Here is a 225,596-nt window from a genome sequence, read left to right on the forward strand (position 1 = left end):
TGGGATTTTCCCCAGCTGTAACCTCAGGATTCAGAAAGCCAAGGTGAGAGGATCACTGTGAGTTACAGACCAGCCTGGAATATAGAATATAGAGCAAGACTGCTGAAGTGGAAACTTAAGGGTTCTTTGGAAAGTCAGTTGTTTTGTGTCACGGCACTCTGGTGGAGTCAGCTTGACAAAGCGAAAGCTGGGAAGCTGGTTCATGAAGCAAAGAGTTTCAAGGAAACCCCCTTCCCGGGGTCTGGCATTTTCTCCCTAATCTATATAAACCATAAAATTAATTTTTCCATTCCCGCATTAGTCTAGTGTATGGATCCACGTGCTCTTTATTTAGTATTACCTTATTGTAAATGCCTTTTAAGATTGTATCCTGAATTAGCTAAAGCCTTTCCCAGTGTTCCAAAATTCCAGTTAGCAGCAAGGAGTTTAACCTATTCAGTAACTAATTAAGCACTACAATAAAATCATAGCCATTAACTCAGTTGTCTATAGTAAGAGACTAAAATTCTCACTAAGATAAAAATTTCATTACAAACTACATTCCATACCAAGAGTAAGTTAATACACTATCCTAGTAATGAGGATCCTTCAGACAAGATAATTAAACAAGGCCTAGAGAATTTCGGGGTCAGTGACACTACATTATTCTTGAGGCGTGTCAAGAGTTAACAACCCTGGTGCTATTAACACTAAGTGTAAAACTCTTGCCTGGCAGAAGGTGCTAATCTCTAGTGTAAACATTTATCTGGTCCCTACAAATTCCCTTTGACATCACTCCCCTTGCATCTGTGCTAATCTCTAGTGTTAAACATTCATCTGGTTCCTTTTGAAGTCACTCCTTTTGCACCTGGAAAAATTCAATGTGCCTTATTCTGTTATGATTTGCAATTTACTCTGTATTATAAAAAGTCTGAGGCTTGACTGGAACATTACATTCAGATCCAACACCTTTCTTGTGTGTGTGTCTGTCTGTCACCCCATCCGACTCTTTGCCCATCTGCTTAAGAGATCCCGTTCCACGAAGACAAGGGGCCCAGAGGGTCTGCGGCAGTTTTAGATGGTGTTTTGCTGGGGCAAACATGTGAAAGAGTGTTTTCCTGAAGTGGCCAATGTTAGCAGCAGCAGCAGCTCAATCCACTCGCAAACACTTCATGGATACACCAGCAGTCCTGTTGGGTAGAGTCAGGATAGTAAACACGAATCAGCAGTGGTGGTACCAACTAGCAGAGACAGCCAGGCCTCAGCCTTCACACAAGTCAGCAGGAGGGGCCAGGGCCAACAAGCATTGCCCAGTTAGCTCTACACGCAAGCCAAGCTCAGCCTCCGACGATAGCCGGTGAGTTCTATTTGTACCCTCCAAACATCATGTGTCTTCCATGGATCTTGTCACAGTGTGTGAGTTTGTCTCAGTCAGTCTGTCAATCAGCCCAAGTCCAGGAAAGCACCAAATACGCTGTGTCGTACCACCAGAAGTTTTTTGGTGAGTTTCTCTCTATGGAGTCCCGACATATGGAGCTTAACTTCAAGATGTAAGGCGGACCAATTGTGTGTCGTTAGCAAAGAATCCTTCATCGCGTGTCCTTTCACGTGCTTGCTTTAGCAGAATGCCCTCTCTACTGTGTCTGCTTCAGTGAAATGTTCCTTCATGAGTCTGCCTTAGCCTCTCCCTTGTGTCCACTTTAGCTAAAAGTTCCTTCACGTTTGCCCCAGCAAAACACCATCCAACCGACTTTCCAAAGAACCCTTGTTTCCAATTCACTGTCTTAAAACTAAAAAAAAAAAGAAAAAGAAAGAAAGAAAAACTGATGTGAATGACTCTGAAAGAACAGAGCTTCTGCTGCTGGTTTTCTCTGTCCCTTATGGGGACACTGTTCACCCAGCACATTAGGAAAATGAGTTCTGATGAAAACCCAGCAGTCAGGAAGTGGAGGGAGGGGACAGTGAGCTTGAAATCAGCATAGTCTAAAAATCAAACAAACCAAGAAAAAGAGTGAGGCACTCCAGCCTCCATCCTCTGGAGGCAGAGAGGCCACAGCCACCTTCTCAGCATCTCCTCCCTGGAGTACTGCCCAGTCCTGTTTCCTGTTTCTGCAGAGCACCTCAGAGTTCTAAGTGTACATTTATCACAGTGATGTTTGGTTAATGCCTGTCTCCTGTTAACCATCTCTAACAGGACTCTTGCTTAGCAATGGCTCATATCCCCTAAGACTCGCATTTAGTGAATTACCTGTGTTGGCTTTTTTGTTTGTTTGTGTTTTGTTTTGTTTTCGAGACAGGGTTTCTCTGTATAATCCTAGCTGTCCTGGAACTCACTTTGTAGAATAGGCTGGCCTCAAACTCAGAATCTGCCTGCCTCTGCCTCCCGAGTGCTGGGATTAAAGGCATGTGCCATCACACCCAGCTGTGGGTTACCTTTTTGGGGCTGAAGTAAGAACGCAGAGGGAGCACTGCCAAAAAAAAAAAATTCTTTTCTTCGTTTGTATTGTTTGAGACCTGGGACAATTTTATTAAGAGTGTAAGAGAAGCCAGGCAGTGGTGGCACACACCTTTGATTCCAGCACTTGTGAGGTAGAGGCAAGCGGATTTCTGAGTTTGAGGCCAGCCTGGTCTACAGAGTGAGTTCCCGGATAGCCAGGGCTACACAGAGAAACCCTGTCTCCAAAAACCAAAAACCAAACCAAAACAAACCAAAACAAAAGAGTGTAAGAGAAAACAGGGCAAGCAAACTGCAAACTGTGCAGCCGAGAGGAAGGGTGATGGGGGAGGAGAGAAGTCCTGACAGTGAGAACGCCCTGCACACCAGGGAAGGCAGGCCAGGCCTGTGGGAAAGAAAGCAGAAAATGAAGTGTCTGAGAGTAGCTCAGATGCAGGGCCAGGCTTAGCTGAGCTGTCCGGTAAAGCTCGGTGGGTCACTGGAGTAGGGTTTTCTTTGGAATAAATCTCTTCATTTAAAGGAACAGAGTAATCATCAATACTATACCCTACCATCTCAGGGGTAGAGAGATGACTCAGAGGTTAAGGGTGCTTGCTGCTCTGCAGAGAACCTAGGCTTTTTCCCAGTACCCACACGGTAGTCTACAACCACCTGTTGTAGTCTGTTGTAGTCTACTCCACCTCTCTCTCTCTCTCTCTCTCTCTCTCTCTCTCACACACACACACACACACACACACACACACACACACACACGGTGCACATACAAACAGGCAAACACTCCTACACATAAACAAGTCTAAAAACAAAAAAACCTTCCGTTCTCTCCACTGGGGGCTGTGGCCTTACAGCTCACACCTATTTTATAGGACTGTAACCCAGAGCTGCAATGAAGTGCTGTCTACAATCACAGTCCTCACCCAGCTTCAAGAAACCCAGGCTGCAGGCCGGGCGGGTGTGGTGGTGCACACCTTCAATCCCAGCACTCGGGAGGCAGAGGCAGGCAGATTTCTGAGTTCGAGGCCAGCTTGGTCTACAAAGTGAGTTCCAGGATAGCCATGAAAGGAAATAAAACTTGAGACATGTGATTCATGTAATTTATGTCAAATAGCCCAAAGAGTTGTTTGTGAGCTTTGAAACCTGGGGCTGAGAACATAGCAGAACAGGCCAGGACATGCCCGGGCAGGCCCGTTGTTACATGTCCTGACTGGCCTAGTGCCTCTCTATCTCTCGCCCTTCAGACAGTCTGTTGATGTTTAAATGGACCAATCATGTGAAACCGTGCCAATTCCTCCCCAGCCCCACCCCTTTTCTATAAAAGTCCCTAGCTTCCAAGCCTCGGGGTCGAAACCACTGTCTCCTGTGTGAGATACATTTCGAACCGGAGCTCCGCAATTATGGCTCCACCATGTGGTCGACACCTCTGTCTCCTGCGGGCCGGAGCTCCGTCATTAAACTACCTCATGCTTTTTCATCAAGATGGTTGTCTGTTCGTGATTCTTGGGTGCGCGCCAAACGGGAATTGAGTGGGGCTTTCCCCACTAGGTTCTTTCAGCCAGAGCTATTCAGAGAAACCCTGTCTCAAAAAAACAAAAAAACAAAACAAACAAACAAAAAGAAACCCAGGCTGTAGCACTGTGCCTATTTAATCAGAATCAGTCTTTATTCTGCACGTGTGTGGCGCATTAACAAGGTCCACATACAAGATAGCATTACATATTGCAGGTTAGCGTCACAGCAGTATGCAATTTCACACAGTTCATGTTAGCTTTTTCCATTTTTTTTTCTTTTTAGTTTGACACTTGTATTTTTTTTTTCTTGAGTTTTATTTTTACAAGAGAAGACACAAGGTAAAGAAAGACGACCACTTTGGAGAGGGATCGTGGTGAGGGCAATGTCACTATGACCAGTGTTAAAATTTTGTCTTCCTATCCCCCTCCTAAGTAGGGCCCCCTGGTCCCACACAGCCTTCTGTCTGCTCTCCAGCACAGCATTGTCCATAAACATGTACACTGTGGCCGTGCTGAGAACCAAAAGAAGGAAGAACTCAAGAGGGAACTTCTGATATTGTGAATAGCTCTCAGAGTTCCCAAAGAGTCAAGAAATCTCCATAGACAGATTGGCTGCTGGGAAATCAGGAGTGACCTTTCCCTAACCTATTCCTAACCACAAGAGCCTTGTGCAAAAGCTAGGAAGCGACTCTCTTGTCTTTCATTGGACAGGGAGAGGCATTCTGCCTCTACCCACATCAGCGAGCTCTGTGAAGAACAGATGTGACAGCCAGAGTCAGCTAAGAAGCTCTAGGGTACCGCGTCCAGGGCATGATGGATCAGGCCTGAGGTAGGAGGGAGGAATCCTGTACTGCCCACCCCGACAGACACCGAGGCAGCCCCGAGCCTGTAGAAGTACTGGCTCCTCCACCAGCACCCTCTGCTCTGCAGACCCAGAGGATGCAAGGGATTGAGCTGCAGCGGGATGGGGAAGGGAGGAGCGCTGTTTCCCAGACTTCTCAGGGGGAGCAACAGAGGCACACACAGCGGGACAGAGGCCAGGCTCCACCTGTCACTTCGCATCTTCTCCGAGGAGCTGCTCAGTGACTTCTGATCTTTACACATTAAGGCGACGAAGAGGAACCATTTCCTTTTTTTTTTTTTTTTTTTTTTTTCCCTAATGGGGCTTAGAATGCTCCTGCCGGGTTTTCATTAAACTATGTCAAAATGCCTTTTTAGAAAACAAAAAGTATTTTCTTCTACGTATGATACAATATTTACATTCCATGGGTTAAAGGACAGGGACTAGTGGTGTGATCCCAGCTGATGGCGAGACACTGAGTCAGATGATGGGATGGAAGAGCTATCAGTAGCAAGAGCACAGTGGGGCTGCCTGCCTGTACAGCACTGCTCTGCCTTGCCAAGAGTCGGCAGAAAACAAAAACAAACAAAAACAGAAGCAAAAGCAAAACCAACCAAACAAAAAGCAAATGAAAGGTTGCAGGGGGGCAGAGTGGATTCAGATCTACAAGCACGAGGGGAACCACCAAAGGCATTGTCACCAACCCTCTCCATGGAAAGTCAGCTGGTCCACCCCTTCTCAGAAGCAAGCTAGAAAGTGACGGTCTTTAGGGACGTGGGCACTTCAGTTACAGCTAATCTTTCAGGCCCTGGATCAAGCTGTTTCTCATCTGACTGAGATCCTCTTCAGGCTGTCAAAGTCGGCACTGCCCATCCACTCTCACCCCTCGTTCCCAAAGCCTCCATGTGGAGACCTGGATCTGAACTGCAGCACAGTGTGCAAGCTCTGCACTGTGTTGTGCAGTGGCAGAGAGATGGTGAAACTTTGGTTTCCACCCTTCACCGTGTGGGGAGACTCCCAGTTCTCCAGCCGTGCGCTTCTGCTGAGGAGAGTGGGGCTCTCAAGGCATTCACATGATCTTACTACTCAGCCCCACGTGGCTTTCTTCTTTTTTTTTTTTTTTTTTTTTTTTTTTTTTTTTTTTGGTTTTTTGAGACAGGGTTTCTCTGTGTAGCCCTGGCTGTCCTGGAACTCACTTTGTAGACCAGGCTGGCCTCGAACTCAGAAATCCGCCTGCCTCTGCCTCCCGAGTGCTGGGATTAAAGGCGTGTGCCACCACCGCCCGGCCCACGTGGCTTTCTTAAGAGCCATTACTGTAAAACTCAGGGAGAAAGAGTCCTTTCTGGGGCCCATTTCCTTAAGAGACAGAAAGCAACCTGTGTTGGCAGCTACATAATGTGGAGACACCAGAGCTTCAGAAGCAGCTCTGGAAAAGTAAAAGCCAGTGTAACCTTTCAAACCTAGCACTGCTGACCACCGATGAAGAGCCTACCACAGAGGGCCACGTGGGCATCTTATTTCCTCCTCTGTCCCCTGACCTGCAAGTCGCATTCAGGATATGCTGTGCTCACAGGTCCCTCCCCAGGTGATATCTCCATAGCAACTAGAGAAATCAGCTAGTGAGTCCTAAGTCCAGCCCCACCTCTCCTGTGCTCACGGGGATATCTCTAGTCACTGGCTGCCTGTTAGCCTTTTACAGCACACACCCCATTCTCAATTACTCTTTTTCCTGGAAACCCAACTCTTTTCTTTGCTTACTACAGACCTCAGGATTTGGAACTCAGCCAAAGAGCAGAGATGTGAGAGGTGACAGAAAAAAGGACTGGATGACGGGAACGCGGGGCTTTACAAGGGCAGACTTTTCTCCTGCAGTGATGGGGGACTGGAATAACCCAGAGAAGCCTGATAAAGAGAGGCCAATTTCAGGGGATCAGCAAATACAATTCGGCACAAAACACAATTTTCATGGATTAAAATCTGCAACTTGATATTGGTTAGGCTAATTTCTTGTTTGTATTAGACATGCAAGTATAAGGTTACATTGTTATATATAGACTTGGGGTCTTTCCTTCTCTTCCCCCCTCATTTTTAAAAACAAAAGATCGTCTAGTGCCTTGCAAAGAAGAAAGCAATCCTCACGCTAAGAACCAATCTGCAGCTGTGTGGAGTGTGAGGTTCTTCGTGTGGTTTGTTCTGTAAGAAATCTTCTTCTACGACTAAAATGAGGTTTTGAGTCAGCTTCTCTGTCACCTCTCCCCGCCATGTGCCTCCCCACCTGGCCCCAGGGTTAGTACTCGCTCAGACTGTGCCACTTGGCTATGGGCTTGCGGGGACTCTCGCAGACCTCTCTCCAGTGTTCCGCACCACTGGTTGTGACACTGTGTGCCCCCAAGATCAGCCTCCCTACCACCTCATTCTTAGTAGTGCGATCGAAGTCAATGACAAGGAACTCGATGCTGATATCAGGCAGAAGGTCGGTGGGGATGTCATAGATGAACGACTCATTGAAGACGGGGTTCAAAGTGCACTTCTTTACATGGGTTTTCTTCTTGGCAATGCGTTTTCTGCCGTAGTAGACGTTCACCTTGACATAAGGATCTGGAGCCCCCAAAGAGAAGAAGAAGAGAGACAGGCCTATGACACGGTCCTCTGCTGTGTGCTGGTTCTGTGTTTAGAATTCTAACAGTGGTTCTCAACTTGTGGTTCATGACCCCTTTGTGGGTTGAAGGACCATTTCACAGGGGTCATAGCAGTTATCCTGCATATCAGATATTTACACTATGATTCGTAACAGGAGCAAAATTATAGTTATGAAGTAACAATGAAAATAATTTTATGGATAGGGTTCACCACAACATGAGGAACTGTGTTAAAGTGTTGCAGTTTTAAGAAGGTGGAGAACACAGGTTTAGATGGAAGAGACACTGTTTTCCTCATCTTTGCTGACTGACCATCACATCTTCAGTGATTGCACCATGAATGTACACAGACTACACATGAGTCTGGCTGCCTAGCCTGGGGTGGGGCAGGGGGAACAAGCAGGTGATGAGTGTAGAATAAGGTGTAGGCCTGCAGAAATCAGGAAGCACTGTCAAGGACATGGGGACGAACATATTACTGCAGTCTCTTTTATAACTCTCACCTGAAGTAACCACTCCAGCATGCATGAGGTTAGAATACCCTTGGTTTATCAAGCACCACTGTAGCTGGGAACCTATTGGCTCATTATGGGGAGTAAACACAAACAAAAGAGTAGGTGGACCATGAAAAAGGGCAGGGATCTAGACATGGAATATGTCAGGGCCATGGTGAGGGGCTGCGGTGGGGTCGGTTCAGTCAGAGAAACAGGTTGAAGTAAATAGCTGCTACCTGAGAGACCGGTGATATCCATCTTCGGCAAGTGTCTGGCTTTGAGGACCACCACTGTCATTCTCTGTGCGACGGGCTGGTATGACAGAGATACCTGGAGTTCCCCTCTGCTAATGCACTTCTGTAAGGGAGAGGCCTCAGGTCAGAATCCTGGCAGGAGAGCTGGAGACTAGAGAGCTATGTGCAGAGGGGAGGGAAGAGAGCCTGCATGTGGGTGTGCTCAGGGACAAGTAAGAGCTATGGATTCAGGTTAGGTACAGCAGCACCATCAACAGAGCCAGAGCTCTGAAACCTACACTGGCTGATTTAAAGCTGATTCCCATGTCCACCCTTGTGTGTGTGTGTGTGTGTCTGGGGATGGAATTTAGGGTCTCCTGAATATTAGGCTAGTACTCCACCACTAGTTGGGCAGTCAAATCTCAGGACTCCAGAGGTCGACATATGAGTTTGAGGCTAGCCTGGCCAGCCAGGGCTGCATAATGAAAGCCTGTTTACCATAGGATGCACATGCTCACATTTCTTCTCTCTGTCTCACAGGGCCTCACACTCTGTATACATAGGATGGCCTGGATCTACTGATCCTCCTTGCCTCCAGACCCCAGTGTTTTGTTAACAGTTATGCACTGTCAGCTTGGTCAGGCTATTCCTTCTCAGTGTGTTGTCACAAGTTAGTAAACATTCCTGAACTTTTTCTGCTCCTTCCTCGGAAAAACAGAAACCCTCCCTCACAGAATCATTAGGAATGCTGGGTAAACCAAATTTTGTAAACGGCAGCTGTGTTCAGCATGTAGCGGCTTCTAATTTGGTTCTTAAGATTAAAGGTGGGTAGGGGTCAGTGCTGGAGACTCAGTAACTCCAGCTCCAAGGTATCCAGCTCCCACCACTGGGCTTCAATTGTCTTTGCACACACATGGTATATACTTACACAGACACATACATTTAAAAACAAACTGGGGACCAGACAGATGCTCTCTTGGTAAAGTGTTTGCTTTGACAGCGTGAGGACCTGAGTTTGGGTTCCTTGGCATCTGTGTGAAACTTTAAAGGAGAATTGAGATCACCATCCTGGCAGCACGTGCCAGGATTCCCAGTGCTGGGAAGTGGAGACAGGCCATCCCTAGAGCTCACTGGTCAGCCCCCAGATTCAGTGAGAGACCTCATTTCAAAACACAGAGAAGAGCCAGGTGTGGTGGCACACCTTTAATCCCAGCACTTGGTAGGCAATGGCAGGGAGATCTCAGTGGGCAGCCTGGCCTACAGAGTGAGTTCCAGGACAGCCAGGGGTGTGCAGAGAGAGCCTGTCTCAATAAACAAACAACAAAATCCACAAAGGGGTGGTAGTGGTGGTGGTATTAGGATGGCTCATTGAGTACAGCTGCCTGCTATCAATTGTTTTTTTTTTCGGTTTTTTGAGACAGGGTTTCTCTGTATAGCCCTGGCTGTCCTGGAACTCACTCTGTAGACCAGGCTGGCCTCGAACTCAGAAATCTGCCTGCCTCTGCCTCCCAAGTGCTGGGATTAAAGGTGTGTGCCACCACTGCCCAGGCTGCCTACTATCAAATTTAAACCCTGGAAAGTACCAAGTGAGAAAACAGATCCCTTCAGGCTACCTTCTGACTTCATCTGTGCATCGTGGCAAGCACTGCCTGCCCCAAATTAAGAAATAAATGTTAAGGAAAAAAAAAAAAAGGTGGGCTGGAGAGATGGCTCAGTGGTTAAGAGAACATTGGCTGCTCTTCCAGAAGTCCTGAGTTCAATTCCCAGCAACCACAAGGTGGCTCATGACCATCTATGAAGGGATCTACTGGCATGACTCCTACACTTTAAAAATATATATAAATAAACAAACTTAAAAAAAAGTTGGGGCTGGTGAGATGGCTCAGTGGGTAAGAGTACCTGACTGCTCTTCCGAAGGTCAGGAGTTCAAATCCTAGCAACCACATGGTGGCTCACAACCATCCGTAACAAGATCTGACTCCCTCTTCTGGAGTGTCTGAAGACAGCTACAGTGTACTTACATATAATCAATAAATAAATCTTAAAAAAAAAAAAAAAAGTTGTAGCAAGACCAAAGAAGATATTCAAGTCAGCTTGTGGCCTCCACACACAGACTTGAACTGGGCGTTGTGATACACAGATGTAATGCCAGTCCTTGAGAAGTCAGGAGCATCGGGGGTTCAAGGTCAGCCTCAGTTATATAGTCAGTTCAACCCCTGAACTACATAGACATTGTCTCAAAATGTTTTTCCTTGAGCTGTGTGTGGTGACTCAGACCTTTAATCTCAGGACTCAGAAGGCAGAGGCCAGTGGATCTTTGTGAATTTGAGGTCAGCCTGGTCTACACAGCAGAAAAGACTACATAGTGCATCTTTGTCTCAAAAAATGATGTCTTTGAAAATCACGGCTGAGACTGTAGTACAGTGGTAGCGCTTGTGCTTAGCATGTGAGAGTCCCTAGATTCAATCCTCAGGCACAGAACAACGAATGGCCTAGGGCATGATGCACACCTAATTTTCAGCACTTGGGAGGTGGACTAGCCCAGGGTATGTAATGAGTTATAAGTATCCTGAGATACACGATGAGACCATTTCAGAACCAAAAAGGGCTGGGGAGATGACTCAGGAAAGTGCTTGCTGCCCAGGCATGAGGGCTGACCTGCCTATAATCGCAGCACATGGGACACAGAGACTGGGATACCTGGAGCTGGCTGGCTAGCCAGTGTCTGACAAGGTCTGGATGGTGAGCTCAAGGTTCGGTGAGAGACCCTCCCTTGGTAGATCAGGTGGAAACCAATCGAGGAAGACACTGGACCTCAATCCTGGGCCTCCACATGCATGTGCACCCCCATACATGTGAGCACACACACACATCAAATGTGTTTTGGAAATTGTATGGTGGGAAACAGGAGATGGGGTTGCCTCTTCATTCTCCCTCACTACATGACCTGGGCAAGTGCTTGGAATGAATCTCTGGAGCCTGCTGGAACTTCACAAGGTGAGCTGCTGGTCAGTTCTCCCTGCCTGTGCACTGCAGTGCCCCTTTCCTCAGCCGACCCCCTTCTGCTCCTCACTGCCCTCTTTCTTGGTTCCCCAGCTTTAAAATTTAGTCCTACTTTGCATTTGAACCTTACAAGTCTTGCTGTGCTGTCCTGGATGGCCTCACTCCATTCCTGCCTCAGCTTCTCATCGTCAGGGTTACCGCAATGCCACACCTCGCCCAGGCCTAGGAACACTTGCTTGTTTTCAGACTGTGTAGCCCTGGCTGGCCTAGAACTCACCACAGCTGGTCCTGGACTCATCAGATCCTCCTTCTGCCTCCCCGGTGCTGTAGAGGAGTGGACCACACCAGTTCCTGGTTAGCTAATGAACAGCGTTTGGGTTCATAGCACACATCAGGTGTCGGGGTCCAGGGATTGGGAGACTAAGCGCTGCCATTCAGGGCCCAGCGATCATCGTACACTGAGGAGACAGAGCCCAGCACTCGAAAATGAGGCCTGGAAGACCAGCCTGGCCTACCAGAGCAAGACCCTATTTTATCTTTTAAATTATTTTATTACTATTTTATGTGATGGGTGCTTTGCCTGCATGTATGTTTGTAGACCACATTCACTTAGTGTTTGCAGAGGTCAGACAAGAAGAGGGAACTGGACCCCCTCTCGAACACAAGTCACAGGCAGTTGTGAGCTGTTATGTGGGTTCTGAGAATTGAACCCAGGTCCTCTGCAAGAGCTAGACGCTCAGAACCACTAGCTATCCCTCCAGCCTTGAAAACATTCCCCCTTTTTAAAAGATGATTTTTTTTCCAGCACTCAAGAGGCAGAGGGAGGTAGATCTTTGTGAGATCCAGGACAGCCAGGGCTATGTAGAGACCTTGACTGGAAAAAAGAAGTTTTTTACCCCTTCAGCTTGCTGCCCCTTCTCTCTTCTCCATCTTTCTGGCCCTCCTTTTCTAAATAGAAAGGCTGCCCTGGGGATCAAACTCAGGGCCTTATCCATTCTTGGCCAGCTACTGCCCCAGCCGCAGCCTTTGGCTTTTGGAATGCAAGTACAGGAGGAACTAGTAGACTTAAAAAAAAAAAAAAAAAAAAAAAAAGAAAAAAAAAGATTTATTTATTATAGCTTACATGGATGCCTGAAGGCCAGAAGAGGATACTAGATCTCATTACAGATGGTTGTGAGCCACCATGTAGTTACTGGGAATTGAACTCAGAATCTCTGGAAGAGCAAGCAGCCAGTGCTCTTAACCTGTGAGCCATCTATCCAGCCTTCAGATTGACATTTTATGACTTTTTCTCTGCTCAACTGAAGCTTCACATTTTGTTCTTTTTTTAGATTTATTAATTTACACACACACACACACACACACACACACACACACACACACACATATATATATATGAGTACACTGTAGCTGTCTTCAGACACACCAGAAGAGGGCATTACAGATGGTTGTGAGCCACCATGTAGTTGCTGGGAATTGAACTCAGGTCCCCAGGAAGAGCAGTCAGTGTTCTTGACCTCTGAGCCATCTCTCCAGCCCCATGTTTTGTTCTTATTTTGCTGTCATGATCGGCTCTTTGTGCCTATATATCCATGCCCGATTATAGCAGCTGTTTTCCTTGCCCACCTGTGTGCTTCTGGGTTGCTTCCTTTTGGAAGTATTCAGAAAATCTAAAGAGAGACCCTAATTTCACTTTCACAATTAGCTATAATCACATGGAAATCAATGCCTCTGAGAAATGCCCTCCAAAATACCAAGAAGGAGTTGTTCACTAGAATAGCTACCAGCTGGATGTGTCTTCATTAGCTTCAACTCATTAAAATTAAACGAGGAGAGGTTGAGGAGACAGTTCAGTAGTTAAGAGCACTTGTTGCTCTTGGAGGGGACAGAGTTCGATTCCCAACAACCACACGGTGGCTCACAGTCATCCACAGTCCCCATATCCAGGGACTCTAATCCCATCTTCCACATGTGACTTCACAGGCACCAGGCACACACGTGGTCCATACACAGGCAAAACACTGAAACATACATATGTTTTGTTTAATTGCAAACATTAGACAGGCAACTGGCATGCCGGCTGGAGAGTCAGAGCAATGGTTTAGCAGAGGACTTGGGTTTGTTCTCTGTACCCACGGGACAGCTCACAAATGTCTACACTCTAGTTCCAGGAGACCAATGTCGTCTTCTGACCTCTGAGGACACTGCAGGATGTGGTGCCTACACGTGGACAAACATTCACACACAAGGCAAAAAAATAGCTCCTAAATGAAAGTAGAATTCTTAGTCACATTAGCCATGGTTCGTGGTTCCCTAGCTGGTGACTGGTGCAAAGAAGACACGGGATGCTTTACTCCTGTACGGCAGATCCAGAAGGGATTTTTTTTTTTTTTTTTTTGCTACAAGTGATAGCACATTCCTGTAATTTCAGCTCTTAGGAAGCTGAAGCAGGAAGATTAGAGTTTGAGGTCAGCTTGAGCTATACAGCAAGAGCGTGTTTAAAAACCAACCAACCACACACACAAACCAGCTGTAGTGGGTGTGGTGGAGACTCCCTGTGATCTCTGCACTTGGGACAAAGTAGGAGAATCTGTTGCACACTGTTAGCCTCAGGTGGGCTGGAGAGACGGTGCAGCGGTTAAGCATGTCCACTTCTTGTTCAGAGACACTGAGTTTGCTTCCCAGGACCTATGTCATGTGGCTCATCGGTATCTGAGAGTCCGATTCTAGGGGATCTGATGCCCTCTTCTGGCCTCCTAGGATACTCACACACCAGTATACACACATAAATAAAAACATTACCCTCAGAGGCACAATCCTAACACTTGGAAGCAGAGGCAGTAGGATGTCTGTGAGTTCTAGGACAGCTAGGGCTATGTAGAGAGACTACCTACAAACAAACAAACAAACAAAGCAAAATAAAACTGTTCTTGGGGATGGAGAGATGGCTCAGCAGTCAAGAACACTTGCTGCTTTTGCAGAGGCCCTAGGCCCCATTCTTAGCATCACAACTGCCTGTAACTCCAGTTCCAGGGGATCCCATGCCTTCTTCTTATTTCTATGGGCTCCTGCATGCACATAGTTCACATATATACAGCCAAGCACACACACTCATACACATAAAATAAATGAGAGAGAGAGAGAGAGAGGAAGGAGAGAGAAAGAGAGAGAGGTTATTGCTTTTGTAGAGGAGCGGAGTTTGATTTCCTGCACCCATATCAGATGGTTCATAACCATACATGCTCACATAACCCCACACAAGCACACACACATAATTAAAAAAGAAAACATTTCCTTCTCAAAGACAAGCATTTTGGTCTTGTCCTTGGGGCTAATGGTGATCAATTTAATTGAAGAAGGGTTGTTTTTGCTGGAGTTGTCATCTTTCATAAATGTCCCTGCCTTCTAGTGGAACTGACAGATTTTTGGGGCTTGAATTGTGGAAAAAGAATAGGGTGGAATAAAAACAAAGTCGCATACCAAGGAGGAGCCTGCCGCTCACTTGGTGGAGAGTTTGCTGAGCGTTCCCAAAGCCCTGCATTTGATCCCGAGCACCATAGAAAACTAAACACGGCTGAGAAGAAAAGACAGGATCCAAAATTCAAGGTCAAAATCCATTTCTCCAGGGTCTCGGGAAAGCACCAGTTCTCATTGCCACATCAAGTCAATTTCTTTGCAACAGAAGACTACCCCAGAAAATTACAACTGATCAAATGCCTAGTTGTGGAGCCCCATCTCAACTGATGAATGTTCAGCATAGACTGTAAGAGCCAGGGGACCAGGAAGTCTGTTGTGAGACTCTGTGTCCTAGAAACGTCAGAGAAGCTACACACACATGAAGCCTCACCAACACGACTGCCTAGACAGGAGCTGAACAGAACTTTCACCTGGAATCCCACTGTTTAACAGGCCTTGGGGTCAGGAGTTCAAGGTCATCCAAAGTTACTCAAGAGTCTGCCGTAAAACTCCAAAAACCAGGCTGGAGAGACAGCTCATCAGAGAAGAATGCATGTTTTCCTGGGTTTGGAGGTGTTGGCTCACAACCTCTATAACTCTAGTTGTAGGGAATCCAACACTCTCTCTGGCCTCCCAGGGAACCAGGCACATGTGTGGTATACATAAACACATGTAGACAAAACACTCATAGACATTAAAAAAACAATCTAAAGAGGATATGTCCTTATCAAAAAAAAAAAAAAAAACCCACCAAATACCAAACCTACTTAACAAATATGATTACAGCTTAGAGCTGTGCACAGTGGTACATGCCTGTAAACCCAGCTGCTCCAAAGCCTAAAGATGGGGGATGGCAACCTTGAACCTCGATCCAGTAGCTTGGGGGAGACCCTCTCTCAAACCAAAACCTTTAACAGCAGCCCTGAAAGCTGTTTCAGAAGCCTAAGTTTCCTAGTTATTGTTTAAGGCTGTCTCCAGATTATCTGTTCTTGCAGAGTCCCTGTGCCCCATCCTAGTTCTCCGGGAAAATGGACAACTTCCGGTTTTCTCTCCTACATCATTCCTCAGACAGTAACCAGCCTCCTGGCCTCCTCCTCCTCCTCCTCTGGCTCTTTTCCTTGAGCAGCATGGCCACCCCACTCAGCTGCCTCTGTGCTATGAAGCCTGCGGCCATAACCTGCTGCCATCCATCATTCTGCAGGGAGGGCCAGATCTCTTTGCTCCCTGGACCCCCTCCCTTTTGCTTTCTATTGAATTCTCTGTTCGGGCTGCACTGTCAAAGGCTCTTTTGAGCCTCTGATGGCTGGGAGCTAGGCTGTTTTCCCAGTCCCTGGGCCCAGTCAGGCAAAGACCTCGTTGTGAAGCAAGCAAGCAGAGAGCCATGGAGAAGAGATTTTAGCCATGTCTGACAGGGCCTCTGCTGTGGTACAGTGGGCTAGAACCAGGATCCTGAAGGATCCACTGGGATCAATGGAAACCCGTGGAGGGCAGGTCCACTTCCTTGTAACTTGCTAAGCGCCTCCTTCAGAGTCATTTTTCTAACTAGAACCGGCTTATGTGCCCTCAATAAACCTTTTGTGGGACCAGAAGTCTGTAGGATCACTATGGCTCTAAATCACAGCCATGAGACAATGTGAGGGGAAACAGCTCTCTGTCCCTGGAATAGTAATATGCTTTCTTTCTCCTTCAGTCCCCATACTAGACTGGATGATCCAGACGTCACATGCAAATCTGAGATTTTAAGGATCCTCTCATTCCCATGACACTGCCCCAGGTAAGCAACTCGACCCAAGGAACACTGAGGCCATCTCATGATTCTGTCGTCCCCTCTGCCAGTCGGCTTCTCCCAGCTCTCTGCCTGTACCTCCTGTTCCAGGCTTAGGATGAGAATGAGAGTTCACTTATGATTATTAAATACAATATAAGGAAACAAAGCAGTTGCTTAAAAATTTATTTTCAAGGGCTGGAGTGAGCTCAGCAGTTAGAGCACTGGCTGCTCTTCTAGACAACCTGGGCTTGATTTCTAGCATCCGCATGGCCACTCACAACTGTCTGTATCTTCAGTTCCAGAGGATCCAATGCCCTTCTTTGGCCCCTATAGGTATTTGGTCCACAAGCATAATGCAGGCAAAATACCCATACACATAAAACAAAAATAAATTAAAAAACAATCAATTCCGGGCAGTGGTGGCACACACCTTTAATCCCAGTACTTGGGAGGCAGAGGCAGGCAGATTTCTGAGTTTGAGGCCAGCCTGGTCTACAAAGTGAGTTCCAGGACAGCCAGGGCTACACAGAGAAACCCTGTCTCAAAAAACAAACAAACAAAAACCCAAAAACCAAAACAACAACAACAACAACAACAAAAAATCAATTCCATAGTCCAGGCATTGAGGCACATACCTTTAATCCCAGCACTTTGCAGATAGAGGCCTGGTCTACATAGCTGGAGATATCTAGATCTACACAGTGAGATCCTGTCTCAATAAAATTTTCCCCTAGGGGCTGGTGTGCCTCACACCTTTGTACATGTTGGACAAGCACTGTACCTACTAAGCCATATTCTCAGCCTTCCTACACAGGAACCTTAGAAGGAGGGTTTGGTTGCAGTTACAAGCTATAAGAGGATGTCCTGGGCTGGGGATGTAGCTCAGTGTGTGTTAGACCCAGAGTTAGATCCCCAGCTCATCCCCCAGGCCCCTCTTTAGAAAAAACGATGCCTTTTAAAGATGAGCTGGAGAGTGAAATGTCTGGAGTAGTTCTGGCTGAAGCCCACACTTTGTCCTGAGGAGGATTTGGAGGCGGCATTTGGGCTCTTTGGCTGGGGATCCTGGGGATGAATAAAGGACAGACTCCCGGGTGCTGCTCAGAGATAAGGGCTCAGGAAGTGTGGGAGTCTGGCAAGCTCTGCTGTCCTGTTGGGGCCTCTCCTACTTCGATGTATTGCTCAGGATCCTAGCCCTGGCTTCATCCTCATGAAAGGAGTTAATAAAGTGGGAAGAAACTTGGCTCTCCCCAAGAACTCCTGGCAGTTTAGCAAATGCCATTGTCTGTGCTCTCTGCCCAGTGCCCTGGATTTGAGGCTGCTTTGTCTCCAGCCTGAATCAGTTCCTTTTTGGCCAGTCTTTTCCCAGCTGCAGCTCTCGGCACAGAGCCACCCCTCCCCCACAGTACTGGACTGTGAGCACACGAGTGGCCTGGAAGAGTGGTGGGTGCTGTTGGAAACAGCCCTCCTTCCAGGACAGACAAGGCTGAGCACTCGAGCCCTGTAAATGGAAGCCAGGAAACTGGAAAGCGAGGAGCAGAGACTGAGGAAAAGTAGGCAGGAGAAGGCAGAGGAGGGGACTTTCCCTTCTGTCGTCTCCACTGTCCCTTCCTGTTATGTCCTTTTTACCTTTTGAGCTAGGATGTCAAGTATTTTAGGCTGTTCTTGAACTTGTAGGGAAGGCTGACTTTGAATCTCTGAATCTCTTGCTTCTACCTCCTAAGTACTGGGGTTGTAGGTACCACCCTCCACTTTCATTTCATGTGGGACCAGGGATCTGTCCTAAGGTTCTGTACCTCATAGGCAAGCACTCTACCAACTCAGCCACATCCACAGCCCTTGTGTGAGTGTGTGTGCGTGTGTGTTTCTGAGACAGTTTCCTGCAGCCTCGGTTGACATTCAGCTTCCGAGAGCTGAGGATGACCTTGAACTCCTAAGCCTCCTCATCTCACCGACCAAGAGCTGGGATTTCAAGCCTCTGCCATGATGCCCAGTTCTCAAAGTCAGAATTGGCTAGTACAGGATTCCAGTACTCAGTCAGCAAAAGCAGGAGGATTATTGTAAACTCAAAGGCAGCCTAGGCAGAGTTGAGTCTCTAGCTGCATATGTAGCAGAAGATGGCCTAGTCGGCAATCAATGGGAGGAGAGGCCCTTGGTCTTGCGAAGATCATATGCCCCAGTACAGGGGAATGCCAGGGCCAGGAAGCGGGAGTGGGTGGGTTGGGGAGCAGGGCGGGGGTGGGGGGAGGGTATAAGGGGCTTTGGGGATAGCATTTGAAATATAAATGAAGAAAATATCTTAAAAAAAAAAAAAGGCAGCCTAGGCTATATAGTAAGTTCTAGGCCAGCCCAGTCTATGTATTAAGCTCCAGGCCATTGAGAATTACATAGTAAGACCCCATGTGTCACGAAATAAAACAATAAAAGTAAGTGCTGGAAATGTAGCTCAATTGATAGCGTGCATGCTTGCACGTACATGTGAGTCCTGGGTCTAACTCTCGCACTGCAGGCACTGTGTGCTAGTGCACACCTAAACCCCATGGGATTTAGCGCATGGGATGCAGGGAGGACAACAAGGAGTTCAAGGTCATCTTCAGTTCCACCAGATTCTTTTTGTGTGTGTGTGGTTTTTTTGAGACAGGGTTTCTCTGTGTAGCCCTGGCTGTCCTGGAACTCACTCTGTAGACCAGGCTGGCCTCGGACTCAGAACCTCTGCCTCCCGAGTGCTGAGATTAAAGGCGTGCCCCACCACGCCAGGCTGTTCCACCAGATTCTTGATCAACATTAAAAAATAAGTCTCAGGGCTGGAGAGATGGCTCAGTGGTTAAGAACACTGACTATTCTTCCAAAGGTCCTGAGTTCAATTCCCAGCAACCATTTGGCCTCTGGGTTGCAAACAAACACTGCCAACAACTGTCTTTTTCCTCCAATAAGGTGAGAACTTCTTAAGGATAATAATACGCCAGGCACGTTACCTGGTTCCTTATTGTGACCTAATGGGGGAGGCAGTGTTGTCAGCTGAGGGGAACAGACTGAGAGGAGTTAGGTGCCCACTGTCTTGCAGCTGGGACGCAGACGCTGAGGTGTCAGGCAGTCGATTCCAGCAACAGTGTGTACCAGCAGCCCTGTTCTGTCCCCCAACGTCCATGGATGAACTGCCAGGAGGGGTGGTTGTATATGCTCTGGAGGGGTGGTTGTATATGCTCTGAACTCAGGACGTTAATTCCAGAGTAATATTCCTGAACGGGGAGAGGGAGAAAGGGCAGTGTGGAGGCCCTGAGCTTCCTCCCAATGCAAAGCAGGGAGAGGAGTAGACGAAAGGTCTGTGTTAAAGGTTAGGGCTTGGAAAATGAAGCGCTGCGCTAAACTGAAGTCATAGCATGCTTATAAAAAGATATACACAGGGGCTGGAGAGATGGTTCGGTGGTTAAGAGCGCATGTTGTTCTCAGAGACTCAGTTCAGTTCCGAGCACCCACATCAGACAGTTAAACTCCAGCTCCAAGGAATCCAACTCCCTCTGGTGTCCTCAGGCAGGCGTGCACACTCACACACCCACAGACAAGAACACCCCCAAAGAAATAATATTAAGAATATTTTTCAAAGAAATGCTCAGGGACCATTGCGATGGCTCAGTGGGAAAGTGTGCTTGCTCTCAAGCCTGATCTGAATGGAGAGAAAAAAACCAACTCCTGCCAGTTGTTCTCTCATCTCCACAGACTTGCTGTGACACACATGTGACCCCCCCGGAACTTACAAATAAATAACATACAAATGTAAAAAAAGACATACAAAACAAGACAAAACAAAAACAAAAACAAAAAAAAAAAAGGAAAGCGGGAAGACACAGCCACGGCACACCTATAATCTCAGCACTTGGGAAACAGAGGCCGGGAGAGCCAGAGCTGAAGGTCATCTTTGGGCACAAATCCAGCTTAGGTTCCAGGCCAGTCTGGTCTACACGAGACCCTGTCTCAAAACTCGTGGAGCAGTGGTGACACACACATTTAATCCCAGCACTGGAGACAGAGGCAGGTGGAGTTCTGACTGAGCCTGCTCTATGGAGTGAGTTCTAGGCTACACATAGAAACCCTATCTCAAATAAACAAACAAAAAACAAAAACAAAAAATAGAAAATTTGGGCGCGGTGGTGCATGCCTTTAATCCCAGCACTTGGGAGGCAGAAGCAGGCAGATCTCTGTGAAGTTGACACCAGCCTATTAATGAGTTCCAGGATAGCCAGGGCTATATATAGAGAGAGACCCCCATGTCAAAAAAAAATCATAATAACATTCATACCCACCTAGGAAAGGAAGCTGAGGAAAAAGTGAATTAATTTTTATACTTTTTCAGCAGTGAGATGTATGCTCCCTCAAGGAAGAACACAGGTTCTAGAATATCAGGTTGACACCTTTATCCTTTAATTGTAATGGGTCCAGGGCTGGTGGACCAGTCTGTTCCACACAAGCTGGATGTAGCACTAGGATACCAAGCACTCAGTGTAAGCTTAGAAGCAACTTGCCCTTTCATCTCCCGGAATTTGCTTCATAGAGGAACACACCTGCCTGGCCTTCTGTTATCCTTTGAGCACAGCTTAGCTAAGAACTCAGTAACTTCTCTGTCACATGTCTTTGTTACCGGCTTTCTCCGGACCCTCCTCTCACTCCGCTGAGATCTGGCATGCCCCCTTCGACCATCCCTCCCCTGCATACCCCTCCTCCTCACCTGAATGTTCCTCTTGATGATGTCCCTGGTCAGCTGAACCTTGCCTGTGCTGGGGTCCACTCCAGCCAATGGCACCATGACCTCTCCGATGACGTCATCCCGAGAGAATCGATCAAAGCTGAGCACCAGGAAATGCAGCACCAGGTCCTGCAGCTGGCTGTACGGGATGCCGTAGAAGGTGAAGGTCTCATCGAACACCGGGTCCAGCGTCTTGCGAAGCACTCGGGTCTTCACTCGATGCCGCTTGTCCGGGAGAATGGTCATTTTGATGTAGGGATCGGAGCCCTGGGTCTGGTCATCCATCACTGGCAGCCCGTGAGCCTCTTGGATTGTCACCACCAGAGCTTTCTTGGGAAAGTTGTAGTCCACGGAGAAGGTAAGAGAGCCTAACATCACGTCTTCCTCTGGCGAGGATGGGGAGGTGGCTTTGCTCTCACCAGGGGTCAGGCTTGTCATGGGGCTCCTCAGTTCTTCCCCATAGTCTCTTTTGATGGGTAACTGGTCCATACAAGATGCAGGGCTAGGCCCTCTGGGATCCTTGTCGTGGCTCAGCAGGCCAGACTCCGCGTTTATTAACAGGTTCCCTCGTCCACTTTCCCTCCGAGGGCCATCTTTGTCTCTCCGAACTTTGATGATTTTCTTCTTGTTGCTGAGGGTCTCTGGGTAGATGCTAATGCCTTTCAGCATATGAATGAACTTGTATGGCGGGGTCTTGTGCTTCTTCTCTGCCTGCTGGTGGCAGCACGTCCACACAAAGACAGTCACTGAAACACACACCACCAGCACGGAGGCCCCGATGAGGCCAGCCGCTACCGGTGACACATCTGAAGACAGAGACCAGAGTTATGTCAAAACAGTATTTCCATTCTTGTTAAGAGTGTGCCTCTCCTGGGGCCAAACTAGTCCTCACTCCAGCCCCACAGTGGGAGCCCATCTGGGCTTTAGAGCTTTTCTGCTCACTGCCCAGGAGGTGACCCAAACCCTTGCCTTCCTGCTAAAGCCACAGAGCACATTTGCAAAGCTACTGTTGTTTGAGACAGGGTTTCATTATGTAACCCTGGCTGTCCTCCAAATTGCCATATAGACCATGCTGGCTTAGATCACACAGGGATTACCTGCCTCGGCCTCCCAAGTACTAGGATGAAAGGCTGGCTCACTTAGTTTCTTTATGTGCCTATGTAGTGTCTCATCTGATTTTGTTGTTGTTGTTCTTTTGGGTTTTTTGTTTGTTTGTTTTTCGAGACAGGGTTTCTCTGTGTAGCCCTGGCTGTCCTGGAACTACTCTGTAGACGAGGCTAGCCTTGAACTAAGAAATCCGCCTGCCTCTGCCTCCCAAGTGCTGGGATTAAAGGCATGTGCCATCACTGCCCAGCTTCATCTGATATTTTTTTTTTTTTTTAAAGATTTATTTCTTTATTTTACGTATATGAGTACACCATTGCTCTCTTCAGACACACCTGAAGAGGGCATCAGACCCCATTGCAGATGGCTGTGAGCCACCATGTGGTTGCTGGGAATTGAACTCAGGACCTCTGAAAGAGCAGTCAGTGCTCTTAACCGCTGAGCCATCTCCCCAGCCCCTCATCTGATATTTTAAAAAATGTATTATCATTGCATGTCTGTCTGTCTGTGCAGCCCGACAGAGCCTGGTGCCCATGGAGGGCAGAAGAAGGCATCTGATAATTTGGAACTGCCTGATTATTATTATATCATCTTCTTCTTCTTCTCCTTCTCCTCCTCCTCCTCCTCCTCCTCCTCCTCCTCCTCCTCCTCCTCCTCCTCCTCTTCTGTTTTTCGAGACAGGGTTTCTCTGTGTAGCCCTGGCTGTCCTGGAACTCACTCTGTAGACCAGGCTGGCCTCGAACTCAGAAATCTGCCTGCCTCTGCCTCCCGAGTGCTGGGATTAAAGGCGTGCGCCACCACTGCCTGGCCTGATTCTTCTTTTTTAAAACCTTTATAGCACTTGCAGATTTGATTGCTCAGTTTGATGTGTACTTCTCAGAAAGCAGAGTGTTTGAAGGTCACCTTTTGCGTGGGAATCTGTTCACCTCAACCACTGCACACGGCAGGAGCTGCGAGGCTGGTTTCAGGAAGGCATTCCAGTATACCCAGCACAGACTTGGAACAGCTAGACTCTTGCTTACTGATTGGCAGCTGTGTGGGGAGAGGGTATGGTGTTGAATGTAGTTGATCCTGGAAGGAATGGTCAGAGTGGGTACGAAGATGGCAGAGTACTGAGCCACGATGAGGGCCTCATGCCTGCAAACATGAGGGAGGCTGAGCCGGGAGGCTGTTGCAAGGCCAGAGCTAGCCTGACTAATGTCTCATCTAGCAAGCTTCCTTCCTTCCTTCCTTCCTTCCTTCCTTCCTTCCTTCCTTCCTTCCGACAGGGTCTCACTGAATAGCCTTGGCTGTCCTGGAACTCCATTTGTAGACAAGACTGTCCTTGAACTCACAGACATCTGGATGCCTCTGACTCCTGAGTGCTGAGATTAAAGGAATTTGACATATGCCCACCTCAAGGCAGAGGCAGGTGGGTCTCTGTGAGTTCCAGGCCAGCCTGGTCTACAGAGTGGGTTCTAGGACAGTCAGGGCTACACAGAGAAATCCCATCTCAGGAAAAAAAAAAAGAGGCTGCGGGCTGGTGAGATGGCTCAGTGGATAAGAGCACTGACTGCTCTTCCGAAGGTCCTGAGTTCCCATCGACCACATGGTGGCTCACAAGCATCTGTAATGAGATCTGTCGCCCTCTTCTGGTGTGTCTGAAATCAGCTACGGTGTACTTATGTATAATAATAAATACATCTTTGGGCCTGAGTGAGCAGAGTTGACCGGAGCAAGAGGATCCAACTGCAGTGAGCGGGGCCAACCAGAGCGAGCAGAGGTCCTAAAAATTCAATCCCCAACAACTGCATGAAGGCTCACAACCATCTGTACAGCTACAGTGTACTCTTAAAAAAAAAAAAAAAAAAAAAAAAAAAAGAGAGGCTGCATGTGCAAGCAGACAGTGCTTCTCTAGCATGCGTGAACCTTGGGTTTGAGTTCAGTGCCACATAAAACCAAGCATGGTGGTTATGCCTGCAGTCCCAGCACTAGGGAAGTAGCAGCAGGAAGGTGAAAGGCTCAAGGTATCAAGTTCAAGGCCAACCTGGGCTACCTGAGATTCTGTCTCTACAGAAGGAATTACACTATAGGGCAAAGCTGGCCTCAAACTCACTAATCTTTGGCCCTAGCTTCCTCTGTGTAGATCTAACCATAGCACTCGGCTCCATAATTTTCCTGTTTATTATCTTCCCTGGAATGTAGCCCTTATGAGGATGGGTCATCTCGCTCGTTGGTGTAAGGCAATGTTTAAAACACATAGCAGGCATGTCAAGGTATTGTCTGCTGGATAAACAAATAACTAAAGACACAGAGCAGTGATCTGTCTCCCCTGCTTCCCTCTTCCCTGTCACTAGGATTGTCTTTCCCCTAAAAGTTGGACCTGCCTGACTTAAGTTCATTGAAACTAAATGGGTTTTACTACCTAAGGCCTATAGTGTCCCTCTTACACCTTAGGGGAAAGCTGGAAGTCTGAAGAACTAAGGAAATAAATACAATTCTAGCATGTTCCAGATTCTTCCTAAATACCCTCATCTGCAGGGCCGACGGTCTCAATTCCTCAAGGCCATGGGCCCAGGCTCACCTCAGGAGGGAGCCATCTCCTGTCCCAGTAAACAAAACTCATCGCCGTCCTTGGTTTCTATCTGCTTATTACCCTGATCTGTTTGTTCATCTGCTTTTCTTCATTAGATACATTTAGTAAGAACAGAGCTGTCTTCTGTCTGTCTCAGCTTCTCAGCTGCCAAGAAGCTGCCAACAGCTTTGGTCCAGTTTGTACTGTCATGCTTACCTGCTCCAAACATGGGCCACAGGCATGGGCCAGTGGGCAAATGAACACAAGCCAAAAACCTTTCATCAAAACCAGACTTGGTCCACTGTTGACTTCAATAACCTACATTTTAGAAACAAGGGTATACAGGCACTATGACTGCAGGCATCTAAGATAAATATAAAACCCGTTGGAGACTGGAAAGTCTGCCCACCTATAGGCAAGAACCTTAGCTAGGCAAGAATAACACATCAGGTGAGCACAGGCTTGGGCCCACATTAGGCTCTCCCTGGCTTACATTGTAAACACTGAGTCTACCTCTTGTAGGCGGCAGTGTAATTGAATCTGCACTGGGCATTCTGCACAGCACTGACAATAATGAAACGTTTCTGTCCTGAGTTAGATATTTTAATGCGGACTTATTAGGACCCTGGAAGGCATTAGGATAGAGACTTTTTATTACCAACGAACCCATTGAGTAAATGAATAGGACCAATGCTGTCCCTGGTTTATAATCAGGATGTTTATAATTTAGAAATCTTGCTAGGACTACAGATTGGCTAATGCCATTGAGAGGATTTATCTTCTGACCCTATTGCCACCAGAATCCAAACTTTGAATTATCTATATGGGTATACTATTCGTAGCTGTATGGATACTTGGGAAAAAAACCCCAAACAAACCACAAAACCAGGGTGAAGGTGCTTCCTGCCAAATCTGTTGAAGCTATATGGGAATTCTTCTGACTTCCACATGTACTTTTTTTTCTTGTTTTTAATTCTTTTTGAGACAGGGTTTCTCTGTATAGCCCTGGCTGTCCTGGAACTCACTTTGTAGACCAGGCTGGCCTCAAACTCAGAAATCTGCCTGCCTCTGCCTCCCGAGTGCTGGGATTAAAGACGTGCGCCACCACGCCCGGCTCTCATGTACTTCTTAAAACATAATTAAGTCTATGCACACATGAATAAAGAAATAAGATTAAAAAAATTTAAAGTGCACCGTTAACAATAGAAAAGCAGGCTAGGTGTGGTGGCATAGGCCGTTGATCCTAGCACTTGGGAGGCAAAGGCAGGCATATTTTTGTGAGTTCAAGACCAGCCTGTCTACAAACAGTTCTGGGACAGCCAGGAATGTTACACAGAGAAACCCTGTATTGGGGGAAAAACGAAAAGAAAAGAGAAGAAAAGAGAAGAGAAGAGAAGAAAAGAAAAGAAAAGAAAAGCAGAGTGCAAGTGCTAGAAACCGTATCAAGCTAAGGCCCACGGTTCAATCCCCAACACCCACATGATGGCTAACAACCTCTGTTAACTGCAATTCCGGGATATGTGATGGTCTTTCCTGGTTTCTATGGGCATGTAACTGTTGGTGCACAGGCATACTTGCAGGCAAAACACCCATAAAAAAAAAACTAGGTCTCACCCTGAAACTCTGACTGGCCTTAAACTTGGAAAGATCTGCCTGCCGCTGCCTCCCCAGGGTGTCATAACTCTGAAATCCTTTCTATCTCAATATTTCACCACTCGGTGAAAGCTGAGAACCAGTCGGAAATGAACAGTCTTCATTTTGAAGGAATATAGGTAAGGAGAAAGGCCATTATTAACACTTGAAAACATGATGTGCAGGCCCATGTCTTATCCATACTCCTGTTTATATCACTCGGTAAGATAACTGTTTTTAGGGAGAAGTTAGGAGGCAAGAATCCCATCCTGCTTGTTCGCAAACCTGAGTTTCTGACATTTAACAAAAGCTAAATAAGTCTGTGTGTAAACAACTGTGTGGCCAATCAGAATGGCTCCAATATGAAGACATGGCTCTCCACTGCCCAGTCAGGAGCTTTCTTGCAGATTGTTTGCTATTGAGGGAACCTACTGCTACGTACAATGTATCGACTGTTACAGAGACAACAAGGATAGGTAGAGAGAAGACAGGCAGTGTCAAGGTTCTGGAGGACTAAGGAGGCTTCCTTACTTGCTCACTGCCATTCCACCTCTGCCCTACCTTCGCATCCATTTCAGTATTGTTCCCTCTGTCCCCAAAAGCCAAGGCAGTGAACTAGAAACAGCAGATGGTGAAATTCAAGGCCTCTTCCTTGCTCTAATGAAAAGTTTGGTTTGGTAGCAGGTAAGAGCACTGACTGCTCTTCTGAAGGTCCTGAGTTCAAATCCCAGCAACCACATGGTGGCTTACAACCACCTGTAATGAGATCTGATACCCTCTTCTGGGGTATCTGGAGACTGCTACAGTGTACTCATTTATAATAATAAATAAATCTTTGGGCTGGAGTGAGCAGGGACTGAGCAAGTGGGGTTGACTGGAGCGAGCAGAGGTCCTAAATTCAATTCCCAACAATCAGATGAAGGCTCACAACTATCTGTACAGCTACAGTGTACTCATATACATAAAATAAAAAAAAAATTTAAGATGTGTTTTTGCTGTGTAGCCCTGGCTCTCTCAGAACTTATTCTGCAGACCAGGCTGGCCTCAAACTTACAGAGATCCTCCTGTCACTGCCTGTCTAGTACTGGGATTCAGGGACTGCGCCAGCATTGCCCAGCTCACTACTCAGTGAATGCTTTAAATAGCTGTGGGGCTTGCAATGTAGTTCCACTGATAGAATGCTCGCCTTCACTGCTCGAGACCAGAGTTTGCAATTGCAGTGCTCAGACGTGGAGGTTGGAGGATCAGGAATTCAAGGCCATCCTCAGCTACAGAGCAAGTTCTAGGCTAGCCTGAGCTACATGAGAACCTATCTCAAAACAAACAGACAAATTAGGGCTAGGGAGATGGCTCAGTGAATAGAAGTATTTCTCTCACAAGCACAGGAATGTGAGTTTGAATCCTGGGAACCCGTGTAAAAGCTGGGCGCACAGCCCATGCATCTGTATGTCTATACGTCCTATGGGAAGACAGGAATCTCCAGAAATTCAAGGCCCAGCTAGCCTTCCATATGCAGAAGAAAAATAACAAATGAGTGTCAGGTGTGGTGGTAAACTCCCTTAATCTTAGCATTCAAAAGGCAGAGGAAGGAGGATCTCTGTGAGTTTGAGACTAATACCATCTATAGAGCAAGGTTAGGGACAACCATAATCATATAGAGATACTGTCTCAAGTAAGACAAGACAAAAGCAAACAAAAAGCCATGAAGAAAGAAAGAAAATAAGCAGCCAGGTATAGTGCTGCACACCTTTAATCTCAGCATTTAGGAGGCAGAGGCAGATGGAGCCTGTGAGATTGAGGCCAGTCAGGTCTACAGATTCAGTTTCAGGCCACCTGGAGCTACATAGTGAGAACTTGTCTCAAAAACCAAACCAAACTAAACCAAACCAAAACTAAACCAACCCAAACCAAACCAAACCAACCCAAACCAAACCAAACCAAACCAAATCAAATCAAACCAAACCAACCCAAACCAACCCAAACCAACCCAAACCAAACCAAACCAACCCAAACCAAACCAAACCAAACCAACCCAACCCAACCCAAACCAAATCAAATCAAATCAAACCTAAGTATAACAAAAAGACCCTTTCTGAAAGAAGGTAAACGATATGGACCGACATCCTAGGTTGTCTTCTGTTGTGTGTCTGTGCACACAGAGTGAATGTATGATTCAACCAATAAAGAAGAAAATAATTTATTCTCCTGATTGGTTACTTTTTGTTTTTAAGGTCATATCTAATTGAATGTTGACCTGTATATCCTCTGTCATGGGCTGGACTTTAAAGGACTTTGTAACAAATGAAAAGGGCAGAGTGGCTATTCTCTCTGTGACAATCTATAAGGGTCTAGGGATCTGGAGACAAAGGAGATATTCCCAATTTCTTTGGCTTCTGCTCAGACCAGAATTTTTAAAAAAAATTAGACCATTTAATTTCTTTTTTTTTTTTTTTTTTTTTTTTTTTTTTGGGTTTTCGAGACAGGGTTTCTCTGTGTGTAGCCCTGGCTGTCCTGGCACTCACTTTGTAGACCAAGCTGGCCTCGAACTCAGAAATCCACCTGCCTCTGCCTCCCGAGTGCTGGGATTAAAGGCGTGCGCCACCACGCCCGGCTTATTTAATTTCTTAAAAAAAAAAAAAAGGGCTGGAGAGATAGCTTAGTGGTTAAGAGCATTGACTGCTCTTCCAGAGGTCCTGAGTTCAATTCTCAGCAACCACATGGTGGCTCACAACCATCCATAATGAGATCTGATGCCTTCTTCTGGTCTGTCTGAAGATGGTGACAGTATACTCATATACATAAAATAATTTCTTTAAAAATATATTAAATTTTGTTTTATTTAATATTTATGTGACTATTCTAAATATGCGAGTGTTTAGGCTGTGAAACTCAGAAATGGACACTGATTTCTCTGGGCTGTAGGTATGATCTTTGTGGACCTTCATGTGGGCTCTGGCAATTAATCTTGGGACTTTTGTAAGAGCAACAAGTGCTCCTAACTGTTGAGCAAACACTTTAGTTCCCTGAGTATTTTTTATTTGATTGTTCGATTTTTTTTTTTTAAACAAGAATGTCATGTAGCCCAGGCTGGCCTCAAAATGGCTATACAACGAAAAACTGGCCTTGAATATTTTTGTTTTAAATATTTCAAAAACCCTATTACTATGTGTGCATGTGCGTGTGTGTGACATGCCATGAGTGTATGGGTAAAGGTAGATGACAGCTCTGTGGAGTCCTTTTTCTCCTTCCACCTTCATGTGGGCTCTAAGGCTAGAACTTAGTTCGTTAGGTTTGAGCCCAAGTGTTCTACATACTGATCCATTTTCCTGCCTTGGCCTTTGAATTCTGAATGTTCTAAACTCCACCTTCCCAGTGCCATAGGACTGTAGTGTGATCCACCATGCTACGATCACTTTTTTACTTTGCATTATTTTTTCAAGGTTTCAGTCTCTAGCCCATGCTGACTGGTCTCACTCAGGCTTACTTTGAATTCATGACACTTCTACCTCTGCCTTGAGCCACCATTCCTGGCTTCTTGTTTTTAGGGACCAATCTCATGACCTTGTCCAGTCAGGTTTTGAACTCAGGAAGTAGCCCTAAACTGGCCTTGAACTCAGGAAGTAAAGAAACCACAAGTCTAGGTTTTGTTTCATCTACTCTCAAAAGGCTCTAGACTTGCAATTAGAGAAAGGACGCTGCTGGAAGAAGAGAGTTTGAGAAGCAAAAGATTGTGAAGAAAATCCTGGGTTTTTCATGTGATCACAAAATGGATTTCGGTCTGGGAAACTCAAGACTTAAAGGATAGAGACAGAGAGCAAAGCTGAAGAAATACATAAGATCCAGCCTTGGGGTCAAATGGGAACAAGGGCTGAGGGGTGTGAAGATCCATTGTCTGGATGCTTTCGCTGAGATCTGATGGCTTGTTATGTGGAGAACATTGGGTTCCGTTCAGTTACATATGCCTCTTACTTGGGAGTGAGAAAGCCATTTTTATTTTATTTTTTTAAAGATGGCTTGTGTCTCTACCCTAAATTTTGGAACCTAATGTTCACACCTGGATTGTCTGAGGGATATACTCTCTTAAGGAATATGAAGGTTCTAGGTTCGCTCTGCAACAACTCTTACTTGATTCCTCCAATCGAAGGACAATTTTATTTTACTTATTTATGTGGTGTGGAGCACAGCATGAGAAGTTTGCGCTCCTGGATCGTTATGGAGGAGTTCCCCAAGAGGAAACGACTTGGCCAAGCCTCTCTTGCTTTCTTTCCCACCTATTTACCACAGCACTTTCTGCCCCAGGGAGTGTAAAAGTGCTCTGAGAACCCAGAGGGCTAGGTCGCAGACCAGCCACTCCGAGATGACGTAATGCTTTCTGTGGTACACAAAGCAGCCTCCCCCGGGCTGGGCCTCTCCAGCCCCTCCCCCAGGCCAGGATTGCCTCCCTGGCCAGCACCAGCGCGGGTGAGTACCCCTATTTGAAAAGCCAGACCGGGAAAACAGGGAACAAAGGCCCCGGAAGGGGCGCCTAGGCACTGCCAGGAGGTTCAGAAATAGACATCACGTCATCTCTCCGCCCGGCGGCGCCAAGCGCCATTTGGTAACACCGCGAAGGACTACACCATTACGGTGCAGAATGAAGCATGCAGGGCTAGCATTTTACCCCAGCCCTAGCAACCCTCTGACCGGCTTAAGGAGTGGCTTCATTTGTGCTCCCCACCCCCGCACCCTGCTTTCCCTGGAGGCCTCCGCCTCCCTTGGCTTCCAGCCATACAGCCCATAGTCTCCACGCTGCCATCTTGATGTCCCATCCCCCTTGCCACTTTCCTCTTCTGCAGCCCTCAGAAGTAGGAGGGGGAGGAAGGGGCACCGCCCTGCGTGCCCCTAGGGGGAGGGCTCGGCCTACCTCACCTCTCTTCCTCCAGAAAGAGGGGTGGGGGGGGGTTGTTCACATCCTCCGCAAGCTTGCCATTTCTCACCTCCAGACGTGCTGACAGTGCACCATCAAGGGTTTACCATCAAGGTTTTAGCATCCTGGACCTACCTATCCTCGGTGGCACTCTGCCCTTGCCAGAGCCTGCATCCCACAGCTGAAATTCAGAGGTTCTCCACAGCCTTCTACTCATGACCTCAGGCCCTATTCTGGCTGGGCTGGCAATGAGAGGGTCCCATTTGGACTTCACTCCCCGCCCATTCCTCAGCTATCTGGCATTGCAACGGCACTGATCGCCCCCAAATTAGTTTGTCAGGCTCTACTTACCAAAGCTGGGGCGTATATTTGTGATCTCAGCCATGTTGTAATCAGAGGCTGTTGATAGAAACACTTTTGCAGAGGTCAGACAACTTTGGGAATCTCGGTCAGTACCGAGGCCGCGGCTGTAGACCTCCAGATCAGGGGAGGGGAAGGTGCATGGCCGATTGCCCCTGCAGTACGATCCCTGGTTGCTAGCTGCGCTTTCCTCTTAGATGCTCCAGGGATGCTCTGAGCTAAGGATGCAGGTGCAGTCAGACTGGTCCTGATGAGAGATAGGCTCCGCCTCTTCCCGAACGGCCCTCGGCAGAAGACTCCGCCTCTGCCCGAAAGATTCCGGAAGCTCTTCGAGAGAAGACCCCGCCCACTGCCGAGTTTTTCCGAGGATGAGTCTCCGCCCATTCACAGGCTGTGGGCGTTTGTGGCTAAATTTCAAAGCCCATTAAGAAGTGTAGGTGTTTAGCTAGCTCAGTCGCACATCCTTGTGACTATAGCACTCAAGTGGGTGAGGAAGGAGAGTCAAGGACAGTCTTGGATAGGTCTCCAAATACAGAAGGGCAGGAAGATAGTCGCTTTAGCGTCTTCTGAAGCTGTAATTCTAGTTGCCTGAGTTTATATAGCTAGAAGCTGAACCTTCTGGGTCCGAGGAGTTGAGAAAAGCAAAATTCTATACTGTTTCAGTATTGATGGCTATTATTTTAGCGCACTCCTGAAACAGTAAAGGCATTTATGGAAACTGACTAAAGATTGAAACCTGGGTAGAAGCAGAAGGATCAAGAGTTTCAGGCCAGTCTGACGTGTATAACAAGAACCTATCTCAGAAAAGCAGAGACAATAATAAAGACTTAAAGTCGGCTGGGCAGTAGTGGTGCATGCTTTTAAACCCAGTACTCTGGAGTATAAAACACCAGAAAATATGCAAAATAATAATAATAATAATAATGATAATAATAATGAGTCGCTTCACCCTGCTGCACATGCTCGGGTGGCTCTGACTTTAGATTGAGGACATGGGAACATGTGGCCGAGGTGGGGGCTCTTTCTCGGAACCTGGCTTTTCTCCGCAGTTGGAGATTCCTTTGTCTCTGCTAATGGCCTGTCACCTTTCTTTTCCTTTGTAGGGTTTGGGTTTTGATTCCAAGATCAGGCCAGCTGTGACCAAAAGAGTGCTTTTGGTTTCTTAATGCGCCCCCCCCCCCATAAGAGAAGAGAAGTTGTGATTTTTTAAAAAGACAGTCTCTCTCAACCAGGCTGCTCTGCAACTCATTTGTGTAGCCTATACTGGACTGGAAATCTCCTATTGATAGGATTACAATCTCCTATTGAGCCACCACTGCCTGTCAAGAGTAATTTTAATTACATTTATTGACAGGGTCTTGGGTAATACAGACTGACCTTGAACTTACTGTGTAGTCCAGGCTGGTCTTGAACTCCTTTCAACACCTGCCAAATGCTAGTGTTACAGTCATAGACCACCCTGCCTAAAAAGTGTATTTTTTAAGTTAGAGAAACTACTAGAAAAGATGAATGAATTGATTTTTAAAGTTTCCTGATTATTTTTCCTAAGCATAATTTGTATCATCACTGAAACTCAAAACTTTTTATTTTTGAAATTATTATACTCAATTGGGAAACTGCTTTTATACTACTTGCAAGGAAAAGACCACTGCATTTTTAGTTAACCTGGTATTTGGAGGCTAAAGAGAGATAACTGGAAATTAAAGGTTATACTACAAAAGACATGATGATTTTAAACAGGAAGGTATTCGTGGTACAGTGTACCATAGCCAACTTAAAACAAATGTCAACTCTGTATTTGTACATACATATATAAATACACACAATATGGATTCAAGTTTCCAAATTTAGGTTTTTTTTTTTTGAGACAGGGTTTCTCTGTATAGCCCTGTTCTGGAACTCATTTTGTAGACCAGGCTGGCCTCGAAACCAGAAAAAAAATGAATTTTTGAACATTATGGCTCAGGCTCTTTACTGAGCACTGGGTCAATACATTAGAAGCTAGAATTGGAATAACTTATACCTGACTCCTTTTGATATTTGGGTATTTTTGTGAGTTCATCTGTCCTGTAGAGTTAGAATCTACAAACTGGAAAAAAGTGATAAAAATATTCATTGGTACACAGGATTTATTGTGGTGACCAAATTACCTAGTTTAAGAACATTTTGCTGGTTGGAGTGATGGCTCAGCAGTTAAGAGCACCCCTGACAGCTCCTGAGTTCAGTACCCAGCAACCACAAGGTGGCTCACGACCATCTGTCATGGGATCTGATGCCCTCTTCTGGGGTGTCTGAACACAGTGACAGTGAGCTAATATACGCAAAATAAATAAATCTCTTTAAAAAAAAAGAAAAAGAGAACATTTTGCAAAATAAAGACTATTATGCAGATATGAATAACTACTATACCTCGAGTTCAAATCTGGCTTTGACCTCAGCTATATGAAGCATCTCTCTGAATTTTAGGAATTCTCCTTTTCTTCCTATGTTCCAAGTATTTTGTGGGGAGGGTGATTAGTTGTCAACTTACACTATGGAAACTATGGATTCCCCACCCTCAGGTTTTGAGTTTGGTCGGTAACTAGAGAAGAGTAGGAAGACTCCCCCAACCCTTGCCTTCCTCCCTCCTTCCCTTTCTTTCATTCTTTTTCTTTGTTTTCGAGACAGGGTTTCTGTGTGTGGCCATGGCCGTCCTATAGCTCGTCCTGTAGACTAGCCTGGCTTCGAAATCAGGGCTACGTCTGCCTCCTCCTCATCCATCTATTTGTCATGTGTTGGGTTACTTTTTCCATGAACTGACTTACCAGGGCTGTGGCTTCACCAGGCCCTAAAACATGATGGCGCCGATCATCTGGCGCATGCTCCTTGACGCGGAGGTCCCGCGCATCGGGGGCGCGCACGTCAGCCGGTGCCGTTGCGTTACTTCCGCTGGTGCAGGAGCTGAGTTTCCGCGGGATCAGAGCGGGCCTCTGAGGGTATTTGGTAGTGTGTGGTGGGGCGGGAAGCAGCACGTTAGACGTGGGGCTCCCGGGCGGAGGGTGCCCAGGATGAGGGGCGTCTGCTCCGAGGCTGGGTGCCCGGTGCGGGAGGGTAATCGGGTAGCAGGGGTGTGCGTGCTGGTGCGGACCTGGGCTAACGTTGAGCGCTGAGGTGTCGAGAGCGGAGCTAGGAGTCCTGTGAAATGCTTGTTCAGGGGGGATCTGGGGACTGCTTGCTCGGTGCGTTCACTCACTCTTGGTAAGCCTTTCCTGGCCTTCAAGGAGCAGACTCTTGCGGGGCGGTGGTGGTTGCACGCCTTTAATCCCGGCACTCGGGATGCAGAGGCAGGCGGATTTCTAGAGTGAGTTCCAGGGCTCCACAGAGAAACCCTGTCTCGACAAAACAAAAACACAAACAAACAAACAACAACAAAAAAGGAGCAGACTCTTGGAGGTATGGTAGTTTGAAGCGCTTGGAGCGATCCTCTCACAGTTCTGACTGAATGGCCCCTGGCTGCCCCTCTCTCCCCGCTTCCCCTCTGCTTCCTTCTCTGTGAACCTTAGGAAGTCATCTGTGAAATAAGGAATCACCTAGGTTATCCCCACTCCCCTCCGTACTCTTTTACTCTCCTCCCCGACAGGATCAGCGAATCTTCTCTTGGTTATTGAGCTTTACGATGATAAGGACCTGGGCTCTTAGGGCGAGGGGCCTCCCTTAATGCCCTAGAGAATGTGCGTTTCGGAGGCTTAAGATTAGCTTTATAGATCAAACTCTGAGTAAGTTTTCTCTGGTAGTGTTGAGTGATCTTTCAGGCGTGAAGGTTGCCAATGAGGCTTATTCTGGTCTTGGACCTATGTCTGAAAGTAAGGATTTCCAGCATAGAAGGATGCAACGTGTGTGTGTGTGTGTGTGTGTGTGTGTGTGTGTGGGCGTGTGTGGGCTGGGGATGAAGTCAGAGGTAGGATGCTTGCCTTACATGCATAAAACTCTGGGTTCCTACTTATTAAAGAGATGTGCTGAAACACCTGTCAGTGGAAGCAGCAAGATCACAACACACGATCACCCTGAGATACACAGCAGGCTGGAATTCACCCTCCAGTACCTATGGAAATGCTGCCTGTTTGGTCCAAACGCAGCCTAACTTTGTTTAGGCCCACTTTCATTCATTCATCTCTTCAGGGAAGAGTCACAGAGTGTCTACAATGCCACATAATGCTGGATAGTGGAGAAACCAGTTATGGATTCTGTTTTCTCACTGACTTGATAGCTCTGGAAGACAAGGATACTAGAAGAGTGATATTCAATGCTATAAGATTGACTTTTGAAAATTTTTCCTTGTGTGTCTGTGTGTGGGTATGTGAATGTAAGTGCAGGTGGCCAGTTCCAGGCCAGTCTGGCTTTGAACTCACAGAGATCCACCTGCCTCTTCCTAGGCTGGGAAGAGGCCTGCACTATCACATGAAGTCTGAGGTAACAGAAGCTTAAGAGATTAAGGTATCGCTTAGTCAAGGTAGCATACTGTTCAGTGTGGAGTTTGAGCTGAGCTACTGTAATGAATTTCTTATCTTCTGCTAAAAGTCCTAGGCATTCGGTGTGAAATACCATGCTCATGATTGAACTTGGGGTGCGTGAAATGGTAGTCGAGCAAATGTCACTACTGTTAACTACCACTGAAGTGATCAGGGCTTGGTTTTTATGCTTCTAGGATGGAACAGACGTGGAACTTGTAAAATGTTGCCCTGTAAGAAGAGAAGACTTTCAGTGACCGAGTCTTCTCAGCAGCAAGATGACCAGGAGGGTGATGACTTGGACCTAGAGGCAGCTGTGAAGCCAGACACGGACCAGCTCCCAGACAGCGCGTCAGAGTCCCTGTCCTGGGGTCAGAGTCAGGACAGTGCAGTGTGCCCTGAAGGGCTCTCCATGCAGGATGGAGACGATCAGCTCAGGGCAGAGGGGCTGTCTTTGAACTCGAAGATGCTGGCCCAGCATGTGAACTTAGCAGTCTTGGAAGCCGTTGATGTAGCTGTCTCTCAGGAAATCCCCCTTCCCTCCTTGGAGTCTTCTCATTCCCTTCCTGTACATGTGGATAAAGGGAGACTCCAGGTCTCTGCCTCAAAGAAAGGGAAGAGAGTTGTCTTTACACCTGGGCAGGTTACCAGAGAAGACCGAGGGGATCACCCTGTCCCAGAGGAGCCTCCTTCAGGAGAGCCTGCTGAAGAAGCCAAGACGGAAGGAGGTAAGGATGAAAGGTCTGGCTTGCCTTTTCCTTTCCTGTTTAGGTTGAACATCTCTGGTCTGAGGATCTAAATTCCAAAACGGTCTACACTTTTCTTTTGGAGTGCTAACAGGATGCTGCAAGTTTAAAATCCCATATCTGACCTTGTGGGGAGCTATATCCAAACTGCAAGGTGTCAGAAAAATATTTTATAGGACTGTCGTCAAACTGCACAAGCGCTGTACGAGAGGTTAATGAATTACAGGTTTAAGCTTAGATCCCATCTCTAATAAATCTCACGAATACACATGTTTTTATTGGACCCAAGCACCTGTAATGCACAGACAGGTAACCTGTGTGTCACTTAGTTGTGTTGTTTTGATGTTTTTTTGAGACGGGTTCTCTGTGTAGCTCTGGCTGTGTTAGAACTCTCTATGGACCAGCCTGGCCCTGTACTCACAGAGTTCTGCCTGCCTGCGCCTCCTGAATCCTGGGACTAAAGGCGTGGGCCACTATCACCTGGCTCGTCTTCTCTTTCTGTGTTGCCTTTCCGGAGAAATGTATCTGTAAAGGGAAATTGCTGTGGTTTGGGCTTGGAATTGTGAACCTTACAAGTGGGTTGAGAATTTCTTTTCCTCTCCAATTCTCTATATTCTCTTTGACCTATCCCCTCCCCATTAAAAAAAATGTATTTATATGGGTATTTCACTTGCATGTGTATATGTGCACTATGTGTGTACCTGGTGATTGTGGAGCCAGAGCAGAGTGTCAGAACCACTGGCTCTGACATTACAAGTGGTTGTGAGCCACCATGTATGGTGCTGGGAACCAAACCTGGGTTCTCTGCAAGAGCAATGATTGCTGTCAAGTTTTGAGTTGTCTCTCTAGCCTTTTCTTCCCCTTTTACTTTTAGACTTTATCCTGTATATCTGGGGAGGTGAACTGTGCACTTCATTAGTCTTGTATTCATGAAGTGGGTCTCATGGGATGAGGGCAGTAGTTTAAAGGAAGACTTTGAACATTGAGAAAGGGTTTCCAGAGATGGAGAACGCTTTGGACTGAGGGCACTGAAGGTTGCAGTTTGACAGAATGGAGCCTTGGACACCTGGAGTAGGAACAACTTGAATCGGTGGTGATGTAGTAGCTTGGAAGAAGTAGGGAAAGGTGACTTGTGAATGGCAGGTTAGGTCTCAGTTGTAGAAGAATTTTAATTTGCATACAAATTAAAAAATACAAAAGATGTATTTTTCTTTCCTTTCCTTTCCTTTCCTTTCCTTTCCTTTCCTTTCCTTTCCTTTCTCTCTTTCTCTCTTTCTCTCTTTCTCTCTTTCTCTCTTTCTCTTTCTCACTTTCTTCTCTCCTTTCCTCTCCTCTCTCTCTCCCTCTCTCTCTTTCTTTCCTTCTTTCTTTCTTTCTTTCTTTCTTTCTTTCTTTCTATTTTTTATTTTTTCATTTTTTTTGAGACAGCGTTTCTCTGTGTAGCCCTGGCTGTCCTGGAACTCACTCTGTACACTAGGCTGGCCTCAAACTCAGAAATCTGCCTGCCTCCTCCTCCCTAGTGCTGGTGTCAAAGGTGTGTGCCACCTCGCCGGGCATATTTTATTTTCTATGTCTGAGTGTTTTGTATGGTTGTCTGTGTACACACGTTCATGCCTGGTGCTAATAGAGATCAGAAGAGGATGTCAGATCCCCTAAAACTGGACCACTATGTGAACTGAACTGTGCTTTTAACTGCTAAGCCATGTTCTCTTTAGTTAAATAAATATTTATCTTATGTGTATGTTGTTTTGTCTGCATGTATGTCTGTACCACATGTGTGCTTGGTACCCATGGAAAACAGTAGAGCCCTGGAACTGGACTTTCAGATAGTTGTGAGCTTCCCTGTGGGTGCTGGGAATCAAATCAGGGTCCTCTGAAAAAAGCAGCTGGTGCTAAGCGTCTCTCCAGCTCCTGACTAGGATATTACAAAGAAAGGCAAGTATGGAGGTCTTCAGAGACTTCCTGGAGGAGAGTTAAGTTAGATAGCAATGTAACTTAGTGAGATGAAGAAAATTGCAAAGAAACTTTCTATAACATGAAAAGGATTTTGTGATTCAGAGGAAGGCAGAGCCAGGGAAGGTTGGAAATTAGTGTATATAACCCAGTTTAAAAAGAATAATCAGGACTGGTGAGATGGCTCAGTGGTTATGAGTACATCCTGCTTACAGAGGACTGAAGTTCAATTCCCAACACTTAACTTTGAGTTGCTTACAAGCACCTGGAAGTGCAGCTGTAGGGCGGTTCCAGTACCTCTGGATCTGATGTAGTTGAGTGGAGTGCATGCCTAGTGTTGATGAAGTTCTGGGTTCATCCTCAACATGACATAGACTGGGTTTGGTGGAGAACAACTGTAAAGTCAGCACTTAGCAGGCAGGGCGGGCATCAGGAGTTCCAGTGCATCCTTGGCTGAATGTTGGGTTTGAGGCCAGCTGAACATGAGACGCTGCCTTATCAGACTGAATTAAACTTGTAGGATAATTTGGAGTAGTTCCAGATGTTTCAGGTGCCATAAGTCCCAGTGGAGGAAGCTCTGCTGTCAACCTGGCCTTATGGACTTGGAAGGGCAATGTTTACATGGATTTAAAGGTTCTGGCATATATGTTTAAAAGATTGTAAGCTGGGCATGGTGGTATTTGCCTGTACTCCTGCCACTTGCGGGACGGGATTCAAGGTTGTTTTGGGCCACATAGTGATTTTGAGGTCAGCCTGGGTTACATGAGACCTGTTTTTGGGAAAAAAATAAAGAGAGCTGGGGCATGTTGGCACACTCCTTTAATCCTGGCACTTGGGAGGTGTGAGTTCAAAGCCAGTCTAGACTACATGGTGCATTCCAGGATAGGCAGGGCTATATAGAGAGACCCTATCTCAAAAAACAGAAAAGCCAACACAAAGAAAGAAAGAAAGCAGTACAAATGTGCTAGCACATACCTGTAGTTTCAGTAAATGGGAGGCTGAGACAGGAGAATTACTGGTTTTTTGAGACAGGGTTACTCTGCCCTGGCTGTCCTGGAACTCACTTTGTAGACCAGGCTGGCCTCGAACTCAGAAATCCACCTGCCTCTGCCTCCCGAGTGCTGGGATAAAAGGCGTGTGGCACCCCACCTGGCTAGGAGAATTACTGTTATTGACTGCTTGAAGTAGCCTTGAGCTCACTGTGTAGTCCAGGCTCGACACAACTGACCAAACTTCTCTCCTTTTACTGTATGGGTTCTGGAGATCAAACTCAGGTGATCTGGCTTGGCTGCAATCCACTTGGACCTGCTGAGCCATTTCTCTAGTCCCTGATAAATTTACTACAGTTTCACTGCAGTCCTTGTTACTGCAGTTACTACTCCTGTTAAGCAAAGTCTGGAGCTTCTGTAGGTAGCCTGGGCTCTAAAAGGGAGGCAGAATGGAAAGTGTTAAGGATTAAGCTGTTCTTTAAAATACAGGCTTTTTTTCTTTTTTGGTGGGGTAATCTCTAATTTAGGGGTATTATGTACTAGTTGAAACTAAAGATATCAATATGGGGGCTGGAGAGATGGCTCAGCAGTTAAGGGCACTGACTGCTCTTCCAAAGTTCCTGAGTTCAATTCCCAGCAACTACATGGTGACTCACAACCATCTGTAATGGGATCTGATGCCTTCTTCTGGTATGTCTGAAAACAGGTACAGTGTACTTATATATAATAATAAATAAATCTTTAAAAGCAAAACAAAAAGATATCAATATAATGATAATTCAAAAAAAGTAAATGATTTATTTATTATGTTTTGCTCTCTCCTTTGAGATAAGGTGTAATACTGTAGATACTTCTCGATGGGCATGGGGAATTTGTTTCAATTGAGAAAAGTGACAAATAGTTTGGTTTCCTTCTTAAGACACTGTCTTATGAGCCCAGGCTAGCCTTGAACTTGCTAACCTAGGCTAGCTTTGAACTTGAGCGGCTCCTGCCTTTTCCTTCCTAGTGCTGGGCTTACAGGCATGAACCCTACTCCCAGTTCATGTGGTTGCTGGTGTCCACTCCAGGATCTTATGCATGTTAGTTAAGAACTCCACCAACTAAGCTACATCTCCAATGCCACTTGGACCCCTTTTGAAATGAGAACGTTTAATTGAAGACTGTGCAAACAGATAAGAAAATTTCAGAAATACAGAAAGTACCCAGGTGTGGTGGCATGTATCTGTAATGTTGGCCTTTGGGAAGTTGAGTCAGGAGACTGCAAGCTCCTACACTTTCTCTCTAGTCACAACTGCACTTGACTGGTCTAAAAAATAAATTATCTTTGAGGGCTGGACCTATGCCCCTCCACACCTAGCAGATGTGCAGCTAGCTGGGTCTTCATGTGGTTCTGAGCACCCCAAAGCTGTTGCCTGTCTGTGGAATCTGTTCCCTCACTTGGCTGTCTTGTCTGGCCTCAGTGGAGGAGGAAGCACCTAGCCCTTTACAGACTTGATGTGCCAGGGTCAGGGCTGCTCCACACTCTGGGAGAAGGGGAGGGGAAATGGCGAGAGAGACTATGGAAGTGGGGGGACTGGGAAGTGGCACATTGATGGTAAATCAATGTAAATTCTTTTAAGAATGGGGGTCTTACTGTTTAGCTTTGCTGCCTGGAGCTCACTTTGTAGACCAAAAAACTATAGTCCTTGACAGCTGCCTTTCCCCTCTGAGTGTTGGAATAAAGGGATGGCAGACTCTGGGGTGTTTGTGTGTATGTGTGTGCGAGTGCACAAGAGAATGTGGAGACCAAGGACAGCTTGATGGGCAGGTTCTAAGTCCGCCCTGTGCCCTTGCCTGCTCCCACTCTCCATCTTTGTAGTCCAGACTGTCCTGGATCTCAGGTTACCTTCTGCCTTCCCAATGCTGGGGCTAAAGGCATGGGCCACCTAGCCTGCTTAAGTCTTTATTTCCTTTTTTTCTTTTCTTTTCTTTTCTTTTCTTTTCTTTTCTTTTCTTTTCTTTTCTTTTCTTTTTTTTTTTTTTTTTTTTTTTTTGAGACAGGGTTTCTCTGTGTAGCCCTGGCTGTCCTGGAACTCACTCCATAGACCAGGCTGACCTCGAACTCAGAAATCTGCCTGCCTCTGCCTCCCAAGTGCTGGGATCAAGGGCGTGCACCACCACTGCCTGGCTGCTTACAGTGTTTCTATGACAACGCGATTATTTCTGTTTTCTTTCTCCTGGAATTCCATATGAAGATCAGACTGGCCTCCAACTTCCAGTGTTCCCCTGAATTTGGCCTCCCAAGTGATGGGATCAGTCGTTCCATAGACTACCTGCCCTGACAACCTGATTGTTTACATTTTCTTTTGATAGTAAAAATGTAATGGTTCCCTGTATATTTATTCATTTACTCTGTAAAAATAAATTAGAGTCAGGAATGTTTGTTTTGCTTTTATTTATTTATTTATTTATTTATTTATTTATTTTTTGAGGCCTAGCCTTGCTATGCAGCCCAAGGTTTAAACTCACTATCCTGCCTCAGCCTCCACAGTGCTAGGGTTACAGATGTCTGCCAGTATGCCTCTGACATTTATTTTTTTCTTTTTTTTTAAAGATGTATTTATTTATTACATGTAAGTACACCGTAGCTGTCTTCAGACATTCCAGAAGAGGGTGTCAGATCTCATTACCGATGGTTGTGAGCCACCATGTGGTTGCTGGGATTTGAACTCAGGACCTTCGGAAGAGCAATCTTAACCGCTGAGCCATCTCTCCAGCCCCATTTTTTTCTTTTTACAAATTAAAAAAGAAGATTATGTATGTCTTTATTCTGGATTCCTATTGCTGTGAAAAGGCACCATGACCAAGTCAGTTCTTAAAGTATTTAATTGGGGGGGTTGCTTACAGTTAGTTCACAGTTAAAGGGTTAGTTCATTATGGTGGGGTGTGTGGCAGCCTGGTTTGTTAGCTGTATCTGAGAACTATATACATTCTGATCCACAGGCAGCAGGCAGAGAGCCACTGGGCCTGGCATGGGCTTTTATGAAACCTCAGAGCCCACTCCAGTGACACTCTGCCTCCAAGAATTCCACACCCACTCCCACAAGGCCTAATCCTTGGAAACTTTCTCAGCCGGTTCACCCATTAGGGACTAAGAATGCAAACAAGTGAGTCTGTGGGGTTCATTCTCATTCACAGCACTGTGTTTGCCTTTGCACCTGCTGCAGGCCTTGTGCCTGTAGAGGGCAGGAGAGATCAGCTGGAACTGGAGTTACAGGTGCTTAGGAGCTGCAATGTGGGTGCTGGGAATTGAACTTGGGAGCTTTACAATAACAGCCGGTGTTCTTAACCTCTGAATTACCTCTCCAGCCCCTCCTTTGGACATTTTATATCATTTATAGTTGGTGAAATGTAGTGTTAATGGTCAGCTCTAACTGTCCCTTTGTCCTCTTATACCCTCTACCCTGTATTCTGATTTTTGTTTTCTTGATGCTGTGAACTGAGCCCAGGGGTGTCATATGTACTAGGCTGACACTCTGCCGTTGAACTAAATCTTCACCCCGTGGTCTGATTTTCTTAGGAAAACACAGAGTTCCAAGCTTATTTGAATAGGAAGTGTCATAGCAATTAGGCATGATTCATTGTGTGAACTCGGGATGAATAATTTGGATCTGAGTTTTCATTTCATTCTTTGTTTTGGGAGCCCATCTTGACGAGAAGGGAAAGCCTGTGTGCCTAATATGCCTCATGAAGGTGTCTGTCATAAAGGTCTCAGGAAAAGATGCTACTTTTGCAGTAGCATATGAATAATCATGGGCAGAAAGAGTGTGGAGCAATGTTTGCGATTCTTCTAGGAGAACTTGAGCTGCGTTCCGATGGGGAGGTTCCTTTGCTGTCATCCAGCAGTCAATCTGCAAAACCAGGTGCCCAGCCTCGGAAGTCAGTCCAGCCAGATGGTTCTGCCTTTCCTCAAGACAAGCCACTCGGACCTCTGGTTCGCCAAGCTGAGGAAGAGATGGAGGATGGTGGACTCTTTATCCCAACCGGTAGGCTTTTTCTTTTTAATTAAAACAGAACAAAACAAAACAAAACAAAACAAAATTTTATCGGTACCAAAGCAAGAGACTATGGAAGTGTAGAGTATGTAATAGTAACTGTCATGTATATAATGTAAATATATAATGTAAATAATGACCTCAGATAGCTGGGATTTTCTGTCAGGATAGTGGCAGCATCTGGAGTTCGCTACTGAGAGTCAACCTTGTCTTCCCTTTCAGTTGCTAGTTACACCTTGGTAGTAATAAATCCTGACTTCTAGTGGCATGTGTCACTCAACCTGTTTGCCTTCATAAAATGAATGGGGTCAGATGTGTTCCTTTTTGGTGGTGGTTTTCCACTCAGCGGTATATGTATAAGAGTTCATTTGTACTGTCAACAGTCGTAGATTTAATTTTTATTGCTGTGTAATGTTTTGTTGTTTGAATCCTTTTTGTTTTGTGAATTAAACACAGAACTTTTGCATGCTTGCTTTAAAGCAGTTTCTCAGCCTTCTCCACCCCCAGGCATCTTAGCAGCATTTTCATTCTTTCTTGGTTGGTAAGTAGGAGTGTTTGCAAGTCATGGTGAGTGGGTGCTGACCTTCATAAGAAATAGTCAGAGTGGCCAGGCATGGTGCTGCGCACCCGGAACTCTAACACATGAGGGTTGGGGGAAGGAGGATCAAGAGTGACAGTGCCTCAGAAAGGGAGGAAGGAAAGAAGTGAGCGGTCGTGAAGCTGCATTGGAGCTTTAGCCTGTGTTTCTAAGTGAGCAATGACAGGGAGTGTATTTCCACAATTACTTCCTTTGCTTGTTCATTGGTGTGTTGTTTATTGTTAAGCTGAAAGAGTTTGTTTTTTTTTGTTTTTGAAGTATGGTTTCACTTGGGGAGCCAAGATGCCCGCAGATTTGGTATACTTTTTTTTTTTTTTTGGTTTTCTGAGACACGGTTTCTCTGTGTAGCCCTGGCTGTCCTGGAACTCACTTGGTAGACCAGGCTGGCCTCAAACTCAGAAATCAGCCTGCCTCTGCCTCCTGAGTGCTGGGACTAAAGGTGTGCGCCACTAAGCCCGTCTAGATATTTTTTAAAAATAACATATAATCCGTACATTTTCTTTCCTTTTGTCTTTTTGAGACAAGGTTTCACTATGTAGTCCTGGTGGCCTGGAACCCCTTATGCTAACAGGCTGGCCTCTGTCTCTGCTTCCCATGGGCTGGAGTTAAAGGCATGGCTTGCCGTTTCTGGCTGTTTTCTCCTTTTCTTCCTCCTCCTCCTCTTCTTCCTCCTCTTCCTTCTCTTCTTCCTTCTCCTCCTCCTCTTCTTCCTCTTTCTCGTCTTCTTTTTCCTCTTCCTCCTCTTCCTCCTCGTCTTCTTCCTCCTCTTTCTGATTATTCTTCTTCCTTTTTTTTTTTTGGATTAGACCACAGTAAGGAATATTTTGTCTTCCTGGTGATTTCCCCCCTTCCTGGTGATTTCCCCCCTGCTAGTGAGCGTCTTAGCCCCCTCTTAGGTACTCAGGAGAAGCATTAGCAGATGCTGAGACTCTTCTGTCCTCGTGATGGTTCTGTGTATGACTCTCGGCTTCTGTCATGCCTGTACTGAATACTGTCGGGTTGGTTATATGTTTGGCCTGCATGCCTTTTTTGTCATGTATGACATAACTCTCCATAACTAGCATCTTGTGTGTGTATATGTGGAGTTGGAGTCAGACCCAGCGTTTTGTATTTGCTAGGGAAATGCTGTCCATACTCAGCCCCAGATGTCACAACTTTAGGGTGTGAGTGGGCACAGCAAGACATCCTGAACACAGCCACTCCTGTCAAAGGAAAGGATAGTTTTAATTGGGAAAAGAAAGACGAAACACCCTTGCTGGGATACCTTTAAGGATTGCAGAGGGCAGTGCACAGCCCCAGTAGCTTATTGGATTTTATAGGAGCATATGGGAGGGTGGGAAGCACAGCTCAGCCTCTAGAAGAGCCTGGGGCTCTGTCAGACTGGAGGTGCAGGCAGCCCTGGCAGAGTGCTCAGTGCTGACTAAGGGCTTCCGAGAAACACTTCAGGTTTCTGTTTCCTAGCAACACTGAGCTCAGGTTTGTTCCACACTGTTGCCATCAGCGCTGCCATTTTGGGAGCTGCTTTGAGGACCTAACACAGAGTCCTGCCCTAAGGTCTGGGAAGTGCCTCGTTCCTCCTCTCACTATGTCACTGCACAGATAACCTTTCCATAAAATGTTGGTTTGGGGCCAGAAGAGAGCTCGGTGAGTAAAGTGACTTGTTTTAGTCCTGACGCCCAGAGTACCATCTCCAGAGCATGCTTGTGCTGGTTGTCCACTGGTCTTCACACGTGTGTGCTATGCCATGCTGGCACCCCCACACAGGCATGTACACCCACAATAAATAAAATGTGAAAAGAAGAAATTGAAACGTTATTTTTGTGAGACACTACACAAATGTGACTCCCAGTGTGAGTCATACGGGTAAACTCTCCTTCCTGTCTTGCTGCTTGCTGAGAGTGAGTGCTGTGTGGAGGAGAGAAGGGAGCCAGGCTCAGAGGAGAAGGGAGGTGCAACAAGTCAGGAGTGGAAAGGGAGCCGTCCTGACACGTGTCTGTCATCCTAGCACTTGGGAGGTTAAGTAGGAAAATCATGACCTTGACCCTCGCCCCAGAGGCACACTTCCTCCAACGAGGGCTACATAGCAACTGGTCCGGCTTTCATAACTTAGTGTGATCTTATCTCAAAGAAAAGAAAGAAAGACACAGGTCAACAAGATGGCCCAGTGTGTAAAGGTGACTGCTGCCAAGCCCAGCGACCAGAGTTCCATCCCTAGGATCCATGTGCTGGTAGAAGAGAAACATCTCCTACAAGTTGTTCTATGAGCCCCACATGCAAGGTGTCTTAATTTTTGTTAAATTGCTGTGAAGAGGCACCATGAAGCACTTAATTAAGCTCTTGTTTACAGTGTAGATTGTCAGTGACCATCCTCTCAGAGTGTGATAGTAGGCAGACAGGCATGGCACTGGAGCAGTAAGTAGCTAAGAGTTTATTATTATCTGAAAGTGGGAGGGAGGGAGAGAATGGGCCTGAGGTGAGGATTTGAAACTTTAAAGTCCATCCCTCCAGTGACACACTTCCTCCAAGGAAGCCACAGTTCCTAATCTTTCTCCAAAATAGTTGCACCAACTGGGAACCAAGCATTCAAATATATGAGGCTATGAGGGGCTTCTTCATCCAAAATACCATACACACCAAGGCTTCTGGACTACATATACATAAATAAGTGCAATAGCATAAAAACAGGATTATATAGGTTTTGCTGAAAGATTCTATAATTATTTTTATAGGTACATGTTCGGAGTTGGGGTCTGGGCATGGTGGTACAATTGTGTATGACCATAATCCCTGAATTTTGGAAGAAAAAGAAGGGCCGTCTGGTCTACATAGTAAGGCTAAGTTCATCTAGGGCTACCCAGTGAGATCCTATCTCAAAAAACCAAAGTGAGAAAGAACAACACACACACACACACCAAGCACCTGAAATTCCTCTATATGTAAACAAAGCATTCCCAGCACCTCAGCCCCAGCCAATAAACCACCCACTCTGAAAACCCCTGCTCTCTCCCAAAGGCTTATATGGCCCTTATTACCCCCAGAAAGAGCTGCAACACTGAAACTTGGAGAAGGCTATTTCTCTCAGGCTCTCAAGCCAACTGCAGATCTTGTGAAGCCGCCCAGCCCCCACCCAGACCTGATAAACTTCATTCCTTTCATTCCAGCCCAGTGTGACCTTCTGTGAGAAAACCAGGTCAGAGTTGGGAATAATCCTCTAAACCATTTCCCCCTAGATGAGGCAGATGATGATGATGATCCAGAGTATAACTTCTTGGAAGATCTTGATGAACCAGACACCGAGGATTTCCGTACTGACCGAGCAGTGAGAATCACTAGTATGTTTGTCTCTTATTGCCTTTTCCATTTGTCTTTGTTTAGTATTTAGATGATTTAGACGTTTGTGACTAATTGAAATTAAGACAATTAAGTCTCCTTGTTCATTTCTGTAGTTGTTTAAATTAGGTGTATATGCAGAAAGCTGCTATTTGCTTGTACACTGTATGGCCCTATGTTTGTCATTTTCTACTTGGTAAGGGTCGTATTATACTTTGAATGCCAAAATGACTTTGGACATGGCCTTGTCTTGCAGTCAGTGAGCCTAGAAAGAGAAGAGCTTAGAAAGCAGTAGGTACTAGGTGGGTCACGTAGAGATTCCCAGTCTGTTGAAAGAGGTTGTCCTCTGGAAGGCTTAGGGACGTACTTAAGATGAGATGTTTTAGCTAGTGAAGCAGGGTTAAGACTTTTGTAGTGAACAGCAACAGGACAGAGAAGACCCACTGCAAGCAGAAGAGATTACCACATGGAGAGTCAGGCAGGGGTCAGCTTGCTTTATCAGATAGCTCTCCATGTGTATGTCTGTTCGTCTTGTTTGCTTTTGAGACAGAATCTCATTTATGTAGCCAGCCAGAGTTTGTTACTGACTAATGCAGCAGCCCAGTATGCTTGTGAATTATGAACAACTGTTTTACATCAACCTCCTGAGAACTGGGATTATACTTCCATTTTTATTATAAAACCAGTGAACATTTTCTTTGTCTTCCTGCTAGACTTTAAACCTGATGGAAATAGACTCCTTCCTATCTTGTTCTTTCACGTGTCTCAGGCATCTTGAGCAGGACTTGAGTTGCTGCATGGTGGATGGATAGAGCCTTGGTCAGATGCTTTGTAGAAACAGCATTTGTTATCTCCTTAGAGTTCTTTCTTACTACAAAATGGACCTAAGTTCTGCTAACAAACTCCTTTCCTTCTTTACAGAAAAAGAAGTGAATGGGCTGATGGAAGAGCTGTTTGAGACTGTGAGTAGTGATTTTGGAGTCAGTAGGTTAGTGGAATTCTGTAGTTAAGCTCTGTCCTTTGCTCTTTGAAATTGTCTTTTCAGCAGAATGATCTGCCCGGGTTAGGGCCACCTAGGAGTTGATTGGCCAGAAAATTCTGAGTAGTAGACTCTTGATCACCTACATGCTTTTTCCCACGGGCTACCTTTGCAGGTTATCATTAGGATGCTGATCACAGACTTTTTTTTTTTTTTTTATAAATTTTTCTCTTGATTTTAGGTAATTTTTCACTTGAAGCAGTAATTTGTTTAGCCCAGGAAAGTTTACTCTCCAAAGAGAGATTCGGCTGGGTGGTTGTAAAGGCAATTGGCAGGTAAATCTGTCTCTTTGAAGATTTTTTGGTTGTGTGCAGAAACTGGAGAGACGGCTCAGCATTTGAGAGCATCTGCTGCTTTTCCAGAGGACCTAGGTTCAGATGTTGGGTCATAGGTGCCTTAGCGGATAGAAGCTCACCAAGATGCTAAGCCTTCATTTCTCAAGGGAGCAGAGTGGTTTAGTCTTCTTGGAAAAGATTTGACAGCCAGGTAGCTTACTCCAGTTACTTTAGTCCAACATCATACAAGGTTAATTGGGGCTGGAAAAGGTTCCAAATAACAAAGTTATCTTGCCCTTGCCCTTGCCCTTCCCATGAGAACAGACGACCCACCCAGATCTTAGTCTCTTTGACCATGGCTACCCAGAAACAGAAGTAAGAACTCCAGGTTTGTCAGGACTGCCTTAGGAGCAAGGGCAGTGCAGTCGCATGTTCTTATGCAGCACCATGTGCAGGTTCTTTAGACAGAAACTTTTCTTGAAGGTTCAAACAGTCTCAGAACAGTTTCTCAGCTTCTTCTTATTGACCTGAACATAGTAAAGGCTTTGCTAAACATTTCTCTCAAAGCCAGGCACAAAGGCTTACTACTATCCATATCACTACATCTTCCCCTTTTCTGTTTTAAGTGGTAGGGATAACAATTCTGTTGAAGATTATGGAGTTGTATAGTAAAAATGCTCTTTTGCCTATCTAGTTGTCTGACAGTTTTATCCAAATAAATCAGCATACATTGCAAAGCCAGTAAAGTCATCACAGGAATTGTAAAAATCACAAAAGCAAGAAACATATCAAAATGATCCATGGGATTAAGTGAAGCTACACCATCTGTAAGATGTTCTGTAACATCCATCCCTGCTAGTTCAGGCAGCTTCTTTGAAAATGTTTCTATAATTTCTTGCTGCAAATCATAAATCATTTGATAAGAGAGTTAGGATGACCCAACAAATGCATTTTAACTTTTTCCCAATCATATTTGCCGTCCTTGAATCTTAAAGATGTAGCACAATAAGAAGTGACGACATTCCAGTCACATTTCATTTGTTCTCGCAGTAATTTGATTGATCTCCGATGAGTATTACCGCTTCTCTCGATTTGTCTATTGCACCAACCATTTTTCTGCCTGTCTTTGTTGAGTCCAAACTTTGTGAGAATGTGTATTCCAGTCTTTAGCAAATTCAGCAGTTTGAACTTCTTTATGAAGAGCAACTCTAGATGTGGTAGCAGTATCAATTAATGTGATGGTTCCCAGGACCTCAGCAGTTACCAGTCCCACCATCCGTTGAGATCTTCCCAATATTCTTTCAGCAAGGGTCTGTAGTAGCATTATCACGGGTGAGTCTTTTTTTTTTTTTTTTTTTTAATTTATTATATGTAAGTACACTGTAGCTGTCTTCAGACACTCCAGAAGAGGGAGTCAGATCTTGTTATGGATGGTTGTGAGCCACCATGTGGTTGCTGGGATTTGAACTCCGGACCTTTGGAAGAGCAGTCAGGTGCTCCTACCCACTGAGCCATCTCACCAGCCCCACGGGTGAGTCTTGATATGGTCCTGACAACCTCACTGGTATCCACTTTGAGTAGTGACATCTAAAAACATACTAGCATTGATACAGGCATAAGAGCACAGCATGTACAGGTAATGTTAGGATTACTAGGGTGCCATTGCATGGGTCCTTACATTAACAGATAAGGGAACGGCAAACAAGCCATAAAGGTGTGACTTTGATCTAAATTAAAGGACAAATGAAATCTGTCATCATTAAAGTTTAATTTTCTGTTTCTTGCTTCAAGTACTGAAAGGCACTTGGCAATTACTGCAAATTAGCCTGGATAGAATTACCAGATTGTAATAGAGGGCCTGACATTCCATCTCCATGCCATTCAATAGAGTATCTAGAATCAGAGGCAACTCCACAGTTGTACTTGAATTGGACAATTGCCATTTCAATTCTGCATAAGAGTATAGTCCTTAAGGGGACCCATAAGGGCTCCAAGCAATGACTTCTTTTCGGATGATATTAACTAGCACGTGAGGATTCCTACCTATATGTTGCTGTCAGTGTATCCAATCAGATTCTTTATTAGTAATCTGTAATTTGCAAGATGGTAGATTTATGGAAATAGTGGTATTAATCTTTCGTCCCTCAAATCCATGCTCAAAGAATAGGAACTTTTCTATAAGAATTCTGCGAAATACTATGAATAATTCTAGATAACCAAATTTGACAAGTTAAATTTAAACAATGAATTCCATTACCCATACAAGTAAAATTCCTTTAATTTCCACAGTATAATTTATAATTTCTTTGCCCTCCTCTGCAGGTTGAGCAGGTCCATGATGGTCATAAAGACCAGGTAGCGAAGAAGATTCATTGTATACCACAGAAATACCCATGTCTCCCCAATTTACTAATATGTTAATTGGTGGAGTAGAAATATAAGCCCCAATGAGTGTGATTTGTGACTGTTACATGTACGATTGCCACAGACAGCACGCTGAGCAACAGGTTGTAGTGTTCTGAGGCTTCCCAGATAGTCAACTGTCGTTTGCCCCCCGCCAGCCAGTTTCTTCATCTGTCCCCATGGAGAGTGATCAGCTGTCTGCTTCAAAATCTTTGGTTTTTTTTCCTTCTTAAAGCCATGCTGTCCACATCATCGGCCAAGCCTTCTTCTTTTGCTCATGTCAGATTTCAATTAGTTTTGCTGGAGCCCACAGGGTTTTTCCTCTTAGAGAAATGAAGGCATATCCTCTACCCCATCAGAATGCCTTCCCGGCTTTCCATTCTCATGTTAAGACTTCCTTTTTTTGTTTTGTTTTTAATTTTATTTTATTCCCTTCCTGATCTACTTTCTCACTGTTCCCCATCCCCTGTCTCCACATTATGTTCCCCTCCACCCCCCTCAACCCCACCTGACCTCTGAACTCCCTGGGGTTTCCAGTCTCTTGACTTACTTAGGTCAAGAGTTAGGTTAGGTGCATCTTCTCTGACTGAACCCAGACCCAGCAGCCCTCTGCTATATATGTGTTGGCCTCATACCAGCTGGTATACTGCCTGGTTGATGTTACAGTGTCTAAGAGATCTTGGGTGTCCAGGTTAATTGAGACTGCTGGTCCTCCTACAAGGCTGCCGTCCTCCTCAGCATCTTTTTTTTTTTTTTTAATTTTTTTTTATTTATTTATTGTGTGTTAAGTACACGGTAGCTGTCCTCAGAAGAGGGCATCAGATTTTGTTATGGATAGTTGTGAGCCACCATGTGGTTGCTGGGATTTGAACTTGGGACCTTCGGAAGAGCAGTTGGCACTCTTAACCACTGAGCCATCTCGCCAGTCCTCCTCAACATCTTTTAGCTTTTCCCTAATTCAGCCACAGGGGTCAGCAGCTTCTGTCCATTGGTTGGGAGCAAATCTCTGCATCTGACTCTTTCAGCTGCTTGTTGGGACTTTCAGAGGATAGTCCTGATAGGCCTCTTTTTGTGAGCACTCCTTAGCCTCCGTAATAGTGTCAGGCCTTGGGGCCTCCCCTTGAGCTGGGTCCCACTTTGGGCCTGTCGCTGGACCTTCTTTTCCTCAGGCTTCACTTCCATCCCTGCAGTTCTTCAGTCAGGAACAATTATGGGTCAGAGTTTAGACTGTGGGATGGCAACCCTATTTCTCACTTGATGCCCTGTCTTTCTGCTGGAGGTGTGCTCTACAAGTTCCCTCACCCCATGGTAGGATATTTCATCTAAGGTCCCTCCCTTTGAGTCCTGGGAGTTTCTCACCTTTCAAGGTCTCTGGTACATTCTTCAGGGTCCCCCCACCTCCTACCTCCTGAGGTTGCCTGTTTCCATAAGGCATTTTTTTCTGTTATCCCCTGCCTTTCAGTTGCTGTTGTTCCTGTTTTATTAGCTTTTAAAACTTTTAAAGTTGATAAGGCATTGTTCAATCTATCTTTGGGGGTTCTTATTGTTTCACCTTTTTGTTTTAAAAGCATCTCTTTTAATGTATGATTAGATCTTTCCACAATTGCTTGTCTTATAGGGTTATGAGGAATACCTCTAGTATGATTTTATGTAGTATCATGTAAAAAAAAATGGTTTCATTTTATTAGAAACATAAGCAGGTAGGTTATCAGTTTTAATTTGTGATAAGATCCCCCATAATAGCCATTGTTTGTAATAAATGTGTAATTGCAGAATCTGCCGATACAGACCTTAAGGCAGCTAACTATTGAGACCCTGAATAAGTATCAGTATGATGCATGCTTTAAGCCTTCCAAATTCTGTTAAATGAAATACATCCATTTGCCAAATTTCTTTTCTTTGTTTGCCTTTATGATTACTAACTGCAGGTAAAGAAATTTGATTCTGTAAGTAATAATTGGGACAAGTTTTAAGTATTTCTTAGCTTGCTACCATGTCACTGAAAACCTCTTCTTCAGACCTTTACTATTAACGTGATTTGTTTCATTGAACATTTGATGCTTCTAATATATATCCTATTGAGAGTTGATTTATTTCAATTGTGTAAGTGGTCGTAGCAATCCAGTATGAGAACAACTAGGAGTTAGATACAATGGGTACATCTGCCTCTAATTGCCTGTTGCAATTGCATAAATAACAAGGTTAATTGTGAGTTATCAGGAACAAGTTCAGCAGTTTCTACATGTAAAACAACTTCTGCATATTGAGAATTTAATTATATTCAGAGCTTTAGAAAAATCTAAGAGTACCTTAAAAATTGCATCTCATCCCAGTTTTTGAGCAGAAGAACAGGGACTTGAGCTACTTTACTTCTGTCTCCTGAGTCTTCACCTGACTTCCCTAATTTATCTGCATTGTTGTAAAGGTGTAAAAGCTTTGCAGATGAGTGATTTTCTTTTTTTAATATTCATGGGAGAATTTATTCTGTCCTTTTAAAAAAATTGAAGTCTTTTTTTTTTTTTTTTTGCTGTATTTATTGTTAATTTCTCCCAAGCTCCTTGCCAGTTATCATCATTCATCATAATTCATAATTTTGTAATTTGGGCCTTTGTGTATGAGACTAGAATCTCTGTGAGATCAAATTCTGTTGACTGACAAAGTTTTATTCTGCCTTTAATAATTAATTCAGAAACTTTTTCTTTTTCTGTTTTTTTTCTTTTTTTGGTTTTTTTGAGACAGAGTTTCTCTGTGTAGCCCTGGCTGTCCTGGAGCTCACTTTGTAGACCAGATTGGCTTCGAACCCCGAAATCCACCTGCCTCTGCCTCCCGAGTGCTGGGATTAAAGGTGTGCGCCACCATGCCAGGCCAGAACCTTTTTCTAAATAGGTTTTTAATTTTTTAGACTGTTGGTAAAAAAAAAAAGTCCATTCTCAGACATTATTTTCTCTTTTCCAAATTATTCCAGAATGATTAGATAGTAAAATAACTAAAATATAGTCATGTTTAGGATCTACTCTGCCACATATAGGCATTTTATAATCTCTGTTCTACTTTGGCCACTTCCTCTTGTGCTTCAGCCGTTAATTTTCATGAATTGTTTAAATTTTAATCAACCTGTAGTGTTTGAAACAAGTTACTTAACTCTTGAGTAGTTAATATAATAGTAAGGCATAACCAGCTAATATCTCCCAATAATTTTTGAAAATTATTAATTATTATAAATCTGAGCCTTTTAAAGTTGAATTTTTTGTTGACTCATTTTAAATCTTAAATAATTTATAGAATTTCCTTTCTGTATTTTTTTTTTCAGGTGCAATCTGTAGTCCCCAGTAAGGTAAAATATTTTTGTGTTTCATTAAACATTTTTTACTAAGGGATCTGTATCAGAATCAGCCAATAAAGTATTGTCCTTATAGTGGGAAATAATGGACTGAGAAAACAGGTTACAGAATATTGTAGCAATTGTTGCACAAAATATTCACATACATTGGACTGTTTACATTCCCTGAGGAAGAACATCCCACTGATATCTCTTTACAGGTGTAGCATCATTACACCTGGTCACAATAAAAACAAATTTTTCCCTGTCTTGTTTTTGCCAGGGAATAGTATAAAACAAACAAACAAACAAACAATCCTTTAAATCAGTAACTACTGTAGACTAATTTCTCGGTAGTATAGAAAGAAATGAATTCTAGTCTGCAAAGAACCCACAGGCTGCATTACTTTATTTACCATTCTTAAATCTGTTAAGAGTCTCCGTTTTCCTGATTGCTCTTTTATTACAAATACCAAGGACTAGTAGACTCCTCAGTATGTTTAGCATCCAGTTGTTTCTGCACCAGTTGATCAAGTGCTGGTAATTTTTCTTTTGTTCAGGGCCATTGATCTATTCATATCCATCTAACCATTTTAAAGGTAGGGCTTTTAGCATATTATGAACAGTGGCCTCTAGTCTGAATTTGGAAAGCTAATTCCTTCTCTCCCCTGCTTATTGACAGCCCGAATATCATGTGATCTTCTTTGATGATTTTTTTCTAATACCTGTTCCAGCAATATAACCCATTTTAAATACAATCTTCTGAGCTGTTTCTGAAATTGAAGTACTAATTTGAGTTCCCCATTGTTGTAACAAATCCCTTCCCTATAGGGTTATGGCTATGTCAGCCACATAGGGTTTTAACCTTCCTGCTTGACCTTCTGGGCACTTAATCCAGTTGACACTGGTTCACAGGAGCTATCCTTGCAGTACCTATAAAAGAAGTGGAGGCTTCTTGCAGAGGCCAATTTTGATTCTAAGCTTCTTCAGAAATTATAGATACATCTGTCCCGAATATCCACTACACTGCTAATTTGAATATCATTTACCTTCAGTTTGGCCTTTCATCATTAATATTAGTGGGGGGTGCACCTCCTATTAGTGCCACTCCCTGGGCCAGGCCTTTTCAAATGACCACAACTTCCAAATCCTCCTGTCCTATTTATTGGAGCTCCTTTACCTTTGTGATATGGGAGTAATAATAGTAATTGAACAATCAATCACCTGTCTCCAATTGTACGGTTTGTTTTCCTAACATAAGCCTTGATTTTAGTTTCCCCTTGATAATCTTCATCTATTAATCCTGGATATACAATAAACTTTTTTTTTTTTTTTATTTTGGATTTTGAGACAGGGTTTCTCTGTGTAGCCCTGGCTGTCCTGGAACTCACTTTGTAGACCAGGCTGGCCTCAAACTCGGAAATCCACCTGCCTCTGCTTCCCGAGTGCTGGGGTCAATTTTGTGTGCCACCACGCCCGGCTCACAATAAAGTACTAATTATCCCTACTCTTGCTGCAGGAATAGGAGTATATACACACCAGTGGCTAGTTCATAACAAGGAAGCTGTGGAGACAGTGTAAGACATCTCCCACTGCCAAGTCAGGAGCAGCACTACCTGAAGTAGCATGCATTAAATCTCCCAAACTGAGTTTACATTCCCGATTGCCTTGTTGGTGAACTAGTCCATTGCTGACAGGACATTATTGGCTTGGGTTGTTTGTTCTTGGGTCCAGAGATGGTCCCCTTGTCTGGTTTCCTGATGGTAAAAAATCACCTTGGAGATCTCTTATTGATTGACATTCATTAGCCCAGTATCAGCCTTTTTCACAACTATTACAAAATTTTGGTGGTATATTTTGTTTATTTTGAAATGCGGCATTTCCTTTAGTAAGCAAATGTCTAGATTCTTTTTTTTTTTTTCCTCAAGTATCCAGCCTTCTCACAGTTAAAGCATCATTCTTTCTGAGAGTTAAAAACCTTTAGCTAATGTTTGTCCAGCTGAAGTTGCACCATATGCAGCAGGTTGATTATTAGCGGTAGTTTCTAACCCATTTCTCTAGGGAAACACCTAGAGGTTTTTATGGTCTTACTGCTTTTCGTCATTTTTTTTTTTTTGGTTTTTTGAGACAGGGTTTCTCTGTGTAGCCCTGGCTGTCCTGGAGCTCACTTTGTAGACCAGACTGGGCTTGAACTCAGAAATCCACCTGCCTCTGCCTATCAAGTGCTGGGATTAAAGGCATGTGCCGCCACCTGGCGGCTCGGTGCTCTTTATTTGCATTTTCAAAAGCCAGAGATTCAAGTAGTGCCTTTCTTATACTTGAATCTGCTATTGCTCTTTGCACTGCTGAAGTTTTTTTTGTTTTGTTTTTTGGTTTTTGTTTTTCGAGACAGAGTTTCTCTGTGTATCCCTGGCTCTCCTGGAACCAGGCTGGCCTCAAACTCAGAGGTCCACCTGCCTCTGCCTCTGCTTCTATCGTACTGGGATTAAAGGTGTGTGCCACCACTGCTGGGCTTTGTACTGCAGAGGTTAATCTTTGTAAAAGTTAGTGAAACCTCAACAGGACCTTGGGTAATTTTAGTAAAAGACTGGTCCTTTTTCTTGCTTCTTCAACTCTGCCCCAAGCACTTAAAGCCACTAACTGACCTTGTGTTGTAGTAGCATCGTCAAGTCGCATCTGCTCATGCCAGCCAGCAGATTGACCCTCACCTAATAAATGATTCTTTGTTATATTTATTTTTTAGCCTAATTATTCCTCACTTCATCATGTAAGCCATTGTAATTGAGGACCAGCTTCTAATATAGCTGCCAGTAGCCCTTCTAGTTTTGTGGTATAAGTCTATTTTGTATAGCTCAGTTGTTTTTTACCTGTCTCACATAGGTGGAATGCATTCCGTATGCTACCACTGATTCCTTTAATCGCCTCAAATCTGTTATGTATGTGGGTTTCCAGTCAATCTTTACACACCCTTGAGGATGTTGAGTATCTGCTGGCATTTGCTGCATTGTTACTGGAAACATTTGAGTTTTTTTGTAGACCTAGGCAATAATTCTACTCCTGAGAAATCACACAGATCAGCTGTTGAATTGCCCATGACCTCTGCCAAAATCCTAGAGATGCGCTTACCTCCTTGTAAGCACAACTTCTTTCATGTCCAATCTTGGTCAGAGTCCTCTCCCTCCTGGTCCACAACTTTGGGCACCAGCAGACGATGCACACAGATCTCAGTCCCTTCTGACCATGGCCAGCCATAATCAAAAGTCAGAACTCCAGATTTGCCAGGACTGTGCAAGACCAAGGGCAGTGGCGCGGCAAATTCTCGTGTAGCCCTAAATGCAGATTCTCTAGAGAGAGATAACATTCCTTCAAGGTTCAAACAGTCTCTTAACAATTTCTCAGTTTCTCTTGATTGACCTGAACATAGTAAAGGCTTTGCTGACTCATTTTACTCAAGGGCAGACTCGGAGGCTTTACACTACAGATCCCAGCACCCAGGCTGAGTGATTCTAGCTGCTCTTGTAGTTCTTAGTCTTTCTCCTTCCCTTCCTGCAATGTTCCCTGACCTTTACATGTGGGAGTGTGTTATTTCCCTTGTGGTTGGGCAGGAGTGTGCTGAAATGTGTCCTTTGCAACTGGGTAGGAGTGTGGTGTGATATGTCCTTTTTAACTGGGCGGGAGTATGCTGTAGACATGTTCTTTGTGACTGGGCTCCACAGATCTGCATTTTGATTGGTTGTAGTTTTCTGTAATGGTCTCTGTCAGTTGCAGAGAAGAGTTCCCTTGATGAAGACTGAGAAATTCTATGTTTTATGTGAGTATGTGGTACTTCTGCATGTCTGTCTGCATACCACATGCTTGGTGCCTCTGAAAGTCAGAAGGGGCCATTGGATTCTCTGGACTGGAGTTACAGATGGTTGTGAGCAACCATGTGGGGGATGGGACTTGAACCTGGGTCCTCTGGCTGAGCAGCAAGTGTTCTTAACCCCTGAGCCAACTCCAGCCTGTATGCTCTGTTTTGGGTCGCAACATTATTAAAGTCCCTGAATTCTGTAGGTTTTACTTACGTTTCTCATTGCTGGAGAGACTTATACATAGGGACCATTCCCTTGAGAAAACCCTCCTCTTTTTTTGCTCCCCCAAAGTTCCAAGATGAAATGGGATTCTCAAATATGGAAGATGATGGCCCAGAGGAAGAGGAGCGTGCAACAGAGTCTCGGCCTAGCTTCAACACCCCTCAAGCCCTACGGTATGCTGGCTGAGACTTAGAGTGAAACGATTAATGTATTTTGAAAAGGTTTGCTGTTGTTTTTTAAATTATTATTAATCTTTAATCAGCCTCTTACTTAGGATGGGGAGCCCTGGAGGTAAGTTTGTTGTCAAACAAACGAAAACACTCTCCTTGTTTTGGGGCAGAGCAGCTATAGACAAGGCTGTATCTGTTTGGGAAAGGAGAAAAAGTATAGCTGGGCCTTCGAGCAGCTCCTCCAGGTGAGTGGTGCTGGAGCGGTATGGAGAGCTTCACATGGGCAGCCACAGAAACTCCCCTCCACTGAATGTCTGCATGATGCTTGTGTTCATTGTTCGTTCGTCATTAACATCTAATTTGCCACTTAGGCATTGTTGAGCAAACATCCTGCTATGATGTCCTAAGAGCCAGAAGTATATACTAGTAAGTAACTAGTATGTACAAAGTTATACTAGAAGTGATAAGGGGTGACATTATCTTCTATGACCACTTCCTGTTGACATCTGGGTGTCATAGTTGGGGACCCAAGAAAACTTGAATGCTGGCCAAAGTCAGGAAAAGCAGGCTCTGTGGTTCCTGTCCCAGCTCTGTTGGGCAGAGATAGGAAAGGAGACAGGTAAGCGTGGACCTGGCTGGAGCAGCCTGTGAGGCTGGACCCCTGGGGTAGGGTGCTGTGGCGCTGACCCCTGGAGCTGGCTGAGTTGATTTTAAATCTGCTGGGACAGATCACTAGAGAGAGAAGTTAAAGTTAAGGAATTTAGGGGAAATTTTTAATCCAGGGTGTACATTTGAAATTTCCTGGCCTACGATCCTGGTAGTTGGCTGAGGGGAGTCCCAAGACCAGGGGAGAAAGAGACCTCCTACCCTCACGCGTAGGCAGTAGATGGGAAACTTAGGCTGTTGGGTGACAGTATTTATATGGAGTCTATTTTACCTGGGAGAGGACAATTCAAATCAGTTCCATTCAACTTACAAGAATTTTAAGTTTATCAAAAGATAAAATTTTACATATGTTAGCATTACCACTGTGTAATTTCTATTGAGATCCACATTGCAGAAAAGTCAATAGACTCACGTGTTTGAGTCATAGTAGGAGCTCGGAACCCAACAGTGATTCAATAAGTATACATCAAGTAGGTCCTGAGTCTATTAAACATAATAGATCCTTACTGGCTACCTGACAATCAAGCTCTATGGACAGCCTTTGGCCATCAGGCCCAAAAGATCCAACAGACCTTCCTGTGGAGGAGGGGCTTGGAGGACCAGTCTATGTTGTCTAGGCAAAGTGGGCCAGTCAGCTCCCCAGTATCGCACTTGGTCCTCAGTTCGTAGAGGCTGTGCCGTGGGCAAGGTGAAGGGCAGTGTTTCATAGAAGCTGTCCTCGCCACAGTTAAAGCATGTTCCAGGTGGAGTTCTTCTGTGACCCATCATCTTCTTTGGAGACCTTGAGGTCACTGCTAGGATCTGGAGGTGTCTGTCAGTCAGAGTAAAATTTTTTTGCATTAAACATTTTAAAAGCCATATTCAGCAGATCTCCAAAAAGTTTTGAGGATCATTGTTTATTAAGTAGATGAGTGGTGGTGGCTCAGGCCTTTAATTGCAGCCCTTGGGAGACAGAAACAGGTGAATTCATGAATTTGAGGCTCGCCTGGTCTACAGAGAAAATTCCAGGACTGCCTGGGCTACATGGAGAATTCTGTCTCAAAAAAACACAAAATTAAAAACAAAAAAAAACCCCAAAAAACAAAAGCCATCCGTGGTGGTGCACCACTCGAAGTTTAACCCCCAATTTTTGTTTGTTTTTTTTTTTTTTTTTTTTTTTTTTTACGAGACAGGGTTTCTCTGTGTAGCCCTGGCTGTCCTGGAATTCACTTTGTAGACCAGGCTGGCCTTGAACTCAGAAATCTGCCTGTCTCTGCCTCCTGAGTGCTGGGATTAAAGGCGCTCGCCACCACACCCAGCTAAACCCCAATTTTTTTTTTTTTTTTTTTTTTAGATTTTTATTTATTATTATATGTAAGTACACTGTAGCTGTCTTCAGACACTCCAGGAGAGGGCGTCAGATCTTGTTACAGATGGTTGTGAGCCACCATGTGGTTGCTGGGATTTGAACTCTGGACCTTTGGAAAAGCAGTCGGGTGCTCTTACCCACTGAGCCATCTCACCAGCCCATAAACCCCAATTTTTGAAGTGAAACTTTTTTAGTATGAAAATGAAATTATTAATCGTAGTGTACCATTATCATGGGGCTTTTTAGTGTGACTTAGTTTATCCTAATAGCTAAAGTTCAACAAAGGGAGCTAGAAAAATCAGCCAGATTTCTGGTGTTGTGACCCTGGAATTCATAAATCTTCTTTTTCAAATATAATTATTAAACACATGTTGTTATTTGTCTAAATTTTTTAGAAAGCCTGGTGTTGAAAAGTTAACAAAGATCTAAGTAGTTAAATTAACTGTTGTTAATCTAAGTATATATGTTTATAATCTTATTTTTATCATCATGCAAAAGTCAATACTAATCCAAAATATTTTGTAGACTTGTTGTTTTCTTCCTCTAAAAAGAATCGGCAATAAACTGAGGGCTCAGCAGGACTTAAGCCCTGTGGTCATCTTAAGATGGTGACAACATAGTACATGTACCTTCCTTTAACCTTAGTGAAGACGGCAGTCAGCCATGCAGCTTCTTACATTTTGTTGAGGTCATCAGCTATGATGGAAGAGAGTCACGTGGTTGGTTGCTAATAAATAACCTTTTTACAACAGGAGTAGAGCATGGCGTGGTAGCACACGCCTTTAATCCCAGCACTTGGGAGGAAGAGGCAGGTTGATTTCTGAGTTCGAGGTCAGCCTGGTCTACAAAGTGAGTTCCAGGACAGCCAGGGCTATACAGAGAAACCCTGTCTTGAACCCCCCCCCCCAAAACAAAAACAAAACAAAACAAAAAAAAAAAACAGGAGTTGAACCCAAGAGTTCTGTATACAGTATATTTTAGGCAAGAATTGGGTCATTCATATATATATATATATATATATATATATATATGTACACACACACCCATTTATAGATTTTTAATTAGAAGCCTTTTGTTAAAAGTTTGAAGCCAAATTTTGTTACAGATTTTATAGAGTATTTAACCAAATCCAGTGAATTTACAATTCTGAGATGAGTTTGCAGCATAGTCTTAAAAGATTTCTTGAGAGCCGGGCGAGGTGGCGCACACCTTTAATCCCAGCACTCTGGAGGCAGGGGCAGGCGGATTTCTGAGTTCCAGGCCAGCCTGGTCCACAAAGTGAGTTCCATGACAGGCAGGGCTATGCAGAGAAACCCTGTCTCGAAAAACCAAAAAAAAAAAAAAAAAAAAAAAAAAAGATTTCTTGAGAGCAAAGCAGAGAAAACATCGGGATAAAGATTTAAGAATGGAAATTTGTAGAACCGTAGCAATAAGAGGCTTTTCAGTCATTTCATTGTCCTGGCAGAAGTTGTTATAATCTGTGAGAATTTGAAACTTGAGCACGCCATTTTGTCGCTCATTCTATATTGAGGCCACTTTTTTTTCTTTAAGACAGCAAGACTTGCCGGGCGTGGTGGCGCACGCCTTTAATCCCAGCACTCGGGAGGCAGAGGCAGGTGGATTTCTGAGTTCGAGGCCAGCCTGGTCTACAAAGTGAGTTCCAGGACAGCCAGGGCTACACAGAGAAACCCTGTCTCGAAAAACCAAAAAAAAAAAAAAAAAAAAAAAAAAGACAGCAAGACTTTAAGAAAATCTGTGAGTTGAGAAATTATTTGAGTCCCTGGAAAAAAGGTGGAAAGGTCTCAAAAAGAACTCCACCCCAGGGAGGGTTAGGTAGCTAAGAGACCAGTGAGCCACAGGGACAAGAAGGGAGGGACAACTAGAGCTCCAGAGTCCATGGTTGCAGTTGTAGAGGCTTTGGGCATTGCAGCTAGGCGGAGGGAGGTAAGGAAGTGTCAGGCCCAGGAGGGCACAAGGAGAGGTGGAGCGGGAGCTTCACGGGCAAGGGCAAGAAAAGTGCTGCAGACCCTGGAGCATGTAGAGAAACGATGGACCTTAGCAAGCAGGTCCCAGGGTACCATGAGGAAGTTCCAAGGATGTAGGAGGAGCTGTAGGGGAGCGAGCAGAGGGTAAGTGTGGTGTTAAGAATTTCAGTCGGGTTTTTCCCAGGCACACTAAGAGACTGGTCAGAGAGAAATGTCTGAAGTCACAGAGAAGAATTGATAGGGGCCCTGTTAGGCTAGAATAAGTTTTCTGTCAGTGATGTAGCTTTCATCATTAAAGTCGACAAAGCAGGCATCTCCATCGTGACACTTACCCAGTAGAAAGGAAGACAGTTGTGTAGCGCAAGTAGAGGAGAAAATAGCTGGAGAGGTGCAAGTGTCTCTATAAGTAGAATTGCCCACGTGGGGGCACCCCAAAGAGCATAGGAGTGAGATGCCCATGTGGTGGGTACCCCAAAGGGGCTCAGTAGGGAGAAGACACTTTGGAGTTGGCAAGGGGAGATGGATGGTTAGATAGGTGGAGGGAAGAAGTGCCTGAATAGACAGATTCTAGAATCTGGTGGGTGGCAGATGCCAACAGAAACAAGTGATCTGTGCATACCTTAGAATAGTTCAGCAGCTTGGCTCAGAGTTGCTAAATTCCTTTGGAAGGGAACTCATTAGTGCCAGGATCTGGGAGCACCAATGTGACCACATCTTTCCACCAGCTGGACAAAGCTTCTGGAAGGGCCCAGGGTTGAGAATACAGGTCCATTTCCATCTTTCTTCCTGCTTTTATAAACTGCCAAAGGAGTTTCTCCTCGATACAGACCATTCCACATTTGCATCTGGGTGTCTTAGGAAGACCCCTTTATCTGCCTTTCTTTTGTGTCATTCTCGTCTAATGGCACCGTTAATCATTCAGACCGGCCATACCCTCCCCTAGCTCAGAAGTGTCATGTTCCACCATGGGACTCCGCAAAGCTACTAAAGCCCTGTATCAGTCACTGTCCCTCAGAGTCAACCTCTTAGCTTTCCTGGGAACACAGGAACACTGTCTTACTTTGCTCAGTAAATTTGACCTCAGAAGCAACCACTCATTCCTCATTCTCTCAGTAATGCCTAGCCTCTACTGTCTTCCATTCCCTAATATTACTAGGGACCTTAGCTGGAGTTAACCAGTTGTTCCTGATGGCTTGTGTGTGTTGGTCTTTTAGTGTCTGATATGCCTCCAGTTACCTTTGATTATGTCTTTCTTTCCAGGAGAAGTGATAAGTTCATTACAAAGTCTTTTCTGGGCCAGGAGAGATGGCTCAGTAGATGGGAGCAGTGGCTATTCTTTCAGAGGACCCAGGTTCAATTCCTAGAACCCACTTGGTAGATCCCAATTGTCTGTAACTCCAGTTCCATATGATATCCTCCTTTGGCCCCCTCAGGCACAATGTCCTTGTGTTTTGTGACACAAGACTCATTACACACACATACGTCTATTCATTCGACATAGGGAGCCCAGGCCAGACCAAAGTACACATACCATGAACAAAGTTCAATTTGTTGAACCAGTGAGGTGTTTTTTTGAAATTTATTTATTTTATGTATATGAGTACATTGTAGCTGTCTTCAGACACACCAGAAGAGGGCATTGGATCCCACTACAGACGGTTGTGAGCTACCATGTAGTTCCTGGGATTTGAACTCAGGACCACTGGAAGAGCAGTCATTGCTCTTAACTGCTGAGCCATCTGTCCAGTCACATCCAGTGAGTTTTATTGGGTTAATTAAAGAAGTAGGATGACTCAATGACAGCTGAATCACCCAAAACTCACCCCAGCGTGGGTGACAGCTCACCAAATCTGGAAACCTAGAGCACACTACAGGCAGCTAAACAGTTTGGGGTGTTCTTTCTATGTGGGCCTGTTGATCTAACCTTCTTCCAGGCTGCTCTGCTGGTTTCTGCTTTTTAGGATGCTTGGCTGATCCTTTCTGTTTGCAGCTTGATTTATCTTAGACTCACTCTTAGCCCTTATGATTGTTTTCTCTTAGGAAGGAGGGGTCTAGTGAGTTTGTTCAATTTCAGTGACTTCCTAAAGCTATTTTTGAATTATTTTCTAACTTGCATGAAGAGCTTCCCTGAATGATGGGATGCCTTGATCTTGGAGAAAACTTCTATACAACAGTGTGGTACACAGACATACATGTTGGCATAACACTCATAGACAGGAAATAAATGTAAATAAATCTAAAGAAAAAAGAAAATATCTTCAACCTATTACAAAAGTGTACTGTCTGGTTTGTGTGTCAACTTGACACAGCTGGAGTTATCACAGAGAAAGGAGCTTTAGTTGAGGAAATGCCTCCATGAGATCAAACTGTAAGGCATTTTCTCAATTAGTGATCAAGGGGGAAAGGCCCCTTGTGGGTGGGACCATCTCTGTGTTGGTAGTCTTGGTTCTATAAGAGAGCAGGCTGAGCAAGCCAGGGGAAGCAAGCCAGTAAGGAACATCCCTCCATGGCTTCTGCATTAGCTCCTGCTTTCTGACCTGCTTGAGTTCCAGTCCTGACTTCCTTGGTGATGAACAGCAATGTGGAAGTGTAAGCCGAATAAACCCTTTCCTCCCCAACTTGCTTCTTGGTCATGATGTTTGTGCAGGAATAGAAACCCCGACTAAGACAAAAAGATATCTTTTATCTATTGCTATAATACTGAAGGCTCCTGGGAATTTGATAACTTGTTGGTCGTGGCCATGTGAGCAGCTCTTTTTCTGAATATTGTCACCTTTATCTTTTGTTTTATTTTTACCCAGAACAAGATGTAGGGGAGCAGTTATGGTCAGGGTGTTCTGGTACGGTCAGGAAGCATGAGAAAGGAATTTGAATGGCTGAAGTGAGTTCCAGAACAGCCAGGGATACACAGAGAAACCCTGTCTCAGAAAAAACCCAAAAAAAAAAAGTTATTTTCATGGTGGTTGTATAGTAATGTTTGAACTAACAACTCATCTCTCTTCATCTGAGCTGTTAGATTTTAGTGTATTTCTTTCTTGTTACATTGTTGAAAGGTCTTGCTAGACTTATTTGTTATTTTTGTTTTGTTTGTTTCTGATGCTGACAATAAAACCCAGAACTAATACTTACAAAACAAGTGTTCTCCATTCTAGTGCATCCTCATTCATGGCTTTGAGTTTTTTAAAGAAATGAATGAAGAGGGCTGGCTTAGCAGGGCACTGAGAGACCAAGTGCTATACTTTTGGAATATACTTTGTTCTGTTGGTGTTAGGAAGAGTGTCAGCCAAGGACCGCCAAGACAAAGTTCTCAGCACAAAGGAGATTTATTTGCCCCAGAGAGACAGAGAGCAGGGATAAAGGTCAAAGACAGGAGATAGAGGATAGCTGAGAAGGGGAAGGGTACAGGGGAAAAGTGGGAGGAGTCTTTCTCCCAGAAGACAAAGGACTGCCTCTGAATTGAGAGGAGACAGACAGGGTCCATAGGCAAGTTGTGGTTTATAAAGGTACAAGGGAAAAGCCTGTGTTAGGATGAGGTGTTTTAATTTTAAGTGGGCATCTTAATTAGGTGACCTAAAGGGAACTTTTTGATTGCTGGACTTAAATACTTTGTCAGCCTCAAGAGGAGGAAGTAGCCAAGTAAAGGAATCAACCTTGCTGGCTAGCTCTAATGGTTGTTAGCAAGCTGGAAGGAATGGGAGAGAGGGGCAAGGCCTGCCGGAGCCATGCTTGTCACACTGGAGCTAGCTAGAGTCCCTTCAATTTGGAAGAACTCATAAAGTAGTATGTGTTAGTACAATGCAAGGATGATGAAGTCCCACTAGCCTGTGGCATTGTACTACACTGTTGTTTCTCTGCTTCTAGATTTTCATTTCATTTCTTTTCTCTGTGTGTTTTATACAGAGAAGTAATTGTGTTACAGTAAGGTGGAAAACATTTCAGAATATTCTTTGGAATAGTTGGAGATTGACCCAGGGCTTCAAGCATTCTAGATATGAGCTCAAACTATCCTCTAACACCAGACTTCTTTTATTTGAATACAGTGCTAACAGTCAAGGGAAATATTTGCTTAAGGGTCAAGAATAGTGAGCCATCATGATCAAAGTAAAACAGATGTTCATGTTTTGTTGTTACAAGGAATTTGCTGTTTTGTGGACCTAGGAGAAAATGCATGTTCTATCCTTGTTGGGAACAGGTTTGAGGAGCCGTTGGCCAACTTACTAAATGAGCGGCACCGGACAGTGAAGGAGCTGCTGGAGCAGCTGAAGATGAAGAAACCCTCAGTCAGACAGCAGCCTGAGGTGGAGAAGCTGAAACCGCAGGAGGAGGCAGCCCATCAGACTCTGGTCCTCGACCCAGCACAGAGGAGCAGGCTTCAGCAGCAGATGCAGCAGGCAAGGCTTCTCTCTTTGTCTGTATTTGCATTATTTCTTGGCTTAGCACTGAAGCCAGAAGTGAGCAGTGTGGTAAAGTCAGAGGTGGCTGTCCTACTTCCTGTTGGAACCGTGGGCCATAGGACCGTCTGTTTGCTACGACCTTGAGAGAACTTCATGTTCGTGGCCTGTGGGTCAGGTAGGAAATCAAATAAAGACCGAGATAATGTGTAGGATTGGAGATTTCAGAATTCTTAGTATTACATTCAAACTCAAATATCCGCCTGTATTAGTTTTTCTTGTTTCATTCTTAGTCTCTCTAGTTTGAGGGTCAAATTTGTCTGAGTTTGGTTTGGCCAAAGGAACATAACTCAAATATGCCAAGATCATGCTTTGCTCGTCTTACTGAGAAGCAAGATACATGTGGTACAGTTGGAAACATTATAATGTGTCTTTTTTTTTCCTTCCCAGCATGTTCAGCTGTTGACACAAATCTACCTTCTCACCACCTCCAACCCCAACCTCAGCTCCGAGGCCAGTACCACCAGAGTATTTCTTGTAAGGTTCCATACATCCATAACTCGGAAGATTTAAGTATGAAATCCGTTTAACTGTTAATGTTATGCACGGGTTGTCATCTACATCTCTTCTTCTTCTCTCCTGGATGTGTTTGTTCACTGTACCTGCCTGTCCTGTGACTTCCTCTGTTTGCATGACAGAACACTAAGTCTGGGGAAACTTGAACACCATTTAAATTGCATCCTCCTCATCTTGAGAATTTTTTTTTTCTTTTTTGGAGACAGGATCTCTTGTAGCTCAAGCTGGCCTCAGACTCATGAGTTTTCTTCATTGTCCTGCCTCGACTCGATCAGAACTAGAGTTACAGATGCCCACTACTGTGCCCAATTTATGGGCACTGTGGGTATATCCCAAGGCTGCTTCCTGTGTGTTAGGCAAGCATTCACTCACTGAGCTCCGTGGCCTTTGATACTCCTCTTTTTATTTATTTATTTCATGTATACGAGTACACTGTAGCTGTCTTCAGACACACCAGAAGAGGACATCAGATATTACAGATGGTCCTGAGCCACCATGTTGTTGCTGGGAATTGAACTCAGGATCTCCAGAAGAGCAGTGCTTGTTCTTAACCAGTGAACTATCTCTCTAGCCCCCTGAAAGATTTATACATTTTACTGGGTCCTCCCGCCTTCCCACTCTGCTTTCTTCCTCTTTTTCCCCCCCCAGTCCTTTCTCATTCTTTCTCTTATCTCAAGGAGGTAAGAAAGAAGTTCCCATTGGGAGGGGCTTTCTGAGAGGAAAACTCTGGACAAAGCCATTGTGGTTTCATGGTGTGCTTGCCAATATGCCAAACTTCCTCTGTGGTAATAGAGGCTTTGCACTTCTTGTGTTCAGAAGATGGTGAGAAAAAATAGTTTTTGACACATTATCAAAAACCTTTTGAAAATTAGATTTATTTTATGCCTATCACTATTTTGCCTACTACTGCACAACATGTGTACTTGATGCTTGTGGAGACCAAGTGACAAATCACCTCGAACTGGAGTCATGGATGTTCTGTGAGCTACCACATGGGTGCTGGGGACTGAACTTGGGTCCTCTATAAGAGCAGCAAGTGCTTTTTAACTGCTGAGCCAGCTCTCCAGACCATATGAAATTTAAAAAGAAAAACAAAAAACAGGAGGCAGCTCAGGTGGTGGCGCATGCCTTTAATACCAGCATTCAGGAGGCAGAGGCAGGCGGATCTCTGAGTTCGAGGCCAGCCTGGTCTACAGAGTGAGCTCTAGGACAGGCAGGGCTGTTACACAGAGAAACCCTGTCTTGAAAAGAAAAATAAAAACCAACACCCTCCCTTCCCCCCCCCAAAAAAAAAAAAAAAAGAAAAAGAAAAAAAAAGCCAAATCTAGAGGTGTGGTGCTGCTGTTCATTTTCTGTACTGAGTATTTGGTGAATGAGAACGGAGGAGCCTGAAGTAGTCTGTTCAGGCCTAGAGAGCAAGACTGTCTTGAAAAGCTGGGTCTGTGTGGGGGAACCTAATATCCTGCCATTCTTCCTCGCCACAATGCTGAGCTTAAATCTAGGGCTTTTAGCATACATTGTGATGGCTCAGCTGCCGAATCATCCATGTACCTGGCGAGCAGAACATGCAGTGGACGGCTGAGGAGTGTTACAGCCCGAGACTTAAACAGCAGGGCCTGGGGCTGCTTCTCCAAAGGACCTGGGTTCAATTCCCAGGATGCATTTGGCAGCAGCTCACAACAGTCATAACTCCAAGTGTCAGGGAGTCTGATGCCCTCACAGACCTACATGCAGGCAAAACACCAATGCGTGTAGAATAAAAGTCAGTAAATAACTTAAAAAAAAAAAAGGCAAATGACTGTAGATCTAGTTCTTGAGTGACTGAGGCCAAAGACAGATTTTATAATGGAATGATATCAGTAAAGATTTCTGCCTGCCCCTGATCTTGTTGCAGGAAGGTCCCTTCCCCCTTAAGAGCTTGAGGACTGTGGTGTGGTGTTAGCTGTCTGGAGTTACCTGAGAACTCCTTTGTGTCCTTTCTTCCCAGAAAGAGCTGGGCACCTTTGCTGAGAATTCCATTGCCCTTCACCAGCAGTTCAACCCCAGGTTCCAGACCTTATTCCAGCCTTGTAACTGGATGGGAGCTATGCGGCTCATTGAAGACTTCACCCAAGTCAGCATTGACTGCAGCCCTCATAAAACCGCCAAGAAGACTGGTAGGAGATGACTGTGTCAAGTCCAGGTTGAGATTGGCAGTGAAAGACTCGAGTCTTTAATGTGTTTGCTGTGATTCTTAGGGCACAGGAGATTTGTAATTTATTCTCTCTGTCTTCTATACATTCAAGGAGACCGGGCATGTAGCTCATTGGTAAAGTACTTACCTATACGGAGAGACAAATGTTCATAGTTCATTTCTAACTTGAGGCTTAACTCCCACAGCACTATTACATTCAAGTTGGGAATGTCACTGCTACTTTCTATATTTTTTAAAATTATATTTATCTAATTCCGCACTCACACACACACACACACACACACACGCACGCACGCACACACACACGAAGAGAGAGGAGAGGAAGGGAGCACACATACCATAGTACACCGGACAGCTTTGGCTGTTGTTTCTCCCTCTACCATGTGGGTCCCAGGAAGTAAGTTCAGGCCATCAGCAGGCTCAGGGGCAGGTTTGTCTATTGAGACATCTCACTGGCATCCAGAGCGAATAACCAAAGTGTAATGTTTTTTTATCTGGAAAGAACAAACGTCTTGTTGAAGATCTTTTTGTCTTGTAGAGACTTTTTTTTCTCGAGACAGGGCTTCTCTGTGTAGCCTGGGCTGTCCTGGAACTCACTCTGTAGACCAGGCTGGCCTCAAACTCAGAAATCCACCTGCCTCTGCCTCCCAAGTGCAGGGACTAAAGGTGTGCGCCACCACCACCTGGCTGTAAAGAAACTGTGAGTCTAGCAGCGTGTGTGGGTTCTCTTTTTTTTCTTTTTCTTTTTTTTTTTTTTTTTTTCCGAGACGGGGTTTCTCTGTGTAGCCTTTGCTATCCTGGAACTCACTTTGTAGACCAGGCTGGCCTCGAACTCAGAAATCCACCTGCCTCTGCCTCCCGAGTGCTGGGATTAAAGGCATGCGCCACCACGCCCGGCTGCGTGTGTGGGTTCTCTTAGTGCCTTGTGTGTCTGTGTCAGTGGAGAAAGTGTACCTTATAGGAACAGACAAGAGAATCAGCTTGGCAGACCTCCTGTTAGCAAGTGTTACGTTGGAGTGACTGGAAACTTGAGGGGTCAAGTACGAGGAAGAGCCTGTGTGAGTGCTGTGTGGACTTAGGCCTTGGTGAAACTCTTTGGTCCTTGCATCATATTTATCTCAGATGTTCTTTCTTACAGCCAGTGAATTTCCCTGTTTGCCAAAGCAAGTGGCTTGGATCCTGGCCACAAACAAGGTTTTCATGTATCCAGAGCTCCTCCCAATATGTTCCCTGAAGGCCAATAATCCTCGGGATAAGACCATCTTCACCAAGGCTGAGGACAAGTACGTATAGTGAAGCTGACATTAGTGCAGTAGCGAAAGTAGAGACAGTGGTTTGAGAAGCTTGGGGCAAATAAGAATTGTGTAACAAGGACATAGACCAAAGAAAAGCCATGTAGAGACAGGAGTTTATCAGTTTCAGTCCTGTCTTTCCCAGGGGATGCCATACATACTGTTAAAACTTTATTCTGATTTTATTTTTGAGTATGGGTGTCTTGCCTGCTTGTATGTCTGTGCAGCTTGTGCGTGACAGTGCTGGCAGAGGCCAGCAAAGGCCTAGGAGCCACCATGTGGGTGCTAACTGAAGCTGGGTCCTCTGCAAGAGCAGGCTGTGCTCCTAAGCACTGAGCCCTCCAACACACACACACACACACGCACACACACTCACACACACACACCCACACACACACACTGTTGGTCTTTTTTATTTTTATTTTTTTGTTCTTAGCCTTTAGTTTTCTGATGCTCCCACTTCTAATTTTAAAATCCTACAAAAACCAAAAAAACAAAAACAAAAAAACCCAACAGCCATAAATACAGGGTATTGCTGAGTGATGGTGGCACATGCCTTTAATCCTAGCTTTTGGGAGGCAGATACAGCAAGTCTGGTCTACAAGGAAAGTTCTAGATCAGCCAGGGCTACACAGGGAAAACTTGTCTCAAAACAAGACAATAGCAAAACAAAACAGAAGAACATCAGATTGTCATTCTATGCTTGAGTTATTCATGATTTATTTATTGTTGTCTGAGTTAGGCACTCATGGATCCAAAGCTAGATTTGTATCAGCCATATTACTGTGGATGACCTTGAACTTTGAACCCTCCGGCCTCCACATCCTAAGAACTGTGATTTTAGGGTTTTTTTTTTGTTTTGTTTGTTTGGGTTTGTTTTTTTATTTTGGTACTGGAATTTGGTTTTTGGGTTTTACCTTTGGGGGAGGGGTTTGGATACAGAGTGATATCATGTAGCCTGTGCTAGCCCCCAATTATAGCAGTACTCCCCCCTCAGCCTCTCAAGTGTTGAGATTGCAGGAGTGTGCCACCATGCCTGGGATGACTTTTTCTGAGGTGTAATGCTCTTTTGCTTGTTTGTGAATTGTATGCTGTCTCATTTGTGCTTGTTCAGTGCTGTTTCTCAGGTCTTCTATTCTCTTGAAACCAGTCTAGGGCATGAGAGAGTTCAATCCCAGGGTCTTCCATATGTTAGGCAAGCACTGTAACCAATGAGTTAGCTTGTGCCAGGGAGCCAGGCTGGTCTTGACCTTGGCATCTCCTGCCTCAGCCACCTCGGTGTTCAGAGTATGCAGTTGCTTGAATTTTTTTTTTTTCTGTCACCAAGAATGTTAGTGCTTTAAGCATATTTATTTTCAGTAGTGCTGGTGATTAATCCAGGGTCATTGAGCTTTTCATGTTTGGTTATTAAAATACGCAGTGATCTGTAACTCTCTAAGGGTGTGGGAGGAGGCTGTGAAGCATGCAGGTTGAAGAGCTCCTTGCAGAACCATATGTGACTTTGGTTCTCTCTCAGTCTGTTGGCTTTAGGACTGAAGCATTTCGAAGGGACCGATTTTCCTAAGCCTCTGATCAGCAAGTACCTTGTAACTTGTAAGACTGCTCACCAGCTGACGGTGAGAATCAAGAACCTCAACCTGAACAGAGCTCCTAACAACGTGATTAAAGTGAGTGAGTGAGTGTGTGTGAAAACTCCCTCTGCCTCCTTTCCCTCTCAGCTGTCAGTGATGGGAGGCTTTTGTTATAAAAGTGTTTTATCCCTTTTCCTGGTAGCCCAGGTGTTTGGGAAGGTGGTAGGCTTACTGTGGTGTTACTCAGCAGGGTTGGAACTGACTTCTTGGTTTTTGGAATTAGGCCTAAATTACTAACTTTCAGTCATGGACTCCTGTCTGTCTTCCTCTCCCTGCTTTTCTGCCTCCTTCCTTCAGTGTTAGACACTGATGTCTCACTGAACCCTGTCCCTAGAACCCTTCCTTATTCATTCACTATTTCACAAATAGATCGGGGTTGTTGTTGTTTTGGTTTTTTGAGACAGAGTTTCTCTGTGTAGAACTGGCTGTCCTATAAGTCACTCTATAGACCATGCTGGCCTCGAACTCAGAAATTTGCCTGCCTCTGCCTCCTGAGTGCTGGGATTAAAGGCGTGGACCACCACTGCCGGGCTCATTTTTAAAGGCTTTGTCAATTTCTATGTGCATCTGTGTGTGCCTGAGCTAAAGGCTTTGTCAATTTCTATGTGCATCTGTGTGTGCCTGAGCATTTGTGCACCATGTTTGTGCATGGCCTGTGGAGGTCAGAAGAGGGCACTGAATTCATTACCCATTGTGGGCAATTGGACTGAACCAGGTACAGTGTGAGAGCAGCAGAACTTTAAACTATTGAGCCATTTGTCAATCTTCCTGATTTATTTATTTATTTATTTATAAATCACACTTATTTACATGGGCAGGGTTATACACATGTCACAGTATGCACATGAGGTCAGAGGACAACTTGAGGAAGTCGGTTCCTCCTTGTACCAGGCTCATGCCTAGTGACTGCACCATTTATTCTAGTTATTAGCTAGCTTGTTTGTTTGTTTGAGGCATGTCTCTCAGTGTATGTTCTTCATTTATTTATTCACTGATTGATTGCGACTGAGTCTCTGTGGACCTTTGTCTGTCCTGGAGCTTACTATGTAGACCAGGCTAGTATACTGACCACATGGAGACCCTTTTTTCTCTGCCTCCCAAGTGCTGGCATAAAAGTATGTGTCACCACACCTAGCCCACTTACTTTTAAAATGAAACTAACATAATCTGTCTCTTTCTCTCTTCTTCTTCCTCCTCTATCTCCTCTTCCTCCTCCTCTTTCCCTGGGATTATAATCAGGTTCCATTGTGCTTGGTTCATAGTGTCTTTTCCAGTTAACTACTTAAAAGTAGTTTCTGGGGGGCTGGAGATATGGCTCAGCGGGTAAGAGCACTGACTGCTCATGCAAAGGTCCTGAGTTCAAATCCCAGCAACCACATGGTGGCTCACAACCATCCATAATAAGATCTGATGCCCTCTTCTGGTGTGTCATAAGACAGCTACAGTGTACTTACATATAATAAATACATAAATAAATCTTTTTTAAAAAGAGCAGTTTCTGTGTGTAAAATGAGATAAAGCTCTATATGCAAGTGAAGACATTTAATGAGATTATTTTGATCGTTTACTTCTGTTCTTTCTGACCTAAACTTCCACGTTTCCCTACAGTGGGGGTCATTGAGAAAGATAGGTTTGAGTTTTAATGGTAATCAAAATGGATGTTTGCATTTAGATACTAAATAATTGCAAAATCTTCATTAATTAGAAATACTGTTTTTGAACTGCAGAAACATTCAGGATATACTCCTGATACATTTGTGTGTATGAAACTATCAGCCATCCCATTTACCAGTCTGAAAGAATATGACTTATACTCTGTGTTTTCATGTTTAGTTTTATAAGAAGACCAAACAGCTGCCAGTTCTGGTGAGGTGCTGTGAAGAGATCCAGCCACATCAGTGGAAGCCACCTTTTGAGAAGGAAGAACACCGGCTTCCATTCTGGTTAAAGGTCAGGCCTTCCTTCAAAATCTGTGTGAGGCAAAAGTCACTGACAGCTCCTGTAGGAGTTACATGATAATTTCCCAATGTAAATTCTGGACGAGTTTATAGAATTGAAATGTTCTTGTGTTAGAAAATTGATGCAGAGAAATACCCGTCTTGGAACCATATGTTGCGGCTCCCTTTCAGTAGTGTTCAGAATCCAGAAAGCTAAGTTTTCCTTTCCCTTAACGTCTGCTGTGTTCTAGAGCAGAGTGTTCTTGTCCTGCAGGCCAGTCTACAGTCCATTCAGGATGAACTGCGGAACATATCCGAAGGCGCTACAGAGGGAGGAAGTGTGACCACAGCCACTGAGAGCAGCACCGATCAGCACTTACAGAAAGCCAGCCCTGCCCTGGGAGATGAACCTCAGTACCCACTGCTGCTACCCAAGGGTGTGGTGCTCAAACTGAAGCCGGGTTCCAAGCGTTTCTCCAGAAAGGCTTGGCCACAGAAGCGGCCATTGGTCCAGAAGCCCCTCCTTATCCAACCCAGCTCCTCTGTTCAGCCTGTGTTCAACCCTGGGAAAATGGCACCGTGGCCAACTCAGTCAGAAGTTCCTCCAAGCAACACAGTGGTCCAGATTCCTCATCTGATCCAGCCAGCCGCTGTCTTACAGACACTTCCAGGGTTCCCTTCAGTGGGGGTTCGTGGAGAAGATGGTTTTGAGTCTCCAACATCACTGCCTGCTACGCCTTGTGGGTCTGAAGCCAGGACCAGCTTCCCCTTGTCTGAGACTCAGTCAGAACCTCCTTCTTGCTCTGCACCCAAGTTAATGCTGCCCTCTCTGGCCCCTTCTGAATTTCGAAAGCCATATGTGAGGTGGAAGCCCACAAGAAGAAAAGGAGCCAAGGCGTCCCCCTGTGTGAAGCCTGCTCCCGTCATCCACCCGAAACCTGTCATCTTCACAGTTCCTGCCACTACAGTAAAGGTTGTGAGCCTTGGTGGTGGCTGTAACATGATCCAGCCTGTTAGTGCAGCTGTGGCACCAAGTCCCCAGACCATTCCTATCACCACTTTCCTTGTTAACCCCACTACTTTCCCCTGTTCATTAAACCAGCCCCTTGTGGCCTCCTCCATCTCCCCCCTAATTGTTTCCAGCAATCCTCTGACTCTTCCTGTGACATCTATTCCTGAAGATAAGGCCCAAGTGAAGTTGGATGTTGCTGAAGGGAAAAATGCTCCTCAGAACCCTGAGTCCAAATTAAAACCCCAGGAGCTAACTCCTCTCTGTACCACTGTCTTCTCCAAAGAGGAGCCCAAGTCCTGGCATTCTTCAGCAGATACGGGAAGCCAGGAAGCATTCTCTGAATCCAGTGCCTGCAGCTGGGCTGTTGTCAAAACAGAAAGCCAGGAAGGCTCTTCTGAAAAGAGTGCCTGTGGCTGGACGGTTGTGAAAACAGAAGATGGTGGGCATGCTGTGGAGCCATTGCCTCAGAATCTCCAGGACTCTCTGAGCTCTTCATCGAAGGATTTATTAAATATGGTCAAGATGGAAGCTCAAGATTGCATGGTGGAAATCTCCAGCAACCTTCCCAAGCAGGACATTGGGGAGGAAGTGAAAGAGGAACGCTCTATGGAATTAGACAGTGAGTCCCCACAGGAGAAGCCGAGTAGTACCAGTGAGATGAGCAAACAGACAGTCCTGCAGAGGGAAGACACGCAGGCCGCCAAATCCCCTTCTGTGCCCCAAGACGCTGCTGCTGAGGGACGAACAAGTAGTCATGCAAGCAGAGGACTGCCAAAAAGCACTCTGTCCTCCATGGGCCAGGGCGGGGGGCTGAGCGGTCCTCCAGGGAAGCTTGAGGACTCGGCCAATGCTGACGGCCAGTCTGTGGGAACCCCAGCAGGACCAGACACTGGAGGGGAGAAGGACGGGCCTGAGGAAGAGGAGGAGGAGGACTTTGATGACCTCACCCAAGATGAAGAAGATGAACTGTCATCAGTTTCTGAGGAGTCTGTGCTCTCTGTCCCAGAGCTCCAGGTAAGGGCCAGCGCGGCTCCAAGTAGAATGGGGACTTGGAACAATGCTTACTCTATTACATTATAGCCATAAACCCTTACTTGACTTTTGAGTATCTGTGGAACATAGTTTTGACCTCTGTGTGAATTGCTGTGTATAGGGGACATGTTCTTTGAATTGAACTCATTGAAGTGTTAATTTGAGTTACTTGAGCACACTTATTTATTTTTTTTTTTATTATAAGTAAGTACTTTGTAGCTGTCTTCAGACACCCCAGAAGAGGGCATTAGATTTCATTAAGGATGGTTGTGAGCTGTCCTGTGCTTGCTGGGATTTGAACTCATGACCTTCAGAAGAGCAGTTGGTGCTCTTAACCACTGAGCCATCTCTCCAGGCCCAATTTTTTTTTTAAAATATTTTACGCTATTCATTTATTTGTATGGTGAGTCCATGTGATGACATGTGCAGGGGTCAGAGGACCAGGACACGTGGCTATCTCCTTCCATCATGTGGGTCCCAGGAGCTGAGCTTTGTGGTCAGACTCTACAGCAGGTAACGTCGCCTCACTGACTGCCTAGAACATACATTACATGCCACAAAAACAAACAAATAAACATGCAAACAAAAATCCTTCATGGCCATGAGGCCACGGGTGAAGTCACCTGTCGCTCACCCTAGTACCAAGTGGTATAAAAGAGACTATCATGAATTTTCCAGGGACCCATCCCGAGTGCCATGGCATACATGTTCCTCGGGGCTTGTACACAGCACAGCCATCAGCAAGTGTGACTTTAAAAAGAATAGCCCATAAATCCCGGAGAGATGGTTCTTCAGTTAGGGTCATTTGTTGTTCTAGCACATGCAGGTTTGAGTCACAGCACCCATATGGCTGCTCACGACCCATAGTAACTCCCGTTGGACGGAATCAGTTGTCATTTGCAGGCATGTGGTACACATACCTACACACAGGCAAAATTTAAAAATTATACAGTAATAATTAAAAATAATTTTAAATAGTCATAAGAATTGAGGAATAGCCTGTTTGTTTGAGGCAGTGTCTCTCAGTGTATGTTCTTCATTTATTTATTCACTGATTGATTGCGACTGAGTCTCTGAGGACCTTTGACTGTCCTGGAGTTTACTGTGTAGACCAGGCTAGTATACTGACCACTTGGAGACCCTTTTTTCTCTGCCTCCCAAGTGCTGGCATAAAAGTATGTGTCACCACACCTAGCCCACTTACTTTTAAAATGAAACTAACATAATCTGTCTCTTTCTCTCTTCTTCTTCCTCCTCTATCTCCTCTTCCTCCTCCTCTTTCCCTGGGATTATAATCAGGTACCATTGTGCTTGGTTCATAGTGTCTTTTCCAGTTACTACTTAAAAGTAGTTTCTGGGGTGCTGGAGATATGGCTCAGCGGATAAGAGCACTGACTGCTCATGCAAAGGTCATGAGTTCAAATCAGCAACCACATGGTGGCTCACAACCATCCATAATGAGATCTGATGCCCTCTTCTGGTGTGTCATAAGACAGCTACAGTGTACTTACATATAATAAATACATAAATAAATCTTTTTTAAAAAGAGCAGTTTCTGTGTGTAAAATGAGGTAAAGCTCTATATGCAAGAGAAGACATTTAATGAGATTATTTTGATCATTTACTTCTGTTCTTTCTGACCTAAACTTCCACGTTTCCCTACAGTGGGGGTCATTGAGAAAGATAGGTTTGAGTTTTAATGGTAATCAAAATGGATGTTTGCATTTAGATACTAAATAATTGCAAAATCTTCATTAATTAGAAATACTGTTTTTGAACTGCAGAAACATTCAGGATATACTCCTGATACATTTGTGTGTATGAAACTATCAGCCATCCCATTTACCAGTCTGAAAGAATATGACTTATACTCTGTGTTTTCATGTTTAGTTTTATAAGAAGACCAAACAGCTGCCAGTTCTGGTGAGGTGCTGTGAAGAGATCCAGCCACATCAGTGGAAGCCACCTTTTGAGAAGGAAGAACACCGGCTTCCATTCTGGTTAAAGGTCAGGCCTTCCTTCAAAATCTGTGTGAGGCAAAAGTCACTGACAGCTCCTGTAGGAGTTACATGATAATTTCCCAATGTAAATTCTGGACGAGTTTATAGAATTGAAATGTTCTTGTGTTAGAAAATTGATGCAGAGAAATACCCGTCTTGGAACCATATGTTGCGGCTCCCTTTCAGTAGTGCTCAGAATCCAGAAAGCTAAGTTTTCCTTTCCCTTAACGTCTGCTGTGTTCTAGAGCAGAGTGTTCTTGTCCTGCAGGCCAGTCTACAGTCCATTCAGGATGAACTGCGGAACATATCCGAAGGCGCTACAGAGGGAGGAAGTGTGACCACAGCCACTGAGAGCAGCACCGATCAGCACTTACAGAAAGCCAGCTCTGCCCTGGGAGATGAACCTCAGTACCCACTGCTGCTACCCAAGGGTGTGGTGCTCAAACTGAAGCCCGATTCCAAGCCTTTCTCCAGAAAGGCTTGGCCACAGAAGTGGCCATTGGTCCAGAAGCCCCTCCTTATCCAACCCAGCCCCTCTGTTCAGCCTGTGTTCAACCCTGGGAAAATGGCAACGTGGCCAACTCAGTCAGAAGTTCCTCCAAGCAACACAGTGGTCCAGATTCCTCATCTGATCCAGCCAGCCGCTGTCTTACAGACACTTCCAGGGTTCCCTTCAGTGGGGGTTCGTGGAGAAGATGGTTTTGAGTCTCCAACATCACTGCCTGCTACGCCTTGTGGGTCTGAAGCCAGGACCAGCTTCCCCTTGTCTGAGACTCAGTCAGCACCTCCTTCTTGCTCTGCACCCAAGTTAATGCTGCCCTCTCTGGCCCCTTCTGAATTTCGAAAGCCATATGTGAGGTGGAAGCCCACAAGAAGAAAAGGAGCCAAGGCGTCCCCCTGTGTGAAGCCTGCTCCCGTCATCCACCTGAAACCCGTCATCTTCACAGTTCCTGCCACTACAGTAAAGGTTGTGAGCCTTGGTGGTGGCTGTAACATGATCCAGCCTGTTACTGCAGCTGTGGCACCAAGTCCCCAGACCATTCCTATCACCACTTTCCTTGTTAACCCCACTACTTTCCCCTGTTCATTAAACCAGCCCCTTGTGGCCTCCTCCATCTCCCCCCTAATTGTTTCCAGCAATCCTCTGACTCTTCCTGTGACATCTATTCCTGAAGATAAGGCCCAAGTGAAGTTGGATGTTGCTGAAGGGAAAAATGCTCCTCAGAACCCTGAGTCCAAATTAAAACCCCAGGAGCTAACTCCTCTCTGTACCACTGTCTTCTCCAAAGAGGAGCCCAAGTCCTGGCATTCTTCAGCAGATACGGGAAGCCAGGAAGCATTCTCTGAATCCAGTACCTGCAGCTGGGCTGTTGTCAAAACAGAAAGCCAGGAAGGCTCTTCTGAAAAGAGTGCCTGTGGCTGGACGGTTGTGAAAACAGAAGATGGTGGGCATGCTGTGGAGCCATTGCCTCAGAATCTCCAGGACTCTCTGAGCTCTCCATCGAAGGATTTATTAAATATGGTCAAGATGGAAGCTGAAGATTGCATGGTGGAAATCTCCAGCAACCTTCCCAAGCAGGACATTGGGGAGGAAGTGAAAGAGGAACGCTCTATGGAATTAGACAGTGAGTCCCCACAGGAGAAGCCGAGTAGTGCCAGTGAGATGAGCAAACAGACAGTCCTGCAGAGGGAAGACACGCAGGCCGCCAAATCCCCTTCTGTGCCCCAAGACGCTGCTGCTGAGGGACGAACAAGTAGTCATGCAAGCAGAGGACTGCCAAAAAGCACTCTGTCCTCCATGGGCCAGGGCGGGGGGCTGAGCGGTCCTCCAGGGAAGCTTGAGGACTCGGCCAATGCTGACGGCCAGTCTGTGGGAACCCCAGCAGGACCAGACACTGGAGGGGAGAAGGACGGGCCTGAGGAAGAGGAGGAGGAGGACTTTGATGACCTCACCCAAGATGAAGAAGATGAACTGTCATCAGCTTCTGAGGAGTCTGTGCTCTCTGTCCCAGAGCTCCAGGTAAGGGCCAGCGCGGCTCCAAGTAGAATGGGGACTTGGTACAATGCTTACTCTATTACATTATAGCCATAAACCCTTACTTGACTTTTGAGTATCTGTGGAACATAGTTTTGACCTCTGTGTGAATTGCTGTGTATAGGGGACATGTTCTTTGAATTGAACTCATTGAAGTGTTAATTTGAATTACTTGAGCACACTTAATTTTTTTTTAAATGTTTTATGCCATTCATTAATTTGTAGGTGAGTCCTTGCGATGACATATGCAGAGGTCAGAGGACCAGGACACGTGGCTATTTCCTTCCATCATGTGGGTCCCAGGAGCTGAGCTCTGTGGTCAGACTGGACAGCAGGTGTCTATACCTGTTGAGTCGCCTCACTGACTGCCTAGAACATACATTACATGCCACAAAAACAAATAAAGAAGCAAGCAAAAACCCTTCATGGCAACGAGGCTACGGGTGAGGTTATCTGTTGCTCACTCAAGTAGCACATCGTAATAAAGAGACTGACTATCATGAATTTTCCAGGGACCCGTCCCGAGTGCCATGGCATACATGTTCCTCGGGGCTTGTACACAGCACAGCCATCAGCAAGTGTGACTTTAAAAAGAATAGCCCATAAATCCCGGAGAGATGGTTCTTCAGTTAGGGTCACTTGTTCTTCCAGCACATGTAGGCTTAAGTCTCAGCACCCACATGGCTGCTCACGACCCATAGTAACTCCGTTGAAGGGAATTTGATGCCTTTTGCAGGCATGTGGTGCACAGATCTACACACAGGCAAAACTTTAAAATTATACAGTAATAATTAAAAATAATTTTAAATAGTCATAAGAATTGAGGAATAGCTAAACAGTAGAGCTAGTGTACTGTCGGGTATGGTGTTGCACATCAAGTCCCAGCACTTGTGAGGCAAAGGCAGGCAGATCTCTGTTCCAGGCCAGCCTGGTCTTTAGAGTGAGTTCCAGGACAGCCAAAGTAATCTTGTCTTGAAAAACCAAACCAAACCAAACCAAACCAAACCAAACCAAACCAAAGAGTGAGTTCCAGGACAGCCAAAGTAATCTTGTCTTGAAAAACCAAACCAAACCGAAGCGAACCGAACCGAACCGAACCAAAGCAAAGCAATGTAGCACGTGTACTTAAAAAAGTTGCTAAGCAAAGCTGTCCTCAGGACCTCAGGCTTCTCTGGTTCTCAGTGTTGGCCCTGCTCTGCCTCTGTGCCTTATGCTGCTGCTGCTGTACTTCAGCTTCTGGGAGCTGCAAGGAGCCCTTGGAAACATTTTCGGTGTAGTACAACCAGTTTAATCCAATCCTGACTTCCTTACAAAAGAGTGAGACCCAGACTTTGTTTAGTGTATTTGGCTTTGATAATTACTGGGGTCCCCCCCAATCTACTTTCCTACCTGCTGGCCTGGCTGCCTGCCCCGCGGTGTTCCCCAAAGACTTGCTGTTTCTCTTGGCCGTGTGCTCATGGTTCCGCTCCTCTCTCCTCTTCCTCATTTTCTTTGTCTTGGCTTTTCTGCCATGCACCAGCAGGTAACTAAAAAGCCTGCCCATGTCTAATCCCTCTGCTAATGGTTGTAGCCATTTTTATTCAACCAGTATCTTTAAATTAAGGAACAAGGTTTGCACAACAAAAGATGGCATGCAGGAGAAATCACTCATAAGTAGACCTTCTGGTACACATTTTATCATTCCATGCATAGCAGCAGACAAAACCTCAACAAAATGGTGCTTTTAGGAAACAATGGAGAAACTGACTTGGCTGGCATCTGAAAGGAGGATGAGTCAGGAGGGTGAGTCTGAGGAAGAGAACTCCCAGGAGGAGAACTCTGAGCCAGAAGAAGAGGAGGAAGAAGAGGCAGAAGGAATGGAAACCTTGCAAAAAGAGGATGAAGTGAACGATGAAGCCGTTGGAGATGCTGCCAAGAAACCCCCTTCTACCTTGGCCTCACCTCAGACTGCTCCAGAAATAGAGACCAGCATAGCCCCCGCAGGTAAGTGCAGCAGCTCTCCAAGCTGCATTGCCCAGAGACAGAGTGCAGAGTGCGCTTTGTCACCTGGAGCTTCTCTTCCTTCCCCAGACAGACGAGAACCGCCCCTCTGCAGAGCCTTAAATCCTCATCAACACCCGGTTTACACTAGGTTGCCCTGTGTTTTTTCCGTGGTTCTTGCCTCTTGTGTGCCTGAGGCTTGCCTCTTGTGTGCCTGAGGCTAAGAGCTGTTTGGCCTTCATGTTCCTCCTTCAACTTCTCTTCTGTCGTTTTTAGGTAGCTCAGGTGGTATTTCTGTTAGGCCACCTCTCCCCCTTCCCAGCCTTGGACTCCTTTCTCAGCTGCAGAACTCCTGGTCAGCTTGCGTCCCGGACACTGTTGAAGGGCGTGTGGTGCACTGCGCAGTGCTGGTGCTGTCCTGGAGGCTGGCTCTGCTGCTGACCTAGCTATTCTTCCCTAGCTGTGCCGTGATATTAGTCGGAGTGCACGGGGTGGCCTTTACGCTGGATAGCACAGTTTCAGGGATTGAGAAGGAATCTTTTTCACTACTCCAAGGGGAGAGCATCAAAGCTGCTGGAAAGGGACGGAGCAGTCATCGGGCTCGAAACAAACGGGGAAGTCGGGCTCGGGCCAGCAAGGACACCTCCAAGCTGCTGTTGCTGTATGATGAGGACATTCTCGACCGGGACCCACTCAGGGAGCAGAAGGACCTGGCGTTCGCACAGGCTTATCTCACCAGGGTAGGCAACTGCTGCCATTCCTGTCAGTCTGCGCATTTGTAGCTGCTGCTTTGGAGGAAGAAGCTTTAAACATGATTGGGGCTGGGGGTGGGGGTGGAGGTAGCTTAGCAGCAGAGTACTTGTCTAGCATTCTAGCATGGGCAAGGCTGGGTCAGCCCCAGCACAACCAAAAACTAAGTCTTTTCTCTAGGTGCACAGTAGACTTTGTGTCTGCCGCTGCGTTCTCTAACAACCGGCAGGAGACGTGTGGCTTGGTCATCGGTGCCCCTACCCTCACTCATCTCACCTCTCTTTCACGCAGAGATTAGGCTATTGCCCCCCTCAATGGCAAGTTGTGACTTCCCAGATTGGGCTGACATAGGACCTTCACTGAGCACTCAGGGTGTGCAGGCTGGGAGAGCTGGGCTCAGGAGCGAACCTCGGTCTTGCGTGTCTAGGCACACTGTGCCGCTTCCTCCTTAGTTAACTCAGCAAAGGGAGGCCCTCCGAGGGGTAGGCATGACTTTTTCCTTCTGTTATTGTTTTAGTAACATTCTAAGTTTGTGTATTCTGTACCTTGGTATGACGTGTCTTAGAATTCATATCCATATGCCTTACCTGGATGATGCAGTGCTGAAGTCAGAACCCGTGAAAATCAGTCCCTGGTTTTTAAAGGGTTAAAGGCTGTCCAGTTGCCCCTCCGAGGAAAGGAGTTGTGCCTTGCTGCTTGTTCTGTGTGTTGTTACTCCTTGGGTCAGAGGAGTGCCTGTGAAGGGAGCTCTCAGAGCCGTGTGAGCACAGCTGCCTTCTGTGCCCTTGTCGGTTAGGATTGCAGGCCCACAGAAGGATGCTGACCAGTGCAAGTATTCCTTGTAGGTACGCGAAGCTCTCCAGCACACCCCTGGCAAATACGAAGATTTCCTTCAGATCATCTATGAATTTGAGTCAAGCACCCAAATGCACAGCGCTGTGGATCTCTTCAAAAGCTTGCAAACCCTTCTCCAAGACTGGCCTCAGCTCTTGAAGGACTTTGCTGCTTTCCTGCTGCCTGAGCAAGCCCTGTCGTGTGGACTCGTAAGTCCACTTTGACGGGCAAAGACTTTACAGCTGACTCCGGGGCAGAGGCAGAGGGGCTCAAATGCAGCCAATCAAGACAGTTCCAGTTTTCCCGTTTGTTTACAGGGTTTTATCTGTAGTACAAGTGGAGATCTTGATACGTCACACTCTGCCCTCCCTTCTGAAAAGTACATTTAAAAATTTTTTTAAAATATATGGACTTTCTAGGTAGCCCCTGTTGGCCTGGAACTCATTGTTTAGGTGAGGCTGCACAGAGATCCTCCTGCCTCTGCCCCTCAAGTGCTGGGATTGAAGGTGTGTGTCTGATTATAGGGGTCCCTCTAATGGTGAGTGGTGTGTAGTGCTTATAGCTCTATTCTAGTGCTACCAATATATTGCTGCAAAACAAATCTTGGGTCTGGTTTTGTTTTTTTCTAAGCATTATTCATACTGGGATGCCCTAGAACTATGTATGTAGACCAGGCTGGCATCAAATTTCTATGAAGTTACAGATATCTGTTTCTGCTTCCTGAGTGCCAGAATGAAAGACATGTGCTACCACACCCAGCCTGTTTTTCTCTCTCTTAAAGATTTATATGAGCTGGAGAGATGGCTCAGAGGTTGAAATCACTCACTGCTCATGGAAAGGTCCTGTGCTCAAATCCCAGCAACGACGTTGTGGCTCACAACCATCCTCAATGAGATCTGGTGCCCTCTTTTGATTTGCAGTCAGAACACTGTGTATATAATAAATCTTTGACAAAAAAATTATACCTACTTTTTTTTTCTGGTTTTTTTGAGACAGGGTTTCTCTGTATAGCCCTGGCTGTCCTGGAACTCACTTGTAGACCAGACTGGCCTCGAATCAAGTTTTTTTTTTTTAAAGATTTATTCATTATTATACATAAGTACACTGTAGCTGACTTCAGACACATAAAAAAATAAATAAATCTTTTTTTTTTTTTTTTTTTGAGACAGAGTTTCTCTGTTTAGCCCTGGCTGTCCTGGAATTCATTCTGTAGACTAGGCTGGCCTTGGAACTCAGAAATCCATCTGTCTCTGCCTCCCAAGTGCTGGGATTAAAGGCGTTCTCAACCACTGTGCTCCAAGAAGCCTGAGATGTGATGGTCTTTCCTGGTTTCTATGGGCATGTAACTATTGGTGCACAGGCATACTTGCAGGCAAAACACCCATAAAAACAAAACTAGGTCTCACTCTGAAACTCTGACTGGCCTTAAACTTGGAAAGATCTGCCTGCCGCTGCCTCCCCAGGGTGTCATAACTCTGAAATCCTTTCTATCTCAATATTTCACCACTCGGTGAAAGCTGAGAACCAGTCGGAAATAAACAGTCTTCATTTTGAAGGAATATAGGTAAGGAGAAAGGCCATTATTAACACTTGAAAACATGATGTGCAGGCCCATGTCTTATCCATACTCCTGTTTATATCACTCGGTAAGATAACTGTTTTTAGGGAGAAGTTAGGAGGCAAGAATCCCATCCTGCTTGTTCGCAAACCTGAGTTTCTGACATTTAACAAAAGCTAAATAAGTCTGTGTGTAAACAACTGTGTGGCCAATCAGAATGGCTCCAATATGAAGACAAGGCTCTCCACTGCCCAGTCAGGAGCTTTCTTGCAGATTGTTTGCTATTGTTTAGTGAAGGTGAACATTGACTGACTGACTGACTGACTGACTGAGAAGAGGGCAGAAGGGAACTACCAAGGGAAACATTAGGTCTCAGTCTCCCAAGTGCTGGGATTACAGATGTGAGCCACCACACCTCGTAGATAAGTGTGTGTGTGCAATGTGTTCGACGGCACGTACACTCACTCGGGGGTGGCGAGGGGGGAGAGGAAGGCAGAGGATAAGGTTCTGGAGTCCATTCTCTCCTTCCCCCAGGCATAGCTGGTGGAAGTCTCATAGCTGGAACATAGCTCATCAATCAGGCTTGGCAGCAAGCGCGCCCCCCACCCCCCCTTAGCTACCTTGCTGGCCCAAGACAGATATTTTTTTTTAGCGTAATTTGAAAATGAAGTCTAAAAGCCAAGACTGGGAGACATCTGTTTGCACAGTTCTTTGGCTCTATGGTGTTGTGTCACTGAGGGAACCTACTGCTACGTACAATGTATCGACTGTTACAGAGACAACAAGGATAGGTAGAGAGAAGACAGGCAGTGTCATGGTTCTGGAGGACCAAGGAGGCTTCCTTACTTGCTCACTGCCATCCCACCTCTGCCCTACCTTCGCATCCATTTCAGTATTGTTCCCTCTGTCCCCAAAAGCCAAGAACTTGAACTAGAAACAGCAGATGGTGAATTCAAGGCCTCTTCCTTGCTCTAATGAAAAGTTTGGTTTGGTAGTATTAGTGGTGGTGGTGGTGGTGGAGGCTGCGGTTGGAGAGATGGCTCAGCAGCTAAGAGCACTGACTGCTCTTCTGAAGGTCCTGAGTTCAAATCCCAGCAACCACATGGTGGCTCACAACCACCTGTAATGAGATCTGATACCCTCTTCTGGGGCATCTGGAGACTGCTACAGTGTACTCATTTATAATAATAAATAAATCTTTGGGCTGGAGTGAGCAGGGACTGAGCAAGTGGGGTTGACTGGAGCGAGCAGAGGTCCTAAATTCAATTCCCAACAATCAGATGAAGGCTCACAACTATCTGTACAGCTACAGTGTACTCATATACATAAAATAAAAAAAAAATTTAAGATGTGTTTTTGCTGTGTAGCCCTGGCTCTCTCAGAACTTATTCTGCAGACCAGGCTGGCCTCAAACTTACAGAGATCCTCCTGTCACTGCCTGTCTAGTACTGGGATTCAGGGACTGCGCCAGCATTGCCCAGCTCACTACTCAGTGAATGCTTTAAATAGCTGTGGGGCTTGCAATGTAGTTCCACTGATAGAATGCTCGCCTTCACTGCTCGAGACCAGAGTTTGATCTCCATGTTTGCAATTGCAGTGCTCAGACGTGGAGGTTGGAGGATCAGGAATTCAAGGCCATCCTCAGCTACAGAGCAAGTTCTAGGCTAGCCTGAGCTACATGAGAACCTATCTCAAAACAAACAAACAAATTAGGGCTAGGGAGATGGCTCAGTGAATAGAAGTATTTCTCTCACAAGCACAGGAATGTGAGTTTGAATCCTGGGAACCCGTGTAAAAGCTGGGCGCACAGCCCATGCATCTGTATGTCTATACGTCCTATGGGAAGACAGGAATCTCCAGAAATTCAAGGCCCAGCTAGCCTTCCATATGCAGAAGAAAAATAACAAATGAGTGTCAGGTGTGGTGGTAAACTCCCTTAATCTTAGCATTCAAAAGGCAGAGGAAGGAGGATCTCTGTGAGTTTGAGACTAATACCATCTATAGAGCAAGGTTAGGGACAACCATAATCATATAGAGATACTGTCTCAAGTAAGACAAGACAAAAGCAAACAAAAAGCCATGAAGAAAGAAAGAAAATAAGCAGCCAGGTATAGTGCTGCACACCTTTAATCTCAGCATTTAGGAGGCAGAGGCAGATGGAGCCTGTGAGATTGAGGCCAGTCAGGTCTACAGATTCAGTTTCAGGCCACCTGGAGCTACATAGTGAGAACTTGTCTCAAAAACCAAACCAAACTAAACCAAACCAAACCAAACCAAACCAACCCAAACCAAACCAACCCAACCCAAACCAAACCAAACCAAACCTAAGTATAACAAAAAGACCCGTTTTGAAAGAAGGTAAACGATATGGACCGACATCCTAGGTTGTCTTCTGTTGTGTGTCTGTGCACACAGAGTGAATGTATGATTCAACCAATAAAGAAGAAAATAATTTATTCTCCTGATTGGTTACTTTTTGTTTTCAAGGTCATATCTAATTGAATGTTGACCTGTGTATCCTCTGTCATGGGCTGGACTTTAAAGGACTTTGTAACAAATGAAAAGGGCAGAGTGGCTATTCTCTCTGTGACAATCTATAAGGGTCTAGGGATCTGGAGACAAAGGAGATAGTCCCAATTTCTTTGGCTTCTGCTCAGACCAGAATTTTTTTAAAAAATTAGACTATTTAATTTCTTTAAAAAAAAACAAAAGGGCTGGAGAGATAGCTTAGTGGTTAAGAGCATTGACTGCTCTTCCAGAGGTCCTGAGTTCAATTCTCAGCAACCACATGGTGGCTCACAACCATCCATAATGAGATCTGATGCCTTCTTCTGGTCTGTCTGAAGATGGTGACAGTATACTCATATACATAAAATAATTTCTTTAAAAATATATTAAATTTTGTTTTATTTAATATTTATGTGACTATTCTAAATACGCGAGTGTTTAGGCTGTGAAACTCAGAAATGGACACTGATTTCTCTGGGCTGTAGGTATGATCTTTGTGGACCTTCATGTGGGCTCTGGCAATTAATCTTGGGACTTTTGTAAGAGCAACAAGTGCTCCTAACTGTTGAGCAAACACTTTAGTTCCCTGAGTATTTTTTATTTGATTGTTCGATTTTTTTTTTTTTAAACAAGAATGTCATGTAGCTCAGGCTGGCCTCAAAATGGCTATACAACCAAAAACTGGCCTTGAATTTTTTGTTTTAAATATTTCAAAAACCATATTACTATGTGTGCATGTGCGTGTGTGTGACATGCCATGAGTGTATGGGTAAAGGTAGATGACAGCTCTGTGGAGTCCTTTTTCTCCTTCCACCTTCATGTGGGCTCTAAGGCTAGAACTTAGTTCGTTAGGTTTGAGCCCAAGTGTTCTACATACTGATCCATTTTCCTGCCTTGGCCTTTGAATTCTGAATGTTCTAAACTCCACCTTCCCAGTGCCATAGGACTGTAGTGTGATCCACCATGCTACGATCACTTTTTTACTTTGCATTATTTTTTCAAGGTTTCAGTCTCTAGCCCATGCTGACTGGTCTCACTCAGACTTACTTTGAATTCATGACACTTCTCCCTCTGCCTTGAGCCACCATTCCTGGCTTCTTGTTTTTAGGGACCAATCTCATGACCTTGTCCAGTCAGGTTTTGAACTCAGGAAGTAGCCCTAAACTGGCCTTGAACTCAGGAAGTAAAGAAACCACAAGTCTAGGTTTTGTTTCATCTACTCTCAAAAGGCTCTAGACTTGCAATTAGAGAAAGGACGCTGCTGGAAGAAGAGAGTTTGAGAAGCAAAAGATTGTGAAGAAAATCCTGGGTTTTTCATGTGATCACAAAATGGATTTCGGTCTGGGAAACTCAAGACTTAAAGGATAGAGACAGAGAGCAAAGCTGAAGAAATACATAAGATCCAGCCTTGGGGTCAAATGGGAACAAGGGCTGAGGGGTGTGAAGATCCATTGTCTGGATGCTTTCGCTGAGATCTGATGGCTTGTTATGTGGAGAACATTGGGTTCCGTTCAGTTACATATGCCTCTTACTTGGGAGTGAGAAAGCCATTTTTATTTTATTTTTTTAAAGATGGCTTGTGTCTCTACCCTAAATTTTGGAACCTAATGTTCACACCTGGATTGTCTGAGGGATATACTCTCTTAAGGAATATGAAGGTTCTAGGTTCGCTCTGCAACAACTCTTACTTGATTCCTCCAATCGAAGGACAATTTTATTTTACTATTTATGTGGTGTGGAGCACAGCATGAGAAGTTTGCGCTCCTGGATCGTTATGGAGGAGTTCCCCAAGAGGAAAGGACTTGGCCAAGCCTCTCTTGCTTTCTTTCCCACCTATTTACCACAGCACTTTCTGCCCCAGGGAGTGTAAAAGTGCTCTGAGAACCCAGAGGGCTAGGTCGCAGACCAGCCACTCCAAGATGACGTAATGCTTTCTGTGGTACACAAAGCAGCCTCCCCCGGGCTGGGCCTCTCCAGCCCCTCCCCCAGGCCAGGATTGCCTCCCTGGCCAGCACCAGCGCGGGTGAGTACCCCTATTTGAAAAGCCAGACCGGGAAAACAGGGAACAAAGGCCCCGGAAGGGGCGCCTAGGCACTGCCAGGAGGTTCAGAAATAGACATCACGTCATCTCTCCGCCCGGCGGCGCCAAGCGCCATTTGGTAACACCGCGAAGGACTACACCATTACGGTGCAGAAAGAAGCATGCAGGGCTAGCATTTTACCCCAGCCCTAGCAACCCTCTGACCGGCTTAAGGAGTGGCTTCATTTGTGCTCCCCACCCCCGCACCCTTCTTTCCCTGGAGGCCTCCGCCTCCCTTGGCTTCCAGCCATACAGCCCATAGTCTCCACGCTGCCATCTTGATGTCCCATCCCCCTCCCCACTTTCCTCTTCTGCAGCCCTCAGAAGTAGGAGGGGGAGGAAGGGGCACCGCCCTGTGTGCCCCTAGGGGGAGGGCTCCGCCTACCTCACCTCTCTTCCTCCAGAAAGAGGGGTGGGGGGGGGTTGTTCACATCCTCTGCAAGCTTGCCATTTCTCACCTCCAGACGTGCTGACAGTGCACCATCAAGGGTTTACCATCAAGGTTTTAGCGTCCTGGACCTGCCTATCCTCGGTGGCACTCTGCCCTTGCCAGAGCCTGCATCCCACAGCTGAAATTCAGAGGTTCTCCACAGCCTTCTACTCATGACCTCAGGCCCTATTCTGGCTGGGCTGGCAATGAGAGGGTCCCATTTGGACTTCACTCCCCGCCCATTCCTCAGCTATCTGGCATTGCAACGGCACTGATCGCCCCCAAATTAGTTTGTCAGGCTCTACTTACCAAAGCTGGGGCGTATATTTGTGATCTCAGCCATGTTGTAATCAGAGGCTGTTGATAGAAACACTTTTGCAGAGGTCAGACAACTTTGGGAATCTCGGTCAGTACCGAGGCCGCGGCTGTAGACCTCCAGATCAGGGGAGGGGAAGGTGCATGACCGATTGCCCCTGCAGTACGATCCCTGGTTGCTAGCTGCGCTTTCCTCTTAGATGCTCCAGGGATGCTCTGAGCTAAGGATGCAGGTGCAGTCAGACTGGTCCTGATGAGAGATAGGCTCCGCCTCTTCTGAAAGGCCCTTGGCAGAAGACTCCGCCTCTGCCCGAAAGATTCCGGAAGCTCTTCGAGAGAAGACCCCGCCCACTGCCGAGTTTTTCCGAGGATGAGTCTCCGCCCATTCACAGGCTGTGGGCGATTGTGGCTAAATTTCAAAGCCCAGTAAGAAGTGTGGGTGTTTAGCTAGCTCAGTCGCACATCCCTGTGACTATAGCACTCAAGTGGGTGAGGAAGGAGAGTCAAGGACAGTCTTGGATAGGTCTCCAAATACAGAAGGGCAGGAAGATAGTCGCTTTAGCGTCTTCTGAAGCTGTAATTCTAGTTGCCTGAGTTTATATAGCTAGAAGCTGAACCTTCTGGGTCCGAGGAGTTGAGAAAAGCAAAATTCTATACTGTTTCAGTATTGATGGCTATTATTTTAGCGCACTCCTGAAACAGTAAAGGCATTTATGGAAACTGACTAAAGATTGAAACCTGGGTAGAAGCAGAAGGATCAAGAGTTTCAGGCCAGTCTGACGTGTATAACAAGAACCTATCTCAGAAAAGCAGAGACAATAATAAAGACTTAAAGTCGGCTGGGCAGTAGTGGTGCATGCTTTTAAACCCAGTACTCTGGAGTATAAAACACCAGAAAATATGCAAAATAATAATAATAATAATGATAATAATAATGAGTCGCTTCACCCTGCTGCACATGCTCGGGTGGCTCTGACTTTAGATTGAGGACATGGGAACATGTGGCCGAGGTGAGGGCTCTTTCTCGGAACCTGGCTTTTCTCCGCAGTTGGAGATTCCTTTGTCTCTGCTAATGGCCTGTCGCCTTTCTTTTCCTTTGTAGGGTTTGGGTTTTGATTCCAAGATCAGGCCAGCTGTGACCAAAAGAGCGCTTTTGGTTTCTTAATGTGACCCCCCCCCCTCCCCAATGACAGAGAAGAGAAGTTGTGATTTTTCAAAAAGACAGTCTCTCTCAACCAGGCTGCTCTGCAACTCATTTGTTTAGCCAGCCTATACTGGACTGGAAATCTCCTATTGATAGGATTACAATCTCCTATTGAGCCACCACAGCCTGTCAAGAGTAATTTTAATTACATTTATTGACAGGGTCTTGGGTAATACAGACTGACCTTGAACTTACTGTGTAGTCCAGGCTGGTCTTGAACTCCTTTCAACACCTGCCAAATGCTAGTGTTACAGTCATAGACCACTCTGCCTAAAAAGTGTATTTTTTAAGTTAGAGAAACTACTAGAAAAGATGAATGAATTGATTTTTAAAGTTTCCTGATTATTTTTCCTAAGCATAATTTGTATCATCACTGAAACTCAAAACTTTTTTTTTTTAAATTATTATACTCAATTGGGAAACTGCTTTTATACTACTTGCAAGGAAAAGACCACTGCATTTTTAGTTAACCTGGTATTTGGAGGCTAAAGAGAGATAACTGGAAATTAAAGGTTATACTACAAAAGACATGATGATTTTAAACAGGAAGGTATTCGTGGTACAGTGTACCATAGCCAACTTAAAACAAATGTCAACTCTGTATTTGTACATACATATATAAATACACACAATATGGATTCAAGTTTCCAAATTTAGGTTTTTTTTTCTTTTTTTTTTTTTTTTTTTTTTTTTGAGACAGGGTTTCTCTGTATAGCCCTGTCTGTTCTGGAACTCATTTTGTAGACCAGGCTGGCCTCGAAACCAGAAAAAAAATGAATTTTTGAACATTATGGCTCAGGCTCTTTACTGAGCACTGGGTCAATACATTAGAAGCTAGAATTGGAATAACTTATACCTGACTCCTTTTGATATTTGGGTATTTTTGTGAGTTCATCTGTCCTGTAGAGTTAGAATCTACAAACTGGAAAAAAGTGATAAAAATATTCATTGGTACACAGGATTTATTGTGGTGACCAAATTACCTAGTTTAAGAACATTTTGCTGGTTGGAGTGATGGCTCAGCAGTTAAGAGCACCCCTGACAGCTCCTGAGTTCAGTACCCAGCAACCACAAGGTGGCTCACGACCATCTGTCATGGGATCTGATGCCCTCTTCTGGGGTGTCTGAACACAGTGACAGTGAGCTAATATACGCAAAATAAATAAATCTCTTTAAAAAAAAAAAAAAAAAGAAAAAGAGAACATTTTGCAAAATAAAGACTATTATGCAGATATGAATAACTACTATACCTCGAGTTCAAATCTGGCTTTGACCTCAGCTATATGAAGCATCTCTCTGAATTTTAGGAATTCTCCTTTTCTTCCTATGTTCCAAGTATTTTGTGGGGAGGGTGATTAGTTGTCAACTTACGCTATGGAAACTATGGATTCCCCACCCCCAGGTTTTGAGTTTGGTCGGTAACTAGAGAAGAGTAGGAAGACTCCCCCAACCCTTGCCTTCCTCCCTCCTTCCCTTTCTTTCATTCTTTTTCTTTGTTTCCGAGACAGGGTTTCTGTGTGTGGCCATGGCCGTCCTAAAGCTCGTCCTGTAGACTAGCCTGGCCTCGAAATCAGGCCTACGTCTGCCTCCTCCTCATCCATCTATTTGTCATGTGTTGGGTTACTTTTTCCATGAACTGACGTACCAGGGCTGTGGCTTCACCAGGCCCTAAAACATGATGGCGCCGATCATCTGGCGCATGCTCCTTGACGCGGAGGTCCCGCGCATCGGGGGCGCGCACGTCAGCCGGTGCCGTTGCGTTACTTCCGCTGGTGCAGGAGCTGAGTTTCCGCGGGATCAGAGCGGGCCTCTGAGGGTATTTGGTAGTGTGTGGTGGGGCGGGAAGCAGCACGTTAGACGTGGGGCTCCCGGGCGGAGGGTGCCCAGGATGAGGGGCGTCTGCTCCGAGGCTGGGTGCCCGGTGCAAGAGGGGAATCGGGTAGCAGGGGTGTGCGTGCTGGTGCGGACCTGGGCTAACGTTGAGCGCTGAGGTGTCGAGAGCGGAGCTAGGAGTCCTGTGAAATGCTTGTTCAGGGGGGATCTGGGGACTGCTTGCTCGGTGCGTTCACTCACTCTTGGTAAGCCTTTCCTGGCCTTCAAGGAGCAGACTCTTGCGGGGCGGTGGTGGTTGCACGCCTTTAATTCCGGCACTCGGGAGGCAGAGGCAGGCGGATTTCTAGAGTGAGTTCCAGGGCTCCACAGAGAAACCCTGTCTCGACAAAACAAAAACACAAACAAACAACAACAAAAAAGGAGCAGACTCTTGGAGGTATGGTAGTTTGAAGCGCTTGGAGCGATCCTCTCACAGTTCTGACTGAATGGCCCCTGGCTGCCCCTCTCTCCCCGCTTCCCCTCTGCTTCCTTCTCTGTGAACCTTAGGAAGTCATCTGTGAAATAAGGAATCACCTAGGTTATCCCCACTCCCCTCCGTACTCTTTTACTCTCCTCCCCGACAGGATCAGCGAATCTTCTCTCGGTTATTGAGCTTTACGACGATAAGGACCTGGGCTCTTAGGGCGAGGGGCCTCCCTTAATGCCCTAGAGAATGTGCGTTTCGGAGGCTTAAGATTAGCTTTATAGATCAAACTCTGAGTAAGTTTTCTCTGGTAGTGTTGAGTGATCTTTCAGGCGTGAAGGTTGCCAATGAGGCTTATTCTGGTCTTGGACCTATGTCTGAAAGTAAGGATTTCCAGCATAGAAGGATGCAACGTGTGTGTGTGTGTGTGTGTGTGTGTGTGTGTGTGTGTGGGCTGGGGATGAAGTTAGAGGTAGGATGCTTGCCTTACATGCATAAAACTCTGGGTTCCTAACTTATTAAAGAGATGTGCTGAAACACCTGTCAGTGGAAGCAGCAAGATCACAACACACGATCACCCTGAGATACACAGCAGGCTGGAATTCACCTTCCAGTACCTATGGAAATGCTGCCTGTTTGGTCCAAACGCAGCCTAACTTTGTTTAGGCCCACTTTCATTCATTCATCTCTTCAGGGAAGAGTCACAGAGTGTCTACAATGCCACATAATGCTGGATAGTGGAGAAACCAGTTATGGATTCTGTTTTCTCACTGACTTGATAGCTCTGGAAGACAAGGATACTAGAAGAGTGATATTCAATGCTATAAGATTGACTTTTGAAAATTTTTCCTTGTGTGTCTGTGTGTGGGTATGTGAATGTAAGTGCAGGTGGCCAGTTCCAGGCCAGTCTGGCTTTGAACTCACAGAGATCCACCTGCCTCTTCCTAGGCTGGGAAGAGGCCTGCACTATCACATGAAGTCTGAGGTAACAGAAGCTTAAGAGATTAAGGTATCGCTTAGTCAAGGTAGCATACTGTTCAGTGTGGAGTTTGAGCTGAGCTACTGTAATGAATTTCTTATCTTCTGCTAAAAGTCCTAGGCATTCGGTGTGAAATACCATGCTCATGATTGAACTTGGGGTGCGTGAAATGGTAGTCGAGCAAATGTCACTACTGTTAACTACCACTGAAGTGATCAGGGCTTGGTTTTTATGCTTCTAGGATGGAACAGACGTGGAACTTGTAAAATGTTGCCCTGTAAGAAGAGAAGACTTTCAGTGACCGAGTCTTCTCAGCAGCAAGATGACCAGGAGGGTGATGACTTGGACCTAGAGGCAGCTGTGAAGCCAGACACGGACCAGCTCCCAGACAGCGCGTCAGAGTCCCTGTCCTGGGGTCAGAGTCAGGACAGTGCAGTGTGCCCTGAAGGGCTCTCCATGCAGGATGGAGACGATCAGCTCAGGGCAGAGGGGCTGTCTTTGAACTCGAAGATGCTGGCCCAGCATGTGAACTTAGCAGTCTTGGAAGCCGTTGATGTAGCTGTCTCTCAGGAAATCCCCCTTCCCTCCTTGGAGTCTTCTCATTCCCTTCCTGTACATGTGGATAAAGGGAGACTCCAGGTCTCTGCCTCAAAGAAAGGGAAGAGAGTTGTCTTTACACCTGGGCAGGTTACCAGAGAAGACCGAGGGGATCACCCTGTCCCAGAGGAGCCTCCTTCAGGAGAGCCTGCTGAAGAAGCCAAGACGGAAGGAGGTAAGGATGAAAGGTCTGGCTTGCCTTTTCCTTTCCTGTTTAGGTTGAACATCTCTGGTCTGAGGATCTAAATTCCAAAACGGTCTACACTTTTCTTTTGGAGTGCTAACAGGATGCTGCAAGTTTAAAATCCCATATCTGACCTTGTGGGGAACTATGTCCAAACTGCAAGGTGTCAGAAAAATATTTTATAGGACTGTCGTCAAACTGCACAAGCGCTGTACGAGAGGTTAATGAATTACAGGTTTAAGCTTAGATCCCATCTCTAATAAATCTCACGAATACACATGTTTTTATTGGACCCAAGCACCTGTAATGCACAGACAGGTAACCTGTGTGTCACTTAGTTGTGTTGTTTTGATGTTTTTTTGAGACGGGTTCTCTGTGTAGCTCTGGCTGTGTTAGAACTCTCTATGGACCAGCCTGGCCCTGTACTCACAGAGTTCTGCCTGCCTGCGCCTCCTGAATCCTGGGACTAAAGGCGTGGGCCACTATCACCTGGCTCGTCTTCTCTTTCTGTGTTGCCTTTCCGGTGAAATGTATCTGTAAAGGGAAATTGCTGTGGTTTGGGCTTGGAATTGTGAACCTTACAAGTGGGTTGAGAATTTCTTTTCCTCTCCAATTCTCTATATTCTCTTTGACCTATCCCCTCCCCATTAAAAAAAATGTATTTATATGGGTATTTCACTTGCATGTGTATATGTGCACTATGTGTGTACCTGGTGACTGTGGAGCCAGAGCAGAGTGTCAGAACCCCTGGCTCTGACATTACAAGTGGTTATGAGCCACCATGTATGGTGCTGGGAACCAAACCTGGGTTCTCTGCAAGAGCAATGATTGTTGTCAAGTTTTGAGTTGTCTCTCTAGCCTTTTCTTCCCCTTTTACTTTTAGACTTTATCCTGTATATCTGGGGAGGTGAACTGTGCACTTCATTAGTCTTGTATTCATGAAGTGGGTCTCATGGGATGAGGGCAGTAGTTTAAAGGAAGACTTTGAACATTGAGAAAGGGTTTCCAGAGATGGAGAACGCTTTGGACTGAGGGCACTGAAGGTTGCAGTTTGACAGAATGGAGCCTTGGACACCTGGAGTAGGAACAACTTGAATCGGTGGTGATGTAGTAGCTTGGAAGAAGTAGGGAAAGGTGACTTGTGAATGGCAGGTTAGGTTTCAGTTGTAGAAGAATTTCAACTTCCATACTTAGACATTGTAGTTTTTCCAGTAGGTAAACAGAGATAGCACTATTTCTAGCTTCTGTTTGTTTGCTCAGAGGTACATGGATCTATGGACGTGTACATACTAGACATGGGCTCTGAGTCATGTCCTCAGCCTCTTGTTGTTTTTATCCTCTTTTTTTTAAATTTTCTTTTGGGTTTTAGAGATAAGGTCTCCCACTGTAGCTCAGGTTAGTCTGGAACTCCCTTCGTAGTCCTGCCTGTTCCTCAACAAATGACTCTTGCCTCTCTACCTTCTGAGTGCAAAAATTATGGTTTAATTGCATATCGTGCTACCATGCCTGAAGATGAGTTTTAATTTTTTAATATTTTCCAAAATGTACATACATAAATTTTGGTTTCCTATATGTGAATTTGTAGCCAGAGTACGCACTATGTCAGAAGCCAAGGGCTGGGCCGTGTGAGTCGTGGGACCCCTGTAGGGACTCATGCTTTACATTTTCGTGGCTCTGGATTTGAACTTCAGTGGTGTATGTGATCACTCATAATCCTAAGTATTCAAGATAATTAAAATTTAGGGTATACTATTTTTATTTTTCTCTGTTTTTAAATTATGTTTTAATTTATTCTGTTTGTGCATATGTGTGTAGTGCGGTGTGTGTGTGTGTGTTCTGTTGTTCTAATGTGGGGATCAGAGGACAACTTTGGGGGTCAACCTCTCTTCTTCATCGTGTGGGTTCTTGGTGTCCAACTCCAGTAGTATGTCTTGGTGACAGGAGCTATCTCAGCTCTCCCCTTTAAATAACAGAGCAACTACACAGTGAGACCCCGTCTTAAAGCCAAACCATGTAAGGATGGTCTTGAACTTTTGATCCTCTCATATGCTGAGGTATATATGTAGGCTTGTACCTCTGAGCTGGCACAGTCCCTCCACCCCTCCGTCTGCACTAGAGAAGGGGATGGCACCATATCCCCCAGAACTGGGTCATAGAAGCTGTGAGGTGCCATATAGGAATGTCACCAGTTTCTGTCTCTCTGGGCTTTGCTGGAGCTGGCTCTCTCTTTTTCTGAGATACAGTTTCACTATAGAGCTCTCTCTCTTTTTTTTTTTTTTTTTTAAAGATTTATTTATTTATCATATGTAAGTACACTGTAGCTGTCTTCAGATGCTCCAGAAGACGGAGTCAGATCTCGTTACAGATGGTTGTGAGCCACCATGTGGTTGCTGGGATTTGAACTCTGGACCTCTTGAAGAGCAGTTGGGTGCTCTTACCCACTGAGCCATCTCACCAGCCCCCTAGAGCTCTCCTTCTAGAACTTCCTGTGTGGACCAAGTTGAACTCAGACTCAGATCTCTAGCCTCTGCCTCCTGAGATCTGGGATTAAAGAGCCCTGCTATTGTGCCCAACCCTGTTTTCAAGTAATTTTTGTGACTGAGTATCACTCTAGCCCAGACTGGCCTCCAGCCTTAGCCCCCAAGTGTAGAAATTCAAGTGTAAGCTACCACACTTCACTCAACATTTTGTTTTACTAGATAGGAAAACATCATATTGATTGTAGAAAGATTGAAGGAATACAGAAAAGTTACATAATCTTTGAAAGTATCAGCATTTCACTACGGTTGTTACATTGTTAAAATATCCTTATAGACTCTGAAGTCATCTTTGTCTTTTTCCTTCCTCAGTGTTGTCAAAGCAGTCCCAGCATTCCTGGGTTCCAGGGAATGTCCCACCTCAGGCCTCCTAGAGTAGCCAGAGTTGCAAGTGGTAAGGAGCTCGCCCATCTGGGTGCTGCTCAAAACTGAGATCAAAACACAGGTCTGTTAGAACAGCAGAAATTGCTGTCAATCACTTTCTTGCCAATCACTTTGTTTGTTTGCTAAGTAGTTCTGGGGTTTGAATTCAGAGCTTCCTTTGTGTATGGTGAGCAAACACTCTAACTCCACCTACCTCTCAGGTGGTGCCCAAAGAGAAAGAATTAGGAAGACTTGAGGAGAAAGGGAGAGGAGGCAGAGAAGGGCTTGTCTCCAGCCATCTGTTTATGGCAATGTTGAGGCTCTGGCCTAGGGGCTGAGTGTGCTGTCCTAGCTCTGACCTAGGGACAGCCCCAGCTCTGCATTGCTCCTCCTCTTTCAGTAGCTCCAATTTTTGGTTTTGCTTTTATTTAAATTTTAATTGCCTTTTCAAAAGATGTATTTTTCTTTCCTTTCTTTTCCTTTCCTTTCCTTTCCTTTCCTTTCCTTTCCTATCCTTTCCTTCCCTTTCTCTCTTTCTTTCTTTCTCTCTTCTCTCCTTCTCTCCTCTCCTTCTCTCTCTCTCTCTCTTTCTTTCTTTCTTTCTTTCTTTCTATTTTTTATTTTTTTATTTTTTTGAGACAGCGTTTCTCTTTGTAGCCCTGGCTGTCCTGGAACTCACTCTGTACACTAGGCTGGCCTCAAACTCAGAAATCTGCCTGCCTCTGCCTCCCGAGTGCTGGGGTCAAAGGTGTGTGCCACCACGCCCAGCATATTTTATTTTCTATGTCTGAGTGTTTTGTATGGTTGTCTGTGTACACACGTTCATGCCTGGTGCTAATAGAGATCAGAAGAGGGTGTCAGATCCCCTAAAACTGGACCACTATGTGAACTGAACTGTGCTTTTAACTGCTAAGCCATGTTCTCTTTAGTTAAATAAATATTTATTTATCTTATGTATATGGTGTTTTGTCTGCATGTATGTCTGCACCACATGTGTGCTTGGTACCCATGGAAAACAGTAGAGCCCTGGAACTGGACTTTCAGATAGTTGTGAGCTTCCCTGTGGGTGCTGGGAATCAAACCAAGGTCCTCTGGAAAAGCAGCTGGTGCTAAGCATCTCTCCAGCTCCTGACTAGGATATTACAAAGAAAGGCAAGTATGGAGGTCTTCAGAGACTTCCTGGAGGAGAGTTAAGTTAGATAGCAATGTAACTTAGTGAGATGAAGAAAATTGCAAAGAAACTTTCTATAACATGAAAAGGATTTTGTGATGTAGAGGAAGGAAGCGCCAGGGAAGGATGGAAATTAGTGTAAATAAACCAGTTTAAAAAGAATGATCAGGACTGGTGAGATGGCTCAGTGGTTATGAGTACATCCTGCTTACAGAGGACTGAAGTTCAATTCCCAACACTTAACTTTGAGTTGCTTACAAGCACCTGGAAGTGCAGCTGTAGGGCGGTTCCAGTACCTCTGGGTCTGATGTAGTTGAGTGGAGTGCATGCCTAGCGTTGATGAAGTTCTGGGTTCATCCTCAACATGACATAGACTGGGTTTGGTGGAGAACAACTGTAAAGTCAGCACTTAGCAGGCAGGGCGGGCATCAGGAGTTCCAGTGCATCCTTGGCTGAATGTTGGGTTTGAGGCCAGCTGAACATGAGACGCTGCCTTATCAGACTGAATTAAACTTGTAGGATAATTTGGAGTAGTTCCAGATGTTTCAGGTGCCATAAGTCCCAGTGGAGGAAGCTCTGCTGTCAACCTGGCCTTATGGACTTGGAAGGGCAATGTTTACATGGATTTAAAGGTTCTGGCATATATGTTTAAAAGATTGTAAGCTGGGCATGGTGGTATTTGCCTGTACTCCTGCCACTTGCGGGACGGGATTCAAGGTTGTTTTGGGCCACATAGTGATTTTGAGGTCAGCCTGGGTTACATAAGACCTGTTTTTGGGAAAAAAATAAAGAGAGCTGGGGCATGTTGGCACACTCCTTTAATCCTGGCACTTGGGAGGTGTGAGTTCAAAGCCAGTCTAGACTACATGGTGCATTCCAGGATAGGCAGGGCTATATAGAGAGACCCTATCTCAAAAAACAGAAAAGCCAACACAAAGAAAGAAAGAAAGCAGTACAAATGTGCTAGCACATACCTGTAGTTTCAGTAAATGGGAGGCTGAGACAGGAGAATTACTGGTTTTTTGAGACAGGGTTACTCTGCCCTGGCTGTCTTGGAACTCACTTTGTAGACCAAGCTGGCCTCGAACTCAGAAATCCACCTGCCTCTGCCTCCCGAGTGCTGGGATAAAAGGCGTGTGGCACCCCACCTGGCTAGGAGAATTACTGTTATTGACTGCTTGAAGTAGCCTTGAGCTCACTGTGTAGTCCAGCTCGACACAACTGACCAAACTTCTCTCCTTTTACTGTATGGGTTCTGGAGATCAAACTCAGGTGATCTGGCTTGGCTGCAATCCACTTGGACCTGCTGAGCCATTTCTCTAGTCCCTGATAAATTTACTACAGTTTCACTGCAGTCCTTGTTACTGCAGTTACTACTCCTGTTAAGCAAAGTCTGGAGCTTCTGTAGGTAGCCTGGGCTCTAAAAGGGAGGCAGAATGGAAAGTGTTAAGGATTAAGCTGTTCTTTAAAATACAGGCTTTTTTTCTTTTTTGGTGGGGTAATCTCTAATTTAGGGGTATTATGTACTAGTTGAAACTAAAGATATCAATATGGGGGCTGGAGAGATGGCTCAGCAGTTAAGGGCACTGACTGCTCTTCCAAAGTTCCTGAGTTCAATTCCCAGCAACTACATGGTGGCTCACAACCATCTGTAATGGGATCTGATGCCTTCTTCTGGTATGTCTGAAAACAGGTACAGTGTACTTATATATAATTATAAATAAATCTTTAAAAGCAAAACAAAAAGATATCAACATGATGATAATTCAAAAAAGTAAATGATTTATTTATTATGTTTTGCTCTCTCCTTTGAGATAAGGTCTAATACTGTAGATACTTCTCGATGGGCATGGGGAATTTGTTTCAATTGAGAAAAGTGACAAATAGTTTGGTTTCCTTCTTAAGACACTGTCTTATGAGCCCAGGCTAGCCTTGAACTTGCTAACCTAGGCTAGCTTTGAACTTGAGCAGCTCCTGCCTTTTCCTTCCTAGTGCTGGGCTTACAAGCATGAACCCTACTCCCAGTTCATGTGGTTGCTGGTGTCCACTCCAGGATCTTATGCATGTTAGTTAAGAACTCCACCAACTAAGCTACATCTCCAATGCCACTTGGACCCCTTTTGAAATGAGAACGTTTAATTGAAGACTGTGCAAACAGATAAGAAAATTTCAGAAATACAGAAAGTACCCAGGTGTGGTGGCATGTATCTGTAATGTTGGCCTTTGGGAAGTTGAGTCAGGAGACTGCAAGCTCCTACACTTTCTCTCTAGTCACAACTGCACTTGACTGGTCTAAAAAATAAATTATCTTTGAGGGCTGGACCTATGCCCCTCCACACCTAGCAGATGTGCAGCTAGCTGGGTCTTCATGTGGTTCTGAGCACCCCAAAGCTGTTGCCTGTCTGTGGAATCTGTTCCCTCACTTGGCTGTCTTGTCTGGCCTCAGTGGAGGAGGAAGCACCTAGCCCTTTACAGACTTGATGTGCCAGGGTCAGGGCTGCTCCACACTCTGGGAGAAGGGGAGGGGAAATGGCGAGAGAGACTATGGAAGTGGGGGGACTGGGAAGTGGCACATTGATGGTAAATCAATGTAAATTCTTTTAAGAATGGGGGTCTTACTGTTTAGCTTTGCTGCCTGGAGCTCACTTTGTAGACCAAAAAACTATAGTCCTTGACAGCTGCCTTTCCCCTCTGAGTGTTGGAATAAAGGGATGGCAGACTCTGGGGTGTTTGTGTGTATGTGTGTGCGAGTGCACAAGAGAATGTGGAGACCAAGGACAGCTTGATGGGCAGGTTCTAAGTCCGCCCTGTGCCCTTGCCTGCTCCCACTCTCCATCTTTGTAGTCCAGACTGTCCTGGATCTCAGGTTACCTTCTGCCTTCCCAATGCTGGGGCTAAAGGCATGGGCCACCTAGCCTGCTTAAGTCTTTATTTCCTTTTTTTCTTTTCTTTCTTTCTTTCTTTTTTTTTTTTTTTTTTTTGAGACAGGGTTTCTCTGTGTAGCCCTGGCTGTCCTGGAACTCACTCCATAGACCAGGCTGACCTCGAACTCAGAAATCTGCCTGCCTCTGCCTTCCAAGTGCTGGGATCAAGGGCGTGCACCACCACTGCCTGGCTGCTTACAGTGTTTCTATGACAACGCGATTATTTCTGTTTTCTTTCTCCTGGAATTCCATATGAAGATCAGACTGGCTTCCAACTTCCAGTGTTCCCCTGAATTTGGCCTCCCAAGTGATGGGATCAGTCGTTCCATAGACTACCTGCCCTGACAACCTGATTGTTTACATTTTCTTTTGATAGTAAAAATGTAATGGTTCCCTGTATATTTATTCATTTACTCTGTAAAAATAAATTAGAGTCAGGAATGTTTGTTTTGCTTTTATTTATTTATTTATTTATTTATTTATTTATTTATTTATTTTTTGAGGCCTAGCCTTGCTATGTAGCCCAAGGTTTAAACTCACTATCCTGCCTCAGCCTCCACAGTGCTAGGGTTACAGATGTCTGCCAGTATGCCTCTGACATTTATTTTTTTCTTTTTTTTAAAGATGTATTTATTTATTACATGTAAGTACACCGTAGCCGTCTTCAGACATTCCAGAAGAGGGTGTCAGATCTCATTACCGATGGTTGTGAGCCACCATGTGGTTGCTGGGATTTGAACTCAGGACCTTCGGAAGAGCAATCTTAACCGCTGAGCCATCTCTCCAGCCCCATTTTTTTCTTTTTACAAATTAAAAAAGAAGATTATGTATGTCTTTATTCTGGATTCCTATTGCTGTGAAAAGGCACCATGACCAAGTCAGTTCTTAAAGTATTTAATTGGGGGGTTGCTTACAGTTAGTTCACAGTTAAAGGGTTAGTTCATTATGGTGGGGTGTGTGGCAGCCTGGTTTGTTAGCTGTATCTGAGAACTATATACATTCTGATCCACAGGCAGCAGGCAGAGAGCCACTGGGCCTGGCATGGGCTTTTATGAAACCTCAGAGCCCACTCCAGTGACACTCTGCCTCCAAGAATTCCACACCCACTCCCACAAGGCCTAATCCTTGGAAACTTTCTCAGCCGGTTCACCCATTAGGGACTAAGAATGCAAACAAGTGAGTCTGTGGGGTTCATTCTCATTCACAGCACTGTGTTTGCCTTTGCACCTGCTACAGGCCTTGTGCCTGTAGAGGGCAGGAGAGATCAGCTGGAACTGGAGTTACAGGTGCTTAGGAGCTGCAATGTGGGTGCTGGGAATTGAACTTGGGAGCTTTACAATAACAGCCGGTGTTCTTAACCTCTGAATTACCTCTCCAGCTCCTCCTTTGGACATTTTATATCATTTATAGTTGGTGAAATGTAGTGTTAATGGTCAGCTCTAACTGTCCCTTTGTCCTCTTATACCCTCTACCCTGTATTCTGATTTTTGTTTTCTTGATGCTGTGAACTGAGCCCAGGGGTGTCATATGTACTAGGCTGACACTCTGCCGTTGAACTAAATCTTCACCCCGTGGTCTGATTTTCTTAGGAAAACACAGAGTTCCAAGCTTATTTGAATAGGAAGTGTCATAGCAATTAGGCATGATTCATTGTGTGAAGTCGGGATGAATAATTTGGATCTGAGTTTTCATTTCATTCTTTGTTTTGGGAGCCCATCTTGACGAGAAGGGAAAGCCTGTGTGCCTAATATGCCTCATGAAGGTGTCTGTCATAAAGGTCTCAGGAAAAGATGCTACTTTTGCAGTAGCATATGAATAATCATGGGCAGAAAGAGTGTGGAGCAATGTTTGCGATTCTTCTAGGAGAACTTGAGCTGCGTTCCGATGGGGAGGTTCCTTTGCTGTCATCCAGCAGTCAATCTGCAAAACCAGGTGCCCAGCCTCGGAAGTCAGTCCAGCCAGATGGTTCTGCCTTTCCTCAAGACAAGCCACTCGGACCTCTGGTTCGCCAAGCTGAGGAAGAGATGGAGGATGGTGGACTCTTTATCCCAACCGGTAGGCTTTTTCTTTTTAATTAAAACAGAACAAAACAAAACAAAACAAAACAAAATTTTATCGGTACCAAAGCAAGAGACTATGGAAGTGTAGAGTATGTAATAGTAACTGTCATGTATATAATGTAAATATATAATGTAAATAATGACCTCAGATAGCTGGGATTTTCTGTCAGGATAGTGGCAGCATCTGGAGTTCGCTACTGAGAGTCAACCTTGTCTTCCCTTTCAGTTGCTAGTTACACCTTGGTAGTAATAAATCCTGACTTCTAGTGGCATGTGTCACTCAACCTGTTTGCCTTCATAAAATGAATGGGGTCAGATGTGTTCCTTTTTGGTGGTGGTTTTCCACTCAGCGTTTAATGGCTTTAATTCCCAGCAACCACATGGTGGCTCACAACCATCCATAATGAGATCTGATGCCCTCTCCTGGTGTGTCTGAAGACAGGGACAGTGTATTCACGTACATGAAATAATTAGATAAATCTTTAAAAAAAAAGTTTCATTCAGATTGATTTTTTTTTTCCCGTTTAGAGTAGAATATTTTTCTCCATTAGTGGATTAATATTTATTAAAATATCAAGGTGGATATTTACTGCTTCATTTAAACCGAAGAACTTTAAAATATCTTTTTTGATTTATTTTATCTTTTGTGCAATGAGGATTTTATCTGCATGTATATATGTGCACTGCATGCTTGCTAGTGCCTGTGTGCTACTGTGTGGGCCCTGAACCCCATCCTCTGTGTGAACAGCAAGTTCTCTGAACTGCAGAGCATTTTTTCTCCTGCTGCACCTTGCAATATTTTTTGAGCATTGCTTTCCAGGAACAGATTTTTCCATTTCAGGTACTTATGGAAATGACATATGATGCCAAATGTTCATATGAGAGTCTGGACACACAGTTAGCCCCTGCCTCCATGCCTTAGCCCAACAATATTGCCTTTTTCACAAGTAAGTTTTCTCAAGATCTCTGTCTGATTTTTATTGAGAAATAGGATTAGTAGCAGACTACCCCGTGATGCAGGCATTTAAATGGTTTTATTTGTCCATCAGTGCTGAGCATTTAAGGGGTAAAATTTCCAAGATGAATCTTGTGTTTTCCTAGCTGTGTTCCACTTTCCAGAGTCCGGCCATCCTTCTGTCTGGGTGTTCCTAGTATCTGCAGCTGAGACTGTGACAGTCTGTTCTGAGCTACTTTATGTAAGAGGCAAAGTTATGTTCCTTGTTTATTGTTGGTTTGCATGTGAAGGTTTCACTGTTGGGAAATTGTTCACTACAGGTAGTTACTTGGCCTGTTTGTATCCTTTAGGGACTTGTTTCTAGTCTCTCTTATGTTGTGCCTAAGCTTTCACAAGTACTTCTCAGTGTTGTCTCAATGAGACAGTTTGTGTTTTGTAGACTAGAAAGTCTAGAACTCACTGTATACCTAGGCTAGAGTTTTGAACTCTCAGTAATCCTCCTGTTTCGTCCTTCTAAGTTCTATATTACAGGTGCAAGCTACCTATACACACAGTCTGGCTTTTTTTCTTAACTATTTTTTATTTTGGTATGTGTTTGTGTGTGTGTGTTGTATGTGTGTGAAAAATTAAACCTCCTGAGATGACTCAGAGAGTACACTGCTTGCTGCCAAGCCTGATGATCTAAGTTGGATCCATGCATCCCACTGGTGGCAGGAGAGTCCGGATTTCTACAGATTGTCCTCTGACACTGGGCTGTGGCACCCCTTCCATAAATACGTAAATGTAAATGACAAAAAAATAATTGAAACACCACTTTTATAATGAAATGTATTATTTCTACCACAAATGATTTCTTTCATAGGATGTACCAGTGAGTCTTCCAATCCTGATTTTCTTTGGAGCAAGAATTTTTAATACTATAAATTCAGTTTCTTAAAACATTTTTTTTTTCCTAAAAGGTTTTAATGTATAATTAAAAAACAGATTTTGGGCCGGGTGTGGTGGCACATGCCTTTAATCCCAGCACTTGGGAGTCAGAGACAGGCGGATTTCTGAGTTCGAGGCCAGCTTGGTCTACAAAGTGAGTTCCAGGACAGCCAGGGATACACAGAGAAACCCTGTCTCAAAAAAATCGAAACAAACAAACAAATAAAACCCCAAAAAACCCCCACAGATTTCATTTACACAGGGGATTTTCAATAATAAGACACATATATAATAAATAAATCAAATTAAAAACATATATCAGGGGCTGGTGAGATGGCTCAGTGGGTAAGAGCACCGGACTGCTCTCCCGAAGGTCTGGAGTTCAAATCCCCGCAACCCCGCAACCACATGGTGGCTCACAACCATCTGTAACAAGATCTGACGCCCTCTTCTGGAGTGTCTGAAGACAGCTACAGTGTACTTACATATAATAAATAAATAAATCTTTTTAAAAAAACCAAAAAAACAAAAACATATATCAGAATGCTTCATGGGTTTTTTTTTTTCTTTTTGAGACAGGGACTAATGGAGCCCAGGCTAGCCTCCAACTCTCTGTGTAGTTGAAACTGGCTTTTGGCACTCATTGTCCTTCTTTGAACATTTTATTTATTGTGTGTGTGCGCAGTGCTTGTGTGGCAGTGTCCCCGTGGAGATCAGAGGACAGCTTGTAGGTTACATCACAGCCCCTGCTCCCTCACCTCTGCCTCTCGTCAGGCAATGCAGACTAACAAGTGTCAGCTTGCTCTGGGTTGTCCATTTCCCTTTCCCCTTCTTTGTGGTGTCTGTATTCTGAGAAAGGTTGTCATGGAACTCTGACTGGACTGGTATTCGGGTTGTAGCCAAGGATATTTATGACCCTTGTGTGTCACCACTTCTCACAGTCTGTGCTTCTGGGGTAATAAGGAAGTGCTTGGTGTGTGCTAGGCAAACTACCATCTGTGACATATCCTAGCCCAGTCCTGCTCTTCTCCCGAGGATTAAAGGCATGTGCCACTGCCACCCAGCCTTATAGAGTTTCTTAAATCTGTGATTTGGTGTCTGACTGTCTTGCTTCTGCCTCTTTTTTTTTTTCGAGACAGGGTTTCTCTGTGTAGCCCTGGCTGTCCTGGAACTCACTTTGTAGACCAAGTTGGCCCTAACTCAGAAGTCTGCCTGCCTCTGCCTCCCGTGCTGGGATTAAAGGTGTGCGCGACCACGCCTGGCTGCTGCCTCTTAAACTGTGGGAATTACAGGTTTATGTCATTCACTGAACCCAGGGAAAGCACCATTGTGCCTATATATATTTTTTTTGGTTTTTCGAAACAGGGTTTCTCTGTGTAGCCCTGGCTGTCCTGTAACTCACTCTGTAGACCAGGCTGGCCTTGAACTCAGAAATCCGCCTGCCTCTGCCTCCCAAGTGCTGGGATTAAATACGTGTGCCACCACGCCCTGCTGTGCCTAATTTTTATGTGCATGCTGAGGATTGAACTCATGTTTGTATGGTAAGCACTTTACCCATTAAGTAAACCCCAGCTTTCATAAGGGGGTTCTTTTAAGATTTATTTATTTTTATTTTATGTATATGAGTGTGCCTGGTGCCTGTAGAAGCCAGAAGAGTATGTCTGGTCCTGTGGAACTGGAGTTAAAATAGTAATGGGCTACTGTGTGGGTGCTGGGAGCTGAACCTGGCTTCTGTGACAGAACAGCTAGTGTTCCGAACCCACTCTCCAGCATCCAGTGTGCTTTGTCTTAAACATAGAAGATTATGTTAATCTTTTTTTGTTGTTGTTTTTTGTTTTTTGGAGACAGGGTTTCTCTGTGTAGCCCTGGCTGTCCTGGAGCTCACTCTGTAGACCAGGCTGCCCTCGAACTCAGAAATCCACCTGCCTCTGCCTCCAGAGTGCTGGAATTAAAGGAGTGCGCCACCACGCCCGGCTCAGATTATGTTAATCTTAGTCTTTGGTAACTCCATGTTTTTCAAATAGCAGCAAACTAGAGATACCAGAGAGGGATTTGCCTTGTTGATATGTCTGTGATAATCTCTTCTAATTTGTCAGAATCCTACAGCCAAGTTTTCCCATTTGTCAGATTATATGTGCTGCTTTTCTGTAGAGCAGGGATACTTTACCTCCCTCTCTCTTGTGTAAGTTCAGAGGATATGTTTAAGTTATTGTTCCTTGTTTCCTTTTTATAGCACAAATGGTGTGATAATGAAACATTATTGTTGTTGTTTTTGTTGTTATTTTGAGACAGGGTTTCTCTGTGTAGCCCTGGCTGTCCTGGAGCTCACTCTGTAGACAAGACTGGTCTTGAACTTGCAGAGATCCATCTGTCTCTGCCTTTTGAGTGCTGGGACTGAAGGCATGCTAAATTACACTCAGCTGCTAAATTATAGTTGTGTAGTATATTTCATTGGCTTTAAAATACTTGGATAAGTTTTGTTTCCTTTAATTTGCGTCAAATTCTTAATGCATGGTTAGCCATATTTTACAAAAGAAAATATTGGAGACTCCATTACCATGGTATGTGAAATTGAGACCCAAGCCTAGGTTTTCTGACTTTATCTGATCTGTATGGATCAGATAAACAGTTTTACTGCAGGGTCTAGAATTAGAATGTTTGGCTTCAGTATATGATTGATATCTAGTGTAGTATCATTTACCTAAAATCTAGCACTTTGGAAGATCAGAAGTTGCAGAAGTTGAAGGCTAGCCTGGGCTAAATATCAAGGATCCTGTGTCAGAAACAAAACAAAACAAAAAACCATTATAGCACCTTTGTGTATGTGTTCTTTAAAAAAAATTTTTTTGGAGGGTGGGCCTGGTGTGGTGGCATGCGCCTTTAATCTCAGCTCTTGGGAGGCAGAGGCAGGTGGATTTCTGAGTTTCAGGAAAGCCTAGTGAGTTCCAGGACAGCCAGGGCTACACAGAGAAGCCCTGTCTCACAAAAACCAAAAAAAAAAAATTTTTTTTTACTCTTAGTTCATTATATATATACATGTGTGTGTGTGTGTGTGTGTGTGTGTGTGTGTGTGTGTGTGTGTGTGTGCATGTGATGTGGGTGCCCTTGGAGACCAAAGCTGTCACTTTGGTTACAGGCAGTTGTGTGCCACCTGATAGGGGTGCTGAGATTCAAACCTCAGTTTGAGCAGTACATTCTCTTAATCAGTGAGCCAGCTCTCCGGCCCTTTTATTTTTGTATTTGTTTTTGAGATAGGATCTCACCTCTGCTGGCCTATATCTCAACTTGAAGCACTTCTCTTGTTTCAGCCTTTAAGGTTATGGGAGATTATAGATATAAGCTTCCAGGAGTGGGTCTCTTGGTTTTTTGGTTTTTTTTTGTTTTTGTTTTTGTTTTTTTTTTTTTTTTAAAGACTATGTCTCATGTAACTCAGGCTGGCCTTGAACTCCTAATTCTTCTGCCTCTATTCATCAAGAACTGGCATTATTGGTATGTACCATCTTTTTTTTTTTTTTTTTTTAAAGATTTATTTATTTATTTCATGTATGTGAGTACACTGTTGCTGTCTTCAGACACACCAAAAGAAGGCATCAGAACCCATTACAGATGGTTGTGAGCCACCATGTGGTTGCTGGGAATTGAACTCAGGAAGAGCAGTCAGTGTTCTTAACCACTGAGCCATTTTCTCCAGCTCTGGTGTGTACCATCTTATTCATTGTTTTTCTCTTCTCTTCTCTTCTCTTCTCTTCTCTTCTCTTCTCTTCTCTTTCTTTCTTTCTTTCTTTCTTTCTTTCTTTCTTTCTTCTTTTATTAAAGGTTATATATGTTAGAAGTGCTAGTATAGGAAATGATATCATATCCAGATATTCAACACATACCAAATCTAATTCTAGACTCTGCAGTGAAATTGTTAATCCACACAGATCAGATAATATGTCAAATTCTAGATTTCTGTACCAATTTAATAAATTAACTATGTTACCATGGTGATGGAATCTCCAGTATTTTCTTCAGTAAAATACATCTATCTTCCCACTAGGGACCTTATGCAAATTGAATGAAATAGGTTGTATGTATGTATGTATGTATGTGTGTATGTATGTATGTATGTATGGGTTGAATATGTATTGTTTAGGGAGTGGTGCCATGGTGTACCTATGGATGTCAGAGGACAACTTGGAGAAATTGGTTCTTTCCTTTTGCCATGTGGGTTCCAGGGCTTGGCAGTTAGGCTTGGTCTCAAGCCCCTCTTATTTTTTATATTTTATAAATATTTTCCTAAGTCTCATTTAATATATTATCCTGTAGATTTCATTTCTTTGTTTGTTTGTTTGCTTGCTTGTTTTACATGCCAGTCTAGCGGCCCCCCATCTCAGTCTCCCCCTCACAGAATCCCTCCCCATCCCCCATTCCCTTCTCCTCTGAGAGGGTAGGGACACCCTCCCCCATCCCCCCCACCCTGGTTCATCAAGTCTTTGCAGGTTTAGGCGCATATTCTTTTTAAAACTATATGAGATAAACTTTTTGCCTGCATGGTTATTTGTACATACGTGCCTGCTGCGACCACAGGCAATCAGATCCCCTGGAGCTGGAGTTACAGACACTTGTGAGCCACCGTGTGGATGCTTCTAATTGAAGAGAAATCAGTGCTCTTAACCACTGAGCCATTTCTCTAGCACCCCTCTCGTCTTCCTTTCTTTCCATACAGTCTTACTGTGTAACCCTGGCTAGACTGAATCCTGCCATGTAGACCAGGTTGGCTGTGAAGTAATAGATCTGCTGCCTCTTTCTGGGATTAAAGGTGCATGGTCAGCATGCCCAGAAAAGCAGAGGTTCTTTCTTTTTTTTTTTTTTAAGATTTATTTATTTATTATATGTAAGTACACTGTAGCTGTCTTCAGACACACCAGAAGAGGGCATCAGATCTCATTATAGATGGCTGTGAGCCACCATGTGGTTGCTGGGAATTGAACTCAGGACCATCGGAAGAGCAGTCAGTGTTTTTACCGCTGAGCCATTACCCTACAGCCCCCAGGGTTTCTTTTAAAAAAGAAATTATTTTATATGTATGAGTGTGCTATCTGTTTGTATACCTGCATGCCAGAAGAGGGCATCACACTTCAGGATAGATGGCTGTGAGCCACCATGTGGTTGCTGGGAATTGAATTCAAAACCTCTGGAAGAGCAGTCAGTGCTCTTACCACTGAGCCATCTCTCCAGCCCAAGCAAGGTTCTTTATGTAGCTCATATTCTCTCTGTACTTTTGTGGCCTGGAATGTGTGATCCTCCTGCCTTCTTGTCCCAAGGTGCTAGAGATTTGCCACTAGATCTGGCAGGGATACTTCTTCTCTGTTTCAGTTTTTTAATCTGAACAATGGGAAAATTAATAGTCTCTATCAAATAGGTTGCCAGGATATGTTTTATGAGTGTCAGTTTTTTCTCTTCTTCCTTCTCTCTCTTTTTTTTAAAAATGGTTTTAGAGCTTTGTTGTAGAAAAGCAGGGGAAAGAGAAAAGGTAGAAAGAGAGAGAGAGAGAGACCAGCCATGGCCAAAAGGAGAGTAGGGGAAAGGGAGAGAGAAAAGAAAGGCTAGAGTAAGAGGGAGAGAGAAAGAGCGTTTGGTTTTTTGTTTGTTTGTTTTTGTTTTTGTTATTTTGAGACAGGGTGTTTCTGTCTAGCCTTGACTGTCTTGGAACTCTTTCTATAGACTAGGCTGGCCTCAAAATCAGAGATCTGCCTGCTTTTGTCTCTGTCTATAGAGATCAGATTAAAGGTATGTGCCAGTACTTCCTGGCTTGTGTTAGCTATCTTGTTTTGTTTTATTCGAGACAAGGTCTCACTATTTAGCTCTTACTGGCTCTTCTGGAAATCACTGTGTAGACCAAGCTGGCCTCTGCTTCCTAGTTCTGGGATCGAAGGTGCTCACTACCAGTGCCTAGCTGAGTGTTAGCTGTTATGCCTAGTTCCATAGTACCATTGCCAACTTCATGATAAACCATCACTGCTGCATCATGCTGTTTGGTTTTCTGAGTCAGACAGCAGCCAGGTTGGTTTTCTTTCACTGCTGGTTTGGACCGAAGTTCCTAGAGGAGTATTTTAGGAGATCCTGGTGATGTTCTTCTTGGTTCATTTGCAGAAGAGCAAGACAGTGAAGAAAGTGATAAAAAGAAAAAAACTAAAAAGGGTACTAAGAGGAAACGAGATGGAAAGGGTCCGGAGCAAGGGACGATGGTGTATGACCCGAAACTGGATGACATGCTGGACCGCACCTTGGAGGATGGCGCCAAGCAGCACAATCTGACGGCAGTCAATGTCCGAAACATCCTGCATGTGAGTCACCGTGGGCTGCTGCTCAGTCTGCACGGAAACTTCCAGAGAGAGCAGATACCTAAGCCCTCCACTCCTGCTTTGTGATTGGCAATTTTGTCTTCTGTGTATGACAAGGTGTTTTACATCCTGAGATAGCTGCCTCTCTGCACTCAGCATGCACTCAGTACACACCTGTGATGAGAAAATGACCTACCTATACTTCCTTCCACTGAGTAGATCAATAATGGACCAGGTCAGAAAAACAGCTATTGTAGTTGGTAGTGCTTTGTACATATGTAAGGAATGCCTTTGAGAGCTAGCAGAGTATTTGCTTAGTATGCACAAGCGTGGCCAGGGTTCTATCCTTAGCAAGATTTAAAAAAAAAAAAATGCCTTTGATACCTAATTCTCTTCCACCTCTTACCTGGTATGCATATTCCTGGTTCCAGTAGCAGGTAATGAGTGGGGCCATTTGCTGTTACATTGTTTCAAGGATTGCATTTGTCTTCTTTCTCTCTTTTTTTTATTTTTTTTGGTTTTTGGTTTTTGGTTTTTTGAGACAGGGTTTCTCTGTAGCCCTGGCTGTCCTGGAACTCTGTAGACCAGGCTGGCCTCGAACTCAGAAATCTGCCTGCCTCTGCCTCCCGAGTGCTGGGATTAAAGGCGTGCGCCACCACACCCGGCTGTCTTCTTTCTCTTTAGTTGCCTCACTTGACCCCAGGTTGAAGCTGTTTGAGAATCTAGCTACTATTTATCCTCCACAATTGTAGCTGCAGAGTTATGTACAGTTGACTATAGTCCTGATGGCAAAGCCTTTGGCCTAACGTGGGATTTCCTCTCTCCCCCCCCAGGAAGTAATCACAAATGAACATGTTGTGGCTATGATGAAGGCAGCCATCAGTGAGACAGAAGACATGCCGCTGTTTGTGAGTAGCTTCGTGTCAGGCTTTCCAAGTGTGGGAGGCCATGTAGGCATTTGTAAACAACTTGACACATCTCAGACTTGAAAAATGACATCATAATTGTATGTCCCTTCTTAGGAGCCTAAGATGACCCGCTCTAAACTGAAGGAAGTAGTGGAGAAAGGAGTGGTATGTGTTCTGGAGTTTCTCTTTATCTTGGGAAGTAGAATCTCGTTCCAGGTTATTCACAGAGAAGGAAGTCATGAACGACTGTGGCCTGGGTTTGCCTCTTGATAGAATTCTGTGTAGGCTGGGACTCTTAGCTCAGTGTGATCTTGCCTAATATACATGGAATTCTGAGTGTGAGAGCCCCGCCCAGTTTTTCCTGAGGTACCCTGGCACGGGTCAAGGGCGTCCAGGCTTCATCCTTGGGTAGTGCTCCCTTCTGCTAGCTATGAAGCTTTGGTGGTGTGGTGGTGGGTTGCTTGAGGCAGGTCACATGTTATGACCCAGGCTGACCGGGATCTTACTGAGTAGTCCAGGCTCTTCTGAGCTCTTGACATTCTTCCTCTGAGCCCTGCAAGTGCTGGGATCATACATCCTGCAGATACTTTAGTGTACTGTGCTTAGTGACAGTCAACACTTATAGCCCACTCTAGCTACTTACTAAGCAGATGGCTCTCTCTGATTATTAGTAAAAGGAAAAACAGCTTCATGTTATTACGTGCATTCTTTTTAATAGGTAATTCCAACTTGGAATATTTCACCAATTAAGAAAGCCAGTGAAATTAAGGTAAACTTAGAAGCAGTCATTGTTACTCTTTTTCCAAAATACTTCATCAGTTTTGAAACCTAACTATTTCTTCTGTATTCACTATCTTGTAGACCTGTCTTCTTTTATTTACAGGTTTGGGTTTTTCCATTCTGTTACACCTAACCTTCTACCTTGTGGAATTATACAAATACTGCCTGTGTTATTTGATATGGCTGTACATTACACTCATAGAATTATTATCTCCCTAATATCTTCACTTTATTTTCCAAATGTGTGTGATCTGTGCTTCCCCTCCCTCCCTCCTTGCCTCCCTCCCTCCTTCTCTTTTTCTCTCCCTCCTCCTCTTTCTTTTTCCCATCTGGCTGCTGCTGCTGCTGCTAGAAGCCAGAGCCTTATGCATAGTGAGCATGCATTCTGCCCCGAGCTTTCTAGTCTCCCACCCTATTCCGTTTCTTTGTCTTTGTTACTTTATATTTATGTATTCACGTGTGTGTGAGTGGAGGGAGCGCCTGCCATGGCCTGTGCAGGTTAGAGGACAGACAGTTGTGGGAATTACTTCTCTCCTTCTGCTATGCTGGTCCTGAGGGGGAACTCAGGTCGCTGGGCTGTGCCTCTAGCTGCTGAGCAGTCTTTCTGGAACCCCACCCCCACTTTCGTGTGCGTGTTTCTATTAAAGCAGCCTCCCCAGTTTGTGGATATTCACCTTGAAGAAGATGACTCCTCAGATGAAGAGTATTCGCCAGATGAGGAAGAGGAGGATGAGACAGCTGAAGAGGTCAGCGGGTGCTCATTGTTAGTAGAGAGTGAAGCTGGGCTTCATAGGAAGGGCTGACTTGGGGAATTAGTGTTGTCACCCATTCTAGGGAGATGATTGAAGCATGCTTCTCCTAGAAATTGCTTTGCTGTGAGGTGTTATTGTGTTCTTTAAACTCCCTAAATATTTAAATATAATTATGAAGTATAACATATAACACAAAGGTGAACTATAGTTTCAGTACCTGGGACGTGCAGGTGGGAGGGTCAGGGATTCAACTTTATCCTTAGCTAACAATATGTTTTAAGCCCTGTTTGAGAAACCAACAGACAAGTTGTACCCCAACCCTGAAGTCTTGATGGTAGCTACTGTTTCTTTATAGTTACATCAGCTCTATACCTATCACCTGGTGTGACTTCATGTATCCCCTGATAGAGACCTTTATGTACTGTGGCGTGAGTTTTCCTGTTCATGAGCTTTATTGTTGTTGTTGTTGTTAATTTATTTTATTTTTTATTTTATTTTTGAGAAAGGGTCTCATTATGTAGCTGTAGCTAGCCTAGAGTTCCCTAGGTATATCAAGCTAGCCTCAAAGTCATAGAGATCCTCCTGCCTCTGCCTCCTGAGTGCTGGAATTAAAGGTGTGAGCCACCACGGTTGGCCTTTTATAAAAAAGGTTTTCTTCTTCTTTATGTTTGTTTTTTTGTTAATGCCTTACCCTTTAACAGTTTATGACGAGATGAGGTGAAAGATTTGATTCCTGCCATCTTTCCATCTCTAGGCTATTAAGTCATTGAAAATTCATTTTTTTCTGTGACATATACAATTATTATATGCATGACATATTCTTTCTATGACACATATTATATATGTGTGTATGTATATATGCATGTATATACCTGTGTGTGGGGTTGTTTGTTTGTTTGTGTGCGTGTGCCACAGTTTGGTGGTAGAGATGAGAGGACATTCTGATAAGAGTAGATTCTTCCCTTCTACCATGTGGATCTTGGGAGTTGGATTCAGGTTGCCAGGCTTGGTTGCTTACACCCAGTCTTCTGCTGTGCCATCCTACCGACCCAAATCCCAAATGACTGGTATTTTGTGCTTTATTCTGTTGTGACATTTCGTGCTCTGGACGGAGGTTGGGGCACACACATGAGAGCGCCCTGGGTTTGTTTTAGAGCTTATTGGAAAGTGATGTTGAAAGCACTGCTTCGTCTCCACGGGGAGTGAAGAGATCCAGACTGCGGCTGTCTTCTGAAGTGGCCGAGACAGATGAGGAGAGTGGCATGTTGTCAGAGGTAATCAGCGTCAGACAAGGAGACTTTACACACTAGATGAGCACTGGCTGCTTTTTATAAGTAGCTGATCTATCAGTGGGATTTTGGGTTTTCATTTTTTTCAAAGTTCCTCAAGGGAATGAACAGTTAAGAGACGACTGAGACCTAGTCATGGCAGAGAAGTTTTCTGAGTTCTCATGTGTTACATACTATCTTTAAAGCCAAGTAGTGTTCTGTTTGCTTCATTGGAAATAAGATGATAGCTAGTTAGATCTGTGTGTTGAAGTTGCCATTCATCTGTCTGCATCTAGAAAAGAGGAAAATGGCCACGATAAGTGCATGTGGAAGACCCGCCTTTCCCTCTCCCTCCTCTCTTCCTAACACAGTGTCCTTTTTTAATCAGGTTGAAAAAGCCGCCACCCCTGCCCTCAGGCACATCAGTGCTGAGGTCGTGCCCATGGGGCCTCCACCTCCTCCCAAACCAAAGCAGAGCAGAGACAGTGTTTTCATGGAGAAGCTAGATGCGGTGGATGAGGAGCTGGCCTCCAGTCCTGTCTGCATGGACTCTTTCCAGGTAAGCATCGCCAGGGAGTTGTCGAGAGAATAACTTACCGTTATTTACTTTCTGCTCAGATAAGGCTGTGGGGCTGACAGGGATGACAGTTTCTTCTTAGGTGGGTGTCCCGTTACTGTTTGTCTTTGATTCTCACGCTTTGTGCTGCTGCTTTTTCAGGTAAAAATGCAGTACTTTTGTTGTTGTTGTTGTTTATTATTAATTATTATTTTGTTTTTTGAGAGATCACCTGCCTCTGTCTCCCAAGTGCTGGGATTAAAGACACCCAGCCTGGCTTTTTTTTTTTCTTACTTTCTGTTTTTAAAGACAGGGTCATAGTAGGTAGTCCTCGAAGGAAGTCTTGGGACTTGATAGGTAGACTGGTTGGCCTTAAACATAGCTCCCTAAAATGCTGGGATAAATGGTACACACCGCCATGCCCAACTGAGATTGACAGGTTTTAAGAAAGGAATAAACAGTGGGACAGTATTTAAAATTAGCAAGATAAGCTGTGCATAGTGGTAGATGCCTTTAATCCTAGCACTAAAAACAAAATTAAAAAAAAGAAAGGTAATGTGAAGACAAACCTAGAATATTTGAAAATATTTACAAGCTGCATTTTGATCAGAGACTTAAAACTACAATCAATTTAAAGAACATAAAATTCTGGAGCTAAGAGATGGCTCAGTAATTAAGAACACTGATGCCAGGATTGGTGTAGAGCACTCCTTTAGCTCTGAGTTCATGGCCAGCCTGATCTATGGAGTGAGTTCCAGGACAGCCAGGGAACCCTGTCTCAGAGCAACAAACAAAAGAAAACAAAATAACCCCCCACCCAAACAAACAGAATCACTGGCTGCTCTTCCAAAGGACTCAGCCACATTTAGCTCATAACTGCCTACAACTCCCAATTCAGGGGATCACTCACCTTCTTTTGTTCTTTGTAGATAATGTATACAAATGGTGTATTTTGCTCAGGCTAAAATACCTATATTTATAAAATAAAAGTAAATAAATTGAAGGCTAGCAGAAAGGTTCACCAAGTGAAAGTTATTTGGTATCAAAGCCTGACAATCTGATTTAATTCCCTAGAGTCTTCCTGCTCCTCAACCTATATACACATATGTGTGACAGACACACATAGGCCCCTCCACCCAACCCCCAGAGTAAATAGATTTTAAAAATCCTTGCTGGGCTTGGTGGCACGTGCCTTTAATCCCAGTACTGGAAAGGCAAAAGCATGTAGAGGCCAGCCTAGCCTGTATAGTGAATTCCAGGCTAGCCAAGACTATGTGGTAAAACCCTGGGTCAAAAAAACTAAAAACCAAACAATTCCTAAAATCCTTAACACTGTAGTAGCAATACCAATGCCCAACATCTGCTTAGGGAGGTAGGTGCTAGGTAACAAGGGGAGGCCAGCCTGGGCTCATGAGACTCTGACTCAAAACCAAGTGAAGGATGCTGATGATGGAGAGTCTGCCCATAGAGTCTGCCCTCTAGAAGAATATATAATAACGAAAAAGTAATGGCCTCTTCTTGAGGCAGGATAGAGGCAGGTGGATCTCTTTGGGTGCTCTAGATAGTGAGTTCTAGACCAAAGATGTAGTGAGATCATGTTAGAACCATTTCAGAAGTGCGGGGATGATTCCTCATGCACAAATCAATACATTTAATGTATGTTCTAAATGCACTTAAAGATAGAAAGCACATGCTCATATCAGTAGATGTGAAAAAGATCTTTGAAAAAAGCTTAACCCGTGATGAGAACAGCAATGAAGTGAGCACGTGTCAGCATTGTAGCCTGCATGTGCAGACCTTTCCCCAGCATCATGGTGAATGTAGAAGACTCAGTGTATTCCAGTAGGGTCAGGAACAACACAAGGTGTCCACTCTTTCACCCTTGTTCAATACAGTGCAAGAAGTTTTAGCTAGAGTAGTAATGGAGGATAAAGAAATTAAAGAGATACAAAAGAAAAATTTACATTTGATTCTCTGTACTTAAGAGATATTAAAGATGTCATCTAAAAATTCTTAAACCTAACAAGCATATTCTGTCTGTCTGTCTGTCTCTATTCATTGTTGATTGATTGATTGACTGATTGATTGATTGATTGATTGATTGAGATGGCATCATTCTCTGGCCAGGAACTCACAAGACCTTGCCACCATACTAACCTATCTTTTCTTTGTTCTAAGAGGCCATTGGTTCAGTTGTGAGCCACTGTGGCTGTGAACCAAGCCAGGGCCATTTCTCCCACAGAACCATCTCTCTGACCATCCCTCCCTTTCTTTTTGTACTGGAGATGGAACTTTGGTCCTCAGGCTTGTGGAGCAAGTGCCTTTCTGAGCCACCTCCCCAGACTAGCATACACAATTGACATACAGAGAGTAGATCCCTCTGTTTGTACCAGCGATTAGCATGCTGAGTAAGAGATCAGAAGGAATTCTAATCATAATGGCCTGGGTGGTGTGGGCTTGGATAAACCTCACCGAGGAAGTGCCTGTGCAGTGAGAACTTTAAGGCATGGAGAAACAAATTAAGGAAAGCACAAGATGACTCTCTTAGACTGGAAGGGTTAATGTCGGGAGAGGAACATCTTACCAGTGCAGTGTACACATTATACACAATCCAATCCAAAGTCCAATGCCAGTCTTCACAAAGATAGAAAAATGTGAAAATTTGTATGAAGGTTGGAGAGACCGCTCAGTAGTTAAGAGAGCTTTTTGCACGGCCATGAGAACCTGAAATCGGAGCCTCGCAAGCACCCTCATCCCTGTGACCAGTCTGGCTTGGTTTAGTGTGTCTATAACCCCAGCACTGCAAGAATGGGAGCAGAAAGAGCATTGAGATTTGCAGGCTGTCACCCTAAATAGAAAAAAAAAGTGTCTTAGAATTTCAGCAGGGCAATAACCTGTTCAAGACCCGCCTAGGCTAAAAATAATGCCGCCAACACCACTACCACCACCACCACCAAAAAAAAAAAAAAAAAAAAGGGAAACAAAGCAGAAATCAAAAGTTTCACACAAATGTTTATAGCAACAGAAGTCTTTTTTTTCTTTTCTTTAATGACAGGGTTTCTCTGTGTAGCCTTGGTACTCATTCTGTAGACGAGGCTGGCCTCAAACCCACAGAGATCTGCCTGGCAAGCAATAGAATTCTTAGATTTTTGGTTGTGAGCCTAGCCTTTAAGAGCTGAGCTATCCCTCCAGCCAACAGTAGTCCTATCAGAGATGTCCTTTCTGTCTAGGATCTGGTAAATGAGTAGACAAAATATGGTATCGTAAGGTGCAGCATTCCTGTGCCCTGGACAGGTGGGATGACCTTTGAACTCAATATAAAATGCAAGCACTCTGAAGCAGGCTAAGTGTACATTGTATAATTCCCGTACTTAAATCCTCCAGTAAGTAGGTGACAAAGAGACAGAAGCTAGATTAGTAGTTAGTGTGAATTAGAAGGAGCTAGAAAGGAGTGACTACTGTGAGTATGAGATTTCTTTTGAGAATATTGAAGGTGTTGCAGAATTGATTATGTTATATCATTTTGTGAGTATATTAAAGTCCACTCAATTATACCCTCTAAAAGTATGGATTTTATGTTACATAAATTATATACCTCAAAGCACTTAGAAGTGTTGTTGAAAAATGTATATTTTATAACTGATGACTGGGTTGGAGAGATGGCTCAGGAGTCAAAAGAGTACTGTCTGCTCTTGTAGAGGACCGGTTTGGTTCCCAGCACCACACTATTGCTTACAACCAAATGTAACTTCATTTCTAGGAGGTCTAACTTCCTCTTCTTTGGGTATTGAGCACATGTGGTGCACATGCAGGCAACACACACACACATGTGAAATAAAAAATAAATTTGAAAAACAATAGCATGCTTACAGGAGGAGAGATGCCATGATTAGGAAGGTGGTTTTCCCAGGGCAAGGCTTACTTACCCATTGCACTCGGGATGTGCAGACCCTGTGATTTCCCCAAACTCAGCAAACTCCAATGCATAATTTGTGGTAGTGAAAGACTGCTCTTATGATTTTCCCTTAAATATTTAATAAAAAGAAAAAAATTCAGACAACTGAAACCTACAGGAAATAAAAAGGAGATTCATAAGAAAGTGAACTCACATTGTCATGCCTTTTTTGTTTATGGAAACAAAACACTCTCACTATACAGACCTGGCTGGCCTGGAATTCACAGGGATCTGCCTCCCAAGCTCTGGGATCAAAGGTGTACACCACCATTCCTAGCCTGGAAGACAGTAAACCTACACTGTTTTGAGGAGAGATATACTAATAGGATGCATTGCAGAGGGTGTAGTGTGGAGAATTTACAAGCATTATTTTCACATCCTGAATGCCTTTTCCTTCTACATGCCCAGCCCATGGAGGATAGTCTCATTGCGTTCCGAACACGTTCTAAGATGCCACTAAAAGATGTTCCTCTGGGCCAGCTAGAGGCTGAGCTTCAGGCGCCAGACATCACTCCGGATATGTATGACCCAAACACAGCTGATGATGAGGACTGGAAGCAGTGGCTCGGGGGCCTCATAAATGATGACGTGGAGAACGAGGGTGAGTGATTTTGTTTGCAGTTATCTACTGTGTTCTACTGTGTGTGTCTCTGTGTGTGTGTGTCTGTGTGTGTAGGTTTAGTGGCTCAGATTTGTTTCAGATATTTGGGAAGTTGAAACAGGAAGATGCTGTAAGTCTTGAGGCTAGGCTGGGGAACATAATGATACTTGTCTCAAACAAAAGGTATTGTAGAGGCAGGGGCTGTATAGCTCAGGGTTAGAACATGTGCTTAGCACTGTGGAGCCAGCTGAGTTCCATCCCTAGCCTCCAAAATCAAATGAGCAAAGATATAAAAACAAAAAAGGAATCATGCAGAAAAAGAATAGGTTTTTAAAATTTTTTCTTTTGTTTACATTCCTGAATCAATATAGAGGATTTCAGTGATTTCAGTAGGTAGCTTCAGCAGGATAAGAAGTCTGCCACCGCTGGGTGTGGTGGCGCACGCCTTTAATCCCAGCACTCGGGAGGCAGAAGCAGATGGATTTCTGAGTTCGAGGCTAGCCTGGTCTACAGAGTGAGTTCCAAGATAGCCAGCCACCAAGCTGATGATCTGATTGTAATCCCTAGGATCCACATGGGGGAAGGAGAGAAGTCTGAATCACACACACACACACACACACACACACACAGACACACATGTAAAATTTCTCATACAGTAGAAAGAGGTGCTAATTTCTCTGTGAGCAGGTGATAAACATCTGGATTTCCTTGAGTGCCATAGAGCTTTCCACTTAGAAATGACATCAGAACCTACAGATTTCAAGTTCTCCTGCTTTACATTCCAGTCAGGAGTTTGCTTCTGGTGGATGCCAGAAGAAAGTACATCTTTTTGGGTATTGGGATTCAAACCTGCTTCCTCTGAAAGAGCAACAACTGGGGCTGGCGAGATGGCTCAGTGGATAAGGTCCTGAGTTCAAATCCCAGAAACCACGTGGTGGCTCACAACCATCCGTAATGAGATCTGATGCCCTCTTCTGGTGTGTTTGAAGACAGCTACAGTGTACTTATGTATAATAATAAATAAACCAAAAAAGAAAAGAAAGAGTAACAACCCCTGGGCCTGGAAATTCAGCCTGGGATCTTGCTAATTCTATTGCTGGTGTAGTAGCACATTCTATTAATCCCAAGGCTTGAGATGCAGAGGCAAGTCAAACTAACTCACTGTGAGTTAAAGACCATCCTGGTCTACATAGTGAGTTCTAGGCTAGCCCAAAGAGTATTATAGAACTTGCTATGTAGACCTGAGTGCCTTTGAATTCATAGAGACATCCTGTCTCTAAAAACAAACAAACAGACAAACAAACAAATCACAGATGAGCTTGCAGAAATTTGTTTTCTCCCACCATTCAGGCCCTAAGGATTGAGCTCAGGCTGTCTTCCTTGGCAGCAAGCACCCTTACCTGCAGAGCTATGTAGCTGTCCTCTGTTACACTTATTAGTTATATGTGTGTCTGTGTCCCAGAATCAGATCCCCTGCAGCTGGAGCTGAGGTGACTGAGCTTTCTGATGTGGGTGCTGGGAGGTGGATGCCAGTCTTCCGCAAGAGCGGCAAACACTCTAGCTGAGCCACCTCTCCAGCCCCAGTGTAGTCCTAGCTGTCACGAACTTGCTGTATGGACTAGGCTGACCTCAAACTGCCTGCCTTTGTCTTCCAGGCTCTGGGTTAAAGGTGTGCACCACCAAAGCAGGCTTTTTAAAAAAGATTTATTTATTATTATCATATGTAAGTACAGTGTAGCTGACTTCAGACACACCAGAAGAGGGCATCAGATCTCATTTCTGGTGGTTGTGAGCCACCATGTGGTTGCTGGGATTTGAACTTAGGACCTTTGGAAGAGTAGTCAATGTTCTTACCTGCTGAGCTGTCCTGCCAGCGCAGGCTTTTTGCTTTTTAATCATTTTTTCAATTTTGGAATTTATTTTGAATAAATAAATATTTATTTATTTATTCAAAAGATATTAGATATTAGAGGCTTAAAACCACCACATCTGGTTTTAAGCAGTGTTGAAAATTGAACTCTGGGTTTCATCCATGGCATATAAGCATTATCCACTGAGCTCTCTTGGACCCCTTGTTCTGTAGACTAAGCTGGCTTTGAACTCACAGAGAGCTGCCTGAGTCTGCCTCCCAAGTTCTGGGATTAATGGTGTGTATCACCATGTCTAGCTATTAATTTCTTTCCAGGTAGTCTCTGTGTATTTAATTTAAGCAATAGTTATCTCAAATAAGAATGTTTTTCTACCAGGACAGCACACATGTTCAGTTCTAGCATTCTGGAGGTTGAGACAGGTGAATTCCTGAATTTGAGGTCAGCCTTGTCTATAGAGCAACTTTTAGGACAGCCAGGACTCCATAGAGAAGCCTTGTCTAAAACAAACAAAAGAATGTTTTTCCACAGAAGAATTTTAATATATGTATTTTTATGTATGTTTGGGTTGCTTCTTTTACTTAATCATACGATTTAGATTTAGTTTTTGATTTTGTTTTTGTTTTTTTATTGCGACAGAGTTTCTCTGTATAGCCCTGGCTGTCCTGGAACTCACTCTGTAGACCAGGCTGGCCTCGAACTCAGAAATCTGCCTGCTTCTGCCTCCCAAGTGCTGGGATTAAAGGCGTGCACCACCACGCCCGACTAGATTTTTTTTTTTAAAAGAGCATATAATCCATACATTTTCTTTCCTTTTGTCTTTTTGAGACAAGGTTTCACTATGTAGTCCTGGCTGTCCTGAATTAACCATAGTAAGGGATATATTATCCCTTCTAGCGAGCATCTTGGCCCCCTCTTAGGTACTCAGGAGAAGCATTTAACAGATGCTGACACTTTTCTGTCCTGGTGATGGTTCTGTGTATGACTCTTGGCTTCTGTCATGCCTGTACTGAATACTATTGAGTTGGTTATATGTTTGGCCTGCATGCCTTTTTTGTTATGTATGACATAACTTTCCATAACTAGCATCTTGTGTGTATATGTGGAGTTGGAGTCAGACCCAGGGTTTTGTATTTGCTAGGGAAATGCTGTCCATACTCAGCCCCAGATGTCACAACTTTAGGGTGTGAGTGGGCACAGCAAGACATCCTGAACACAGCCACTCCTGTCAAAGGAAAGGATAGTTTTAATTGGGAAAAGAAAAATGAAACACCCCTGCTGGGATACCTTTAAGGATTGCAGAGGGCAGTGCCCAGCTCCAGTAGCTTATTGGATTTTATAGGAGCATATGGGAGGGTGGGAAGCACAGCTCAGCCTCTAGAAGAGCCTGGGGCTCTGTCAGACTGGAGGTGCAGGCAGCCCTGGCAGAGTGCTCAGTGCTGACTAAGGGCTTCCGAGAAACACTTCAGGTTTCTGTTTCCTAGCAACACTGAGCTCAGGTTTGTTCCACACTGTTGCCATCAGCGCTGCCATTTTGGGAGCTGCTTTGAGGACCTAACACAGAGTCCTGCCCTAAGGTCTGGGAAGTGCCTCGTTCCTCCTCTCACTATGTCACTGCACAGATAACCTTTCCATAAAATGTTGGTTTGGGGCCAGAAGAGAGCTCGGTGAGTAAAGTGACTTGTTTTAGTCCTGACGCCCAGAGTACCATCTCCAGAGCATGCTTGTGCTGGTTGTCCACTGGTCTTCACACGTGTGTGCTATGCCATGCTGGCACCCCCACACAGGCATGTACACCCACAATAAATAAAATGTGAAAAGAAGAAATTGAAACGTTATTTTTGTGAGACACTACACAAATGTGACTCCCAGTGTGAGTCATACGGGTAAACTCTCCTTCCTGTCTTGCTGCTTGCTGAGAGTGAGTGCTGTGTGGAGGAGAGAAGGGAGCCAGGCTCAGAGGAGAAGGGAGGTGCAACAAGTCAGGAGTGGAAAGGGAGCCGTCCTGACACGTGTCTGTCATCCTAGCACTTGGGAGGTTAAGTAGGAAAATCATGACCTTGACCCTCGCCCCAGAGGCACACTTCCTCCAACGAGGGCTACATAGCAACTGGTCCGGCTTTCATAACTTAGTGTGATCTTATCTCAAAGAAAAGAAAGAAAGACACAGGTCAACAAGATGGCCCAGTGTGTAAAGGTGACTGCTGCTAAGCCCAGCGACCAGAGTTCCATCCCTAGGATCCATGTGCTGGTAGAAGAGAAACATCTCCTACAAGTTGTTCTATGAGCCCCACATGCAAGGTGTCTTAATTTTTGTTAAATTGCTGTGAAGAGGCACCATGAAGCACTTAATTAAGCTCTTGTTTACAGTGTAGATTGTCAGTGACCATCCTCTCAGAGTGTGATAGTAGGCAGACAGGCATGGCACTGGAGCAGTAAGTAGCTAAGAGTTTATTATTATCTGAAAGTGGGAGGGAGGGAGAGAATGGGCCTGAGGTGAGGATTTGAAACTTTAAAGTCCATCCCTCCAGTGACACACTTCCTCCAAGGAAGCCACAGTTCCTAATCTTTCTCCAAAATAGTTGCACCAACTGGGAACCAAGCATTCAAATATATGAGGCTATGAGGGGCTTCTTCATCCAAAATACCATACACACCAAGGCTTCTGGACTACATATACATAAATAAGTGCAATAGCATAAAAACAGGATTATATAGGTTTTGCTGAAAGATTCTATAATTATTTTTATAGGTACATGTTCGGAGTTGGGGTCTGGGCATGGTGGTACAATTGTGTATGACCATAATCCCTGAATTTTGGAAGAAAAAGAAGGGCCGTCTGGTCTACATAGTAAGGCTAAGTTCATCTAGGGCTACCCAGTGAGATCCTATCTCAAAAAACCAAAGTGAGAAAGAACAACACACACACACACACACACACACACACACACCAAGCACCTGAAATTCCTCTATATGTAAACAAAGCATTCCCAGCACCTCAGCCCCAGCCAATAAACCACCCACTCTGAAAACCCCTGCTCTCTCCCAAAGGCTTATATGGCCCTTATTACCCCCAGAAAGAGCTGCAACACTGAAACTTGGAGAAGGCTATTTCTCTCAGGCTCTCAAGCCAACTGCAGATCTTGTGAAGCCGCCCAGCCCCCACCCAGACCTGATAAACTTCATTCCTTTCATTCCAGCCCAGTGTGACCTTCTGTGAGAAAACCAGGTCAGAGTTGGGAATAATCCTCTAAACCATTTCCCCCTAGATGAGGCAGATGATGATGATGATCCAGAGTATAACTTCTTGGAAGATCTTGATGAACCAGACACCGAGGATTTCCGTACTGACCGAGCAGTGAGAATCACTAGTATGTTTGTCTCTTATTGCCTTTTCCATTTGTCTTTGTTTAGTATTTAGATGATTTAGACATTTGTGACTAATTGAAATTAAGACAATTAAGTCTCCTTTGTTCATTTCTGTAGTTGTTTAAATTAGGTGTATATGCAGAAAGCTGCTATTTGCTTGTACACTGTATGGCCCTATGTTTGTCATTTTCTACTTGGTAAGGGTCGTATTATACTTTGAATGCCAAAATGACTTTGGACATGGCCTTGTCTTGCAGTCAGTGAGCCTAGAAAGAGAAGAGCTTAGAAAGCAGTAGGTACTAGGTGGGTCACGTAGAGATTCCCAGTCTGTTGAAAGAGGTTGTCCTCTGGAAGGCTTAGGGAAGTACTTAAGATGAGATGTTTTAGCTAGTGAAGCAGGGTTAAGACTTTTGTAGTGAACAGCAACAGGACAGAGAAGACCCACTGCAAGCAGAAGAGATTACCACATGGAGAGTCAGGCAGGGGTCAGCTTGCTTTATCAGATAGCTCTCCATGTGTATGTCTGTTCGTCTTGTTTGCTTTTGAGACAGAATCTCATTTATGTAGCCAGCCAGAGTTTGTTACTGACTAATGCAGCAGCCTAGTATGGTTGTGAATTATGAACAACTGTTTTACATCAACCTCCTGAGAACTGGGATTATACTTCCATTTTTATTATAAAATCAGTGAACATTTTCTTTGTCTTCCTGCTAGACTTTAAACCTGATGGAAATAGACTCCTTCCTATCTTGTTCTTTCACGTGTCTCAGGCATCTTGAGCAGGACTTGAGAAATGGCTGATGTTTCATAACTGTTTTTGAGTTGCTGCATGGTGGATGGATAGAGCCTTGGTCAGATGCTTTGTAGAAACAGCATTTGTTATCTCCTTAGAGTTCTTTCTTACTACAAAATGGACCTAAGTTCTGCTAACAAACTCCTTTCCTTCTTTACAGAAAAAGAAGTGAATGGGCTGATGGAAGAGCTGTTTGAGACTGTGAGTAGTGATTTTGGAGTCAGTAGGTTAGTGGAATTCTGTAGTTAAGCTCTGTCCTTTGCTCTTTGAAATTGTCTTTTTAGCAGAATGATCTGCCCGGGTTAGGGCCACCTAGGAGTTGATTGGCCAGAAAATTCTGAGTAGTAGACTCTTGATCACCTACATGCTTTTTCCCACGGGCTACCTTTGCAGGCTATCATTAGGATGCTGATCACAGACTTTTTTTTTTTTTTTTTTTATAAATTTTTCTCTTGATTTTAGGTAATTTTTCACTTGAAGCAGTAATTTGTTTAGCCCAGGAAAGTTTACTCTCCAAAGAGAGATTCGGCTGGGTGGTTGTAAAGGGAATTGGCAGGTAAATCTGTCTCTTTGAAGATTTTTTGGTTGTGTGCAGAAACTGGAGAGACGGCTCAGCATTTGAGAGCATCTGCTGCTTTTCCAGAGGACCTAGGTTCAGATGTTGGGTCATAGGTGCCTTAGCGGATAGAAGCTCACCAAGATGCTAAGCCTTCATTTCTCAAGGGAGCAGAGTGGTTTAGTCTTCTTGGAAAAGATTTGACAGCCAGGTAGCTTACTCCAGTTACTTTAGTCCAACATCATACAAGGTTAATTGGGGCTGGAAAAGGTTCCAAATAACAAAGTTATCTTGCCCTTGCCCTTGCCCTTCCCATGAGAACAGACGACCCACCCAGATCTTAGTCTCTTTGACCATGGCTACCCAGAAACAGAAGTAAGAACTCTAGGTTTGTCAGGACTGCCTTAGGAGCAAGGGCAGTGCAGTCGCATGTTCTTATGCAGCACCATGTGCAGGTTCTTTAGACAGAAACTTTTCTTGAAGGTTCAAACAGTCTCAGAACAGTTTCTCAGCTTCTTCTTATTGACCTGAACATAGTAAAGGCTTTGCTAAACATTTCTCTCAAAGCCAGGCACAAAGGCTTACTACTATCCATATCACTACATCTTCCCCTTTTCTGTTTTAAGTGGTAGGGATAACAATTCTGTTGAAGATTATGGAGTTGTATAGTAAAAATGCTCTTTTGCCTATCTAGTTGTCTGACAGTTTTATCCAAATAAATCAGCATACATTGCAAAGCCAGTAAAGTCATCACAGGAATTGTAAAAATCACAAAAGCAAGAAACATATCAAAATGATCCATGGGATTAAGTGAAGCTACACCATCTGTAAGATGTTCTGTAACATCCATCCCTGCTAGTTCAGGCAGCTTCTTTGAAAATGTTTCTATAATTTCTTGCTGCAAATCATAAATCATTTGATAAGAGAGTTAGGATGACCCAACAAATGCATTTTAACTTTTTCCCAATCATATTTGCCGTCCTTGAATCTTAAAGATGTAGCACAATAAGAAGCGACGACATTCCAGTCACATTTCATTTGTTCTCGCAGTAATTTGATTGATCTCCGATGAGTATTACCGCTTCTCTCGATTTGTCTATTGCACCAACCATTTTTCTGCCTGTCTTTGTTGAGTCCAAACTTTGTGAGAATGTGTATTCCAGTCTTTAGCAAATTCAGCAGTTTGAACTTCTTTATGAAGAGCAACTCTAGATGTGGTAGCAGTATCAATTAATGTGATGGTTCCCAGGACCTCAGCAGTTACCAGTCCCACCATCCGTTGAGATCTTCCCAATATTCTTTCAGCAAGGGTCTGTAGTAGCATTATCACGGGTGAGTCTTTTTTTTTTTTTTTTTTTTTAATTTATTATATGTAAGTACACTGTAGCTGTCTTCAGACACTCCAGAAGAGGGAGTCAGATCTTGTTATGGATGGTTGTGAGCCACCATGTGGTTGCTGGGATTTGAACTCCGGACCTTTGGAAGAGCAGTCAGGTGCTCCTACCCACTGAGCCATCTCACCAGCCCCACGGGTGAGTCTTGATATGGTCCTGACAACCTCACTGGTATCCACTTTGAGTAGTGACATCTAAAGACATACTAGCATTGATACAGGCATAAGAGCACAGCATGTACAGGTAATGTTAGGATTACTAGGGTGCCATTGCATGGGTCCTTACATTAACAGATAAGGGAACGGCAAACAAGCCATAAAGGTGTGACTTTGATCTAAATTAAAGGACAAATGAAATCTGTCATCATTAAAGTTTAATTTTCTGTTTCTTGCTTCAAGTACTGAAAGGCACTTGGCAATTACTGCAAATTAGCCTGGATAGAATTACCAGATTGTAATAGAGGGCCTGACATTCCATCTCCATGCCATTCAATAGAGTATCTAGAATCAGAGGCAACTCCACAGTTGTACTTGAATTGGACAATTGCCATTTCAATTCTGCATAAGAGTATAGTCCTTAAGGGGACCCATAAGGGCTCCAAGCAATGACTTCTTTTCGGATGATATTAACTAGCACGTGAGGATTCCTACCTATATGTTGCTGTCAGTGTATCCAATCAGATTCTTTATTAGTAATCTGTAATTTGCAAGATGGTAGATTTATGGAAATAGTGGTATTAATCTTTCGTCCCTCAAATCCATGCTCAAAGAATAGGAACTTTTCTATAAGAATTCTGCGAAATACTATGAATAATTCTAGATAACCAAATTTGACAAGTTAAATTTAAACAATGAATTCCATTACCCATACAAGTAAAATTCCTTTAATTTCCACAGTATAATTTATAATTTCTTTGCCCTCCTCTGCAGGTTGAGCAGGTCCATGATGGTCATAAAGACCAGGTAGCGAAGAAGATTCATTGTATACCACAGAAATACCCATGTCTCCCCAATTTACTAATATGTTAATTGGTGGAGTAGAAATATAAGCCCCAATGAGTGTGATTTGTGACTGTTACATGTACGATTGCCACAGACAGCACGCTGAGCAACAGGTTGTAGTGTTCTGAGGCTTCCCAGATAGTCAACTGTCGTTTGCCCCCCGCCAGCCAGTTTCTTCATCTGTCCCCATGGAGAGTGATCAGCTGTCTGCTTCAAAATCTTTGGTTTTTTTTCCTTCTTAAAGCCATGCTGTCCACATCATCGGCCAAGCCTTCTTCTTTTGCTCATGTCAGATTTCAATTAGTTTTGCTGGAGCCCACAGGGTTTTTCCTCTTAGAGAAATGAAGGCATATCCTCTACCCCATCAGAATGCCTTCCCGGCTTTCCATTCTCATGTTAAGACTTCCTTTTTTTGTTTTGTTTTTAATTTTATTTTATTCCCTTCCTGATCTACCTTCTCACTGTTCCCCATCCCCTGTCTCCACATTATGTTCCCCTCCACCCCCCTCAACCCCACCTGACCTCTGAACTCCCTGGGGTTTCCAGTCTCTTGACTTACTTAGGTCAAGAGTTAGGTTAGGTGCATCTTCTCTGACTGAACCCAGACCCAGCAGCCCTCTGCTATATATGTGTTGGCCTCATACCAGCTGGTATACTGCCTGGTTGATGTTACAGTGTCTAAGAGATCTTGGGTGTCCAGGTTAATTGAGACTGCTGGTCCTCCTACAAGGCTGCCGTCCTCCTCAGCATCTTTTTTTTTTTTTTAATTTTTTTTTATTTATTTATTGTGTGTTAAGTACACGGTAGCTGTCCTCAGAAGAGGGCATCAGATTTTGTTATGGATAGTTGTGAGCCACCATGTGGTTGCTGGGATTTGAACTTGGGACCTTCGGAAGAGCAGTTGGCACTCTTAACCACTGAGCCATCTCGCCAGTCCTCCTCAACATCTTTTAGCTTTTCCCTAATTCAGCCACAGGGGTCAGCAGCTTCTGTCCATTGGTTGGGTGCAAATCTCTGCATCTGACTCTTTCAGCTGCTTGTTGGGTCTTTCAGAGGATAGTCCTGATAGGCCTCTTTTTGTGAGCACTCCTTAGCCTCCGTAATAGTGTCAGGCCTTGGGGCCTCCCCTTGAGCTGGGTCCCACTTTGGGCCTGTCGCTGGACCTTCTTTTCCTCAGGCTTCACTTCCATTCCTGCAGTTCTTCAGTCAGGAACAATTATGGGTCAGAGTTTAGACTGTGGGATGGCAACCCTATTTCTCACTTGATGCCCTGTCTTTCTGCTGGAGGTGTGCTCTACAGGTTCCCTCACCCCATGGTAGGATATTTCATCTAAGGTCCCTCCCTTTGAGTTCTGTGAGTTTCTCACCTTTCAAGGTCTCTGGTACATTCTTCAGGGTCCCCCCACCTCCTACCTCCTGAGGTTGCCTGTTTCCATAAGGCATTTTTTTCTGTTATCCCCTGCCTTTCAGTTGCTGTTGTTCCTGTTTTATTAGCTTTTAAAACTTTTAAAGTTGATAAGGCATTGTTCAATCTATCTTTGGGGGTTCTTATTGTTTCATCTTTTTGTTTTAAAAGCATCTCTTTTAATGTATGATTAGATCTTTCCACAATTGCTTGTCTTATAGGGTTATGAGGAATACCTCTAGTATGATTTTATGTAGTATCATGTAAAAAAAATGGTTTCATTTTATTAGAAACATAAGCAGGTAGGTTATCAGTTTTAATTTGTGATAAGATCCCCCATAATAGCCATTGTTTGTAATAAATGTGTAATTGCAGAATCTGCCGATACAGACCTTAAGGCAGCTAACTATTGAGACCCTGAATAAGTATCAGTATGATGTGTGTTTTTAGCCTTCCAAATTCTGTTAAATGACATACATCCATTTGCCAAATTTCATTTCTTTGTTTGCCTTTATGATTACTAACTGCAGGTAAAGAATTTCGATTCTATACGTAATAATTGGGACAAGTTTTAAGTATTTCTTAGCTTGCTACCATGTCACTGAAAACCTCTTCTTCAGACCTTTACTATTAACGTGATTTGTTTCATTGAACATTTGATGCTTCTAATATATATCCTATTGAGAGTTGATTTATTTCAATTGTGTAAGTGGTCGTAGCAATCCAGTATGAGAACAACTAGGAGTTAGATACAATGGGTACATCTGCCTCTAATTGCCTGTTGCAATTGCATAAATAACAAGGTTAATTGTGAGTTATCAGGAACAAGTTCAGCAGTTTCTACATGTAAAACAACTTCTGCATATTGAGAATTTAATTATATTCAGAGCTTTAGAAAAATCTAAGAGTACCTTAAAAATTGCATCTCATCCCGGTTTTTGAGCAGAAGAACAGGGACTTGAGCTACTTTACTTCTGTCTCCTGAGTCTTCACCTGACTTCCCTAATTTATCTGCATTGTTGTAAAGGTGTAAAAGCTTTGCAGATGAGTGATTTTCTTTTTTTAATATTCATGGGAGAATTTATTCTGTCCTTTCAAAAAAATTGAAGTCTTTTGTTTTGTTGCTGTATTTATTATTAATTTTTCCCAAGCTCCTTGCCAGTTATCATCATTCATCATAATTCATAATTTTGTAATTTGGGCCTTTGTGTATGAGACTAGAATCTCTGTGAGATCAAATTCTGTTGACTGACAAAGTTTTATTCTGCCTTTAATAATTAATTCAGAAACTTTTTCTTTTTCTGTTTTTTTTCTTTTTTTGGTTTTTCGAGACAGGATTTTTCTGTGTAGCCCTGGCTGTCCTGGAGCTCACTTTGTAGACCAGGCTGGCCTCGAACTCGGAAATCCAACTGCCTCTACCTCCCGAGTGCTAGGATTAAAGGTGTGCGCCACCATACCAGGCCAGAACCTTTTTTAAAATAGGTTTTTAATTTTTTAGTCTGTTGGTAAAAAAAAAAAAAAAGTCCATTCTAAGACATTATCTTCTCTTTGCCAAATTATTCCAGAATGATTAGATAGTAAAGTAACTAAAATATAGTCATATTTAGGATCTAATCTGCCACATATAGGCATTTTATAATCTCTGTTCTACTTGGGCCACTTCCTCTTGTGCTTCAGCCATTAATTTTCATGAAATGTTTAAATTTGAATCAACCTGTAGTGTTTGAAACAAGTTACTTAACTCTTGAGTAGTTAATATAATAGTAAGGCATAACCAGCTAATATCTCCCAATAATTTTTGAAAATTATTAATTATTATAAATCTGGGCCTTTTAAAGTTGAATTTTTTGTTGACTCATTTTAAATCTTAAATAATTTATAGAATTTCCTTTCTGTATTTTTTTTCAGGTGCAATCTGTAGTCCCCAGTAAGGTAAAATATTTTTGTGTTTCATTAAACATTTTTTACTAAGGGATCTGTATCAGAATCAGCCAATAAAGTATTGTCCTTATAGTGGGAAATAAAAGACTGAGAAAACAGGTTACAGAATATTGTAGCCATTGTTGCACAAAATATTCACATACATTGGACTGTTTAACATTCCCTGAGGAAGAACATCCCACTGATATCTCTTTACAGGTTTAGCATCATTACACCTGGTCACAATAAAAACAAATTTTTCCCTGTCTTGTTTTTGCCAGGGAATAGTATAAAACAAACAAACAAACAAACAAACAATCCTTTAAATCAGTAACTACTGTAGACTAATTTCTTGGTAGTATAGAAAGAAATGAATTCTAGTCTGCAAAGAACCCACAGGCTGCATTACTTTATTTACCATTCTTAAATCTGTTAAGAGTCTCCGTTTTCCTGATTGCTCTTTTATTACAAATACCAAGGACTAGTAGACTCCTCAGTATGTTTAGCATCCAGTTGTTTCTGCACCAGTTGATCAAGTGCTGGTAATTTTTCTTTTGTTCAGGGCCATTGATCTATTCATATCCATCTAACCATTTTAAAGGTAGGGCTTTTAGCATACTATGAACAGTGGCCTCTAGTCTGAATTTGGAAAGCTAATTCCTTCTCTCCCCTGCTTATTGACAGCCCGAATATCATGTGATCTTCTTTGATGATTTTTTTCTAATACCTGTTCCAGCAATATAACCCATTTAAGTACAATCTTCTGAGCTGTTTCTGAAATTGAAGTACTAATTTGAGTTCCCCATTGTTGTAACAAATCCCTTCCCTATAGGGTTATGGCTATGTCAGCCACATAGGGTTTTAACCTTCCTGCTTGACCTTCTGGGCACTTAATCCAGTTGACACTGGTTCACAGGAGCTATCCTTGCAGTACCTATAAAAGAAGTGGAGGCTTCTTGCAGAGGCCAATTTTGATTCTAAGCTTCTTCAGAAATTATAGATACATCTGTCCCGAATATCGACTACACTGCTAATTTGAATATCATTTACCTTCAGTTTGGCCTTTCATCATTAATATTAGTGGGGGGTGCACCTCCTATTAGTGCCACTCCCTGGGCCAGGCCTTTTCAAATGACCACAACTTCCAAATCCTCCTGTCCTATTTATTGGAGCTCCTTTACCTTTGTGATATGGGAGTAATAATAGTAATTGAACAATCAATCACCTGTCTCCAATTGTACGGTTTGTTTTCCTAACATAAGCCTTGATTTTAGTTTCCCCTTGATAATCTTCATCTATTAATCCTGGATATACAATAAACTTTTTTTTTTTTTTTTTTTTTTTTTGGTTTTTCGAGACAGGGTTTCTCTGTGTAGCCCTGGCTGTCCTGGAACTCACTTTGTAGACCAGGCTGGCCTCGAACTCGGAAATCCACCTGCCTCTGCTTCCCGAGTGCTGGGGTCAATTTTGTGTGCCACCACGCCCGGCTCACAATAAAGTACTAATTATCCCTACTCTTGCTGCAGGAATAGGAGTATATACACACCAGTGGCTAGTTCATAACAAGGAAGCTGTGGAGACAGTGTAAGACATCTCCCACTGCCAAGTCAGGAGCAGCACTACCTGAAGTAGCATGCATTAAATCTCCCAAACTGAGTTTACATTCCCGATTGCCTTGTTGGTGAACTAGTCCATTGCTGACAGGACATTATTGGCTTGGGTTGTTTGTTCTTGGGTCCAGAGATGGTCCCCTTGTCTGGTTTCCTGATGGTAAAAAATCACCTTGGAGATCTCTTATTGATTGACATTCATTAGCCCAGTATCAGCCTTTTTCACAACTATTACAAAATTTTGGTGGTATATTTTGTTTATTTTGAAATGCGGCATTTCCTTTAGTAAGCAAATGTCTAGATTCTTTTTTTTTTTTCCTCAAGTATCCAGCTGTCCCACAGTTAAAGCATCATTCTTTCTGAGAGTTAAAAACCTTTAGCTAATGTTTGTCCAGCTGAAGTTGCACCATATGCAGCAGGTTGATTATTAGCGGTAGTTTCTAACCCATTTCTCTAGGGAAACACCTAGAGGTTTTTATGGTCTTACTGCTTTTCATCATTTTTTTTTTTTTTTTGGTTTTTCTAGAAAGGGTTTCTCTGTGTAGCCCTGGCTGTCCTGGAGCTCACTTTGTAGACCAGGCTGGCCTTGAACTCAGAAATCTGCCTGCCTCTGCCTATCAAGTCCTGGGATTAAAGGCATGCACCACCACCAAGTGGCTTGGCACTCTTTATTTGCATTTTCAAAAGCCAGAGATTCAAGTAGTGCCTTTCTTACACTTGAATCTGCTATTGCTCTTTGCACTGCTGAAGTTTTTTTTCGTTTTGTTTTTTGGTTTTTGTTTTTCAAGACAGAGTTTCTCTGTGTATCCCTGGCTCTCCTGGAACCAGGCTGGCCTCAAACTCAGAGGTCCACCTGCCTCTGCCTCTGCTTCTCTCGTACTGGGATTAAAGGTGTGTGCCACCACTGCTGGGCTTTGTACTGCAGAGGTTAATCTTTGTAAAAGTTAGTGAAACCTCAACAAGAACTTGGGTAATTTTAGTAAAAGATTGGTCCTTTTTCTTGCTTCTTCAACTCTGCCCCAAGCCCTTAAAGCCACTAACTGACCTTGTGCTGTAGTAGCATCGTCAAGTCGCATCTGCTCATGCCAGCCAGCAGATTGACCCTCGCCTAATAAATGATCCTTCGTTATATTTATTTTTTAGCCTGATTATTCCTCACTCCATCATGTAAGCGATTGTAATTGAGGACCAGCTTCTAATATAGCTGCCAGTAGCCCTTCCAGTTTTGTGGTATAAGTCTATTTTGTATAGCTCAGTTGTTTTTTACCTGTCTCACATAGGTGGAATGCATTCCGTATGCTACCACTGATTCCTTTAATCGCCTCAAATCTGTTATGTATGTGGGTTTCCAGTCAATCTTTACACACCCTTGAGGATGTTGAGTATCTGCTGGCATTTGCTGCATTGTTACTGGAAACATTTGAGGTTTTTTGTAGACCTAGGCAATAATTCTACTCCTGAGAAATCACACAGATCAGCTGTTGAATTGCCCATGACCTCTGCCAAAATCCTAGAGATGTGCTTACCTCCTTGTAAGCACAACTTCTTTCATGTCCAATCTTGGTCAGAGTCCTCTCCCTCCTGGTCCACAACTTTGGGCACCAGCAGACGATGCACACAGATCTCAGTCCCTTCTGACCATGGCCAGCCATAATCAAAAGTCAGAACTCCAGATTTGCCAGGACTGTGCAAGACCAAGGGCAGTGGCGCGGCAAATTCTCATGTAGCCCTAAATGCAGATTCTCTAGAGAGAGATAACATTCCTTCAAGGTTCAAACAGTCTCTTAACAATTTCTCAGTTTCTCTTGATTGACCTGAATATAGTAAAGGCTTTGCTGACTCATTTTACTCAAGGGCAGACTCGGAGGCTTTACACTACAGATCCCAGCACCCAGGCTGAGTGATTCTAGCTGCTCTTGTAGTTCTTAGTCTTTCTCCTTCCCTTCCTGCAATGTTCCCTGACCTTTACATGTGGGAGTGTGTTATTTCCCTTGTGGTTGGGCAGGAGTGTGCTGAAATGTGTCCTTTGCAACTGGGTAGGAGTGTGGTGTGATATGTCCTTTTTAACTGGGCGGGAGTATGCTGTAGACATGTTCTTTGTGACTGGGCTCCACAGTTCTGCATTTTGATTGGTTGTAGTTTTCTGTAATGGTCTCTGTCAGTTGCAGAGAAGAGTTCCCTTGATGAAGACTGAGAAATTCTATGTTTTATGTGAGTATGTGGTACTTCTGCATGTCTGTCTGCATACCACATGCTTGGTGCCTCTGAAAGTCAGAAGGGGCCATTGGATTCTCTGGACTGGAGTTACAGATGGTTGTGAGCAACCATGTGGGGGATGGGACTTGAACCTGGGTCCTCTGGCTGAGCAGCAAGTGTTCTTAACCCCTGAGCCAACTCCAGCCTTTATGCTCTGTTTTGGGTCGCAACATTATTAAAGTCCCTGAATTCTGTAGGTTTTACTTACGTTTCTCATTGCTGGAGAGACTTATATATAGGGACCATTCCCTTGAGAAAACCCTCCTCTTTTTTTGCTCCCCCAAAGTTCCAAGATGAAATGGGATTCTCAAATATGGAAGATGATGGCCCAGAGGAAGAGGAGCGTGCAACAGAGTCTCGGCCTAGCTTCAACACCCCTCAAGCCCTACGGTATGCTGGCTGAGACTTAGAGTGAAACGATTAATGTATTTTGAAAAGGTTTGCTGTTGTTTTTTAAATTATTATTAATCTTTAATCAGCCTCTTACTTAGGATGGGGAGCCCTGGAGGTAAGTTTGTTGTCAAACAAACGAAAACACTCTCCTTGTTTTGGGGCAGAGCAGCTATAGACAAGGCTGTATCTGTTTGGGAAAGGAGAAAAAGCATAGCTGGGCCTTCGAGCAGCTCCTCCAGGCGAGTGGTGCTGGAGCGGTATGGAGAGCTTCACATGGGCAGCCACAGAAACTCCCCTCCACTGAATGTCTGCATGATGCTTGTGTTCATTGTTCGTTCGTCATTAACATCTAATTTGCCACTTAGGCATTGTTGAGCAAACATCCTGCTATGATGTCCTAAGAGCCAGAAGTATATACTAGTAAGTAACTAGTATGTACAAAGTTATACTAGAAGTGATAAGGGGTGACATTATCTTCTATGACCACTTCCTGTTGACATCTGGGTGTCACAGTTGGGGACCCAAGAAAACTTGAATGCTGGCCAAAGTCAGGAAAAGCAGGCTCTGTGGTTCCTGTCCCAGCTCTGTTGGGCAGAGATAGGAAAGGAGACAGGGAAGCGTGGACCTGGCTGGAGCAGCCTGTGAGGCTGGACCCCTGGGGTAGGGTGCTGTGGCGCTGACCCCTGGAGCTGGCCGAGTTGATTTTAAATCTGCTGGGACAGATCACTAGAGAGAGAAGTTAAAGTTAAGGAATTTAGGGGAAATTTTTAATCCAGGGTGTACATTTGAAATTTCCTGGCCTACGATCCTGGTAGTTGGCTGAGGGGAGTCCCAAGACCAGGGGAGAAAGAGACCTCCTACCCTCACACGTAGGCAGTAGATGGGAAACTTAGGCTGTTGGGTGACAGTATTTATATGGAGTCTATTTTACCTGGGAGAGGACAATTCAAATCAGTTCCATTCAACTTACAAGAATTTTAAGTTTATCAAAAGATAAAATTTTACATATGTTAGCATTACCACTGTGTAATTTCTATTGAGATCCACATTGCAGAAAAGTCAATAGACTCATGTGTTTGAGTCATAGTAGGAGCTCGGAACCCAACAGTGATTCAATAAGTATACATCAAGTAGGTCCTGAGTCTATTAAACATAATAGATCCTTACTGGCTACCTGACAATCAAGCTCTGTGGACAGCCTTTGGCCATCAGGCCCAAAAGATCCAACAGACCTTCCTGTGGAGGAGGAGCTTGGAGGACCAGTCTATGTTGTCTAGGCAAAGTGGGCCAGTCAGCTCCCCAGTATCGCACTTGGTCCTCAGTTCGTAGAGGCTGTGCTGTGGGCAAGGTGAAGGGCAGTGTTTCACAGAAGCTGTCCTTGCCACAGTTAAAGCATGTTCCAGGTGGAGTTCTTCTGTGACCCATCATCTTCTTTGGAGACCTTGAGGTCACTGCTAGGATCTGGAGGTGTCTGTCAGTCAGAGTAAAATTTTTTTGCATTAAACATTTTAAAAGCCATATTCAGCAGATCTCCAAAAAGTTTTGAGGATCATTGTTTATTAAGTAGATGAGTGGTGGTGGCTCAGGCCTTTAATTGCAGCCCTTGGGAGACAGAAACAGGCGAATTCATGAATTTGAGGCTCGCCTGGTCTACAGAGAAAATTCCAGGACTGCCTGGGCTACATGGAGAATTCTGTCTCAAAAAAAACCACAAAATTAAAAACAAAAAAAAAAAACCCAAAAAACAAAAGGCATCCGTGGTGGTGCACCACTCGAAGTTTAACCCCCAATTTTTTTTTTTTTTTTTTTTTTTTTTACGAGACAGGGTTTCTCTGTGTAGCCCTGGCTGTCCTGGAATTCACTTTGTAGACCAGGCTGGCCTCGAACTCAGAAATCCGCCTGCCTCTGCCTCCTGTTTGCTGGGATTAAAGGCGTGCGCCACCACAGCCAGCTAAACCCCAATTTTTGAAGTGAAACTTTTTTACTATGAAAATGAAATTATTAATCGTAGTGTACCATTATCATGGGGCTTTTTAGTGTGACTTAGTTTATCCTAATAGCTAAAGTTCAACAAAGGGAGCTAGAAAAATCAGCCAGATTTCTGGTGTTGTGACCCTGGAATTCATAAATCTTCTTTTTCAAATATAATTATTAAACACATGTTGATATTTGTCTAAATTTTTTAGAAAGCCTGGTGTTGAAAAGTTAACAAAGATCTAAGTAGTTAAATTAACTGTTGTTAATCTAAGTATATATGTTTATAATCTTATTTTTATCATCATGCAAAAGTCAATACTAATCCAAAATGTTTTGTAGACTTGTTGTTTTCTTCCTCTAAAAAGAATCGGCAATAAACTGAGGGCTCAGCAGGACTTATTACCTGTGGTCATCTTAAGATGGTGACAACATAGTACATGTACCTTCCTTTAACCTTAGTGAAGACGGCAGTCAGCCATGCAGCTTCTTACATTTTGATGAGGTCATCAGGTATGATGGAAGAGAGTCATGTGGTTGGTTGCTAATAAATAACCTTTTTTACAACAGGAGTAGAGCATGGCGTGGTAGCACACGCTTTTAATCCCAGCACTTGGGAGGAAGAGGCAGGTTGATTTCTGAGTTCGAGGTCAGCCTGGTCTACAAAGTGAGTTCCAGGACAGCCAGGGCTATACAGAAAAACCCTGTCTTGAACCCCCCCCCCAAAACAAAAACAAAACAAAACAAAAAAAAAAACAGGAGTTGAACCCAAGAGTTATGTATACAGTATATTTTAGGCAAGAGTTGGGTCATTCATATATATATATATATATATATATATATATATATATGTACACACACACCCATTTATAGATTTTTAATTAGAAGCCTTTTGTTAAAAGTTTGAAGCCAAATTTTGTTACAGATTTTATAGAGTATTTAACCAAATCCAGTGAATTTACAATTCTGAGATGAGTTTGCAGCATAGTCTTAAAAGATTTCTTGAGAGCCGGGCGAGGTGGCGCACACCTTTAATCCCAGCACTCTGGAGGCAGAGGCAGGCGGATTTCTGAGTTCGAGGCCAGCCTGGTCCACAAAGTGAGTTCCAGGACAGGCAGGGCTATGCAGAGAAACCCTGTCTCGAAAAACCAAAAAAAAAAAAAGATTTCTTGAGAGCAAAGCAGAGAAAACATCGGGATAAAGATTTAAGAATGGAAATTTTTAGAACCATAGCAATAAGAGGCTTTTCAGTCATTTCATTGTCCTGGCAGAAGTTGTTATAATCTGTGAGAATTTGAAACTTGAGTACGCCATTTTGTTGCTCATTCTATATTGAGGCCACTTTTTTTTCTTTAAGACAGCAAGACTTGCCGGGCGTGGTGGCGCACGCCTTTAATCCCAGCACTCAGGAGGCAGAGGCAGGTGGATTTCTGAGTTCGAGGCCAGCCTAGTCTACAAAGTGAGTTCCAGGACAGCCAGGGCTACACGGAGAAACCCTGTCTCGAAAAACCAAAAAAAAAAAAAATAAAAAAAAAAGACAGCAAGACTTTAAGAAAATCTGTGAGTTGAGAAATGATTTGAGTCCCTGGAAAAAAGGTGGAAGGGTCTCAAAAATAACTCCACCCCAGGGAGGGTTAGGTAGCTAAGAGACCAGTGAGCCACAGGGACAAGGGGACAAGAAGGGAGGGACAACTAGAGCTCCAGAGTCCATGGTTGCAGTTGTAGAGGCTTTGGGCATTGCAGCTAGGCGGAGGGAGGTAAGGAAGTGTCAGGCCCAGGAGGGCACAAGGAGAGGTGGAGCGGGCCAGGAGTCTTTTCTGGGCCAGGAGAGATGGCTCAGTAGATGGGAGCAGTGGCTATTCTTTCAGAGGACCCAGGTTCAATTCCTAGAACCCACTTGGTAGATCCCAACTGTCTGTAACTCCAGCTCCATATGATATCCTCCTTTGGCCCCCTCAGGCACAATGTCCTTGTGATTTGTGTCACAAGACTCATTACACACACATACGTCTATTCATTCGACATAGGGAGCCCAGGCCGGACCAAAGTACACATACCATGAACAAAGTTCAACTTGTTGAACCAGTGAGGTGTTTTTTTGAAATTTATTTATTTTATGTATATGAGTACATTGTAGCTGTCTTCAGACACACCAGAAGAGGGCATTGGATCCCACTACAGACGGTTGTGAGCTACCATGTAGTTCCTGGGAATTGAACTCAGGACCTCTGGAAGAGCAGTCATTGCTCTTAACTGCTGAGCCATCTCTCCAGTCTGATCCAATGAATTTTATTGGGGTTAATTACAGAAGTAGAGATGACTCAATGACAGCTGAATCACCCAAAACCCACTCCAGCATGGGTGACAGCTCACCAAATCTGGAAACCTAGAGCACACTACAGGCAGCTAAACAGTTTGGGGTGTTCTTTCTATGTGGGCCTGTTGATCTAACCTTCTTCCAGGCTGCTCTGCTGGTTTCTGCTTCTTAGGATGCTTGGCTGATCCTTTCTGTTTGCAGCTTGACTTATCTTGACTCACTCTTAGCCCTTACGATTGTTTCCTCTTAGGAAGGAGGGATCTAGTGAGTTTGTTCAGTTTCAGGGACTTCCTAAAGCTATTTTTGAATTATTTTCTAACTTGCACGAAGAGCTTCCCTGAATGATGGGATGCCTTGATCTTGGAGAAAACTGCTATACAACAGTGTGGTACACAGACATACATGTTGGCATAACACTCATAGACAGGAAATAAATGTAAATAAATCTAAAGAAAAAGGAAAATATCTTCAACCTATTACAAAGTGTACTGGCTGGTTTTGTGTGTCAATTTGACACAGCTGGAGTTATCACAGAGAAAGGAGCTTCAGTTGATTAAATGCCTCCATGAGATCAAACTGTAAGGCATTTTCTCAATTAGTGATCAAGGGGGAAAGGCCCCTTGTGGGTGGGACCATCTCAGGGCTGGTAATCTTGGTTCTGTAAGAGAGCACGCTGTGCAAACCAGGGGAAGCAAGCCAGTAAGGAACATCTCTCCATCTCTCCATCAGCTCCTGCTTTCTGACCTGCTTGAGTTCCAGTCCTGACTTCCTTGGTGATGAACAGCAGTATGAAAGCATAAGCCGAATAAACCCTTTCCTCCCCATCTTGCTTCTTGGTCATGATGTTTGTGCAGGAATAGAAACCCTGACTAAGACAAAAAGTTATCTTTTAACTATTGCTATAATATTGAAGGCTCCTGGGAATTTGATAACTTGTTGGTCATGGCCATGTGAGCAGCTCTTTTTCTGAATATTGTCACCTTTATCTTTTGTTTTATTTTTACCCAGAACAAGATGTAGGGGAGCAGTTATGGTCAGGGTGTTCTGGTACGGTTAGGAAGCATGAGAAAGGAACTTGAATGGCTGAAGTGAGTTCCAGAACAGCCAGGGATACACAGAGAAACCCTGTCTGGGAAAAACCGAAAAAAGACCAAAAAAAAAAAAAAAAAGAAGAAGTTATTTTCATGGCGGTTGTATAGTAATGTTTGAACTAACAACTCATCTCTCTTCATCTGAGCTGTGTTAGATTTTAGTGTATTTCTTTCTTGTTACATTGTTGAAAGGTCTTGCTAGACTTATTTGTTATTTTTGTTTTGTTTGTTTCTGATGCTGACAATAAAACCCAGAACTAATACTTACAAAACAAGTGTTCTCCATTCTAGTGCATCCTCATTCATGGCTTTGATTTTTTAAAGAAATGAATGAAGGGCAGCTGGAATGGAGAGGGCTGGCTTAGCAGGGCACTGAGAGACCAAGTGCTATACTTTTGGAATATACTTTGTTCTGTTGGTGTTAGGAAGAGTGTCAGCCAAGGACCGCCAAGACAAAGTTCTCAGCACAAAGGAGATTTATTTGCCCCAGAGAGACAGAGAGCAGGGATAAAGGACAAAGACAGGAGATAGAGGATAGCTGAGAAGGGGAAGGGTACAGGGGAAAAGTGGGAGGAGTCTTTCTCCCAGAAGACAAAGGACTGCCTCTGAATTGAGAGGAGACAGACAGGGTCCATAGGCAAGTTGTGGTTTATAAAGGTACAAGGGAAAAGCCTGTGTTAGGATGAGGTGTTTTAATTTTAAGTGGGCATCTTAATTAGGTGACCTAAAGGGAACTTTTTGATTGCTGGACTTAAATACTTTGTCAGCCTCAAGAGGAGGAAGTAGCCAAGTAAAGGAATCAACCTTGCTGGCTAGCTCTAATGGTTGTTAGCAAGCAGGAAGGAATGGGAGAGAGGGGCAAGGCCTGCCGGAGCCATGCTTGCCACACTGGAGCTAGCTAGAGTCCCTCCAATTTGGAAGAAGTCATAAAGTAGTACGTGTTAGTATAATGCAAGGATGATGAAGTCCCACTAGCCTGTGGCATTGTACTACACTGTTGTTTCTCTGCTTCTAGATTTTCATTTCATTTCTTTTCTCTGTGTGTTTTATACAGAGAAGTAATTGTGTTACAGTAAGGTGGAAAACATTTCAGAATATTCTTTGGAATAGTTGGAGATTGACCCAGGGCTTCAAGCATTCTAGATATGAGCTCAAACTATCCTCTAACACCAGACTTCTTTTATTTGAATACAGTGCTAACAGTCAAGGGAAATATTTGCTTAAGGGTCAAGAATAGTGAGCCATCGTTATCAAAGTAAAACAGATGTTCATGTTTTGTTGTTACAAGGAATTTGCTGTTTTGTGGACCTAGGAGAAAATGCATGTTCTATCCTTGTTGGGAACAGGTTTGAGGAGCCGTTGGCCAACTTACTAAATGAGCGGCACCGGACAGTGAAGGAGCTGCTGGAGCAGCTGAAGATGAAGAAACCCTCAGTCAGACAGCAGCCTGAGGTGGAGAAGCTGAAACCGCAGGAGGAGGCAGCCCATCAGACTCTGGTCCTCGACCCAGCACAGAGGAGCAGGCTTCAGCAGCAGATGCAGCAGGCAAGGCTTCTCTCTTTGTCTGTATTTGCATTATTTCTTGGCTTAGCACTGAAGCCAGAAGTGAGCAGTGTGGTAAAGTCAGAGGTGGCTGTCCTACTTCCTGTTGGAACCATGGGCCATAGGACCGTCTGTTTGCTACGACCTTGAGAGAACTTCATGTTCGTGGCCTGTGGGTCAGGTAGGAAATCAAATAAAGACCGAGATAATGTGTAGGATTGGAGATTTCAGAATTCTTAGTATTACATTCAAACTCAAATATCTGCCTGTATTAGTTTTTCTTGTTTCATTCTTAGTCTCTCTAGTTTGAGGGTCAAGTTTGTCTGAGTTTGGTTTTGGCCAAAGGAACATAACTCAAATATGCCAAGATCATGCTTTGCTCGTCTTACTGAGAAGCAAGATACATGTGGTACAGTTGGAAACATTATAATGTGTCTTTTTTTTTTTTCCTTCCCAGCATGTTCAGCTGTTGACACAAATCTACCTTCTCACCACCTCCAACCCCAACCTCAGCTCCGAGGCCAGTACCACCAGAATATTTCTTGTAAGGTTCCATACGTCCATAACTCGGAAGATTTAAGTATGAAATCCGTTTAACTGTTAATGTTATGCACGGGTTGTCATCTACATCTCTTCTTCTTCTCTCCTGGATGTGTTTGTTCACTGTACCTGCCTGTCCTGTGACTTCCTCTGTTTGCATGACAGAACACTAAGTCTGGGGAAACTTGAACACCATTTAAATTGCATCCTCCTCATCTTGAGAATTTTTTTTTTCTTTTTTGGAGACAGGATCTCTTGTAGCTCAAGCTGGCCTCAGACTCATGAGTTTTCTTCATTGTCCTGCCTCGACTCGATCAGAACTAGAGTTACAGATGCCCACTACTGTGCCCAATTTATGGGCACTGTGGGTATATCCCAAGGCTGCTTCCTGTGTGTTAGGCAAGCATTCACTCACTGAGCTCCGTGGCCTTTGATACTCCTCTTTTTATTTATTTATTTCATGTATACGAGTACACTGTAGCTGTCTTCAGACACACCAGAAGAGGACATCAGATATTACAGATGGTCCTGAGCCACCATGTTGTTGCTGGGAATTGAACTCAGGATCTCCAGAAGAGCAGTGCTTGTTCTTAACCAGTGAACTATCTCTCTAGCCCCCTGAAAGATTTATACATTTTACTGGGTCCTCCCGCCTTCCCACTCTGCTTTCTTCCTCTTTTTCCCCCCCAGTCCTTTCTCATTCTTTCTCTTATCTCAAGGAGGTAAGAAAGAAGTTCCCATTGGGAGGGGCTTTCTGAGAGGAAAACTCTGGACAAAGCCATTGTGGTTTCATGGTGTGCTTGCCAATATGCCAAACTTCCTCTGTGGTAATAGAGGCTTTGCACTTCTTGTGTTCAGAAGATGGTGAGAAAAAATAGTTTTTGACACATTATCAAAAACCTTTTGAAAATTAGATTTATTTTATGTCTATCACTATTTTGCCTACTACTGCACAACATGTGTACTTGATGCTTGTGGAGACCAAGTGACAAATCGCCTCGAACTGGAGTCATGGATGTTCTGTGAGCCACCACATGGGTGCTGGGGACTGAACTTGGGTCCTCTATAAGAGCAGCAAGTGCTTTTTAACTGCTGAGCCAGCTCTCCAGACCATATGAAATTTAAAAAGAAAAACAAAAAACAGGAGGCAGCTCAGGTGGTGGCGCATGCCTTTAATACCAGCATTCAGGAGGCAGAGGCAGGCGGATCTCTGAGTTCGAGGCCAGCCTGGTCTACAGAGTGAGCTCTAGGACAGGCAGGGCTGTTACACAGAGAAACCCTGTCTTGAAAAGAAAAATAAAAACCAACACCCTCCCTTCCCCCCCCCCCCAAAAAAAAAAAGAAAAAGAAAAAAAAAGCCAAATCTAGAGGTGTGGTGCTGCTGTTCATTTTCTGTACTGAGTATTTGGTGAATGAGAACGGAGGAGCCTGAAGTAGTCTGTTCAGGCCTAGAGAGCAAGACTGTCTTGAAAAGCTGGGTCTGTGTGGGGGAACCTAATATCCTGCCATTCTTCCTCGCCACAATGCTGAGCTTAAATCTAGGGCTTTTAGCATACATTGTGATGGCTCAGCTGCCGAATCGTCCATGTACCTGGCGAGCAGAACATGCAGTGGACGGCTGAGGAGTGTTACAGCCCGAGACTTAAACAGCAGGGCCTGGGGCTGCTTCTCCAAAGGACCTGGGTTCAATTCCCAGGATGCATTTGGCAGCAGCTCACAACAGTCATAACTCCAAGTGTCAGGGAGTCTGATGCCCTCACAGACATACATGCAGGCAAAACACCAATGTGTGTAGAATAAAAGTCAGTAAATAATTTAAAAAAAAAAAAAAGACAAATGACTGTAGATCTAGTTCCTGAGTGACTGAGGCCAAAGACAGATTTTATAATGGAATGATATCAGTAAAGATTGCCGCCTGCCCCTGATCTTGTTGCAGGAAGGTCCCTTCCCCCTTAAGAGCTTGAGGACTGTGGTGTGGTGTTAGCTGTCTGGAGTTACCTGAGAACTCCTTTGTGTCCTTTCTTCCCAGAAAGAGCTGGGCACCTTTGCTGAGAATTCCATTGCCCTTCACCAGCAGTTCAACCCCAGGTTCCAGACCTTATTCCAGCCTTGTAACTGGATGGGAGCTATGCGGCTCATTGAAGACTTCACCCAAGTCAGCATTGACTGCAGCCCTCATAAAACCGCCAAGAAGACTGGTAGGAGATGACTGTGTCAAGTCCAGGTTGAGATTGGCAGTGAAAGACTCGAGTCTTTAATGTGTTTGCTGTGATTCTTAGGGCACAGGAGATTTGTAATTTATTCTCTCTGTCTTCTATACATTCAAGGAGACCGGGCATGTAGCTCATTGGTAAAGTACTTACCTATACGGAGAGACAAATGTTCATAGTTCATTTCTAACTTGAGGCTTAACTCCCACAGCACTATTACATTCAAGTTGGGAATGTCACTGCTACTTTCTATATTTTTTAAAATTGTATTTATATATCTAATTCCGCACGCGTGCGCACACACACACACACACACACACACACACACACACGAAGAGAGAGGAGAGGAAGGGAGCACACATACCATAGTACACCGGACAGCTTTGGGTGTTGTTTCTCCCTCTACCTTGTGGGTCCCAGGAAGTGAGTTCAGGCCATCAGCAGGCCCAGTAGCAGGTTTGTCTACTGAGACATCTCACTGGCACCCAGAGGGAATAACCAAATTGTAATTTTTTTATCTGGAAAGAACAAACGTCTTGTTGAAGATCTTTTTGTCTTGTAGAGACTTTTTTTTTTTTTTTTTCTTCGAGACAGGGCTTCTCTGTGTAGCCCTGGCTGTCCTGGAACTCACTCTGTAGACCAGGCTGGCCTCAAACTCAGAAATCCACCTGCCTCTGCCTCCCACGTGCAGGGACTAAAGGCATGCGCCACCACGCCCGGCTGCGTGTGTGGGTTCTCTTAGTGCCTTGTGTGTCTGTGTCAGTGGAGAAAGTGTACCTTATAGGAACAGACAAGAGAATCAGCTTGGCAGACCTCCTGTTAGCAAGTGTTACGTTGGAGTGACTAGAAACTTGAGGGGTCAAGTACGAGGAAGAGCCTGTGTGAGTGCTGTGTGGACTTAGGCCTTGGTGGAACTCTTTGGTCCTTGGATCATATCTATCTCAGATGTTCTTTCTTACAGCCAGTGAATTTCCCTGTTTGCCAAAGCAAGTGGCTTGGATCCTGGCCACAAACAAGGTTTTCATGTATCCAGAGCTCCTCCCAATATGTTCCCTGAAGGCCAATAATCCTCGGGATAAGACCATCTTCACCAAGGCTGAGGACAAGTACGTATAGTGAAGCTGACATTAGTGCAGTAGCGAAAGTAGAGACAGTGGTTTGAGAAGCTTGGGGCAAATAAGAATTGTGTAACAAGGACATAGACCAAAGAAAAGCCATGTAGAGACAGGAGTTTATCTGTTTCAGTCCTGTCTTTCCCAGGGGATGCCATACATACTGTTAAAACTTTATTCTGATTTTATTTTTGAGTATGGGTGTCTTGCCTGCTTGTATGTCTGTGCAGCTTGTGCGTGACAGTGCTGGCAGAGGCCAGCAAAGGCCTAGGAGCCACCATGTGGGTGCTAACTGAAGCTGGGTCCTCTGCAAGAGCAGGCTGTGCTCCTAAGCACTGAGCCCTCCAACACACACACACACACACGCACACACGCACACACAAACACACACACACACACACATATACACACACACACACGTACACACACACACACACACCTTTGGTCTTTTTTTTTTAATTTTTTTGTTCTTAGCCTTTAGTTTTCTGATGCTCCCACTTCTAATTTTAAAATCCTACAAAAGCCAAAAAAAACAAAAACAAAAAAAACCAACAGCCCTAAATACAGTGAATTGCTGAGTGATGGTGGCACATGCCCTCAATCCTAGCTTTTGGGAGGCAGATACAGCCAGTCTGGTCTACAAGGAAAGTTCTAGATCAGCCAGGGCTACACAGGGAAAACTTGTCTCAAAACAAGACAATAGCAAAACAAAACAGAAGAACTTCAGATTGTCATTTTATGCTTGAGTTATTCATGATTTATTTATTGTTGTCTGAGTTAGGCACTCATGGATCCAAAGCTAGATTTGTATCAGCCATATTGCTGTGGATGACCTTGAACTTTGAACCCTCCGGCATCCACATCCTAAGAACTGTGATTTTAGGGTTTTTTTGTTTTGTTTGTTTGGGTTTGTTTTTTTATTTTGGTACTGGAATTTGGTTTTTGGGTTTTACCTTTGAGGGAGGGGTTTGGATACAGAGTGATATCATTCATGTAGCCTGTGCTAGCCCCCAATTATAGCAGTACTCCCCCCTCAGCCTCTCAAGTGTTGAGATTGCAGGAGTGTGCCACCATGCCTGGGATGACTTTTTCTGAGGTGTAATGCTCTTTTGCTTGTTTGTGAATTGTATGCTGTCTCATTTGTGCTTGTTCAGTGCTGTTTCTCAGGTCTTCTATTCTCTTGAAACCAGTCTAGGGCATGAGAGAGTTCAATCCCAGGGTCTTCCATATGTTAGGCAAGCACTGTAACCAATGAGTTAGCTTGTGCCAGGGAGCCAGGCTGGTCTTGACCTTGGCATCTCCTGCCTCAGCCACCTCGGTGTTCAGAGTATGCAGTTGCTTGAATTTTTTTTTTCTGTCACCAAGAATGTTAGTGCTTTAAGCATATTTATTTTCAGTAGTGCTGGTGATTAATCCAGGGTCATTGAGCTTTTCATGTTTGGTTATTAAAATACGCAGTGATCTGTAACTCTCTAAGGGTGTGGGAGGAGGCTGTGAAGCATGCAGGTTGAAGAGCTCCTTGCAGAACCGTCTGTGACTTTGGTTCTCTCTCAGTCTGTTAGCTTTAGGACTGAAGCATTTCGAAGGGACTGAGTTTCCTAAGCCTCTGATCAGCAAGTACCTTGTAACTTGTAAGACTGCTCACCAGCTGACGGTGAGAATCAAGAACCTCAACCTGAACAGAGCTCCTAACAACGTGATTAAAGTGAGTGAGTGAGTGTGTGTGAAAACTCCCTCTGCCTCCTTTCCCTCTCAGCTGTCAGTGATGAGAGGCTTTTGTTATAAAAGTGTTTTATCCCTTTTCCTGGTAGCCCAGGTGTTTGGGAAGGTGGTAGGCTTACTGTGGTGTTACTCAGCAGGGTTGGAACTGACTTCTTGGTTTTTGGAATTAGGCCTAAATTACTAACTTTCAGTCATGGACTCCTGTCTGTCTTCCTCTCCCTGCTTTTCTGCCTCTTTCCTTCAGTGTTAGACACTGATGTCTCACTGAACCCTGTCCCTAGAACCCTTCCTTATTCATTCACTATTTCAAAAATAATTCGGGGTTGTTGTTGTTTTGGTTTTTTGAGACAGGGTTTCTCTGTGTAGACCTGGCCGTCCTGGAACTCACTCTGTAGACCAGTCTGGCCTCGAACTCAGAAATTTGCCTGCCTCTGCCTCCAGAGTGCTGGGATTAAAGGCGTGCGCCACCACTGCCCGGCTCCGCTTTAAAGGCTTTGTCATTTATATGTGCATCTGTGTGTGCCTGAGCATTTGTGCACTATGGTTATGCATGGCCTGTGGAGGTCAGAAGAGGGCACTGAATTCATTGCCCATTGTGGGCGTTGGAACTGAACCCAGGTCCAGTGTAAGAGCAGCAGAACTTTTTAACTATTGAGACATCTGTCAATCTTCCTGATTCATTTATTTATTTATTTATTTATTTATTTATAAATCACACTTATTTACATGGGCAGGGTTATACACATGTCACAGTATGCACATGAGGTCAGAGGACAACTTGAGGAAGTCGGTTCCTCCTTGTACCAGGCTCAAGCCTAGTGACTGCACCATTTATTCTAGTTATTAGCTAGCTTGTTTGTTTGTTTGAGGCATGTCTCTCAGTGTATGTTGTTCATTTATTTATTCACTGATTGATTGCGACTGAGTCTCTGTGGACCTTTGTCTGTCCTGGAGCTTACTATGTAGACCAGGCTAGTATACTGACCACATGGAGACCCTTTTTTCTCTGCCTCCCAAGTGCTGGCATAAAAGTATGTGTCACCACACCTAGCCCACTTACTTTTAAAATGAAACTAACATAATCTGTCTCTTTCTCTCTTCTTCTTCCTCCTCTATCTCCTCTTCCTCCTCCTCTTTCCCTGGGATTATAGTCAGGTTCCATCGTGTTTGGTTCATAGTGTCTTTTCCAGTTAACACTCTTACTTACTTAAAAGTAGTTTCTGGGGGGCAGGAGATATGGCTCAGCAGGTAAGAGCACTGACTGCTCTTCCAAAGGTCCTGAGTTCAAATCCCAGCAACCACATGGTGGCTCACAACCATCCAAATAATGAGATCTGATGCCCTCTTCTGGTGTGTCTGAAGACAGCTACAGTGTACTTACATATAATACATGAATAAATCTTTTTTAAAAAGAGCAGTTTCTGCATGTAAAATGAGATAAAGCTCTATATGCAAGTGAAGACATTTAATGAGATTATTTTGATCATTTACTTCTGTTCTTTCTGACCTAAACTTCCACGTTTCCCTACAGTGGGGGTCATTGAGAAAGATAGGTTTGAGTTTTAATGGTAATCAAAATGGATGTTTGCATTTAGATACTAAATAATTGCAAAATCTTCATTAATTAGAAATACTGTTTTTGAACTGCAGAAACATTCAGGATATACTCCTGATACATTTGTGTGTATGAAACTATCAGCCATCCCATTTACCAGTCTGAAAGAATATGACTTATACTCTGTGTTTTCATGTTTAGTTTTATAAGAAGACCAAACAGCTGCCAGTTCTGGTGAGGTGCTGTGAAGAGATCCAGCCACATCAGTGGAAGCCACCTTTTGAGAAGGAAGAACACCGGCTTCCATTCTGGTTAAAGGTCAGGCCTTCCTTCAAAATCTGTGTGAGGCAAAAGTCACTGACAGCTCCTGTAGGAGTTACATGATAATTTCCCAATGTAAATTCTGGACGAGTTTATAGAATTGAAATGTTCTTGTGTTAGAAAATTGATGCAGAGAAATACCCGTCTTGGAACCCTATGTTGCGGCTCCCTTTCAGTAGTGCTCAGAATCCAGAAAGCTAAGTTTTCCTTTCCCTTAACGTCTGCTGTGTTCTAGAGCAGAGTGTTCTTGTCCTGCAGGCCAGTCTACAGTCCATTCAGGATGAACTGCGGAACATATCCGAAGGCGCTACAGAGGGAGGAAGTGTGACCACAGCCACTGAGAGCAGCACCGATCAGCACTTACAGAAAGCCAGCCCTGCCCTGGGAGATGAACCTCAGTACCCACTGCTGCTACCCAAGGGTGTGGTGCTCAAACTGAAGCCGGGTTCCAAGCGTTTCTCCAGAAAGGCTTGGCGACAGAAGCGGCCATTGGTCCAGAAGCCCCTCCTTATCCAACCCAGCCCCTCTGTTCAGCCTGTGTTCAACCCTGGGAAAATGGCAACGTGGCCAACTCAGTCAGAAGTTCCTCCAAGCAACACAGTGGTCCAGATTCCTCATCTGATTCAGCCAGCCGCTGTCTTACAGACACTTCCAGGGTTCCCTTCAGTGGGGGTTCGTGGAGAAGATGGTTTTGAGTCTCCAACAGCACTGCCTGCTATGCCTTGTGGGTCTGAAGCCAGGACCACCTTCCCCTTGTCTGAGACTCAGTCAGCACCTCCTTCTTGCTCTGCACCCAAATTAATGCTGCCCTCTCTGGCCCCTTCTAAATTTCGAAAGCCATATGTGAGGCGGAAGCCCACAAGAAGAAAAGGAGCCAAGGTGTCCCCCTGTGTGAAGCCTGCTCCCATCATCCACCCGACACCCGTCATCTTCACAGTTCCTGCCACTACAGTAAAGGTTGTGAGCATTGGTGGTGGCTGTAACATGATCCAGCCTGTTAGTGCAGCTGTGGCACCAAGTCCCCAGACCATTCCTATCACCACTCTCCTTGTCAACCCCACTACTTTCCCCTGTTCATTAAACCAGCCCCTTGTGGCCTCCTCCATCTCCCCCCTAATTGTTTCCAGCAATCCTCTGACTCTTCCTGTGACATCTATTCCTGAAGATAAGGCCCAAGTGAAGTTGGATGTTGCTGAAGGGAAAAATGCTCCTCAGAACCCTGAGTCCAAATTAAAACCCCAGGAGCTAACTCCTCTCTGTACCACTGTCTTCTCCAAAGAGGAGCCCAAGTCCTGGCATTCTTCAGCAGATACGGGAAGCCAGGAAGCATTCTCTGAATCCAGTGCCTGCAGCTGGGCTGTTGTCAAAACAGAAAGCCAGGAAGGCTCTTCTGAAAAGAGTGCCTGTGGCTGGACGGTTGTGAAAACAGAAGATGGTGGGCATGCTGTGGAGCCATTGCCTCAGAATCTCCAGGACTCTCTGAGCTCTTCATCGAAGGATTTATTAAATATGGTCAAGATGGAAGCTCAAGATTGCATGGTGGAAATCTCCAGCAACTTTCCCAAGCAGGACATTGGGGAGGAAGTGAAAGAGGAATGCTCTATGGAATTAGACAGTGAGTCCCCACAGGAGAAGCCGAGTAGTGCCAGTGAGATGAGCAAACAGACAGTCCTGCAGAGGGAAGACATGCAGGCTGCCAAATCCCCTTCTGTGCCCCAAGACGCTGCTGCTGAGGGACGAACAAGTAGTCATGCAAGCAGAGGACTGCCAAAAAGCACTCTGTCCTCCATGGGCCAGGGCGGGGGGCTGAGCGGTCCTCCAGGGAAGCTTGAGGACTCGGCCAATGCTGACGGCCAGTCTGTGGGAACCCCAGCAGGACCAGACACTGGAGGGGAGAAGGACGGGCCTGAGGAAGAGGAGGAGGAGGACTTTGATGACCTCACCCAAGATGAAGAAGATGAACTGTCATCAGCTTCTGAGGAGTCTGTGCTCTCTGTCCCAGAGCTCCAGGTAAGGGCCAGCGCGGCTCCAAGTAGAATGGGGACTTGGTACAATGCTTACTCTATTACATTATAGCCATAAACCCTTACTTGACTTTTGAGTATCTGTGGAACATAGTTTTGACCTCTGTGTGAATTGCTGTGTATAGGGGACATGTTCTTTGAATTGAACTCATTGAAGTGTTAATTTGAGTTACTTGAGCACACTTAATTTTTTTTTAAATGTTTTACGCTATTCATTAATTTGTATGGTGAGTCTATGTGATGACATGTGCAGAGGTCAAAGGACCAGGTCACGTGGCTATCTCCTTCCATCATGTGGGTCCCAGGAGCTGAGCTCTGTGGTCAGACTCGATCGCAGGTGTCTATACCTGTTGAGTCGCCTCACTGACTGCCTAGAACATACATTACATGCCACAAAAACAAACAAATAAGCAAGCAAACAAAAACTCTTCATGGCAAGGACGCCATGGGTAAAGTTACCTGTCGCTCACCCTGGTACCACGTGGTATAATAGAGACTGACTATCATGAATTTTCCAGGGACCCGTCACATGTGCCATGGCATTCATGTTCCTCGGGGCTTGTACACAGCCATCAGCAAGTGTGACTTTAAAATAATAGCCCATAAATGCTGGAGAGATGGCTCTTCACTAAGGGTCACTTGTTCTTCCATCAGATGGCAGGTTTTAGTCACAGCACCCACATGGCTACTCTTGACCCATAGTAACTCCCGTTGGAGGGAATTTGATGCCATTTGCAGGCATGTGGTGCACAGATCTACACACATGCAAAACTTAAAAATGATACAGTAATAATTAAAAATAATTTTAAATAGTCATAAGAATTGAGGAATAGCTAAACAGTAGAGCTAGTGTACCTGTCGGGTATGGTGTTGCACACCAAGTCCCAGCACTTGCAAGGCAAAGGCAGGCAGATCTCTGCGTTCCAGGCCAGCCTGGTGTATATAGTTAGTTCCAGGACATCCAAGCAAATCTTGTCTTTAAAAACCAAAGCAAACCAAACCAAACCAACGTAGCACATGTACTTAACATGTGCAAGGCCCTGATTCAATCCCCAGCCATACAGAGATGAAGCAAAGGAATAAATAGAGGAGAAGGAGAAGAGAAGGTATAAAAAGTTGCTAAGCAAAGCTGTCCTCAGGACCTCAGGCTTCTCTGGTTCTCAGTGTTGGCCCTGCTTTGCCTCTGGCCTGGCTGCCTGCCCTGCGGTGTTCCCCAAAGACTTGCTGTTTCTCCTGGCCGTGTGCTCATGGTTCCACTCCTCTCTCCTCTTCCTCATTTTCTCTGTCTTAGCTTTTCTGCCATGCACCAGCAGGTAACTAAAAAGCCTGCCTATGTCTAATCCCTCTGCTAATGGTTGTAGCCATTTTTATTCAACCAGTATCTTTAAATTAAGGAACAAGGTTTGCACAACAAAAGATGGCATGCAGGAGAAATCACTCATAAGTAGACCTTCTGGTACACATTTTATCATTACAATGCAGAGCAGCAGACAAAACCTCAACAAAATGGTGCTTTTAGGAAACAATGGAGAAACTGACTTGGCTGGCATCTGAAAGGAGGATGAGTCAGGAGGGTGAGTCTGAGGAAGAGAACTCCCAGGAGGAGAACTCTGAGCCAGAAGAAGAGGAGGAAGAAGAGGCAGAAGGAATGGAAACCTTGCAAAAAGAGGATGAAGTGAACGATGAAGCCGTTGGAGATGCTGCCAAGAAACCCCCTTCTACCTTGGCCTCACCTCAGACTGCTCCAGAAATAGAGACCAGCATAGCCCCCGCAGGTAAGTGCAGCAGCTCTCCAAGCTGCATTGCCCAGAGACAGAGTGCAGAGTGCGCTTTGTCACCTGGAGCTTCTCTTCCTTCCCCAGACAGACGAGAACCGCCCCTCTGCAGAGCCTTAAATCCTCATCAACACCCGGTTTACACTAGGTTGCCCTTGTTTTTTCCGTGGTTCTTGCCTCTTGTGTGCCTGAGGCTAAGAGCTGTTTGGCCTTCATGTTCCTCCTTCAACTTCTCTTCTGTCGTTTTTAGGTAGCTCAGGTGGTATTTCTGTTAGGCCACCTCTCCCCCTTCCCAGCCTTGGACTCCTTTCTCAGCTGCAGAACTCCTGGTCAGCTTGCGTCCCGGACACTGTTGAAGGGCGTGTGGTGCACTGCGCAGTGCTGGTGCTGTCCTGGAGGCTGGCTCTGCTGCTGACCTAGCTATTCTTCCCTAGCTGTGCCGTGATATTAGTCGGAGTGCACGGGGTGGCCTTTACGCTGGATAGCACAGTTTCAGGGATTGAGAAGGAATCTTTTTCACTACTCCAAGGGGAGAGCATCAAAGCTGCTGGAAAGGGACGGAGCAGTCATCGGGCTCGAAACAAACGGGGAAGTCGGGCTCGGGCCAGCAAGGACACCTCCAAGCTGCTGTTGCTGTATGATGAGGACATTCTCGACCGGGACCCACTCAGGGAGCAGAAGGACCTGGCGTTCGCACAGGCTTATCTCACCAGGGTAGGCAACTGCTGCCATTCCTGTCAGTCTGCGCATTTGTAGCTGCTGCTTTGGAGGAAGAAGCTTTAAACATGATTGGGGCTGGGGGTGGGGGTGGAGGTAGCTTAGCAGCAGAGTACTTGTCTAGCATTCTAGCATGGGCAAGACTGGGTCAGCCCCAGCACAACCAAAAACTAAGTCTTTTCTCTAGGTGCACAGTAGACTTTGTGTCTGCCACTGCGTTCTCTAACAACCGGCAGGAGACGTGTGGCTTGGTCATCGGTGCCCCTACCCTCACTCATCTCACCTCTCTTTCACGCAGAGATTAGGCTATTGCCCCCCTCAATGGCAAGTTGTGACTTCCCAGATTGGGCTGACATAGGACCTTCACTGAACACTCAGGGTGTGCAGGCTGGGAGAGCTGGGCTCGGGAGCGAACCTCGGTCTTGCGTGTCTAGGCACACTGTGCCGCTTCCTCCTTAGTTAACTCAGCAAAGGGAGGCCCTCCGAGGGGTAGGCATGACTTTTTCCTTCTGTTATTGTTTTAGTAACATTCTAAGTTTGTGTATTCTGTACCTTGGTATGACGTGTCTTAGAATTCATATCCATATGCCTTACCTGGATGATGCAGTGCTGAAGTCAGAACCCGTGAAAATCAGTCCCTGGTTTTTAAAGGGTTAAAGGCTGTCCAGTTGCCCCTCCGAGGAAAGGAGTTGTGCCTTGCTGTTTGTTCTGTGTGTTGTTACTCCTTGGGTCAGAGGAGTGCCTGTGAAGGGAGCTCTCAGAGCCGTGTGAGCACAGCTGCCTTCTGTGCCCTTGTCGGTTAGGATTGCAGGCCCACAGAAGGATGCTGACCAGTGCAAGTATTCCTTGTAGGTACGTGAAGCTCTCCAGCACACCCCTGGCAAATACGAAGATTTCCTTCAGATCATCTATGAATTTGAGTCAAGCACCCAAATGCACAGCGCTGTGGATCTCTTCAAAAGCTTGCAAACCCTTCTCCAAGACTGGCCTCAGCTCTTGAAGGACTTTGCTGCTTTCCTGCTGCCTGAGCAAGCCCTGTCGTGTGGACTCGTAAGTCCACTTTGACGGGCAAAGACTTTACAGCTGACTCCGGGGCAGAGGCAGAGGGGCTCCAATGCAGCCAATCAAGACAGTTCCAGTTTTCCCGTTTGTTTACAGGGTTTTATCTGTAGTACAAGTGGAGATCTTGATACGTCACACTCTGCCCTCCCTTCTGAAAAGTACATTTAAAAATTTTTTTAAAATATATGGACTTTCTAGGTAGCCCCTGTTGGCCTAGAACTCATTGTTTAGGTGATGCTGCACGGAGATCCTCCTGCCTCTGCCCCTCAAGTGCTGGGATTAAAGGCGTGTGCTGTCATGCCCCATCTCCTTTATACTAAGCAATTGTTTAGTGTCAGACAAATCTTGATGCTAACAATAGCAATTAAAAAGATATTAATTTCTCTGCCCTCAAAAGAGCCTTCAGTCTCAAAAAAGTCTGTAACATAAGATCATAAAAATAGTCAAGTATATAGTACATTATCTTTTATGATGATAATTATTTCACAGAAAACTAGAGCAAGATAAGATAAGCAAGAGACTAGAGAATTGTAAATGGGCAAGGAGATGGTTTGTGTGTATGTGTATGTCTGTATGTAATGTCTATGTATGTCTGTGTGTGTGTATGTGTGTGTCTGTGTGTGTGCTTGTGTGTGTATGTGTCTGTGTGTATACATGCTTATAATTTCAGCACTCAGGAAGCTGAGCCAGAATGATTGCTGCTGATTCATAGCCAGCCTAGGTCTGATGCCTGTTCAGAATTCTGGATTCTGTGGTCCATAGTGAAAGCCTGTCTTCAAAAAGACCAAGAGTTGGAGACTAAGAGTTGAAATGGGAGGAAACACATGTTGTGCGTGGTGACTCCTAAGTAATTCCTGTGCTTGGGAGGAAGAGACAGGGAGTGAGAAGGGGGTGGGGGAATGAATATGAATATGCAATATCAGTTCTAGACTAGTCTTCTTGTTCTGACAGGTAGAAAAAGAGACAGGAATAAAGAGTAACCTCATCATTTTGACAGATTGGTGCTCATTTTATGGTGGCTTAACTATACATTTAATGTCCATCTTCCCTCTGGCTTTACTATTGAGGATCAAAGGAACTTATATGTAGAAGTAATTTGTACACTCTGACGTTCCATTTGGGTTTAAATATCTTATTTTATAATCCATAAAATAAAATAATGAAGAACTTTAGATATATATATCTCTTATTTGTTTTGAGATAATCCTCATGTGTACCCCATGCTGACTTTGACCTTAGAATCCTTCTGTCTCAGCCTCCTACTAGTAAGAGAGAGATACATATCTATTAAATCTTTCACATAACCGTTTCTTGGATTTTAAATAGACACCTGTCATGAGCAGTGCCTCTGACCCATTGCTCTTAGCTCTTCTCAGAGCCTTCCTGTCCGGCTTAGCTGTATAGTGACTCCTTTCTTGTCTTCCTTCCGCTCTGATAGTTTGAGGAGCAGCAGGCTTTTGAGAAAAGTCGAAAGTTCCTCCGGCAGCTGGAGATCTGTTTTGCCGAGAACCCCTCCCACCACCAGAAGATCATCAAGGTTCTTCAGGGCTGTGCAGACTGCCTTCCTCAGGACATCGCCGAGGTGCTTCCCATCCCACTTCCCGGCAGCTTGTTCCTTCCCGCTCGCTTTATTGATTCTATGTGTATGGTTGTGTTATGTACATATCTTTGTGCATCAGATGCATGCCTGGTGCCTGCAGAAGTTAGAAGAGGGCATTGTATTTCTTGGAACTAGAGTTACAGATGGTCATGAATTACCATGTACTGGGAACCTATCCCGGGCCCTCAAGTGCTCTTGTCTCCAGCACCCATGTCCTGCCTCCTAACCGTCACTTCTGTACCTGCCTAATGTGTTCCATATCATTTCCCTCTGGAGTACCATAAACTAAGGAGATGCAGAAAGCAAGGGTGTTTTTTGACTTAGCTACTATAGTATAGTATGAAGCAGAGGGACAATCCAGAGCCTGACTGCCACTCATCAGTGGTCTAGGAGAGAGGTTGAAGAAAGTGGGTGCTGAAGGGTTTGCTTATGCGGGGGACCAGTCAGGCAGGAATGGATAGTACTGTCTTTGGGAATTGCATTTGTGACTAATATTCTCCCTCCCTACCCAACTCCCACCGCTGTAGGCAAGCAAGCAGGGAAAAGCTTGAAAATTCTTATTTATCAAAGATAGGATGCATGGGCCGAGGAGATGGCTTACCTGGTAAACTTGTTAGCTGCCTGGTGTCTTAAATTAAACCCCTGAGACCTGAATGAGTTTGTGTTAATTAATTACTTTCCAAGGCACACAGTGGCCTGTGCGCACTCACTGCCAAGCCTGAATACCTGAGTTTGCTCCCTGGAATCCACATGGTAGAAGGGGAGAACTGACTCCTAGAAGTTGTTGTCATTTGAGTTCCACAGGTGTGCTGTGGTTTACACACACACACACACACACACACACACACACACACACACACACACACACACACACTTAATTTAAAAATAAAATAATTTAAAAATCAAAAAAGTTAGTTAGGCTCTGTCGAAGGCAGAATGTGGGCTTCATGGGGACGGGTTTAGCGCAGTCTAGGGGTGTTCTGCTGATGTCTTCTTAGCCTTCACAACTTTCCCCAGCTCAAGACACAGATGTGGCAGCTCCTCAGAGGCCACGACCACCTACAGGATGAGTTCTCCATCTTTTTTGATCATCTGCGCCCAGCAGCTAGCAGGATGGGTGACTTTGAAGAGATCAATTGGACTGAAGAGAAAGAGTATGAGGTATAGGTTGTCAAGGGGAAAGACTGCCTGGGGCAGGGGTTGGATCCCCAAGTCTACTCACTGCCACCAACTCTCATTTAGTTTGATGGCTTTGAAGAAGTGATACTCCCTGATGTGGAAGAGGATGAAGAGCCCGCCAAGGTGTCCACAGCCTCCAAGAGCAAGAGGCGAAAAGAGATTGGGGTCCAGCATCAAGATAAGGTATGCATGCTGTGGGGGAAATAGCTGCTTCTTTCTCGCTGTGAATTCTACTTTGTACTTATCAGTGGTGTGTATAGGATAGCTGCAAGTCTTAAGCTTGGAGATGCTTATGGGGCACACACCACAGGTGAGGCTGCCGTGGAGGATCCATGAGTAGTTGGGAGGAGCACCCATCAAGCCTCGTTAGAAGGAATCACAGCCAGGCATGATGGCATTCCTACCCCTCGAGGCTGAGGCAGGCATATTGTGCTGCTTCAAAGGTAGCTTAGGCTACATAGTGAAACCCTCCCTCAAGAAAGAAAGGGAACAAATACAAAACAATCAAGCAAAATACCCCTAGGTATTTCATGCTTTTATCCTAGCTCAGAGCTGCCATGTTTCTTACCTTTGGGGTTTTTTTTTTAACTTTTTCCCCTGGAAGAAATAATGATAATTTACAACTGGCAAATGTAGCAGTTGTATTATACGTGACAGCATCATATAGGTTATTAATTAGTTCATGAAATTGTCATATCAATACTGCAGTGGGTTTTACTTATGTAACTGAAGTGCATAGACAAGCTAATGCCAGAGTGAGACTCTTCATCTGTCAGTGTTGAGCTACTGATGTATATGACTTATTTCTAGTTGGAGAGTCTGCTCATACTTAGTACCAGAAAAGCCTTGGGCTAAGATGGATCACAGCCTGGTGACAAGAGATTGAAATCAGGTCCCTATGGTCAGACCTCCATATGTATGTTAGTGTGCATGTATGCACATATGTGTATGTAGTAGATGTAGTAATCTTAGAGAACAATGTGTTTCTGTGTAGGAAAATGTCAGTGTGAATGTAGGTGCACACAGAGACCGGAAGAGGCGGTTTATGTGCCTCTTACTTTGCGGACTCCTAAACTTAATTTCTCTGCAAGAGCAGTACGTAATTGCTTTTGCTACCGAGCCATCTCTTTAGTTCCCCCAAATTAATTTATTTCTAAAGATTTGTTGTTGTTGTAGTAAGTAGAGCTTATCTGTGTAGCCCTGGCCCTGGAATTTACTATATAGACCAGCTTAGCCTCTAGATTAGCTGTTTGTCTTCCTGATGATGTAATTAGAGGTGTTGGCGACTCTGGGGAGTGTTTGTTGTTTTACGTTCATGTATGTTGTGTGTATGGGGAATGCATGGACGCCATGGAACATTTTTGGTGGTAGAAGAAGACAGCTGGTTTTGATTTTCTCCTTCTGCCGTTTGGGTTCCAGGGACTCAACTCCGGCTCTCAAGCCTCAGGACAGGTTCCTTACCCACTGAGCCATCTCACTGGCCTAAGATGTTGTCTATCTGCTGTCTGCCTGTCTTTTTTTTTGGGGGGGGGGCTGTGGGGGGGTTTTGTTTTATTTGATACATTGTTTCTCTGTGTAGCCCTAGCTGTCCTGGAACTCAGGACAAGGCCTACTTTTGCCTTCCCAGTAAGGGAATCCAAGGCAAATCCCTCCACGCCCAATCAGAAGTCTTTAAATCTGTGGGTTTTCTTTTGTTTGCTTTTAAATTTAATTTATATGCTTACATGTTTGTCTGCATGTACATCTCTGTACCAACCATATTGTGCCTGGTGCCCATAGACGTCAGAAGAGGCCATCAGAGAGCCACCATGTGGGTACTAGGAATCAAACCTGGATGCTCTGAAAGAGCAGCCACTCTCTTAACTGCCAAGCTGTTTCTCTAGCTAACCTCTTTTAAAAAAAAAAAAAAACAAAAACCTATTTATTCATTTTACGTATATGAGTACACTGTAGCTGTCTTGAGGGCAACAGATCCCTTTTACAGATGGTTGTGAGCCACCATGTGGGTCCTGGGAATTGAACCCAGGACCTCTGGAAGAACTGGCAGCACTCTTAACCCCTGAGCCATCTCTCCAGCCCTCTAGCTAGCTAGCCTCTCTAGCCTCTTAAAGCCACATTTCTTTAGTGTCTGTCTGCAAAGCTTTTGAGTAAATAAATGGCCTTGAGAACTTGTGCATCGAGTTAATTACAGTTCTCGGGTTTTGGCTTTATTGAGTAGAGTCACTGTACAAAGCCATTTCTAAGAGTTTAGAGAATACACCAGGAGTCAGAAAGTCTGACCTGGATCTACTCTGGAGTTCCCCAGTGCATTTCTTCTTTAAAATCTGTTTGACTTAAGTTTGTCCTGGGCCTATGGCATGCCTCTTTCTTTGGATCATTGTGGACTCTTCAGGGATTCTTAAGGGACTGTAACCAGTGTCCCCTCAGTGATAAGATGGTACATTCTCAAAGAGGAGTGGGAGGCCTCTCAACTCAGCTGTTTCTCTCAGTTCTGAAAGTAGTGGGCGGCTAAGGAAGCCGGGGTTTGTTGTAGGACACCGAATGGCCTGAAGCAGCCAAGGACTGTTCCTGTTCCTGCCATGAGGGAGGTCCCGAATCTAAGCTGAAGAAGAGCAAAAGGAGAAATTGTCACTGCAGCAGCAAGGTGAGAAAGGCGCTTGATGTGGGGACTGCCCAGGCCTCGATGTCACTGCAGATGCTGGGGCTTTGTTGGCATGGGGCTGGGGGCTCACACCCTCCTACCTCTGCTCTGCCAGCTGGGAGTGAAGGTGTGTGCCAACACTCCTCATAGGTGCTGTTCTGCTACTACAGGTTGGTGTCTTTTTGAATTTATAAAGTGATCATATACATCAGATTATATGCAATACACAGATGTGCACATACATAAAATAAATGGACCCTTCTACAAAATCTAAAATGGAGCCAGATGCCTGGCCTGTAAACTCCGCATGAGAAGGAGGTAAAAGCAGGAAGATCAGAAGTTCTAGGTCATACTCAGCTACATCACAATTGTGAGGGCAGCCTGGGATGGTAACACCCTCTCTCAAAGCCAAAGGACATGGGCGGATTTTTCCTTTTGTTGTCATGGTTTGTCTTGTTGTTTGGTCTTGAGACAGTGACTTGTTACATAACCCAGCTTGACCCCAAACTCACCATCCTTCTGTCTGTATCTTTTGAGTTTTAGGACTATGGACATAAATCCCACACTCAATTTATGTGTAGCTGAGATCAAACCCAGGGCTCCTTTTATGGTAGGCAAGCACTCCACCGATTGAGCTACATCTTCAGCTTTAGATTTTTTTGCCTTTTTTTCTGAGGTGATGTTGGTTGCTTTTAAATTTTTAAGATAAAGCCTCATGTAGCCCTTGCTGTATTGACCATGTAGTGAGCCTTGGACTCCTGCCTCCACTGCTTAAGTGCTGGGATTACAGTTGGGTGTCTCTGTATATCCTTGACTGTCCTGGAATTTACTCTATAGACCAGGCTAGTGTCTAACTCACAGAGATCCATCTGCTTCTGCCTCCCAGGTCTTGGAATTAAAGGTATGCTCCCCAACTTCCTATCTGGATTTTCCTTTTTAAACAATCTATGACCTACGGCCATACCACCCTGAATGCACTCGATCTTGTCTGGTCTTGGAAGCTAAGCAGGGCGAGGCCTGGTTAGTATTTGAATGGGAGACCACCTGGGAATACTGGGTGCTGTAGGCTTTTTTTTTTTTTTTTTTTAAGGAAAAAAAAAACAGTCTTTGATTTGAATATGGTGTTCACATCTTGGGAGACAGAGACCAGGGGCTGGGAAACAAACACTGTATAGCATGGAGCGAACATAAAGCCTCAGTCTCAGAACACTGGTGGTTGGAGGGATAGTGCAGCAGTTAAGAACACTGGCTGGCCTTCCAAAGGCCGTTGCTTCTTTTCCCTGCACCTACACGGCAGCTCACAACTGTCTATAACTCCAGTTCTAGGGGATCCAGTGCTTTCCTCTGGACTCAGCACCATAGGCACATGGTGCACAGACATGAATATGCATAAAAATATGCATAAAATGAATATGCACAGCCATGATATGCATAAAATGAATAAAACTAATGCTTCTAGAAATGGAGAGTAAAACTGTAGTTAAAGTACTTCCTTATAGACTTGTTATTGTCTGGGGACATCCTCTATGAAGTCTGCTTCTGTGTGATATCATTGTGGGTAGGCCCTACAATTGTCTCCTTAGGTTTCCCTTTCTTTTCATCAAATAAACCTGTGAGCAAAACGGAGTAAAGATAACTTTGGATCTTCACAGTGAGTTGATTAGTATCACAAATGGAGTCCTCATTAGAAACAGACTCCTACTATTTAAAAGCATGCTGGCTGACTTGCTGAGCACCAGCAGAGGCCTTGCCTTGGGGAGGCCTGAGACATAGGAAGGTCAGGGCATTTTTAACCTAGAGTCGCCCTTGCAGGTCTGTGACAGCAAACCCTACAAGAGCAAGGAGCCCCCTGAGTTGGTGGGCAGTGGCCCCCTCCACGAGGCCAGTACTGTGCCTGGCAGTAAGGAAGCAGGGCAAGGCAAGGACATGTTAGAAGAGGAAATCCTGGAGGAGCAGGAGAACATGGAGGTGACCCAGAGTAAGACTGCCAGGACCACGCGAAAGGGAGAGGCACCTGCTCCAGGTAAGTGACTGACCACGCTACGGCTGCTGCTCCTGCCTTCTTTGCTTTTCCCCACACTGCAGCAAGCTATGTCAGCTGCTCTAACAGCTTTGCAGTGGTGGGCGTGCCACGCTGTCGTGGACAGACTATGTGACTCCCTTTCCCACTCCCATCTCTCACACGCATGGTCTACACAGTGAGTTCCAGACTAGCCAGAGCTACATAGTGGGACCCTGTCTCAAAAATAACAATAAAACAGATTCCTAGAGTCTTTCCCTACGCTTGTGTAATCAATATTCTACCAACCCTGGCCTCCTTTGAGTGGCTCCATTCTCTCCAGCAGCCTTTCTACTGGAACTACATTGTTGTAGCTCCCCAGGGCTGTGGTTCCCAGTGCATACTCTGATCCCATATTCCTTCTAAGCAGGGTCAACAATAGGGAGTACTTTGCTGTGTCCTGCAGAAGTGACTCCCATGGAGCTGCTGTTGGAGGGCCCAGCGCTCTGCTCAGCAGAGACTCCTCGGCTTCCTCCTCAGACTGGAGCTGTAGTCTGCTCTGTCAGGAGAAACCAGGCTGGGCCTGAAGTTGTCTCCTGCCTCAGCACATCCTCCTTACCTCCTGAAGAGGGGGAGGACCAAAGGGCTGCTGCGAACTCAGAGACTATTGCACCCCACCGAGAAGCATCAGAAACTGAGAGACTGCCGGAAACTGTGGAGCACTCTGCTCCCCTCCCAAGTCCTGTTTCTACAAGGACCAGAGACACGGGGAGAAGACACATTTGTGGGAAAGCAGGCAGTCAGAGTTGGCTCATCGAGAGCAGAGCTGAGGCAGAGGCAGCCCATGTGGCGGCCCCTATCTGTGAAAAGTCATCAGGAGCTAGGGCCTCAGAGGCTGCTCCCAAAACTGCCAGAGAGGTCCTGGCTGAAGACAGTGGGACACAAGGCATGGGCCCAGAAGGGGCGCTACCAAAAGCCTCAGAAGCCACCGTCTGTGCCAACAACAGCAAGGTCAGCTCCACTGGGGAGAAGGTGGTGCTTTGGACAAGGTAGGTATAGATGGGTTGTAGTTGCAGAATTTAATACAGATTGAAAAGCTTGGAGCTAACCATCCTGCCTGCATTACAGGGAAGCAGACCGAGTGATTCTCACCATGTGCCAGGAGCAGGGAGCACAGCCTCACACCTTCAGTGTCATTTCTCAGCAGCTGGGAAATAAGACCCCTGTTGAGGTAAGGTGGGAGGGGCAGGTGATGATGGGGACAGAGGTGAGCGGATGGGACCAGCCGGGGTCACGGTCAATCATGGCAGCAACTTTAAAGAGTGCTCTGAAAAAGGCTCGACCTGCCAGGTGCTAGGGTTTCTTTGGAGACAGCATTTTCACTGTGTCTGGAAAGCCTAGAACAATGTAGGTCAGGTGGTCTCAACTTGAACTCAGAGATCCATCTGGCTCAGCCTCCTTATTGCTGGAATTAAAGGTACACACATACTGTATATGTGTGTGTGTGTGTGTGTGTGTGTGTGTGTGTGTGTGTGTGTGTGTGTGCATGCGTGTGCGCGGTTCTCTTTCCTATACATAAGACTCAGCCCTGGTCTCCCTCCCCCTGCACCCCCCCCCCCCCCCCCCCGGCTGCCCACCTGCCTGTCCACTGTAAGAGCATGGCCCTCTTCCTGTCCTAGGTTTCCCACCGCTTCCGAGAGCTCATGCAGCTCTTTCACACGGCCTGCGAGGCCAGCTCTGAGGACGAGGACGATGCTACCAGCACCAGCAACGCAGACCAGCTCTCTGACCACGGGGACCTGCTGTCAGAAGAGGAGCTAGACGAGTGACATCTGCCAGGACCCACCCTACAGCCATCAGCACTGGAGATAGGGCGCGCCTCACTCGTGGAGACCTTGAGGACAGAGCAAGAATGGAGATGGCTCTACAGCTCATCTCTCAGGGGCGTTGGTGAAGACCCTACAAGCCCAATCTATCTGTACATAGCACTGAGGGAGCTCGGGGCTTGCCTCGGAGTCTGGTGGTCTCAGTGTTTTTAAATGTACAAATGCGTATGTCATGTAACAGGTCCCTACACACTGGGTTCCTGCACGGCAGCTTTTATTATAAATTCTCTCCCACTACCCTCCCCTGGACTTCAGTTCGAGAGACTGTCACCCTCCTGGTAACACTGGGCCAACCTGTGTAACTCGTGCAGCATCTCTTCCATGTCATCCTGCTCCACGCCAGCGTCCATGAAGCTAGCCCAGCGCCGCAGGTCAAGTCTGCTGAGCTCTTCAGCCAAGTCTCCCAGCGTACGGTGCAAGGATGAAGTTGAACGCAAGGCCCCAAACACAGGGATGCTCTGTACTGCTGCGGAGGGAAAGAAGAGGGACGCTGAGTGGGAGGTACAGCGGTGACTCGTGTGCTGTCCCTTCTGTGTGCTCCCCAGGGGCTCGTAGTCAAGGAGAGGAACACTGAACTGTGAACTTTGTTTTCTTTGCACTTTTAATCCTCCTGGAAAAAACTGTAAAAAGAAAAGAGTAAAACTGTTCCTATGTAGCTCAAGTGTTCGTTTTCTTCATGTCCTACCTGCGCCCTTGGGGGTACTGTCCATGGCCAGCCCTTTCTGACTGAAGCTTGAGAAGAAGTGTGGGTATGGAGGAGCCACTTTGCAGGGAGTCAGCAGCAGATGTGACGAACTGCAGACAGAGAGGTGATGAGCAGGGGCCAGGGCTGCAAGGGCTGGGGGAAGGGCAGGTGCATATGGACCGACCTCAAGACTCTAGGATGCTGCTGCTGTAAGTACTGGGCCAAGACTTCTTCTCCAGAGGCGCATGCGTGGAGAGCAGAGGGCAGAGGTGTCCCTGGGTTGAGCTTACTGCAAGGAAAAAACCGCATTTACCTTTGGCTGCACGAATGTAAGCTAAGATTCATACATTCTTGGACCATCAAGTGAACTGGTCCAGAGCTTTTTTTTTCTGGGTAAGGTGTCCATGGTAGCAGGAAAAGGGTGTCAGAAAGCGTGCTAGGGAAACAAAGACATGCCCAGTACTTACAGGGGCCTGGAAGACCCAGCAGTCTTTACCTGGTGTGGCTAGCTCTGTCTATGCCTCTGAGCACCACAGACTGGGCAAAGCACCGATGTCCAGCAGAATCCCCGCATGCCGACAGGGAGGTCCATGGGGTGGCTTCTCCAAGCTGCGTCAGGATGTCAGGAAGGGACTGGCCTCGAACCAGTGGGAAGGGGATGATTGCTTCTGCTGTCACCACCTAAACACCGGGAGGGAGCAGGTTACAAAGGGTTTTCTGAGCTTTGGGTTAGCCCCTCACACAGCTCCTTACCTTTTTCCCAGAGAAACTTAGCACATCAGCCAAGTGAGCCATGGTAACCATTGAGGAGCGCAGGCGATAGGGAACAGTCACCGTGTCCAGCGCTGTCGCCAGGATGGCGCTACAGTGGAAGGGCAGAGTGGCCTGTCAAGTGGGACAGGAGGGGAACACTGTGTCTTCTGGGTGTGGAAAATAGGTGGAGGCAGAACATGAAGGACAGACATCCAGGGAAGGAAACCAGACTGTCCTTAAATAGGAAAAACGTGAGCGGCTAAGGGGCCAAGTCCATGCTGGAAACCCACTTTGCTGTTATGAAGGCCTCCCCAGTACTGCATGTGCTAGGCAACACACAGCCACAGGGAGTTGGGGGCAAGAGAAACACAGAACAGACGCCACAGGCTGAGCTTGAGCCTTACATCATAATGTAGGGAAGGGAAGTTGACAGGCGGCTTGGGTCGCAGGCCCAGGTTCCCTCCAAGGGATAAGGGACAGACGAAGGAGCTGTATCCAGTCAGGTGCACCAGACCAAATGCCGTGTTTAAGAGACGATAGATGTTTTTCTGAGGCTCCTGGTAATAGAAACGGGAGTGGCTTGCATCAGGCAACTTGCACAGTGGGATCCTCTTTTCCCAACCTCTACTGCTCGCTCTTCCAGCTTCCACTCACCCCAAGACTGTAGGGGCCCGGGAGCAGGCCCCAGGTTAGGACTCCCCGCCCTGCATACTCGTCTTGTAGTAGCTCTGCAGTTTTAGCACCTACTCCAGAGAAGCCATCGTGCAGGTCACACAGGAGCTGGAAGCCCTGGAGACAAATGAAGACCAAAATATGGGGGCGGGGGCTTTAGGACGAGGAGACTTTGTACCCCAACATCATCCACCTTGCCACACAGCTACCTGCAAGTAGTCACATTCCTCCACATAGAAGTGTAGTCTGTCCTCCAGCTCTTCCAAGTACCTGGGCTCCTTCAGGACACTCTCCCCTTGGCCAAAAGCCTCCAGCCGGCCTGTCTCCCTGCCAAAATCACCACGATAAGAGACTCAGCCCTGCACTCAACTCCTCAGTCTGCTGTTCTGGAGGGCAGGTGAGATGGGCCCTAGCCTTATCCAGTGTTGGGGTGACCTAAGCTTTGCCTCACAGCCGCCGCAGCCCCCATACCCATCATGGTGGTACTTGTGGATCACACAGATGCTCCGTGGATGGAGATGGACTCTGAGGAAGTCTGACCAGACTTTGATGCTGTTCTCTGTGGGGATAAAGGATTTTGGAATCTGTAGCAGGGATGACTAGTGGGAGGATGCAGCCGATGCGATGGACCGTCCCCCAAGCTGCTCCTCTGTCCAGTGTCCAGCATCAAGTGCTATCTCACCTTTGCCATTTTGGATATTCTGAATCAGTTTGGCCCTCCAGGCACCGTCACTACTCCGCACTCCCTGGGAGGGGTGAGAAGATTTTAGTTCCAGGTTGTTTTCGTCCGCCATGGGCGTATCCTTACTTATGTGTATCTGCGTGTATCTTTAAGGTTATGTGCACCACGTGCCTGAGGTACCCAAAGCCAGAAGAGGGTGTTAGAACCCCAGGGACTGAAGTTACAGCTGTGAGCTGCCTGATGTGGACCCTGGGAACTCAATGCAGAGTTCTGGAAGAACAGGTCCGACTCTTAACCTCTGAGCCAGTTTCTGGGTTCCCGCCAGTTCAGAGACAACGGTGCTTTTTCCAAAAACACTACTCTATGGCATTTACAGTGACTAGACACCTTTTACTGTGCATCGGAGAGCCACTGTGCTTGTAGCAGGTTTAAAGGTTTGGGACAGAGCCCCACCCCTCGTCATCACCTCTGCACTCAGAAGGCCCTGGAGGTTTGGGTTCTTTGGTTGGGCGTCATCTCTGTGTGTGCTGAGCTTCCCCTGCCTGAAAGAGTAAGAGTAAGCAGAGTTCTCCAGCCGTCTATGTACACACAGTGGGCCATGCTCACAGGAGCGGTACTTACCACGCTACTGCAGCCTCTAGCTGTCGGTCTCTGTAGAGGTTACCTTCTTCTTTTAGAGTGTTCAGACTACCTGCCCAGAAATGAAAGGCAAGGTTAAACCTAGGGGGTCATGTGATCAAGACTAAACTGATCACCTGTCAGGGAATATGGTGTGGCAGTTCCTCTCTACCTAGATGAGGTGTCCCTTTGTAGCCCTGAGTAGTTTCCAACAATACAGACAAATTGGTTTTGAACTCAGAGCTTCTACCTGCCTTGGCTGGGATTAAGGGCGTGCCCAACTACATGGCACTTGGATATACATTAGATGGGACAGGGAATATGGAATCCATCCTTCTCTCAAAAGCTGTGGTCCAGCCGGGCAGTGGTGGTTTACGCCTTTAATCCCAGCACTAGGGAGGCAGAGGCAGGCGGATTTCTGAGTTCGAGGCCAGCCTGGTCTACAAAGTGAGTTCCAGGACAGCCAGGGCTATACAGAGAAACCCTGTCTCGAAAACAAACAAACAAAAAAACAAAACAAGCTGTGGTCCGTCTGTAGGTGTGAGTGCAAGCAGCTTAACATTATACTGACAATTCCAGAGCCAGATCCTGAAGTAAACTTGCCTTTTCGACATCGTCGGGGGTTGTGCCCGATCCGGTATCTGAAGTGAACTGATGCTAGGGCCCTCGCACGCCACACGGGAAAACTTGGCTGAGCCCACCATCGCCTCACCTTTCAGATCCATTAGGATGAGTCGAGGCGTATAGGTTTCCTGGCCATGCAGTGTCCGGCCTGTTCTGTACAAGACGTCGGGGCACAGCTCGCCTGGCGACTCTTCGTCCTCGGCCATGCGTCCCAGCGCAGCATCCTGTAGGGGTCACAGGGCTGAGCGGAGGGGGAAGAGGGGCAGGGCCGGTACTGTCTGCGGGGAACGCCGGGCTGCCGCTAGGTGCCTGACCTGCTGGTTCCACCAGTGCGCCCCCACGAAACCCGCGAAATGTCCCAACTGCAGCGTGAGCACCTCGCGGGCCCCGCCCGCCATACCGCCGCTGCTCTTGGGCACTCCACTGCCGCCGCGGGCCCATCAGCCGGAGGGGGCGGCTCCCGCGCGAGCACGTGCTTTCCCGTTGGCCTCCCGATTCGTTGGTCTCCGAGGCCGCAGCTCACGCCCCGCCTCTTCCTCTTCTTGGAATGTAGGAAGCTGCCGCGATCGGCTGTTGTCTCTCCGTTCCTTCTGCGCCTCAGACTGTGGCGGGTCTGGCCAAGGTCATGGAAGGTTCTCTCACCTGCTTCTGTCTCTCTTCGCGCAGATGCCCCTCTCCTGTAGCTAATAATTCACGCGAGGGGATAAAAAAAATCTGAGGGGGAATTCGACTCCTCTGGATCCTCCCACTCACTTCCTTTTCCCATCTCTAATGTCCCAGCCCTGCTAAACCAGTGGGCTGGCCCCATGGTTCGGTTTCTGTTAGGTTCTGGGGAAGATTGTAGTCCCTTTCTCGCGTGTTCATGTAGTTTGATTGTACTTAAGTGCTCTTTTCATTTATTCTTTGACTTGGTTCGTTATTTTTATCTTTTTGAGATGGATTCTCAGTATGTAACCCCTGGCTGGCCTGAAATGACTGTGTAAAGCAGGCTGGCTTCAAACTCAAAAGAAATCAAGCCTCCACTTCCGGAGTGCTGGAATCAAAGGCCGTGCCACTGATAAGGTTGGGAACAGTCTTTTGTTTGCTTGTTTGTTTGTCTTGAGACAGGGTTTCTTTGTATAGCCCTGGCTGTCCTGGAACTCACTTTGTAGACCAGGCTGGCCTCAAACTCAGACATCTGTCTGCCTCTGCCTCCCAAGTGCTGGGATTAAAGACGTGTGCCACCATACCCGGCTGTGGGAACAGTCTTTTATGTTTTTATAAACGTTTGGCTATCCAATTTGTAGAGCGTTTCCAAGCCGCATGTGATGGCTGGAACCTGTAAGCCCTCCTAGGATGCGGAGAGAGATTATTCATCCTTGGCTCCGAAGCAAGTTGAAGGCTCACCTGACTGCATGAGACCATATCTAAGTTACAAAACAAACAAAACAAATTACTATTCCAAATGGCTTGCTCTGTTTCTTTTGGACCATCTAGTATTCACTTATGAATAAAATAAATGGGTCCAGGCAAAATCCTCGATGGGTTAAGGGGAGCTTGGGAGCTGCCAAGCCTGCAGACCAGAGTTCTAACCTGAGCACCCACAGGGTAGTACGGAACCAAATCCCTAGCTGTGTACATTATTCTGAACATAAGCACATTGCTAGTAAAATACTTAGAAAAATGCATCATATAGAACAGTATTTTAAAGAATGACTGCCTTTTAATTTTGAGATTTTTTTTTAGATTTATTTCTTTTTTTAAGATTTATTTATTATTATAAGTAAGTACACTGTCGCTGTCTTCAGAGACACTAGAAGAGGGCATCAGATCTCATTACAGGTGGTTGTGAGCCACCACGTGGTTGCTGGGATTTGAATTCAGGACCTCTGGAAGAGCAATGAGTGCTCTTAACCTCTGAGCCATCTCTCCAGCCCCTCTTTTCTTTCTTTCTTTTTTTATTTTTCGAGACAGGGTTTCTCTGTGTAGCCCTGGCTGTCCTGGAACTCACTTTGTAGACCAGGCTGGCTTCGAACTCAGCAATCCGCCTGCCTCTGCCTCCCAAGTGCTGGGATTAAAGGTGTGCGCCACTACTCTGGGCCCTGTTTATTTCTTATGTGAGTACACTGTCCCTCTCTTCAGACACACCAGAAGAGGGCATACATGTGTTCCAGATGGTTGTGAGCCACCATGTGGTTGCTGGGAATTGAACTCAGGACCTCTGGATTAGCAGTCAGTGCTCTTAACCGCTAAGCCATCTCTCCAGCCCTGAGGTGATCATTTTTAAAATCTTTGTGTGTGTGTGTGTGTGGGGTGTGTACTTGGCACAGCATGTTTATAAGTCAGAAGACAAGTTGAGGGATTTGGCTCTGCACTACCATGCAGGTACTCGGGCTCCGGTCTGTCGGCTTGGCAACAAGCTCCATTTTCACTGGAGGACTTAGAAACCAGCATTCATTTATTGGGTCTGGAGAGGCTCAGTGGTTAAGCACACTTGTTGCTCTTGCAGAGGACGGAGTTTTGGTTCATAACTCCATGGCTAGAGGATTCAGTGCCGTCTTCTGACATCTGTGGTTACTCCATGCATGTAGTGCATATACATATTCATACATATAAAATACATGTAATTAAAAAACAAACAACTTAAGGGCTGGAGAGATGGAGTGGTTAAGAGAACATACCCTTTCAGAGGACTGAACAGAGATTCCCAACACCTATACCAAGCAGCTCTGAATTCTCTGTGTTCTCTGGCTATATGCGTTTTGGCAGAATTGTATATTGAAAGCCATTTTTACTAGTCTCTTTAATTATCTTAGTTCCACTCTTCTATCAGAGTCCAGCCTGGGGAACCACCTAGTTTACTTACAGAAAGACTGAGGAATTGTTTACTAAATGTGGGAGCATGGGTTAACCCAAAACATCATAGCGAAGTCTTCACCCAGTCTTGAGTCTTCCGTGACTCCTCTGGAGCTGGGACGTTTCTGGAGACAGTATACTCTACCATCACCCAGACCCAGAGGCCAAGCACAATTAGGTCAGCACCTAAGATACCTGAGAGGAGCTACTGGATGCTCAGAAGAGGCCCGAGGACGCCATACCCCTTCCTGGGGGAATATCGATTGTCCAACAATAGTCCTGGCAGGATGTTTGCTTACAAGCAGGCACAGATGATTTTATGACAGGGAACAACAACAGATTTCCCAGCTGTCTGTCTGGCAGCTCACAATGGCCTGTAACTTCAGCTTCAAAAGTGCCAATGTGTCTGGCTATCACAGGTACCTGTATTCATACACACACACACACATACACATAGGAAAATAATGGAAATGCTTTAGATCCTGGTATTCACAGTGACACAACAAGCAGTGGGAAGGGCGAGTGGTATTGATGACAGGAGAGGGCAGTGAATAAGCAAGAAATAATAGGTTTAGAGCCAGGAGGACGGCTAATGGCTGATAAGGGCTTGTGCTGAGGATAGCAGGGGACTCTGAAACCTCAAGCCGTACTTCCAACAGGACCACACTGAGTTCTTTTTATAATAGTTCCAACAGTTGGGGACCACCTATTATAATGTTTGAGACTATTGGGGGCATTCCATTTAAATCAGGACACCAGCTGACTGATGGTGTGTAGTAGCTCATCACAAGGGTCCCAGAAACTGGGATATATGGGCAGGCTCAGTGGCTCAGAATGCTTGCTACCCATTTGATCTCTGTGAACCTATATAGTTAAGAGGGTAAGGAGAGAAACAGCTCCTATAAGTTGCTCTCTGATTTCCAAATGGATACTGTGGCATCCATGTGCCCACAGACACAACAAATAACTGTATACATTTTGTAAACTATTGAATTACGAACATCAGGATTCTGAAAGGGCCTTATTAAAGCCTGTATAAATTAGATTTGGGAAAATAAATTAGGAACTTGAATTAAAAGCCTGGCATAGTTTTAATGTCCTCTTAGCACTTGGGAGGTTGAGGAAGAAGGATTAGAATTTAAGGCTAGCCTGGGCTACATGAAACCCTATCTCAAAAAATCAAAACCAGGGCCTGCTGCTTCCTGCCAGCTGCTGTGTGGTAGACAGGACAGGGGATAGTGTGTGGGTCCACTGGAGAGCCTGGTAGACTAACTCAGCTACCATTCGGGACCAGATGCAGGGCTTTGAGTTGGCCCACCCCAACATCCTCTTCATCTCTGGAGTAAATGAAGGGGTTGGTCCTACAGAACCGTGGCAGAAGGACCTTCCTGACTCTGAGCAACCACAGGATGTCTGAGAGGAGTCTCAGGAAGGGTCCTGTATAGGTGTAGCCACTGCCAGAGGGCTCAAACCAGACCAAGGAGACTCTGCCACAAACATTTACATATAAAGCTGGGTGGAAAAAAATGCTGTGTGACACACTGCAGCTTCTAATGCCACTACAACAGAGTGTGTGATGGAGAGGCAGGAAAGACAGGAGCTAATCTGCAAGTGCAAGCAAAACTGGAGAGTCGACAGCCATGATAGGTGTGAGAGAGGCTGTGGTTGACAGAGGGGCAAATGTTTACTCAATAGTGTGGGCAGAGTGATGTACTCAGCCCCCAACAAGCTGTCCAGCCCAATGATCGCTCTGGCTCCGAACAGTGACATATTCAAGGTGAACAGGCCATTTCCTGGACTGGACCTCCTTGATAGGCCTCCATGCTCCTTGCTTCTCCTGGACGCCCTGCTGGTCAGTGGCCTGTGCTATGGCAGTTAAACACATTGATGACTATGGACTGTCCTGCCAACCTGTGGGAGAACAGGTGGAGGTCCTTGGCATGTGCTGATGTGGGAGACAAAGTGGACATCTTTTGGTTTGTGCTGTTGCCAGGAAACCATGTGGAAATCTGGGATCCATGTTCCCACTGACTGTAAAGATCAAGGAAGCTGCTCTTGTGGTGTTCTTGACGACTACACACACACAGTTGGGAAAGAGGATCATAGAAGGCTTCTGTAACATCCCCAGCCCCCTTAAAAACAGTAAAAGCCTAAAAAAGGAAGCCATTGAAGGAGAGAGAGAGAGAGAGAGAGAGAGAGAGAGAGAGAGAGAGAGAGAGAGAGAGAGAGAGAGAGTGTGGAGGTGTAGTTCTCCATAGCTGATGACTTTTGGCGGTGGGCAGTGCAGATGGAGAGACTCAGCTTCCCTTGGGGCCTGGACACCAGGCCTTTGATGCTCCATTGAGTATATGAACAACACAAAATGGGCTTTTTCCCCCTTGTGGGATGGGGTGGGGGTCGAACATGGGAGGACTGGAAGGTGGGAGTGATCAGGATGCGTAATGTGAGATTCCCAAGGAATCAGTACATGAAAATACTATCTGGGTGATGGTGGTGCACACCTTTAATCACAGCACTTGGGAGGCAGAGGCAGGTGAGTTTTGAGGCCAGCCTGGTCTACGGAGTGAGCTCCAGGATAGATAGCTAGGGATAGCTAGCTACACTGAGAAAATCTGTCTCAAGGAACAAAGAAAGAAACAAACAAAATCAATGAAATATTACATTAAAACAAACTGAAACAGCCTCTCCCCTGTAGGGCATGAGTGGGAGGTGCAAGATGCCTGGTGTGATTATAAAAGATGTCAGCCAGTTTCAGGGATCAAAACGTTTTCCATCCTTCCTCAAAATGTCTGGGAAAGTCAAAGTCCTCAAATGGGCGGACAGTCCGGCTGGCTAAGCAGGCAGCTCTGGCCCTCTTCTACAGTGCGACTTGGCGTGAACCTCTGCCACGCTCTCCAGTCGAGTCAGCTTGACAGGCGGAGGCTTGGAAGCTACTCATGAGGCAAAAAGAGTTTCACGGAAACTCACTCCTGGACTCTGGCGTTCTCTCTAACCCATAAATTTTCCATTCCCGCGTTAGTCTAGTGTATGGATCCACGTGCTCTCTCTTAGTATTATCCTATTATAAGTGCCTTTTAAGATTGAATTCTGACATAGCTAAACCTAGTGTTCCAAGATCCCAGAAGCTGCTGAGTTTAAAATCCTGTGAGAAAGCAGCAAGGAAGTTTAACCTATTCAGTAACTAATTAATCATTACAATAGACGAAGCCAGTGGCTCAACTGGTCTGCAGAAAGAACCTGGGAATCTCACTGAGATAGAAATCTTTAGTACAGGCTACATTCCATACCAAGAGCAAGTTGGTATACTCTCCTGACAAATGGAGATTCTCCAGATAAGATAAAAATTAGCAAGGCCTAGGAATTTAGGGTTCTGTGACATTGCATTATTCTTGAGGCCTGCCAAGAGCAAAAACCCCCTGGTGCTATTAACACTAAAGTGTGAAATTCTTGCTGATCCTAGGCAGGACTGCTTATCTCATTTGTAAACATTTACTTGGTTCCTGCAATCCCTTTCAAAGTCATTCCTTTGTATCTGGTAATCTTCAATGTACCTTGCCTGATGTGACTTGCAACCCCTGGTATTCTCTGTACTATAAAAAAGTCTGATGCTCGACCTGACAATACATTCAGATTCAACACAACCTCTCCTGTGTGCATCTGTCTGTCAATTCATCCTAAGCTTTGTCCACCTGCGACTAGAGACCCGTTCCACGCAGACACAGGGACCCAGAGGGTCTGCGGCAGACCTCCAGGGCACAGCTGGTGTGGTTCCATGACCAAGATCTAGGGAAGAGAGCAGAGAAACAGCACAGGCGCAGCCACTTCTGTGGCAGCCAATAGTGTGGCCTAGTGGACCCTCCAAGCCCTGGAGGTGCTGGGAAGTGGGAAAGGAGCAGGGTGCGCACTGCAAGATGACATCTCGGGATCAGAAAGACCCGACAGGCATGCTGGACAGAGGGCAGCTACCAGCAAGCAGCATCGGGACAAAGGAAGTACAGGTCATAAATCACCTCATTCATTGACCAAACATAAAATAACCAAAAACAGAGCGGAGGGAATGGGTGCTGACTGCCACCGCCACATCAACTAAAAACTACGCAGCTGGCACACCAGTGAGTGGTCATCTTGACGAGATCATCTGAGGTGAGAAGAACCACACACACTAAATCTGGGCAGGGTGGGCCACACCTTGTGCTGGTAGACCATTTAAAAGTCCACAGAGCAAAGCTTCTGACTTTTGTCTGCTTGCCCTCACTCTCGCTGACATATTCTGCTGCTGCAGGACACCTTTAAGGCTATTAGAACCCACTTCCAGTGCAGACTGAACACCAACTCTGTGGGCTCACTAGCTAACAGATTCCTGGCCTTTCCATCAGGAGATAGCCATTGTTGGACTAGGTAGACCACAGCCTGGAAGACTCTAATAAATCACACACACACACATAAACATATATATAGATATATATAAAAATACACACACACACACACACACACACATATAATTTTATTTTTGAAACAGGGTTTTTCTGTGTGGCCCTGGCTGCCCTGGAACAAGTGCTGTAGAGCAAGCTAGCCTGAAATTAGAGATTGAGTGGCCTCTGCCTACCAAGTGTTAACAGCACTCCTGCCTTTATAAATAAATACATGTATACTATATTAAATAAGCCCACCATATGGTTTCTCCAGATACCTGATTAATACAACTGATAGTGAAGCCCTGTGGACTCAGATCCCTTGCAGTCAGGTAAACGCCAGGCACCACGGTCTGTCAAGTGTTAGTGCTACGAAAGTAGGTGGAAGAGCTTGCGAACTCACTGGCCAGCTAGCCAGGCTGCAGTCAACAAAATCTGCCTCAAAAAAAAAAAAAACAAAAACAAAAAACAAACAAACAAAAAAAAACCACGGCCACGGTAAAGTGGAAATTTAAGGATTCTCTGGAAAGCTGGTTGGATGGTGTTTCGTTGTGGCAAACAAGTGAAGGAACATTTTGCTGAAGTGGACATAGGTGAAAGACTAAGGCAGACTCGTGAAGGAACGCTTCACTGAAGCAGACCCAGGAGAGAGGATGTTCTGCTAAAGCAAGCACCTGAAAGGACATGTGATGAAGGATTTGTTGCTAATAATGCCCATGTATTGGTCTGCCTTACACTGTGTAGCTGAGCTGCATTTGTCAGGACTCCAGAGAGAAATGAATCAAAACTTCTGGTGGTGTGCTGCGGTTTCTTGCCGCTACCGTGGACTCGGGCTGACTGGCAGAGTGATGACAGCTGCACGTGCTGAAGCAATACTCATGAAGGACGCACGATGTTTGGAGGGTATAAATAGGACTTGACAATGACGGAGGCTGAGCCAGGCTCGCTTATAGAGCTAGCAGTTCAACACTTCTGTGTCTTGAATCTTTGTGCCCTAAGAGAGGTGTGCTGTGAGCTTCTGGCATTCCTCCTTGTCCCTCCTGCTGACTCATGCCAAGGTTGAGGCCTGGCTGTCTCTGTAGGTAGTGCCACCACTGCTGATTTGAACTGCTGGTGTACCTGTGAAGTGTTTGGGAGTGGAGCAAGCTACCATCATTAAAAATAGGTGTTTGAAAAAACTTAAAGTTCCAGCAGAGAGTGACTGAGGAAGACCATGGACGTCAGTCTTTGGCTTCACACACAAGGCATCCTACTGCTGTAGTAAACCTCCCCAAACTAAGCAAAGTAAAAGGTCTGTGTTTAGTTACTTAGGGAATAATGAGGCTACTTTTTGCTTTGAGACCGTTTTCTTCAGTTCTTCAGGAACTATGTAGACCAGGCTAGCCTTGAACTTTACCTTTGAAACACCCAGAAATGCCATTCTTGATTAGGACTGGGTGGTACCAGTGAGAGCCTTACAATGTGATGAGCTTCCCAAAGGCACAAGGTATAATTTCCCAAGTTCAGCGGATGCCCACAGGTGTGATAGCTCAGCACAGCACTCTCTAGTGTACAGAGGTACAGAGCCTGAGGCAATGCCTTCATGGCCATGCTGTGCTACTGGCTTTGTTTCAAATTATGAATTATGAGTGGGCAATTAGTGAAAAATAAAAGAGCCGACAGAAGCACGGCTGGGTGTAGTGGTACATGATAATGCCAACACTCAGGAGGCTGAGGCAGGACTGGGAAGTCAGTGCAGCCTGGCCCACCTCAGAAGTACCTGAGCTCCTACTGACAGTACAGCAGAAGGCTTACTGACCCACACCAGGGCCTGTCAATCAGTGCTCAATATGGAAGCAGAAGCCCCAGGAGACACATACAATGACTTGTAGGATGGGGTTGTAGCTCAGTGGAGAGCCAACATTGGCCCAGCAGAGGCAGGTCCCTAGGATGCATCCCAGTACTGTGGGATACTGTTTCACTAACAGCCTTTGCAGTTGTGGGAGTTGGTCCTGAATCTGATGTGAGTGATCTCTTGTTGAACCCAGAGTCCTCGGAGACAGGATAACATCATGGTGGGTGTTCAGGTTTTCACAGAAAATTCTTCAAATAAAGCATCAAACCTCAAAGACAGGGAAGAAACTACCTAGCAGTTAACAGTTGCCTGCCGAGTAAGAGGTGGAGTACGAGGTGCTCACAATGCCCTAACAGTTTAGCATCATTGTACCACCAGGCAAGGTGAAACAAGAGAAGCCAAGAGCTAGTACATGAGAAATGTGGAAATGGGATCTGGATTCTCACTGGGCATGGCACCTCTAACTACCCTAAGCACCTAGGTGGAGTTGGGGGGAGTTTAAGATGATCCTGCCAGCACACTAAGTTCTGGTCAGTCTGGGCTACATGAGGTTTGGTTTCAGAAAAGAAAGCAAACCCACGGCAGCAGCCTGGGTGTGGTAGCTTCCTGGGGCCAATGAGATGGTGGTGGCATTTGCCATCTGCAAGCCTGACAATGAACACAGAAGGAGAGGGCTCAGTTACACCGTTGTCCTGACCTCTGGATGTGTGCAAACAATGATACAAGAGTAAAAAGTGTTAACTCTGCAGTAGTGTCAATGCACTATACATCATGGGTGCTCTCATGGCATGGACGACGTGGCAAGGGGCTGGCCACACCATCCTGCCAGAACTCAGCTGGAGCTTCAGCGATGTTCCACGGAATCAAAGTACAAACAGGAATTGAGAAGCGTTACCTGTCTTATTAGGAATTCGGCTGTAAATCTTGGTCTCCTGAACAGATTTAAATCCAGGAGACAGAACTACTAATTTCTGTAGAACTGAGTTTCTTCAGATGCCAGCAAACAGAACACCAGAGAAACTGACAGAGTCTGGCCAGGGTGAGAACCTTCCTTGTTGCAAATCCAATACAGCACTCAGGAGCAGATCTACTTTAATGTAAAAACTCGAACAGAAAACTGGTGTTAGCTGTAGGACAACAACATCCTATCATTTCATATCCATCAGTGCAGGTCAGGGTGTTCAGCTTGGAACCTTGGGACTTCCTCATGCGCGCACGGTAGCTGAAGGAAGCCTGTCTTCCCAGCATGCCACCGCCGCTGTCCGTGCTTACAGCGAGGCACAGAGCCGCTCCAGCTGCTCAGGGTTGCAGTTACTCAGGAACCTCAGCTCCTTCCTCCCTTCTTCTGTTGAAGCTGAAATGGAGCCAAACACGACCATGTCAGAAGCTTCCCCATTCAGACAGAGACCCCTGAACCAATTCCGACCGAGTACCTTTGGCTCACCACACTGCTGCTGCGCTCACTGACCAAAGCCGGAGCTCTACATACGCTAGGCAGGGACTTCACACCCAACTATTATCTGTGCCAAGGTCTCAGGCAGCTCAGAGTCAACTGGGAGCACAGGCAGTCATTACTGGCTCTTCTTGTTCAAGAGATAGAGCACTTTACTTTGTCTATATCTTTTCTACATTCTGGGTGACAGCCAGAATGTTTGCAATGCAAGCCATCAAATCTGGCATTAAGAGTTAAGAGCTTCCAGAGCCCCGTGTGGAAGTACATGCTGAGCTCAGGAGCCTCAGATAGAGGACTTGGGGGGGAAGGGGAGGGGGAGATAAGCATGGGTACACAGTGAGATGCTGCCTAAAAAAAAAAAAAAAACAAAGAAAAAGGAAAAAAGTTACTACTTGCTGAGCATGAGAGCAAAGACAGCGAGGACCTGGTCTGGTGCCAGCCACTTGCACAGTATCGACTCCTCTGCGTGTCTCAGCAGTCTTTCATAGAAGCACACTGTGGCTGGAGTTGGCTCAGCAGCTAAAGCAGCACTTGTTGCAAAGGACCCACATCCAGCACCCACATGGCGGCTCACCACCTCCTCAAACACCTGGGCACGTGGTTTACACACACATGAAGGCAAGAATTAAAAAAAAAATAAAATAAAAAAGAGTAGAGCATGGACAATCCTTGTCTCTGGCCAGGGCTCATGCTGCCAAAAAATAAAAAATAAAGAAAGCAGCCCACGGGGCAAGTGCACGCATCAGTGAGGATAGCAGCAGCGCAGAGCTGCAGAAACCACCCAGCAGCTGGATTGGAATGCTTCCTTCTGTAGCACCAACACTGCAGCCATCTTCCAACCACATCTGTATATTCTCTTATTGTATGGATCACTGCTGAGGAAAAGTGAGCGTCTGTCCCCGACTGAGTTGGCAGTGCCCGCTGTAAATCATGCACCGAGTGTGTGCCTGGGTCCACAGCTGGTGGGTCTATTTTGGGAGGCTCTGAGAACTTGTAGGTTTTGGGCTCTGAAAAGGAGCAGGTCCCTATGGGAGACCTTTTCCAGGCCTCTCCTTGTCTCTCTGCCTCTGCCTCCTGCCAATAAGGATGTGAACACCCTCTGCTCCTGGTGCCAAGATGTACCACTTTCTTACAAGTCCAGAAACATGAACTCAAGAGGTCACTTTTCTAGATCTGTGAGCCCAAGAAAGCTACAGGCACTGGGTCACAGTGATGCCTGGTGCAGGGACTCAGCAGATGCTGCTGAGGGCAGCCTGGCAGGCGGATGGCGACATGACTGACCTTTCTCATGTTGAAGCCAGTTGTTCTCTAAGTAGTACTGGAAGGAACTTTCAAACTCCTTTGGATTATAGTTGGGAATGAGGATGGGAAGAAAAGGCTCCAGGGCATTAAATCCTTCCTGGAGACAAAAAGGATAAGGGATGCAGTGTGAGTTGAGAACCAGATCAACAGAGACTGATGCTTTGAGGTTGGGTCCTTTTCTTTACTCTGCTCTACAATCACTTGGTTTCCCACTCATTGCCCTGCTCTCAGCTTCTGCCTCACCCAGGACTGTATACACAGTGCCTAGTGACTGCTTACATTGCCACAAACATGATATTTAACAAGGAGATAATGAGCGTAGGGGCCTGGGCATTGCCCCAGAAACCACCAGTTCAGGACCAGTCTGGGATATATAGTGAGTGCCTGTCTCAAAACAAAAACAAAATAAGCCAACTAAAAACATAAAATAGGGCTGGAGAGATGGCTCAGCAGTTAAGAGCATTGACTGATCTTCCAAAGGTCCTGAGTTCAAAACCCAGCAAGGTTCACAACCACCTGTAATGGGATCTGATGCCCCCTTCTGGCGCATCTGAAGACAGCTACAGTATACTTACATATAAATCTTTAAAAAAAAAAGAAAAGAAAAGCAAAAAGATTCCACACAATTCCTGCACATTGTACCTTCATCTCCACTCACATGCCAAGGCATGTGAACTCCCGCCCCCTGAAAACATTAAATAAGAAAGAGACAGTCCCTTAGCTCAGTGTCCTCAGCCTTCCTAACACTGTGACCCTGAACTACAGTTCCTCAGGTTGTGCTGACACCAAACAAAAAACTGTTTGGTTGCCACTTCATAACTGTCGTTTTGCTGCTGTTAGGAATCATAGTGTAAACATCTGACAGGTGACCCTCCCAAAGGGGTTTCGACCCAGGCTGAGAACCGCCTGTAGACAGAACGGTTCCTCTAAGGGAAGCAGGCTTCTCTAGGCTGTGACCTTTCCCAGCAGCTCATGCGGCAAATAGGCTGTTCTGGACTTAAAGAGAGACCCGGTTTGGCTCAAGCTCAACACGATTGCACCTCCATGCTGAAAAAAAAACAAAAAAACAAAAAGAGTTGAACTTTAAAAGATGAAAAGTAAGAGACATGGCACACAATCATCTGTAGACTGTCTCACAACACTGTCATGACAGTGGCTGAGCAAAATTAACTGGCAAAAAAAATTAGTCATGAGTTCTAGATCTGCCTCTGAGAATTAATAGACTTATACGTCTTATAAGTTTATAAGGAAAGTCTTATAGTTTCTATTTGCAATGTTGTCTGCAATCCCTGCACTCCTAGTACTTAAGCAATTGAATGAAGCAGAGGAGTTCAGATCCGAGGCAGCGTGAGCTCTAAGCCAGCCTGAGCCAGAGTGAGCCCATCATATCTTGCTTGTGTGTGCCTTAAATCCCCACACCCAGGAGGCAGACCTCTATGAGCTCCAGGACAGCCATGACTACATGGTGAGAGCGCGCCACAAATAAAAATTAGTATCTTAGACAACCAAACAAACAGCAGAGAGACAAAGACAGACAGGGAGACAGACAGACACACATACATACTACTGCAAAGGCTCTGTTGGTAAAGAGCTTTTTGCTGGGCCGCTCTGTCCAAGTGTAAACGATTCTTAAGACAAAGGAGCAGTAAGAAGGACACACACAGTTCCTGCAAGTCCTGAGCACCAAGGCACTCACCCAGTCATTTTTCACCATTTTCCTTAGATTGTGGACAAGGGAGAGTTCCTCTGGGGCAATCTGCATGTTGTCAACAAGAGAGTGAAGAGGTTAGGACTTGTCTTGGCTGCTTACCCAAGAAAACTGACTTGACGATGATTTTAAAAAGTCTAACTGCTATAACCCTAGCACATGAACATACTTCCTCCGGAATAAGAGAGGGAGGGAGGAAGGAGAGGAAGAAGCAGAGAGGAGGAGAGAGGTCAACTGTACCAAGTACACCGTCCTCCCTCAACATTTCTGACCCCTGGAGACCACAGCTTCCCTTCGAAATCACAGCACTTAGAACCAGGAGGGAAGCGGAGTGCCTGGCGTTTCCTCTGTCCTCTTTCTCACACGTTCCTTTGCCTTGCATGGTGGCGCAGGCAGCATCGTGTGCTGAGTAGTTTTTTGTCAACTTGACACAAGCCAGGAGTGTTTGGGGAAGAGTGAACATTAGGAAGTGCTGCCATCTTGATTAGTGTTGATGGGGTGGGGGAGCATCCCACAAGGATAGGTGTGCCATCCATGGACAAGAAAACCAACTGAACAGGGAAGGGGGAGCAAGCCACTCAGCATCACTCCTCCAGGTCCTCTGCTTCAGTTCCTGTCTCCAGGTTCCTGCCTTGAGTTCCCACCCTGCCTTCATTCAGTGGGCTGTGTGATGTGGATCTGTCCCTTTCCTTTATAAGTCACTTTGGCTCATGGTGTTTTACCACAGCAACGGAAAGCCAACTAAGACACATCACTTTCTTGTCTGAGGCTAGTTCATCGTGTCTCTCTTCCCTGCTTCTGCAGTGCTGGAGATGGAGCCTGGGCTCTCATATACACTACGCATGCACGCACCACATGTGGTACTTACAACACAGCTCTACTGCTGGCTTTACAATTCAGTCTTCTATTGCTGTTGCTAAAGATTTATTTACTTTTATGTGTATGAGTGTTTTTTCCTGGATGCATGCATGTGCCCATGGCAGAGACCCTGGAAGTAGAGTGATACATGGTTGTGAACTGTCCACTGGCTGCTAGGAACCGTCCCTGGGTCCCCAAGCTAGAGCAGCCATTGCTCTTAACCAGTCACCTATGGTTCCATCTCCATATAATTCAAAACCTTCTCTGGGTCCCTCAGAGGAGAGCCTCAGATCTTGTCCAGTCAGAGGAAACAATTCTACATTCCTACCAAGGTTCTATCTTCTTTTTTCAGTGTGGTCCTTCCCCAGAGGGCATTGACTCCATCCACAGCCACCAGGAGGTGAAAGAGCCCTAGGGCGCTCTGAGCCTTCAGCTCCTTCAGCACGACCCCAACAGCGTCAGTGGCATTCCTCACTCGGGTTAGGCCCTGTGGGGAGAGGCAGGACTGTACCGCTGACTGCTCTGGCTAGGACACGGTATAACTGGTGTTTTGGTGTTTCTTGTACCTGTTCAACAACTTCTCCCAGAGGACTGCCTTTCTCAGTGCTTTCTCTCTTATTCCAAACATACTTCTCTTGAACTTTTATCTAAATGGAAAAAACAAAATAAGAAAATAAAACAGGCTGCCGGCTTAGGCCTAAGCCGTTCCATATCAGGAAGGCACAGGGTCAGCTGAACCACAGGAGATGCAATGCAGAAATGAAAGACTTCTAACTTCTCCTGGAGCTTTGTGTGTGGGGTGGGGGAAAGGTGGGGGTAAGTGCTCTTTCCCCAGGCTACACCCAAGTATTGGCACTCATATTTTTAAATTACATGTATTTATCTGTGTATGTGTATGTATGTATGTACGTGAGGGTGCATGTGAGCCATGATGCAGGTGTGGAGGTCACAGACAACTTGCCCAACACGTGGATCCTTGGATTCTACCTCAGGGTATGAGGTACCATGAGAAGAGCGTCATCTGCTGCGACATGGTCCCTGTGAGTCTTTACACTTACAGTGGTAAGGTCTTAGTACAGAGCTCACTCTAAGACTAGACGCTGGTGTTAGCTTTCCTGATTGAGGCAGAAGGACTGTAAGTTTAAGTCTAGCCTGGGGTGCATAGTAGGTTCAGAGCCAGCCCAATCTACATAGCAAATGAATAAATCAAAACTGGAGTGAATAATTTTACTCTCACATTTCTGGTTTATGTGGAGGAAAACCTTTCTGTTGTGAAAGATTCAAGGTTTTCTCAGGAATAATAAAAATCAGTCTAGACTTTTATTTTACTAGTCAGTAAGAAAACAGCTTACTGCAGCCACCTCTTTATGAGCCCACTGTGAGCCATAAATAGGAAAGGGATACAAAATGGCTTATTTATTCCTGATTTCAGTGCCAATTCTCTACAGTGTATCAACTCCTCAAGGTACAAAGAAGACAAAATCATTTCCCATGGAATTCCCCGGAGCCAGTCACCTGACTCAGGAAGCGCTCATTGGTAGTTTTGAAATTCTTCAGCCAGGTAGAGGCCTCTAAGGGTTGATCAAAGCGCTGTTTGTTGTGAGTGGACTGTAGAAGCTCCCGGCAGTTTTTTACCCAAAGATGAGCTAAAAAATGGATAAGAAAACAAATTAGGAACAGAAGAAACTTGAGATACTGTTTTTCTATTTTGTAAAAAAGGAATTGATTGCTTTCATTTTGGGTTATGGATGTTCTGACAGAAGAGGTGCTCGTCCCTTTATACTCGAGGTGCAGATGTGAGTGGCTGTGTTGCTGCTTTGAACTGCACCTGGGTTCTTTGCAAGAGCAGCCAGTGCTCTTATCTGCTGAATCATCTGTTTGCCTTACAAATGACTGTTTAAATTATGAGAAACATTAAAAAACAACAATAACAAATGAACATATTTTCTTTTGTGTGGTGGTACTGGGGACTGACCCTCTATGTCCTTGACCTTAGACTGGACATTACATTATAATCAGTACATAAGACATCAAGTGAACTGCCGTTTCTGCTTACTGCTAATTTTTAAAGGCAAATTAGAAAATGTGGATATTGGGGCTTGAGAGATGGCTCAGTGGTTAAGAGCACTGATTGCTCTTCCAGAGGTCCTGAGTTCAATTCTCAGCATCCACATGGTGGCTCAGAACCATCTATAATGAGGTCCCATGCACTCTTCCGGTGTGTGTCTGAAGACAGCTACAGTGTACTCATATAAATGAAAATAAATCTTAAAAAAAAAAAGTGGATATTTAAACTCTGAACAAAAGAGGATATATGCAAAGCATGAGGACTCAAATCTGTACCAAACAGCTCTGAAGTGTCAAGAAGCGGTGCAGATCTGTGGACACTCCGAACGCAAAATAGTAACTGACACAAACCCAAAACCAAAGTGTTATATGTCTGTAGCTGACCCTTGCGAGGCAGGGGCAGGAGTGGGTGTGTTTCAGCTCAAGAATTCAGACCAGCAAGGGTAGTATAGTATGGCCACTGTCTCCTAAGCAGTCACAGTGCTGCCCACAGCAAGGTGACTGCCTGACAGAGGAGACAGTCCTTACCATCTGGGATATGCAGAATCAGCCAGTCATGTCTTGCACAAAAATGAACAGCATGGCAGAGACTGAGGGTCTTTCCTGTCCCCTTCTCCCCATCTGAAGTATATGTTAAAGAAAACATCAGCTGGGCGTGGCGCAGGCCTTTAATCCCAGCACTTGGGAGGCAGAGGCAGGTGGATTTCTGAGTTCGAGGCCAGCCTGGTCTACAGAGTGAGTTCCAGGACAGCCAGGGATACACAGAGAAACCCTGTCTCGAAAAACAAAAACAACACAAAAAAACCATCAGAAGCAACATGTTTCCCACCAACAGCATTTCTCGCCCACCTGTATTGGTGCAAGTCTTCAATCACAGCACTCAGGAGAGGCAGAGGCAGACAGATCTGCTAAGTTTGAGGCTAGTCAGGGCTGTATAGCATGAGCTTGTCTCATAAAAGGATACAAAGAAGATATCGCACAGCTGGATGAGCAAAATTGGTATTTTTCAGGTAGCCCAGAAGCTCGAGAGCTGGCTTCCTGACCATCAGACAAGCTTCGCCAAAAGTCTTCACCTAAGCAAACAGGAGAAAGAAGGTGGGCATGAAACTCGTAGCCCTTCTAACCGCATGTGCACTAACTGAGACACAGCCAACCAGATTCCTACACTCATCTGTGTCCAGGTCTGAGAGCTTGGGTTAGATTTGGAAATCAATCCATGCATTTTAGTTGATAGCTGAGGTATATTGTTTCATATCAAGACACACAAATAGCTACCTTCTGATGCTTCTTCTTTGTTTATATTTTATTTTGTGACGGCAGGAATAAAATCCATACCAGTCAAATGGATGCATATACCCCACCCTACTACTAAGCTAGACCTCAGATCCAGCGCGGTTGCTTATATAAAGACCTCTCCCTCCCAGACAAAGTTAACTGATGCCATGCCTCTAATTCTAACAAAAATTTTGATGACAATGTTTGTATGATCTAGAAGTTAATTCCTTTTTCTTCTCTTCTTTTATATTTTTATGACAGGGTTTCTCTGTGTAGCCCCGGCTGTCCTGGATCTCACTCTGTAGACCGGTACACCGAGCTGGCCTTGAACTTAAGAGATCTGCCTGCCTCTGTCCTGACTGCTGGGATGGAAGGGATGTGCCACTACTGCGAGCTTGTTTTAGTCCTTACAACTTGCTTGCTGCTAAGCCAGATGCCCTGAGTGTGATTTCTAGAATGACAAGGTGGAGAGAACCAATTCCCCAAATTATCCTCACACCCACACATGAGTTGCGTCAAGTGCTCCCACCTCTGACAATAAAAAAAATCAAATAAACACATTGAGAAAATCCCTCATACTAGAACCAGGTGTGGTGGTAGATACCTATTATACCAGCACTAAGTAGGCTGAGACAGGGGCATTGCTACAAACTGGAGGCTAGCCAAGATAACATAGTCGTACCCTTTCCAGGACAATGAGCCCACAATGATACCAATCACCCAAACAAAAACAAATTCACAAACACCATGCCAGTCAACCCCCCCACCCCCGTCCCCCAATAAAAAATAAGGGCAACACCACAAAGAAAAATCTGGAACTGCGACAGTGCAGGTGAGAAAGCCTCTGTGTAAGCTGAGAACCAGAGGTTAAGCTCCAACACCCATAAAAAGTATCAGGGCACAGGAGTGTGCTTGTAGCCTAGCAGCAGAGCTTAGCGAGGTGGATGCCTGAGGCTCTGTCACCAGCCAGTGGCCTTCTAGCCAGGGCAGGCCCCAGTTCTCGTTAAAAACTGAAAGGGGGAGGGGGAGCTGGAGAGAAGCTAGTTAGTAAAGAGCGGCTGCTCTTGCAGAGGTACCAGGCTTGGTTCCTAGCACATCAGTGGCTGCTCACAACTGTCTAACTCCAGCTCCAGAGGATCCTGCACCCATGCCTGATTCTTCTGGCACTGAAAACATGTGATACACAGGCAAACATGAAGACAAAACACCTATATTAAACAAATAAACACGCCAGTAAAACGTGAATGTCTCTTGAGGAAGGACACTTCAGTCCTGATGTCAGGGTTCTATACATATGTCCATATGTACACCTGAACGTACTTCATACATACATACAATTTATTTGGAAAACCATTCCTGTTTAGCACAGACATAATTTTTTTCTTCTCTCTCTCTCTCTCTCTCTCTCTCTCTCTCTCTCTCTCTCTCTCTCTCTCTCTCTTCTCTCTCTCTAAAGAAGATCTCGCCAGGCGTGGTGGCGCATGCCTTTAATCCCAGCACTCGGGAGGCAAAGGCAGGTGGATTTCTGAGTTTGAAGCCAGCCTGGTCTACAGAGTGAGTTCCAGGATAGCCAGGACTACCCAGAGAAACCCTGTCTCGAAAAACCAAAAAAAAAAAAAAAGATCTCATGTAGGCAAGGGTGACCTTGAAGCTCTTCCTGCTTCTACTCCCAGGGTGGTAGGCTGATAGGTCTGTCTCCAAACATGAGGTTTTGAATTAGGACCTCATACTGTATGTAACCCAGGCTAGCCCATTACTCACCATGCAGTCCAAACTGGTCCCAAACTTGAAGTAATCCTCCCACTGCTGCCTCTTTATAAATTACTTTTTAAAAAAAGATTTATGTATTTATATTTATATGAGTACACTGTAGCTGTCTTCTGACACACCAGAAGAGGGCATCAGACCCCATTATAGTTGGTTGTGAGTCACCATATGGTTGCTGGGAATTGAACTCAAGACCTCTGAAAGAGCAGCCTGTGCTCTTAACTGCTGGGCCATCTCCCCAGTCTTCCACTGCTGCCTCTTAAGCGCTGGGATTACAGGTATGTGTCCACACACCTACCTTCAATTCACTTAGAATAATTATCTGAAATGTCAAGAGTTCTGGAAACTTGCTCAGTAACTCAAGGAAAAAAGTGCTGATTATAAAAGAATCCTTTCCTGGTTCTGAAGTGTACTTAAGTGGCTAACAAAAGATAAATCCTAAACGTGGTGCCTACGAGTCCTTAGGTGATTTTTGATTTTCAGAAATGTCAAAGCCTCCACACCCCCCATCAGCCCTTTCCCCACCATCGGAGCCCTGCACTCTGGGATCCCCTGCTCCATGTGTGTTGGAGTACCTGCATCATGTACCGAGGAGGCAGGCCGTGAGGAAACACTGTCTTCAGATCCTGGAGGGGGATGCTGTAGTGCTGACCCTCATGCTGCTCCCCATGCTTAGCCTGGAAACACACACGAGCAGGAACAAGCGGTCACGAGTGATTACACTGACAAGAAGCTAGGCTGGGTGTGGTTATATACTGCCTATTATCCCAGCACACAAACGCTGAAGCAGGAGAATTATCTTGCATCGCAAGCCAGCCTAGGCTATAAAGTCCTTGCATCAATAAACAAACAAACAAAATAAAAATCCCATTAAGTCTAAAGACATACAGCTAACCACCACCACCAACCACCACCACCACACAGAGCAGACACTCCCTGCAGAGGCCACAGCTTGGGCAAACAGTTACATCTGCTAGTGGGGAAAGGGTTCCTTTTTGTGATATGGTCTTGCTGTGTAGCTCAGGCTGGCTTGGATCTTCTGACAGTCTTCCTGCTGTAACTTTCAGACTGCTGAGATTACACATGTGTGCCAGCAGGCCAGGTTTTTCATTTAAAACACTGGGTGTTTGGATAGCAAGACAGTTTTCATGAGTAAACATAACTTTTGCCAACCTTGACAACCTGAGTTCAAAATACAGGACCCACATGGTAGAACGAGATAAATTTCCAAAACTTGTCCTTTGATCTCCACATAACACAGGCAGAAATCCACAACAAATATACATCTAACAAAGTGCTGGCAACCCCAAACCAGGGGCCTGATGAAAAGTAGTTGTTCAGAAATAACTGCTGATGGGGACAAAGTTTTTGCCACCTGGATTCTTTTAAGCTATGAAGAGAGATGCTCCAGACATGTGGCAAGAGCTGCATGATGCTGTTTCCATGGAAACTCCAGAGGACTTCCTTAATTTATTTCATTTTGCATTCATGAGACCAGGTGACTGTTAAGGACAAACGTTAAACCCGCCCGGCTGAGATGATTTCTTGGTGGAGGGCATCTGCATCTCTTTACATGTCTACACAGCCACAGTATGGCCACATCAAGATGGAAAGAATGAGTTTCGGACAGCATGGAAAAAAGGCTCATGAAGCTCTTCTTTCACATTAAAGAAGCACAGAGACCACACAACTGATTTTATTTCTAGGAGACAGAACCAGCACTGGGCATGGGGGAAAAGTACCCAGCCTGTCAAAGTTTAAAGTCACAGGAGGAACAGTCCTGCCAACAAGACACCAGTTAAGTCGCTCAGAAAGGAAGAGTGTGGTGTCACACCTTTGACTATTGGAAAACAGTGCTGGGATTGAAGGCATGCACCACCACTCGTGACAAACCTGAATACTCGTCAAGGCTATCCCACAAGCTTATCTTTCCCAGGCCCCAGATGTTTGTTTACAGCAGGGCTGCAGAACCAGGAACTGTGAAGGGTGCTCTTAAGCCAGAAGTCTAAAATATGGAGCAAGTGCTCATTTGAGGAATGCTTAGCCCCAGCTAAAAGACATAACTCCTGAGAAACTTATCTCAGAAGGAACTGAATGTAGTCAATTTGTTTGTCTGTTTTGAAAAGGAATCTATCTACAAAGCCTGGTTGCTGTGGGACTCACTATGTAGACCAGGTTGGCCTTGAACTCAGAGACGCATCTGCTTTTGCTGGGATGAAAGGTGTGCACCATACCAGCTTTATTTTAGCTAATTTTTAATTCAGCAAGATTCACTAGGTGAATTCATTATTAAGATCACATTAGAAGGAAATTGGACTAACTTTGTACTTTATATTTTTACAGCACCACAGAGCAACAAGGGAAGGTGCGAGTTAAGAATGCTAGCCCAGGTGTCTCACCTACCTGAGCGTATGTATGGTGCAGGAGATTTGATCACACTGTGAACCCCAGGACTGTGTTAGTTAATGAAAAAAACCTGTTTTTAGTTGTGGTATAGCTCAGCCTTAGCACACAACTTTAATGCAAGAGCTTTCTGCTTGAATATTATAAACAGGATTAAATAAAGTCAACCCCAGGTCAAGAGGTACACCAAGCAGCCAGCTGACAGGGAGGGACACAGGATTATTAAGAACTAATAGAGAGGACGAGGGAGTCAGGAGGATGGGTAGAGAGACACCACAGGAAGTAGAAGGGAGGGACATTTGGCTTGAAAGAGTTTTTGAGACTGCATGAGAGACAGGCATTGCTTCTGGGATGTTAGCTGAAGAGGTAGGTCAGCTGGGTGCTTCCTCTGTCTCTCTGGGCTAGCAGGCTTTCACTCCAGCATCTGGCTTCTCAGACTTCATTGGTAAAAATCAAACAATTGAGATTTGTTAAAAACAATATATAAGCCGGGCATTGGTGGCGCACGCCTTTAATTCCAGCACTTGGGAGGCAGAGGCAGGTGGATTTCTGAGTTCGAAGCCAGCCTGGTCTACAGAGTGAGTGCCAGGGCTACAAGGAAAAAGCCTGTCTCGAAAAACCAAAACAAACAAAACAAAACAAAAAAAACCCAACAACAAAAGACCAATATATAAAAACCAGTATCCTGACATGTAAAAGGAGTAATATGGCAACACAAATTATAATCTCTGAAACCCACGCACATCAGCAACTTACCGGGTCACTGTCACTGGTGCGGGAAACAGTTCTGGGACGCTCAGCTGGAACCTGACTGTTCTGAGTCGCTTGAACACTCATGTGCAAAAAACACCTCGGGTCCAACTACAAAAGAAAATGTTTCAGTGTTCTGGAATCATCTGGTTTTTCAATGCTTGTTGTAACACTGAGGTCTCAAGCTATGACTCTATCAGGAAATCATGACACTAAACTATGTTTTAGTTTTATATAGAACGGATCTTTACTAAATCCAGTCACACCTTTTAGCTTCTGGATCTGTTTTAGCATGTATACTGCTACGCTAGGGCTCTGTCTTACAATGGAAACCAACCGGTCAGCGCAGCCTCTGCTGAGCTAACTGCTCACGGCACTCCTGTCTCCACTTCCCAAGCACTGAGGCTAACGTGTCAGCTGAACCTTCTCTCTCAGCCATACTTGTGTTTTTCTGAGCTGAGGTCTTGGTTAGTTGTCCAGGCTGGCCTTGAATTCTGGGCTCAGTGAATCTCTTGTCTCCACATTTGAGTAGCTGGAAACACAGGGCAGGTGAACCCATGTGCAGGGTAGGAAATGTGTTTAATCCACGTCCCACTGCTATACAGGGTTCCTAACAGCACAGGAGCCTCCACTGTGAGGGTCAGTGCAATACGCTTCAGCATGGCTGGCGATAAATGGTTGCTTCGTGCTCACAGGCTGGATGGGTCTGGCTGCCTCTAATCTGCCTCCAGAAAGAGTGCTGGGAGTAAAGGAGACGTTATGAGCACCCTGTGACCACTCTCCCCATCCCTTAGACTGTGTCAGGGTCTGACTTGTGTCTAGCCTTGAAGATCTGGTTGCTTCTCCTCATAGTGCTGAGTGTAACATGCCTGGCCTTGCTAGCTATGACCGGCACAGTAAGAATCTGTCATTAGGGACATGTAATGAGGGAGCATGTAAAGTGTCCAGCTAGGAGGAACTAGTTAACCATACTTAGAAACTTCTGGAATGGGGGTGGGAGATTCAAATGACATTTCAGGAGATAAATATGAGAAAAATACTAAGAAAATTTCTCAAATTAGCAGGGCACAAGGGTGCATGTCTATGATCCTGGCACTCGGTAGGAGCAGGGGGCCAAGTCTAGCTTGGGCTCTATGAGATGCTTCCTAAAGGAATAACTCCCTCAATCAAGCTTAAAGACAGTAAGCCTTCACAGAAGACTCCAGCGTAGGGCAGAAATTCAAGAGAACAGAAGAGGGAGCTGCAAGCAAGGAGAGCTTCGCAGGGCAGCAGTGTCCTCCACGGCACACTGGGCTCCAGATGCCAGCCAATACAAAACCTCTCTGCCCCAAACTGGCTGTGGTCTGTGTGCTTAATCACCATGAGAAACCCTAACTAACACGATATCCAAGACTGACTCTAAAATCTCTACTCTTTCCATTACCTTTTGTTTTCATTAAAAATCACTTTTTATTTTATTTTTTAGACAGGGACTTACCCCCTAGCTGACCCAGAACTCACTGTGCAGACCAGGCTAGCCTTGAATTCACAGAAATCCACCTGTCTCTACCCCAACATAAAATGTTTTAAAAAATACATTTATTTGTGCTTGTTTGTATGGATGTGCACATGCCAATGTATACATGTGGAAACCAAAGAATAACTGGGAAAGGTCCTGTTTCTATCATCTTGTAGGTCCTGACGACAACAGGGAAGGTCCTCTCCTCTCTATCATATCATGGTTCCCAAGGACAACAGGAAGGGCCTCTCTCTATCATCTTGTGGATGACCATGCTTGGCACCGCATTCTGTAACCCTATGAGCCACTTTGCCAACCCTTTTTTTCATACCTTACATTAACTTTCTCATATTTCTTTATCAATTAATGCTATATGTGGTATGAGGGGCACAGCCTGGGGAAGTGTGGGGGAAGCAGAGGACAACCTGTGGAAGTGAGGCTTGCTTTCCTTCCATCACGCGAGCTGGAACAGAGTCTAGGTGGTAGTCTTGGCAGCAAGGATCTTCACTCGCTTGACCATTTGCCAACCCTCTTCGAGAACTTACTTAGTGCATACGCCTGGGAGCACACTAGCATGCCTGTGCACACACGGCCAGAAGACAGTGTTGGGCCATTGAGGTACTGACTCTTCCTGGACCTAGGGTTGGGAGGGTGGGTGGGCGCATCCACCTGTCTGGATGCTGACAGTTCCAGTGATTCTCCTCTCTCACAGATGGAACTGTGGTCGCACATGAGATCCCAGCTTCTAATGTGGGTGCTGAGATCCGAGTCTGGTCCTGATGCTTGTGAAGCAACTGCTCTCAGCCACCTGGCCATCTCTCAGCCTTTCATATTACTGTGTGCTTGGTGTTTGCATGCACTCATGCATGTGTGGAGGCTCCAAGCATCCTCCCAAGTGCACACCAAGTCTGAAATATTAGTGGCAGATTTTAATATAAGCCAACAGTGTAAAGAAATAGGTTGCCATAATTTTTAGAATATAACTCAAATTTATAGCAGAGGCAGGTTTATCTCCCAAACAATTCAAATAGTCCTCTAACCCACTGCTAGGGGATTACAGCTGGCTACAGAGCCAGGAGTGGGAATACTGTCAGTTGTTGAAAATGAAAACCAGCTGAGAATGGCTATTAAGCTCCATCCTCTCTTGCTGTGGCAGCCTAGATTACATAATAGCTTGTCTCAAGCCAAAGGAATGAAAGATAAAGAAGAGAGGAAGCTGGAGAGATGACCTAACTCTTCCAGAAGATCCAGGTTCAATGCCCGACACCCATGTGCAGCTCACAACTGTCTGTAACTACAGTTCAAAGTGCTCCAACACACTCTTTTGGCCTGTGCAGGCATCAGGAACACATGGAATATGCAGACACCCAGGAAGGCAAAACCCCATACAGATTAAACACAAAGCAAAATATAAGGAGGGAAGAAGGAAGCAAGTAGCCGCAGCCCCCACCATATCCAAGGACCCCGCTGATAGCTGAGGATGGGCTTCCGTCTCTATCCAGCTCCTGCTCTCGCCAGCAAAGCCAGGATACTAAACATACCAAAGACAAAGGAAGAGCTGCTCTCAGGACAGCACCTGAGTAATACACCCGAGTACCAGGAGAAGGCGCCAGCCCTTTCCATCTACCATCGGCCGGCCTTGTTGTTCTGAGACAAGATCTCACCATTTAGCCCTGGCTGTCCTGGCACTTGTTATATAGATCAGGCTGGCCTTAATTTTCAAAATCCCTTCCTCAGCATTTCAAGCACCTGGATTTCATCAGGTATGTGCCACCACATCTGCCACATCTCGGGACGTCTCAGGAGTAAAGGTGCTTGTTATGTACTCTTGGTGAACTGGGTCACCATGAAGCCATGTGAAAGCTGAAGAAATAATTCCCACACCTGCACCCTCCACATGCTCATACTCAGGAAGACAGTTTCTCTTTTCTTTCTTTTTTCCACAAAGGGTTTCTCTGTGTAGCCCTGGCTGTCCTGGAACTCACTCTGTAGACCAGGCTGGCCTCGAACTCAGAAATCTGCCTGCCTCTGCCTCCCAAGTGCTGGGATTAAAGGCATGTGCCACCACGCCCGGCTAGGAATACATTTTTTTAAAGTAAGAAAACTAGGTGCTGGCTTGGGTGCTGGCTCAGTTGTTGAGAGTATCGGCTGTCTTCCAGAAGACCCTGGTTTATTCTTAGTACCCACATGGCAGCTCACAATAATGAGTAACTCCAGTCCCAGGTATCTACGCCCTCTTCAGGCCTCCAGTGGCAATAGGAATGCACACAGTGCACAAATAGGCACAGGCAACCACCACACATGTAAATAAAATTAACTAAAAATACTCAATGGCCACAAGGTGGTGCTATTTCTACAGTATTCTGATGACCTCAGGTTTTGTTTTGTTTCCTTCAGTAAATAAAAAACAAAATGGATTCCTTATGTCTTAAAGTGTTATAAATGGAACTAAGCAGCTAGTCTGAGTTCTAGGATAAACGGCTCTATGTAGAATTCCCTCAGCTTAGTTCCACAGTGAACATAATGCAGTCCCTCAAACACTACCCATGAGCTACGCAGGGTCATCCTGAGCCAAACTGAAAACATATACACTAAGAAACTATACATTCTAATTTTATGTGAATGGATATTTTGCCTGCACGTAAGGTTGTGCACCACAAGTGTGCCCTCAGAGGCCAACCTGGAACTTAGAGTTACAGATGGTTGTGAGCCACCAAGTCAGTGGTGGGGATCAATCACAGACCTTCTGAAAGAGGAGCCAGTGCTCCTCACCATGAGCCAACTCTATAACTACACACCCATTCTGGACACAAGGTCTCACTATGGAACCCTGGCTGACCTGGAACTCACTATGGCCTTAAATTCAGGGATTTGCTGTCTCTGCCTGCTGAGATTAAATGCACGAGCCATCACACCTGGCCCTTATTTTTATATGTATAACTTTTATGCCTGTATGTACGGAAGAGACCAGAAGGGAGCACTGGACCACCAAGAACTAAAGTTACATGTGGTTATGAGCCCTCATGGGTGCTAGAAACCAAACTTAAATCATCTGCAAGAGCAGCCAGTGCTCGTAGACACCAAGCCAATATTCCTTCTTGCCCCAATATTGGCTTTTATTTCTTTTGTTAACATTTTGTTTTGCTTTGACTCGCTGAAATGCACAGAGGCCTTTTATAAATCTCAGCGTAGGGGTAAAAGGAAAAGGAAAGAGCAGGCCCCTCCCCCAATCCCACACTGGACAGGGGATGCTCCGCGCCTAAGAACCCTTCTTGGAATCCTAGGATCCGTTGCAAGCGGCCCTTTCTTCTTCAGTTCTTACCCTCCAGACTTAGGCCTGTAGGATTTCCTGTTCTCAGCAAACCCAGGCCTGGTGATTGTCATAGGTGCTGCCTTCCTACCACGCAGTCAGAGTGGTCATTTTCTCCTGACCTTGGAACTGCGTGCCTCTGGAGAACATGGCCACCACATGGACACTGGTTAGGTCACCAGTCAGCATCTCCGTAGTAAAGTTTTACAATTTCAATTTTCACAGTAGGTTACTTATCCATTCTAATCTCTAGTTTCTGCAACTTTAAAGCAAGGACAGTGCACTGTCACGAGGAGCCAAGGCGCTAAAGCACGCTTGGGAGCGGTGGTGTGTACCTTTGCACCCACCATTCGGGAGACAAAGGCAGATGCATTTCCTTTGAGTTCCAGGCCAGCTGGGGCTACACAGTGAGATTCTGTTTTAAAAAAGCAAATATGAACAAACAAATGAAACAACTACTATTTGGTAAATAATTAAAAAGACTAAAACAAACCAGTAGTATAAGACCTTTGCTCACTTTGAGGGAGGGTTTCTCTATGTAGCCCTGGCCAGCCTTGATCCTTGTATCTCAGTCTCCCAAGTGCTTTGATTATCGACAGGACTGTGATACTATGCCCAATTCACTATGGTCTTATTCTTTAATTGTACAGGTTTGCCTCATTGTATGTGCGTGTGTGTGTTAGTTGTGTGGAGGCCAGAAAAACCTGCCAGATTCCGCTAGACCTGGGGTTACAAGTGTCTATGGAAGGCTCTGCTTGTTCCATGGATGCTGGGAATTCCAATTATGGTCCTTAGGTTTGTTCAGAATGCACTCTGAACTTATGAGTTGTCTCTCTAGCCCCTTACCTTTTGTGAGGGGTGGGGGTGATGTGGTGTGAAGAGCTGTGGGCAGAGTCTCATGTAGATCAGGTTAGATTCAAATGTGCTGTATAGCTGAAGATGACCTTGAGTTTCCGATCCTCCTGCCGCTACCTCCAAAGCCTGCACTCCTGATCAGTACCGCTGCTGCCATGTTCAGTTTATGTGGCACTGGAAAGCTAACCCAGGATTTCCTGAGTCCAGTCAGGGTTTTATGGAGCTTTATCCCAAGCCCAGATGAAGGTCTTACCTTGTCCTCCCTCCTTTGTGTGTGTCATGGAAGTGTGTGTTCATGCGTGCACATGTGGTGGCTGCTAGAGGCTGATGTCCAGTGTGTTCCCTGACTGCTTTCTGCCTTACTTATTCAGTGGACCTGCAGCTTACCAATTCGGCTAGGCTAGCCAGCTAATCAACTTCAGGGGTCTACTTACACCCAGCCTACCAGCTCTGGTGTTTCAGCCCATGCCAGCTTTCATTAGAGTGCTGCACAGGCCCTCACGTTTGAGTGGCATTACCTCCTGACTAACTCGCCACCTTCCCACCCTCCTCACGCAGTCCATTCTCTAAACAATTTTAGTCTCTTATCAAAAGTGCCATGTCTAAATAGCCAGCTAGCTCAAAGTTACCAGTTTGTAAAAACGCCACCTCCTCCTCACACATTACCTCAGGCTTACTATCTCTGCCTGTTGCTTAGGCAGACTCTCACTTGGCAGGCCAAGCTGGCCTTGAACTCCCAGTCATCTTGCCGTAGTCTTCTGAGAATTTTTTTTGTCTTGTTTTGTTTTTTTCCGAGACAGGGTTTCACTGTATAGTCCTGACTGGCCTGGAACTCACTTTGTAGACCAGGTTGGCCTCGAACTCAGAAACCCACCTGCCTCTGCTTCCCGAGTGCTGGGATTAAAGGCGCGGGCACCACGCCAGGCTTGAGAATTTTACCTGAAAGTAAAGCAGTTTGTGGGAACTCACCTTCTGGACCCTGGAGAAAAGCCTTGTTATTCCTGTCAGCATGGTCTTTGCTCTCTTAAAAAAAGACAAAGAGAAAAAAAGGTAAGCCACTATTTAATAAAAATGTAAGTAATATAAAAATCTGATACTGTCTAGATATATGAAAATCATCTATGAATCAACAAACTGGGCAAAAGACAAGAAAAACCATTTCACTTAGGAAACATTATGGCAGGAAGTTTAACCTCACCCCAAGTCATGAAAATGAAATTAAAGCCTTCATAATGAGATGCCAATGAAGAAATGCCACAATAGTTGTAAATCCAAATGTATTGGAAAATCAGTCTTTACAAAGTTGAAGACATATGAATATGCAGCTATTCCATTCCTTCATATTTACTCTAGAAAACTACATATGCATATACACTGGAAAATATAAGAATGTTTATAGCAGAGGAGTGTGAGTTATTTGAAAATTGTAAAAACAAACAAACAAACCTAAAGTAAAATATCCACTGACCCATAGAAATAGCAGGAAAGAAGCTATAATGAAAGGATCAATGTCGAAGATATAGACTGGCCAGGCAAGGTAGTGCACATCTTTAATCCCAGTAGTTCAGAAGCAGAGGCAAGTGGGTCTCTCTGAGTTCGAGGCCAGCCTGATCAAACAAATGAAGTGAGTTCCAGGGCAACCAGGGCTACACAGAGATACCCTGTCTCAAACATACAAAAATTATTACTGAGTGAAAATTATTATGTCTCCTGTTAAATAAAACTAAATTTCAAAACCATGTACCGAGTAGGTGGATGCAGGAAGATCAGAATTTCAAGGCCATCTTCAGCTATATAGTTTAGGGCCAGCCTGGAATAAATAACATTCTGCCCAAGAAAACAAAACACAAGCAACCTCTGAAACGCCCGCCACTCACTGTCTGCAGGACACACACACATGGCAAAACTGGACTGGAAAGGCAAGCGAGTGCTAAGAGTAAGCCCTGAAACACCAGTGACACTCAGGGAACCTCTGGGAGCTGGCAGTCCAACATGAGTATTTATTTTATTATTCCTTTGGGGTTTTGTTTGCTTGTTTTTTTGAGACAGTCTTACTATGTAGCCCTAGCTGATAGGGAACTACATAGACCATGCTGGTCTTGAACTTGTACAGATCCTTCAAACTCTGTCTCCTGCTTCTTGGGATTGTTGGTGAGAGCAATCACACTAACAGATGGGCCTTTCTCTTCTGCTGGTGTAATAAAACACTCTGACAAAAGCACTGCGGAGACAGGGTTTAAACTGCTCTTGGGTTCCAGAGACATACAATCCATCATGGAGCACAAAGGGAGGAGATAGGGCAATAGACAGTGGAAGAAATAGGAGCCTTCTTTCTGGTCACACTGTACCTACACTCAGGGGCCATCTTTGGGTAATCTACTTCCTCCAGTGAGCCTCCACCTCCTAAAAGTCCCCCCCACCCCAAAATCAGCACCATCACCTGAGGAGCGAGTGTTCAAACAGGTGAGCCTCTGGGCCGCCGTCCCTAATCAGACCGTATTACACTGGTTATCATTTCATACCATGAGGGCTATTATTATCTTTATACCACATGCTAAATTTATCATTTTTTGTATGGTGGAAATATTTAATTAGAAAACTCTACTCTTTTGGTAGTGAAAAGAAATTTAAAATAAAGTATTTCCTCAAGATCTCATCAGAAACAGGGTATAGTGGCTCATGCCACTTTTAATTCTAGCTCTTGGGATGCTGAAGCTGAAGGAGTTCTTGGACTGAGGGGAGCCTGGACTAGAAGAGCCTGAGCTACAGTAACACTGTATCTACCCCATCCCAATAAACAAACAAGACCAGACACCCAGTGTTAGTCTGAAACCATACACTGTATCAAACCAAATGCATACACTTTTTTCACTATATATATTTCCACAACAAATTTCAAAGAATAAATTAAGGCATTTTAATAAATGCCTCATTTAAATAAATAGAATTATAGTAAATATAGTAAGTTGCATGAATGTGGTCACTTCCCTTCCTCTCCCCTTTCTCCCCTTTCTTTTCAAATGGGATGTCACTATATAGATTAGGCTGGAGTCTGTTTCTTGGCTTTCTGCCTCTGAGTACTAGCACCTCCACCTTTCTATTTAAAGAAGCACTTTATACCATCTCTTTATCATACCTGAATTCTTTTTTAAAAAAGATTAATTTATTATATGTAAGTACACTGTAGCTGTCTTCAGACACTCCAGAAGAGGGCGTCAGATCTCGTTACGGATGACTGTGAGCCACCATATGGTTGGTTGCTGGGATTTGAACTTAGGACCTTCGTAAGAGCAGTCAGTGCTCTTACCGGCTGAGCCATCTCACCAGCCCCCATATCTGAATTATTAGCATTATAACTCTTCTTAGTTTATTTTATTTTTTTGAATATAGGGTTTTTCTATGCAGCCCTTGGTTGTCCTCTGCCTCCCCAGTGCTGGGTGGGGTTAAAGGTGAGTACAACCATGCCCCCAAATAGATACATTGTAAAACAAAACAGAACAAAACAAAAAAACAACCATAGCGTCACAAACTCCTTTGAATCCCATATTCTTTTAGTCATCATCTACTTTTTAATAAAGAAACATGAGAAGTACTTCTACATGCTCAGCTATGCAGGGTACAGAGGTGAACAAGACAACTCTACTGCTCCCCCCTCCAATTTGAGACGGGGTCTCTCTGTAACCTTAGCCATCTTGAACTCATGATGTGGACCAGCCTGGCCTGAAATACACAGCGATCCTTCCGCCTCATGAGCCACCAGCTTCCCTATCACCTGCAGGGATCCAAGGCTCTTTTGCTATACAGGAAAACTACAGCCCACAAGCATCACTTCCCAAGATGTTTACTGACTACTAACTTAGGTTTTACATGAAATTTGAGAAATAGTGCAGTCATTAATTTCATGATAAACTTTGAAATACATATTCAAACTATAATAAAGACCTGTATTTTATTTTTCTACTGAGCTGTTTTGAGGCAGTCTCATATAGCTCAGGCTGTCCTCAAGCTTGCTATGTAGCCAAGTATGGCCCCCACCTCCCAGTACCAGGATGGTAGGTTTGTGCTACTAAGGCTGCTAAGAGATATTACTTTAAATTCCAAACTTATTTAGCCCTGGGATCCCTTTACTGCAAGGAGTAATGATACCACTGTTGTAGATTATAGTGGAGGAGGCAGCTATAGGGCATGGGTGTAGCTGAGAGTATGATTCAAAACTCTTGGTCACAGGCTGGAACAAGGTTCTACATACTCCACTTGTTATCCTTTTTACTTAGTTCTCTTGGACTTCGTTAAGCTGGGTCATAATGGCCCACACCTTTTATACCAGCATTTGGGAAGCAGAAACAGGTGGATCTCTGTGAGTTTAAGGACAACTTGGTCTACAAAGTGAGTTCTAGGATAGCACTGAGTGAAACCCAATCCCAAAAGAGCAAACCAAACCAGGGCTGGGGAGGAGCTCAGGTCATACAGCACTTGCATAGCAAGAACACAGCTCCGGGCTCCATCTCCAGCATTTCATAGATTGGGTACAGGGATGTCCACTGTAAACACAGTGCATTAAAGGTGGAGGCAAGATGACCAGAAGTCATTCATCCTCCACTGTACAGTAAGTTCAAGGCTAGCCTATACTCTGTGAGACGGTTACCAAACCAAACCAAACCAACCTATACTAAATTACATTTTGTTTGGCTTTTATCTTAGTGGTGTTAGAGATCAACTCAGGGCCTGGTACATGTTAGACAAATGCTCTACTACTAAAAGACACCCCAGCTAGTTAGCCAGCTAGCTCACTCTCTGTCTGTCTGTCTACCTATCCATCTGTAAAGTCTCACACTCATATAGACTGGTCCTGAACTCTCAGAAATCCTCCTGCCTCCCGAAGGCTGAGATTTCAAGTATGAGCCACAACACTTAGGTCCAAATTACATTTTCAATATCATTTAAAATACTTTTTTAAAGGAAATATTTATTTTATGTTTATCTGAGTACACTGTTGCTGTCTTCAGACACACCAGAAGAGGGCATTCGATCCAATTACAGATGGTTGTGAGCCACCATGTGGTTGCTGGGAATTGAACTCATGACCTTTGGAAGAGGAGCCAGTGCTCTTAACCCCTGAGCCATCTCTCCAGCCCCTTTAAAATACTTTTAAGAAAAAAACCAACAACTTGCAAGAACAGCCAGGTGTGGGGATGTACATGTAGGTCTTTAATCTGTGAGTTCAAAGCCAGCCTGTTTTCTACACAGCAAGTTCCAGGCCACATAGTACTACATGGAGAGACTCTGTCTCAAAACAACAACTACATAAGTAGAAAATACAATCACATTGATGAACCAAATAATTGCACAGAGCACTATTTCTGGGGCAGGGAACTGGGCTGGCAGTAATGGGGATCAAATCCAAGGCCTTGTTATATTAAGTCGGCACTCAATTGTGTGGACTGAGAAAGACTGTATGGAAATTAGTGAAGACTAGTTGTTTCCATTAATTTCATTAGGGAAAAGGACAGCTTTGGCTGGAAACTATGACTCAGTTATCAAAGTGCTTGTCATTAAAATGTAATCCTAGACATATAAAAAGCCAGGCATGGCGGTAGATACTTTATAATTCCAAGACTGGGTAATGTGGAGACAGTCAGGCCAGTAACTAATCAAATCCAGCTCACCTGAGTTCTAGGCAGGCAGCTACTTCAGAAAACAACAACAACAACAACAACAACAACAACAACTACTGACCTGGTATAAAGGCACACACCTTTAAATCCAGCACTGGAGGCAGACACAGGGGAATCTAAGTTCAGCCTGGTCTACAGAGTTCCAGGGATACCAGGGCTACACAGAGAAACCCAAAACAAACAAAACAGGAATAACTAGTAGACTAGCTCCTCAATAGTGGCATTTAAAGTTGACCTCTGGCACCCCAAGAGTGTGCATGCACATGTGCACAGCACAATCAAACATATTTATGCTACATTTTTTGCTCCTACTCGCCCAGGTTTGGGTTCCTGGAGAAACACTGGGACTACAGAAGGAAAATTAATGTGCCTCACCCCATCTCCTGCACCCATGCAGGGGCTCACAATCTTAGGTGACCCAACACCCTCTTCTGGCCTCTGGGGGCAACACACACACACACAGGATGCACAGACATACATGTATACAAAACACCCATATATACACACACACATACAAATAAAGAATTTTTACTACGAAGGCAGTGTGATATAGGGGAAAAGTTAGGAAACTAAAGTCTAAAGATCAAGTTACAGATTTCTTTGAACTTCAAGCTTTGCTTGGAAAAGGAAGAGTCTCCCTGTTGTAAGGGTTCAACAGGAACAGTACAGAAGTCCGTCAGTGCTCTTCAGACTAACTTTCTCTCACCTGCCCCCCACCCCAACCCCACTGTTGTTCTGAGACTGTCTCACGGAACTCAGGCTAGTCAAGACTTTGCTGCATAGCTGTGGATGACCTCCAAGTTTCCATCCTCCTGCCTCCACTTTGTGGAGTGTTGAGATTATAGCTTCAAGCTTTCTAGTCCTAGTATTTAAGTATGTGACACTGATTTTAACATTTCCATGTCCTTTGAGATAGACCCTGTAAATCAGTCGGACAGTCTGCACACATGCAAGCACACACCTATACAAAGTTGCACACAGGAAGCTACTGAAGAAAGATTCCTGCAACCCTGGGTAGACTGCATGGGCTTGGTTAGCAAAAGTAACTTCACAGCTAGTCAATTAAGGCTGATTGTCTCTTTAACTCAAAGAAGGAAACACAAAGATAATCAATCCCCAATGCATACAGCCAATAGGGAAAGGTTGGGTTATCTGAAAACCAGGTATGGGTTCATGCCTATAATCCAACCTCTAAAGAGGCTAAGACAGGATGACTGTCAGAGTTTCAGGCAAGCTTGGGCTAAAGAGTGAGACTGTCAAAACAAACAAATAAACAACCACTCAAAAGACAATTTAACCCCTATTCCAAAAAAAGACTGAATATTAATTGAATGGGTTCTGGAGATGAATGGAACGCAGTAATGTTTAAATTTCCCCTGAATCACAAAGGTAAGAATTCACAGATAAGAAAGGAAACTTAAGGTGCCATTCCTCTAAAATTTTGCTTTGCTTTTTGTGGGAGACTAAAAATGAGTAGATCAAACGTTGGGGTTTTAACATCACATGCCCTGAATTCACTCATCCAATGTCAACACGGAAACAAATACTAGCAGCCAATGAATGCCATAGGTCTGGTTTAACTAGCAATTTAGATGAATAGAACACAAACTACCAATTACACCTACAAATCTTATCAACATCAACAGCACTGTAAATGATAACAATAATACTCCGCATTTTCCCCGTACCCAGGAGCTAATTCTGCTTTACATATATGATCTCATTATTTCATACTCCAACCCTGAAGGTATATTTTGGGGTTAGCTAATTTTTACTACCAGCATCTCATAAATAACTTGGAAAAATTTGAAGGCCTAAAAGATCAAATCCAGAAATAAAATCTCAGTGCATAGTTTCATCCCCTCACACACTCAACCTGCGGGTGGCGACCCGAGGAGAGGTCTAACAACCCTTCACAGGGATCCCATATCAGATATCCTGTATATCAGATGTTTACATTAAGATTCATAACAGCAAAATTACAGTTACGAAGTAGCAACAAAACTAATTTTATGGTAGGGAGTCACCATGTGGAACTGTACTAAAGGGTCGTAGCATTAGGAAGGCTGCGCGGACCACTGCTCTAACATCAGGCTGCCAGTTGCAAACCGAGTTCGCACAATCTTTGAGAAGTGCACAAGGATCACACAAGCATCACAGAGGATAGGTACCCTCTGGGACTTTAACAAGGTTAAACTACATTAACATATTAACAGCCGTTCTGTCCGTTCATCCTCCGGTCCCAGGTCCGCAGCCCCGGGTCTGAAGGATGCCCTCTTGGAGGATCACCGACACTGCTGCCCTCATTCCCTATCTCGGGGCAGTTCAAATACACGCTCCTTTCCCTCCTTCATCATTGCATCCCCTGTGTGGCTCAGTCCCCTTACCATGAGTCCAACACTAGGACTCCTGCTCCGGTGACCCGCACACACCGCCAGCGGCTGGATCCCAGGCACCCGTCCTGCAGTTGTGAAGCAAGCTCGGGTCGTGTGGCAGGAAGCTACCCAACGCGCAGTCGCCGCGGCTGCAACCACAGCCCAGCGGAGGGGCACCGCGCCACCCGCCCCGCGGCCGGAAGCGGGCAGCAAGCCTCGGCGTCGCGGTGGCCCGTCCCAGGAGGTCCGCGCCTAGGTACCTTCGCTCGCTCTTCAAAACATTCCGGTCACCGTGGCCAGCCTCGTCTGCGCGGGCGTGCCCGCTTCTCCCCGGCCCCAGCAGGGGCGCGCAATGGAACGTCCCGCGGGGGGGATTGTGGGAGGCGCACGTTCGAGGGGTGGGGGCGAAGGCGGCGGCAGCCGTGGCTGCCGTTGGTAGCCGTGGGGGCGGGGAAGAGAGGGAGGCGAGCCGAGGAGGAGAAGGAGGAGGAGGAGGAGGAGGAGGGAGGAGGCTCGGGCTCGCGCCAAGGAAGGTACGCGTGAGGGCCGAGAGGGAGTCGGGAGCGCGCGAGCCGGAGGCCCCAGAGCGAGCGCGTCGGTGCTGGCGGCGCGGGGCGGCCGGAGGCGGTGGTTGGAGGGCGCAGCTCGCGACCAGTCCGGACCCACTCGGAAGCGTGCGGGCGGGCGTGCGCGCTGCGCGGCCGGAGTCGGGTGAGGGAGGGAGGGAGGGAGGGAGGGAGGGCGGCGGGGAGAGCGCGCGGAGGGAGGAGTGGGAGGCGGGAGGGGGGGCACGCGGCGCCCTTCGCTGGCTCGCTCGCTCCCTCCCTCCCCAGAGCCGCCGCCGCCGCCGCCGCTGCCGCCGCCGCTGCCGCTCCCGCCGCCATTTTGGGTTCGCTTTGCGGAGGGGGGAGACGATCCCGGTCTCGGTTGCCGGACCCGCCTTCTCTCGGTTTCCCCTTTCCCGACCTACGCCTTTGGCTTCTCCTCTCTCGCGTTTCCGCCGGTCCGCTTACCCGCTGGCCGCCTCCTGACAAGCGGGAAGGGTTACAGTGTGGAGCCAGGGAAGCCGAGGCGCCAGGCTGCCACCCTCTCTCTCTCCACTTGCCTGCACTCGGCGCTCTCGGCCTCGCACGGTGAGTAGTGCGGTGTGAGCAGGCCTTTGAAGGCCCCAAGTAGTCTCTCCTTGGCTACCCGGGATCCGCTGTCACCCCCCCGGACCTGGACCTCCGGGAGAGCGGGGTGAGGATGGGGGAAGGGAGAGCAGGGATAGGGATCCTGAGCTTACCGGGAAGTCCCTCTAGGCGGGGTGACGGGGTGTCCCTGACCAGCGGGCTCTTGGTTTGGGGGAGGGGGACGGGAAAGTAAGCGAGTGGAGGCGGAGTCGCTTGTGCCCCTGACAGGTTAGTTTGTGTAGTAGGCCCGATTGGAGCATCCCCCAAGATCCAGTTTATGTCTGTTTAAGTAAGGGACAAAAGTAGCAAGGGAGATGATCTTCAGCGGGTAGTTTACCTGTACAAGATCTGTGGTGTTCTCGAAAGGCGGAAATATATGCAGACATGACATAGTGATCTGAGTGTTAATAAGTTTAATAAATGTCACTGGTTAGTTTCTACTTGGAAAGAAATGTTTTGGGTCTTGAAGACCAGATGGTCTGTTGGTTTATAGCTGCTCTGTTTATATGTGTATAATTCGAGGATGGAGAGTGTTCAGGAAGAGTTTGCCTGCATTTGGGGAAGTTCCCTTTGTAAGTTAGCTTATTTAAAAACAAATGCTGGGACATGTGTTCTCTAGGTCGATAAATGTGCATGTATTTTAGCATTAGTATGATTAGTATGATAATACAGAATGCATGCTAAGATCAGGAAGGGGAGAAACTTGACATAGTCTGTGCCTTTGAATAGAGTCAGTTGTGTAAATATGAAAGCCAGACCAACATCCTCAGAGTGATCGCTATTAGGCTGAGAATAAGGGGAGATGTTTTTGACCGTGTGGATTTATAGTAGTGCATAAAGTTTTTATATTCAGAGTACTCTTTCAGTTCGTAATCCTAAAACTGTAAAAATTATAGGAGAATAGGAAATCCCGGCATAAAGAGGTACTTTTCCAAGGTCATGTGTTAAATTAGTGGCAATGTTGAGATATTTTGATTACTAATTTAGTAATGTATTGTCCATATTATCATAGTGCCTCAGGAGATTGTTATTGCCAAATACAAGTGTATTTTGAAAGTAGGTAAATATGATTGGTTAGATTATGCTTGGGAGAACTTAAAAGTGTCAAACATGTATAGAATATACACTGTCCTATATGAGATAGGTATTTGTAATTTTGTTGTGTTTACAAAGCAAGCAGACCACTTCTGACAGCTTAGTATGTATGAAAGTTCCAATGTGTTGCTGGGCAGTGGTGGCACATGTTTCTAATTCCAGCACTTGGGAGGCAGAGGCAGGTGGATTTCTGAGTTCGAGGCCAGCCTGGTCTACAGAGTTGGTTCCAGGACAGCCAGGTCTACAGGGAGAAACCCTGTCTCCCAAAACCAAATAAATAAATAAATAAATAAATAAATAAAAAGTTAAACTGCTTCCACAGCCTACTTTGTATCTGTATAGCTGTTGTTTGTTGCTGGTTGGGTTTTTTGTGTGTGTGTGTGTGGGGGGGGTGGGGGGTCAGGGGGAGGGTCAGGGGGAATAGATTAACCCTGCTAGCAGGCATTCTACCAAAGAGCCACACTCGTATTTGGGCAGCTTGACTTTATTTCTGCCAGTGACAGGATCTTTTCGGACTCATCCAACAAAATAATTGATTCCTGTCTTGGGGTAAGAATTATCAAGATCTGTTGATTAGGTTGTTGGAATAGATAGGGATGCATAAGAGGGGAGTTGTGAACATACAGAGAGCAAATAAATCTGTGGAACTGAAACCACCAACCCTTTTTAAAAAACCAGTCTGAATGTGGCACACACTTGCAATCCAAGCATTCCGGAGGCTGAGGCAGGAGGCGCCTGAGCTCAAGCTTCACATTAAGTTTAAGGTCAGCCCCTGGTTACAGGAGGCCTGGGGTCCACTCTAGCTCCAGGGTATCTGGCACCCTTTTCCAGTCTCTGCTGATGACTACACACTACACACACACACACACACACACACACACACACACACACACACCCTTTTCCAGTCTCTGCTGATGACTACACACTACACACACACACACACACACACACACACACACACACACACACGAGAGAGAGAGAGAGAGAGAGAGAGAGAGAGAGAGAGAGAATATGAATTTAAAAGCTACTTAATTTAGAAAGAATCTAGGCAGATGGACACAAGAGTAGCATCATCCAACAGGTGGTATGTTTGTAATTAGAGTATATCTTCTTTGACATTTTCCTTTTGTTTTGAAAAAGGGTCTTACTCTCTATATAGCCCAGACTAGCCCAGGACCCATTATGTGGCCCAGGCTGGCCTCAAATTTGAGGCTTGTAATGTTCTTAACATAGCTTTCTGGGGTTACAGTCATGAGCCAACTGCCTGGATGCTTTGGCAGTTTCTTTTGGCATTTATGAGTAAACTGTTTTTGGGATCTGTAAATTATTGATATGTGCCTTTGGATATTGGAACGTCTTGGCTGGACTGTAGGAATTCTTCGAAAGGCTAATTTTGTAGGACAGATCCCCACTTGGAAAACGAGGAAAGGATCTTTGAACTAACTCGACTGTACTATTGGGATGTTTCCTAGTCTAGAGGATATATATATATGTATATGTATATATCCATATCCATCCTGAGAATCGGAAGAAATAGAGACCTTACGTTTAGTGTGTAGATGAGCAGGCTGGCTCAGACAGAGACCTCTGGATGGCTCCGGCCTGAGTGCTGGGGTAAGAGCATGCATCACTGTGCCCAGCTACTATGTGTGCTTTCAGGAGCTTCAGTTGTGGTAGAGTAACACCAATTTGTTCAGAGGGTCTTGTTTTAAATGCCCACTTTTTTCTTGAATTGTGTTTGGGTGTAAATGTATTTAAGTTTGAAGGTGAATGCTGGAGCAGACCTTGTGTGTCATCAGGAGAACTTGACAGGCATGGTGACTCATCAGCACATTTAGAAAAGCCTAGGCAGGAAGGAAGATTAGTGTGAATTCAAGGCCATCCTGGACTACATAGTGAGTTCTAGGCTAGCCTAAGCTGTAGAGTGAGACTTTCAAAACACCAGAAAGGGAAAAGAAATTTATTTTCTCAAAATGTATTTCTGCAGTTAGTAAATAATTGTGGACTATGTTTGATAAGGATATAGTCTCATTTTTGAGAAATAGTGTCTTTTTCTGTGTTGTATGTTAACACAGATAATTCATCTTCCTGATTCTTTTTGATTTTTGTTTAGTTATAAGCACATTTCATTATTCCTACATGGAGAACACTTAAGATGAATGGTATTTAGTGTCTGTTGTTCTAGATATTTGAATCCATATGAGTCTATGACTTGCATAATATTGGGGACTCTCAGACTAGTATGAATCGAGATTTTACAACTTGTAAAGGGTTTTTGATAATATTTATTATTTTAATTAATAATTTATTATTTATTACCTGTATGTGCTTGATATGTGTCTGGGTATGCTTGTCATGGTACACATGTGGAAGTCAGGACAACTTTGTGGAGTTGGTCATCTCTCCATCTTTGTGTAGTTTCTGATCAGAATCAGGTCAGTAGGTTTCTGAAGCACATATATTTACTGAGTTACATTGTTGGTCTTGTTCATTACTAGGAGGCTATAAAATGCATATACTATATGTAAGGTTATATACTTAAAATCCTTTCAGGGGCTAAAGAAATGGCCATTAGTTAAGAGCACTTACTGCTTTTGTAAAAGACTAGGTTTGGTCCTCAAGTACTCAAATGGCAGCTCACAAGTACCCATAACTATAGTTCCAAGGGATCCAACGCTTTCTCTGCAAGTTCTTGGATGAATGTGGTAGACATAAACTCATTTTGGTACAATCATATACTCATAAAAGTAAAAAAAAAAATTTTTTTAAAGTGCCTTCATGTTGCACCGGTGTGGTGGAGCAAGCCTTTAATCCCAGTAGCTTGCTTTGTTTTTTGAAAAAGGGGTTTCACGAGTCCAGGATACTACTGTTTACCTGAAGGAAATTTCTGTAAAAAGGTCTTGATGACATTTGGGGGTATATAAAAATGAAAAAAAAAATCCTTCTGGATGTGAAATTCAGGAATCATTTGACAGTTACCCATGAAACCACTATTTGAAATTAAAAAAAAAATATTGTACTTTTAAAAAAGTAGAAGTTTAAGAAAGGTTTATTTTGGGACTGGAGAGATGGCTCAGCGGTTAAGATCACTGACTGCTCTTCCAAAGGTCCCAAGTTCAAATCTCAGCAACCACATGGTGGCTCACAACCATCTGTAATGAGATCTGACGCCCTTGTCTGGTGTGTCTGAAGACAGCTACAGTGAACTTACATATAATAAATAAACCTTTAAAAAAAAAGGCTTATTTTGGACAAGGTATTTTAACAGGATAGACTGTGGGGGTCTTAGTGCTTTGAGTGTTTTGTCTTTTTTATTTTTTAGACTTATTTTATTTTATGCATATGTTTTATGTATATGCATGTGTACCATGTGTGTGTCTGGTATCTGTGGAGGTGAGAAGAGGGACTTGGATCTTGAGAACATACAGTTGTTGGCTACTACGTGAGTGCTGAGCACAGTATACGCATTAATAGATATTTATCTTTCCATCCCTTTTTTGTATTAGAATGGCCTCTGTAAAACTTTGTGAAAAGTTTAGTGTTCTCTCCAATGCTTAATGAGTATGTCCATGGTGTTGCTTTGTTATATATGCCATATGCCTGCATATATAGGCATAAGCTTATATTTTTCACATAAGCATGTGTTTTATCCTTTGTGTATTTCACATACTTCAAAATTAATTAATTTTTTTGAGGCAGTATCCCACATAATAGCCTAGGCTATCCTGGAATTCACTATGTAGCTCAGACTAGGCTCAAACTCATGAAAGTCATCTTGCCTCAGCCTCCTAGGTCCAGGAGGTAGAGGCCCAAGCCAACATGAGCTATGTATGTGGGAGGATCACTTAAGCCCATGAGTTAGAGGTCAGCCTAGGTAGCATTTTGTGATCTTGTCTCAAAAACAAAACAAAACAAATACTTCAAGATTTCTCTCTCTTTCTCTCTTTCTCTCTCTCTCCCTCTCTCTCTCTCTCTCTCTCTCTCTCTCACACACACACACACACACACACACACACACACAGAGGGGGGCACGGGGAGAGAGGGGCTTAAATTCTTATGGAAGAGTAATAGAAAAAACCTAGACCATCCAATTAAAGTGTGGCTGGGTTACATGGTAAGACCCTGTTTCAAACAAACCAAAACCAGAAGTAGAAAAGGATAATGTCCTGTTTTTACATTGTGAACTTGCAGATATCTTGCAGGGCATTGGCTTCACAGTATTAACAGTTCCATTGTCGCTAAGGTTTCCTCTGTGCTTTGCTAATAAAGACATGGCCACTTCCATTCCTGCCCATTTGTTTGTGCATAGTGGAGAAGTCTGACCGTGTATATAGTTGTGTATATAGTTGCAGTTTCCAAAAAACAAAACAAAACAAAACTTCATATTGCTATTTGAATTAAGTATGTTGGTCTAAATATTTTAAGGGATTTTTAAAGATACTTATTTTTGCACATGGAAGCAAGAGAGACAGAGACAGAGAGATGAGAGACTGAGAGAGATTACATTGAGGGGCCAGGAGAGGGTATTAGATCCCCTGGAACTGGAGATAAAGGTGGATCAAACAACCCAACCTGGTACTGGCAACGAAACTCTGGTCCTCTACAAGAGTAGCAAGTGCTCTTAACTGCTGAGTATTTTAAAAACATACTGTGTCAGCCTTCAAAAAGAATGAGATAGATTCTCTAAACCTTGTTACCACAAAAAAGGAAAATGTGCATTGCAGTTGTTTATTATTGCTTTTATATATGCTGCTAGTTCTTACAATTTTTCTGGGTTAGCTGTAATTTTTTTTTTTTTTTTTTTTTTTTTTTTTTGGTTTATTCGAGACAGGGTTTCTTTGTCCTGGAACTCACTCTGTAGACCAGGCTGGCCTTGAACTCAGAAATCAGCCTGCCTCTGCCTCCCAAGTGCTGGGATTAAAGGCATGCGCCACCATGCCCGGCTAGCTGTAATTTTTTTTTGTTTGTGTTTTCATTTGCATATATGTATCTGTGTGTTCTTGTGAGTAGAAATGGGAGAAGACTTTAAGTGTCATTCCTTCTCAGTTGCTGTTTATCTGATATTTGAAATAGAGTCTCTTACTGGCTTGTGGCTCAACTAGTAGGCTAGGTGGTAGCTCCAGCTATGTATATCCTAACTGAGATCATAAGCAAGCACCACACTGGCATTTTTTTACATTGGTCCTGGGGCTCAGAGTCAGGGCTTCACACTTACAAGGCAAGAACTTTATCAGCTGAACTACCACCCCACTCCTGTTTGTTTCTTTGTATGAAAATAGTAGCCTTTCTGCTTGTCATCCTAATAATTACCTGGAAAAGTAAGGTCTCCTGTAACTTAGGTTGGATTGCGACCTTGAACTTCTAGTCTGCCTGACTCTTAAACCTTCCAAGTGCCAGGATTATAGGCATATGCTAAGCCTGCCTCGGAAATTCTTTTTTTTTGTTTTTGTTAACTGAGTCATTAGAATTGTTATTTTAGAGTTGTATTTCTGTCATTGTATTTTATATGTTTGAAGAATCTATGAATTTTATTTTTAGTATTTATTACTTTTACTCTTAATTTTTTTTCAGTTTAAAGAAGTTTTATTTATGTGTATAGTTTTTTTTTTTTTTTTTGGCTGCATGTTTGTCTTTATCATTTGTATATCAGGTGCCTATGTGGACAGAAGTGGAGGTTCAGTTCCCTGGAATTGGAGTTAGAGATGGTTATGAGCCACCTTGTGGGTACTGGGAACTGCAGTCTTCTGGAAGAAGAACATCCATTTCTCCAGCCCCTGCTCTTTCATTCGTATATTGAAAACTAACCTCCATAGATAGATTTATATAACTCTTAAGATATTCTTTTTAATGATCATTAGAATTAATTTACGTGTGCTGACTCCTGGTAATCTATGTTGTCACTAGGGAACCCCTCTAACAACGAAAGTGACCAGAGAGTGCCATCACTGATTTTATATGTTCTCATATTAGTCAGAAAAGCTTGTTGGCTCTTAACAGATTTATAAGCTACAAGTAACATGTTGATACTTTTCAATTGTTTTAGTCATACTGACAAAATGTTAAAAACATTTTCTAGTGGAATCCATCACCACAAAGAAATGGGTTGGATTGGAGACATTGAACAAGAGCAGAATTGTTCAGTCCCAAGGCATCTTGCTATTTACAAGAATGAAATCCATATTGGTTTGATTTTTGAAGTTCTGATGATGAACACTATGTATGGGTAGTTGGGAAATTGTACTTTTGGATTTGTTTCCTACTTTAGAACCCATGTGGTGTTCATCATGAGCAGAAGCAAGACGGTGACAGCAAAGGCTGCTCTTAAGCTGAGAGAATGTTCTGAGAATAGACACTCTAAATAGTCACTCTTAAGAGATTATTCAATTATCTAATTATGTTTTATTTTATTTTGAAATTGGGTCTCATTCTTAGTTTAAGTTGGCCTGAAACTCACTATTTAACTCAGCTTTGTCTTAAACTTGATCCTTCTGCCTCAACCTCTTGAATTCTAGATTATATTTATTTGTTATCATACTTAGCCGTTTGTTTGTTTGTTTGTTTGTTTGTTTTTGAGATGGTGTCTTGCCGTTTTGCTCAGGGTGATTGGTTAAAAATACATCTCTCTAAGATGGCTGACAATTATAGCTGAGATGAACACAAGTTCTACTAACAGCATTTCATTCTTGTTTTTTGTTTTTACAATGACACTTGTTTTTTACTTAGTGTATGTTTGTGTGCATGCTCACACACTTGGAATGCACAGAGTTAGTCAGAGCTAACTCTAAGAAGTCAGATCTCGTAGGTTTTCAGGATTGGCTGCAAGGTCCTTTCCCCTCTGCGCCATCTCAACCACTTGGGTTTCCATCTCTTGATAGTGTCAGATGTTTTAGACCCATAGTAAATAAGGCATGAGTTGTTGACTTAATATTTGGCTCTATGTTTTGTCCTGTTTTCTGTACCTGATACCTAGTCATTCTTAGCCAGTTTTGTTTGTCTCAAGGAGGACTGTGTGCCAATTATAAGTTAGTTTTGTTTTGGCTTCTCAGTGTAAATGGTATTATTTGAAATTTGGACAGGACATTTTTAAGGTTTCCTAGTTCTTTACTGCTGAAATGAGAACTCCAGAGTTTAAGTATTTTCTGACTAACTCCAACAAGGCAAAATGGAAACAAAATTAAAAGATTATCTCTGAAAAGAAAAAATGAAGAATTAATGTTTGAAAAATAGGGCTCAAAGGGATTGAATCAGTTGTGTAGAACCAGGTGAACATTATATGTTTTCAGAGAAGATCTAAAGATACAAATCTTAAACAAGTAGAGATTTCATATCCAACTAAATGATAAACACAGGTTGGAAAGTTAATGCAAAGATAAAAATAATGAGCAATTTTTTCAATGAAGAAACTTAATCTATTTATTTTTGTATGCATATGTTTAATTTTGAGGAAGGAAAAGTCAAGTCATAATAGAACAAGGTTAAGATTTTGATTAACAAGGTTTTTTGCTTTTCTTTTGTGTGTGTGTGTGTGTGTGTTTTTTTTTTTTTTTTTGGTTTTATTTTTTAAAGATTTATTTATTTATTTATTTATTTTATGTATATGAGTACACTGTAGCTGTACTGATGGTTGTGAGCCACCATGTGGTTGCTGGGATTTGAACTCAGGACCTTTGGAAGAGCCGCTGAGCCATCTCTCCAGCCCAGTCTTATTTTTTTGTTGTTTATTTGTGGTTTTTTGGTTTTTCGAGACAGGGTTTCTTTGTGTAGGCTGTTCTGAAACTTACTCTGTAGACCAGGCTGACCTTGTACTCTGAGATCGTCTGCCTCTGCCTCCCCAGTACTGTGATTAAAGGTGTGTGCCACCACTTCCAAGCAACCAGTATTTCTTAAATGCTCCTTCTATGTCAGTTAAAAATAACTTTTTATATCAGTTAATTGGGCTGGATGTAGGGGCACATGCCCTGGCACTTGGAGCAGAGGTATGTAGCTCTCTGAGTTTGAGGCCAGCCTGGTCTACATGGTTCCAGGACAGCCAGGGCTACATAGTGAGATTCTGTCTCAAAAAAATATAGTGGGGGGAGGGGGGGTTAGGGGCCTGGAGAGGATGGCCAGTGGTTAAGAACACCCAGGTTCAATTTCCAGGATCCCAATTGCAACTCCAGTTCCAGGGCTCTGACTCCATCACACAGATTTACATTCAGGCAAAATACCAGTGCACATAAAATAAATTTTTAAAAAGACAGTTAATTGTTAGATAATGTCATATAATATATTTCTAAAGTTTACATTGTTAATCTGTTAGTGTTAAAAACAAAAGAACACCATAATGGAGAACTAGAAAGATGGCTTAGTGGTTAAGAGGTGCACTTGGACTTTCAGAGCATCCAGGTTAGATTCTCAGCACCCGTATGGCATCTCACAACCCTCTGCATCATCTGACCTGCTCATATGGTGCCTAGACATGTATAAAGGCAGAACACATATATACACAAAACAAAAGCTGGGTGTGATGGCACAGGCCTTTGGGAGGCACAAGACCTCCGAGTTCAAGGCTAGACTGGTCTACAAAGAGCGTCCCAGACCTGCCAGATCTTCATAAAGAGAACCTGTCTCAAATCAGATAAAAGCAACTAAGCAGGGCTAGAGAGGTGACTCAGGAGTTAGGAGCTCATAGTGCCATAGCAGGGCTTGACTCCAAGCACCCTTGTTGGACATCATGGAGTTATATGTTTGTAACTCCAGGCTAGCTAGCCCTTGAATTTCTGATTTTCCTGTTTCAGACTCGCATCTCACCTTAGAAGTAGTTTATATTGGGGGTACAGCCAGAGTTACATAGTGAGAGCCTGTCTCAAAAAAAAAAAAAAAAGGTGTGGGACAGGGGATGGGGGGCTGCCTCCAGTAGGCTGGAATTTTGATGAGCCAGCGAGCTGGGCTTGGTGATACACAACTTTAATTCCAGCATTCTGGAGACAGAGGTAGTTGAACCTCTGAGTTCGAGGTCAACATACATAGCAAGTTCTAGGGTAGTCAAGGATATATAGTTTGATCTTGTTTTTGTTTTTTTGTTTGGTTGTTTGGTTTTTAAGTGGGCTTGTGAGATGGCTCAGCCGGTAAAGGTGCTGACTGCCAATCTGAGTATCTGCGATAAGGTCGATTTCTGGGACCCACAGACCTGATTCCCTAAGGTTGTCCTCCATCCTGCACATACAAACTCTAAAAGGCAGGTCTTTCAGTGAGTTTTAACTGCTTTGAGTTTGCTTGATAAAATTTAATAAGCACAGTCATTGCCATTTGGTGACAGATAATTACTTGTTTTACTATTTTTTTTTTTTTAAAGATTTATTTATTTATTATATGTAAGTACACTGTAGCTGTCTTCAGACACTCCAGAAGAGGGCATCAGATCTCATTACGGGTGGTTGTGAGCCACCATGTGGTTGCTGGGATTTGAACTTTGGACCTTCGGAAGAGCAGTCGGGTGCTCTTACCCACTGAGCCATCTCACCAGCCCCGTTTTACTATTTTTTTAAAATTTTGTTTTGGCTTTTCTTTTTTGAGACAACGTTCCTCAGGCCTTGAAAATATTCAGGGGCAAACTTGTTTGTTGGTACACTTTCACACTCAGGTACAACACCTAGTCCACCTCTCTCCTCATTTGCATGCATACATTTAATGGAACTATGAATGGTTAGAGAAATACCAGGAAGGTTAATAGGATTCCAAATGTAGCAGAGAGGAGTAAAAATCAGGTCTGAAAACTATTTAAAGGCAATATGACGCATCTAAGAAAAACCAGGCCAACCTGTCTGATCCTTAAATGGTAGACTTGACTCTTATTGGCTATAAAGCCTGTCTTTTCATCTAAAAACGGAAGCCATAGTAAGCACCTCATGGTGATAGACTTGAGTTAGATGTGTGAAGCATTAGTATAGAGCTTTGCATAGAGTAAAAGCTTAGTGAAACATTAGGGACTTTAATTGTAAGTTAAAAATGTTAAACTTACTATCAAGACTCATGTAGTACTTATAAAATTTATGATAAAGTTTTACATTCCTTTGCTAAATTGTGTTCTATCAAAGTATGGTTATTTCCATCCCATTCCTGGTAGTAGTAATGGGATCTAAGCAGTAAGTGGTCTTCCACATATAGTTAAATTGTGATTTTGTACCAGAGACCAAAGCATTGCTTGCCTGTCTTCCTCCTCCTCTCACTCCCTTCTTCCCTCCCTCCCTGTACTGGGGTTGACCCTTGTCCATGATAGGCAAATGCTGTACTAACTCATACCCACAGCCTCATAACACTGTATTAATATGTATTCATGTGTTCATTAATGCATGTTTGTGTGAGAGTGTACATTATTTGAAGACAAATCCACTGAGCTGTGTCGTTGGCCTTTTTATTTTATCAGATCTATTGTTTGTTACTTGTATATGGGATTATTGTGGCAGTAAGCCGAGGAATTCACTTGAGAGAAGAAATAGGGTATGATTGTGAAGAGCAAGTTTGAGTTTTTTCCATTCAGACATTTTACTTATATGTAGAGGAGGTAGTTTTTTGTTTTTTCTCTTTCATGTAGCCCAGGTTTGCCTTGAATTTGCTATATATGACCTAGAACTCTCCTGCTCTCCTTCCTAAGTGTTAGAATTGCAGAAGTATTTCACTGTATGCAGTTATTGTTTTGTTTTTGTATGTGGTGGTAGGGATTAAGTCTAGGTTTTCATATGTGCCCTAGTTGGAAATGGTAACTTTATGTTGCTTTCCTAGATATTTAGTGGCACGTTGCCAAATAGACAGCAAATAACATTTGTAAATTATTATGGTGATTTCAAAAAATTCATAAATAATTCTACCATATTGTCAGATTATCATATATTGTAGTTACATAAATGTGTATCCTACTAATGTAATTAATTTTCCAATTTGTTCATAATGTTATAAACATAAATGGTATATGGGTTCTATGCCATGAAGCTAGTGTTGACTTTTTTCTGTTTATTGGGGTAGGGTAGTCTTATGTGTGCCAGGCTGTCCCACTCCAAGGATGACCTTGAACTTTTTTTTTTTTTTAAAACATGTTTATTTATTTATTTATTAATTATATATAAGTACACTGGAGCTGTCTTCAGACACACCAGAAGAGGGCATCAGATCTCATTACAGATGGTTGTGAGCCACCATGTGGTTGCTGGGATTTGAACTCAGGACCTTTGGAAGAGCAGTCAGTGCTCTTAACTGCTGAGCCATCTCACCAGCCCAACCTTGAACTTCTGATTGTCCTGCCCCCACCTTCCCAGAGCTGGGGTAGAATCCAGGATTTGATATGTATTAGGCAAGCACTCTATCAGCTGACCCATATCCTTTTTACTTCTTTTCAGTTTCACTAGTTTGTTCTGGATTGTTCCAGAGATTTGAACATGTAAACCACAAAAGTACATTTAAAATGAATGTTGAATTTGCTTCTTTAAGCAGAAAGGCAACAGTTCTTAAATCTTTATTTTTCTTTGTAACTATATTTTAAATTAAATATGCTATAGAAGGAAACAGAATATGTTATACATAACTTGGCACTCTAATTCTGGATAGAAACATCCCCCAAACCGAAAAAATGCCATTTACAAGCCGTATTACTTCAGACATTCAAAACAGCATGCCTGTTGTAGCTGTAGTGGTCAGTTCTTCGGAGGTTGAAGGAGAAGGATCACAAGTTCAAGGCCAATAATAAAATGCTGTCAAAACAGTAACAACAAAAACTCTGCAGCCCATGGTCTAGAACATTTGATGCCAGAAGTTTTGATTGGGGGCTGTTGGTTTTATTTATTTATTTATTTATTTATTTTAACTTTCAGATAGTATAATATTGATTGAATGAACCAACACTGATTTGTTAGAAGCTTTTGGGAAAGTACTCTTTTATCAAACTTTAATATTTCTGTATTATTGAACATAATTCATAGAAATTCTGGTAATTAAAACTAAAATCAAATTTAGTTCTAGTTTTGTCATTGCTAAATTGAGTGGAAAAACTTGTTTTTCATGGTTCTGAATCTACCACAAAAACCAGTAGAACTTTATGTTTTATATGGAGAGAAAGCATGTTACAGAACCACAAACACTCTTAAAGTATAAAACATTTTACACTGATAAAAAATTGTTTGAAGGATAAGGTTTCTTTTTCAGGATTGGAGGCCTGGATCTTTAGTCAGTCATATGTTTTGTTGTTGTTTTCTTCCTGTTTATTGTTTTGTTTTTGAGACAAAGTCTCACTAAACTGTCCCTTCTGGCTGTGAACTTGGAAGTTCTGCTTCAAAGCTCTCAGGTTTGGGCATTATATGCATGCATCATTTCGTACAGCTATGTTTTTGCCATTACTCAGGCAAAAACTCATACTCATACTCAGGGTCCTGCTCATGCCAGACAAATGATACAAATGATACAGATTAAGCTGCTCTGCCAGATAGATATATGACATCAAAACAAGCCTGTCAGTCCTCAAGAAGACTGAATTATTTGGGTCTGAGAGATGACAAAAAGTTAAGAGCTTTTTGTTCTTGCAGAGGACTCAGGTGAGATTCCAAGCACCCACATTGTGACCGGAGATCATTTGTAATTCCAGTTCTAGAGGATTGTCTTTGATGAGTACCAGGCTCACAACCATCTGCCATTGGGTCCCTTGCCCTTTTCTGGTATGTCTGAAGACAGCAACAGTATACTTACATACATAAAATAAATAAATCTATTTTTAAAAATGCTTGAACACTGAAATTGACAAAAAGCTTAAAATAATTCATTTTTAATCAAATGAATTTTGTTTAAAAATGTGGAAAATACATTTCTTTAAAATTGAATTTTCACACCAGGCATAGTGATGCTCATTGTAACCTCAGCATTCTGGAGGCTGAAGAAGGAGGGCTTTGAGCTTTATAGGCAGAAACAGATTAAAATAACAGATTTATTTCTAGGTTGTATTTGGGTTTGGACATCAGTTGCAGAAGCTTCCTGGTTGGTTTGTAATGGTTTTTAGTCTGGGTTTCTCTATGCAGACCTGGCTGTCCTGGAACTTGCTTTGTAGGCAGGATAGTCTTGAATTTACAGATGCACCTGCCTCTGCCTCTGAAGTGTTGGGATTAAAGATGAGCACCACCGTGCTAGGCAAAGATCCGTCTTAGCTGTATAACAAGTTCAAGGCTATCTTGGGTTACATGAGATCCTTTGTCAAAAAAGAACAAGATACACACACACATACACAGAGAGAGAGAGAGAGAGAGAGAGAGAGAGAGAGAGAGAGAGAGAGAGAGAGAGAGAGAGAGAGAGGAGGAAGAGGAAAGAGAAAGAAGGATCTCCCTGAACCAGCCTCAAACTTGCGATCCTTTTGTCTTAGCTCCTGAAGAGCTGTGATTTAGGAATGGACCTCCAGGCTCAGCTGGAACAGTGATTTGTGCTGTAGTATTGTGGCTTACTCATATCTACAGAACAATGAAAGGAAATATGACATTTTAAGTGAATTTACAAGTAAATGATTTGTATGTATTCTAAAGACATTGTAATTTAACTGATACGCATATAAAACTGTTAGATATATATACACATATATATGTATGTATAAACGATATGTGTGTGTGAGTTCTGCTGTCCTTATTGCTCCTTTCTTATATGTTAATTTCTGATAAATTTTTGTTATGATCTATCCTGCAGGGAAAGAGATGCTGGTTGCAAGTTTTGGAAAACCCTATTTTTTTATGGAACAGTGTTCTGTAAAAGTTTTGTAAGATCCCTTGGCAATAACACACTTGTGATGGACCCTAGGAATACTGCTATGTTAGGATTGGGTTCTGATTCCGAAGGATTTTCAAGAAAGAGTCCTTCTACCATCAATCCTGGCACTCTGGCCAGCAAAAGAGAAGCAGAGATAGAGGGTGCCACAGAAGAAGAGGATCCTCGCAAGCGGAATCGAGAAAGGGGCACAGAAGCAGGAAAGGAGGATGGCTCGACGGATGCACAGCAACAGTTTTCAGTGAAAGAAACAAACTTTTCAGAGGGAAACTTAAAATTGAAAATTGGCCTTCAGGCAAAGAGAACTAAAAAGCCTCCAAAGAACTTGGAGAACTA

The 225,596-nt window shown here is 44.6% G+C and overlaps 5 protein-coding genes, 3 long non-coding RNA genes, 1 other non-coding gene and 2 pseudogenes across 40 annotated transcripts in view; 5 read left to right on the forward strand and 6 right to left on the reverse strand.

The window, feature by feature from the left end:
• Positions 1 to 4,069: 4,069 nt before the first annotated feature.
• Positions 4,070 to 34,530, reverse strand: Syt11 (synaptotagmin XI). 4 transcript variants are annotated; one of them, XM_006501348.1, is made up of 5 exons: positions 34,475 to 34,530; positions 31,662 to 32,361; positions 21,097 to 21,920; positions 8,150 to 8,273; positions 4,070 to 7,381 (listed from the first exon to the last, which is right to left on the reverse strand). In XM_006501348.1, exons 2-5 carry the CDS (start codon positions 31,693 to 31,695, stop codon positions 7,071 to 7,073), a joined length of 1,293 nt encoding a protein of 430 aa, XP_006501411.1. In that variant the 5' UTR covers positions 31,696 to 32,361; positions 34,475 to 34,530; the 3' UTR covers positions 4,070 to 7,070. The 4 variants fall into 4 exon arrangements, with proteins under 4 accessions (XP_006501411.1, XP_030108436.1, NP_061274.2 ...); XM_030252576.1 differs by having other exon boundaries at positions 31,662 to 32,406; positions 34,475 to 34,518; XM_006501350.3 differs by having other exon boundaries at positions 5,100 to 7,381; positions 8,153 to 8,273.
• A 1,897-nt stretch (positions 34,531 to 36,427) lies between these two features.
• On the forward strand, positions 36,428 to 88,742 carry 5830417I10Rik (RIKEN cDNA 5830417I10 gene; annotated as a pseudogene). Its single transcript, NR_028359.1, has 18 exons — positions 36,428 to 36,885; positions 43,679 to 43,870; positions 47,708 to 47,809; positions 48,729 to 48,769; positions 54,835 to 54,858; positions 58,986 to 59,089; positions 67,278 to 67,476; positions 67,927 to 68,013; positions 70,040 to 70,208; positions 71,385 to 71,529; positions 73,055 to 73,205; positions 75,003 to 75,119; positions 75,381 to 77,132; positions 79,041 to 79,157; positions 79,419 to 81,170; positions 82,913 to 83,168; positions 83,721 to 83,905; positions 84,761 to 88,742. The product of NR_028359.1 is annotated as an RIKEN cDNA 5830417I10 gene (transcript).
• On the reverse strand, positions 64,660 to 91,918 carry 1500004A13Rik (RIKEN cDNA 1500004A13 gene). Of its 4 annotated transcripts, none has more exons than NR_160678.1 (4): positions 91,635 to 91,918; positions 70,585 to 70,740; positions 70,009 to 70,373; positions 64,660 to 67,643 (listed from the first exon to the last, which is right to left on the reverse strand). It is a non-coding gene; the product is annotated as an RIKEN cDNA 1500004A13 gene (long non-coding RNA). The 4 variants fall into 4 exon arrangements; NR_160679.1 differs by lacking the exon at positions 70,009 to 70,373 and adding an exon at positions 84,503 to 84,785; NR_160680.1 differs by lacking the exon at positions 70,009 to 70,373.
• A 2,659-nt stretch (positions 91,919 to 94,577) lies between these two features.
• Positions 94,578 to 169,470, forward strand: Gon4l (gon-4-like (C.elegans)). 7 transcript variants are annotated; one of them, XM_006502237.4, is made up of 33 exons: positions 94,578 to 94,660; positions 96,361 to 96,891; positions 105,759 to 105,950; positions 113,973 to 114,166; positions 114,997 to 115,071; positions 115,186 to 115,236; positions 115,790 to 115,840; positions 116,499 to 116,597; positions 117,758 to 117,877; positions 118,260 to 118,430; positions 122,791 to 122,983; positions 128,121 to 128,222; positions 129,174 to 129,214; positions 135,278 to 135,301; positions 139,442 to 139,545; positions 146,277 to 146,475; positions 146,930 to 147,016; positions 149,042 to 149,210; positions 150,184 to 150,328; positions 151,889 to 152,039; positions 153,813 to 153,929; positions 154,191 to 155,942; positions 157,476 to 157,731; positions 158,261 to 158,445; positions 159,301 to 159,498; positions 160,949 to 161,092; positions 162,128 to 162,271; positions 162,353 to 162,472; positions 164,823 to 164,933; positions 166,743 to 166,953; positions 167,357 to 167,978; positions 168,058 to 168,160; positions 168,609 to 169,470. In XM_006502237.4, exons 2-33 carry the CDS (start codon positions 96,387 to 96,389, stop codon positions 168,756 to 168,758), a joined length of 6,786 nt encoding a protein of 2,261 aa, XP_006502300.1. In that variant the 5' UTR covers positions 94,578 to 94,660; positions 96,361 to 96,386; the 3' UTR covers positions 168,759 to 169,470. The 7 variants fall into 7 exon arrangements, with proteins under 7 accessions (XP_006502300.1, XP_017175282.1, XP_017175285.1 ...); XM_017319793.2 differs by having other exon boundaries at positions 167,360 to 167,978; NM_001242372.1 differs by having other exon boundaries at positions 94,602 to 94,667; positions 113,976 to 114,166; positions 167,360 to 167,978.
• Positions 122,290 to 122,451, forward strand: Gm23054. The gene has a single exon (XR_003954837.1). It is a non-coding gene; the product is annotated as a U1 spliceosomal RNA (small nuclear RNA).
• On the reverse strand, positions 140,288 to 159,128 carry Gm40091. The gene is made up of 2 exons (XR_867449.3): positions 159,043 to 159,128; positions 140,288 to 141,019 (listed from the first exon to the last, which is right to left on the reverse strand). It is a non-coding gene; the product is annotated as a predicted gene, 40091 (long non-coding RNA).
• On the reverse strand, positions 145,535 to 149,816 carry LOC115489722. The gene is made up of 2 exons (XR_003954658.1): positions 149,587 to 149,816; positions 145,535 to 149,375 (listed from the first exon to the last, which is right to left on the reverse strand). It is a non-coding gene; the product is annotated as an uncharacterized LOC115489722 (long non-coding RNA).
• n-R5s197 lies at positions 165,881 to 165,999 on the forward strand (annotated as a pseudogene).
• Positions 168,987 to 173,321, reverse strand: Msto1 (misato 1, mitochondrial distribution and morphology regulator). Its single transcript, NM_144898.2, has 14 exons — positions 173,164 to 173,321; positions 172,938 to 173,073; positions 172,229 to 172,298; positions 172,074 to 172,149; positions 171,608 to 171,671; positions 171,397 to 171,484; positions 171,135 to 171,252; positions 170,908 to 171,042; positions 170,658 to 170,810; positions 170,254 to 170,385; positions 169,997 to 170,181; positions 169,685 to 169,789; positions 169,501 to 169,610; positions 168,987 to 169,281 (listed from the first exon to the last, which is right to left on the reverse strand). The coding sequence occupies exons 1-14, from the start codon at positions 173,245 to 173,247 to the stop codon at positions 169,067 to 169,069; spliced, it is 1,671 nt and encodes a 556-aa protein (NP_659147.2). The 5' UTR covers positions 173,248 to 173,321; the 3' UTR covers positions 168,987 to 169,066.
• Positions 173,322 to 180,173: 6,852 nt separating this feature from the next.
• Positions 180,174 to 210,584, reverse strand: Dap3 (death associated protein 3). 13 transcript variants are annotated; one of them, NM_001368419.1, is made up of 13 exons: positions 209,487 to 209,904; positions 202,146 to 202,199; positions 195,520 to 195,624; positions 192,936 to 193,037; positions 190,283 to 190,391; positions 189,847 to 189,939; positions 188,767 to 188,897; positions 187,818 to 187,898; positions 187,580 to 187,738; positions 186,382 to 186,441; positions 185,643 to 185,732; positions 184,665 to 184,782; positions 180,174 to 183,284 (listed from the first exon to the last, which is right to left on the reverse strand). In NM_001368419.1, exons 2-13 carry the CDS (start codon positions 202,185 to 202,187, stop codon positions 183,199 to 183,201), a joined length of 1,176 nt encoding a protein of 391 aa, NP_001355348.1. In that variant the 5' UTR covers positions 202,188 to 202,199; positions 209,487 to 209,904; the 3' UTR covers positions 180,174 to 183,198. The 13 variants fall into 13 exon arrangements, with proteins under 13 accessions (NP_001355348.1, NP_075370.2, NP_001158005.1 ...); NM_022994.3 differs by having other exon boundaries at positions 209,239 to 209,653; XM_006501863.4 differs by lacking the exon at positions 209,487 to 209,904 and adding an exon at positions 210,512 to 210,584 and having other exon boundaries at positions 182,966 to 183,284.
• The window catches only part of Ash1l (ASH1 like histone lysine methyltransferase), a 128,962-nt gene continuing 113,150 nt past the window's right edge, over positions 209,785 to 225,596 (forward strand). For 4 of the 7 annotated variants that reach the window (XR_001783666.2, XM_006501141.3, XM_017319499.2 and 1 more), the window contains exons 1-2: positions 209,968 to 210,359; positions 225,183 to 225,596. The exon at positions 225,183 to 225,596 is cut by the window's right edge and continues 103 nt beyond it. Coding sequence is in view for 6 of the 7 variants with exons in the window: in XM_006501141.3 (XP_006501204.1) it covers positions 225,283 to 225,596 (314 nt within the window). In the remaining variant the exon portion in view is untranslated. Of the gene's footprint in view, positions 209,938 to 209,967; positions 210,360 to 224,044; positions 224,174 to 225,182 lie in introns of those variants that run through there. The other 3 variants (XM_030252468.1, XM_006501142.3, NM_138679.5) reach the window with 3 other exon arrangements.

Source organism: Mus musculus, chromosome 3, assembly GCF_000001635.26.
Source record: "Mus musculus strain C57BL/6J chromosome 3, GRCm38.p6 C57BL/6J".
NCBI lineage: Eukaryota > Metazoa > Chordata > Mammalia > Rodentia > Muridae > Mus > Mus musculus.

Coding starts and splice junctions, on each gene's coding strand:
- Gon4l (XM_006502237.4), top strand. CDS start 96,387: ATGTTGCCCTGTAAGAAGAGAAGACTTTCAGTGACCGAGTCTTCTCAG. Junction 117,878..118,259: donor AGAGTGGCATGTTGTCAGAG/GTAATCAGCGTC, acceptor TTTTTTAATCAG/GTTGAAAAAGCCGCCACCCC. Junction 168,161..168,608: donor GAAATAAGACCCCTGTTGAG/GTAAGGTGGGAG, acceptor TTCCTGTCCTAG/GTTTCCCACCGCTTCCGAGA.
- Msto1 (NM_144898.2), bottom strand. CDS start 173,247: ATGGCGGGCGGGGCCCGCGAGGTGCTCACGCTGCAGTTGGGACATTTC. Junction 170,811..170,907: donor CGGGCCCCTACAGTCTTGGG/GTGAGTGGAAGC, acceptor TTCTATTACCAG/GAGCCTCAGAAAAACATCTA. Junction 170,386..170,657: donor TCCCTTCCCTACATTATGAT/GTAAGGCTCAAG, acceptor CCCACTTGACAG/GCCACTCTGCCCTTCCACTG.
- Syt11 (XM_006501348.1), bottom strand. CDS start 31,695: ATGGCTGAGATCACAAATATACGCCCCAGCTTTG. Junction 8,274..21,096: donor TCATCAAGAGGAACATTCAG/GTGAGGAGGAGG, acceptor TCTCCCTTACAG/AAGTGCATTAGCAGAGGGGA. Junction 7,382..8,149: donor TATCACCGGTCTCTCAGGTA/GCAGCTATTTAC, acceptor TGGGGGCTCCAG/ATCCTTATGTCAAGGTGAAC.
- Dap3 (NM_022994.3), bottom strand. Junction 193,038..195,519: donor GCACCAGTGACAGTGACCCG/GTAAGTTGCTGA, acceptor GTGTGTTTCCAG/GCTAAGCATGGGGAGCAGCA. Junction 190,392..192,935: donor CTCCTCGGTACATGATGCAG/GTACTCCAACAC, acceptor CTGTTTGCTTAG/GTGAAGACTTTTGGCGAAGC.